Source organism: Opisthocomus hoazin, chromosome 6 (genome assembly GCF_030867145.1).
Source record: "Opisthocomus hoazin isolate bOpiHoa1 chromosome 6, bOpiHoa1.hap1, whole genome shotgun sequence".
In the NCBI taxonomy this organism is placed as follows: Eukaryota; Metazoa; Chordata; class Aves; order Opisthocomiformes; family Opisthocomidae; genus Opisthocomus; species Opisthocomus hoazin.
Genome location: NC_134419.1, coordinates 61,114,227 through 61,394,267, shown reverse-complemented (window position 1 = coordinate 61,394,267; position 280,041 = coordinate 61,114,227). Strand labels below are relative to the sequence as shown.

The 280,041-nt window shown below is 41.4% G+C and overlaps 3 protein-coding genes and 2 long non-coding RNA genes across 12 annotated transcripts; 2 read left to right on the top strand and 3 right to left on the bottom strand.

Moving 5' to 3' along the window:
* Positions 1-20,200: 20,200 nt before the first annotated feature.
* PPP1R3C (protein phosphatase 1 regulatory subunit 3C) lies at positions 20,201-24,398 on the top strand. Of its 3 annotated transcripts, none has more exons than XM_075423423.1 (2): positions 20,201-20,286; positions 21,828-24,398. In XM_075423423.1, exon 2 carries the CDS (start codon positions 21,829-21,831, stop codon positions 22,771-22,773), a length of 945 nt encoding a protein of 314 aa, XP_075279538.1. In that variant the 5' UTR covers positions 20,201-20,286; position 21,828; the 3' UTR covers positions 22,774-24,398. The 3 variants fall into 3 exon arrangements, with proteins under 3 accessions (XP_075279538.1, XP_075279537.1, XP_075279539.1); XM_075423422.1 differs by lacking the exon at positions 20,201-20,286 and adding an exon at positions 20,355-20,891; XM_075423424.1 differs by lacking the exon at positions 20,201-20,286 and adding an exon at positions 20,930-21,117.
* A 13,938-nt stretch (positions 24,399-38,336) lies between these two features.
* On the bottom strand, positions 38,337-42,127 carry LOC142361739 (uncharacterized). The gene is made up of 3 exons (XR_012764354.1): positions 41,986-42,127; positions 40,346-40,401; positions 38,337-38,962 (listed from the first exon to the last, which is right to left on the bottom strand). It is a non-coding gene; the product is annotated as an uncharacterized LOC142361739 (long non-coding RNA).
* A 26,369-nt stretch (positions 42,128-68,496) lies between these two features.
* HECTD2 (HECT domain E3 ubiquitin protein ligase 2) lies at positions 68,497-108,482 on the bottom strand. Of its 4 annotated transcripts, none has more exons than XM_075423417.1 (21): positions 108,220-108,482; positions 102,870-102,999; positions 96,573-96,714; positions 94,451-94,553; positions 93,452-93,541; positions 92,793-92,857; positions 91,703-91,748; positions 90,488-90,597; positions 88,947-89,095; positions 87,299-87,422; positions 84,892-84,988; positions 83,900-84,007; positions 81,900-82,032; positions 78,140-78,228; positions 77,108-77,266; positions 76,588-76,662; positions 75,499-75,586; positions 75,139-75,245; positions 73,849-73,964; positions 73,066-73,209; positions 68,497-70,668 (listed from the first exon to the last, which is right to left on the bottom strand). In XM_075423417.1, exons 1-21 carry the CDS (start codon positions 108,427-108,429, stop codon positions 70,548-70,550), a joined length of 2,406 nt encoding a protein of 801 aa, XP_075279532.1. In that variant the 5' UTR covers positions 108,430-108,482; the 3' UTR covers positions 68,497-70,547. The 4 variants fall into 4 exon arrangements, with proteins under 4 accessions (XP_075279532.1, XP_075279536.1, XP_075279533.1 ...); XM_075423418.1 differs by lacking the exon at positions 68,497-70,668 and adding an exon at positions 70,702-71,311; XM_075423420.1 differs by lacking the exon at positions 68,497-70,668 and adding an exon at positions 71,318-71,504.
* A 47,547-nt stretch (positions 108,483-156,029) lies between these two features.
* On the bottom strand, positions 156,030-232,868 carry PCGF5 (polycomb group ring finger 5). 3 transcript variants are annotated; one of them, XM_075423414.1, is made up of 10 exons: positions 232,756-232,868; positions 197,337-197,640; positions 183,412-183,508; positions 178,812-178,867; positions 178,635-178,694; positions 174,420-174,568; positions 172,969-173,067; positions 171,248-171,337; positions 166,376-166,435; positions 156,030-164,075 (listed from the first exon to the last, which is right to left on the bottom strand). In XM_075423414.1, the coding sequence occupies exons 2-10, from the start codon at positions 197,446-197,448 to the stop codon at positions 164,028-164,030; spliced, it is 771 nt and encodes a 256-aa protein (XP_075279529.1). In that variant the 5' UTR covers positions 197,449-197,640; positions 232,756-232,868; the 3' UTR covers positions 156,030-164,027. The 3 variants fall into 3 exon arrangements, with proteins under 3 accessions (XP_075279529.1, XP_075279530.1, XP_075279531.1); XM_075423415.1 differs by lacking the exon at positions 232,756-232,868 and adding an exon at positions 198,051-198,125; XM_075423416.1 differs by lacking the exon at positions 166,376-166,435 and having other exon boundaries at positions 232,756-232,865.
* On the top strand, positions 232,721-262,367 carry LOC142361637 (uncharacterized). The gene is made up of 3 exons (XR_012764277.1): positions 232,721-232,804; positions 236,334-236,413; positions 262,295-262,367. It is a non-coding gene; the product is annotated as an uncharacterized LOC142361637 (long non-coding RNA).
* Positions 262,368-280,041: the final 17,674 nt, after the last annotated feature.

Sequence of the window (280,041 nt, the reverse complement as noted above, 5' to 3'; positions counted from 1 at the left end):
CCTGGAAAATTGTTATTTGTTGTTAGGAGGATAGCCACAAGTAACAGTGGAGCAGTAGGGCCAAAGATCAGCATTGACTAGGGATGTTAGCAAAACAGACTAATTTATATCTTAAATAGGTACAATAATACGTAAAAGCTAAAACCAAATTAAAGCATACTAGAATGTCTGTCCAGCCATGGCATGTTCAGCTTTTCTGAAGCTGACTGAAAGAAAAAAAAATAGGTTATAGTCTGTCTGGAACTGACTGAGATGGGAAGTAGTAATTCTCTTCGAAAATTCATTTTAGAGGGAGAAAATATCAGAGGAGCAAGAATTAGTGAGAGAATCACCATGCATTTAAATTGCAGTTCAAGTGATATTATTTTAACAGATTTCAATATTAGTTTTCCTGTCACAGCTGGAAAATAAAAACAAAACAGTCTTTAGGCTTGTTCAGGCATCTTAACAATCCATCCTGAGTATTCAACAGAAGTGTCCAGGTCCTCTGAGTGGTTAACAAAGCAGGCAGGTTTCTCACTTATGTACTCTGAATTGCCCTCTGAAGCACTTTTTACCTCTTTCCATTGATGGTATAAGCAGCCTATACTTTTAATTTGGATACCTAAATTGGTTGCCTATAGTATGTAATGTAAATACCATGCAGAGTATGCAGTGTGAAGGAAAGCAAAGAAGCAACTACATGTAATGTTTTTTTAAAAAGTGGTAGTGTACTACTCCAACTATTCGCACATAGATTGGCAAGATGTTATTTCAGGACAAATCTCTGAGAGGCAATTTCTCAACAATTCAAATGATGGCTTCTTGGAACAGCTAGTTCCACAGTCGGGGGGGGGGGGGGGGGGGGTGAGGGGGGGGGTGGGAAGAAGAGGCTATTCTTGATTTAAGCCTAAGCAACACAGATACTTGGTTCAAGAAGTAATTATAGTTTCACCATGAAGTAATAATTATCAAATCCAATGAATTTCAACATTTCTAGTGGAAGGCTCCCACTGAAAAATAGTCCATGGCACTGATTCAGAAGAGGAATTGTGATGAAGGAATGTCATTACAGTGGTATAAAAATCAGATATGAAAACATTAAAATCCTAAGACTTACTGTGAGGAATATATTTATGCAGATTTTTAACCAAGTGACAGAAGATAGGAAACAGGTTCAAAAGGTTATTGGAAATTCCAATGACCACAAAATTGTCAGTAAAAACCAATAAAAATAAATAGTCATTTTTTTTTTTAAAGTGGGATTATGAGAAGTGAACACAGTTATGTATATATGTCCTGCTAATCATAAGTTATCATAGATATAAACCAACATATGACAACTAGAAACTTCTCCTTTGGGATGTTTTTTCCAACATCTTATCGCTTATTGTAACCAGCAATATTGTCTCAAGAAGGGTAGAGTACATTTGTCTAGGGATATTCTTGGAGAAAATAAGTTTTGTGATCTGCTAAAACAATGCTTCTGTTCCTGCAAGCAAGGTTTGAAATGTGCATCCAAAGATATTTTTGCCTGTAACAGATAAATCTCAAAAGACTCAGACATTTAGCAGGTAACCATATTTGCTTTGCTACCTGAATGTGGGGTGGGCAGCCAACCTGCATTTAAGGGACTAATTCCCACTTAAGGGACATCTTCTATTTAATCTATTTGTTGCATGAGTAAATTGAGGACAGAATCTATTTATCAGGCTTCTCAGACTGAAGCAAAGTAATATAACATACCTTAAATCTAATGTAGAATTGGGCCTAACAAAGCTTATAAAACCCTGAATGGTCAAAAACTTCTAAAATATTTCTATGTTTGAACTGTCTTAAGAGCCAACTAAATTGCAAAAGTGAATTAAAAGTCATTAAGCTGGCTTCATTTTGAGACCCTGCCATGTAGGTCTCTATTTTTTTTATGTAATACCTGGCTAAGCATGTGCAAGAAAAACATCTTCCAACAGTTTCACTGGTGCTATGCAAAGGGTTTATTGGATTTTTACACTAGAGTATATTACTACAAAGATTACTGAGTATTTAACACAAGGATGGGCAATGAAACATGATAGCAAACTAACTCCTGATCTATAGAAGGTTTTTGTATTAAATCTACATAGGCTGCAAGAAAAGAATAATTTTATTTTCTATTCATTCATTGATAGATTGTTAATAGTATGTTGGAAGATACTTTACCAGCTACAAGTACTGATACATAACTGAAGTTCAAACTTTTTAACTGTTATCATTTTTATGTTTTTCACTTAGATTATCATTTACATGCAGGTTCACAGAATTATCAAGTAGACAAGTGAATTACTTCCCTTTCAACTGCCTAATAAATACCGGTTAAAACATCCTAAAAGTAAAATGTCTTGGGTGTCAGTGCCACACACCCAAACCCCATGTGTAAAGCAATTTTAAATTTAATTTTTTAATTGAAAGAAGAGTTAGTATATTGCCAATATTATACATTTAAAGGATAGGAAAATATTAGCAAAATAAGTATTCTTGCTTTCTATCACAGTTGAGTGATATAAACGAATTGCATTTATGTACACCGAAAATCTTTGACTGGATTTTGTATTTTATAGCAAGGAAGGGAAAATTTTGAGCACTTTATTAAAACAGTTTATTCTAGGATTATTTCTGTGATCTACTTGTTTCTGTAATTCTTTATAAGTCACTGAGACGTTTCTTCTGCATAGGTTATAGAAAGCCTTGTAACAGTAACTTACATCTTCATTGACCCATGGAAAATAATTTTTCCATTCATTCCAGAAAATTAGTGGGTTTTTTTTAGATTGAACCTACCTTGACTGTTGAAATGTTGCCTATGATCACTCTCAAGATCAGGGTTACATGGTGTTGAAAAATAGTAAATAGTAGTGCTTGTATTTCACCTGGGACTGTCATTATTTTGTATAGCATGTACCCACTCTGTACTTGGCCAGTACAGCCAATGCCTAACACCTGATAATTTTCTCTTTAGATGGCAACATTTTTGAGTGCAAAGGATAATCCTTAATGTCATGGGTTTTTAGCTACCCGGGAAATAGATTTAAAAGTTATCCTTTTTGTATTTTAGAGGTGACTGAATACATTTCTATAAAATTAAAAAATAAGCCCTTTTTACTTTACAGAATTACATAAATGCTTACTATTGCTGTTAGGATGAAGTTACGTGGGCTGTCATTTCAACAGCAAGGTTACTTGGGGTTAAAACTAAATATATCTTAGGTTCTGTCACTCAGGAGTCCCTCCAGGAGAGTGAGTGGTCATCCTTCTCTCTTTCCTTTTCACCGCTTCCCCTCATCTGGCCAGGCCCTTTGGTCTTCAAGATGGGATCTCAAAGTACTTAGCTGAGGGAGTCTCCTACCTCACTTCACCAGTACATGCCCAGTGGGAACCTATTTTACTTTCCAGATATACCTGAAAACCCGAACAATTTCAAAACTGGAAATAGAATTGCTGAATGGAAAATTAGATTGGTGTGGTGGTGATTGAGATCTTAAAACTTTAAAGACATCTGAAATGCAATCACTGCACACAATATACCTGCACACAAAATAAATGCCCCATAGGCATGTACCAGTGAAATAGCTTTCTCCCAGTAGGTTAGTAACTGGTTTTCTTCAGAAATAATTTCACTGATGATCCTTTCTTTGTTGTCTGGACAGCTCGTGCAGCAGAGCTATTGCTGTCTTTCTTGATACTGTCCATGTACGGCAGCTCTTCAGTGTGGACCAGGATAGCCCTTGCAGTGTAGACGAGGACATAGCACCCAGCCATTTTTGTGGCCTTCTTAGCTTGTAAACAAAAGTCCTAAGCAACAGATAAGCACTGGACAGAAGCTGGCCTTGGTTGTACTTGTTCCAAGATAAATGATACTCCTTGGAAAAAAAATCTGGAATGTATACTAGTTACTAGGGATCTTTAATTGTAGGCCAACAAATAATTTTTATAATACGAGTTAGTCTGATGCAACCAGCAAAGTTCCTGGTGTCAGCCGTCTATTCAGAGCAGTGCAGCGCACGGTAGAACTTAGGACAGCATAAGCAGGAGAGTACACAAACGGCTCAGGGACTTTCTCCTCTATTCAGACACTTTAGGCTATAACAGCATCTAATAATTTTATTAGAATATCAGGTTCCCATTTTATAGCTAGATTGTGTAATCTGAAAGAAGTCTGCTTGCTTTGGCAAAAATTTGAGTGACCAAAGTGCTGCCTGTTCTTATCAGAACAACTGATACGTGCTTGCCCTCATGCTACTAGCATTTTATCTGAGACAGAATGATGACAGTAAGGCAGCATCAGAGGGTCTTGGGAGTCCTTCAATTTAGCCAAAATAGCTTTTAGCAAAATGAACTTGGAACCAAATAAAATACTTTTTCTGCGCTCTTCTCATTTGGCAGCTACATGGGTAACACAGAGAGGGCAGCTCTGGCATGGTGGATTCACCTTAGTGAGAGTCGGAAGTAGAAACTGTGCCTTGCATCTAAGAACACAGCAGCACTAGCTTCTGGGGGAGAATTGCTTTGCTTTCAGTAGAGATCTCATGGAGTCCTCTAGGTGTAGCCCACCTTGGCTAACAGTTGAATCAGTAATTTTTTTCCTAGATGGCCAAGCTCTGGCTAGCAAAGTATTATGGTATTTTGAATAGTCGTGTTGACTTACATAGAGATACCCACATACAGGAAGTTCAGAAACATACCTAAATGCTTTGCTAAATAAACTGGCCAACCCCCAGTCCCTTTAGGATAGGAAAGGAATCTGAAGGCTTTGCTTCTGGGTCAGGCAGTTCTGCTGGGGGAGGCCTGAAGTTCTGCACTGGCAGAAGGGATAGAGAAATAAATGAATCTTATTACAGATTCCCTTAGCTAACATTCTTCGGTACTGTTTTATTTATCTGTGGACAGATTTATAATGTACTTTGATTCTGAGCTCATAACATTCTTAAAAGGCATACTTAATAAATCCCTGAAGAGAAGAACCAGTTCTTATATGAAATCAGAGACTTTATGCTTCAGTATAGTAAGAAATTAAGTAAGTATTCATGCTACTTACATTGCTGAGAAAAGCTATGGGAAACCATACTGGCTAAACCTCAATTATGCATTAATGGCTGTCCGGAGACCACTCTCTAAAGCAACAATCTTGTCAGTCACATGTCAGCTTCGATGCACAGGGTGAGAGATGGTATGAGCTGGTGCCTTGCAGTGCTGAGACCCCAGCACATGAAGCCACCAATGCTGCAGGCTGCCAGGAACTTGTGAGGCAGCAGAATGGATGGAGAATGGACAGGGAGTACGGCACTGCTGTGTGGACTCTTTCAAAGCAGCATATATACAGCTGTTTTGTCTTTTTATGGAGGTAATTCACCTGTGGAGATCGCAGAGGAGTTCACTGTAGATATGATAGAAGAGTTAACTCAAAAATGAAAGAGGAGTTAAGTAAAAGCAGACGTGCTGCAAAGCGGTATTAGAACCATCCAAGTGGTTATATCAGCAGAATGGAGTACTCATAACCTTGCTGTTATTATTGTTCTGAGCATCAGAATGCGTGAACTCCAAGCTATGCTCCCACACAGGCCAAGCTCATAGCGTTACTGAAGCTAGAGATCTGTATGTATGGACAGAAGTCAGCTTGGGACAACACTGAAACTCATACTTCAGGAAGGAGAAGCCTAAGGAGCCAGATGTGACCTTTAGTTAATGAACTACTTCAGAAATATATTTCTTCTTTACAAAGAAACAAGGAATCCAAGATTGTCTATGTTTGTATTTTGAAATTGCCCGGTTACTGATTTTTTTAATTTCTAAGTTATGCTTTGTCCAAATAGTTTAGACAGAGGATTTATTTGCAGTTATTTTTCCTTAGGCAAACTGCCAGTGTCCTCTTTTAAACTCCTGCTTCTGCTCCAGCTGATCCCAGCACAAATGTGAAGGCTTAGGTGACTTCATGCTCCTCAGATAGAGCTTCCTAACTTACATTGTGTAAAAGCTTGATATAGCACTTCTGTATATTGGGAAGAATTGTGTAAAGCAACTAGATATGTAGTTATTGTGAGTACTGGCGAATTCTGCTGCTTTTTTGACTCCTGATGCCAAGCACTCCGATATATCTTGGAACACAGTCTGTGCCATTTGGAAACCCTGCCTTCTTCCCACTGTTCAGGGAAAAAGAAGTTGAGTGAAGAGAAACCAGCACAAACACGATGTGCATTATGTGTCAAAAAGTTTCAAACTAGAGATTTAAAATCAGTGCAAGACCTTGATTTTTCAGGCCAAAATGGTACCTTCATTTGATAACTGCTACCTTAGAAATAGGGCTAAAAAATTACCTTGTAATACTGCACACAGGCTATTTTGTACCTTGAGTTTTTGCAGAACACTGGGGCACTTAAAATTAATGGATGGAAACATTAACATAAGTGTTAACTACGAATCCCAAAGAACAAAAAAGAGTTACTATATAAAAAAATGTCTTGGAATTTCAAGGGGGGGGGAATATTTTCACCAGTGTGTGACAATGATCTGCACTTTGTGGCTGGTTAATGGGAAAATTTACATTGCTTCTCTTATGGGAAAAAGTACATTTGTAAAAAGACAAACAGTAACACCTCTTCTGGGGACTGATCACAGAGAAGAGAAAGATCTTCCACAAATTCTTGATATCTTTACTGGTGTTCATTTCACATCCTGCCTTTCAGTTCAGGGATCTCTAAACAGCTTACTAACTAGCAGTTTTTCCATCAGCTGTCAGAAGGCTTTAAATCATAAAGTGATTAACAAGGAAAAATATGACAGAGATAGGGGAACTCTTTTTTATGTTTGCAGCTTAGCTTGGGCAGGTTGTGTTTTGCTGTGTTCAGACAGCAACTTCACATGGACATTGACATTCCAGGCTAAATTCAGAAGGAATTCAAAGCAAGGCCACAGTGACCTGTAAGGACTTATTTGTATGTTCTTCTCCTTTGCTATGTGCCTTTCACCACCTTGTATCACTCTCACATGTTTATCTATATGAAGCTAACACCCTCCTATTTTCACATTGCTTCTCAATTTGTTCTAGACTCTTTCCTTTAAAAGATACGTTCATGGTTGTGCATTTGAGCTGCTGAATTGGAGCTTGTTCACAGCAGACCCACTGACATGCAAACCTTGCTTTTGCGTTTGAGACGTTAGCATCTGATAGGTCTAATAGCACACTTACTCACAGTGAGGCACCGCTTTGGAGCTGACAGGCTGCTAACTCTAAGATGCCTCTCAGCTGTAACTGAGAACACGACTGCTCTTAGTCGTTTTTCAGGGCAAAGAAGTTCATCTGAAGTCCTGCTGTGGCTTCAGCAAACCTCTTTGACATGACCCAAAATGAATTAGAATGATAGAATCACAGAATCATTAAGGTTGGGAAAGACTTCTCAGATCATCAAGTCCAACCGTCAACCCAACACCACCATGCCTGCTAAACCATGTCCCGAAGTGCCACATCTACACGTTTTTTAACACCTCCAGGGATGGGGACTCCACCACTTCCCTGGGCAGCCTGTTCCAGTGCCTGACCACAGCTGAGAAAGACTCACTGAATCAATTCTTCGCTGTCTTCTGTCAGCTACAGGTGAGAGGAGGCAAGGACAGATCTGATCCCTTCCCCTCCTGTCCTCAGGGCAAGCATGGCAGAGTCCCCTGCTATATTCTCTCCAGCAGCCTGCCTTGCCTCAGTTCAGTGATGAGTTTTCCACTGTGGAGTGTTTGTTGTGCAGATGTGTGAGCCCAGCCCCAAGGTTGGCACGCACAGCAGCTAGACACGCTTGGGACTGGCACAGCTCCTCTAACTGCAGGGACAAAAAAAGAGCAGTAGGAAGATCAATGGAATGGGAGCAAAATGTGCCTCTTAAAATGTCATGCACCATTTTAGCTCTCACCTTTTCCTAACATTTATGTTGCATCACTTGAGGCACAAGGCAAAGGGAACAAAGCAAAGGAAGGGCAGTGGCCAATATCACCTCTGAATTAGGGCCTTTGTGCTTAGCACTGCTCAAGGACACTGAAAGTTTTTTTTTAAATAAAACTCAAGAAGGAGTTTCTGCCAGAGTAGCGATGTTTGGATAAAATCAAATGTGCCTGCAAAACAGTTAACTGCAATGAAAATACAGGATTTATGTAGACTTAAAATTTCCCTTCATATTTAGACAAAGTATCTAAATAAAAGGATTTTTGCTTAGTTCTTTCTTGGCACATGTTACATTTAAATGACGATGTATTCAACGGGAGAAAATGACCAACATGAACTGGCAGTGCTCTCTTCTGGTTCCTCTTTGAGGAAAGTGTAGGACACCATAGCAAAGTGCCATGTTAGTACCCATTCTGGGACACTGCTCAGAGACAGAACAAAGCCTCCAAGATACCGAGCCTCTAACTCAACTTATTTCCTAGCCTGGCATCCAATTTTTCCATCACCATTTCCTCCTGCTCTCTGCCTTCTACTCCAAGTTGGACCCAATTTAATAGATAATTCCAGACATTCCTATTCAAAAGTGTCCCCTGGCAGGAAACCAGTGCCCCATTTTTCAGATTAAAAAAAAAAAAGCAAACTAAGCATTTTCTCAGAATCTATGCTCCTATCTGTCTTACCCACTCTAAATCCATGCATACACTTTTTGCGTCAGCCATTCTATCACCTGCCTTCTGAGCCAGGCTATCAAAGACAAATTTAAGGTGGATGAGTAGTCAATTATCTGCAAGAATGAAGTCTCAGTGTGTAATTGAACTCATCTACTCATAAGACTTAAAAAGGAAGAAAACTGGTTTTAGATATGATACTATGTGTCAGCTATGGAGTCATAATACATTTCGGTAGTCTTACCCTGCTAAAAGTATGCTTACTCAACAATTAAAATATCGTACAACATAACAACAGCTCAAAGAATTCTACAGTAGCTTGGCTATAGGCTGTTGGAGTGTATATAGTATGGTATTATCTGTAAGTCTCCTTTCCCTGCTGCTAGAAAGTCTTGCTCTAGTTCCTTGTTTCAGATCTTTGACCATATAACTTAATCTGCAGGGAAAGTAGCAGATTTTCTCAGCTGGTCTGCTGAACCATTTCTTCTTCTATAAACAATACAGACAGATCAAGTAAATGTTAGGCAATTAATATTTATTTATATTTCAACTTCTTGAAACTATCATAGGTTTTTTCACGGTATTTCTTTTCAGCATTGCAACAGATTGGTGTTGGCTATTGCCATTCAAGCTGGTTGAATTATACTAGCACTGAAGTAGAGACCCATGCATTCAAAGGAACCTCATGCTCTGTTAAATCTGTGCAAACTATTGTGGCTGTGGGGATTATGAACAATGAAAGTAGAATCATCTCAAAACTCAGAGCACATCCCACTGAATGGCTGTCTAAGCATCTCCTTGCCCCTTCAAGAAAAGACTGGTAGCAGGAGTTTCAAGTGGGAGTTTCCACCGTTGTTATTGCTTGCATTGTAAGGGTTACACACTGAGTGTGGTAACATTGTTCAGGGAAAGATCTTTAGGAGTATAATTACTCTTTCAAATTCATATGGATAAAGAAAGGAAACGATCCTAAAAACAGAAGACCCTGAAGACCCACAAAAGCAAAGAGGAATACCTCTGTTGACTCAGCTGAGAACCTATCATTAGAAATGTCAGCTGGTGAATCATGGCAGGGACCTCCTATATTTAAAAGGTAACAAGTTATTCATCGCTTTGCTTTAGTTTGATGTGCTTACACTGAGGTAGGTCTCATGTTTTTCAGAAAATCTACAGTTTCATTAGGCACGGTTGTTTTTAATCAACATTGCATCCAACTCTAATAGGTTTAAACAGTTTGAACAAAATAGAGATTAATGCCTTATTTTGATAAAAATGGTAGAAAGAAGGTTTTGCTAATTTCAACAAACTGATGTGAAAAAAAGAAAGACATCTGAGTCCAGGAATCTCCCTGCCTTGGACAGAATGACCTTTACCTGCAAAAGGGATTGATTTGCCTTCATTTTTGTATACAGCTATCATAAAAAAACAGGGCACAAGCATGAGCCTGAAATGCAATTTACAAAAGCTATAGTGTGTATAGTTGTACATACCATTTAAAAGCACAGAGGACAAAACTAATGCTGTATTACCCGTAAAGCTTATAACAAGGGATGCCAGAAGTAGGGCATACTATAAGAGACATTACATACCAATAAGTCTAAGGCTGATCTAGACCTTTTGATTTAGATCAAGATCAATGACAGAAAGCATGGGCACACTCCTGTGCACAGCATCTTTTTATAGAGATTCGACAATAGTCAATATGTTTAGACTTGTGAAGAATTAGGATGTAGCATATGAATCAGCAATCTTGGTTTTTGGATGAACAGATAATGAATCATCACTTCTCTTCCTCTGCGTGTACTTGTGTTACATAAAAGGGCCCAGGTATGCTATTTTATTTTCTGCTATTATACCTGCAGGGCATTCATAACCTGATTTTGAAGCTAGCAGCCCTGATAATAAGGTGTAATTTCTAAAACAGAGACATTCCATTGACCAACACCCCATCCCGCTTTCAGCATTGCTGTGCTATGACTAGCAAAGAAGTTTCTCCTTAAATACCTTCTTCATGGGATATTAAAACATAGAATGTATGAATTATGAATATAGCTATTATCTGGAGAAACCAAATGTGTAACGCATGATGGCAGTAATAAAATGGATACATCAGTTCTATGCCACTGTTTTTATATAGAGCTAGAGTCTATTTTCTCCCATGCTCACTGTCTTTATGACTACCCTGAGAAGAAAGCTGCAAATGGAGCAACTTTCCTTTCCTGTGGGGGACAGAGAGTTTAAAAAAGTTAGCATTCTGGGTTGGATGGAAACAGATTTATTAAGCTTTATTTTGTAAATACGTTACTTCCCTCCTTTCCCTTCATTGCTCCCAAAGGACAGAATCACAACTTCCTCTCCCATAACAGCCAGCTGATGTGGCCAGGCACTCGCTGGCTCAGGAGACTGCCTGCTCCTGCCCTATCAATAGCCTGCAAACGGCCTTTACTTGAATCCAGACTCTCCTGTTAGAGCTATGCGGCTTTGCATACATAGATATACTGCAGAAAAATATATAGGCATATGAAAAAGGATCAGGAACTTTTCCCTAACCCAGGAGAAGGACATGAATGCCATGCCACCCATGCCATGTGTTATTTTGTGTCCCATCTCATTCTCTGGGAAGGGGTCCCCAGTAGAACTCCTTGCTAAATGCAAATAGGGTTTTGTTTTGTTTTGTTTTGTTTTTTACATGGTTGTTTCCAAGAAGCACTCTAATGAACATTTTTGTCTCTAAACATTCCAATTTTGTAACAAAGAAAAATTTCTAACTACCTCTGGTTAAGAGATGCTTTTTCTTTTTACTAGTCTGGGAATAAAAACAGAACTCCTTTTCCTCTCCAGCACACTCAGTGCTTTCTCCTTCAGAGAAAAGTCCTCAGATAACTCCTCATACCCTTAGATAGTGCATTATAACTAGTAAATATATGTCAGTGTCACCGAGGTGAGATCTATGCTTTTGCAGTAGACTGCAAGTTAAATGAACTTACTGCATCACCTGTTATTTGCTCAATGACCAATGTCCATCCAGTTGCCTGGTTAACACAGTGGCTAAAAAGAACTAGCCAGGAGGATGTGTGTGGGTTAGATTAGTGTTTGAGCAACCCTAAGTGGTTTGAAGCAAATTTTTGTTGGTGTGGTGTAGGAACAGCATGGTGAAAGAGCAGCTGTGATTTTTTGAGTTAGATGACTTTTTAATGGGCTTCAGAAAGAAAAGCTAAAATGTTGCCAGCCTGGAATCTTAAGTGAGATGAGGTAAAGTAGTAATGAAAATCTCTGTGGCTCTTGCTAAGCTAACAGGGCAATAAGCCTTGGGCAATAGATTAAGGGAGATAAAGTGGAAGTGTGGTGAACCAGTTTACTAGACTTGGAGCCAGAAGGAATGAGAAGGTGAAATGTAAATTGACAGCATGAGAAGTCACACAACCAAAATTAATTAGAAGAAAACATAGGAAGATGGAAACAACAATATGTGGAAATAAAGATGCGGAAGATCTTAAGATGTAGTGTTGGAACAATAGCCTCCAAAGAGGTTTGAAGTTGGCCTATCCATGACAGCAAGCAAAGCAAAGAGTTTGTGTATCAGCATTTTGGGGAAAACTTTTTCTGTCTTACAACTGTGAACAGGTGTCATATGGAAATGGAGGCAGATATTAAATCAAAAGTCCTGAAGGCCTGAGAGAAAGATTGCAATAGTCTGTTTGCAGAAGAGCAATATCCCTTCCACAGATGACTGAAAGCATATATGAGAGAGAGAACGATTTCCAAAACTGCCAGATTTGGAACAAAAAGATAGAAAAAGAATCCCCCAACCCACAAACAAAACGTAATTTATTGTATGCCAAAATACTGCTGAGATAACTGCTGCTTCCCAAACAAACCAAACGGCCCTGAAGAAACTGTACAGTTTTCTGCGTACCAACCTGTACAGAACCTTTGCCACAGCAAACAAAGAAGTTCTGCTTGTGTTGTATGTATGAGAGAACACCATGGATCTTGTTTAAAATCCTGAAATAAAGGCTAAGGGAAGTGATTATTCCCCTCCATGGGGCACTTGTGAGGTTGCATGTGGAGAACCTCGTCCAGTTTTGGGTCCCTCAGTAAGAAAACCTCATGGACTAATGGGGGTGAAAGCAGCGGAGGGTCACCAAGACGATTAGGGTACTGGAATGTGCTGCACAAGGTGAGGCTGAGGGAGCTGAGTTTGCTTATCTTTCAAAAGAAAAGGCTAATCAACAGTGAGCCAGAGGGCAGCCTCCCTCTACTGAAAGAGGGAGTAGAGAGAAGATGGAGCCAGACTTTCCCCCAAGATGTACAGTGAAAGGAAAAGAGGCAGCAGTCACATGTTGCAGCAAAGGAATTCCAGATGGATAAATGGAAAACACTGCGAGAGTGGTTAAGCACTGGCACAGGTTGGCTAGAGAAGCTGTGGACTCTCTGTCCTTGGAGGTATTAAAAGCTCAGCTGGACAAGCAACCTGAGCAGCCAGATCTAACTTTGAAGCTAGTCCTGTTTTGAGAAGGAGACTGGATTAGATGACCTCAAAAGGTCCCTTGCAACTTCCATTATTCTATGACCGTAATTCTCCAGAGAAGCCTGCAAGATTTTTCTCACTAATTAAAATTAAATCCATTTTAAAGATTGCAAAACTTACTGTAAGCATTATTGCATATATGCAGCAAGCACACTTTGACAGTAAACTCTCCATGTTCTGGGAAGCAGCATCCAAGAATAACCCAAGGAAACCAATTTATTGCAAATATGTTATTTAGGCCACAGATCTTTCTACACTCAGAGGCCCTAACTTCTTCCCCTCCCATTGCGGGATGAAACAAGACTGATGCTGTTACAGCACTTTAATTTAAGAACTTGATTCTTGCTAGCAAATATAAAAATGAAATCAATAGCTGCATGAAATTTGACCCCTCTGAAACTGGGGAAATATACATACAGACATATATATATATGTGTGTTGTGCATCCAAAAAGGATAACTAGGTCAGATCCTAGGAAACTCTGATTTTACAGCTGAAGGGTTTAGAAATTAGACTAAATCTGACAGAGAAAAGGTTCATTCATTTCTTAGACCTATGCCATAGGGGAGCTTTTTCCCCGCACATAGCAAATCCAAGAAAAACCTAACACAGAATTTCACTGTACTGATTTCCAAGCCCTGTTCTTCTCTTATGATACACAAAAGAAAAAGGACTTTGTAAGACATACTAAAATACAGGAATGGGTCATGTCTCTTGGGTGGCAGAACAAGAAAAGGGGCATTATTTAGACCCTTCAAGGGCTTCTAAACACTCTGGGTGAACATATTGCAGATGTTAGCTGGGCCACTGTCACATATAGCAATGCTCATTCAGGACGAAGGTTATCATTCAACACAAGTCTTACGGGAATGGTAATCATACTGAAAAATCATGTGGCCCCTGCAAGGCTGTAAGGAATTGTTCGCACGTGGAAAAAGAAATCACATTTTTGCTTGAAAGATTGCAAAGAACGAGAATACTTCCCACATAGCTGACGGAAGTGTCTACTCAACCAGCACTTGCTTGGTCACACAGAATTACACATAAACCCAATTGCACAAAGTAGCATTTCACTTACTGTTTTCTTTGGAGAAGACTAGTGATCAGCAGAGGTAATCTCTCCACCTGGGCCTAGGAAAAAGAATAGAAGATAAACACTGATTATCTATACACAGCAACATGACTTCTATTTATGAAACCTTTGGCCACAGAATCTCAAGGTTCAGCTTTCTTGGGTACGTGGTTAAAAAAGAAACCACAAAAACCCCCAAAATGAAAAAAGAAATGTAGTTTCAAAAACTACTGAAATACTGCATTCCTTTCAAACATCTAGGAGGGCATTTGCCTTCTCGGAAACTAAGCTGTATTCATAAGCCAGATTTATACTCATTTAGAAAATATACTTTCTGCACTCTTGTGAATCCTTCAATAGAAGTTCAGATTATTCCAAGAATTAATACCTAAATTCACGTTCTTCCTTCTTTCAGTTTTTGTTTCCCTTTTTACTGTAAGTAGCAGCAATTTATAAATAACATGGCATTGTCTTTATTGCATCAGTTGCTTACTACATACAACCAAAGCAATTATACTTTTTAAGGGCTGCATTTTGCATAAAAGCTATTTAAAGGAATCTTTGCTGAAATATCCTGAATTTAATATAATCACATTACACAAAATATTCAAGCAGCCTCAGATACATTTTCTTGCTTTTCCTATGGCAGTTGTTTCAGAAAGCAATGCATTTCTCTTGCACTATGCATTTCCAAAGTGATGACTCATCTACCATTGACTAATCTGTCACTAATCACTCTTAATAAGATTACACATTTTAAATCAATTTCTGGATTCTAATTCAGTTGAAAGCTTTCAGTTTCTAGGAATTTAAATGCCTTAAATTTAAATGCCTTTGAATTTAGCCTTACAAAGTTCTGAGACCCAGTACTGGCAAGAACTTTTGCTGTTGACTTAAAAAGAACCAGACCTAGATCTCCTGCTGGTGCTTAAATAGTTAGGCCTACATTGTATCCTGGTGAGACTGATTATCTTTATAGTTGCTGTAAAACAGCATAAACTCCATCCATCTTTGCGTAATTTCTCAATGAGTTTGGCTGCACGCCCCTTGCCCTTTTCTCTAGGGGGTGGGTGTATTCTGCTGGGCAGATCTGCAGAAAGCCCTGAGGTCTGCAGGCAACCTGCAGCTGGGTAGGAAAGGAAACAGATTTACTGAGTTTTCTAACTTTGTCTAATAATGCAATATCGAGAAAAGTTAAACATTTCTGAGAAATTACTATTCCCATTGCCAAATTTATGTCACTCTGTCTTTTTTAAATGTTTAATTTTTTTTTTTACCTTCTTTCTTTCAAAATTTAAGGTTTATTCCAAAAGCAGAATATTCCAAACAAACATGGTTTAGCAGCAACTTCATCCTGAATGATACCAACAAAAAACGCCATTGGAGCCTCCCAAGGTGTAGCAGTATCATCACGATAAAGAGGAGTCTTGTGGGCACTGGAACACCTCTTTCCAGACTTTCTCTGATTTGTCTGTTTACAAGTTACTGATGTCCTCTTCATGAGGGGATCCCAAAGGCTGGAGCATGTTAGGTCTTGTTGAGCCATGAGGAATGGGATAATAAAAATTCTAAAAAGATCAAAAACTTCTTTATTCCTCATATGGACTGTGCCAGTGCTGAAAAAATCTCTAAAACAAAAATGGAGTTTCCTTGGTGTATATTCGTAACGATTAGGAATTTTGAAATTTCACCAAAGGGCTCTGAGAAACAAGAAAATAACCTTCTATTAAGACTAAATAAGATTTCTGCTCACCATGTTTCACTGGATAAATCACAAAGGCTCACAGGCTCAACTCAGTTTGGACTCACTAGCCTTGCCAGGTACCTGAATAATTACTATTTGCACCACAGTCACAGCCATAGAAACCTGCTGCCCAACTGCATAGATAATACACGTTTACGAAGATCAGTGTTAGTAGCAGAGAGATAATATTGAACAGGAGATCTCAATTCAAGAAAAAAAAAAAGCTGTTGTAAACCTTGTGTGACAGCGCTGTCCCCTGACCTGATGGGCCTCATCTGTCTTATCACAGATATTCTTTCATTAAAGCTCTGCTTCATTCGTAGGTGTTGAGTGATGCTGCAAGAACCAAGTATGTGCCAGCCAAAAGAAGGTGGATGTTTTCTGTTTTCTAGTAACCCTAGTATTTTGCCTTTGGCCTAGCAATTGATTTTAGCCTCAAGCCCAAAATCAAATAAAAAACTTCCCTGTTAAATTGCATACTATAACTGCACAGAGTTAGCATTGCTCTCCCACCCTGCAAACTGCAACCATTTTTCAAGAGATGCATTACCATGCAAGTGAAATGGAGATTTATATTTTTTTCTCTCTGGACTTTTTCCTAAAAATTAGGTTGTGATTTAACTTTGCTCTGAGGAAATGCTTCCTTATCTTTGCTTCCAAAGGCTTCAACTAAATGCCAAAGGCCGTTCAACAATTTCTATACCCTCAACTGCAACGTATCTCCTTCCTTCCCTTCTGGAGCTGTGGGGCAGGACAGCAGGGAAGCATAGCAACCTGAAAGTAAAAAAGTCAGAGCAAACCACAAAAACCTTGTTTAATTACTCAATTTCAGAACACAGACTGAAAAAAGCAGCTCTTTCATTCTACTCTACCATAAAATGACCGGAGCCAACAAAAAAATGACCAAAGCAGCCCATTGCTGCCCGATAGCTGACAGAAACGCACAATCATTCATTATGTGCTCTCAGAGCTGCTGATTGAAAAGCGTTGGTTAGTTCAGACAGGTGAAGAACAGCGAGACCCAGAGGGCCGTCCACACATAAAAGCATTCCCTGGGGAGCTAATACCATATATTTGTCTTTGAACAGAACAGTGTGAACCCAATTGCCTGCTTGTCACCCAGCAACCTCAGCGAACTCCTTGCAAAGTGAGCCTGTGCCTTACATTGCCTCCAGATCATCTAGACTGCAAACTGTTCTTAAACACAGACATTTGAAGTTTACTGAAACTATGGAGACTATACTAAAACTATATTTACTATAGCTAACTTGTTGCAATTAGCTTCTTGCATTTCAAATGCAATGTTTTCAGAAAAAGGCAAAGAACTAGTCTAGGTGATCAATTTGGGTTTCCTTGTTACAGAAGCAGTTGGAGGTACAACACTGTATGATGAGGCTTGATTTTATAATCAACCCTGCTTCTTCAGGACTATATTTCTGCCATTGCTTCTGCATGCACCTACAAACGTCAGGAAAGCTGATATGCCACAAAGTGCTGCTAAATGCACAGTAAGACAATGATTTTTTTTGTCCAGTGCTCCCATTTTAACAGCCCTATTTGAAAGGTAAGACAGACAGACAGATCCACATTTTTAAGCTGCCGATGACAGGAGAGCTGCTGAACCAAAATAGCTGGAAACCTGAGTCCTCTATAAAAAGCGCAGCTAGGGAGCCATCATTGACAGTGCAAACTGGTAGGCTACCTCAGATAACCCCGTCCATTTGCCTCCATGCAGAGACATCTCCTCGGATGAGGAAAGAGTTACCCTGGCTCTGCACAATGCGCTCTGCTTGTATTGGCAACCGGAAACTGGGACACCAGTCCATGGCCATGAACGTGCTCTGGGTTACCAAGTAGGCATGAAGTTGCTGTATCCAGTCCATATTTACTGACTTGGGCAATGATCTGCCCATGAAAGGCTCTGTATCTCACTATTGGTTTTTTGCTAAGCATATCACCTAAATAATCTTTCATGATGTTTTCTAAATTGGGCAAAACCGATATTTTAACACAAAGGGAACAAAATGTTTTATAGCGGCAAACAGTGCAATGAGCTACTACTCAGTAGCAGAAATATGTATAGCAAAGCCTTGAGGTGATTCCTTTCATGCAGGCTTCAAGCATGGAATAAAATAATTTCCCAGGTCTTACTTAACACCTGCACATAAGTAGTGTAATATAGCAGCCCCAGCTGCTGCATGTGCTCCCCGATAACACAGCAGCCCGGCTAAGTGGTGTGGTGGGGAAAGCGGCATGGACAAAGATTCAAGTAGCCCAGGCTTGTAAAACTTCTCCGGAGTTATTCACGCATTTTTTATAATGGGTAAAGAGTGGAGATTTGGTAAGTGCCAGCCATATGCTCAATCCTCTTTTACGCCAACGGGGGACGTTGGGCCTTGCTTACGGCTGCCAGGCAAGAAGCTGGGGCTGAAAGGATTTGCAGCTCTTCCTAAAGAGAAATAAACCCCTTGCAGCTAGCAAGGCTTCCAGAGCACAGGTACTGTTTGCTAGCACTTTCCCTGGACAAACGATGAGAAAACATAATCTGCCTTTGAGAGCGAACTGGCAGTCACCAAGAGATAAGAAAGACGGAGAAGGCAAAGGAGAGGAAGAGGACGTGAGCGGCGGGGATGCGACTTGAGAAGCGGAAGGCTGGGGAAGGTCGTCCTGAATAACTGGCGCCCGGGAACAGAGCAGTACTTTCCAAAACCGTGTCTGCGTTGCCAGTTAGTGCTTCAGGCTTCATCTGTGTGGCACTTAGTGTCACATACTGGGATGAAAGGCAGGAACTTCAGTCACCAAGGGTCCGAGCTGAGAAACTGAAGTCTTACTGTCCTATGAATACTCTCATTATACGCACAGAGACGGCGTACTGATCCGTGTGCCACACATCAGTCAGCAGAAGCCTTCCCTCTCTAGCCCTTTCATGACTGTTTTTTCTCTCTGCTGTGTAGCTTGAATCCAAGATGGAGGTGTCCTTGTCACCACCCGCCATACTCACATTATCTCCTCATAAACTCTCACGCATAGCAGTGGAGGTTTTAATTTTTTTTGCTCACAAACCAAGAACAGAAATATAATTTGCGTGAGCCAGAAAAATCCTGTATCATCTGTTCATCACTGTAAGCGCCCTTTGCTTCATTAAGAGCATAGGACTTCCCGCTGTTCATTTGTGCATGGTCTCATCTACAGGTAAAAACTATGAACTCGGAAAATTACAGTTGACAGACTGCATATCGCATCTTACAGGGTGACTGCAAGTCATCTGTTGCCCTGGGGAAAGAGCAGATGGGGCAGCAAGGTGGCGGCAGGGAAACTGTCGACCCGCAGAAGGCCCACAGAGCCGGTTAGCAGCCAGGGCACAGCCTTTGAAGAGCAGTAACTCGGGCACGGACCTGCTCTGGGCGACTGGCAGCCCGCAGAAGGCAGCCCGCTGCCACCCGCGCTCTGCCCACCCCTCCAGCCTCTGCAGGGCCTGCCGGCCGGCTGGATCCCACGCGTGGGGCCTGCGCCAGGCAGGACGCCGGCAGAAACCCAGCAGCGCCATGGCTGACGCCGCGGAGGCTGCGTTCCGCCAGTTCCTGTCCCTGCGCTCTAGAAACAGGCAGTAGATGCGATGTGGGAGCTGCAGCAGGGTGAGCCCGTCACACCCTCAGGCGGTGCACAGGTCACCACACGTGGGAGGTGAAAAGCCATCGGCACCATTCAGACGAAACGCCCGACAGTACTTTCTCACTGAGGAGAAGGCCAGTCACGTTCCAGGATGACAGACGGCTGGCCCTGGCAACACCATCTTACAGCGTAGGTCCCCAGCTCCTTTTCAGCGAAGCTGACGGTCCGTGATTTCAGCTGGGTATTGCTTTTGTTCCACCAGATAACGCCCTGTCGCAGTGCCTGGAAGCAGCCCTACTGTAACCCGTGAGGCAGCCCCCGCCTATCACGGGAATCCCGCGGGGCGCATCCCTGCCCGCCAGCCGCCCACCGCGGCCTCGCCCCCGCCGCTCCCTCAGCGCAGCCCCGCAGCCGGCTCCTGCGGCGCTGCGGCCCCCCGCCGGCGAGGGGTCTGCTCCGGTCCCCTCGCAGCACCCGGAGCGAACGGCCTCGGCCCTAAGCAGACGGTGCAGGAGGGCGGGGGAGAAGAGCACGGGGCCCACGGGTGCGGGCAGCCGCCCCCCCCGCCGCGAGTCCGCCGGCACGCGCGGCCGGGCCGCACCCCCGCGGGGCCGGGACCGGGGCCGCCCCTTGGCCGCCGGCCGGGCGCCATAAAGGCGGCGGCGGGGCGGGGGAAGCGCGGAGCGGCCCCGGGAGCAGCAGGCGCTCGCGCTGCAGCAGGTAAGCGCCGGTGCGGGTGCGCTCCCGCACCCCGTGGGGGAAGCACAGCCACGGGACCGGCGCCGCTCCCCTCCCGCCCCGCCGGTCCCGGGCCGCGCCGCGTGAATCCCGCGGCCCCCGCGCCTTCTCGCCCCGCAGCAGCCTGCCCCTTCCCGGCCGCGGCGGTGGGCTTTGGCGGGGGGTTGGGTTTTACTGTTTCGGGGTTTTTTTTTTCCTCCCCCTCCGGCTTTGTTCGTTTCGGTGCCGCAGAAGCCCAGGAGCAGATGCCCCGGGAGCCGGCCGCCCGAGCTGCAGGCGGCATTCCTGGCGCCCTAGCTCTGCTCCTATTAAAGCAAAGCGAAACTTGATGGATTTGATGCTGGTGCTCTCCTGGTCCTGCTTATTATGGCAAGTACTGCCACGGTGAAAAGAAACAAGGAGAAGAATTAAGAGACCAGCACAGACCCTGCTTTTTTTTGGCCGGGCTCTGGAATACCAGCGAGAACGCCGGGAGGGAGAAAGCCGTTTATTGAAGTGACAAAGCAAATGCTCCTGCATCCTATGACTCAACGAAAATCCGCATTTTCAGCCAGGCCCACGTCCTCCTCAGCGGGGACGGGCTGCAGGTGAAGCCCCTTTTCACGAGCACCCAAGCTAACTGGCTTTGGACGTGCCCTGTTCTTGCCTGTAATTGGGACTTTCATCATCTGAGAGGGAAGGCTGTGAATAAATCTTTACAAATAAAGCTGCAGCGTTCTTACTGAGTACATGCAGTAGGCTTTCAGCATGGACTTCGGTGGTCATGAAAAGATGCTTTTAAGCCAGTTCTTGAAGCACGAGGAGGTGAAAAAAGTGTGTCCCTCTTTTTTTTTTTCTTCTAGTCACGCAGCAGTCAGCACTAGCAGTGCGAGAGCGCTCTGTTACCTAGACCTGGGTTAATAGCTCATAGAAAATATTTCTAGAGGTGCTTTAGCATTTTTATTCATCTGAATTAAGCAAAAACAGAGTGCCTAACAAATGCATTTATGGTTGTTCAGAGCCACAGCGTGATGGTTTTGCATTAAGGTACATAGCAGCTCATTTGATGCTCCGATGGGATAGGTGACTTGCTTAATATAGTGCTGTCTCTGCTCAGGGATGAAGCTGCTGATCCAGCTTGCTGGAATTTTAAGACCCAGCTCAGAGTCTCTAAAAAGAGAAGCTAAAGTGGATGAGCGCTCCCACTGTAACTGAATCTATTTTACTGGTTACTGGAATGTTCTTTTCCGCATTTTCAAGGAAATGTGTTTAGTTAGCTGTCACTAAAATCTATTTTTCAGAGGTTCAGAAAAAGCAAATTAGACTACATTTGAATTGAAAGAGTTCAGAATTAGCAAGAAATGATTGAATAGTCTCACCCTAGTTCCTTAGCTTGAACTGTCAGTTTTAATTTAGGCTGCATTATTTAAAGCCATTCAAAGATGAGGCCATGAATAATTAAGAGGACGGATGAAGCAAATATGCATTCTTAAGAAGCTTCTTACCTGATAAATAACATCGTCCTGTCTTTCTGTTCTTTTTAGAATGATACAGATCTTGGACCCGAGACCCCTGCCAAGCTCCATCATGCCTGTGGACGTAGCCATGCGAATTTGCTTAGCCCACTCTCCGCCACTGAAGAGTTTTCTCAGCCCCCTTGAAGAGTGCCAAAGGAACAACTTTGTGAACAGATTCAAACCCCTCAGACCCTGTCTTCATGTGAAACGTGACTCCGAAACTCAGAAGAGCGACTGGAACCACTCGACAGCCCGAGCCAAGAAGCGAGTTGTGTTTGCAGACTCGAAGGGGCTGTCGCTGACAGCAATACACACCTTCTCCGAGTTCCAGGAGCACCCCGGGTGGGATCTTCAGTTTGACCTCTTAGGCCTTGAAAACATAACGTCTGGCTTAAAGCTGCATGAGGAGAAAAGCTTGATTCTGGGTTTCCCTCGGCCCTCAGCTGACTACCTGGACTTCAGGAACCGCCTGCAGAAGAACTTGGTCTGCCTGGAGAACTGCACCCTGCAAGAGAAGGTGCTGTCAGGCACTGTGAAAGTAAAAAATGTGAGCTTCGAAAAAAAGGTTCAGGTTCGAATTACCTTTGATTCGTGGAAGACCTACATGGATGTTGAGTGCGTATACATGAACAATGTTTACAGCGATTCTGAAAACGATACCTTCTCATTTACCATTGACTTGCCTCCTGTCATTTCCTCTGAAGAGAAGATAGAGTTTTGCATTTCTTACCGAAGTGGAGAACATACCTTCTGGGACAATAACGAGGGTCCGAATTACAAGATTCTCCACGCAGAGTGGAAGCCTGATGGTGTTCAGATACCGTCTGCCAAGAAGGACTGTGTAGATCCTCAGACTCCAAGGAGAGGACAAGAGAGAGAGCCTGATCAACTGAGCAGTCCGAGGCTGTCCAGCGGTCTCTTCCATCAGTGGCAAAGCTTGGGTCGGGTTGAAAATTCATCACCATATTGGTGATCAGTACTGGCGAGGAAGCATTCTTCCGTTTGGCAACGGAACAGTGCTAGTTTTCTGGTTCACATACTACGCGATGAAACCACCTGGCAGGTTTTGTTGGCTGTCTGAAATAAATCCAAATTCACTCGTCCGCAGGACTTGTTAAACATGTTAAACCATATTATGCTACTGAACTTCCTAGCCAAAACTTATCCTTGGATAGAAAGAAAACTGAGGTCAAACCCATGCATATGCCACCTACTGTAGAAATAGCATGCTGGTATCTTAAGTATACGCTGCTTTCTTTCTGCGTACTCTCCCAAGTCACTAGGCGAGAGACGCTTGCGAGGGAGTATGGGAGGCGGTGATGTTAGCAAGCCATAGTAACTGCATGTGTAGAGTATGCGTGCGCACACAGGGACGTTGCACGAACAGAACATCACAATTCTTTTGCACCTATTAGGAGCGCAGTAGAGATGAGGTGATGCTGTCAGGATGGAGCCTTGCTGTGACCCTGTGTGTGCTTGTAGCAGAGGCAGGTAGGAACGCATGGCTAGGATTTGTGGCTTCAACACAGGTTAGGAAACTTGGAGAGGATAATGGAGAAGTGGCAGAAGGGGAAGAGGTAGGATGTGTTGTGTAACTTGGAGACATACAATGTTCCAATTCCTTCTTTCCAAAGCTGGTCTTCTAAATCCCAGAGAAAGTTCTATGGGATAACAAGGAGAATACAGAAGACTATGCAGAGTGGTGGAAGCGACCGCTGCTTTGGAAAGACATCTCTGTCCTCGTTTGCTTTGTGAGTAATAAGTGTCTTGTGTTTGAGAACAAATCTAACCTTGACTTCATCATCCAACTCACTTAGCAGGCAGATGGTTACCTTCTAATGTTAAAAGAAAAATGTGCCTTATAGAAAAACTTTAAAACCACCCTACATGCCAAAAATAGGGTTAGGTGACAAAAGGAAGTGATTTGTAGACTTCCTAGTCTGTAGCAGCATTAGACGATTTGACTCATCACCTGATCTAGTCTTGCAACATCTGATGGTTGAGTATCCTGCTCCCTATCACAAAGTTAGTGATGACTTTTCACAAGTGTGTGACATAGGAAAGGTCCTTCATATTGAAGACGGTGAATTAGCTGCACTTTGTGAAAGCTGTTTTCTATAAGAGAGCAGGGTTGCTGCTAGTATTTTCTAGACTGAATATCAGCTTGCACATAATTAGAAAATTGCTCTGTTTCGTTGTACCTCATTTTTTGAATTTTTTTTTAGGCTTGTAAACATGTATATTTTGTATCTGTATGCTTATAATTTAGCTTTCTGGGCTGTCAAACTGTAAATGTTACCTGTGTTTCATGCAAGACTTGTGTGAGAAATTGTCTGATACATACTCAGCAGGTGTGAACACTGGCACACCTTTTAGCTGTACAGAAATGGTGTTAATGTCAAAGTATAAATTACATTTTTGCCCATTGTTAAGAAGTATAATGTCCTGAGGCTGAAGCTACTTGCAGTGCAGTGAGATGATAAATACTAAGGTGAAATAAGCCTCCTCCACTAATTGCACTTTTTCCCCTACATAACCCTTGCTGTTATATCTAAACTAGCTATTTTAAGAATAAATTGTATTTTGATACACCTGGTTCTTACTGTGTCAGCTCAATCTGTCTTATTTTCTCAACTCCTTTAAACAACTTCAGTTGTGATACAAGCTACAGCTGGTTTGTTCTGTTCCATGGGATGTTGCTAAAGCTTGCTATGGTGTGGTATCTCAGGTCAGCAGCTGGCATTACCCTGAAGATGAAATCCAAGCTCTTCACTAAATGAGAGATCCTCAGAAGCATTTGCCTTATGAGTTGTGTCGTTTAAAAAAACAAAACCCTACACGTGTATCTCAAACTTAACTGGAATATTTTGCTTTGACAGATTCTATCAGGGATCTTGCCGTGCTATGGGTGAGTCTGTCTGTCTGGAGTCTGTCTTAATCCAATGCTCAGACTTAACCCACTGACCTATAGCATATGTGAAGCTTGCATGGGTGCATCTAGGCAGCAGAACTTAATGTCTTCTGGCTCACTTTCACGGGTTATGTAGCTCATTATGCTGCCTCCTGCAGCTCTGCTGCTCATTGGGGTGCTGGGAGGTTGGGTTCCCTCCTCGTACAGCCATCTGAACTGCCATCAGTACCAAACATCTCCCTGCAGAACAGCGTCTGAGCCAGCTGTTCACCTTTGACACTGTAGCATGGACCTACCCTTGCAGTTACTTAGAATGGAGAAAATGGTGTGTTGTTTCACAAGGGTCCTAGTCCGCAGGGGGCAGAGGATTTTGGTACACCCCTGCTTCTCCTAGGTGGCAATTTAGACCAGCACAAAGTAAGAACAGGCTAGCCAGCACCAGTTGCACACCAGATACTTTATATGGGATTTCGTAAAAGATGCAGTTCAGTTCCATTGGTTGCACACAAAGTCAAGGGTTTCCCAGCAAGAAATCTAGTTTTAATTATGAAAAACCAGTTCCCAAAAGGCAAAAGACAATGTGGTGCTAATAGCATGTTTCTGACCTGGGGAATGAATTTAGAGCTTCCACATTGCAAGGCCTGCACTGGACCCAGAGCCCTCCTCTCCCCCCACACCATCTACCAGTCTCAAACTCTATGAAGTTCTACACCGCGTCTTACTGCACAGGAGCTCTTATGATACATCCTGCACCACCAGCTCCCTTCTCTAGAAAAGAAAGTGAACTGAAGAGAGATTCTCAAGTGGCTTGAAGGCTCTTCTGCCTCCATGTGGGACTTTGCTTGGGCAAACCAGATGCAAGGTTACTGGGTAGAGCAGAAGCTTTCTAGCGCGAGGAAAAGTAGCATTTCTTATCCTGCAGCCAAGCTTTGTGACCAGCCATCACCACTAAAAATGCTTACTTGTCCTCCTCTTGACTGAGGCATGAATCACTTAAAAATACAAGAAGACAGGTTCCTTTGATCAAGCTTTGGCTTTAAACCAGCCTCTTTGCAAAGATGCCTTGTAAGACATTATCTGCTCAGCAGAGAGGCAATGATGTGGTACAGGGTCACTCCCCAGCTCCAAACCCTCCCTCAGTCGAGCGAGCAAAGGCCACCTCCTTTCTCCACTCCCTACCAAAGCACGCAGTTTCACTCCTTCCTCTTTTAAAACAGAGCTTGTGTTTACCACTAAAGCTTGCATCCATCAGAAAGGTAACAGGCTCCTAGAGGAAGGCATTAGCAACAGCAAGGTATATTAACTGGAGAAAAAAAAAAAAATTATCCCTGCAAATGTATTTATCAGGCACTGAGAAAAACAATGTCACCCTTGGAAAGCTGCCTTAGCCCGGGGGATTCAAACATACATCTGAGATGCTGCTCTTTCAGACACATCCTGTTCCAAAACTGAAGGTATAAACCAGAGGTAGTCCTTGAAACAGAGCTTGCAGACATATGGCATTGTGTCCTTCCCTCAGGAAGTCACTTTTCCAGCCGCACTGTAGATTTGTATTTCCATCACAACGATGACAGAGTGGACAACTGGGTTCACTCCTATAGCACTGTAGGTCTAAGGTGTCTAACTGTCAGTTATAGCCTATGACTGGCACAGTACTTGCAGACTTTATTCTTCAAACATAAAATGTTGCAAGTTGGGTTCCTAATAACCGTACTCACTTCTGTGAGGCTAGGCCTAGTCTTACCATGGAAAATTACATTGAAATTTGCTGGTGTTTCATATTAACAAAGATGTGTCACCCTGGAAGATCAGCATCTGAACATTTCCTGAGAACATAATTGGAATTTTCACAGGCAGTCAGTGAATGTCTTTTTCTGTGTTTATATGTATCTAAACAAATTTACCAGATTTAACGTATAAATTGTGGTAATTAATAGCAGTATGGAAAATGTTACGACATTTACATATAAAAAAGCAACATCTCCCATCCCTCTCAGACACTTCTGAGCATTAAAATGAAATTCGTTATCAAGAATGAAATGTTTCAGTGAGGCTGAAATAAAAGAAAGTAAGACTGTGCTAAATCCTCTCGAGAGGCCTCTCCTCCCGTTTCAGGAATCACCTGTACTTCAGCCATTCCTGACTGGGCATTTGCTTAACCTGTTCTTACAGCCCTGCAGTGATGGAAACTCCACAAGCTTTCCAATTATTCTTTCATCTTCTTACCTTAAAAGAGGCTCCTGAGGTCTTAGCCTAATTAAAATTAAGCTCCTAATTACTTGTTTTATTCTGCATAGACAAGAAGAGGAAACTATTGCTCTTTTTGCAATAGCCTGTAAGTGCTCGAGAGCAAAGAACAGCTTTCCCTCCTCTCCCCGCATCCCTTCTCTAGGCTGTGTAATAGTTCATTGCATGAAAAATGGATATTTTGGCTTTTCATCCTGGTTTAGAAAGGAACCTGTTGGACCTTTGGGTTTTCCTTAAGGCATAAATATCACTCTCAGCTAGTTCTAGTAAAAGCCTTGCAGTGTGGTCCTCAACTTCACCAGTGAAAACGTAGCACAGCTCAGTACCCATCTTTCATTGCTCAGCTGACTCCATCTGTCTCCTACAATAAGGCCGCAGGAACGTACGTACCGTTTCTGTGGTGCTTGATAGACTGTCTGTGAAGCTTATGACAGCCGAGCAGACTGAATCAGTGATGTGCTTATTCTAAGGATGGCATTTCCTCCATTAAAAACATTTATCTTTTTCCTGTTCTTCCTCCCTATATTGCAAACTGCTTCTAACACTCCAGCTGTTGTTTGTGTCCTTTCTGGACTCATCATTACGTCGGTCAGCTTTCGTTTCTTCCATGGGAAGAACAGCGTTTTCTGCTTCAGTGACAAAATTCATGCAAGCTTAATAGGATTCGTGCAGAAAAGGCAGACTGACTGTTGTTCGTGCAGTATTCACTGCAGGTGGCCTGCTGTTGATCTCGGTAAGTGCCTTGTCAAACAGCAAGGTAGAAAACACCAGGGTTAATTCTGGTGAGGCAAAGCATGAACACAGCACTGGGGGTCTGCTCAGTCGCTGATAATTTTGTAAGACGCTCCAAGCATTGCAGTGCACTGGAAGTACGGCAGCCATGTACACGCGTTACATCCTCAGCTTCCCTTGAGCACAGGGTCAAAAACAAGGCTGCTCAACAGCTGAAAACCAGGCTTTCTGGCAGGAGTGACTGTCAGTAAGATTGTGATTGTAATAAGTTATTAACCAGAACCAATTCAGGGGAAAGGAGTAAGATCGAACAAGCAAGCAAACATAGTACACCAGAATCTGGAAGTCTGCAAGAGAAGAAATTGTTCTACAGTTTAGTGTACTGTAAAAGAAATAAATGGGGAAGAATAAAATAAAAATTATTTGCTTCAAAAGTGTTATTGGGGAAATACCTCTGCTCTCTCTTCATATTTCAGGTCATCATAGTATTTTACGTGCGTTTCGACTTGCAACTTCTTGCACCTTGCTTTTAGGAATAACAAGAAAGTGGCTGCTGCTGCACACTTGACTAGGTGGCAGTGGGACCGGTATGGCAATTCCCCTCTCTTGTACAAATGGTAAAACAAAATAAAAAGCTTCACACAGTATAACTCCAGCTCTAAATAGTCCCCTCTTCCCCCAGTCACACGCGTAACTGTAGTTAACCACGGAGTCAAATCTGTGAAATTGTAATGTCAAAAGCAAATATCTAATTTTTTTTTTTAAAGAGTATGTCTTAATGATATTCCTTTAAGAAAATACGATTTTAACAGATGAATTCATAGTATGCAGCAAGTATCATTAACTGAAAGCAGGGAAAGCTCAGGATGAGATTTTTTTTGTGTGCTGCTGAGTTTTGGTTTTTTTAGAGGCTTTTCTTTGCAAGGCTTTGCTTTTGTCTCCTGCCTTCCCACTCACAGTCTCACTCCAGTTTCCCATGCCTGGAGCTAATTCAGCATCTAATCAGGAGACAGATAGGTTCTGAAAGCATCCAGCTGCCTTGCTTTAACCCAATGGTTACACAGAATTTCTAGAGATTTAAAAAAAAAAAAACCCCTCAAACACAAAACCACAACACACCAAACAAACCAAAGAACAAACAAGCAAAAATCCTAGTTCTAGTCCTCAATTTAAAGCTAATTACATACTGCAGGCCCATCAGGTCAGGTCAAGAATACTGTGGTACAGCACAGACCTCTTTGACTTGGCTCTGAGCACCATAGCAAATCCACTGCCCCCAGGAAAACAGATCCATCCCTAAACCTTGGAGTACAGCCTCAGCCGCTACTATTATCCCCTCCTCTATAGATAAAAAGCTCAGGCCACACACAGATATAGCACAGAAACACGCAGGAGCTTCAGAGTTGGATGGATACAGTTAAAGATGATTTTGTGTTCAGGTGACACTCATATGTCAAATATTGCTACCCTTCAAATTCTGCACGTGGCAAAGGTGAGTGATGGAAGAGCTCCTAATGTTTTCTGCTCCACTTCAGTGTTCCCTTGGAAGAGTCCCACCCTCCTTTTTGCCTTCAGAGATGCACAGTCAAGACCAGCACGCAGTCCGCATGTCTGTAAGCGTCACACCAACAAAAGCATTTACCCTTTGCTCTGCATTGGGAAGCGAGGAAATGTTAAATTTCAAGCCATTCTCCACAGCCCTAAAGCTTCTTTTTTTCTATTGGGCTATAAGATCCCCCTTTGCTTACCTGACATAATCTTCTGAAAGACCACAGGTGCCTGAATTGCTGGGCAATACCGCTTTCAGAGATCTGTCACCACCTCTGTTCAGAAAAGTAGCACATAATCCCAGTACACAGAACAGTTTGCTGGTGCAAAGGAGACCCCAGCAACTGAGATGGGAAGAGTTAGGACCACTCATAAGTCCTCTGGTCAAGAGCTAAGAACCACCCCCACCAGCAGGAGATGGAAAGGATGCTTTAGGGATAGGTGTTATAGCTGAAGTCAATCTTCTGCAGGCCTGCTGTCAGCCTGGGATCGGTGGATTAGTGCTGAGTGCTGCATTAGCAGCAGCTGAGAAAATGGGAGTAGTAGATGCTGATTGTATGGCACACGTGGTGGTTATTTGCTAAATAACTGAATGACACTCATTCCCCTCCAAATCAAACCTTTAACAAAAGGGGCATTTCACAGGCCCCTATCTCAGCATCCTAGTTGTACTGGGACGAGTTGCCCAGCTTTTTACATTGGATCATATGAAAGCATAAGGTGAAGGCACCACCAAAGAAATACCTGGGCCTGTGCTAAATACAGTATGGGCCTTGGTCGAATAACAAGTGTGTGTCCAAGGTATTTCGACTCAGCTGGAAGAGAGCGTATTGGGGCAATACACTCTGTGATGAGTATGAGTGAAGACTGTGCCCCTCTGTTTCAAGATCCATGAGCAGCTGAATACTGACGAACTCGACTTTGATATTCACTCTAGCTAGTAATTAGAGAAAACATAGTATTCTATTTACAGTGGACTGCAAATGTCAACTATTATCTTCTTATTCTCAAGATCAGCTACATAAATAACATTGCATTTTATTCTTCCCAGTGAAGAATATGCTACTTCTTAAATATAAAATGTCATGCAAATGCTACAAGTGTACATTCTGGGCAAGCGCAGGTTAAGGTCTCATGCAGTCATAGCCTCAAACAGCTAACTGACAGTGGAGGTTGTGCTGGATTTCTCCTCCTTGCCCTTCAGAGAGGGAAAAAAAGAAAGATGAAGTCTGTTTCCGAGATCACATCTTGCTAGCTCGTTATTGGAGCTCACTTCTTACTCCTGCTGGCTCCAGGAGGTTGCCCAGGGCTTACACCTGAGCTGCGTTCAGGGTCGGGGTGGTTGTGAAGCCATTTGCCCTGGCAGGCATAGTCTTTCTTGTCTCATGTGGTAATATGGGAAAGAATTACCTTCTGTTGGCGTGGCAGTGATGGGGAAAGAGAGGCCTGTGCACTCATTTTAAATAACAATCACCTTCCCTGGGCTAAAAGCTCCATAGAGAAGGCAAAATTTTACCCGTCAGCGTCTGCAGTTCACAGGTTCATGCCTTCCTCAGCCACTGGTGAACATATGGCAGCAATGCCTTAACAAGGAACAATTAGGCAGAGACATATATTTATAGTTAATTATCATGTTGGGGCAGCAAGAGCAGAGCAGAGCGAACTCCAAATGCAAAATTCTGCCCCCTCTCCGTTCCATGTGGATTATATTAGCCCCTCTCGTGTTTGCTTATCCCTCTTGGGAGCCTTTTCAAAGTGTTCTCAGCTCTGGGATTTAATGCCTGGCATGGCTGATGTGCGGAATTAAAAATGTAAGGCATATTTGCCACCTTCGGTTTTTAGATTAGCAACAGAGAAAATAGTTGGTGGCCTGCGAGGGCCCAAGGGATGCAGCAGTAGGGCGAGCGGAGGCGGGAGAGCAGAGCCCATCACCAGGCAGCCCAGAGGGAGAGAGGGAGGCAAAAGTCCCACTGGAGCCACAGGAGCAACCGGAGGAGAGGGAAGCTGTGGATGAAAGCTCTGTCAAATGCTGATTGCTGTATGTTGTCTGGCACGGAAACCTGTTGAAGTGTGATTTCAGTAGACAAGAGGAGAAGGATTTGTCTGCAGCCCGTCGGCGAGGAAGAGGACAGGGTTGTAGCTTGACTGATACCTGCAGCTGTTTGCAGTGAGAGGGCTTTGGCAAAAGAGGGACAAAAACCTGACTATCACTGGATGGTCCTGATGTACGAAACTAAAAATCTTTAATTGAAGTAATGAAGAGAATGGGAAGTGCATTTTCTCCACTCTTAACGGAAGGTTACTAACCGCTCTAGCATTTGCTTTCTGAAGTGGCCTACGGACATTTTCCAGACACCATTCTACCTGTTTTCCAGTTCGTCTTGTTTACTGAGTGTTGTTTAAACCCTCAAGGCATAGCTATTAAAGCAGTACTTACGAAAATGGTCTCTCATAACACTTTTGAAGGATCTTCTCAGACACCAGGGTTACCACCACTCCGGCAAGACTACAAACCAGAATAAATTCCTAATATTTTACTTTTATTTTTATACTGTTCTTTTGGTAAATAGAGCAGTGTAATTCACAGGCACATAACCTGTGGTTTAGGTGCCACAGGGGCATTTGCAACAGGTTTAAAATAATCTTGAGACAGTGGTGGGCTTTTTTTTTATCCATGGTTTCAATTTTTGTCAGAACAACTTCTTGCCTTTCCTGCTCTGAGTCACCATTTTGTGCAGAACAGCATGGGCGCTGCTGCGGTATTTTATGTAAGGGTTTATTTGTGCGCCTTTATAGAGACAAATCTGCACAGTGGTTTGTAATGTGTTTTTTCCAATTGATTTTAAATTCCAGCCTCCTGCAACTAATCTTTGACGTTACTACAAGTTTGCTGGTTTTGTGACTACGTGACTGACATGGTCTAACATCGCTGGTGAAGGAGCAGTGTCTGTAGGGCAATTCCTCTTGAACTAACGCCAGTCCTGCCGGAGTGACTTTGGCCCATTATCTTCAAGCTTATCTTTTGTTCTCCAAAGGGCATTCCTTTTCCACACCGCAAGCCCACATGGTTTCCCGGGTAGCGTGGATTTCCCTTCACATAAAGGTGCAAATTAAGCGTCTCCATCCTTCAACAAATTTGGGACGTGTGTGACTGCCTCTCAAACTGGCAAGCAGCACAGACGTGAAAAAGCACAGAACATGGACTGGAGTCCCTGGATATTTTCCACCATCCGGTCCTTAATGCTTGCTGTAGCTCCCCGCTTCCCACGCTGGCTGCCAAGCGGAGCCCAGCCAGCTCCAGACACAGGGTTAAGGGGACGGTGGGGTCAGTGAGCGCTGGGCTGCAGCTCAGTGTTGCTGAAGGAAATATTCCTCTGCTCTAAGGAGACACTGAAATAGTTGAACTGCCAGCATCTGCTTCCTCTTAGAACATCTATTTTACTCCTACATTTGACAGATGGACCAGTGATGGGGAGATGAGTGCCGAGAGCCTCCAGCTAATTTCACTGATTTGGAAATATAACGGAGGAATACATGTATTTTTATCCCTCGCTGTTTTCACAGGGGATTTACTCCTTTCATTCAGCAAAGACCAGAGCTACAAATCCAATTTCAGTTTCCTTTAGCAAGGAGTGGAGCAGGAGATGGAGGTGTGAAGGTTTGGCTGATTCGTACCAAAGGTTTGGCGGATCTAAACCATTTCACTCATTTTCATGTTTTTGCACGCCTGCTAAATATCTCAGACACAGTTAACAAATATGTTCTTAGTGCGAGGACTGCTTCTGGAGTAGAAGGAGCTATTTTCGATTTCCAGCTGGATTTCCCACCCTACTTCGAACAGGCCGCAAAGCTTTCTCTCGGCTAGCCCCTCGGTTTTGTTGGGCAGGTGACACAGTGATTCTGCCATTGCTCTTGCCTCCCTTCTTGGGCTCCGTGGATTTTTTCCTCTCATGCATCCCCAACTCCCAAACTTGCAGTGGGGGTATTCTTGCCCGATGTCCTGCCTGAGATTCACAGGCTCTACGTGCTAGTGTGAGTCAGCAGTAATCACCCTTCATCTTTAGGAAAGACAGTGGTGAAGGAGTTGAAGGTGATTCAGCAGAACACTTTATTATCAGTATCACACTGGAAGTCATCACACCTGAGTCATCAGGTCCGAGCTTTACAATCACAGGTGATCATGTAATAGGTAGTTATTCTAAAGGCTTTCTGTAGTAGCCTGAAATACGCCAACCGTTATACTTACAGACTGCAAATTAAAGCACTACAGAAGGGCAAGGACGGCGCCTTAACACTGTGAGCAATTTCACATTTGCCTACCCTGTCAAACATTCTTCTCTCAGTTCTAACAGAACACAGCACTGCAGTTGGAAATCAGTTTATTCTGATGAGTCAGTGCTCATAGTATTATCCTGGCACCACTGAGGCACTAGCAATTAAACCTTATTCTCCAGTTGTTCTGCCTTTTTAATCACTGCCAGTTCTCATGTGTTTCTGGCTTATTACTTGCTCTGAAGGAGCTGGAGGCAGATGGCCGATCAGATATTGCAGAGACGCGCCATACTGATGTCAGTCTAACTGCAGAGTTAAAGTCTGCGGTCTGACCAAAAAAGATTGGATTTATGTAATGAATCCACTGTGGGGTTACGTTGCAGCATCCATTAAAACAAGAGCAAAACAGCACTGGATACCAGTATCATAAAAGGAACCAGCAGTTAATTGTGTGATTGGCTTGGTTAATGTTTGTGATAAATTACAGTAATTAGCAATGTAAACTAAAGGCAAAGGCATTTCTTCCAGAATTTAACTATTTCTAATTTATTTTTAAAACTGTGCGGCTGGCGGTAGCTATTTATGAGGCTGAGGGTGAACCATCACCAGACTGAGCTGCACAGAGAAGGCTCTTCTGAGGACGTGCAAGTCTGCAGGCTTCCTCTGCAGCCCTGCCAGCACGCTGACCCTGTCTGTTGCTGTCTTCCCCTTCTGGTCTACCTTCCCAGACAAAGCCTACTAATTATGTGATAATTTGTACGAGTCGAATCAGTAAAAGGTCAGCATGAGACCAAGAAACTCCTAGTTTGTGGCTTAACAAATGCAGTGCTTAACATGTTTTGCCTATAAGTATTTTACAGCAATGACATGCTGTCCTCTCAGTGCTTTATAAGGCCAAGTGGATAATCTTTCCTTATCTCCTAAATATGTTTTGTGTAATACCCTGAATAGCATTTGGAGCTGCTAATAAAAACACTATTTTTTAATGGATGTTCTAATTTTACAAAATCCCATTTCATTATTTGTTTACTTAGTATAAAGATGTTACATTCTGCAAATATTTTCTTTAAGGCTGACAATATTTTGAAGGCCTGTCAGAATGAAAGTGCTGGGTTTTTAATGTAAGCAGAAGAGACCATCTGAATGCCAGAATGCCAGTTTCCTTCCTCCAAGACTCCTGCAAAACTGCAGGCATCGCATGCTGTTAAGAAGCATCCATGGGCCATGACCCTAATCAATGCCATCATCACCAGTTCGTTGTTAGCCCTTCACTGAGCCCACACAGAATGGTGAATAATTCAGGTGGCAGATTTGCCAGGTGGAGTGCAGGCTGTGGGAGCTCTTGCAGCCACGGGTGTCTTAGACCCACATTTCTGTTCTAGATTATCACTAGCTACCTCAACCCCAATGGAGGACATCCTATTTGATTGCTTTTCACATCTGAGAAAATGAAAAATAATTTCTTCTAGGAGAGTGTCCTGCCCATGAGCTAATGTTCCCTCAGGATCTGAGAAGAAACGCTTGAAAACATCTTTTTCAAGGTTCTGCTGTGTGCCATAGACATAAAGCTTCCTTCCATGTAATAAAAAAAATTAATATATCTTAACAGCTACTGTTTAAAGTATTCACCTGGCTTGCCTTGCCCTACAAACACCTAAGTATTTTTAAACTGCCATTGGATAAAATTCAAAAGCAATTCCTGAAGCCATCCAGGGGGTAACATATTCTTCCGTGTGTCTGCAACAGAAATGAGTTGGAAGTAGGTGCTCAGTTGCTGAGGTTTCTCACAACTGAGGTACCTTTGGGGCACACAGTCCCAGAACTCCAGGCAATGGGAAACATTAACAATGGAAACTGAAGCTGCTATAGACTGCATCTAGTCTAGATTTAGATGGGATTTAGATGCCAAAGTTCCTTTATGGATCTGGACCTTGGTGCAATGAAGCTTCCACTGGATTTCAACAACAGGTCTGTTGTTTGACCTCTGGTCCTCCCTTCACTTTCCAAAGAAAGGTGGAAACATAATAAGATTACCATATGCCCCTGATAATACTTGAAGCAGCAGCTAAAGAGATAAAGGGGATTCATGGATAACTTGTATGTACTCAGAGGGAACTGATTTTCATGGAGAAAACGGCAGAATCCCTCTCTGAAATGTACACAGCATTTGCATTTTCCAGAAGACAATGCAGCTAACTTCTTTACATGGTTTTACAGAGTACTTAAACAGTTCTTCAGTGTGAAAAGTTATGTTTTTTCCAAGTATGTATAGATTTATTGAGCATTTAACAATGGCTAGAAATACAGTCTACACCGAAACAGTTGTCTGAAATCTGTTGACAAATACCTTGTTATAAACATAGTTGAGATGCCACAAAATATTTTCGCTAAATAAAGCATAGCCATGTGTTATTCTGATTCCAGAGATGCTGATGTAGCAAAACATGTATTCATAAATTCACTTTACCAGACAGTACCGTAAGGACACAACTACCATGTTTCCAAGGAGATCCCACAACAGATCCCACATTAAACAATGTTCCAGCTTCATTTTCAATGAACATGGTTTTCTTTTTAGTTTAAAAATGGGACATCATCTGAAAAGTACATACACATACTCAAGCTGTGGATTAATCAGGCCCTGCCTTCAGCTGATGCCTCTATTATGGAGCTCATAACAGAAAATGTTTTATGTTCACCCCAGACACAGCTTCACCTACTTTTAGTTAAAAAGTTCTTCCTCTTCTCTTTAGAGAGGTGATGGCAAAGGTGAACACACTCAGTGTGTTCTTATAGCCTCATTTACATATGTTTCATGTCATGAGTCTTTTGCTTTATCTAGGTTATCCCACCTCATCCTTATCTTTGGTAACTGAGCAGGGAACTTACAGCAGGACCAGGTAGGGAAGAAGAAATGACACCCTGGGCAAGGGCCTGTACTCCAGATAGCTGCCCAGGGATTTTCGGGGGGGGGCTGAAGGGAGCTAAGGGTGTGCTAGCTTCTGGCTGGCCTCAGTGTAAGAGCTCGTCAGCGAGGCGAGGAGCCGCTCTCGTTAACCGCAGCTTTGAGCAGCAGAGTGGGATGCTCCTAAGTTCAGGGGAGTTGGTGCACAGAGTGCTTTGGCCGTGTTTCTGCCTGTCAAGCTTGTCCTCCAGCCCTTCTCTGAGGTCGGCCCCAGTCGCAGCCGTACCCGTGGGATGAGAGGGACGGCGCAGACGGGCAGACTATGGGGCACCGTGGCTATATAAGGCTTCGCAAACAGAGGAGGGAAGTGGTGCGTGGATCTCCTGCCAGGCCCCTTTATAGCACAAAAACTACCGAGTCCCCAAAATATGCAGGGTCAGGTTGTGGGTTTAAAGCGCAGAGATGACGAGCATGAGAAGGAACCACAATTTTAACTTCTTGCAGGCTCAGAAAACAGATGCCTTCCTAGCCTTGAATCTTTGGAAAATGAAGGGTGTGAGGCCTCACAGTCTGCCCTTTGCACTCCGTGTTCTTCTGGGATCTAGTGGTCATACCATATCTCTCAGAACTGCTAAATGAGCCTTTACAAAAAATAAAAAGCAATTTAAGAGCCAAGGAGAAATGCCAGAAGCGTCAGTGGTAGGCATCCTTCCCTACCCCCAGCCCACCAGCCGTGCTTGCTGGGAAGTTTTCCTTGCTGGACCTGCATTAAAAACACTCTGTGCTGGGCTTGATTTCCATGAAAAGGAAGATTCCACATGCTCATGTCAGAGCTTGACCCCAAGCTCACATCCCTACTGCCAGAAGGTATTCTTTTATGCCCAATGCAACAACTTGATTTCAACCTGCAAACCACAGGCAGGCCAGAATCCTCTCAGAAAAAAAAAAAAAAGCAAGCCTAATTTTTACACAGAGTCCCCAGTTCTCCATGTTCCTCGGGACAACGCTGCTTAGAGGACCTCAAACAGAGGATAGAGCTGGCACCAACACTCTAGACTGCAGCCTTTCTTCACAGCTGCAAGCACACTTGCATCTGAGCTATCCATGCCACCTACTCATCTCAGGAGTCAGGATTGCACAGCTGACATGCAAGCTGACATGTCAACTCTCAATGATGAGGACTCAAGTTGGAAATAAGTAGAAGTCACAGCTGAAAAGCTTGCTAAAGCTTTGTTGCAAGAGATGGCAACACATACAAGAGGTTAGCAAGTTTCCCTGAAAAGCAGAATTACTTTTGAAATCCATTGTAGACAGTGAGTGAGCCCTGGTTCTCTCCGTTATGCTCCCCTCCTCTTCTGAAGATGCTTTTTTTTCTGCATTCTGGGTTTTTTTTTGCTTTTAATAAGGGAGAAAATTAATGTGAAGGACAAGTGCTATGCTATAGGAAACATTCATTCTCTCTAAAGAAAATCAAGAAAAAGCCAGTGAGCATTCAGGGAAGTACTTTTGTAGGACCCTGTGCTAGCCTCATTTCTTGAGAAACATCTCTCTGGATAGTTTTCTGAAGAATTCATTATACCACCCAGTGACCTGAATTTATCCCATATAAACTAGATATATTTAGAAAAAGTAGCAGTCAAAACCATATGATGCCATCATTGATTTATACGCAGAGCAGCAACAAATGAGCAAGAAAGTTAAAAAGTAATGAGAGAGGTCTAGCAGATGGGCGAAGCACCAAAATAAATATTCTGATAAAAACACAGATTCAGCAAACCACCAAACCCAGTATATTCTTGGGAATTTGGATTTATTTGGGTTAACTAAGTAAATTTGCTAAGATGTTGTTAAACTGTTATAATACGAAGGCACAGAACACGACCAAGGACAGTTCAACATAATCGAGATATCAGAATATCAGGATATCAGAGAGAAAATGCAGATCTTATTGTAGCTCAGTTACACTTTACCCCCGTCACGCAAGCTTAAAAATCCTTCTAGAAGAGCTGCCCTTTTCCACAATCCGCGTCACTGAAATGAGATGCAGCAGTGGTATTTGTGCACCGAGAGCCCTCGGCTGCTGGTCCTCATGTCACGCCTTCATATTTTATACGAAATTGCTTTCATTTCAGGAAACTGGGCTCAAACTTGGGAAAAAAGTACAGTAACGCAAGTGTATAAAATCCTGTGCTGCCTTAATGGGACATGGCAACTTGGCAAACAACTTCTCATTAGCAAGGTTTTTGGTCAACTTGGTTCCCGTTTTCTGCTGCAGAATAGGAAATGTCAGACAAATAATACTTTTGTTTTGGGGAATGTGGGCTTGTTATAGCTGGGAAATCCAGTGCCATTACTGCTAGTGGCTTGGGCGCAGATTCTGAAACTCAGCTGTTCCCTTATTTCCCATACCCCAGCTTTGAACCTGCTCATGGATGAGGGAAGTGGGTAACCCCTCCTTTTGATCAGAAAAAGACAGTCATGGGTTCTACGCTGTGATAATAAAAAATTATTTTAAGTGGGTAACACTGCTGCACATTCCCTTGCGATCTGCAAATGAAATAGAAGGATTTTCAATGGTATGGTTTTCTTGTATATACAGCCTGTGTACAGAACTAACATTTAATTATATCTTTTAGGTTAAGAACATCTGAAAATAGCCTCCAACTGCAATTACAACCCATGGATGGCAGATGTATTTCCAGATATAATCATCTGTTCTGGGCAGAAAAATGAGACTTACGTGGCCTGAAACCAAGATCAAATTTTAAAAACACTTTTAGAGAAATCATTTCTAGCATGATGGTTTCTGAACAGCTCTAAGTTAATCCAAGTGCAAGGTGACACCAACAATTTCTCCCTGCCCCCCTCCTCCACCTGTGTGTTTCCTGCCTTCTCCTGGGCCTGTGACCGGATGGTGACCAGAGCAGGACACTTACCCAGCTGCACAACAGCCTCAGTCTTTGCTGGGCTCATTTTCAGCAGTCCAGGCTGTGATAATCCCCAACCAACAGTCTTAGATACAAAAGCGCTCTCAAACTATGTACAATTCAAGTACTTTATTACTGCTGTAAATCAATAGTTTGGTTCATGTGACAGCAGCAGCCCTGGGATGCGGATGGGAGCCTGGTGTGTGAACCACACAGCCCTGCTCCGTATCTGCTGCCCCCGGCTCGCAGCCTGAAGCCCTGCACCCGCTGCCCATCTCTCGCTCTTGTGCAGGAACCCTTTGCCTGAGTGGGAGCAGGGCTGACGGGTTCCAGCTGTAACGTCTGGGCCTGAGCAGAGTTTCCAGCGTTAGAGCTCAGGATGAATAGACATTTGTAAAAAAACATATGGCAGGCAACTCTTATGAGTAGCTTTAACCAAAAACAAAAGCTGAATGCTGTACAAATGGGGAAACTTCGGTCATGGGAGACTGTATAGCGGTTTTCTGAAAAATATAAGTTTGTTGGATATGGCTGTCTCAGCCTATCAAATCAATAGTTTCTGAATTTAGTGGGATTTATATAAACAGAGTGTAGTCTCTAAGGTGCTGTGTATGGTCTGTTTGGTATAAATATTTATGATCGTTCTAAAATCAGTGTTTTTTCTAAAGCGTGCTTTTGTTTAATACAACTCATGATAGTTTCTGTGTTAAATATGCAGTTTCGGTTTTTAAGAGAGAAACAGAGGCAACACAGAAACCCACAGTAAACAGTGCTTCGATGGTGCCTAATCAACGGAGAGTTGTTCTGGTTTAATCTAAGCCTGCTTCTTGAGCACAGTCTATTTGCATTTAGCCGTGACTAGGAAGACCTGATCTTGGATATGGTAAGTGCTCCAAAACGCTTGGAGAAACAGTAAACTTCCATGTGATGTATTCGAAAGAGCTGCTGTTATGGCATAATTGTGTGTGAAAATACAGACAAATAAACTAATCAACACACTTACGTGGAAAAAACTTTCCTGCACGGAACCCTCTTTAGGCTGAGTGATCAGCTTCATAACTGTTAAAAAAAAAATCTTAAAATTAATAATTCTGTGAAGTCGTAGTTAAAACCGGGCTGTCCTGAGACAGCTCCTAACATCATTTAGGACTGGGCTTAAGTTAAGAGGAGTGCTGGCAGGGTTGGTGCTTCTGCAGCTGCAGTTGTTGGGATTTCCCCTGGGCATTCTCAGTTCTGGCAGTCCGGGGTCCTGGCATCAGCATTACGGGGATAAAACAAAGCAGATATTCTGTTTCCCTCAGAATTAAAAAGGTTCTACATTAATATGTCCATAGAATATACTCCAACAAACACCCCCATGACACAGGCTCTTTCCTTCCAGCTGGATACACTATACTTTGCTTCTCAGGTCTTTTTTATGTGCAAAAGGAACAGCAGCAGCTCTCTTAACACGGCAAAGAGGGACACAGGCTTTCTCTGAACGTGTTTGAAAGATGGAGTTCATTTTGCATCTCCCTCTGCTTTAACACCTTGCTGCTTTGTGCAGTTCTGGATCTTTCTGAATTTTCTTTCTGGATAGCAGTCTGCACTGTATAGCAAGCTGTAGGCTGGCTGAAATGATTGTCTGTGCTTAACAGCTGCTCAGGGCAGCACGTTTAAAAGCACCATAGTTTGGTTTGCTTTCTAGTCTGTTTTTAAATGCCGTGGTAAAAACACACTGCAAATACTATGACAGCAATAGCTTACATGTCCTTATGTACAAATCTAAAGGTACACCTAAATGTCTATCAAAACCCAGAAATATGCAATTTGCTGCCAGATGTACGTGGCACTTGCAGACAGTACAATTCAGCGCTTGTGTGGTAAAATTACATTGAAATTTCACTTGTCTCTCCCGTTCGATAGTGTCCACAATGTGTAAATACACCATTTGCAGGCTCATAGGTTTCACTATTTGAAAAACAGGCCCTTCTTTCTTCTCTGTTTATTAACTATGCATTCATAAAGCACTCTGTAATTATTTGAAAGTATATGTAAATCCTGTCAAGTTGTGGTGGGTAGGATGCTTCCAGGTAGCATAAGCATCGTACTTTCTACTGCCAAAAAGTCGACAGCCGCATCTCACATGTGCCAAGAAGCAGCTGTTACCATTTGGGCTGTATGGTACTGGGTTAGGTTTCAGTTCGCTGCGGTAGAGAACATACCTTGCGCTAACATTTAGCCATGGCTGGAGCGCCTGGTCCTTAAAAAGTAATGCAGGAGTGCTAAAATCAGGTGTGCACATTTTTTTCTTGTTTTTCAGCCTGGTGGGTTTTTCTCCCCCAAATAAATTACTATTAGCATTTTCATTCTTATCTTCATTACATTAGCAATGGAAAAGTAGCTATAGATTGTAACTTTGCTTGAAATTTTACTGGTGACGTGCAATTGCTTTTCATAAGTCCGTTCCTTAGTACTTTTCTCATTATTGCTGAATAAATTTAGTTCCAGGATGTTTGGAAAAACTGGCAAATGTTTGCCAAACTGTCTGTAACAAAAAGACTATGAAATTAGTTGTGAGCTTTGCTGGAGTCATAAGAAAAGTTTATCTTTAATTACAGTTCAAACATTGTAAATCGAATTATATGAGTATAAATAAAATACCTCACAGCCTCCCAGTCTGACCTCAGCAACTGACTGTCTCTCCCAAAGCCTATGAATCACTTGTGCTTCAGGTAATTGAAATTCATCCTCAGCCGTTTTCTGCAGATAGCAATTACTAGATCATATGGAGAAAGCTGCTGAGCTTATGGAAACCCAGCTATAAAATGAATTCCTGCTCCCATCGCCTTGTATTCTCTTTGCAGCCACTGGATCGAGTCCAGATTTTTTTACTCATGTGTGCTGCTGCAATACCATGCTGGACTGACTCTGGCCAGAAAGAACATTGCATTCTGCTCCCTTCCTCCCTTGGCACGCACTGTGTGTACACAGCTAATTCCATCCACCCTTTGCTAACTTGCTGGTTTTTTCATGCTGCCTTTTTCCCTGCCTCACCTTCCTTTTTAAAGCTCTTTCTCCTTTTAATAAGATCTGTACAATTTTCAAGTGTTTCTGACTATACATGACTTCATCTCTTTTCCCTCTGACCCCTCGCCACGAGCTGCATTTCCAGTGTTTCTCTCTCTTGGCTTGTTGTAGGTCCTGTCAAGCCTTGTCGTTGCCACTGCGCTGCTGCACAGCTCGCTCTGCAAAGGCTGCTTGTTATTATGTGGATATTAGTCAGCCCTGCAGAGAAGGCTGCATTGTGCTACGGGTGAGGTTGGACCCTGACCAAATAAATAAAGCTCCATTTTGCTTCCTTTCAGAGATCAGTTTATTCTGGCGCAATCCGCAGCAGAACTAAAGGAATCAAGTCTCAAGGCCATCAGAAGACACGGAGACTTCTGGAGTCTGTGTGCATAGACTGGCTCAGATTCTTTTCTTGAAATGGGACAAATATCAGGAAACCTCTTATGAACAGGAGCGAAAAATTATGCAAGTACAGAGAATGCACAGTTGAGAATTGGCTTTTACTGATTTGACTAGATGAGGACTGACTTGCCCAGCATCTTGAGAAATGGCTGGACCTGACAGTAGAATTGAAATCTCCCTCCTGGGACATCACAAAAGAAACTGTGAAAGAAAAAGCTAGCAGCTGCTCATGAAGGTGGTAAGACAGACATGGAAATCACTCAGGCTTGAACAAAACACTTCTGGTTTTTTGGAGATCAGCTCTTGTTTTCTTAGGAGCAGCTCTCACAGCAGGTCACGTTCAGTTTCTACCATTGAACGATCCTGGATGCTGTGCCCTTCCTCCTTGTCCTTCTTCCATTTTATCCCTGTTACTGAATGGCACCAGAGAGGTTACCTATGGAAATTACATATCAGTGGTTCTGCAAGCCCTGGGGAAAGAAACGATGGAAGTAGCGTAAAGGATATGGAGCATCTCCTAAGAGCACCTAGGACTTCTGGCTCTGAACCAGAAGAGCTGAAACATCCGTCCTCATTATCACACTACTTCTCTTACCTTCTGAGTTGCCATCCTTCCAAAATTATCACATAAAGCAATAGTTTGTGTTACTTCTTGCATGCCTGGGTAAAACCTAGCTGCAAGCGCTGCTCTGATGCGTCGTGGGAACTAGCTCTGCAGTCTGAAGAGCACTCCTCTTGCTAAGCTGAGTTTCTAACTGAAGTACCTCACAGTACCTGACAGTAAGGGCTTTCCTGACAGCTGACTAAACCAGCAGCATGGCAGCACTTTCCATTAGGCTTTATAATAACTTCCAAGAAGGTTTCAGCTCCTTTATTTGCTCAAGATGCAGTGACCACTGCAGAAACAACTCTCACACTGCTGCTTTCAGGAGGGGAGAAAGAGTTGCCCCTTTCCTTCCCTTCAGATTCTCGCATGGAATGAAAATCAAGGCCCCAGCTACACAGCACCAGAAAGCAGGCTTCCCAGTGCCAGGGGATCCTCCTTGGCACAAAGAAAACACGGGGAGAGCGACGACCCAGGGCTCAGGGAACCGAGATCAGAGTCTTGCTCAAGTTTGGACAAGGGCTGGAAACAGCATCAGTCCACTGTTTACGTGCAAAAGTGAGGCTCCCATCTGTAAAATCTGCGTTTCATTATGTCCGAATCAAAATATTGGGCATTTTGGGGACCAAATATGATTTTTGTTGTTTCTGCTGGTAGCACAAGAGACCGTATGCAACTCGTGCAAATTTTTTTCAGCTAAGACCTGCAAGCTTTCCTCAACTGTGAGCTTCTGTGGACTCTTTTCTCTCTGTTTCAGAGTAATTCACTCCTACACACTTTTTGTCAAGCTACATGATCCTTTTCCCACATGACCACGTAAGCGTATCCATGCCATGCAGAAATATATATAGGAACAGAGTACTGAGAGGAAGCACTGGGGCCTGCTGCTGCCTCCTGCAACAGGGAGAATGTGATCACATGGAGTGCATCTACTTACTCAGATCTGGTGTCAGAAGGATAATTCGTGTCCTGTCTGCAGAAGTAAAAATAAATAGGGTTCAGGCTGAGTTCAACAACCTGAGGTTGCTCATGAGCAGCTCACAGTTTTCCGGGGAGCTGAGGCGTTTTTCAGGTTCCCACCGACAGGCAAGCAGTCAGGTGGAAGCCCAGCGCGCGGGTGAAGGGCACGGTGCTCACGCTGCAGCGACTCACATGATTTGGTCATGACTTTAGTGGGCTTTTGTGAGCCATGACTACAGCATCTTTTAGCAGGATTGCCTTGAGTCACTGGCCTGTCTGTTCAAGATCTGTACATCTGTGGAACCTGAGCAGGTTTATAGAATAGGCTGTTCCTGTTCATGCGCTGCATTGTGAATTGTAAAGTGCAACTGTGTCAATTAATTTCTATCTTAATCTCTCTTTCGCATAACAAAGCTGTATTAATAAGTACTAACCATCCCTTTGCCAGATCTTGCAAGTAAAATCTACTCTTAGTGTAGAAATACCAAATGAGAGTAGCAAACAACTGCAAATTATTATAAACTTACAAGACCCTGACCAAATTAGGTCATCCATAGAGCGTCCCTTCTTGCTCTGCCTGTTTTCCATTCCCACTCTTCTCTCTTGTTGCACTGCGTAGGGTCGCTGCCTTCAGACCAAGAGCAAAAGCAAGTTTGCTATGCTCCTGCACTCGAACCACTTTAATGAACTTCAAACAAACAATTTAAATTCATGTATGAAAATTTACCATGAAGAGAGCTGGCAAACTGTAAAGCGGCCAACCCACTGCTACAATTCAACCTCTATGAGCTGACAAGTTGAATGATTAATGTACATTTGCAAATGGGAAGGAATTTGTCCAAAATGGAAGAAGCCAGGCTGTAGTCACTGAAGGGGGAAGAAACGGATTCTAGAAAGAAATTGGGATCACTGGGGGCAATTGATTGAACATCATATCAATGTTTATAGATACCTGATGGTTGTGATGAGGAGTAAAGAAGGAGCCTGACTCTTCCCTGCAGTGACAGGACTGTGACAGAACAAGAGGCAATGGGCAAAAACTGAAACACAGGAAATTCCCTTTAAACATAAGAAAAAACCTTTTCACTGTGGGGTAATCGAACACTGGAACAGGTCGCCCAGGGAGGTTTTGGAGTCTCCACCCCTGGAGATAATCAAAGCTAGACTTGACAGAGCGCTGGGCAACCAGCTTCAGGTGGCCCTGCTTTGAGCAGGGGGCTTGGACAAGATGACTGTCCTCCAGAGGTCCCTGCCAGCATCCGCCTCTTGCTGATTCTCTAAGAAGTTGACTGTGGCTTTTCAGTACCTACACAGAGACTGCAAATATGAGAAGGACCAGAAACTCACCTCTGTGACAAGACTAAAGAACTAGGAGCTGATACTAAATGATTTAAATAAACTGCAAAATTTTGGCCATCTCACTTGCTGGAGCAATTTGCTAAGGACTATGGTGGATATGCATCAATGCCAATTCTGAAATAAAATCAGACATTCTTCTAAACACCACTGTTTTATTCAAGAAAGAACTAATTCTGTAAAATCTCTGGTCTAAGCTGTAATGTGTTTATATTAGATTCATTTTAATAATGGAAGATTCTTTTGAATAATGGTGTTTTAAATAATGTTCTATTCTATATAAAGTGTACTCCTGTACTTTAGAAAAGCACGTTGCTGAATGGGGCCTATGTTCCATTGAACTTACGTATCTTGGCGCATCTTTTACCTCATGATTTTCATTACATTCTTTTGGCCTCAGAAAACTGAACAAATGCAAAATATATTTTTTTGCATAGGATTGTCACCTTGTACGAAAAACCTCCAGTAAGAAGACCACCTGATGCATTTTTTTAACTCTGTAAATGTGTCTTTGAAGAAATAAAAATACCTTTAAAAAAGAAAATATAGCACAAGAGAGCCCTGTACAACCCGTATTTCTCACTGGGGTGCCCTGTAGTATTGGTCGGGAAAAAAGTATTGGTGCATCTTTCAGGCTGTGCTTTAAAAAGTTGTTAATGAAGAAATCACCTAAAGTACAACTGTAACCATGATGGCAAATTTCAGTAATACTTGTAAATTTATGGGAAACCTGCCCCATACAGAGGATGATCAGGTGTCATGGGCACAGAGCTGAAGGTTACAAAGCTCTTTTGAATCTTAAGCTAGCTTGAAACAGGGCATGTGCACCTGAGCAGTGAATTTGCTAGTTCACTGTGTCACTGGGACAGCAGTCAGTGTATGTCATGTGTTGCACATGAACAGAGTGCCTTAAGAGACCCACTTTGGTTCAAATATTTGTTTTGTAGATTGTAAATCGATAAGGTCTATGCAGCCTCTCTCTCCATCTATAGTGTGCTGCAAGCATTCAGGTTACAGCACCCAGTTTGCTGTGTGTCCTGCTTCTATGAAAACCAGAATATCCTTCCCACCCCTCCCTTTGACCCTGGCAATTTTCAGAAGTGAAGGCGCTGCAGCTTGTCAGCATCTTCCGCGGGGTACCTGGGCAGCGACAGCCTGGGCTCCACACTGGCGTGCGGCAGACCAAGAGAGAGCTGGGGGCTGTTTTTCGCAGCCTTCTGTCAGGCAGCCATACCAAATCCCTTTAGACACAAAGAGGACATTTTTAGAATAACTAATGTTCAATCAGTGACAGGCTAGACAAAGTGATGTGTTTCAGAAAATTGCTGCTCAGGAAGGAAGACTTGAGATATCAGGGAAAGAGGATTCTCAGTTTTACAGAGCCATGTTAAATATGTGCTTAATCTTTCCAAAAAGAAAAGAAGTAAAACTAAGTTGGGTAAAACCACCAAGTGTGTTTGACATTTTTTCCCTATAAGCAAAATCTTAGACTTGAGCTGAGGTCTCCCTCATGTGAAAAGAATTAAAAAAAAAAGGACTTGTTCCATCTGATACATTATTCCCTTCTAGAGATGAGGAAGATGATGTTTGCCATGTACATGATTCCAGCCTTCCACCCTAATCGACGTGGCCAGAGAGCTGCCCCCAGATGGGACTGCATGGCATCTCCATCTCCGCACAGAAGCAAACCTCCACATCGCTAATGCTTTGGAGCGCCTTGGAATAAACCTTCGAATCTGCAAGAATCGGGAGCAGGAAATGACAAAGGCATCTTACCAGCCTCCCTCTCAACCTTTCGTTAACAGAAAACCAAATAAAAACATGAACAAAAACCGGAAAAGTAATATAAAGAATATTTCTCACTGTTACAATTGCAATGCAAGTCTTGGATCCCCTGTCCCCCACCCTCAGACTCCCCAGCCCCAAAGCAAAATTAACTGGGGAGGCTGCAGAAACTCTGGCGTGAGAGTGCAGAAGGGGTATTACTCTGTCACTCACATAAGCAAATCTCTAAATACCCAGTGAGGGTAGATTAAATGCCAACATTTGCTGGGACCAGTGCTTTGTTTAGGTGATTCACCCTCAAATTTCATTTTGTAAAAGCAGTGCAAACAAGCACCGCCATTTCTTTTTTTAAACCCCAGTCTAATGACGAGCAGAGGGCTATACCAGCGTCTCAGGCTGCCAGACGGTGGGTCGCCTGCTGAGCACAGAGTTAAAAGAGTAGTTCACAACTTGTACAGAAGAATTTTTTTTGTTTTCATTTCTCATTCCTCCCATTTATTGGCAAATAGAAGAAAAGAAAGTAAAAAACTTTGCTAACTTCTAAAGTTTGCTGATTTTCTAAAGTTCACCAGCATAATGCTTAGCTAGCAATGGAGCAAAAATTCTTACAATCCATTAAAGATGAAACTATTCCAATTTTTTACTAAAAAAGCAGCATTCAAAACCCAGGGGAGTGGAATGTTCTTGATCAGCCTCTATGTGTTTACTAACATGCAGATCTCAAGAAATATGTATTTACCAATCACAGTTTACCTGAGTTTAATAGATCAGAAAGAAACTGTAATGTCAGTTAAAATTTAACAATTGTCTTCTAACTTGTGTGGCTGCAGACTTTGAAGCCATGTCCAGAATAAAGTAGGAGTTCTCTTTGGGACTAACCTGATTTGAGCATGGTTAGAGGGCAACCTTTGAAGGACTGCCAATACAAATGATCCTTCTTGATAACATCTGCCATGAGCATGGTGAAATGTCTCTTGGATCCGATTCACTAAAAGGTTCTGTCCTCTTTGAGCACCTTTCAAGTTAAAAAAAAAAAAAAAATCACAGAATTTTAGCACAAAGTTTACCCTAAAGAGAAGTCTAGACTGTTGACCTAAATGGGGATTGCCCAAGCCCTTTTTATGGCTTACTAAATAAAGATATTTACTCTAGCGTGGTGTTAATTAATAACCGTGTGATGGACTAATTTGGAGACCTCAGGATGGGACTGAACAATCAAAAGCAGAATCTTTTCTCATTTAGTCTGCATTTGCTGCCAAAATCAGTCTTATAGACCTCTGCTTCAGCTCTCATGATGAATTTTGAGTAATGAAGGTCATTTGCAAAACTAGTTAGATTTGCTTGCTGGAGGTGAGATGCAAAGGCAGTGGTATTGTCATTCCCCCTTTTTCTCCTTCCTTCCCCAATACAATAGTACCATTTTTTAGGTATCCAGCTTGTGCTGGAAGTAGCACAGAGCCCAGATGTAGACAGCTACAACTACGCAATACAGAATTTCAGTCCAAACTGAGCTTTACATGTCTGGTTTAGAGGGCACTTTGTCAAATGGGAGCCTTAATGTGCACTGTACGAACCTTTCTTCGTAGAAGAACGTAGAATGTAGAACTTTTCGGTCCATTTTTCTCAGTGTAGTTTGTGCCAGTGCACAGATTTGAGAAGGTTTAATCTGGAAGCCCAGGACAACCATTTCCCTTCATTTGCAGCAGGATTTCCTAAACTTCTGAAGGCTGCTCCTCCTGCCTGCGGAAAAGGAGCAAGGTCCTGGCACTGGGCAGTTTTGCCGCGTGCTGCTGAAACCCTGCACATTTCCTCCCCATCTCCTGCCCACCTCGGACAACCCCCAGGCGTGTCACTGATGGCTTGTGATTTGTTTTTTCAAAAACACCACCTCAGATTGTCCTTTCAAAGAATGGAAATCCCGGACAGTTTCTCTTTCGTGCCAATATTTTAGGATGTTACTGGTTGCCAGTGTTAATATCAGTATTCACCCCACCTATATACCTTGTGTATGACACAGATTTGTCCTGCTATCCTATTAGTGAAGTCTTATCACATTTAAATCCTATTATCATTAATTCAAAAGACAGCCAGCAGTGGATAGCTGTTCTCTGTTTTTAGAGGCTGGAGTATAAATATCACAGTTTCAACTTTCTGTTTCTTTTTGTGATAACGAAGTGCTGACTTCATTCCCAGGACTGGAAGGGTGAACCCTCCCCTCTAGGGAGGCATCACCAAAAAGGTACAGGGATCTCTGAAGGGAATTCTGCAGCGAATTTCAGCCTGTGCTGTGTGTTGGAGATGCCACGAAGCAAACTTCCAGCAGACTGAGGAACCTCTGCTTTCAGTGAAATGGTCCCTAACCGCCAAAGCATGTCGGCACCTACACGGTGCTTCAGTTCCACCTGTCCTCTTCAGCAGCATGTCTAAACTTGGATTTTATGATACAACACTTAAACAACTCATGTAGGCATGCGAGGAAATAGTAATAAAGCCATGAGTCTTTGTTGTGGCCTCTGCAGCATTGACGTTACTGCAGCAGAAAGCAGAGATAACTTTTCTGGCTATAGGAGAAATACAACAAAATTGTGTGCCATATACGAACAACATGAAATGCTTACGAAATGTGAGTTTCTTCTTTTTCTTAATATATTTTAGAACACATTCTCCCACTAATGTCTTCCAGAAGCATACTGGACAACCCTGCTGCAGCTTAACAAGCCATTCCTTTGCACTGTGCTTTTTGTATCTCTGCACACTTTCCCAGACGCCACTCTCAGCTGAAAGAGATGGGCTGTTTCTACATTTAGCAAACAAAAATGTAAACACTCTGCAGTTTAATGAAGTAAACTCATGTCATGAACTGGAGGCCTTCCCATCCTCTCCTGCCTCCCAAGCAAGCATTTCAATTGTCTTCTAAGCAAGTATTTAAACTTCTTTACAGGCAATATTGCCAAAAATGAAATCAAAGTGGCTTTCATTCTACCTTCGTACCTACTAGCTATTAAATATGGAACATCCTGGGATTCACTAGCTGACGGGCAGTCCTATTGTCATTTCAGTCCCACAAGAATCTGTTTAGTTTATCGAATCTCAAGTAAAAAAAATCCAGATTTTATTTAGCAAAAATGTGTGTATGTTGTTTAAAACATTCATAGCAAATGTTAGAAAATATATACTCCTCACAGCTGATGCGTTAAAACTATCTTGCTAAGAGCCATGAGGTGAGGTGGTCAGAGCTTTCCAGAAAGCTGGTGCGTGAACAAGCAGATGCACTTTCTGGGTACTGAAAACACCGACTCCCCTGCAAACAGCCGCAGGGCTGCCTGCTGCCGCACACAATCCCATTCACATGATGCAACCGCGCAGGTCTCATCCACCAACACTGGCACCGGAGCTAACCGCGGGTAGTTATGCTACATATTATATTTGCACTCAGGTTTTACCAATGAATATTTGTATCCAGAGGTGCACAGACAGCGGTGATACGAACTCAGACACAGAGAGGATCCACACCACCACAAACACAAAACACAAACGCTGAGAGCGATATGGCTGTTCAAAATGCAGCTGTCGGTGCACCCCTGAATTTTGAAGGCAGCCAGCCAGAATCTGTCTGTTGACTCAGCTTGATCAGAGCTACATCCTCCTGGTTAAGTGAACAGAGGCAGCTGTTTGCCATCCAAGAGCAAATGCCCACCCGATTCTGCCTGAAGTGCTAAGAAAACTGTATGAGGTGGTTTGGTTTCAGTGGCTGAAATCCTCATTCTGCATAATTTGTGTGGCTAGAAACTACTGTGTCTTATTTCAGTAGTGGACTAATGTAGCTCTGACTAAGATTAATTGACCATGTTGAATAGATAACATGTTGATAAAGCATATATTATCTAAATGAGCAATTTCATATAGTTTAATATGAGGTAAATGGATATTGCTGAAAGAAAGGAAAAGACAGATCTAGGGCAAACACTCAGCCATTTTAGGCACAGAAAAGGCAGCTGGGAGTACCTGTGCCATACCTTTAGTATCAAAATGTCCTTGCTTTCAGCAGGTGGATAAGCCTGATTCTGGGCTGAGCCAACCTGCTCACATAACACTTCTGGTTCATGGTGTCTCTCTTTCCTTTCCCCTAGTCACCCAGGGAATGGAAAGCATAGAAATCTGGTGCAAATTGCTGATACAGAAAGTCCAGGTGAGCTCCTGCTAAGCTGGGGCTGCCCCAGGAGCTGGACTCTTCCCTGGCCGCAGCTTTCCCCTTTTGAAGCAGCTTCAGGATTTTCTTCCCTGCACATCCCCAAGCCTGCCTGCCCTTTGCTGCCTTCACCAGCATTGTCTTCTGGTTCTGTTCAATCCTCTTTAGGGAATTCTGGGACTACAGAGAGGGAATTTCAGCGTTAATGATCCTAGCAGCAGTGCCGGGGCTGCAGCAAGTGGGATGCCAACAGTGCAAACTTGACTGCACCGTATCAGCTGTTTTTGAAGAGGAATACTGTGGTAAGAATGTGGTGGCAGACAAAAGGCAGCTCGGTAAAAAGGAATGATGGCAACGCTCCTGACAGCCAAGCACCTTGCTTGGACCCAGGAATAACAAAGATTGGGGCTGGCTAGAAATGCATGATATTAGTATGCTGACTGTTGCAGATTCAGGACATTATCCTGTTTGCCCTCCACAAAGCTTTTCATGAAGAAACAAAATGATCTTGTGAGATAATGCTGGTTTATAGCACAAAAACCCCCCATCATCAAATATAGAGAGACTGGCTGCACTTTCTTACCATGCAACTATGTACTTGCCTGTACTAACCTCTAAAATAAAATAGGACTAGGTGGTTCTTACCATGGAAGGAAGTGTTTTCAATACAGAGAATTTTAATTCTTTACTTTGGCCAATATTTTGCTTTTACTTCCTGACTAATTTGTCCTGAATTTCAAAGGTGATTGTAAGCTACAAGAATGCATCCAGGTTTTGAATGGACTTTGGCTTAGATAATATTGTGTAAAATATACCCAAAATAGGAAAATACCACAAAAAGAAATTTTGGAAAGCACTGCAGTCTTTAGAACTGATAAAAAAGAAAACCTAATACATGCCAGGCAAATGCACATAGTATGTAATGATATGTGTCGTCCTTGTGTTATCCTGGTTTGGATTCATTCTAAGTGCACTGAAAAGAGTCTTTTCACGGGCACTGGGCTGGGACCGCACTTATATGGTCAGCATAGAAAAAGTAACAATCTGTTATTGCAAGCAGAATACGCTGGTGACAAATACTGATACTGCTTACATTATATTAACGTTTCCGAATACTTTTTCTCACATGTTTTTGTTGACTCTTCTGCTTGACTATACCTCCCCTTCCATCTGCTGCATTTGCCAAAGAGGGGGTAACCACTGAACTTCTGACAGTCCTAACCCTGGAGAAACAAAAGTGATGTTCAATGGTACTTGTCATTGCAGAGAGTGGAAATCCAGGGTCCTTGGGAGTCATTGCATATGGCATTTTGCACATCTATTTATCCTGGGTAGAGAGAGCTGTGAGTAGCACTGGGATGTGTGTTCCAGCTTCCAAACTTCTGCTAATGCAATACTAATAGACCATATCCTGGAGAAGAATCTTTCTTTGGGGAACATGAACAGCCTTCTGCTCAAATATGTCAAAATTTGGACAAAGAATTATTGCATGTGTAAACAAAGTCTGCTTCTTAAATAAGAACACTTTTTAAAAAGCTGAATGTGGATCAGTCTTAGGGGAGAATGATCAAGAACAACATATTTCTTGGGGTGAAAAGGGGGCTGCTCTAATACTTACTCAGCATTCTTCTTTATCAATGCTTTCAGGTTTCAACAACTGACTAGAAGTCGTGGGTTTAGCAGCCCTTAAGCATAAAAGTGTCAGTGCCACACTATTTTAAGAAATCGCAAAGAAGCCCCAGAAACACAAAGCTTGTTTCTTAATCTGTGAAGACATAATTGGGAGTAGGCTGAGCTAGATGCTGAGAAATATGAAACAGCCGTATAAGGCAAAGAAAGTCTATTGTAATCACTGGCTGAGTTAAATCTGTAAGAAGCGTGTCAACTCAGCCAACAGAAGTTGGCAGCTGTGTGCGTGCAGCTAGTTTTCCCAAAGGAAGGCCAAAGAAAAATTAGAGTGTGTTTGTTCTGGCATTAAGACACTCTCACCCCAGCTGGAAACTAAACTATCTTTGTTCTAAGTCAAGAATTATCTTCATTCGACTCAGTGTATTATCATTCATTTCAGAGACATATACATTCTTAAAACAATAATTTACATCCAGAGGTAAAGTTTTTGAGAAGGGTTAGTTCTGGTGAGGTTTCCTGACTACTCAGCAAGCAACAGGGCACCTTCTGCAGCTCTCCACCATCTGGTGTCCTTCAGCATTCAAAGCTTTAGTAAAACCCTGTATTGCCCCCACTTTTTCATATGGGGAAACTGAAGCCTAGGGAGATTATAATCTGATTTGCTGTAGGATCAATAATTTCCAATCTTGTTGCAGCCTGATTTCAGCAAATTGACAACATACCATAATTGCCACGTAAAGGCTATTGACTTTCAAAACAGAGCGATAATGAAGCATACTGATGTTTACAAAAATAATGTCACACACAAACTATGTAGCTCAAGGAATGATTTGGCCATACTAAAGCCAAAACCAAAATAATCACATTACCTTATTAGAGAGAGAGCTGTGGCTGCCTCCATTTGTGCAGGTGTTATCTGGAGGAGCTACGTGGCAGCTGCAATGAGATGGGCTTTGAGATGAAAAAAGCATCACTGGAGCCTTTGGGAAAGGTTATGGTAGAGCGACTGGAGTATTGCTGTGGTTGGGATGAATCCCTGGGGAAGGGACAGAGCTAAAGGGGCCCCCATGCACTACCGAGGGCGGGTGAGTGAGGTCTGTGTGTGCTGGGGGTGACACCTGCATGAGGAGGTGTGGGTCTGCTCGCCAGCTAGACGGGAGCTGGGGGAGGTCAATGGGATCTGGCTGGCGAGGCTGCCGACACCTGGGTTAGCATCAGCTGAGGTCCCACCGGGTGCAGGTCGGGTGGGCTGCTATGCGTCTCCCAGCTAGCAGGGAGGGGTAGCGTGGAGGCACTTGCCCAGAGCCCCACTCCACCTCCGACTTGTCTGGTCTGCTCCCATGCCGGGCCGGGCTGTGCCTGGGTGCCGGCTGCCGCCTGCTCAAGGTCACACCAAGGCCCTGGTACAGGGACAGGGCTGAGCCCAGATCTCTGGAGCTTCAGGCCAGTGCCTTCACCGCAAAACCCCTTCCTTTCCTGTCAGATCCCTCGCACCTGCTCTCCAAGATGTAGGTATGTCTGTGAACAGAAAAAAAAGAACAGGAAAAAAATCAAAAGAAACTGTAATTATTTCTTTATGGAAAAACCTCACAAAATACAAAAAAGAAGCCAGAATGTTACAGAAGCAGAATCCCACAGAAATCATAATAAGTCTGCAGAATTTTATCAAGAATTATTGCTTATTCTTTTCATCCAGACCTGTATTCCTGACAGACAGTTCTGCAGCAAGCCTGGGAAGTCCAGTTATGAAGCATTAAATTATCATTTGGACCCTACATAAAGATTGCATGGGAAAGGATTTCCTTCTGCAAATCAGGAATTTCATACTTGAATGAGAGAGCACCCACCTTTAACAAAGTTTGCTATTATCATTATAATTGAACAGTTCTATGAAACATACTCTTTTGCTGCCTTACAAATGTGCTTCAGTGAAGTACTGCAAGACTGCAAAGATTATTACCTTTATCTCTTTAGATGTTTGTCCATTAAACACACCTCAAAACATTTTTTTTTTCCAGGATACTTGCATAATTTATGTATCACGTAATGTGAATGCACATTGTCATACGAAGTTCCCACAAACATATATTTTGCTCATAGCATGAAATGAGTTAAATTCAGAGGTAGATTTGTATCTTTATTTATATAATGCCAGCTGCAGTAGAAGTATTAGAGACATTAGTAACCAACTGTTAGTCCCAAAATACCAGTGAATTTAATCGCCTGCTATGTGGATTTTAAATAAATAGATGCTTTACCAGCCTTGGTTGACATAGCCGCATACAGTGTGTGGTTGCTGGAAAGAAGGACTTTGGCATGTCAGTGGTCCATGAGAGACTCCTCTCCCAGAGAAGGCAGACACACAAAAGGTATCAGAGCCTGAGTCTGAAGGACAGTATCATTTTGCAAATCGCATTATCCAGACTTATCATGCATGTATCAGTTTTGAATTTAATCTCTGCATTAACTGACTTTCCCCCAGAGCACATACCCTGCCAGGAAGATGTATTTTCATTACCCTTCTATTTGATTTTTGTAATACTAATCCCAAGGCAAGCTTGAAAAAGTGGAACAGCGGTTAGATCCCCATCTGGGTTTTGCAGAAAGTTGTAGAGGTTGGAAAAGACCTTAGGAAAGGAAAATTTAGCATCAGATAGATAGCTTTCAGGTCAGATTTATTAGCAAGTCTGCTATGATGACCGGCCTCAGGGAAACAGGACAGACCTTGCTAATGAAATCCTTGCGCAGTTATTGCTATATCCAAGACCTTAGGATCTACATGAAATGCTGCCTCTTGCCACAGGCTGCTCAAGATGCTGGTGCTTTGCTCTTCAGCGGTAAATTGGCAATGGAGGGATGAGCAGGCTCTTAGGATGTGCTGTGGCTGAGGCGGCAGATTAGCCATTTCCATTTGGTGGTTTATTTCCCCACCCCGGCACCTGATAGATGGCTTTTGTATTCTGCTGAATCCTGTGATCACTCATGGTCTTACTGAACTGGTAACAATACAGGACTTGGGAACTCACAGGGAAAGAAAAGGCTCTTTTACCTTCTCTGCCACTTCCCTTCTCATTTGTCTGTGCTCGCTGAGGGAATCCTGCTGCTGGAAGAAGAAAAAGCGTGTGAACGCTGGTGAGTGGGCTCAGCCAAAGACACTTCACTCATGGGAGGCTCAGGAGCAGCTGCTGTCAGAGCCAAGGCCTGATGAGAATCTAAATGCACAGAGTAAGAAATTTTAGGTAAGACCACCATAAAATCTGGTTTGTTTTTTCGCTTCATTCCCCATCTCTTTGTAAGCTGTTTTGCTAGCCTTTAGGAGAAGCATCTGCAATAAGCCGTGACAGTGAGAATATTGGAAAGGTGCTTAAACAGAAGTCCAAAATAGTGTTTTCATTTTCCTGAAGCGTGCCCGGTGACTGCCAATCACACTCCGAGAAGACTCGGAGGAGCGCAGCAGCACTGCCAAGGGAGCGGCTGGCAGAATGGGGACTGAAGGTGCAACCCTGTGCAAGGAGAAAGCTCCTACTGATGGCCCAGAGCGCCTGTGGGGATGTGGGGGTCAGGGCAGGCAGAGCCCACAACCCATCCTCACATGGTGGGTGCCAGAAATAGCAGGGTGCTCTGTACTGTAAGCAGTCTGAGCTCCTTAAAGCACAAATCCCAACATTAAGTGGAATCTCCACTGTGTTTCAAGAATGCATTAATTATAACGTGAGGTAATTAGGTGGTGAATTGGTCTTGGATAATGGAAAAGAAAACATTTAACTGATTTAAAAATTTATAATGCATGACAGGGTATGTTTCCGGAGATGAAATCCTTTCAAGAGTTTTTAAGCACAGATTTTTTTTTTCTTTCCCCCCCCCACGCCTTAACTGTCAACACTTTTCTGAGCAAACACTCCTTCACATTAGAATGAGGAGTTAAAGTGGAGATAAAAGCTTGGGGCAGATTCTTGCCCAGTGTGAACTTGCAGCTTTAGGATGGAGAATGGCTCTGCTTGGTTAAATAGCTGTCTTTCTGCTAATGCTGTGAATCATAGCTTTTGCTGCTGACAATATACACGACCTGAGCAAGCTGCCCACATGAACTCCATGTCAAACTATTAACAGCATTTCTTGCCTTGGACAGAGTCAAAGATCTTCAAGGAGTTTAGAGGACAACTGGCAAACACCTCATCTCCTATTAAAAAAGAGGGAAAAAGAGCAACAAAGTGAGTGATTCATGGACAAAAAAAAGTATTTCAGAATAAATAAAAACAAATTAGATGGGAGAAGTAGTCTTTTTTGCATTAGAAGTATTTACAAATTACGATTTTGATGAAGTTTAAGGGGATAAGTTATTCAAGCCCATGTTGAGATACTAATACAAACACGTACCTGCAGAAACTGCAAATGTTACACATTCTGGACATTGATTTACTTTACAGTTTTGAATAATCAAGCTGAATGAAGAAATGCTCAAAGGTTTTGAACAGTTTTGGAAGATAGTGTTGGTATGGAAGCGGTTGCCTGCAGATTAGTGACTGGGTCTGTAGACTCCGCAGCAGCCCCGTCCTCAGGGTAACTGTGCAGAAGACAGCGATGCAGGGTTCGTGTTAGGAAATGGCCAAACTCACCCTGGGCAGAATCCCATCTGCAGCTAGGGAAATTATATCAGAAAGTGATTAGGCACAGTTGAGCCCAAACACAGAGCTGGAGCAGCTAATTTATGATACTATTAATTCTTACTGAATAGGATGTATGTAAAAAAGTTTAAACATATGCTGCATAAATACCCATGGGAAACAGGCACACAATTGCTCATGCTGTTTTTCTTTTTTGTTTTGATGACTTTTCTCCTTAGTATATTCAGAACCACAGTGTTCCTCAAGCTGATTATGATCCCTCCTCTCAGACTGGAGAGTTATAAGAGCATTTCAATTGATTTTACTTGTCTTGACAAAAATCAGTTCATTAAAGAATGAGCGGTCCCTTGAAAAAGATGAATAATATTTGGGGTAGTAGTACTTCAAGGGGGGAAGACCTACAGGAACCCTATTTACCTTCTGATACCTAAAAACAAACACCACCTCAATTAAAGCTGAGGGTATTTGTGTTTCAAGGGCATTCTAAGAAGTAACTTGATAATAAGGCAATTTAGGAATATTCAGAGTGTATAACGGCTTTATGTGTTTCTGGTGTGCTCTATGATTTGGGTATGACCACTCGCATGCAAGCTTGATAAAGGGGGAAAATATTAGAAATTAAAGCTTCAAAAATGCCTTTTCATTATGAATATTGCAATTCTATACACAAAGTTACGATTTCCATAAATATGGAAAGAATGAATAATGAAGTTAAGTTTGGGGAACATATTTTGTAAACTAGCAAGTGTATAAGTAGCTGTATTAAAGTCTTTGCCAATCAGGTTGTCAAACTGAAATTTCTACAGTCAAAACTTGGGTTCTATATTGACAGCATTTTTACAAGTTGGCAAATGTGGGATTCGTCCAAAGCCTGCTGAAATCAGTGAGGGTTTTCATGGGCTTGAATAAGGACTTTAACACGATATGCTTCATAATGCAAATGACATAGTGTTCTCAACACCTATCTCTGCAAAACTGCTTGAAGCTTTATAATCAAAATGGATTATTCGCAGCTTAGAAAGCATGTTAAAAATTCAGACTTTTATGGAGACTCCAAATGCATATTTTTCAACACAATATTCTTCAAAACTGTCTATATTCCATTTATCTATATGAAAAAAGAAGTGCTAATAAGTAGAACAGAGAACCAGAAGTCAAGAAATCCCAGTTGGGTTCAATCCTATATGTGATTTTGTGCAAAATGCTCGGTTCATTTGTGATGAAGATAATTTAAAAATGCCATAGGCATGCTCTCCTCCAGGACATGAAGTGCAAAGGTTTTTCTACCAACAACATCTGCAAAAAACACACACCAAACTGAACAATTAAACTTATTTCTTTGAGCATCTGCAATCCAGAACAGAGTTTTGCAGAAGAAATGGCCTAGAAAGCCTTCATGAACATCTGTTGGCTGGTATGGCTTCTGTGAACACCCACCAAGAAAGTACATTTACAAATATCTCCATATGCTATGGGAGCGGAAATTTTATGATGCCTTAAGTTGCACTTGTTCACACAGAATTACTATACACAGTGCGGGATGTGGGCTGGAACGTTGAAAAGCAGCAGTAAGGACTGGTGATAAGGTCTCTTGCTCTCACACCCGAACATGTTTGCAAATAAACTGGCGCCAGGAAATAAACCCCACGCCTGATGTGGAGGGCAATGGAGTCCCGGACCCTAAAGGTTCCCTGCCTGCTCCACTTAGTGGCTGTTCAGCTCAAAGCCTGGCTCTGCACCAGTCCTGTCCAGAGAGAAGGTGGTTTCCCCAGAGAAAATGGTCCCTTCGATGGTTCAGAGGCCAGGCAAGGCCTGGTTCGAAGGTCTATGATGTTAGGTAAACGGCTAAATACAGCCCAAAGAATATAGTGTTGATATTACAAAAAACCATGTCATTTTCTGAGTTTGATAATAAAAAGGAAGTTAATGCTAGGTAATAACTGAACAATTTACCATGATGGCTTTGACAGTATTCTCTGTATTTTCAGCCAGTAAGGTCTTTCTGGCTTATTATTTTTGCACATTGCTCAGGAAAATGCCATACTGAGACAGGCAGATGATGGTACTTTAGTAATTGGCCTTACCCCAGTTTGCAGAATGCTTTCCCATTCGCAGCCCCTTCTGTGGTCCTCTTCGGCCACGCCTGCCTTGCGAGCAGGAGGGAGGGTTTCAGGCATGACTCCTGATCACGGTCAATATTTTGGTTTAGCCACCAAACCAAAACATTTTCAGAAAATAAAGACTGAGATCAAACCAAGATAAAAGTGCAGTGGGAGTTATTTTATTTTCCTGAGGTGAGGAAGCAGAAGGAATCAGAAACGAAGCTTTTATTCCACTTGGAGATGTATAACGAGCTACCACAGAAGTTGATAGCTAGAGCTCGTATGGCATTTGGGATGGCGGGAGAACGCAGCGCGCTCTGAGCGACTCTATGTGCTCACCACACATACGAGCAGGCCAGGGTCCCTCTGCTCGACGCAAACCACGGACTGAGGAGCTCATGGGCTACAGGCAACACAAGTGAAAATCCTCCCTCAGAAGAAATGCCAACTCCCCCCATCACTGGTATGTTCTCTGACCACCTGAGTGTTGCATGGAAAGGATGGAAAGGCACCTCCCTCACTTTGTATGTCACATATTTCTCCCTGCAAAGCTCATGAGCTGAAATTAGCCATTGAATTTTATCACAATTTTGGGTCAAACAAAACCTCAGGTAGGTGCTGAAGGCACAAGGGGGGATAGCTATAGGTTCGAATAGTTGTAAGTATGAAAAACCCTATAGCTATATTTTATGGATGCTCTATTTATCAAATGTAATTTCTGATGTATGTTAGTTTATCTTGCTGCAAAAATCAGAGACATTTGCTGTAAAACTAAGGCATTAGTGAAATAAGCACTTACACTACTGGGCAGATGTAATACTGGAGGTAGGGAGTAGTTACAAAGTAGAACATTGCCCTAGAGTTACCTCTTGTTTTTTAATTCCCTTCAGCCAAAGCCATCCTGCGCTCTGCTTGTGGGCAGTCTGGGAACGCCACCAATAAAACCACCAAAACAAAACAAAAAATCCCCAAATCCTCACCCTTCAATACGCAAAAATAAGTAAAGCTTTCTTCATTCTATGCCAGCTGCCAATGTGAGGTTCAGTATTTTCTGTGGTTCTCTCTTCACAATCTGCCTATGCTGAAAAAGGAGTTGAGGCAGACTGGAAAGGCTGTTAACTCGGGTTTACAAGATATAATGGACATATAATGCCCAGCATGTACCGTATGTTAAGATAATATGAGACATTTTTATTTAGCTGCTTTGGACTAGTAACAGTCAATAATTGTGATGAAGCTCTGTCTAAGCAATACATTTCCACATTCTTTTTATATCATCACTTCTAGGTTTGGTAAGCTATGTGAAAAATTCTTTGCTATTGCTAACAAAAAGCTTGAAGACAGTGTTTGCTGCAGATGTTTTGTGTTTTAATCTGCTGTAATTAAGACAAATGAAGCTATGATGTCAACATTGCACATTTCCAAAAGTGCCTTGATTTCTAAAGCTTAAAAAAAGTCACCAACCACCTGGCTGATAACTTGGTAGTACTACCTGATCTGTCCAAAACACAAAAATCTCCTGCTTCTTGGTTTTCTCCTTTGACCCCCGAGCTGAAAAGACATGGTGGTGCAAACTGAGTGAAGTTAATCACAGAGATATCTACATGCCCCAAATTAAAGAATGAGAAGTGCAGAAATTTAGCACAACAGGATTTTGCATTGATGACATTCTCAGGACAGCTGTATGTCCACATACTAAAAAGCACAAACTGGTGAAACCTAAAAAAGGCAGATTATTTTTGACCATAATTATTTTCTTCAAAAGAAATGACTGGTATTTGTCCTACAAATCCTATCAATTTGGTAATAAGCCTATATTTCTAATTTCTTTGCTCACCTCTGCTTATCAACTTCTAGAAAAACCCATTTGAACAAGGTTGGGAAATCAGCCATGGAACACAGAGGCAAGATGGTCAGTGAGCGTCATCTGAGCTCTCGCCTGCGTTGACTGGCTGACCTTAACAAGTGGTAATGACTCCAAAGTGAAGACCAGAAGCACTGAGCATGGTGGAGGGAAGGGGGACAGCCTCTGCGAACTGACAGCCGGGCTGCAGCACTGCGGGCCCGGGCTGTGCCGGGGAGCCCAGCTGAGCCCAGCCGAGCCCAGCAGGCAGCCTCCGCCGCGGTTCAGCTGCAGCAGCCGTCGCTGGCACTGGCTGAGCAAACACAAAGATCTCCCAGCAGCATTGGAATCGGGCTTGGTTAAAAATGGGTCCATCTAGACGGACTTGAGATAGATACTGTTAAGTCCTTAGCTTTCTAAACAGTGCCCAATAGAGTGGGATTTCACATGGTCCAAGACAAGTCTTGGCTTTTTTCTCGTAAGTGGAGCTTGATTGCTCAATTTAAATCTTAACTCTGACAGTCTGAAAGCATCTGAAACGCATCACTAGTAGAAATCAGGTAAGCACAGGCTATGACAAGATCAATAGGAAAAAAAAAGCAAACATCCCCAAGGTAATTCAAATAATAAGCTAATTGCAAGAAAAAGCAAGAGGAGGTCAAATTACAATGACTGATCTGAAGTTATCCCGCAAGGGTTTTTCTCCCAGACAGGTTGTCTTCAATACGTACCCTCCATGCAGCTCCTCAGAAATGAGAGATGAAGCATATCCACTCTCTACTCTTCCCCCCGCCACCACCACAAACCATGGTTTTCAGCCAGTCTTTTTTTTTCTTTTTTTTTGAACGAGCAAAGACACATTTGCAAGTTGCACCCTGGACACACAACTCCTTATCCTTTCTCAGCAGTTTTACCTGTCCATTCTTCATTAATATTAGAACCACTTCAATTTATGTAAATGTGCTGCAACTAGAGGAGTGACATTGCATGTAGCTAGGATAAGGACTGACAAGAGAGCTAGCCAAATCATTAATCTGTAAGTGGCAACTCAGTTCTACAGTTACCCCAAGTTATCCTATGTCTTGCAAAAATACAAAATAAAGCCTGAGGTCTAGACAAAGGAAAAAAAAAGGAGAAAAAAAATCTGTCACCAATAGCCTAAGTGATGATTTCCTGATCCAGGGAAGTTTAAAGTGAAAGCTTCAATTTCTATCATTCTACAATTACATATCTGTTTTATTATGAATGGCAGTAGATCTTGAACATAGTGAAAGGCAGCATCATTATGCAAATAATGCAGATTGTTGCTGTAAGTAATGACAGGAGAAATTAGCCAGGGATTGCTTGTGCTGCATGAAAACAGCAATTTCTTCTTCACAGTACACCTGTAAGTATGAAAATGCTAACTGAATGCAGGATTAAGCACAGCATCTGTGCTTCTTTCATATACAATTAATAAGCTCTACTAATAAAGTCAGCAACAAATAAATTGAGAAGATATTCAAGGGCAAAAGATAAACTGAGAATACCTTTGCACCATAAAATAGAAAAGCCTTGATGCATCAGTTGGTGCCTTGGAGACAAGGAAGGGAAACCGGGAAGTTGTTCTTTTGTTGTGAACAACTAATGATATGAAGAATGATGCAAGCAATTACACCTTCAGATTCACAATTGCAGGGTACCCATTGCAAGCAGTTACAAAGGAAAACCACAGACAACTACAGCTAGCACACGGGGATGGGACATCCAGCAAAAAGCTCAAGTGCCGAGTTTCAGCATCCATGCAGGGACAGGAATGACTCTCACACATTGGTGCAATGCACAGTCAATTCAGATTATTGCTCTGCTTGCGTGGTTATATACATTTTCCATATCTGCACACGCGATCATGCTTATTCGGATAGGCTACAGACATAAATCACGCGCTGTTCACACACCCCATATTCCCTTGTGATTGGTAACTATGCACTAACGCTAATAGCAACAGACCGCCTCCACGTCCTTGAACACATCTTGTTTTTGCTAACCCACATCATGTGCACTATCAGAACTTTCTCAATTGTTATTCTTAGCTGGCCCCTCCAGCGGCCTGCCCAGTTATGCTAACTGTTTTGCTTAAGTGGCCTAGTCATGCTAACTCTCAAGCTACATCGACCCCAACACTCAAGAAATTCCAATACTATCACTTTAATACAAAAACTTACTCCTATTGCATCTCTCACATTTTGGTTACATGCATACAGCAGTTTACACACACACACAGAAAAAATGGAGTGAGGAACAGACACAGCTCTCAGCATAGCTGAGTTGATGCTGCCTGAACAGCTTTGATTATAGGATGGTGTTTAACTCTTAAAATGAAGTATAGGAAAATAAAATGGGTCTTCTACATTAATTTAATTGAGATTTTAGTTCTGTATCTGTGAGTTCTTGGCCAACATCATGGACTATTGAAGAAATTGAGTTCACTTCTTGAAAGGAAGAATTCATAGGTATTGAATATTTCAGTGTAAGAATTTTAAAAAAATCCATGAGCATGTGAAACCCATCACCAGTAGAAACTAGGCAAGCATGGCTAGGAGATGACCAACAGGATGAAAGCAAACATCCCCTAGGTAACTCAAATACAGCTGGGCTGTAATATCTTATTTGCCAACTAACAGAGCAAAGAAAAATTATTCGCGTGGAATCATTTCCACAGATTTACAGTAACCTCCAGTAGCACAAGCTACTGGAAAGAGAGTTTTCACCTTCCAGAGTGTGCCATTTGAGATAAAAGCTTGATGCGTTTCAATCAATATGCAGAAATACGACATTGAATAGATTCTGAATCCTAAAACAAAACCAACCAAACCAAAATGCAATGAGGTGGTGTATAAGCAACAGGAAGAAATGTATGTTATTACCTTAAAAGCTTCAGGTTGAATGAATATCAAGTGCTTTCACTGCTTGGGAAAGCTTTTCTTCCACTATAAAAATTGCCACAAAAGTTAGAATTCGGAAAGAAAAGTGATGCAGAACATTTTATTGATTTCAGTACAATTAGACAATGCAGTAAGCATTACACAGCGGTGCACGTGGGAAAATATTACAGCTTGCTCTAGTTTTAGCTTTATTTAGCACAGTGATTAAAGAAAAATAATTTCAGTTCTTAAACTCTAATATATTAATCACTAGAAAAAATAAACCTCATCAGTTAAGGGAATAAAATTAGATTTCTGCAACTCAAAAGTAATTCTTTAGAACTACTGTATAAGAAACAGATTTTTCTCTTCCACTACTAACCAAATTCTTCCTGTGCTCATCTTTATTTTACATAGGTCATATATCTGCCATGATTAATTAATTTTTCTACTAAAGAAGTCAAATGTTTAAGAATGAATGGTATGCATTTAATATCACAGAACATGTCTTGTCAGGGAATTTTAAAATCTGAGCAGGATACTCCTCCATCTTGGAATCCAGAAAGATTTGGGAAAAGATCCCTCTGTGAAGTAGATGAGTGAGATGACAAAATTAAGTGCCTTCTCTGCTTACTGCGGCATATGTTACTGGCCCATCTACCCATTCCTTCCTACTAATCAAGGCCAACTACTAAAACCCCCAAGCAGTATACATGCTGTCACCACAGTCCTTGAAAATAAGGTGTGTGAGGTTACATAAAACGACTAGAAGACAGCCAAACCCAAGACCCACATGTTTGAGTTTAAACCACAGTTTGAAAAATGACTGCACTGGCTACTTTATATCCAGCTGGATTGAATTTCCAGGGGACAAAACACAGTTCCTGCCCTCCACTGTATCACTACTGACACGAAATGAAGACCAAAGTAAATTAATATTCTAGCTCTCCACTACAGCAAAGAGATTGAATGTACATTGAGTAAACTCACTCACTGACAAGATGGCTTGAATAACTTGCATGGAGTTACAAATTCTGTGATTCTGTAATGCCTACAGAGACCAGCAGAAGCTGGACTGTTATTATCCACATTGTGGCAGCAACCGGAGATGCTAGTGTAAAGATACTAAGGACTCTGTGAGAACAGATGCATTTCTCCTGGTTAATATGAAAGCATGACATAGACTTAAAACACTGTATAAACAAGAAGCCCATAAATTAAACCTGACCGTCACACATCTACATAATCTACGACAACTTTCGTGGGAAGAATATATTGCATCAGAAAGTAAAAATCTATTCATCACTCACTACAGATACCAAATCATAAAAATTGACGCCAAAAAGAAAAATGGTAAATGAAGCCTTGCTGTGGTAGAACACAGAACTCCTGAAACATGCAACAAAACCATTAATATCTACACATCCTATTCTTATGCATATACATATTATTTAACATAAGTGTGCAGAAGAGTCCAGAACTGATGTTAGGTGCTGCCAAACTTACATGAACTTCTCCCACCCTTGCAGAGTTTAATGAGCAAAGGCTCTACCAAATCTTCAGAGAAATAAAATCTCTCCATCTTCCTTGACCTCAGAGTTTTTTCCTAAGTGTAGCTTGTAGAACAAGTTATTTTTCAATCAAATATCCATTCCACAGGTATGAATGCACTAACTATATCAAGCTATAATAACCCTTACCATACCTGTTCCCCTGTTACATTTTACATAAAGCCATTGGGGTTTAAAGACTTTAATAAGAATTTAATTAATAATTTGAAAGGTGCAAATCTCTGGGGGCCCATTTTTGCTCATAAAGTTAAAAACAAAACCCTCCTGACTATGAATTAGAACATTTCTAACACAAGTGAAACAGCTGTAGCAGTCCAAGCCATCCCAGTGCTATTTTCCTAGACTCTATGAATCTTTACAAGTGCAAGGAACTGCGACAACACCTACAGCAGCATGGATCCTGAAGAAAAAAAAAAATATCCAAATAGAATGGAAAATTACTTGACCCAAACAAGCAGCTCTTGGAAGAGAACTAGGTGCTCTAGAAGGAAAAACACATGCTCTTACAGTCTGCCAGTTAGGACATGAAAACAGAGGCTTTCAGGGACCTTTAAGATATTTCAGTTTTTTCGGGGAAGGATTCTGAAATAATATTAAATGCCACAGCTATGAAAAATAACAACAGATAGACCATTTGCTTTTGGAGCAAGTCAGCCAGTAACACACCACCAACTACAACTACAGAGAAGGAACCTCACCACTTTTGGCCAAAAAAATCAAAAGGAAATACTGCATTTCAATTTTAGGCCCTAGCACCAGCCATCTGATCCCTAGCTGGAACAGGACAAGGCAAGCTGGGTTTTCTAACCTCTTTCTAAATATCAGTCTTGAGGCTATTGACTGTTCAGAGACCTGTAACAACCCATCTCCTCCCTCCGAGGCTTTGGCAGAATCTCCGATTGATCCCAATAACACATTAGGGAACTCTTCATGGAAAGAGAAGACGTTCTCAAAATCCAGCGCTAGACAGAAGCAACTGCTTCTCCCTCCTCCATATCTCTTTGCTAGAAGCCAATTTATATTTGCCGATTTTGGAATTATTGATAATATACATTTTAATTATTTATTTATAATATACATTATAATATACATTTATAAGATACAACTTCTTTCTTCATTATTTGTACTTACAATATCTACTGTTAGTTAAGAGGAAAGTCTGACCCGTAATTAAGCAGTTTCAATCCTCATCTTTGCTGCCATCTGTAGGTAACTTGAGTGGTACAAAGGAGACACGAAGCCAGTTTGAATCTGGTCAGATACTAATCCTGTGATCACGGCCTGCGTCCATGAGAAACCATGACGTTCTTGTTACCTGCCCCTCCTGATCTTAACATTAAAATTAGCCAGAAAAAGATAAAAAATACAACTTGGCTTTGTCTCTCCTTGTAACTCAAAGTAATCTTGCACCTGAGGAAATTAAAAAAAAAAAAAAAAAAAGGAAAATTAAGTTGAGGATCCATGCTGTTTTACAGCATTGTTACATCATGGTATGCACTGGAATATTTCGACTATCAATATGGAACTGTAAATATGAAATATACTCTGGGTGTATGTATGATAGTCAAAACTCAGGTGTTTTTTCAGTGAGCCATGCAACGTTTTAGCAAAGTTATTACTGTAAAAAAAACTTTTGAAAAGAAAAATAAGACAAAAGCAGACAAGTTGATCATATTTTTAAACCCATTATGATCAATTTTGGAAATCTGAAATTAAACAAGTAAGAGCAGAAATTGAAATATTTGATTTAATGACTGCACAATTTTAATACATAAAAATAGATAGTAATGAACAAGTTTATACAAACCAGATTTCTTTTGTATGGTACAAAACAATGATGGAGATAAAAAAAGATTTGCTGGATTACAGGGCAAGACAAAAGAACCACAAAACATCATTGAGGAAGAGTTTTAAAATTATCAGAGGCTTATTTCATAAATACAGTGCAATGCTTTAACAAATACAAAATTTACTATTTAATTTATCAACATCAGGAAATATATAAAATGTCATCGAATGACAATCTTATTTAAAAACTGATGCAAATACAATAGCCTTTTTATAATTGAGGTAATATTACACAGTAAATCAAAAAAGCTTCAATAAATAAAACTAAACCCAAGGCAAAGTGCAATTCAGTGAAAATAAGAAGATAAAGCTTTTATTTTAACAATAATAGATAAATAGTTATTAAAAGTGGGCTTAAGCCATAAAAAAATATTTTGGCTAGTTTGCTGTGTTTTCAGATAAACTGTATAGCTATTTATTCATATGCCAACCTTCCATGAATCCAATTCTAGAGAGGGGAAAGAGGGAGGTCTTTGTTTCCAGATTTCATACCTACATCCACACTCAGCTGCTAGAAATCTAACATTGCTTGAAGCTAACAAGTTCATTCAGTGAAATGGTGAAAATTTCATTTATTTAACATCTGAAACCCTGTAAATTAAAATTTATTTTAAAATCTCCATGTGGGAGAAACAATGTAAAATGCACAACTTTGAAGTGCTGCTTTTAACTCCCTCTGTGCTAACCTAGTTTTGTTCCAGGCTGAAGTCAATGGAAATTTTATTACTGGTTTCAAGGAGAGCACAATGAATACAGTGCCAAACATTTTTAAATATCCTACAATTTATCTCTGCTTTAATAAAACAGTGGAATCACCAGTACCTTCTCTAGGAAGTAGAATAAAATAAAATTTACACTTAGCTATCAAAGTAAATCCACAACAGCTTTGAAACTATGGATTAGGCAGATTAATTTGTACATCATGTGTAAATCTGTTGGTTTTATATAAATAATACAGAGAGGGAAAACAAGAATAATATAGTATTTTACTCTTATTGCAAATAAGTAATTGAGTACAGACACTACAAGTTACTTAAGCATCCGTGCCCCAGCAGAAGTCAATGGGGAAAGCTGACAAATTAGATGCCAAAGTGTCTTGAACGATCTGGGCCTCATTCAGCTGAGAGAAAAATCTATAGAACACACGGTAGCTATTCATATTAAAAATACTCTACTGTATGCTGATAAATTCTTTCCCTTTAATGAAAAAAACCCAGACTTAAATTACATCTGCATTTTAGAACCAGTTTCTTTCCCAGCTCCTAATTTACTAATTCAGAGCAGGCATACTAAGAATTCTTTTCATATAGTTTGTTCAGTGAAAACCACAAAACACTGTCTTTAAATGCTGGCCTTCAAGTTAATGAAAGCTTCAACATTCTTCTGAAATGTTACTGTATTCACTTGTGTCACAGCTTACTTCAGACTTTCAACAAAGTTCCTGAAAAAAACGACAGTATGGTACGCTATATCGGTTTTCCATGTGTTGTGGATTTCATTCTTTTCCCGAAATATTTCACCATATATGGAATTTATTTTAAATATAATTTTGTTTACTATAACTCTACAGTAGATCTGGCTAGTTTGCTGTCAGAGAATGAACATACAAGTTGCTTAATTCATGTAGCTTGAACTTGAATCCCCTCAAGCTGAAAAAAGTACCTTTTAACACTCTTGCACAGTCAAGCCTGTTGATCTGTAAAAGCTGAATATAGAACATCTAAAACCTCTTATTCTTAAAAAATAAATTTCTAGCAGTAAATGGCACTATCAAAACCCTATTTGTTCACAGGCAGTTATTTACATGCTTCTTAGACAGCCTGTTTCATTGAGAAGGAAAACCGTAATATTAAAACTGCATACATTTTATAAAGACTAAAATTCCTATTTGCCTTTGTGAAAATATGGCTACATGCTGTATGTTATATTTTTTCTATTATTCATGTTAACTGAAAACAATCTACCACTGGGATTAGCTAATAAAGAAATATTCTGTATATTATCTCCCAGTGGGATACCTGTGATGTAAAAGAATTACGATTAGTGATAAAGTGCTATTACAAAAAACCAGAAACAAACTATAACTTAGAAATTGTCTTAGTTGGGTTTCATTTATCAAACAGACTAGCTTTTTGTACGAAGAAAGCTACTTTCTGTGACAAAGCAAGCGTAAATGTATTGCCATTCAGGAAAAAACATACACTTCATATTTAATTAAAAAAATCTAAATTGGGTAAGACTGGCACAGTATCAAGAGACATAACAACAAAAAGCTTAAAGGCACAATTAGAAGAGAGTGAATGCTACATAAAAACACTGTTCTTGAAGTATTTCATTTTATTCTAGACCAAAACCCTCTGCATTTGAAATTCCAATGATCAACTTTTGCTTCAGTTCCTTCTTGTTCTTGTAAGGAGGGAGACAAAGCTGGTTGAAGCAAGTATGGGCCACAGGTAACCTAAAATAATTTTTAAAAAACCAAAAACACCACATTTAGCAATAATGCAACAGAAGCAGAACACTGCCAACTGCCTACACATTTTCAGTTAAACATTACTTAAATAAAGAAACCCTGTAAAAGGAACATCTATCCTAATGTTCGTTCAAGTTCTGTTGAACACAAATAACACCACTGTTAGTCATATGCACCTCACGTGAATTTGTTTGCCTGCAACTCCCCCCCCCTGCCTTTTACTGTTAAGTTGGAAACATGTTGTTCCAAGTTTGGCAAACTCCAGGTACCACATGACTTCAAACTTAGTTTTTCTCTAAATACAAAATCTGGGTATAATCAGAATTGACAACACAAAGAAGGAAGATGGGTCCCAGAGTAGGTACAGAGACACCTAGATGAAACACAGTTATTGTAAGGATGGAGAACTCCAAGTTCAGCGTGGTGAAATACATCCTTACAGACATGTGTCTCAGTGCAGAGCACCCAGGAGCTGGTCGAAGCCCTGGAAACACAACAGTTCACAACTTCTGGTCTTAGCCACACCAACACTTACAGTTGTGAATTTCTTCTGAGAGCTGAGTTTCAATATATACTGCACATATCTCTTTGGATCGCCTGACTGAAACACTGGAAACTCTGCTCCTCCCTAGATTGGATTAGTTTAATGAGAACTGTTCTTCAGTAGCAGAAGCATTTGTTTTGCCATCAGTATGAGATGCCACAAACATCCTGCCTCATAGCCACGAGCAGTAAGCAGCTACGGGATCTTCTTGCGCTTTATACTCTCAGGTGACATGCAGGACAGCGCTGAGGATACAGACTTGTTCTACAACTGATTACTTGGGGGAAGAGAGGAAAAGGACAATGAGCTGAAGCTCAACTTGACATCTGGAATTAACCCAATGCACTGAAAAATTTCTAAAACTTAGACATTTAAAGTTAAATTTTAGTATGTCACTCAAAAGCTCTCTAGTTCTGTTTTCATTGAAGCCATTAGTCTTTTGAATGGCAGCAGCTTGGCCTTCGGTCATTAGCAAACGTTATTGGAAGGGGGTGGATTCCCCCCAGATTTGGAAACCCAAGCTACTTCCCCCTCCCTGCCCTTTAAACAAGCAAGCAAAGATTTGTTAATCACACTGGAGTCATGTGCTTCAGAATTTGGAAAGCTGGGAAACTGGACATTAATTTGGCAAATCTTATTGCTATTATATTCTTTGATCCTATTGTGTGGGCAATGCAATGCCAACACGTCTATGTTCATCCCTGTGCAGGCAGTCTGACTGCAACAATTGTCTTGCAAAACACAGACCTACAGAATTTTAAAACGCACGCTATTTCAAAACACATTTTCCCATTTTAAAGAAAAAGAACAATTTACAGGAGATGGAATTTAAACAGATTCAACGTTGACTGACTTTTCTTCATTTTTCATTACATTCTCATGTTCCTTTAGCATGTTACTGGAACCAGTTATTAGCTCACTAAATAAAGCGTTAGAAATACCACAGTAATGAGATAAGCCAAATTTAAAAGCAAAATAAAAAATTATTATGTTTATGCATTTAATTCAGCTCTCCACAGAAAACCCAACAAAATTTTGACTTTAAAAATATAGTTCTATTTAAGTATTTTGATTACCTCAAATGTCTGAGAAATCTAGGTAAAGCCAGTAATTACTGCTTAACAGCAATTACTGCTTAGCGGTGAGCTTTAGACCAGTAAGCTTTTCTATACAGCTTTCCAAATTATTTAAGCTGACTTTCTCCAATCCTGAGAAGGAAAATACTAGCTGGAAAGCATGTGGAATTCTCAAGTCAATTCAATACAAAATAAAATACTACCAGAAACATAAGAACTTGGCAGGCACAATTTAACCTTCACAATGAAATGACAAGGCTGCTTTGTTCCCATTTCTTCTGAGCAACCTCTGTATCAGCCATAAATTTACTCACCAGAGACCTTAACGGAATGCTATATCTTCTCCAGCAAACATGTTAAAATTCTTAATTAGACCATCAAGAAAGAATGAAAGCATTTTTTGCAACTGCAGGAGCTGCCACACATAATGATGAACAGAATCAACAAACTCAGAAAAATTCAAGGTGATTCACAGTATGTTTTCATTAGCTCAGCTGTCATGTCAGGAACAATTAAACAATTAATTTATTTGAATTGAAAACATGTAAGGAATCTCTATACATAAAGAATTCCTGGCCTCAACTGTAAACATTGACTGGAGAATCAATTCTGTATTAGATGGTCACCTGCAAAATTTATACAATCAATAAATGGGTATAATAACATTTTGAAGACAAACTAAAGGAGTCCATGCAGTTTCTTCCTTATACATTAGTTTGCTCTTTTTTAAAAAGACATTAAAAAATCCAGAAGGCTACTGACCAATTAGTGGATGTTTCACTCTTCGAGATCTTGAAATTCAAATCAGCCATTCCTCCCACAGGTACTCTGTCACTTCCTGTAGCAAAATGTAGCAGCTTCTTTTGAAGGTCAAGAGAAAATGCAAGTACTACATCCCAAAAGTATCTATGTACAGGGCAGAGGGAGAACAAAATGTTGTAATATCAGGACAAAACAGAATATGAGAATAATAATACAACCACAAGTACTACATGATGAATGTAACTTACTGGGAATTTAATTAAGGTAATATATAGGACATCAGTAGTATCCTAAAATGCAAGGTTAAATGAATTCTTAAGGACTTGACAAGTATAATGTTTTGTGAATTTTGGAATAAAGTCTTGTCAAGTGATGCCCAAACCCACTATTCTATTAAAAATATTTCTATAAAAATATAAGTGCCTCTACTCTCTAACATAAATGTCTTAAGTATCAAAGAGAATTGGAAGAGAAAAAGCATTTTTAGAAAATTGGATAATAAAGACCCAGATTTCATTATGCAGGATTTGAAGGTAATCTTTTCAAACTATTTCCATTTCAATCTGATCATAACCTTTTAAAGGTGTTCAGCAACACATAATGCCATTAAGGACCTAACTCTTCCTACTTACAGATAATTTAATAGAGTGTGTCTTATTTGTAAATAGGTTCTGAAACCTTGAATCATTCACAGATTATTCTTGAAGAGATTATTCTCAACAGTCTACCATTCTATGATGTTTTTAAACTCAGTAATTAGACTGAAAAAAAAATTAAGCCTACCGTATAGTAAGGTCAGTTTTTTGGTAGCCATCATATTGGGTACTTCGCTGTAAAGCGGACATATCCAGTTCAGGACTGCCACAGACAAGAATTTCAACCTCTTCTGGACGAAGCAGCTGCCAGAAATTAAGGATAAAATATTTAATTTTTTTTTTTAAAGATAAGAAATGATGCTACTAGATTCAGATAAAATTTAACAGAATATCATTCAATATAAACCTGTAACTTAGATACACACTGTTTTATAGAAAAATTAATTCCCCAGTACTTTGAAGAATCTCTTACTACTGTCTATAATAAAAAGCAAATTTCTGGATAACATCATATTTTAGCGTGTTCCTTTTGTTCCTCACTTTTTAATTCTTACATTTATTACACTGACTTGCTTGCCATCCGATTAGCTTACAAATGGGTCAGGAAGAAAATTAAGTTTGTACATATGGAATTCAGAGGGAGGATCTTGATCTCAGTTCTGGTTACAACATCCATTTCATTTACACTGAAAAGTCCCAATGTAGGTTGATGAGTAGCAGTGGCTAACGGAACTTGACTCTTAGCTGTACACACTGCTGTGCTGAGCAAATACACATAACAATAAACCATCTTTAACATCCACTAAACTTACACCTACAGAACCTACTCATTCATTTACTACAACATTATTAAATGGCATGAAAGTATGTCATGGCATTTCAACGGATTTTCGTTCTTCCAGAACCTTCCCTGCAGTGTCACACCTCACTTTGCTGCAAGTGTGTCATACTTGGCTAATTTCACATGAATGAAGAAAACCAAATTGTAATTGCTTCTTCTTTCTCTTCTTACTACATAACGGATGATGTAAATTACAAAAGGCATTCCAACAGCCAAACAGGACTGAATACAGAAGGTTTAATAATCTCAACCTCACTGAGTGTTCTTCCTGCAAAAAGTAATAGGTGTTTTCAGAGGAGGCACTGAAGAGCACACAGACATAGCTGTTCTGCTGCTCATAACTGTCGGGAATACAGAGAATCCTTGTAAACGTTCACACAAAAGTACATGAAGTGTCTGTGAATGCATACTGATAAGCCTAACTTGTGGAGCTTTACTTACCTGTTTTCAGGGGAACACTAGAGAACAGTTGATTACCTGCTTAATTTCTTCTGCTTATGTTGGATTAATCAACTACATGGATTAATCAAGATTCTTCATGAATCCTAAAATCATCCAGCATAATTTGTTTAATTTAGATAAGTCATTGTCACATATTTGAAACGGAGGGGAAGAGTTGTTTCATTTTATTCTTACCAGTAACGCATATGAAGCACAGACACTATGAAATCCATAATAGAAAGCTGCAAATTGTTTGTAGATTGATTTGTTGAGAAGAAAATCAACATAGAGCTGCACATATTCTAAAAAAGAAAAACATTTTATTTTGTTACATCATAATACTTTTAAATAATAATTTTTGTGCTCTTTCAAATTGTACTGAATTAGGAAAAATGAATGCATTTCATTTTAGATACTATTAAATTGGTAGGCATAACAGAAAAGACTACAGTAATTTCATTTTCACTCTGTTAAAGAAAACCTAGGCTTATAAGAAGGAAAAAAAAGACAAACTTAAATCTGCCAAATATGTGTAGTTTATATGCACTGAAGTACCTTTCCTATTCTGATTCGTCACTGGAATTTTATCTCCATTTGGCTTTAAGTTGTAAGATTTTATAACACCAAATTCTTCCTGAAAAACCTGGAGAACAAGAGGAGTCAAGGTCAGTATTGGAAAATACATTTATATACTCAAAAATTACAAAGTTTGTGTTTATTATTTCATGTATTTCCTCTGTCTCTCTCTTTAGCACATACTGTAATTCTGAGGGTTGTGGTGTTTTTGAAAGTTAAATATTACAATTTTCAACAAATTGTTCAAGAAATTGGTATTCAAAGTAGAAAAACTGAGCCTGTTACACAGTGGTATATCAAAATGACCTGTAGGCTCTGCAGCCACTGAGTTTTTCATACAAAAGATCAATTTAGAAGCATCAAATACAATTAAGAAGATATTTGTTCCACTGCAGCTCACCTAGGAGCTCAAAAGTACCCGCTTTACAAAAATTCTCATGAAGTCTGACAATAATATAACTCAAAGCTGAGTAAAATAGGTCAATACCAGTCCAATACACATCTGTAAACCAGCATGAAATTTTACTCATTAGTATGTATCCTAAAACAATGAATAAATGAAGAAGGCTTTCTTGATTGAAGCAGCAGTCAGACGTACAGGTCACGCAAAACTATCATAACTTGAACAAGCTATTGTTCAAGTGAGATTTCCTGGATGAAGCACATAAAATAACCAGAGTAAGCTTTGATTGGCCTCTGGTTAGACAGAAAAGGGATTGCTTTGCAGCCAGATGAATTCCACAAACCAGGTCACTGACTGCAAGGTGAAAGTGCCAGCGCAAGCAGAGAGCTGGAGATGTACCAGCAGCTGGGCGTGCGACCCTGGCAGCCAGCACTCAGACCAGCCTCTGCTGCCAGGGGACAACAGCTTTGATCCCCATAAGGGAGCCGGCCTCTGTATGCCCCGAGCCCCCAGGACTAGACTGGTTCTTGAAGCAAGCTTTCATGCCCATGCAGTTACATTCCAAACAATCAGTCATCACATAGTAGTAGGCCACTCCATTGCAGAAACATTGGTAAAAATACTGATCACGTTTGAGAATCACTTATAACTGTGTATTTAATGACCTGAAAGGTCGAGTAAAAATCCTCTTCGACATTGCCTTCATAGGATAGAAGTTCACTTAGTCCATGGGCCAGTTCCTACAATATGAGTAAAAACTCTTCTGTAAATCTACGAAACTAAATGATGTACTTCGCAAGGACATGCTAGAATCATTATACAGAAAGTATCTTGGAAAAAGCTGTATATGCAAAATACGTACACAAAGAAAAGCTCACTGCTTAATTAATGTGTATGTATATGTATTTATTTATTATTTCAGTATTAATTGTTACATTTTTCTTTTTACTATAGAAAATGTGTCTAGAATGCTTACATCAGATTTCGCTATTCTAATTTCAAGTAGATCAACAAAATTCTGCTATGCTAGAAAACATGGAGAATTTCTGTTTTCAGCAGAAGGAGACTTTATTAGCCTATGCTGAAATAAGGCTATTTGCAAACAGTTTATAATTCAAGTATTCTATATGAATAAACCAGGTTTTAAATCAGTAATTTAGCCTTTTAAAAAAATTTAATACTTACAGGCATAATCTGAAATAGGTCATCTAATGTGACATCACAGATGCCTACAAGTGTGTTATGATCACAGGGAACAATGGGAGGACTCAACAGTTTCTTGTAACAGCAAGGTGGAAAACGAATATCCAAGGTGATGCTATTATATACAGCAAGTCCCATAAGCTATACATGTCAAACGTTAAAGGCAAACCCCACACATCGTTATTACAGTTAATATTTTAAGTACCTTGGCAAAATATTTTAAAATTTTGTCAGCATACTCTAATATATGCTAAACAAACAGAATTTTAAATGCAGTTTCGTATTACAATTAAATGGTAGTTCTGAATAAATCTAAAAGCATAAAGACAAACCTGCACTGGCACTGCAGCTCATCAGCTAGCACATTTAAGTGTATCTGGTGAAACAAATTTTAATTTATACCAAAAATTAGAAGAATCCAGTTCATGATTCAGCTTCTCATTAGAATAGAATAGTTCAGTTGGAAGGGACCTACAACGATCACCAGTCCAACTGCAGTCAGTAAAATGGGGACATCATTATCTCATGTTAGTGGAGTTAGCATATATTATCATTAATCATTTGTCTCAGGACTTCATAAGTGAGCACAACAGAAAACCTAGGAAAAACTTCTGCTCAAAATAGCATTTGGCTTCTATTCAGTTAAAAAAAGTGCACATACTGATCAACAGGGACTTGAACGAAATATTAATGCATACAGGCTCATTTATGTTTACTGAATGGAACTCAGAAGTGTAAGTACATTAAAAATTGCAACTTATATACAAAAAAGTTGAATGTGTAACCTTAATTCTAGTATTTTCTCACTGTAAAATGTACCACTACCCACACACCACCATTTTCTTCCTATTTTTAGTTCACTTGCTTGAATGGCATTCTTTTTGTACATTTAAAATGGAACACACTTACATACACAACCTGTGAATGAGTTTTAATCAATGCCTTACTTCACCCCCATTCCAACTCCTTGAATGGCTGTTCGTTTAGCACCGTCTAGCGCACATGAAAGGATACAGCTCCAACCAGTCGGAATTCAGAATAGTTATCGCACTTAAAGCTGCTGAACCAATGGCAGTGCGAGTCCTTGTGGTAGGTGAACATGCCTGCAGAACAGAACGGTGGCGTTTGCAGAGCCTGAGCGTCAACGAACAGCTGTACAAAACCTCACATATGCACCCGTCACAGCACCCGGTCTCCGCACTTGCTCTCAGCCCCGTCCTCCCACCCACAGCAGGAGCCCGTGGGTGCTCGGGCAAGGACCGCCAAGGGCAGCGCCAAGCCCGAGGAGGCCTAAGCCCACTAGCCCCGTTGGGTGCTCGTGCAATGCGTTCGTCAGTGCCTCTAGTCACGGATATTCTGCACTGTCGCTGCACAATCTCTTTCTTCACTGTACTTCATCATCTGCACAGCCAGAAATGTTCATTGTCTAACCAAAATGTTCTTGCTGCAACGTAAGCCCATTTCTTCCTCTCTTCCTGGGTCAATAGCAGACGACAATCTTTAAAAATGCTGGCATGAATCACATGATACAAATACCATAAGCTTTACCATCTTAGAATATAAAGCTGTAAAAGGTTTATCTTATAAGCACACCAGCAATATGTTTCATACTTTCTGTCAAAAAATTGTATCAGAGAAGTTTAAAAAACCCCCAAAGAACAAATACACTAAAAAAGCTGCCCATGTGTCTAAATGACTAGCTAGACTCTACTGAAGCCATGACTGTAGACTAATTTGACTGCTATTTGCATCAGATAAGGATCATTCTGTTTTAAGGAATAGTAAGTAAGAAAGTAAAACCTATGTAATGAAACCACAGAACACCTTTAAGATGCCTCAAAATTATCACTCAGAGAAGAAAGACACATTCTAGTTAAGTGTGCACTAACAGTGAAATTAACTTCAGCAATGCAGAAGTAAATTGGATAAAATGTGATGACTGACTTTAATTTGTTGGGACTGAATTGGGCGACAGTTTATTATTGTTTCCACACTCAGTGTACAAACCAAAGCACTGAATAGTTCTAAGGACATCTTGGATGCAGTAGCTCACTCCATTTGTGCTTGAAGACAAAGTTAGGAAAAAAAAAAGATGTAAATGAAAAAAATCAAACTCCTTTGGATTAAAAAATAAAAATCCAACTGATGTTTCAGGGACATCTAGATCTTGTGAAAAATTATAGGTAAAACTCTGCTTTCATATTTTTCCCCTCTACTGTCCTGAACAATCTGACTTCATCTTTTTAACTTTAGCTCAGAAAGGTGCGAATCACAAAAAGTTTAGGCAGTGCCTTTACCAGAAGCAACAGAACAGTTGCATGTAAGGCAGAGCAACGTTCACATACTGAAAGATGGTAGTAATGCTGGAACAAAATAGGTCTCAAATCCCATTTATTAATTGTCTACACGCAGATGAAGAAAGCATCATAACACATAATGAGGATAGACTGAGTTAATTCAGAATTGTTTAATTTCAGAGGTTAAATCTGCAGGATCAGCTAACCTGGAAAGGGTAATAACAGCTACGTTTTCCTATGTTTTTCCTTCCAAGCTTCTGACATCCATTACTTCCTAACTTAAACATTAAAGACAGCAGAGTATACAGTCCCTTTCCAATGGACAAGAGCATTTCTGAACTCCTCCCACACTTGGCTGATAGTCATATCAACGAAAGGATTTACACTTTAAAGCACGGAAGCCTGCTGCCAGAGCTGGTGAAAAAATTACTTGCAAATGTTTCCAAACTCATCAGTTACCAAGCTCTGCTGACAACACATTTTTACTAACAGAACTGTCAAACTTGCAGAACACTTTCTCCGGTATAGATTGTTTCCTGTTGAGGTTGTTATCAACAAGCATCATCCCTCCACACAGACCTCTTTTTGCTAGAAAAAGGGCTATAGGCAAATAATGATCTCAGCAGATTTGAGGACATTTATGACTTAAAACTCTGGACTTTTAGAAGGAGTCCCATAAACAGAAGACCATGCATTTAAGGACATGAACACTTCCAGGTAAATACAGACAAGCTTGTGCATTCTCTCAATGACTATCAGGTGTTATACTGAAGTCCCTGGAAATCAATATTTCTAATTCAAAAGCCAGCTTGGGAACACTTTAACCCATTATAACATCAGTAGTCCATGCACAGCTGAGAAAAGCTGATTCATTTGAGAAATATTAGAGTGGGGAAAAAACCCCACCCAGATCCATCTACAGCAATATAAAACAAGTAGATTGAACTGTTTGTTTATGAACGCTCATTCATGTCTTCCAATCTCCTACTTACTAAAAAAAAAAAAAAAAAAAAGAAAAAGATCTTTTTTCCACCTTGGGCCTGCAAATATCATTATGGGCTCACAGGTCCTGGTAACAGCAGCAGCAGGCTATTTCATTCAGTCTCACATCTGCTTATACTGTCTCTGCACTTGACTGAAGTACCTTTCCCTCCTAGAGGGCATCTCAGACCACCTTAGGAATACTGGCCACACAGACACCTCAAACAGAATACATGATGACAAAGATTCAAGTAAGAACTAACCTCTACCTATACTAATCACAGAAATAGTGCTAGAACTTGCAGACGCTATCAGTGCAACCGGAAACCATTGATACATGGGAGGCCAGAGTCAGCAATCTGCCAGAACCGAGCACAGTAGCAGCATCCAACTGTAGCTACTTACGAAAACCAGGAAAACTCCCTAAACTAGCAACATGAAGACAGCTGAGGGCAGTGTAAAAGCAGAAAATGCAGCAGCACAAGAAGAAAGAAGCATGGATGTCAGGTGAAAACCAAATACATTTGGCCTCATCTCTACCTGACTATTTGATAAACCATCTACTTCAGAGGCTGCTATATGTCTCTTCCTATTTTGGAACAAGAATATCATATTCCAATTGCAACCACACATCATATTAAGCTAAATGGAAGAAACTTATTCTTCAATCCAAATATAAGAATTCACACATAGACTGGTGTGAATTTTAGAAAATTTCCAAGGGCAGACAAGCATCAGTGTTTCAATGGCTTGCATAGCTTTCGCTTATTCTTCTTAGCTTGTTAGTAGGTCCAAAAACTCACTAACACTCATAGAAAGCTCTTGGGCATTTTCTACTCGGAAGAGAAATTGAAACAGTACTTTCAAAGGCCCGATTCCATTTGAGTCATAACAGATTTAAATTATCCTTGTCTTACTCCATACAACAGTTGACGGCCTTCTCCCATCTGCCCAGATCCTGTCTCTGGACAGAAACACTGTAACACCACAGGTGTATCAGAGGAAGAACTTCAGCAAAAATCTGCTTGTCTTGAATCCCCCTGCTTCATATCCACTAGGCTCACTAGCCTAGGGATACTAACAAACCACAAACACTGAGCATCAGCTTCTGAAACAAGATTTCACATGACTAAAGTCTTAAAAAGCTAAATCATGATTTTAATTCTAAACCTTTCCATTGATCAGAGATTTGTTCGCCCTCTAATTTTGTCATACCACTGAAGCAAAATCTGAGTTTTTCAGCAATGCGTGAACCTCCTTGTCAAAAGCCGAGATCTTCAAAGCTCTTGAAGTACTTCCCACTCTCCCACCTTCCTCTATACCAAAACTTCTTCTCATGTATCTACAGTTCTAACCTGCCTGCTTTTGGTTTTACACCAGTTAGGAACTGGTCTTCCTCGTAATGGGTTAATGAACAATTCTTATCCATCGCTGTTTTGATAATTTAAAATGAACAAGTTTTCATGTGGTACTTGAGAACACTTATAAGGACTTACCATAATCTGGGTGAAAAATCTGGCGAATCAGAAGAAGAAACCATTCTTTTGTCAGGCCACCCATATCAAGACCCGCTTCCCCTACAAATGTGACTTTCAACTTCTTTTTCAGATCTGCCCTCTTCCTTGCTAGCTATTGCAAAATAGGTAGAGCAGAAGAAAAATGAGATTTAACATATTATCAGTACCTCTAGCTACAGAGAACACAATTCTCTGTCTCTACCGCTCTTGCTTTGTTTAAACTAGTAATTTGCATCATCTCCTCCTAATAGCTCAAAACTACATTAAAACAATAACTGAACTGCAGAAGCAAGATGATCACAACTACTTGACATCATTAACTACCTTGCACATGGTGCCACTCTCTAGGCTTGGGAAGAAGTTAGGTGGTATGCAAACAGACTTTTGATAAGCTACTAGATACAATGAATTGAGCCTGTCTGGAATACTTTGGACCTATAAAGTTATTTACCTACACAGAAGACATTCTGCCAAGAAGAAATGCTAGATTTAAAAAAAAATTCAGAACTCCTTTGGAGATCTTTAGAAATATGGAGTTAGCTAAAATTGTCAACATTTGGACACTGTTCTGTTCAGCATAAGATACCTGCCAGCAAGTATTAGCTATTTTGTAAAAATGTTTTTTAGACAATGGTAACAGGCTCTTTTCATTCTTTTGTCCTACAAGACAGCATTTCATCCAGGTATGCAAAAGACCTGCAAAGAATTACATTACAGCCTTTCACAATTCGCAGTGATCTTTCAGATCAAGTCCCTATCCAATTTTTCTTTAAATCATTAATTACTGGCCACCTCCAGAGAAAATGTTTAAGCCAGTCACAAAGATGCATGCACTAAAATAATTCTACATTGTTAGCTGCTCAAGTAATTTGTGTAACAGGAATTTTTATAACTACAGGTATTTGCATTACTTGATGCAAACTATTAGCTGAAGTGATTTTTCTTTGCAAACTATTTTTTTAGATTTGAAACACAAATGAGACCTCTTTGCCTCACCTTCCATTCCCCACACTTTTGAGAATATTGATAATATATTACTTTCTTAGTCATCCCCAACACGGGCAGAAGAAAACATCAGAAATAAATAGGAGAATACTTTGACTGTCAGAACTATTAAAGTTACTCTTGGTTATTTCAGTGTCGTAAATAAAAACCTAAAATGCCTGAGAGAAAGCAGTATTACCACTCATATTTCTTCTGTCTTAGAAGAGAAGGCCAAAACAGACAGGCTTTAATCTAGGAAAAAAAGTTTAAACTTATGTTTTCTGAACATGAGCAATCAGAAATTGTTTGGTCTTATTTTGTTTTCACCACTTGGACTTATTATTCAATACCATCAGGCTGTTTTTAGTGCTGAGAAAGAGTAGGAAACTACAGTTCATTAAATAATGTTAATTAGCAGGGTTCAGTAGATACTGAATAATTGTCTACTTTAATGGACTCATTTGTTTCATTTCTTAAAAATGAAAAATTACATTGAAGAATGTGAGAAATCAGTTAAAATCAACATAAGAAATTAAGAAAGAAAAAGAAAGCCTAAAATAATTATTATAGGATAGAGAAGTTAGTGAAGGAAAAGAATAAAAATATTCCAAGAATTAGAACAGAACAAACTCATTAGTGATTAGTCACTTACTATTCATGCTCCTATCATGGAACCAAGTTCTACCTATCTTATAATTATGCACTGTATTCTTAGGACAAAAATTGCAAACACATATACATAATGCATATCATGCAAGCATGTATGTTCATTATGGGCTTAACTATGGAGGAGTATGAGGACAGAAAATAAAGTTCAGAATGTCTAATCTATTCTGCAGCACTGCTATTGTGACATAGTAATTCAGTTCTTTTTATTTAGTATTACAGTTATATTCCCTACCTCTTAGCACAGAAAGATTTAAATATGCCTTATCAAACTGGAATCTAAGTGCCATAGCTATGCTGCAGCACCATTTAATTACATTTTCTGTTACCTCATCAAGTGAATCACTAACAAGGTGCGTCCTCCTCACTTTCACATTTAGGAACAACATATTCATGTCAGGTTTCTGTCTGCGAGATACTTTATCCACAAGGCTTTGCTATTTAAATGAAAAAGAAAACAGCACGCATGCAACATCTTTATTTAAAAAACAAAGTGCCACAATCTTAATTGTAAAAAGTCCTTATTATCTTGCATTAAAGACATTATCCTAGTATGACAGCTGCTGTAGTATCTTCCAAGAGATGGAGAGCAATTTCTTTTCTGCTGCAGATAGCATTTACACCATATTCGAACTAACTTGTCATGAAGTAATTGTGTAGCAACCTTTTAAACTTCCCAGATTGTTAAAAACATACCCACAAGATTCTGGAGACTGGCTTGTGCTTTACTTAGCTATTCAGAAAACACATCCAGCAAGAGAGGAATGGATAGGTAGTGGTGCTGCCACATTGAGCACTGAGGAAACCAGTTGTCATCTATCACCTGAAGAAAGTTACCACCAAAGGAGGCAGATAATGTCTCTTTCAAAACATAAGAGGCTGCCCAGAAGCAGTACCTCTTCTGTGACTTGTGAATGTACATGTGCATCTTGGTCTTCCACAACAACATAACTTCACAGAATAAAATAGGAAACAGTCCAAAATTCTCATGGAATTCTTCTTCCTTAATTATCTTGTTAATTTAACATGCTAGCACATTATGCTGGTTTCTCAAAAAAGAAAAAAATTTAAAATACTAAGTCTTTCTCCATAACACTGCTATTTATAAGCATTCTGAAACTAAGCACATTAAAATAAAAAGTATTGAAAGAATCCAGCATGGACATTTGTAGACTAGTAATAGTAATATGGCTCAAGTTCTTTTTCAAGGTAGTCTAAAATACTAGAGATTGTGATAAAAGGTTGTATGTAATATCAACCTAGCAAAAGCTTATACAACACCAATGGGTGAGACACAAACATTTATCACTAAATGACTTACCCGTGCAATACTTATCATCTGCTGTTCTGAGTCTCTTTGAATAATCACTTTTTTTGCTGCTATAGAAATAATAAATGGGTATTGACAGAAAGAAAACCTAACAACAAGAGAAAAGAAGATAAAATATTGCCTTTTTAGCATCTAGCATATTATTTTCTTTTTAAGAATACAAGAGTGAATCTTTGCATTATCATTCAGTAACTACCTACCCTTGACTGACAGTAATTTGCAAATAGCTGCTGTCTTCTTCATGTCGTATGCACAGGTACTTGATTCAGTAGAACAAACTGTTATTTGCAAATACTACTAGAAACTGTAATTAGTAATAATACTTATCCTCAATAAAGCCCTTTTCTATTGTTTGTCGTTATCAATAGACCTAATAAAAACCAGTCATCTTCTGCTTTAAATACTAAATTTTAATTGCTACACTGAATTAAAGAAAACGATAATATCCACTACAAGAAAAATAGCTCTTAGTGCAGTGTTCTTACGTATGCAATAGAAATATTTCTAGTTTGGCTTATTTGCTGCAGAACTGATTTTCAAAGGAGCTGATTCTCCACAGGTCCTTCAGATTTAATCCAGTGCTACAAGTGTTTATGACTTCTAAAATATTGGATCACAGCCACATTCCACTTCAATCAAATGCTACAAATAATTTTGAAAAACTTCAGAAATCATCAAGGTAAGAGTTTTTTGTTCCCTTAGCTCATGCGTCACCTAGTAGAAGTTCATCTTGAAATATACGGAGCTTCAGACTCTATGTGTGCATCTTCAATCCAGACTGCATGCGCACCCTGAATCCTGCCTGTGAGAAGCTCTGGATTCTAATGTCTTTAGGAAACAAAGAAAAAGGAGGAAAAATATTCTCACTTGGTCTCGTGGAAATCCTATTCCAAAATATTTTACCAAGAAGCAGCGACTTAGTTCAAAGAATTATGTATTTCAAAATATTTCATATGCAAGGTAAATCAGGACTTGCTCCTACTTGGCCTTCTTGGTTCTAAGCATCTAGTCTTGATTGTGATACTTTGTTGTTTTTTTGTTTGTTTTGGGTTTGTTTTTTTTTTAAGTGGAACAACACAAAGATATAAAATTGGAAAGAAGTGTGGTTGTAACAAAGTAAAAGAATTAAATTTACTTTAAGAATAATAAAGCTAGTCTGCATTTCAGCCGCTTCAAGCAAACTTTGTTTTGATATATATTGAATTCCCAGTGTCCCAGCTAACTGAAAAGAACTGGAGCAGGTGGAAATCTCACAGGCCTTTTGTAAGTTTGGATGTGAGTGCCAAAACAGCCAGATGGTGCCAATGGAAGAAAAGAAAGAAAAAAAAAAAAAAAAAAAGCTCTGCAGTTTTCAGATTCCAGTGCTTTGACTGAGACTATGCAAAGCCTACTGTAGATTTATTGCTATCATGTGCCATGGGTTTTGAGATTGTTTTTTAGTTCTTGATTATTTTTTTTTTTTTTAACTTCCTTCCCAAGCAGAATATCAGGTATCAGACAGAAGCCTAGCTTAAAATACCTGCTTTGGTAGAGCAAATTATGTTCTTCAAGTTTTCCTTAACTGCTGCTAAAGGCAAGGAACATTGCACACACAATAAACAAAAAGCTACATTTGGATGGCTGATGTCTTAAATTAGCTTACTGAAAAGTCTTGAAATATGGGGAAATTTCAACTGATCTTGTGATTCAAGTTGTAAAGACTCAGTGATAATCTTGTGATGCTGCTTTTCAGGCTGCTGAAAAATACAGCTGTAGAAAATAACATTTTTATTAAGAAAACGTTAGCAAGATTTTAAAATTTAGCAGAAAGATGAAATGCAGATTTCTCTAGATGTTTCTAAATCATACAGCTGGCTGCCTCTCACAAGAAGAGAAATACCTTTGCAAGCTTTGAGTGTGTAAAGATTTATCTTGTGTGTTTAGTTTCACGGAACAGAAACAGTACAATTGATCTCACTGGAACAAATATGATCAGAGCCACGCGTATACAGGTAATTAGACACTTTTTCATCATTCAGTGGTAAGTATGCACACAACATCACTTTCTATGAATGTACTGGAAGTTAAAACATGTTCGTAATAAGAAGCAACTAGAAGTCTATTCCAATAAATAATAAACTCATATTATTATCATCTATATTTTACATATTTTCTCCAGTTTGCAAAGGCAGAATGAGATTCATTACACTAATATCACACCTATGCAGTAGCAAATATAGCAAGTAGTAGCTATACTATGTTTTTCTAGTAAAATACAGTATTTAATGTGCCTACATATACACATAAAGTGTATGTATAACATATGTACACACCTTATATACACTATATATGAGATATACATACTGTAGATAAAGTGCTTTGAAATACTTAACAAGAAACAACTAATTATTCCTCTTACCTGTGAGAATTTGCATAACATTGCCAGTTATGATATTCTTCCATAAGATCAATATGATCAAGTGTAGAATTATAGAAATCCGTATATGAAATAACAGGAGGACTGATCAGACTATTAGCAGCATCTACAAAGAAAACGCCAAAGTCTTTTAAAATACTGCTCAGATTTGGCACATCCATTTTCTACACATCCTAAGCACCCGTGACCTCAAACACTAAGCCAAATCACCTAATAACTTTGTCTCAGTCTTAGCTACAGAATTACAACTATAACATAGCATCATATGTAATCGTGTTAATTGCTGTAAAAAATAGTAAATCCCTAGTTCAGCCCATTTGTGATAAGAGAACCTCCATTTGACTCTAGCCCACTTAATGAAATACAGTAAGTTAAGGCCTGATGGATAAAGAATGCTATGTTCTGATGAAATCAACAAAAAAGCAGTTTGATAGATGGATTTCTTAAACACCTTCATTTAGTTCCAAACGTAGCTATGGATATAACGTCTACATGTTTTACAGTTAACAATTATTTGTTTGATGCCTGCTTGCAAAAGGGATGGAAAGGCAGGGGCACAAAACATAGTATGCAAAGATACACGTATTTGCTCAGGTAACTACTAGACTATCTAAACTCACCAATACAAAAATTAAGTACTTGACCACATGAAGTAATTCACACTTAAGCTGCCTAACTCATTATGTAACATTCATATAATGTCAAACAGCTAATAAGTTTTCTCTGTTTGCACTTAAACATAATTTAATTTTGATCGGTCAGACAGAAAGTAGTGTATCTTGAATTACTAAATGTCCCTTTTTCTAGAATTAAGTAATTCGCAACTCCTTCACAGATGACTAGACAGCACACATCTCTGTTTTAGACACAGTTGAGCTTATGTGTCTAAACTGTTGTTCTGGACAAGCAGGACTGTGCAGAATGCTTTTAAGTAAAAGTTTTAAGATGACAGCAAAATGAAAACATCCTCATTCCCATCGTAATTTTCACTCGGTGGTTTCATTTTCTCCTAGAAAGGAGGAAGGTATTTACCCCTCAAGAAAAGGGGACTGACCTTCATCCTCCCATTTCCACAGTAATTGTTCTAATCACTAAGCTACTGGGGATGAGTCGAGAAGGTGGTTTGCATTTGCAGTGATAAAATTTGCTGTGTTCTATGTTGAACTGTACAGGGATTTACTTTTTTTAAACTGTAGTTTTGGACTTAGGAGGCATATGCATTGCCCAACTTCTCTTAGATATCAAATACTTCAGTGGGGGTAAGCCAGCTACAAAAGAAATTCTGACAATTACACATTTAAAACAGTTTCTTTTACAAATCTAAGGGAAACCTTAACCATCAGTTACTTCTGTGGATTTTTGTTTGAATAATCTTCAGTTGTTGTTACAGGAAAATGATGCATAGCAATTATCCTCTACTGGAAAGCAAGTATGAAGACTTGCCAATAGAAGATGTTTTTTGTTGCTTACTACTTTTTGGCATTTTATTGTAGTTCATACTGTGCCACCACCATTGTCAGTCTGCCCCAGATGACAGGTATAAACTATCCCCCCTCACATGTATTTACATACACAAACGTACACATATATACACATACACACAGATACATAGTTCAAGAAAAATACCTACTAAATAAAGCCAAGACTTTGGTTGCTGATGGAATCCACCAGGTACATTTCACCATAGGTGGAAACTCTTCAGGTTTTGCAGGAAACAGGCGTAAAGAAATAAATTGCAGTAACCTGTCCACCAACTCCTTGAACCTCCTCTGTGAAATCCTAAAACAAACAGGCTGCAGTTACTCTCATGTGATCACTGTCTACACGAGAGTTTATACTGTCAGATTTCAATGTGATTTTTAAAACAAAAAACATGCTTTTGTCCTATACATAAAAACAAAATTCCAAATATAAAGTTTGAGAAGCATGCTTTTAAATACTGGCAGACAGTAATGTTCTTCAGTGTACCCCTAACTATGCTTTTTGATGTCTGTGATTTAAAAAAAAAAATGCAATAGCATCATTACTTGTTCTTGATTTTTAGTAAATAAAAAGAAAACAAAAAATCCTTAGCTATTTCACTCCACTATATAAATACTGAGGAATTCTAAGGTTGTTATTTTGGGATGCTTGGTCCTATTGAATAAAGTGTGGAAAGTACTTCATACACTTGTGACAAGCGTGCATTTTAAATTATGTGCTGCACCACTTCTATAAAATCACAGCAATGCACATATATGTGTAGATATATTAAAGCATCCTTTTCTAAATAAGAGCTCTTCTGTTTCAATGGTTTAGATTTCTAATACATGTTTTAAGAATAAAAATGACAGTATGGTTATTGCATCCTTAGCCAAGAGGGTAAATCTTATTGGTAAACACCGATTCAAACGAAATCACATATTACCACAATTTTAAGCAAATTTAGACGTATTACAGGGTGAGAGGAGGGACATATAATTTCCATCCTTGCAGAGAAGAAAATCCTTTATTAACAGATTCCCTAGGAGGTAAAGGAATTGTGAATATGGCCATTCAAACTTTTTTATCCCAGACTGAAGTTTTTGCACAGTCATTATAAGGAAGGCAACTGCATACCAACTTAAAAGCCAATCTATGGGCAGCTATTCCCATGAGTTTGTTAGTGAGGTGCTTAGAGTTAATTCAATTAAAAAAACTAATTCCCTAACAATACTGTCTCACCACCTCTATCACACTACAAAGCAGGGACTCAATTTCATTTGTGGTTTTCACACAGTACAGTGAAGTTACAGTATCTTTTGCAAATTATGCACAATAAACCTTTCATTTAAACAAAGATCACAAAGATGTTTGTATTAATAACACCATTTAAACATTTATCTAAAAATGTATATACATAAGTTATTTTGCATGTGTTACCGACAAATAACTTACATAAGTTACTTTGCAATTAAGTTTTTTTTGCATAAAGATATTCCTTTTTATACATTATATACAGTTTGCATCTATAAATCAGTATCACTTAATGGACTATGTCCAAATGTACTTTGAAAACAACAAAAACAATCTCTTTTGTCAATTAAATTAACTTTCATGTAATTTATGAAACAGTTAACATCAATGGAAATACAGTAACAATTGTAATCCTAAAAAATGGAATTTTAAATTTTATTTTTTATTTTTTTTTACTTTTTAGACCAGTGCACTAGGAAATGATGGTCAGCTTCTGTTAAGGCTGCTATCTGTCTTAGCAAGTGAGCATAGATGACATAAGTAGAAGTGTTACTAAATTGAGGATTCTGAAAAAGATTAAAAAAATGTGTTAGGTTAATAAACTGCATAAAGGCAAAAAAGTTATTAGGATTTTTTCTTATGTTTGTTGTTGCCAATACAATTACGCAGGAAAGGAATTCACAAAATTGCTGTGACAGTGGTAAAACTATGAAAAAAAATTACTTACAAATTCTAGTGAAATAAAAAAATACATAACTCCTATATTGTAAAAGTATGATTCTTTTTGTTTCAAAAGAAAGCCCACAGGTAATAAAGGCAGTAGTCAATATATTTTTCTGAATTATCATTTACTGCGTAGCACATGAATTACACTCCTATGAGTGATGTGCTTTCCACCTCAGTAGTAAGGATTCTCACAGCTTCCCGCACATCAATCCCAACTTATTTTCCCTATTATGTATGAGTTCACACATTCCCACTTTTCAGCAGGATATACTCCTTCTGATTCACAGCTAGTATACCACCCCAGAGAAGAAAACTATTGTCTCAAAAAATTAAATTACCATCTGACCTTCTCAAATAACAGCAGAAACCTCTCTGTGTTGAGAGGTGTTACCTACACTGGCAAAATTTAAAGGGGAAATTTGCCACAAATGTAAATCTGCTATAGTAGCAAAGGTAATAGGTTAACACAGACAGAAATCAGACAATGTAGCCAGTCAGATAGACTGGAGAGAGTCTGCTGGATAAAATGCAACACTGGAGAAAGTTACAGCAATATCAAAAAGTGCATGTACTGAAGCTTTCTGGAAAGAATAGTTACAGCGTACTAATAAAGCAAATCTGGGAATAAGGAAGAAACAAGAACAATAACCTGCTAAAACATTTCTTCTTTCAACCCACAAAATGATAGGACACAATTATATGTCTAATAATGATAGTCCATAGTTTTAATCTATGCAACCTTTCCCCATCAACTACCTTCCATCAAGCTCCCATTCCCATCATGCATACTCTACACTTCTTCCATATTTTAATACATTCTTTTAACAGGAAATTAAATGTGAAGTATCTCAACTACACAAAGCATCTTGTTTGCATAGTATACTGGTTTATAGATTGTAAGTTAAGCAGACATGTACTTAAATAAGAGCCCTGTATTTTTCTTACCTGTAAAAGTATACAGTATGCTCTAAGATCATCTTTTGTTCGGGGCCTATGAATGAATGAAATAATAAGCAGAACCATATGTATACATCATATATACACATTAAGAGTCTTGAAATCATGCACCATATGACTTCGCTTTGCTTTGCCAATACTTTTTAAACACCGTATTTAAGGATGTCCGCTGCTCTTGGAAATCAAAAAGGACACTTAAAGATTCTGACTACTCTCCAAAGGCAGTAGGCTATTCTAGCATCCATATTTTGTGGCATAACAGAAGCGAGAATCAAAAAGAGAGTCAGAAGAGTAAGAGGTGTTCCAAAGATGAAAGTCCATGCTGTTGTCTATCTCAGGTCACACTACAGAAGAGTTTATTTGCCCCATTTTTGATATTTCCTGCCAGAATTCTCCATACACTTCTACCACCGCACCCTCTGTACTTCTTGCTCTTTATCTGCTTTGAGGCTTTTATAGAACCACAAGCACACATGCAGCAACAGCACAGAGAAGGTGGAGAAAGGAATAGCCAAGGGCTGGGTCACAAGGCGCCATAGAGCTCTTGCTGTATCTTTTTGTGAATCAATCCATGCATTCTAACTTCTATTACTTCTTGCTAAAATGTGGCCATCTCCAAACCTCCTGCCTCTGGGCTATCCCCTTCTGCATCCTGCACTGCCTTTTATGCCGTTGCCACACATGAACAGTATTGTGAAGGAAACTTTGGATCAAGGAATTATCTAGGTTAAAACATGTTAGTTGCTGTTGGGGGGGTGGGTGGGGAGAATACTTTTTAGTCTAGATAAATTCCTTAATTCATCTCCCAGTTCAGATGCCCGACAGACTGTTCCGGCAAAAGCAGCTGAGATTTTGCGGGGGAATATATGGCTGGGTCTGGGTCTCACTCTCACAGATTCAATGTCAGCTTACAGAGTTCAAGATACATTTCAGCAGATTTGCCTGCCAGAGACAAGTTCTTATGAGTCAAATATGTCATATCAGAACGTTTTCTTTCTTTGTCTAAAACAATAAAGACAAAAAGTATACCAGTTGTAAGTGCTGGCACAGCATTAATGCAAATATTTTTTACAATTACCCCTTCCATTCTTGTAGAAGACCATTAATTATTCCTTTTAGGACTGACTTCTGAACGTCTTGAGGCTATGGAAAAGGAGAGGAAAAATCATATCTGATGTAATTATACATATTCTATACAAGACACTGTATGAAAAAGCAAGTTTCTTTTGCTTGTGATTCAAGCCAGCTACGAATGTTTTGTGTTATGATGCTGAACTCCTAAGTATCTTTTCTTGCCAACTATTAGCTGAGGCCTGGAGTTGTGCCAGCAGTAGCTTTCAATGCTTTAAGCAACTTAAAAACTGTAAATATAATTTCTAAATTACTCCTGTCCTTTGCTTACTAGGCACAGTGCCCACTTTTTGCTACCCCTATCCATTTTCCTTATATCCCACCATGCAGTGTGCCATCCAGTCATGTCACACCTTGCAAGTAGTCTTTGAGACCTACCACAGTGTGAACTGTGCATTACTAGTAGCAAAATTTTCCTCCTCTTTTACTAGAGCCCTTTTCATGACCCTATGGCAATTCTCATGGGACCATTTTAAATATGTTCTGAGAGATTCTTCAGAAATCATTCCAATCTGAGAAAAACTTTTGGTATAAATTGCTGCTTAGCATATTTCTTTGCTGAAATAATTATTACAATGTTTTAAAACATTATTTGCTTTTACTTACAGTATTTAATAAGGCATCATAGACAACATTCACAAATTTTGCATTGATTCCAGAGTCCTCAATGGTATTAAATGGAGAATTGGTATCTTTCTGTAAGTTAGATAATACATGAAGCATTTTTGTTTTGAAATGTTTTGAATATTTTAGCTGTCTTTGAAAACAAAGGTTTAAACAAAACACGTACAGATATAACTCTATTTTGCTTATCAAAACATAAGAATCTAAGTTGCTTTTACTAATATGTGAAAGACGAAGCTAAAGAATAATCCTACACATTGGCAATATTCACGTAACTCCAATAGCTTGTTGTTCTATTTTAAAAACGTAAGAAGGTTTCAAATAATGAATTACACTGAATTTTCATGTATCATCTTTGTTGTCGATCCATTATCAGACAAGAGCAAAAAAAATGTAAGCATTCAAAATTTGTTAAGTAACTAAAAGTGACAAGCTATTTTATCTAGATTCAAGTCCTACTGTCCATATTAAATATCATAAGCACATTTTGCTCTGTAATAGGCCGGAAATACTAATTTAGCATGAATTCAGAAAGTTTTCACACATGAATATGATCCTTCGCAAGGAAAACGTGCCATCACAACACAAGAACAGCTATACTACTTGAGCCCATATCACGTGTTTTTTCGGGGACAGGGAATTTCTGTTTCCAGATTTGCCTGGGGCTCCATATTACCTGCATTAGCTTGCATGTTTTCAAACTGTAGCTTGTGTAGAAAGTATCTACACATTCATAGTGTCAAAAAATGAGTTACATACTGGCATATTAAAGCTCCACATACACTTGAAATATAGATGCTTAAACTGGAATCAATAAATCAATGCAATAACAGATTGTCTACCAAAGACAGGTGAGAACATGACAAAATGATCTTAGTGGTCTTGAGTAACTAGCTGCAAGCCTTTAACTGATGTTTTAGCAAACACTTTGAAACTAGAAAGCACTGTAAGTACTAAACAGCATTATGGATTATTTTCTACCTTAAATGCAGCATTTATCTCCAGGAAAGAATCGAATGTTGTAGAATAAAAATCATGTACTGCTTTCCAATCTCCTGATGACTTAGCCTTTTCCACATCATCCCTAGAAAGAATATATTAAAATATCGGTAATGTAAGGGTTCAATCTTCCCCACCACTTACACTGTAGACTGCACTGTAACTCTAAACTTCCCTCACTGAGCACACTTACAAAACAGACAAGTATATCAATATCTTCCTAACATCTTCCTTGTCAGTTTAAGATCATGGTATTACAAGAGAACAAAAGCACAGCTTGTGTTTGATACACCTGAGCAATGTCTCTTATTCAAAATGTTAATTCATGGTGTCACAGTTCAGTATATTGAGACAAATCATTAGCAGAATAGAATTAAGCTGAAGATACACTGACATGATAAAATTTCTAAGACTAATTTATGTAAGCATGCAGGCTCCTGAACTAGTCAAATTAATTATCATTTGTACAAAATTTTATTGCTCTTCAAATTTTTCAAATAAAACATAATCTTTGTATGCGACTGTACACTTTCCTTAAGGGGACAACAAAATCTGTGGATTTACTCTTAAAGTCCTTTCAAGTATTGGAACTTAAAGCACGTATCTCTATATGAAATTCTGTATAATATCGTACATTTAAAAACCAACCAACCGAAAAAACCCCAACCAACCTTTGAAGCAGAATTTTATTTTAGCTATCTACAATGCTGGTGATATAAATCCCAGTTTGCTCCCCTGCCCCCCACCCCAATAAATTCTTTGTACTACATATTTAAAAAAAAAAAGTTATCACTGGGACATACCAAAAATGCTAATGACTTTTTAATACTTTACTTGAAAGAATAAAATTCTTGATAATTACATAATTAGACAGCAGTCAATAGACACAAAAGTCTGAATATTGAAAAAAATTCAGTTCTTCAGATCACCTGAATACCAACAAGGGATCACCTCTTGTCAAATTCTCTTTTATAACTGTTTCCTTTTCCACCAAATACACACACTGACTAATCAAAAAGCATTCCTTTTCCTCACCGAATCCACAAAACTTCAAACATGGAGAAGAGCATCAAAGAGTACATGCTCATATGCCTCATGGAGCAACTGTGATTTCTCCCCCCCAAATCTGCTTGAAAAAAAAAAAATAGAAGAATCGGGCTTCTTCCTAGGAATACTTCTCCTGGTTTCCTGACCAAGATTATCCTACTGTAAAACATTCACAGGTATTACAGCAGTGTAACACTGCTCTGTGGGCTCTAAAGGCTAAAAAAAAACCCCAACAAACAACCCACAACAAAACCAACAACAAAGCCACAAGGAACTAGTAAATTTCAATGAATTAGTAAATAGCCCTCTAAGAATACACTCACTCTAAAAGAAACACTCTGCCAACATACGTTCACATATCGCAGGCGGAATTCCGTAGTGTAGTTTTTCAAACTTCCGCCATTAGTTTTTCAAAAAAAAGTTACGCCATTTCCTCTAATGACAGCGTCCACATCACAATTTTTGGGAACATAGCTATGTTAAGCAGAGAAAAAATGTCCTCTATTGCCTTGTGCTCATAGCAAACCAAGCAAAGCCAGCAAAACTTTTTGGTGCAGACCTGACATCAGGGAAATACAGTTAAAGACAATTCAGGTGGTTTCCCCGAGGACTTCTGCTAGCCTAGCTAAGCCGATCAAGCATCATGTACCAAGTAGCATAACAGTGCTGGAAGAAATCTAATGCAGACACAGTTTTGATTAAGGGTCTGCCCTGATCTGGAAAAACAGAAGTGGAACCCAAGACATTATTTCACATCAATTCTACTTTCCTTCTAGTTAAATCAGTGTTATGGGGCAGCACCACAAACATTGTCTGCACAGACTCTTTAATCTGAAAGCTCTTTTCACTTAGACAAACTTACAGCATAGTGGTCACATAAGCAGCAAGTATTACACGAGAAAAGAAATAAGTCTTTGCCATAAAACTGATTCTGAAAATTAGCGCTCTTAGACATAATGCATGAAGAAAGGTCATCTGTACTTTTAGCCAAAGTTAGAAATAGCTAAACTTTCCAAAGAAAGAAAGTACAGTTCTAGAAAACACCAGTGTAACTTACTGAAACTCTTTCACAGTTTTGGTTCGGATGGGAAGGGAAGGTTCAGGAGGAATTGGTGCTTTCAGTTCTTGGGGTAGTGTATCTATAGAGATGCGCTGCTTTTGTCGTACATCGAGGCAAATAGACGGTAGGTCTCTCACTTCTTAAAAAAAATACAATGCAATTGTATAAATAACAAACAGTTAGGTAGTAAAATATAGATACATAGGAACTAGGGGAAAACAAAAAAGAAAACTCACACTGTCCGATTCAATGTCTTTAAATCCCTACTCATCCAAGCACTTTTCTTGCCATGTGTTCATCCCAGACAGGATGAAAACTTCCAGTAACTGAAGGGAAATAAAACCCCACAAACAAAACCTGTGTCCTGAGTTCGTAGGCAAGTCTTTGTGAACAAAGTGCTTCCTTCTGCCAATGGAGGGAGAAAATTGGCCAGTCTGTCTCCTCTCTAAGGCTTTTTGAAAGGCGGGAGTCTACTATTTTATAAATGAACTGCTAGACGAAGTTGCAAACAAATTATTTGTCTCTTACAAAACCAAAGAAAACTAAGACAGATTTTCGCAACTGAATTGCTAGCATACTGCTGACAAAAAAAAAGCTGATGTGCATTCCAACTCATTATTAGGGAAAATAGCAAAATACTGTACTTACGTAAGATGCACTAGTACTACATCAGTAGTAATACACTGGTACACATACAGCAGCATTCACATCAAACAAGAAAACCTCAAGTTCACATAAAAATTCATTTTTAGAAATGAGTCTGCAGAATTTTCGTTAAATCTATTTGTAGCTGCAGATGCTCAACCTTCTGAACATTAAGCCAAATGCCTTCTAAAGTCAGATGCATAATGAAAGTGCCTATTCTGCGTATAACATCCACCTGAACCTACGAAGAACTCCAGCTGAGCAAGTTGGGACACAATTACAAAAAAGTCAAATGATGTCATGGAATTACAGAGTTATCCAGGGGAATCCTGTTATATTTGCTGCTCGAAAGACAAACTGAGCAGTCCATGACTGGTGGCTATTAGTCACATATAGTAGTGTTGTCTATTATTGTATTTACAAAGTATATACTAAATATTACAATACACAAACTGCAACACTGGTGTTCCTACACCTAAGAAAAATCTCAAGCACAACCACACCAAAGTCCAACTATTTTCTGACATACAAAGACAAGTTTTCAGCCAGTTTTTCTACACTGTGATATGTAATTTTAGCTAGAGTTGACTGGGGATCACCTACAACCTCCTAATAGAATATCTCCAATAAATTAAATGGGAAATGCAAGTTTTCTGTCTTGCAGAGAATTCCTGCTGAAACAGTAGGAGCGTTAAACATTTCTTCTCAATAAAATTGGCTGCCTATTCTAGGCACAAATAGTACTGCTTTAATAAGGTCTTTCTATTCTACTCCTTGCTTTATATTTGATCTGAGAACATTGTATAGGGTTTATGTGGCAAGGTTTTGGCATCTGGGGGGCTGCAGAGGTGGCCTCTATGAGAGGAAATACGGGCTAACTGTATGTCAGACGCACCACTGGGCAAAGCTGAGCCCATCTGTGACACTGGTAGTGCCTCTGTTAAGAATGAATGAAAAACACTGCACAGCAGCCAAGAGAAAGGAGGGATTAAAAAGAAAATAGAGAAACCACCCGGCAGACATCCAGGTCAGTAAAGAAAGAGGGGGAGGAGGTGCTCCAGGCACTAGAGCACAGATTCTCCCGCAGCTTGTAGAAGACCATGGCGAAGCAGATTGTTGCCCTGCAGTCCATGGAGGACCACAGTGGAGCAGACACCCACCCGCAGCCCAGGGAGAGCCCACACCCAAGCAGGCTGCTGGCAGGAACAGTGGCCTGTGAGGGACCCACACTGGAGCAGTCGGTTCCTAAAGCACTGTACCCTGTAGAAGGGGCCCATGTTGGAGCAGTTGTTGAAGAACTGCAACTAGGAAGGACCCATGTTGGAGAAGTCTGTGAAAGATTGTATTCTGAGGGAGAGACCCAATGCTGGAGCAGGGGAATGGCGTGAGGAGAAGGGAGTAGCAGAGACGAAGCTTTATGAGCTGACTGCGACCCCCCCCCCGTTCCTTGCACCCCTGCAGCTCTTGGGGGAAAGCTGGTGGAAGAGTGCGGAACAAAGGGGTGAAGCTGAGCCTCGGAAGAAGCGGGACAGAGGGAAGGTGTTTTGAGTTTTATTTTTGTTTTGTTTAACTGGCAATAAATTAATATACTCAAGTGAAGGCTGTTTTGCCTGTGATGGTAATTGGAAGGGGGCCTCCCTGTCTTTATCTCAACCCATGTGCTGTTTCATCTTATTTTCTCCCTGTGTCCTGTTGAGGAGGGGGAGTGATAGAGCAGCTTGGTAGGTGTCTGGCAGCCAGCCAATGTAAACCCACCAAAACATGAAAAACATATGCCAATGCAGTATACACAAATATCCATTTTACTGACAGTGTCATGTCAAACATCCTTAAAACGCTTTTTTTAGCCTGATTCATACTGCATATTTTTAAAAGCATTTATATAAATTATGATGTATGTTTGGGATAAAACACACTGTGTAAAAGTGTCCTCAAAAGTCAAACATATTAAACCAAAATCCTCTATGAATTGTCTAAGAATGCTCTGAGCCTTTTTGGTACAATTCCAGGAGTTGTTTTAAAAATTAACTAAACATCAAAGTAGTATCACAACTCCGCTGCCTACTCCATTTATCTCAGCAGGGAAATAGTCGCTAACAAAGCCCCCAAAACCCAGAGGCAGATTCTTTTCACTCATGCTAATGACAGAGACACTGACACTGTGACTTAATTGAGCCACCATTCATCAGACGATAATAGATCAGAGCTGCCCTCAATCCCCCGAGTATGGCATCGATTATAGATATGGAACCTTGCCCACCTCACAGCTGGAATTCAAGCTATTTAAAGAGAAAAGTAGTAATTTAAAAAACAAAGTGGACACGTAGATACTAAACTAATTCAAGCCAAGGTGCCAAACAATCCTGCCATGCAAGTGCTCTGCTATTGCACATAATTCTCTGAAAGCAGGACGGACTGACTTAAAAGAAACTAAGGCTATGTCTTACTTTTATACTCTGAGAAAGACAAGTCATTTTAATTTAGCTCTCATTCTGTCTTCTCGATTTCAGAAGGATTAAACATTGAATTATAACCAGCTGAATACACTGAGATGAGGAAAATCTTCTCTCTGCATCTGCAGAAGAGACAGCTGCTGACAGAAGCTGTTTCTCATTTCAATAAATTGAGGCTGCAGGTGCTAAGACGGTAACTTGCACCCTGTCAATTTTCCTTGAAATATATGCATCTTAAATTAGATATACTAAAACTGAGTTCTGATAATATGCTCAATAAATACTGTCAACTTCAGTATGTTTTGCCATAATTCAAGTTTACTTGTAAATAAATCTATTTGCTCATCTGACATTCAAAAATATTAATTAAGATTTGTCACTTGAGTTCCATTGAGAAGAAACTTGAAACTTTATGTATTGTGTTGATAAGCAACAATAACACAATATTACAAGACATGAAAACGCAGTAATTTCTGGCTGTTTGCCCAGTTACATGAAGTAAAAAGACTCAGCAACGCAGGACTGCTTAGGGAATGATCAAAAACTCTGAGAAAGAAAATCTCATTGATACAAAGTAGAATTGACTACTACAAAGAAATTTAAGGCAAATGAATTAGGAACAGCAGTTATTTTCAGTGACCAACACAGCTACTGGCAGATGAAAATTTTCAAAGTAGGTAAAGCAAACAAATCTTCCTTGTATTTCTAACATTATAGAGGAACTAGAACAATCTAGTTCATATATAGATTTCATACAAGATCATTGTTGCATTAGACGACTTGTTGCATAAATTCAATTTCTGTGGCAGCTATATAGAAAATAAGCATCACCCTAGCTCTCATGCTATATTTACCAGCACTATCACTTCCACGCTTTTGTTTTTCAATGAAATTAACATTCTTTGAACTCAAGCCGAAAGTATTACTATTACATGCACGTATATACACACATATTCAGAGAGATAGCACAGGTACAGATAAACTGACTCCCCCCAAATCAAGCATAATTTCTGAACTTCATAATCACACAAGAAGCATTTTTAACGGAGAAGTTTGTTTCAATGATTATTTTTTCCATGAATACACATACCTCCTCGAAAAATTCTGAGTGCACCTTGGACTGTTAGTAAAATAATCTGTTTTTATACAGGCAGGTTACCCTGATCCCAGAATTACCATAATATCAGCTCAACTTTACCCATTGAGCTCAATTTCAAGGATATATCCTTCACTGTAATAAATTTTGCCATGCATTAGTGTGGTGAAAATAACAACAATTATGAGGCAGTAATTACAGCCGGGACCGTATCATGTGTAGCAAGAACTGAGGGCACTTCAAGACAGAGGTGTTTAGAGTTTACCATTCTTGTCAGACACACAAAGAAAGGAGGGAGAGGAGGGTGGTTGTTCTGTTTAGTGAAATGAATTCTGCAAAAGGGTACTGTATTTTTCACATTGCTTAGCCTAATACTAGATGTAATTTTACTTTGTCCTAAATTTTATTAAGCAGCAGGCTTTCATAACATAAGATTGTATTAAGCAAGTATTCAGACAGGAGCTGGACAGGAAACAATTAAGGCTTAAATAATGAAAGACAGTAGCTTGGAGTCTATGAATCAACTGCATGCATATTTCTGTTAAAAAGGCTAGTAACTGAGTAGTTAATATTGACAACAGGTCACTTTCAGCTTCTGTGGAAAATAATGTTATCCAAGAAAGGTAAAACATTTTATTTTTCTGAGGATTTTCAGAATCCAACAATATTGCTATTGTTTACATGCACTTCACATATGAAGACTTTTCTTTAAATATACAGATGAGAGCAATGGCCACCTGAAGGTTGTTCTTCCAGCTTTGTTAGTTCGACCTTACAGCACTTTGTAAGAATCAGCAGAGCTATGACCTGTGTCACAGCATTTTCTTTTTGCCCTACCCTAAGTATTGCCCTCAAGAACACCACTTCTTCTTTTAAGCCTGGTAAGTTAGGCAGCAGTGGCTCTATTTTACTGGCCATTTCCAGCCACCTCGGTCTTCTTTATGTAGTACAAAGCGACTTGAGCAAAGTACAAAATCCTGTCTGAGCTGTCATTTACACGTAATTGCCTTTTTTGTTTCAATGATTGCCGCCGCCGCCCCCCCCCCCTTTTTCTAAGCAGAAAGCACCTCCTCACTCCATAATAAAAACTGCTTTAAAAAAAAAGTCTTGCATTGACTTTTACTTTTGCAGTATAGCTAGCAAGGATACAAAGATTACTTTAGTAAGGATCCAGTTCTGTAAAGTAAAAGCCACTTTTTTCTGCACAACTTTGAAACTGACAATACCTGTCCATAGTTTTGTTTCAAACTTGCACTACCAAGACCTCTTCATTAATGCAGCCTCTTTCTAGCCTTCAGTTCACTGAGTGCTATAAAGACTTAGAGAACCACAGAATAATAAGGCTGAGGGGGACTTGCTCAGAGGCAAGATCAGTACAAACCCGACAAATGTTTGTACAGCCTTTTAGCAAAAGTCCCAAATTACTGAAATTCCATATCTTAGCCCAAAAATCTCATAAAAATTTCAGGTCTAACCACAATGCCATCTCATCAGGCTTTATGATTCTAACCTACCATACTGAACACACAGCTCCACTTTCTATCTTTTCATCAGTTACCATTACCTCATCATACCACAACAACCTTGCTTCTTGCCTTTAAAGCTCTTCAGAACTTCCCAGTCTTTGCCTGTGAATTTTGTGTCATCACTGCCTTCACCTTTACTGAAAAACAGCAACTCTCAGCAACTGTCTCCCTTAAAGGCCCTACAGTTGCCTCACCCCTGCCATCCTTCAGAGTGTGACAGAAAAATCTACTCCACAAAGTTCTGACAATTTCAAGAGAAAATGCTATCTAACGGCAGTTAGACAAATAGTATCTGCAGATAGACTACCAAATCTGTAACTTTCTTTAAAACTTCAGATGATTATTTCACCATCCAGGTGTATTTGTATTTCTTATCCAACTTGTCTCCATGACTTAAACTCTACAGAGGATGGACTATCGTATATATCACTGCCTGTACAATGTACAGCATGGCATAATTTAATGAAATCTAGATTTCTAGATTTTCTGGCACTACCACAATACGAATATTGGCAGAACACTGAGCACCTTCTTAAATTGGTAACTAAGTAACACAGGGCTTTTATTCTCTTACCATTTTTGATGTTGGGTATAACAAGTTGCGTAGGCGAATTTCTGTTTCCGATGCCTTCTTTCTTTTGGTTGATAGTTGTGATGAAATTGCTGAAAGTGGAAAACTGATTTTTGGCTCCTCTCTCCAACCCCTGTAATTAAGATGACAGCATGCTATAAAGGGCTAATATGTTATTGCAAAAGTAATCTTATTCATGGGGTATGGCACAGAATACTTAAATATCTGCTATCTTGAAATCAGATTGGTAATACCTAAATAAGACACAAATAGTGATTCTGCAAGTTTGTTTCAAATTGAATCAGGAGAGATGCCATAAAATTCATTTCCATTACATTCAAAAACTCAAGTATTAATTTACAGGATATGAAGATATCCTTGGATTACTGCGAGGAAAACACAATACGATTAGAATGCTTTCAATAGTATTCTAACTTTCTGTATCCTTATTTCTAACCACTTTTATATTTTTCCCTACATCCAGCTCAGTTTAAACAGATGAAAGTGTCACATATTCCTTTTTCCAAATAACCCTAATATACTAAAGTAGTTTAGACAGATTTCCCAAGACTTGAAACGTGGGGTTAAAAATTCTACGTGAGCTAACCTGCTAATAAAATTTAAATACTAGCTACCTAGGTAAAAACCCCTAATGATTCAAAATCGTCAGCATCAGCTGCCACTGAAGAAAGGCTAGCCAACAAACACTTAACACAGTGTCAAAAAACCCTGCTTGAGTACCTGTATGTGCTGCCACCAAGAAGTCTGCACCACAAGCCTTTGCTAAAGTGTTCAGTGCTAATGTGTTTTAACATTGAACAGAAGTGAAATCACACAATGGACTTCCAAAGGATTGTGCCAGTTGGTCTGTTTGACACTGAGTGCTATTTGATATAGTTATTTACTCTGGAGAATTTGCAAAGCATAGGCGGGTTAATAGGCTTGCCCAAGACAACAGAAGTCGCATGATGGAGATTTTAAATTTCCATCGCAGCTCCAAGTCCTCAGCTAATGAGACAAGGGTAGATCAACCCCCCCAAAAACATACACACTCTCCCTGCACGTCATGGTTTTCAGCCTCATATTAACCTACAGATTCATTTGCTTGATATCTGGTATCTAGGCTCTCTGTTAGAAAAAAAACATTTTCATGCAAATCAAAACTGTAATTCCCCAAACAAGAAGAGAAATTCTAGAATAATTAACATAATATCCTATCAATTTTTTTAAATCCATGCATTTCCCTTTTTTCTTAAGAGTAGTAAATTTGGACTAAGACATGCAGCCAGAGTTCTGAGGAAAGCACTTACTTGCACCACAGCATCCTGAAATACCCCCAGGAGGGTAATAACCCAGCCCATAAACCTGCCATGCCAGTGTACACAAGCTGATATGCTGCCAGGAATTTAAAATAACTGTGGCACAAACAGCCATTTTTCCATGGCTTATAACTCAGCAAATTATAAATTTGAACAATCAGGATGACTTCTTGGCTTTAAAAATAGCAAGTTTCAATTTCTAGCTCCAAATTCCTTGTATGCAACAAAACATTAAAAAATAAAACGTAATTACCACTACAATTTTCACATTAACTTCTCCTTTTATTCTATAATCTTTGAAACATCATTAAGATGCTTCTTAAAAATCACCTGGCACATGACTGGAGAAAAACAGACCCTGAACAAACATGCAAAGACGCGATTGACTGAAAAGTGACTTTTAAACAAATCCAGATCTGAGGTTAATCTGCTGTGTAACAAAATGTGTACTCTAGGTAGAAAACCTCTGGAGCTCGGACTAGTCTCATTATGATTAATAGGCAATAGATATCATAGATAATTGAGAAGAGGAGCTTTTATGAAACAGACAATTGTGACAGCCTTTTTGACCAACTTAGCTTTTGAGATTTTACTCCAGCCATGCCAATGAAATAGTGTAGTTGAAGAGTTATTTAAAAAGGTTCTTCTTAATGCCACCTCCCTGAGCCATGACCAGCAAGAGCAACAATTGCACATGCTATTTAACTCCATCACCCTGCTCCAAGTGCAGTTCCAACAATACTAAACAAACATATGGACAAAGGCTTTACTGGAAAGTCCCAGAGGGATACTGGGAAACTACATGCTCATTAATGAGGATCTCTGACATCTCCTGGGAGAGTAATCTAGGACAAGTGTACAACACCATGTCATACTTCCAAAATTTTGTAGGAGGTCAGTGAGCCTCTAGAGCGCAAGACTCTACACACATGCTGCCATCAGAAAAGCCCCACATAAAGAATGAGAATGCTTAGAGGAAGTAAGTGGATCAAACTAATCTTTAACCCTCTTTTTAAAGAGCATATTAATAACTCACAACTCTCCTGGCTTTTTCGTCTAATTTTTCCAAAGCATTAAGCCCTCCATAAGACTGGAAAGGTACTAGCATTATACTTTATCAATCTATTTTTTCATTATTGAAGTTAAATTAGATGGTGAAAAGAAGTCAAACTGTTTGCAAAAAGCACATACAGATGCTTTCTGGGAAGAGGCAAAAGACCTCTGAGAAGAGTTGCTTAAAATCCTACTGTCTAGTCCTAATATAACTCACTCAAGACTTATATGTATGTGGCAAGCAAAGGCCAGCGAGGAGTAAAATGTTTTCTTCCCTGTGCAGGAAGACATGGAGGACACTCAGGTTACCTGAAGGCAGCTGTCAGTGCAACAGTCTACCCAAGAAGTATCCACTCATATCTTGAAAGGTGTAACACAGGACTGGTTTTGCTTTACAGAAGCCTCTAATTGTTCCTGCTTACTAGGGGACAAGTTATTCAGCTTCCCACAAGTTTCTCTTCAGAATCTGAATACTGATCTCCAAACCATCATCCCTTATGCATTATTTCTAATCACTATCTGGCTCATAAGAAAAGCCTGAACTCCTTTCAGGATCATGTTAATTTATTCAAGGACTAATTTAATCTCCACAACTTTCCTTAGAAATAAAAGCCAAAAAAAAAAAAAAAAGTAACCATTCTTCCACCATTCACAACTCCACATGGCCCTTGACTAGGAAAAGCCACGGTATGAATGACTATAGCAACAGTCACATAATCCCTTTATTCCAACTCATATCCAGCTTCTCTTAGGAGAAAAAGGATACCACGGTTATCTGTTGACTTACTAAAATTCTGACCTTTTCCACAGCTATCGTGGAAAATCGAAACCATTTAAAGATGTGTCACTCCTTCACGTTGCCTTCGAGGCAGCTCTAGTCATGTCACATCAGTTGCACAAATCTATAGTGGGTCTTTACCGCAGTGAAGAAAATGCCAATTACACAAAATCCAGTGACGTGTTCCGAGACAAGAATGTCGGAGGCTCACTTCATACAGAAGCAAGGTATAGAGTACCTATATCACCATAGTCATCATATGATGGCTATGAATTCAGAAATAATAGGCAGAAAGAATATGAAAATTAAGGTCATCTGGAGTATCACTGTATTTGTATCAGGCATGTATTTTTAAAGGAAGGGAATTTTAATGGAAAAAAATAATGAATAACATATATTTTTAAAACACAGTCACTTCCCCCTTCTGTCATCATATCATATTACAAACTCTTTGCCAGTTTAATGAGGAGGAAGTTGAGAACATATTTCTCTCTTTAAAAGTGTTTGAGAGTATTTGATTAAGTAACACTTTTTTTGATGTTCAGTCAGAACTGTTAATACAAGAAGTACTAAAATCGTACTATATATGACAAATCTCACAACATCCATCACAAAGCTGTGGAATTACATGCGTAGGTTGGTCACAACCAGGGCTTAGCAGACCAACAGTCCAATACCTTCTTTACAGCAACTCACAAAGGTCTTACAAAAGCATACCTGCACTCCCTATTTGGCATATTTGCATGAAAAACTGCATTCTGTTACAAACAGAGAAATCCAGGGCTATGGAAACGTCTATTACATCTGTCCACAAAACTCTCTGTAACATACTACTAAAACCCATATGCAGCTCTTTGTAAATTCAAAATCCCACATGCATTTGACAAGCCATCACACCCAGCCAGAACCGAGCTCCTCTGTAGCAGGTCACTTTAGAAGACTTATGCCTGTGGGCAACAGTTCAGAGGTACGTGAAGGACGACCAGCTACAAAAAAGTTCTCCGGGTTCTTTAAGGCAGTAGGAATTCTACATGGCTGCCCAGTTGCACACGTTCTTCGTTAGTTGGGCTAAGCCCGATACATCTTAGACCAGCACTTGATACGTGTCTTTATTCTAAGGGACCGTCATTTGCCGTTCAAAGTCTGATGTGGAGATTTTCAAAGGTACAAAGAACTGCCGGGCACTTGTTCATTACAGACTTCTCCACCAAATCTGTATTTGAATCACAAGAACAAACACATTCTTCCACACTGACAGATTTGCAAAGCTGAAAGTCTGTCAGAAGATTGGAACATTGCAGGCAAAACGCAAAACTGGCAGAATTGCTCAAAGGAGTTTGCAGTTTGCCTATGATTACTTTGTTTTAAATTACAATTATTTCATGACAGTCATTAACATTAGACCCTCAACCTTTTAAATTCAAATTGTGTAAAATGGTAATTTATAGTATATCAGATACCTACCAGAACTGCCGAATTAAATTCTCATAACTGTATTGCTTACTACAGCATTGGTAAAATTTTTGCTCTGTTGTTGGACTGAAGTTACAGCAAGCTTTAACATCGAGCTATGCAAGACATTCAACTCATGCCAGGAAAATTTTATGTTTCGTAATATTGTTTGGTCAGCAGAAAGAAGATCATAACTCCAGTAAAATTAAAAAACTCAAACGAGGTTTCTGAAATGAAATTATTCTAGCAAATCTCCTCCTCGCAGTTTTTTTACCTGTGTTAACTCATTCATCAATCATTCAAATGTTTTGTCGTCTTTGCTTCAACACAATATAAAAACCGGAAAAGACCTTTTAAGAAAAAGTTAAAAATACAGAAGTATTTTCCAGCCAGCTCTCTTGCTATTAAGCATATGAAGAGCTGAAATCCTCCACCCCGCAAAACCCTTAGCGAACATTCACAACGCCGCAAGCCCTCAGGCATGACTAACCCGTAAGAGCAGACCGTCGTAAAATGTTAAAGGACTATAAGTAGACGGAGAATTTATAGCTTCATTATGTCACTGCTCACAGATGCGCTTGTTATTTTTAAGAAACTTGAATGAAAGCCTCTGAACGGAAAAGAACATGAAAGAAAACGAACACGACGCTCCCACCCCTCCCCGAACAAGCCCGCCAACAGAGCGAACGACAGCGGGCACCGCAACCCGGCTGCCCGCGGCCGGGGCCCCGCGCGGCCGCAGGACACCTACCCCGGCAGCCGCGCTGGATGCCGACGGGATGGGCGGCAGCTTCCCTCGCTCCTTTTCCTTCTCCTCGTCCTCCTCCTCCTCCTCTTCTTCCTCATCCTCGCCGCCCCCCTCGGCCGAGGGGGCCGCCGCGCTGCCCTGCTTCAGCTCCGCGCCGGGGCCGGGGGGAAGGTCGGCGGCAGCCGCGGCCGCCGGCGGGCTCTGCAGCGACATGGCCCCGCTCCCGGCCGCCCCGCGCCTCCCTCCTCGCGGCAGCCCCTCAGACCCCGCCGGCGCCCGAGCCCCCCCGCGCCCTCCCCTCCTCCCTCCCGCCGCCCCGAGCCCCTCCGCGGAACCCCCGCGGGCACCCCCGGCGCCGCCGCTCTGCTCCGCTCCGCGCGGGGCCGCCGCGGCAATGCAGCAGCCGGGCTGCTCCCGGGCGCTCAGACACCCCCGCACGGCGGGGCGGAGCGCGGCCCCGCCGCCCCCGCCGCGGCCCCGGCAAGGAGGGGGAGCGCGGGACGCAGCGGAGCGGAGGCGGCCGGCGCCGCCGGACCCCGCTGCCCCTGCGCCCCCTCAGCCACCGCGCCACCTACAGCCCGCGGGCAGGAAGAGGGGCCGCCGCCGCCATGTTGTTTATAGGCGGCTCATAGAAACGCGCTTGGCGACCGGGGGGCGCCGCGCGGGGGCAGCGGAGGACACGGCTACGCAAACTCCGTAGCGCAGCAGAAGCCGCCGTGGCGGCCGGGTGCCTCCGGGCGTACGGGAATCGGTGCTGTCCCGCGCTCTCTGCGCAGCCGCGCCGGCCGCGCCCCCGCGGGGGTTCGCTCGCTGGGGCGGGGGGGGCACCGCCGGGCCCCTGGGGGCCGTGCAGCCCCCGCAGCCCCCACCTCCCGCACCCCGTGAGGCGATGCTTCCCCCGGCCGCGGTCTCCCGCCTCCCGGCGAAGTCGCGGCCCCCCCCCGCGGGGGGCAGGCCGGGCCGGGGCATGGCAACGAGTTAAACCCACGAGTGGTGAATAGAACGCTGCGGTGAAGGGGCCTCGGGCAGGTGCCGGCACGGCGCTCCCGCTCCTCCGGCACGGCGGGCCGGCGCTGCGAGCTGCGCGGCTGGCAGGGACCAGGGGCGGCTGGCGGCGCCGGTCCCACGGCCCTGCCGCCTCACGGTGCCTCATCCCGGCTTCCAGTCACGCCCCAACGAGGAGAAACGCAGACGTGCCGTGTAAAACTGCTCCGGTGGCACAGCCGGAGCGGGGCCAGGGCCTGTGCGGTGGCAGGCCTCGGCCCTGCGCCGGACGGGTCTCGGGAAGCCCGTGGCGGCAGCCCGGGCTTGCTGAAGCTTTGCTGTGATAATATTAAAAAAAAACATTTTCAGAAGACGTGCTATGTTGAGCTGGTTGCAGCGCAACATCTAGACGTGATACAGCATTTGTCTGTGGGGTGCTGACCTGCCGCTTGGTGTGGTGTGCAAAGGTACGGGCGTCCTTCCGCGTGCCAGGGGTGCCGTGCTTGTGTACGCTAAGCTGCCTAAAACTCAGGTTCTTCAAACCATCAGCTGCCAGGCGAAATAAGCTGCTTTCAGACCATTCTAATTTTGTGTCTGGAGAAGAGTTCCCGTCCCGGCTTCAGCATCAAAGGAGTGTGAATGGTGTTACAGACCACATGAAAAAAAACCTTCAAAATTGTTTTTCAGATGGAGGTAAACCACGTGATAGTTTTTCTCAGCATTGGCATGACACAAGTAGCTCCTGCAGGTTGGAGCTGTGGTAAAGATCTCTGTAAGCTGCATAAAAGCAAGGGCATAATAGGTACTGCACTGTTAATCTAACACGCTGAAAAATGCTTTGCCTTTTAGAAGGAACTGGCAGACCTGGAGTTTATAAGGTTTCATTAAGAAATCGCTTTGTCTCCTTACCAAGTTAAATATGAGAACTGGTTTTCCATAAAGTTCACTCCTCACTGTGCTTACTTCCCAGTTGCTCCCGGTGGCTTGCATGAATAAGTGGCCTGCTGCACTTAAACAAAGCCCCCTGAACACTCACTCATCTTTTTCCTTTCCGTGCCAAGAAATAACATAATGATAGTAATTGCAACAACTTCAGTACAAGCAGCTATACACCCAGTGGCAGTCCCCAACTGGAAGTAATTGGCACAGCTGTTTTGTGGAGCTGTGCCAACTTGAAACATGGAAGGATCTGCTCCCTTGAGCCTGCAGAGAGAGATGAAGCAAAAGGAAATAGGAATGTAGGAAGGCAAGAATACAAAAGAGTTCATAATGCTTGTTTTTAATTCCTTTGAGCTATGAAGGCCTGATTTTTCATAGCTTCAAAACCACTTCTACCAAGATTATTTCACAGAAAGCTAACGCAACATCAGACGCCAATTTTTACTGTCCGTACTGCCCTGTGCTATTGGAAGCTGAAGTGTTCTGTTGAACTAAACTAACTCAGGTGAGTATTTTGACCGATGGCAATTATGAAAATAGGCCTATTTTCATAAGAGAGTGAAAGGACCACATACTGAAGGAGGAGCAAATGCATTTTCCTACTTCTGACAAAGGTAGCATACATCTGGTGCCTAGGGTTTGTAACTAAAAGTGTTTCAACATAATTCATAGATCCACAAGGCAGTCCAAGATGTAACCACAGCTGGGAGAGGCATGTCTAAACTGGCTTTCGATTTGCAAGCACGGATGGATGCTAGATGGGTACAGCAGTGCTGCGTGTAACGAGACAATACATGTCAACCCTGCAATCATTTGTTGCCAAAGTGATAAACCAGGATAGCGGGCAATGGAGCAGTCAGAAAACAGGATAAAGACAGTCTGCCTTCTAACAGACAAGATTTGTGGCATACACAATGTACAAAATTTTGCAAAACTAAACAGAGATATGCAACTGCCATTTTACAAGACTTCATGAATTTGTTGGCCAGATGGCCTGGGAGCCTTGACAAAGGGCCGTGCACACTCAATGACTTTATTTTGAAAGTGTTTGCATCACCTTTCATAATGTTTAAATTTTTTTCTTTGAGGCTGGCAATGTCTTGGTCGTTGCTTTTCCAGCCTCAACTGTTATTATGTTCCCTCCTTTATCCTTCTGAGGACCCTTTTCCTTGGTTTTTTTAATCTCTTCTGAGCTGCCTAAAAATCTTAAATCACGTGGTGCCAGCTACTTCACAGTATTTTTTGGTGAGTGTGGGAAAGGTAAAGTTCAATCAAAAACTGTTCCTCGTGCCAAGTACATGCTGCCTGGGCCTACACATCCACTGCGGTTCCTGGATGAGTTTGCAGCCTGCGCTGGACCCCACGCTGGCATGCCGCGCTGCTGGCTCAGATCAGCATATGTACATGGCAGGAACACCCCTGAATGACTACGGGGGGGGCACAGGCAGTACGTGACCCTGAACATATTTTCTTGTACTTGTGGGAGAACAATCTTGGCTTAGCAGGGTGTTGATCCTTTCAACCAGTAGACGACTTTCTTGGCAACTTATTTCAAGAGTTTGAGTTGTCAGGAAGGGGAAAAAGTCAACGGCACATCTCTGTGCAATGACGTGGCCAGGCACAGACCGCCGCTAGCAATGACAGATGGAAACAAACCAAATGCTAACATTTGTTCATAAATGATTAGTAAATGCTTACAAGTAATAGATACACTTGCAGAGACTGGCATTTGGGAGTGATGCACAAATGAAAAAAATAAAAAGGGCTAAATGCCCTGGCTAGTATTTTCATGACAAATAATTCAGTGTACCTCACATATGCCTCCGCAGTCAGAAGTCAAAATGCAGCTGCAGCTAAAATCAGCCCTGGTTTGATTCATTAGGTGTGGGTTTGGCCCATTATGGTTTTTTTCCTGGCCCTCAAATGCTTTCCTAGTGTTTGCAGTCAAAGAGTGTCAAAGATCCCTGGTGCAAACTGGCATTTCAGGAATTGCAGTGACCTGTGTCCTTTAGAAAAGGTAGGCTGCGTTTCCTGTTCAGTTGGTGATGCAGTCTCATCACACAGCTATACTGCGTCGCTGTCCTTTATCAAGTAGCACTGTTTCTTTCTCTTCATACTGTTTGAAGTTCTCATACACTTCCCAACACAAAATATTTGGACCGCTTAACAGATGCATGCTTTGTGAGATGAACCCTGAGTGGGCACAAGGGGAAGCACAGGATAGCTGAAACATCGAAAGAGGAAGCAAAGTCTGCAGACAATCCATTTCCTCTCTATGGGAGTAGGAGCAAGACAAATGGTTGGGAGTTTTCCAACACAACAGGTTTTCAGCAAAACATTTCGGTTTCAACAGAAAGACCTGATTCATTGAAATAGAAATGTTTTACAATGAAACATCTTTTTCAGTGACCTTTTAGCAGAACTCAGGCAAGATGCCACCGAAATCCACCCGTTGCTCTGCCGACTCAGTTGGAGAGCTCACCATGCTTGCCACGTGAATCATCAAAATCAGAGGCTGCATGGCTTCTGGACTCCCCAGCCAGCTAGCTCCCGAGCTGCTCTACCCTCCTGTGCCACCTGCCCACATCACTCATTAGAGAAGTTCACATCTGCCCGCGAGTCATGACTGTTCTGGGACTGCACAGCCTCAGAACATGTATGGGATGACCCTGGTCTTGTCCGACCTCCCCTACTGGCAGCCATCTGTTTCCCTTCAAGTTGGACTAAGGTGTAAATTTGGGGAATTTTGTCCTAAAGAATCCAAATGATTGTGAATCTGTCTGCCATTGCTGACAAGCTAGTCCAGTTATGTTTATTATTCTTGCTGGGAGTAGGAAATTATGTCAAACTTGAACTTGTCTTAGTCTGTCTTTCAGTCCCTGGATCATATGCCTTCACCTGCAAGAGAGAATATCTCCCTCTTTCCAGCAGCACATGTGGAAGGTGCATGCAAACTCTCCTGAGCCAAGTCCACACTACCTTCAATCAAAAGTTTACCATTTGCCAAAGAGAAAGATATAATTGACTGTCCGCCAAGCCCTATGACTAACATTAGATGAACTAATCTATAACTCTCACTTACCTTTTGGCTGTCCTCCAGTACTTGGAAAGCCCCATTTTTTAAAGAGTTTATAAACATTTAGAAAGGTGGTGCGAAGAACTCCTCAGCTAATTCATCTGAGGCACTTACACGCCAAGTTAGCCAGCTGTTGTTTTGTCTTGGCAGATAGTCAATTATATCTTTCTCTTTGGCAAATGATAAACTTTTGATTGAAGGTACATCATCAGATGGGATGCATCCTGCTTGGGCATTCCTAGTACAAAGAAGTCAGAGGTAATCAGCAGTTCTGTCTTACCTGCATCATTACATTTGCATTTTGGGTTCTTTGTCATCACTGACTGGTGCAATACAACATCTGTACCAGGTACCAGTAAAAGGCTCATGGACGCTGGTGCCTAGGCAACAGCTGTTTTTTTAGGTTAGTGATTAACTCTTTTTTGTCTGCCTGAATAAGCTGAATATGATATTAACCCTTGCCACGGAACAGGACTTTTGCATTGAAAGAAATCATTAGCCTTTATTTTAGAAACACTGTGGCTATTTTAGTGATGTCCAGACTGAGGTTATCTGTGATAATGCAGCGTGTGCAAACACGAGAAGAGAGACATAGCAAGAGAAAAATTCACCAAGTGAAGAGAATGAACTTACTGATCACGCAACTTTTACTAAGGTTTCCATTTCTTCTCTCCAGAAAGTTGGTGTTGGTTATTCAACCCTTAAACTTGAGTTAACTTCCCTTAAACTCTTACAAGATGAAACAGTAGCATGATCTCCCCCAAGGTGTAGCTAGTGACAAAAGTTAAGGGTAGGAGGTAACCCTCTATCTCTGCAATGTCTGATCTGGAAAATTTTTAAAATGAGATAGAGGCAGATATTAGACACAGAATTTTATCCGATTTCTGTCTGGAAATAAGAAACAAGTATGCCATGCCAAAGAAGGTTCAAATGAGGAGGCAGTTTAATTCCGAAAGTCGCTTCTGTACCTTTGTCATGATATGACCAATAAAGTTGTAAAATACTGTTAGAATTGAGATTTCTGTTTAGCACAGCTTTTCAAATCTTTGCTTACTCAGGGGTTACCCAGCTAGCTGCCTGGTTTCTTTAAAAAGAGCACATTCTTGAACTGAAGTGACAGTGAGAGACAGAACTCGAGTGATCCCGACATGCTCACGCCCCTTGTGCAGGACGCCGCGGTGGTGCCAGTGCCTGGTGCTGGTGCCCGGTGCTGGTGCGGTACCCAGGGCTGCAGCTCCCTCCAGCACCGGCGCGGCGGCGTTCCCAGCCCCGGGGGAGCCGGCCCCGGCGGGAGCAGCACTGCGCATGGCTGCGCTCCCGCTTCTCCGCCTTTGGAAACTGTGTCTTAGCACACAGGCATGATGGGCGTTGTGGAGATTCCTAGAGTTTGAGCTTTATGGGTAATAAATATGGGATCAGGTCACATACACAATAATTCACAGGAGTATCCTGAAAACTTATAGGACAGATGGCATAGATGAACTTTGTCTCCAAGGTCAGTTTTGGCAGGCTTCAGAGCTGGGTGCTTGAAGACTGCTGAGAATGTGACATCTTTAGAGCAGTATGTGGTGTTCCCTTGGGAATTTATTCCTGAATGGGATGGGTACAGTGCTTGCTCCTTCTGACACCTTGGTTCGCTAATTCTCATCGTGTTTCTTGTTTCTTAAAAAGATGATGACTGGCTTTTATAAATAGGAGAGATGTCCGAACAACTTACAGAGATCTTGAATCTCCAGGGAGGAAACGCCTCTGGCAGATGTACAACAGTAACTAAAATCAGAGGGCTGGGGCAGGTACTGCCCCACCCGCCAACTGGTGCTGTTCTTGCTGATGAATCTGCTCCTTTCCTACCACGCTTTTCAGGCTGGTCTGTAAGATAAACCAGCTCTGCTTTTAATCTGTACTACAAGCCCACGGGAACCCAAAGGGAAGGAGGAGGCTCTCCTGCTTCTGGGTGCTGGTGGGGCTGTTCCTGCAGCAGAGCGAGCCCTGAGGACAATTCTCCCCAAATCCCATCCCTCATGTGCAGCTGGAGTTGGGCATGGATCCCCCTGCAGATCTGCAGCATGGGCCCTGATGTGCCCCAGCTCAGCACCCGGCCGAGCGGTAGCTGGTGGGTGCTGTGTTAAACAGGCAGGTACCCGGCTTTCCTAGGCTCAGCCTTCCCTCTTCCAAGGTTGCTTTATTTTCCCTTCTTGCCTGCTCAGGGTAGCAGTTGTTTAAGAAAGTAATTTCAAAACCTATCCCCGGGCTTTCCCCCTGCTTCCCATAAACACCATCAGTTCCAAACCAAACACTGCCACTTCCATGAGATTTTTCTTGACTTTCCCACAATGCTATCTGTTGCAAATTTCCCCTTGACACTGCTATAAACACACTGGCTGCCTTTCAACAGCTTGACCAGAGTAGCCGTGAGAGGGAGTGGAGATAAGGAACCCCGTGTTGTGCAGCCACAGACTGAGACCACAGAAGGGAGAGAAAAACTCCCAACAAGACCCCAAACTGTGCTGTAGGGTCAGCACAGGCCCATCACACATACATACTGAAATGGTCACCAGGCCTCTGAGGAGCACACCTGAGGTTTCACAGCAGCTTTGGGGGAAGGCAGCAGCCTCAGGACATTTCCTCAGTCAGCGTGGACTCTGACACCAGAAGCTCCTGGCGTGGCAGCAAGAGGCAGAAAGTGACATGACTAATAGTCTTCCAGGAGCACCAGAAGCAGTCATGGGATTGGATGGGTGCCAAGGGCATCCCTGTGCCACGCACACCCTGAATGGCTCCAGTGCAGGTCGTGCCAGCATGTGCCCCAAGGGCCCTTTAAAAAAAGTGCACAAATGTAAGTAGGTAAGATCTAGATGTGTTTTATGGATACTAGCTAGCTTCTTTTACATAAATACTCATACTCACTCAAAAGCTGTTTCTTCTTAAACGGTGTCTATTCTAGTAACACCTGCTTGTCCAACATAAAGCACAAAAATCTCTCCTTGGTGTGTGTGGAACAAAAGGAGTGAAGCAAACACAACTAATGCAATGGTGACTGAATTTACTTAATAAATGAACAAATAATGCTGTTTTGCTTCTCTCGTCTTCAGAGGAAATGTCCACCAGGTGGTTAATAATCACATTTTCTGCCCTTGCCCCACATAGAATCCCTGTATACAAGACCCACCACCACCATGTTTGACTCTACTGGTAGAAACTTTATAAAAGCAAAGCATTGGTCTAGATAGTAGGATTGACATATCTGAGTTCTTCCTGAATAATTCTCTTTTAAGAAATATTTTCCCTTTGTACTTTTCCTGCACTTATAAATATTCTGACATTTTTCATGAAGATCTTCACCTCTACGTAATCTCTAATAGGGTCATGCTCACTGGAGTCCCTGAGACACGTGGTAAGGCAGTAGAGAATCCTGTAGTTAAAAAACACTTTTCATATATAAATAGGAGATATTAAAGCTAACAGCTGTACCAGGTCCCTGTATAAGTTATTACAGTTCTTTAAACTGAAAACAGTCTACTGAAAATAAATCTGGAAACATTTTTATTGAGGCTGGCATCACCTCCTGTCTTTGCTGGCCAGTGCTGGTGGTGTGAGCAGGACATCACTTTCCTTTTCAATCCGAGTGACGAAATAGGCTCATCCTGGACTTTCACCCCGCACTGCTCCACCTGACCGCTCTGGAAAAAGAAAAGGGGCAGAGAAAAGGTCTTGCAGAGCCTGTCCAGCAGAAGAGGCAATGAGGAGATGTGTGTAGATCCTCCCTGTGCCCCAAAGCCTGGGTAGGGCCGAGCCAGGCTGCCCACTGGGGCAGGGCGTGGAGGGGAAGCCGGGCGAGCGTGGCCCTGCTCCTTCCAAGGGGCTGAGCTGGCAGTGGGGGAACAAGGGAACCGGCTGTACTTATAGCAGAGTCTCCCACGTTTTCAGCTGATATTGCAGAATTTACTGCTATTGACTGCAGAGGTGTCTGCTTTGCTGGAGAGCGCTGCAGGAGTACAGGCTCCTTCCCAAGACCATGGTGCCAAGTTATAACGTCATTTGTATTCAGCCAAGTAGTTCTATTTATAACAACCTTCCAGGTGACCCAGTCATACATTTGGTAAAGCACTTCTAAAGAAGGAGATTACTTTCTGTCTTTGCAGGCTATGAAGTCGTGTACTATATAAATACCGCAGCTTAAATACTGTCTATTTTGAATGTCAGTTAGGATCAGGTAGTGTTTATGCACTCCTGATTTTTAGCAGTTTTTATTCAGGACTTTTCAAATTTGCATCAAGCTGAAACTTGGCACGTAAGCTGTCAGCACAGATGCTAGTTTTATTCCAAAAATAGAGTATGTTAAAGCTTTTAAAGGTGTCATATGGTTTATTTATGCAGTGGTTGCAGATGCTTTAGTTTTCTGGCTCTTTCAACTATACAAAAGCTTACTGTGTCGCCTCCCTCCTCCATTCTCCGATGTTACAGTCCTGAACAGTGAGGACTAAGAAGAGAAATAGTCACACTGGACGATGTGTCCTGGAAACAAGCATAAGTAACAGACATTTTTGGAGAAAAACAGAACTATCCTTACAGATTTGTTATAAAGAAAAAAAATTAAGATGACACCTGAAGTGAACATGTTACCCAAAACAATGACAGTGAAAGGGAAGACAAAATCCTCAGCACTGTGGGGTGGTCCCTAACGCTCCCATTTAGATGAGGAAGAAACTCTTCCCAGGGCCTACTGTGACCTCCTCCTCTGCAGTGATCATTGCCGAGGATAGCTTGATGTTTATTGAGTATGTGTGTTAAAGTCTAAGGCATCACAATTCAGAAAGCTTCTAATAGTATAGATCATGTGTGTTCAGTGATCTATGAGACTTTGAATGGTAAAAAACTGCCCCTCATAGAATGAACCGACCCAAATATATATCCACAGGTAAACCCTTTTGCTCCATTTTGCACAAGCAAAGAAATGCCCTCTGCCATATCCTGAAGTTAACAGAACTGAGTTCTGGTAGACTAGAGGATAAAATCAGGAGATTATAAAATACAGGACCTTGCTTGCAGAATGTCCTGCCAAGAGCTGCAGGAGAGGGCAGGTCAATGCAAACATGACATACACCCGGTTCTTTCTTTTGTAAGTACTCTGGAAGACAGGGTGGGAGAGGTAACAAAGCTGGGGAGGTCCTGCCTAGTCAGAGATCTGTCTCCAGCACAAGCTTCCGTTTGTAACAAATGGAGGCATAATACACGTAATTGTTTGCAAGCATGTTTAAATATAAATAAAGAATGTCTCGTATTACGATAAGTAGGTTTTTGTTAATTTTCTAAATTTTAAGAATACTTACAGGGTGCAAAGATTGTGATCACGTTTCAACTGAACTTACTAATTAAGCATGATCTTCACTTTCATAGCTGTATTTTTTCCAGTGGGCAGTTTACTCTTGGTAGGAGCACTTGTGCCAATACAAGTGAATGTGCATGAGTACTTTATTCTGCCTCTCTTGGGGAGGCGTGATCCATCTGTTTATAAAACAAAGAGAATTTGTCACAGTGGTTACAGACAAATATTTTTAAGTTTAGATCCTTTCATTCCACTGAATCCAACAAGACCCAAATACGAATAAAGACCAGTCACAAGTTTATAAGCCTGAAGTATTTTCTTACAATAGATTCAATACTCGATCATTTTTTGTTTCTCTGAGGAATGTCAGAATTTCAACAGTCATTGCCTATACCTCTTTTTAGAGGTTTTCATCAGTAATTTCTCCTCTAAAATTTACTCCATATAATGTTCAGCTGTATCTAAATAATAAATAATGATACCATATCAAGCTCTATTTAGTAGCCAAGATTTAAACAACACGCACCTACAGTACTCATGACAGGCAAACGTTTGAGTCATTCCTGTCAGAATGAAGCAATGTGAAGAACCTGAGCTAATTTCTTTGGATTTCAGACAGCTGTGGGTGAGAACTAATTTATGGTCAAGTGGACAACAGGAGCTTGCTCTTCAAACAAATGCTCTGCTATACTATTAGGAACGTCACATATGTCATGTCATCATTTGATGGGAACCTAGTGGGAAGTCTCCTCCCCTCCTGCTACGGCTGTCCTTCTGAAATAGCAAACATTTGCTGGTCATTGTATGCTCTGTGAATTAGTTCTCTAAAAGCTTATTTACAGAAAGCTCAGGGATCCATTTTCTTAACTCTACAGACCTGGAGGTTGAACCAAATCGCGTTTGTTAAAAAAACCAACCCTCAGTGTGGTAAAAATCTGAATCTTTTTTAATAATTTCAAAATGTTAAATTCATTTTACAAGTAAAAAAAATTTTAAACCCAAACCCACAATGGATTCTTCTTTATCAATGCTTTGCTATTGAAAAGACATATGAAAATTTAGAGACTGAATTTTTTCCTAATGTGCATAAAAACAAGACAGCCCAGAAACATACAGGCAGAAGAATCCATGTTTGTGTCAGTGTCTGCCTAGACCACCTCTTGGATCTGCGTGAATGTGAGGATCTTCACATCATACATCACCTGCTGCTGTGTGGGGATAAACTGGTGTTTCTTTAGCACTGTACCCTCCTTTGAAAGAGGCTTCCAGAAGCCTAGGCGCAGGGTGGGGAGTAGCACAGAATGGCCACGGTGCCGACACTCATGCTTTCAGAGGTCGGCACGGCTCTGCGGGACACTCAGCACTGTGCAGAGCTCCGAGCACGCTGGCTGTGCTGGCTGTGGATGCTGCTGGTGGCATGCAGCCTCGCCCGGAGATGGGCCGTCAGAGAGAACGGGCCGTCAGAGCACACCTTAGCCAGAAGCTTTTTGTGTCTCTGTGAACCCCAGGTCACACTGTAACATCTCCCCTCAGGAAACACCATAGTTGATGCCAGAGCTTTCTACCTCCCAAGAGTTTTTTCTGTACCTGTCTCTAAGTGCAAGGAATAGAAGCTGTATTTTTTCTATTACGTTACTCATGCTCTTGATAGTCAGCAGTGGCTGCAGTTTTGTGAATGCTCTCTGGTAGCGTAGACCAGCTCTGGTGTTGAAAGAAGCTGTCCACCCTTCCTCACCCTCCAGCTACTTGCTGTCATCCCACCACTCCCCCGCCCTGGTGTTTGCAGGAGCATTTTGTGTGGTCCCGTGGAAAGCTGGTTGTGCTTAAACCAGCGAAAAACCAAGAAAGGTTGACAAATCATTCATGAAAAGACGATGAGGGCCAGCAGCAGGGCCTGGGCTCAGTGGTGGCTCGGTGCAGTGCCTGAAGCTCGGGCGCCAGCTCCGAGGCTGGAGCTCACCGCTCTGCTGTAGGTGCTGTGCAAGAAAGGGTGGGTGAATCAAGCCCCGGGGAAGACTCAGACAGGGTGACTCTGGGGTCCAGAGCCCAAAGTCGCTTCTGGTGCCTGGCTGCCTACAGCATGGAACGGGAACATGCACGTAGGTTATGTTTTGTGACAACTGCCCAAAAAAGGTACAGTGAATATCTTTTGCTTGTGGTGTGATTTGACACATGACATACCACAGCAGCCTTCCAGGGCAAAGAATGCAATCCTAGTAGGTATCTGATATAATTAAGGATGTATGACTTAAGTACCAGCTCATGGCAGCAGTCTGAAGTGATACCATTGGACTGAGATACAACCTTGTGGTTTTGCTTCCCATCTAGGGAATTTGTGCTAAAAATACTGTTGGGTGGATGGAAATGCAGAATGTTATCGCATGCAGAGGGGGGAGATGGAATGTCAGTCCCAATAGAAGTCACCATGGAAGAGGGAAAATGTAGCATTGAATGTTTTAGGGTGAGCCTTTTTGTGTTGCCAGCAGGATAAGCTGGGACTGGGTTAACATTCTTTATCACTCCCGCCCCTCTGTCCCTTGCAGGATGAGAAATGATCTGTTTAGCAGTGAGTCATAGGTAAACAGAACACATATAGGTAAGCATTTGCACCATACTAAGTATCAGTTTTCTGCCACCCGTCGTGTCTGTGTAGATACTGAAGATGCTGTTTTCCTCGCTGTGTTTTGTCATGGGAAGACACATTTATTTTTTAGCTGTATTCAAAGTCCCTCGTCTCTAGGGAAACATGGGAGGGGATGCTTGACACACAAGGACCGTGGTGACTCATCCTCCCCTCCAAACCCCGCCTGCGCCCTGGCTCTGCTGTCCCAACTCTGGGTGGCACACAACGACTGTGATTTAAGAGAGCAGCAGAAAGAGAACAGTTGTTCTGACAGCCTGTTTAGAAGAAGTACCCATGACACTGTTTGAAATGGTGGTTACAGACAGCGGCATCTGCTGAATTATTTAAATTGATACATTCAGGTTCTACAACCATATAATCAGAAGAGAGGGAGCAGAGAAATTTATACACAGAGTTACTTGTGAAGGACAATAAGGTAATAAACAAAATGTTCTGGATAAATAACAAATTAACCAAAGTGATTAGATTTCAGCCTTAGAGAGCTGTAGAGCGAACTCCTGCCCGTTTTACCCATATGAGTAGTTTCATTGACAACAATCTGCTTCTTAGTAAATTGCCAGTTATAATAAAAACAATTAAACTTGTTCTTTTGCTTCTCTATTGTGATGCATTTTGATAATTCTAGTCATAACCATTAAAACTTGTGCTTTTATGCTCCCATGTTGCAAAATACTCTTCACATTACTGTTAAAGCGCTCAGCCTCCTTTTTCTGTCGGAGTGTCAGTGCAGCATCCACAGAAGCGGCAGAGGCAAAGCAGACACCTCCAGCACAGGTGCGCGAGCGGGGCGATGCAGCTGCCCGCTCCCTCTGCCCGCAGGTGCACTGCGGCACCTCGGGGCCGGGAGCGTTGATCCAGAAAGCAGGACCGAGGGAATTCCATGCCAAAACGTTGACAACATCTGATAGGCACAAGAGGGATGCTGAGCGCGCAGAACTGCGTGTCTGGCTGAACATGCAAACACCAGCGGGGTTAGATTTGCACGCAATAATAATTCATTTGCTATAAAAACAGATGTACCTTATAACTGCATCTAAAAGGTGTGCTCCCAAAATTAATAATCGAAAACCCGTATGAAGATAAAGGTTTTGGAACTTTAATAATAAATTTTGAAAAGTTACTCTCCATTTTCTTATACTGTAAGTACCTATTTTAGTGAAGTCCTGAGTGACATCTATGAAGTTTTTCAAAAATATTTTTTTATTTTGTCACATTTTAATGTTTATAATGGCTTTATGCTACAAGGATAAAGGCATGGCTATGGATGTATTGGCTTGGACAGAAAATTTTCTTTTGAAGAGTTGTTTGTGTATTTTCTTTTCTTCTATACTATTCATGAAGTACTTAGGGGTATTCAGGAGAACAGCTAGCTAAAAAGTCATGATCTTAATACACGTGTACACCACTTATTCTGCAAAAACGAGTTGGAAGAATTTTGTATGAAGTTTTGGGCAACACCGCTTCCCTGAACAGCAGTACATTTAGCAAGTGCCTGGCAGTTTTGCAGTCTGCCCATGAGAAGTGCCATTCCAGAAGGCTCCCTTTGTACCCGTTCTTCTCAGGAGCATTACTGAAAGGGTGGCTGGCTCAGTGGTGAAACAGCTCTGGAGGGTGAGATTTCACTTTACTGCCGCTATGAAAAGGGAAAAGTGACGTAAAATGATATTAATTTGGATTTTTATCCGCACTTCCAGGATTCACACTTGAGAAGCTAGCAGAGTTGTGTGCAGGCATTATTCATCCCTCTTTCTGGAGCCCCTAAATCTGTTGTGCTGAATGTTGTACAGAACTGGAATAAGAAGGCAGGCCCAGAGAAAGCTGGCGAGCTGTGTGTGATACAACAGACGATATGCGAATAGCTAATGGATAGAATAAGGAAATAAGGAAATAATTCTGTTATAGGCTGCTCAGAGATCTGAAGAATTGGTATGGAAGATGAGGGGGGTAAAAACTTCAGTTTTGGAACTGCTGTGGAACCCTCTTGGATGGCCAGCAAGCTGTGATCTCTGGATTAAGGAGGGACCCCAAACCTTAGGGCTCTGTCCTAAGGCTGAATCTGGTCCCACCAGAGTTCACCACTGTACACTGGGGTGGTGCTCTGCAGTCAGAACTCCAGCACCTCTGTCTCTGGTGTAGATTTAGCAAGAGAATAAGGCATAGATAGACCAGGCTGCTGCCAGAGTCCAAGGGTCACCAGAAATGCATCCCAAGCAGAAAAAAGTCTCTTGGGTCTTTGTATTGCATGAAGGATAACACAGCCCAATTCAGACTGGAGTTCCATGCTACACACAAGAATTATTAATGGCAACAGACTGCTGTGCAACTGAAGGCACAGGTCAAGGACACAAGACATCCTTGCCTCAGTAGTTTTGCATTTGCTTGCTATCTGACTGTTCTCTTGGCTTGTTCTGGTCTTGTGGGCAAAGCATTTTGACTGTGATGAACTCGGGGTTCACGTGAGCTCAGCTCATGAAGTAAGTCAGACTCCAGGCTCCCTGTCTGTGGGAGTCACTCCACTGGTGGCACTTCCTTAAGCAGCCCTTTGTTCTCTGCTGTATAAACTTGGGCCTGTTTAATTTAAGGAATCCTGCTTAAAATTGGTTAGCATAGTGGAGTCCCTGCTGAACGATGATTGAAAAAGGACAGAAGAAGTGAGTGATAGGAAGTGAAGGCGAACTATAAGTGGTGTGAACCTTGTTTTCCTTTTCAAAGTAAAACTAAATGTATGTGAGCTATTTTGAAATGACAGGATGCTTTTGAAATATATATAAAATGTTTCAGTTTAGTAAGAAGAAATGCTGAAGATCTTTTTTGCTACCAAGCAGCCATGTGGATGACATTGGCTGGCAGTCTGTTACAACACAGTAGTACAAAGGGAATTTTTTCAAACATTGCCGCAGTACATGTTTTTTTTTCAGTTGAGATCTTGCTACTATAAAGTCAGTCAACTGAGAAGAATTTCTCGTGTTTTGGGAGGTAATAAATCTTCCAAAACAGTGTTAACCAAGACTAGCAGTTTTGCTAGTTCGTATTACTCTATATCCCACAATACAAATTGCTGAAACAGGAGAAGGGGCTTCGGTGTACATTTCAAACATTTCCTTTCTAGTTTTGGTCAGCATCATATGATTACATGAGAGAAATAGCAAGGGATTCATCAATAATATAAGTGGTAAACTACATCTCAGGTTTTAAGTTAAAAAAGAAAACAAAACCAAAAAAACGCTTTCTTCCCCACTCCCCCTCATTATTCCCATCTAACTGTTCAACAGACTTTCTGAGGAGTCTTGGAACAACTTCTCTTTTCAACACTTCTGATTTAAATGACTGACTAGAAATTAGTATTTCATGGCATATCAGGATCCAGTTCTTCAAAGCTTTGTCTCTTTAGTGCTAATTATTTCAACAAGACCTATACTAAAGGCAAATCCTGTCACTTCTCTATATTGTCTACATTAACACTATAAAACTAACTTCATACGACAATTAAAGTTCTCGTTTCTGGTATTTCCTCATTTTCACTGTTTAGTGTCTCCCACATAAAGAAGTGACACAGTTTGAAGAGACACAGGGTTTGGAAACCCTGCAGTTAACCAGCTATTAGTTAAAAAAAATCAAGACTGCTAAAATTTAATCCTTGTTTCCCTTTCTTTTCAAGACAAAGCCACCTTGAAGTTCTACACTGGAAATTCCCATAGCAGGATCCATAAACAAAGTAATGTTTAACCCTCCCTGTCAATTTGAAACAGTATGTATTGCCTGAGCAAGGAAGCAAAGATCTGCTTAGACACCTTCATGTCTGGGGTTAAGGAACTTAGAGAATTTCCACTAGACTTCACTTCTCTTGTCATGGTAAAAAAAGCCCAAACACAATCAACCCTCCACCCATAGTCATTTCACAATCTGGTGGGCCCAGAGGTAATAAAATAACCCCCCCCAAAACCCAACACTTATGTCATTTGATCAAATAGAAGGAGATGCAGCACAAAGCTGGAAATCTTTTCCATTTACCTTGGCCAAGGTGAAGACAGCCCTGCGCACAGCCTGTCGCCTGGCTGTCAGTGTTTCAGACCCACTTTCAGAGGCTCTTGCCACAGTTCCTTCATGCACTATGCATACTGAGGAAAACACGTGTAAGGCAAAGGCCAGGCTCTTCATCTCACCATTTGAAGTTCCCTCTTCTTCCTTTGCTCATACCAACCTTCAGCAGCCCATCTCTCATTAGCTGCAATTAGGAAAGAGGGTCTTCTTTCATCCTGGCTTCTGCCTGGCTCTCGAAGCCCACCTGAGCATCCAGGTGGGCCCTCACACTGAGAACTCAAATAACGAAAGCCACTGGGAATGCCCTGCGAGAGAACATCGTGGGGGCTCATGGCGGCATTCTGCCTGCCGCGCTCTGCAGTAAATCCTCCCGGTGAGAGCATTAAAGGGCCGATGGCTGCTCTGTGTTGCCAGAGCAGCACAAAGACTGGTGCAGCCAAAGAGCAGTGAATGGTATGAGCAACAGTAGCAGTAATTTCTGAAGACTGCCCTTTGTGTCTGTGAGCAGCCTGAAGCTGGGGAAACACCTCAAAGGAGGAAAGAGCCAGAGTTACAGACTTCCACTGTTCATCCTCCAACCTCTGAGCTGAATGACCTAGATCAATTCTGACTTCCTAAAACTGGTATTTGCAAGAGCTACACTTCACTGCTTCAAATACTCGAGGCAGCTTTTCCCTGAATACCTACATATGGCCTTTACTGATCCACACTAAGTTTTCTGATGGAGAGCCAGAAGGCTTTGCGTGTCCTTATCCATTCCCACAGCCAGTCTCCCGGGTGCCTAGCATCCTTATTCATGGTAATCAGACATGTGAAACTAACAATTGAGTTCCAGTTTTGTGAAGTGCAGATTTCTGTAAGGATGGAGTTGTCATCACAAAACATCCTGCTGTTTATTATCAAGCCCTGTAGATTTCGACAAGTTTATTAATTTTAGCTGTGGTTCTTAACTAACTCCCATTCCTTGACTATTACAAGAGTGACTTTGGTCTCAAACACTTAATAAACATGATGAAACAATAAACTAGGTGAAATGAAAAGAAATGTTGTGGGATTAGCTCTGTATTTGAATTGAGCTCTTATTGTATTATTTAGCAAACACAAGCATAAATGCTTGTAAGGTGGTTCTTTTGAAATAGCAAAACAAGCAGGATGATTTGGGGAGACACAGTGTGAGCAGGATTAAGTCTTACAGAGAAAAATCCCTCATGACATTGTAGCTGAAAAAACAAGGCATAATATTTTCCATTTGTCCATACAAGCTATTGCAACAATTTCTGCAACAAAGCTGAAATGGTCTCTGCGGATGTCCATTGGGTGCAACCTATGTTTGTATGAAGCGTCCTGGCGTGTGTAGATGATCTTCAAACATGAAAGATTGCTTATCTGTTTTGCATCACAAAAGATTTGCAGTCGTCCTACAGCATTCGACACCACTGTTTATGATTGAGGGCCAGATTGTAATAGCTGTGTTCACAGTTATTTAACTTTTACCCTAACCCTTCCCAAATTTTTCTCTGTTTTATCCTGCTGCTGTTGGGCTTACGACCATATGAACTATATGAACAATTGTTACTTCTATCAGGCTAGTCACCCTGCTGGAACTGCCAGAATCGCACTAGGCTGATAAATTGCGGTTCAATAGCTGCTGCCAGATGTGACAAGGACGTCCACTGGTGTCAGTGAAGCTGTTTGTGAAGCACAGTGCACTCAGAGGGAAGAAGGGTATCTCACAGTTGATCTACTTGCTAGGAATCTGGAAGTTTAGGGGAGCGACAACAGGCAGAAATATTAAAAATCCTTTATGTATGGTTAAATACTTATTCTGGGATTGCAAAATACAGGAAAATAGGGAACATAAATGTATTAATTCAATAAAGATGAAATTAATGAAAATGATTTTTCACATGCAAGCTGAAGCACAACAATGAACAAATATATATTCCAGCAGAAAATCTATCACTATTTACCTCCTTCTGTTAATACAATCATAGTTTAGGCTAAGGCCATCGTAAAACTTAAATGAATTGGAAAAGAGAACATTCTGTTTTGCAACTGTTAAAAACAATTGAATATGGTGTTAACTTTGCCATCGGTTTTGGCAGCAAGTCCTTTTTCAAAGTCCCATGTACACACTTTCTACTCTTTTGTAATAGGGACTTTAAAAAGTCATTAATTTGGCTTGGTTTGCATGGGAATGATGCAAGCTGGACAATGTGGAGAGCAGCGTTTGAAAGATATTGCTTGCAAGGTTGTGCTGGCTGACAGCAGCACTTCAATCTGTCAAATGCCTGAAACGTGCACTCACTCCGGAAAGACTGGAATAAATGAGGAAAATAAAGTGATATTAGTCACTCAGCTGCAGCTGCAAAGTTATACCTAGCACGTGGCTGAGTTTTGGGGCAGGCAGAGAGTATACCAGTGTTATATATCAGCAGAAACCCCAGGACAGATCTGGTACCAAACAGAAATAATTCTCACCTCATTTGCAGAGCTTAGCAAACAAACTTATTTCACTAATTTTTCTTTAATCAGATTCTGAACTACAATAGTGCTCACTTCAGTGAAACTGGAATAAGGAATAGTCTAAAATCATCAACAACTGATAAAACATGAATAAAGTGACTTCCATGTGTATGTGATTATTATAAATGTGACTTCTCTTTCAAACAAAGAGTACTGTAAACAAATACATGATCCAGTTTATTAATTGAAATTGGCTGAATTACAGTTTGAAAATAAGATACACACGTTGGCAAGTACTATACTTCACTATAGTTAGGCCTCTAAAACGCATAATTCATGTGGTTTCTCCTGTAGAAATTGTAGCCCTTTTAGCTTGCCTTGCTAGAAGATTTTGAGAAGTATGTGTATACAAGCCTGACTGCTGAATCCATATTCAGACCTGAGAGGGCAGATCCAGACTCTGGCAGTTACATGGGCTAGGGCAGAAGTTAGTGAGATCTTCCATCCAAGCAGGGTGCACTGCAGAGCGGGACTAGGGGTAAATGTTTCAGGGGTTAGCGTGCTTGCCTGTAGCCTGTGTTGCTCAGGATACGAGACCGAGAGATGCGCGGCCTGGTTCAAAGAGCTGTGTCAGTGTCCTGTTTTATTAGGGCTATTTTATCTTGCAGGATGGTTGTTCTCATCTCCTGGTCTGCAAAATGGTGACAAAACAGATCCTCCTTACTTCCCATAGATATTATTCGGGGAACTTAAAATGCCAGGCTCTTAGGCACTAGATGCCAAAGAAAGGTAAATTATTTCTGTGTTGTTTTTTAGAGTAGATTTGAGAGAAAAAGCTTCTCTGCTTGGTACAAAGAAAGAGAGAAACCTTCTGAACAACAGCAGCCTGGCGTTCAAGGCACTCGTGGGATGCCCAGGCCGAGTTCTTGTTCCCTGTCAGACAGAGCCCTGGCTTCACCCTGCGTCTGCTGCCTTGCTGGTTCAGAAGCCTTCCACGCTAGGCTGCTGGCCACTCTGGAGCAAGTCTCTCTCAGGGAGAGAGCCTTCTCTTTCTGACACACAACAAGAGTGTGATTTAAGCACTTCACACGTTTTGAGACAGGTCTGTGCTGGGATGTGCTGGTTTGAGTGGAGTGGGCAAGTTAGATCCCATGGAAAGGAACAGCACTAAAGATCTGAATCAGAGCACCATATTCAGCCTAGACAAATGATTGTTTGGACAGATGGCTGGCAAAAAACAGCCAGAAGCAATTCAAAGATAATATTCATGTGATGTCTCACTTCCCAATGTTAAGGAAATGCTTGTTAATCCTGGCACTAGTCCAATGCTGGGCAATGACATTAGAAGGACATAGGCAGCAAGTACGAACATGTCTGCAGAGATCATTAGGGATGATTATTCACTCTCACAATATAACGACTTTGTGTAGCAGATATAGAAAAAAGAAGAGGAAGCCCAGGCCCTGAATCTCTGCTTCAAGATAATTTTCAATATATCCAAGCAATGATGACAAAGTGTTTTGCAGATATTATGGGAGCAATAATTTTGGTTAGTCCCATCCTGGCATAGCTAACACACAGGCAGGAGAAAAGCAGACCTTACCTGTCCCTTTTTGTCATGCAGCCTAGAAAACCAATGAAGTATCCCAGTAAGTATGAGCAACAGCACAAATTAGCCTCCTTATCTAACTGACTCTGATACTGGTGGCTCATATGAAGTTAAAATGTCAAGTTTGAAAGCTAAAGGAACTACCTCTGGCCTCAGTCAAAGTTCTTACGCAGCAGCTCCACGAGCAGAGGAGTGCTACAGTTCAAGCATTATTTACTTCAGCCAACATTTACTACGTTCACAGTATGAAGGATTCCCCTGGTGAAGGAGCAAGGTCAGTCCTGTCCCTCCCTTCCAGCACAGCAGAGACAAAGATGGCCAGGTGCTGGCTTGGCTTAGCGTACTGCACTTCAGGCTGCATCAGGGGTGTAGCAAGATGTCACTTCCCAAGCAAAGCTTGGGATAAAATTACATCAGATGACATACCAGTCTTCAGCTGCCCTGAACATGCCAGTAACATAGGAAAACATTTCCCCTGTTTTATGTTACAGCTTTCCCCCAGAAAACCTCAGATTTTTGGGGGGTTTGGTGCTGATGCTAGTGACATTTTTTTAACAATGTGAAATATTTGTCATTTGCAAAAGGAATAGAGTTAAGATTGACACTGTCATAAATCTTACTAGAAAAAAATCTGCTCAAATTATGTGAGATGGAAGAACTCTCTGAAGGGTCTGAAAAATGCTGTAGGGGGAGAGCGATGCCATCCACTTAGTCCTCTAGTCCAAGCCACCATCATGACGACACTAAATAGCAAATCAGTTTAGGAGGGGTCAGAAAACATGGGGAAAAACTGAGTAAAGGACCCTGCAAAGCCAGTATTCCCACCTCCCTTTCTGTTTCATTTCATTCTGCAAAGCCAAAGATTGTTTTCTTGTATTTATAAAATGAAAGCAAGCCCTGCCCTGTTTTGCTAGAAAGTGTTGATCTTTTTATAGAGCTATCTGCTCAGACAAGCAGAAAATTTCAGAGCAATTCTTGTAACAGGCTCTTTTTTACTGTAAGGCCAAATAAATGGTTGAGGTATTTATTTCTTGGAGGAATAATAGATGAGTTTCTGCTCTGCCTCTGTGTTTGTGGCCATTAATCAGTGACAGCAATTGAAAATTATTGCCTTGTAAATTGTTTCCATTACCAGCCTAGTTTGTGTGCTGGAGGGAGGCAAAGGTGAGCAGGGCCACGGCGGTCAGTGGATTTCTCAGGCTGGCAGCCAACACCAGCGCTATTGCTGTTGTGTCTGTGATGGACGTGCGCTGGGGCAGAGCTCCGTCAGCCTTTGCAGCGCGAGTGGTGGCATGCATCTCGTGTCACAGCAGCTCCAAGGGCTGACATGATTGTCTCTACTTTCACATGTTCCCATCTATGCTGCATGTTAGGCTGAGCCACAAGCCAGCTAATGGATTTATCAACCACCTGCAGAGGATTAGGGTTTCACAGCAAGCCCGGGCATCTCATGGTGGCAGTGGCTCTGGCATGTGGGGAGCTGAACTGCAGGGTCCCATGGCCCCAGCAGAGATCAGGCTGCATTTATGCACTCAGGCTTTATAAAACAGCCATCGGTCACTGTTCAGACACAGGGGACTTAGATGGGTTTTGGCAGCTGGATCCAGTCCCCATATGCATTACAGTCTGGATGGGACCAGGCTGTAACCAGACTGTTACAAGTCAGTGATGGAGATCTGGGGAACTGCTCCTGAGACAGAGACTCTCCATCGCAGCAAATCCCATGCCAAGAACCACAGCAATGCAAGGAGAGAAATGTTCATCTTTCTACCCATAAGGAGTTAGTTCTGTGGTTCATAGAGTGAGAAAGATATTATTAATAGTAAATTTGGCCCTTGCTCTCAGACATAAAATCTGCAAAGCTGTGAAGACAGGTGTCTGATACTGTAGAAATCACATCAGAGATGAACACCACAAAACCTGTTTTTAACTAACCATTCTGGAGGTGTTTCCAAATTTCAAAGCCTCTGTTTAGGGAAAGCTGCTAAGTTGCCAGGTGAAAATAAGGTGACTCAAAACAGAATTCACAGGTATTTGATGCTTAGTACAAAAATGAACACACATGATCACAAATCTATCTTATGATAAATACCTCTATTATTCAGGGACCCCTAGATTTTAATTTTTATATTTTTCAAATGGTTGACTTCCGTTATGGTGGGAATTATACTACTGTCATTTTGTCTCCTCTAGCAGCTGTTACTTTCATTAAAACCAGTGGAAGCAAGATTAGATGCAAACCTATTTACAGTGAAGCCAACCAACCAACAAAAAGCCCAAACAACCCCCAAACCCTGTGATTTGTAAATCACTTTCTCTGACGCAGCTCATGCACAGCTCCATGAGAACCATGAGGGAGTATGTAAAATCCTTTGCAAGGCTGAAGAAGGCAAGAACCAGATGGAAGACACTTCATAGTGGATCTACTCTGACTCTAAGTCAGACAAACTTCAGCAACTGTTTGAGATGTCTTCAGGTTCTCTGACTATCATCTGTTCTTTAGAGACCAAAGGTGGACATTCTTAAATGGAAACAGTTTTCCAATGAACACTGCAGAGGATTAAAAAAGAAAAATGTGCTTTCTCCCTTACAAAGTTAAGGCAAAACCCGCTATGATGAACTGAAAACCAGTATTCTGGTTTTATAGAGAAATTCTAGGAAAAGAGGAGTCGGGGCACAAGTATAATGAACAACCAAGGAATGGTCATTAAGAAGGATGAAATATTAGACAGTTTTCAAGCTTTCCTTAAGCAAATATCATTGTAAATATGGCTATAAGCAACTTTTGTTAGTGTTTCAAATTCCATTACAGTAATGAAGCTGCTACTGCACATACGTTACAATGGAGAAATAAGTTGTTAGTAGCTAATAAAAACAAACATATTTAAAGAAATGGTGCATTACTCAGTTTAGCATTACATTTCACCTCTGATTTCCTTTTTTTTCACACCCTCTGCACATTTCTTTCTTGCTGAAGGCTATAATCCTTGAGAGGCCAGGTAGTGAGGCTCTGCACAAGAGTGAGCGTCTAAACCTGCCTATTTTCTGCAGATTGAGACCTAAGAATTTAATGATTTACAAGACAATACCTCTGCTTGAGGCCTTCTTTCAGTTTATATTAATTAAAAGTACATGGCTTTGATACAAAGCGGAATCTCTGTGAGGTGAGAGGCATTGCGTTCTCGAGTATATTTCACAGAGAGCAACAGAACAGATGCAATTCAGGGCTCTTCTGTACTGCTCATCTCTTTGGTGGCACAAATTTAGAAAGTGTTCAAAGGTCTAATGCCTATAAAACTTCAGCATGTTACAGCAAGTCAAAAAAAAAGGAAGATGATGCGTTCTCCCAGGAATCTGTCTAACGAAGTTGTGGGTGTAACTGCGGTGCTCTTTGGCTTTGGTGAAAGTCTGGAGCAGGAAGGGTTGGGGGATGTCCCTGGGGAAACTTACAGGAACAAAAGCTATAAAGTAAGGGAAAGATCTAGATAAGAGAACTGATATAAATCCTTAGGAGAAATGAATCTCCTAGTGGACTGAGAGTCTAGCAGAGGAACATCTTCCTTCTGGAATTCACAGTTTAATGCAGAAAAAGAAATGAAATGCTATAGCAACGATGGGTTCCCCCGGACCAGTCACTGGGAGCTCTCACTCGGAGAAGAAGCGAGAGGAATTTTCTTTTTTTATTCTGCTGTTTTGTTAGTTATGGCTGTAACGGCAATTTAGGCAACAGAAAGAATTTCTAAACCACTCAGGGAAGTTGTCAGCATTTTGAGATTGACTGTTATTTTGTGATTTATACAAAATGAGTGGGACTCAATGCAGTGGGACTCCAAATCTTGGCCTCCTCACCACTGGCCCCAGCGCCGCTCCTAAGGTGGTGCTGCAAAAGCCTGCGCTTGCTGCTGGAAAGAGCAGTTACTGACAATCATGGTTTCAGAAAACGTTCAAAGTAGCCATGCGGCCTTGTGTCTGACTGCTTTCTCTAAAAGCAGAAGTTACCTGGTTAAGTCTGTTCTGGAACAATATTGTCAGTTGTTTTCTGAGTAATCAGAAAGTCCTGCTTTGTTTGCAAAATCAAACCAGAGGACAAACGAAAGTAACTTGTTGGCTTCAGCAAAACGATATATTTGAAGCTGGAAGCAGTATCAGGATACCTTCTTGCCTGAACATTTTGGGCCACACTACGTCAAATGGTGGAAATCAGAGTAACGTTCAGCAATGCTGTTTTGCCAGTTCCCCGTTACTGACCGTCTGACTCTGGGCTGAGCTGCCCCGTGGTCAAGGTTTCTGCTCCACAGACCTGCAGCAGGGCACCGAGTGACCAGCTGACCTGCAGATACACATCTTAAAAGTAGCTTCAGCACCTGCAAGTGGAGACCAATGCCTTCACTTGCATAAAGCACTGGGCTCTGCTCCATTCTGCAAAAAGTCGTGTTTATCATGTTAAATTTCTTTAGGGAAAAGAGATGCTAGAATTAATCTCCTTGAAGCTGTTTCTTCTGCTGCTGCAGCTTTTTTAAGTACAGAATTTGTTGATGTAAAAAAACAGACATGTGCCTAACGCCAAAATTCCAGTGCCCAGTGTTTTATACCGTGTTTACTTTGCAGCATCATTCAAGTCCCAGAGCTGACTGGTCCAAGTTGTCTTAGTAATAATTGCGTAATAATGTTACAGCAGCTCCTCAGGAAGTTCCCACATGAAAAGTCCACTGCTGGCAGACTGAGGAGGGGAGAGGTTCAGGTAAAAATTCTCCCTCCTGCATACACATCTTTAGGTTTTTATGTGGACCTAAACACGTGAAGAATATAGCTTTCACCCACAGATGGCGATGAACATAATCTATGCCTTCCCAAAGACAGAAAATTACATATTTAGACTCAAAGAAATGCCAACATGTAGCTTAAGGAAAGGGGCTCTAGTTTGTGTCGAAAGAGTATAATCAATTTGGCATGAAAAAAGTGAGAGTCAGATTGGTCTCTACCCCTTCATCAGGCTCCTGAGCAAGCCAGGAAGGCACAGACTCTGAGCAGAAAACTGACTCATCCTAATAAGGCAGAGCTGTCTGCTAGCAACATAGTCTGGATGCCTTCTATATGAACTAATGCAAACCATTGGGAGAGCTGCTTCTGTGCGGCTGAGGAGTCGTATCATCTTTCCATCAATCACAAAGTGTGATCATCTTTGCAGGATTATTCGTGCTGAGTGGCGCACAAATGCTTTGCCCGTATGCATGCTGCATGAAAATCTCATGTTACAAGAAAAGCCACTTACCGATGTCCTGGGTTACCCTCTGCATCTCCTTCAATATGAAAGCACAGTGAAGAAAACCCAGCCATTGTGACTGAATAGTAAGCATTTTTTTCTGCACTGAGAATATAAAATCATAGCAAATATTTGATTTATTTTTTACTCTGTAGTAAAATGATATTGCTTCTTAGTTCGACTTGTCAGGACCTTCCTTTGTTTAGATTTAAGTTGATATGACTGAATCCTTTAGAAATAATAGATGTGTGTTGGAACAGAATAAAACAGCTTAGAAGAAGGGCACCTATCCAAACAGCCATGCTTCTGCCTGTGCTGAGCGGAGGTGGCAGGATGTCTGCTGAGGCAGAAGCTGATACTCCCTTATTTTGAAGAAATGTCTTTATTTCTTGATATATTTATAACATTCATATTCACTACTTTAATGCATTTCAGGGAGAGCCAGATCTCCCTACTGACGTCAAGAGAAGCAGCTGAAAACAGGCCAATAACAATTTTTGGGTTTTAAGGCAGGCTGTGTGGCTGTGCAGGAAGGAGAAGATTTCTTGTTGAAAGCACAAATAAGAAAAAAGGTCATTTACAAAGAAGAAAGTAAGTAAATCATGTCACAATTATTCACGTTTGCTGTAGCTCTTATATTATGTTGCCAAAAAATGATCCTACCTGCAGCAAGATTCCCTTCTGAATTGTTAGGAGATTTGCTTGATTAAGGACTGCAAGATGTGGCTTTTGCTCCAAAACTGCATTGTGGTCTATCGGTATTGCGGGCTTCTCTCATTCAAGCAGAAATACCCAATACATGAAAAGGAAAATGAACACTCAGCTACATCTACTGCATCTAACTGTTTTCTCTTAATAATTATAAACATTTATCCAAAACATGGTGACATTTAGTACTTTTATAAAGGGGCTAAGTTAAAGCAGGTGGTGGCCTTTTCCTAGTGCCTGCAATAATCAAGTATGGAACTACTGGCCTCCTAAGCCCTCTCCATGTCGTCCTTCCAGATTTCTTCCTGGAACAAGGTATTAGTGGCTTGAAAGAGAACAAGGAATTGTGGTGAGGGTAGAAGAACATGCTGTGGTGCTCTCGGGTGAATAAACAGTGCAATTGAAAAGATTTTGATTAAATGGAGATGTTTATCTCTGAGCAGAAGAAAGCATGAGCTCACTCAACTCGCATTTTTATGAGGTGGTTTGTTTTTGTTTATGATCATTACGGGCTCCCTAAAGTTTGGTTACAATTAATTTTCGGTTCAGAGGAGATGCTCTCATTTGCTCATCAATTATTCAGGAAATGAAGGTAGCCCCAACGTTCCCATGCAGAGAGCAACCTCCACCACAAACCTGCCGGTTACTGCGAGCAGCTCCTTTAATAGCAAACTGCTGCAAAAACACAAGATACACATGAGGTGGAACAGAGCTGACATAAATACACTCCTATAGCTAATAAAACAGAAAAGAAGCAGAAATTTTGAAAGGTACTTTTAAAAACCCTTCTAATGAATATATATACATAAAGCTAAGGAAAATTATGATGCATCTCTTTGACGTGCCATCTCCTAGAGATAAGCCTTTTCTCTACCAACAGACCACACAAATCAAACCTACCTTCTCTCAGGAGAGAAACTGGGTCCGACTAGGGATCTACAATTCACTTACAAGGCCTTGTCTTTCACTCATAATTCTCTAATAGTTTCAAGTTGCTGGTCATATGGTTTCAACATAGGGCAACTTCCCTGCATCAGTTATGGCTTCCAGCTCAAATTTCCGCATTTGAGTAGATGGATAGATCCAGTTATTTGAACTTAGAGATCCTGGAACAGTGCATCTCCACTGGAGCAGCAGAGAGAGGAACTGCAGTACACTCAGCAAAGACCAAAAGGTGGTGTGGCAGAGTACCACTGAAGCATCATCAAGGTGTCTTTGTGGGTGTAGTCAGTATGGTAACCCACCTGAAATTATCCACAACACAGTTTACACATGACCAACATCTTCTATAGGTGAAAAAAAAAAGTTTGTTATTTCACCTTTCTGTCCCAAGCAGACAACAACAAATGCTGACACATCAGCACTTCACACAAGACAGAAATTGTCATTTATGGCCACCTCTGCATTTTTCTCCTTTGGATAAAGGATTTCATTCCTCTGCACCAGAATCTGTCAGCAGACATCAAACAGCAGTAAAGTATGTAAGCGCAGATACTCAGCGTGATGTACCCGAGCACCTACAGCTGAGCAAGCAATTCATTTAGTAAGCCAAATTTGGAGCCTCATTCTTCTCACCCTGAAGAAATGCTCCATCATCGTTCCACTGCTTATGCTCTTGTTCTGCCACCCACAGAAAGCCTGGTGACTCAGAAGTGCCCACTCTTGGGCAAAAGAAAATGGAAGGCACTAGAAAACAGAAGTACAAGAAAAGAAACCTCCTTAAAACTAGGAGAGATTTTTTTTTCCAATTTATTAAGTGGGCTGGCCGTAGAGGAAAATGTCTTCCCCTGTGTTGCTTGAGTTCTCTAAGCATGCTCCAAGTCCAGACTGTGGTTGGGAGGGAGTTCACTTATCTTAAACATCAGTTGTAACGCAGGGTTTACTAGACTGAACGCCCTCATTCTGGCTGAGAAGTAGTTCTCTCATTTCACCACTTTCTTTACTCCCTTAAGTTTCTATCTGCTCTCTCCATGTCACCATGATGAGAGAATGCCAAGTCCAGTCCCAAGCAATGATTGTGAGTATGTATTTCAACATTGTTGTGGTTAATTAACTTGTCAGATAGCAGTCCAGGAGCAGTTGGATATATAGGTCCATTAGGCATGCTGCATATTTTCTCTTTGCTGTATCTCTAATTATAATCACAGTTGTGATTAGAATGCTGAGATTCACGTTTTTACACCTCGCTCTTTTCTTGCCAATCTTAACTTTCATTTCAGCCTCCTGTCTCTGGTTCCAGCGACAAAGAAAACAGACATCAGTGACGGGGAATGCCTGCCAATGCAGCAGGAGAGAGCCAGCACTGATGCCTCTTCCAGTAACATGTCCTGGCTGAGCAAGTCCAGACTAAAAAGTCATTACAGCCAAACTTACGCATCCTCAAAAGCAGCTAGTATCACTAAGTACTAAAATGAACAGCACTGCTATCAGAAGCTTCTTGCACAGACAACCTTTAGATTAATGGAGAGCTTGGAAGCAGGTTTAAAACTTGCTTTTGCTTATACTTGAGGGCATTTCTTATGCTTACTTGCACTAATGACACTTAACCCCTTGAAATGCTCACCCTTTCAGAGACGTGTTAGGGTCCTTGCAATGAGGGAATGAAGACCAACAGAGCTGGAAAAAAACCCCCCAGATCAAAAAGGATACAAGGCAACATCAAAAAGGACTTATGAAGGACTCGAGTACCTGACCCCAGACTCTCTTTACATGGTTGCCTCCTAGCACTGGAGAAAACTCAGTTTGACAGCTACCTACTTTTTCCACTTCACAATGCCCAGGTGCCCGGAGCTGCGCCACTTTATACATCCAAAACTGTCTCAGCTCAGACAAAGTGGAGAAGTTGAGCATCCAGCTCTACTTCAACCTGCTCTAAATCCAGAGGTAGGGCTTTAGCTCAGCCAGGAGGCAGGAACCACTCGGTCATGGTGCAGTTGGTTTCCAAGTCTCAGAGATGCAGACAGATGCCATGGTGGCTCCTGTCTTCTTGTAGAACAGAGGATGAGGTGGGGTCCTCTTAATTTGTTACCAGTCTTCTGCTTAGCTGCTTCTGCCAGTGGGCCAGCAAGCTGTGATTCTGAGCAGGATGTCTTTGTCACTGCATGGCAGCTTCATCATCCATGAGGCAATGCTCCCCATCCCACCAGCTGAAGCCGTGACACTGTTCAAGGAAGCACTCGCCATGCTCAGGGCACACCAGTGCAAACAGGCAGTCCTGGTGACTCTTTCTGCTGCCAGAAGTGCTTGCATATATTACTGTTCAAGTGCCAAACACAACTCATCTTGGGGGCAGGAACCACAGCTTACAGCACCCGTCTGCCTCATGAGCACCCTAAGCATTAACCTACAGTCCTGCAGCTTTTTTTTGTTTCTTTGTATTCATGCTTTCTCTCCGTTTAATTAATTTTGGTTTGGTGGCATACATTCAAAGGGAGAGGGGAAGCGTATTCTTCCAGGATAAGCTGTTGCCTTGAAAATAGGACATGTGGGTTGGAATTCTCTCCACCTGAGAAGGGAACTGAATGCAAATCCCCTGCTTTTTCTGCAAGGGCTGTAACCACCCCTTGCTATGGGAAAGGTGTGCGTCCGACACACCCAGCAAGCTGTACCCTGCTGTGTGAAGGAGTGGACCTTGGAACTGTGCCCAAGGCAGAGCCAGGACCAGGCTCCTGCAGGAAGGCTTCTCCCTGAAGCATGAAGCCCATAGCAAGACATTTCACTCAGGTAATTATCCAAGCAACTTCTTGCTGAGCCTATAGCCTTGGCATCACCCTTTCCTCAGGTTTGCTGGCTGCTGACTGAAAATATTAGGAAAAAAAATCAGTGATTTTGTCTAAAAATTGGTATGGTAATAATGACACTTTCTGGATTGAGCCAATACATACAAGCGCTATGTTGACCTTACAGTTTGGGTGAAATGGTCTTGTACCTGATTTAGTTGCTTTTTTGGCTGAAAAGTGCTTTTCCCTATAACTTCTTAAGCAGTGTTAGTACTGGGTCTGGGTTACTTAGAGCTAGTCAAACTGCCAAAAGGTGGTCTCAGGGCGTGACCTTTCTGGAAAGATGCTAACAGATATTCACAAGCTGGGCTTAGACCACGTGCTGAGTTTTGTAGGCTGCTGTGAAGGTGTCAGATGATGACCACTTCAGGCACCCACAGCAAAGGCCTAGGGGCTGGAGGGGCTGTGGCCCTGCCAGTTCTTTATGCCCTACCGTCCTGCATGCAATAGCTCAAAAGCAACTGAAATAACAGTTATCATGTTACGTCATGTTGAGTCAATACACAAATATATGTATTTTCACTTCAGCTTTTCCTGTGCTTTGACAATGGTGGAATTAAAAAAAACAACTATGAAATTAAATTGTGTGTGTCCAAAAGCCAAGCCTGTTATGTCTTGCTACTTTTCCGTTAACTTACACTAACAGGATTTTCAGAAGTTCAGCATACCACCACTGCCCTGTAATAATACTTCACAGTATGCTAAGATTCACTGCCTTATTTCTCTTCTTGGCCAAGAGTGAGTAATTCAGCGTTGCATGTTTCATGGTCTGAGTCATAAATGTTGAAATTGATTACAGAGAGGCAGTGGAGTATTCTCTCATTTTTCTTGCTTAAAGATCCACCAAAATTCGCTGAGACATTTACAATTCCCATGAAACACAGGCTCCTAACTTGAAGCTTTTTATTTTTTCCCACCCACTGTCAGCACAGCAACTCTGAGGACCCAATGCACGTCCAGAAATCGCAGGAACACTGAAAACCTCAGCTATTATCTGAGAAGTGAATATGTGATGAAAATTGCTTAAGCTGGCATTCTTCTATTAGTGAACAGGTATTACCAGTATGCAGGTGTATGCTAATTCTCAGTACTGTGTAACCTTAGTGGAAGACCCTGTTCCTCTGCTTACAAAGAATTTTAGTATTTAATGAAGTTGCTGTTTACTGAAATTACCTCTTTTAACTCTCTAATACCCCTTTTGGTAGCAGAAGGCAGCAGATAGATCCTCCCAAGTCTTTCTGCTCCAGGATAAACAAACCCACCCCCCCCTTAGCTCTGTTCTTCTCTGTCATATGCTCAGCCTCCTCTCAGCCCCCTGTTTTAATGGCTCACCACTGAATTAATCTATTTCTCAATAATTGCACTTGTTTAAAACAAAGAAACATATTGCTGGTCTTTCTACTGGAAGTAAGCCCAAATACACCAGAAGGCAGGATGAAAGACAATAAAGTGGTTTGGTTTTATTTTTTTTAATGGTGGGATTTTGCCTCTTGCCTGTGGAACCAGCTGTGGTCAACTCAACAGGAGTCAGTTGTGCCCCTGTTGAAGTCCATACAAAGCTGGAGTAAATCTACTACAGAAAATGCGGTCAGTCCAGTGCTGTTTGTGATTGTTCTTTGTACAGGTGTAACTGACTCTATCCTCTGCACCAAATCTGATGCCAAAGCAGACTAGTGCTTGCCATTTTGGAACAGAAATCAGAACTGATGCTTGTCTGACGGCCCTAAGACAGCCCCAGTGCAGGAGCCAGCTAATATACAGCTAGTATCTAACAGAAAGGCTGCAGCTCAGGGTAATGTGGCTAGAATAAAAAGGGCATCTACTTCGAATTCTGAATATGCTGCCTGTGGAAAAGTCAGTGGAAGACCCTGGGAATTTCTAAACACGCCGGCTATTTAAATAACTGTGTTACATTACATACAATAGAGCAGATCTTCATCCACCTGTAAGTACTGTGCAAAGTTTTTATGCAACACTTAATCATTTTCTCTTCTGCAAGCCAATGGGTACTGAAATGGGGGCTCCAAGGTAGATCAAGGGAGCTGATGGAACCACCTCAGCAGCCTGCTCATTAGACCTCCGACACAACCAGGACCGGGCAGGATTTTCTGCACAGCATGTTCCTCTTCCCCAAGCTCACAAAGTGAGTTAGAATACATCCAATTAAGACATGGAGGAAGAAGCTTCAGCTAGAAGGCAATAACCTATTTCATATTTCACTGGGACATGAGGGTGATACATCCATCTTTATTAAAGCAAACGCATCAAGGACAACAATGCTCTTCAGCTCAGGGCCAGAACACAACCCCTACTGTAAATAGAGGGTTTAAATATTATTCTTAGAAGGATCATCTTTTAAAGCATTGCCAAAACCCTCACTGGCCAGAGCGAAAGCCCTCTGACATGTAGGGAGTCATATTTTTGAAAACTGGTCGTGGTGACAAGCCCATCCCCTAACGAAGAGCCACCCCGCACACGCCCTGTTCAGTTTGCGGTGTTGCAGCTTGTGTCGCATGTGTGTCACGCCTTGCAATCCTCCCTTTTCTGGTCGTGTTTGCAGCACTGGATTTCAATACCGCCCTGATCAACTGGTTTCCTGTAATAACCTTTGGAATGTACATCTTTGAAAAATTACACAGCAAAACCACTCCAGAGATAAGAGTTTTCAGGTGGGCTGGAAAACACTCCTTGTCAGAGATGAGAGTTAGGAGTTTTTCATTTGCTTTCATAGAATCATAGAATCATAGAAAGTTTTGGGTCAGAAGGGACCCCTAGAGGTCATCTAGTCCCCTCCCCCGCAGCGAGCAGGGACACCGCTAACTAGATCAGGTTGCTCAGAGCCCTGTCCAACCTGGTCTTGAATGTTTCCAGGGATGAGGCCTCCACTGCCTCTCTGGGCAACCCGTTCCAGTGTTTCACCACCCTCATTGTAAAGAATTTCTTCCTTATATCCAGCCTAAACCTACCCTGTTTTAGTTTAAAACCACTACCCCTCGTCCTGTCACTGCTGTCTCTACTAAAAAGATTGTCCCCATCTTTCCTATAGGCTCCCTTTAAGTACTGAAAGGCTGCAATCAGGTCTCCCCAGAGCCTTCTCTTCTCCAGGCTGAACAAGCCCAACTTTCTCAGCCTGTCCTCATAGGAGAGGTGCTCCAGCCCTCGGATCATTTTTGTAGCCCTCCTTTGGACCTGCTCCAACAGTTCCATGTCCTTCTTGTGCTGAGGGCTCCAGAGCTGAACGCAGTACTCCAGGTGAGGTCTCACCAGAGCAGAGTAGAGGGGCAGAATCCCCTCCCTCGACCTGCTGGCCACGCTTCTCTTGATGCAGCCCAGGACACGGTTGGCCCTCTGGGCTGCCAGCGCACATTGCCAGCTCATGTCCAGCCTTTCATCTATCAGTACCCCCAAGTCCCTCTCAGCAGGGCTGCTCTCAATCCTTTCATGCCCCAGCCTGTATTGATAGCGGGGATTACCCTGACCCAGGTGTAGGACCTTGCACTTGGCCTTGTTGAACCTCATGAGGTTCACACAGGCCCACCTCTCCAGCTTGTCCAGGTCCCTCTGGATGGCATCCCGTCCTTCTGGTGTCTCGACCGTACCACTCAGCTTGGTGTCATCTGCAAACTTGCTGAGGGTACACTCGATGTCGCTGTCCATGTCATTGATAAATATTTGAACAGCACCGGTCCCAGTACGGATCCCTGAGGGACTCCACTTGTCACTGGTCTCCATCTGGACGTTGAGCACTACCCTTTGGCTGCGACCATCCAACCAATTCCTTATCCACCGAACAATCCACCCATCAAATCCATGGCTCTCCAATTTAGAGAGAAGGATGTTGTGGGGGACTGTGTTAAAGGCTTTACAAAAATCCAGCTAGATGACATCCATTGGTTTTCCCTCGTCCACCCTTGTTGTTACACCATCACAGAAAGCCACTAGGTTGGTGAGGCAGGACTTGCCCTTGGTGAAGCTGTGCTGTCTGTCTCGAATCACATCCCTGGCCTCCATGTGCCTTAGCATATCTTCTAGGAGGATCTGTTCCATGATCTTCCCAGGCACAGAGGTGAGGCTGACAGGTTGGTAGTTCCCAGGGTCTTCCTTTCTACCCTTTTTGAAAAAGGGCACAATGTTTCCCTTTTTCCAGTCACTGGAGACTTCCCCTGACTGCCATGACTTTTCAAATATCATGGAGAGTGGCTTGGCAACTACATCAGCCGGTTCCCTCAGGACTCTGGGGTGCATCTCATCAGGTCCCGTGGACTTCTGTACGTTTAGGTTCCTCAGGAGGTCCCGAACCTGATCTTCACTTACAGCTGGAGGGATTTTACCCTCCTGGTCTCCTTCATGCCATGCATCGACTCGGGAGGGGAGAGGAGAGAGGTTGCCAGTGAAGACCGAGGCAAAGAAGTTGTTCAGTACTTCAGCTTTCTCCTCATCTGCTGTTACCAGTTAATGCAGTTTAATGCAGTCTGTGTTTTTTCTGGCATCAGTAGGGAAAGAAAATAATGTTGGTATCAGACAATGACAAATAAGAGTATTTTTAAAAGACTGTGTTCCACTGTCTCCCGGTTACACAAGTTTCAGGGCGAGGAGCGGGGACGTGAGGTGAAGGAGGGCCTGCCAAGAGAGAGGAGGAGGCCACGCGCTGCCACCGGGCGCAGCCGGTTCACCCGGTCCCTCCTGGCACTGCGTGTTTGCTCTGCAAAGCCCCGGAGAGCTGGAGGGCTTGCTTTGCTCGCTGTATGCTCTTTCAAAAGAGGAGCACTACTGATGTTAGAGGTGTCTGTACCTCACAGCGAGGTGGGGAGGGATTTGCAGTGAAAACGAGTAACACTCTTGTAAACATTTTATGCCTTCCAGCCCAGGACCTCAAAGCGTTTCCCAGCTGTTAGCGTAGCCTCAGGGGCTTGCCAGGACGTGGCAGTCCTGAGCACAGTGGTCCCCACAGCGCTCCCAGAGCGGCTGCTCGATCCCGGAGCATCTTACTGCGAACCCCTTTCTGGTGCCGAGCTCTTTTGGTTTTATCTCTGGCAGGGAACGTTTCTGTTGCACCAGTGCAGAGCTATTCTGTTTCACAAGCAGCCTCCCAGTCTCATGACTTAGTAATTAGTCTCATTACTTAGTAATTAGCAGGTTTCATGTTGTTTCACCTACCATGTCCCACCCCAGTCCCAGGGCTAAGGACAAAAGCAATGATGTAACTTTGCATTTCTGATTAGGTTGCTGCCGGTCTCCTCTCCTCTTCCACCTCTCCCCAGGTTTCTAAAGAACAAGCATCACCATTTCCCTAGCAGTCCCTCCAAGCCCACATCGACACAAAGCCAGGCCAGGCTGTGGCATCTCTTCAGGAACACAAGAGAAAATGAGACCCAGGACACCCATGAAGAAGGTAGAAATTATCTCAGTCTGCTCCTGGGTTTAAAGAGCCGCTGCCAGGACAAAAGACTGTGGAAAAGATCCTCTACAAAGACTCACAGTAAATGAGAAAGGTCAGCGGTGACAGAGCTGCTAAAGAGACAGTAACTGTAGCTAATTAGATGGGCTGCTGCCTAGCTGTCTGAAACACAGTTTTTTAAATTGTCTGGGGCCTCGCCAGCCTTGTGGATTATGTCTATGTAGTTCCTACAACACAAAGATGTTTCTTTTCCCTTTCTTTTATTATTCGTACCTTAAATGCATCATTGTGTTCTCCATTATGTCTTTTTGCTAGAAAAAGTTGGTGAAGGTAGGTAAAGGATAGAGCTGCAAAATCTTACATATCCACTGCAAGCAGACACTTGTGAACTTAAAAATATTTTGCAGGTGGACAATTATTTCAGTGCAAATTCTTTTCATTAGGAAAAAGTTTTAGCATTTGAAATGACCAGTTCCAACATTTTCCTAATTGACTTTTCAGTTCAAAATTAATCAAAATTCCTGTTAGGGTCATTTTAGCTTGGCATCTCCAAGCCAGCATCTCTCCCCCTTTCTTAGCATGTCTCTGTTCTTTCCCTGCTGGAGATAAGCTGGGGGATTTGCATGCTATTTTCTCACTGACTCATTTTCCAAATATGGCCATTTAACAAATATTATTTCTGCAGGCAGCTAGCCCCTTCAGATCCTTCATAAAGGAAATTACTCAATCAATAAAGTTAATTTTCACTCCCCCCTGAAGCAGCCACCCACCCCAGCAGCTGTTCAGAAACAGACTAAAACAAAGCCGGAAACCTACCCAGATCCAAACATCTCTTTGCCAATGTCCTCCTGCAGCTGAGCTTGAAATGGATACTTTATGTATACTAGGAAGCAATGGAGAGAGCAAGACTGCGTTCTGCTGCTTTAATTAGCTAACTGAAAGATTAATAAACAGCAGTGAGGAGCTCTGGTCCTTTCGCACTATGTTTACAGTCAGCCCACTTCTACTATAATACTATTTGCACATTGAAACAAATTCAAAGGTGACATTAACCCTAACTAGGTGTCCCCTGAGTACAGCACAAATTACCACAGTTCTGAAACTGGCCCAGTGGGACAGAGGAACCAGTCTCACTGCCTTGTTTTGTCCCAGGAGGATGTCCACACTGGAAAGGGAGCAAAGCCTTACCTGGAGATCCTGAGGAAATCCTGCAGCTTAGGCAGGGATGCCACTGGGAAGACCCTCAAAACTTCTTGAGTAGGGTCTGTTTTTCCAAACCTGCAACTCGTGGCAAGTAACGCAAAATAGCATTAATTGCAGGAGGAAAATACACAACACCACTCTTTTTACATCTCTTTTGTTTGCAATAATAAAAATGAGGTTCAATATTGCATATACTAAAAAAGGATCTTGGGCTCTAATCTAATCTGCTTTACATGAACACAGTGTTTGTGGAGCAAGTCCAGGCTTAAACTGAGAAAGCTCCTCCGGAAGAGTCTTGTCCATATTCTTGTTACATACAGTCTCTCTGATCCTACCATGCTGGCAAGGGCAGCACAGAAGTTGGCCCCAGTTTGAATTTCCTTGGGGGTCACACTTGGGTGGAAGGGGCACTGGCACCCTTAAGCAGGAGTTAGTGAGTGCATTAGCTGGCCTTCGACAAAGTTTGGAAGAAGACAGAAAAATGAAGGTTTAAATTTAATGTTTAAAAAAAAAAGATAAATTACAGTTCTCAGGCACAATACCAAGCAAGGTTGTTAGCAACTGAAGCAGGCTCCACATAGGCAGGAGCCACAGGGAAAAAAGAAGAAAAAGCACTTGGTTGTGGAGAAGTGGATTTCATGGGCAAAACAAAAATTGTGAAATGACTCAGAAATGCAATACCAACATAGAGCATCCATCCTTGCAGTGTATAGAGCATAATGTGAGCAAGGTGTGAAGGAACTGGGGCCATCGAAGCCTATGATCGGAAGCTAAAACCAAGGGACAAACACTGTGAATAACAACAGCAGGAAAGAGAATGAAAGGAGAAACTGATTTATCTACCTATTATCTATTTACCAGCATAAAAAGAAACTAATACATTCTTAACTGAGTGTGGCTAACCAGGGCACTTGTAGAACAGATCTATTCACGTGCCTAAAATAACTCTCCTGTCTCCAGGGTGCTGGGGGTCTCACTGCTGCCCTAAGCGCTGCCAGGCACTATTTCTGTTACAGGTGTCACCATTTAAGCGACCAACCTAGCCTATCTTCCAGGGGTTTATCTCCTGGGAGCTGACAGGCAGAGGGGACACAGCACCTGGCTCGCCCCTGCGTGGCGGGGCAGAGGCCGGGGGGAAGATGCTGTGGCTGTCTGGGAACCCCCTGCGGCTCTGGGCCACCTCGCACGGGGAGGGGGGACAGGAACTGCCCAGAGCAGGGGCTACCCAGGGAGGACGCCCCATGCTTTGGTGCTGGGCTAATAAGGAAGGAGCGGCTGAGGACTAAGGCAGCTTCGCGTTCAGACCTCAGCAACTGCACATACCTGTGATGTGACTGCTGGCTTAGCAGCAATTTCCAACCTGCTGACACAACCAGCACTGGGAGAACTGGCTGCAAAGAAATTAACCACTGTAATTCCGAGCAGAGCCATTGCTATCAAAAGGACAAAGATGTTTTAATCACAAACAGAGGAAAATCTTCTGTAAGATCTGGTAAGTCAGCAGCTGATTTGATATGAGATCCGACCTGCAAGGATGGAAACTGGCAACACGATGCAGCTGGCTTCTCAGGTGGGACTTCTGGAGTGCAGAGCAAACAGAATAATCACTGTTGCTGGTAAAATTAGTGGCAAAAGTTCATGGCTTCACAAGCCCATTGGCTGCTTGAACTGAATTGATAACAAAAGATGGTGAGCTAAATCCTTCCACAATTTAAACAAATACCTACGCCATATCACATATAATGAGCTTAAAACATGGAGGTCCAGCACATTCCTACCAACAGCTCCTGATACTAATAACTGCTTTGCTCTCTTCTGCTTATTGCAGGGCAGCAGAGTATCAGAGCAATTTACCTTAGTTTTTCTACATAACTATGTAGCAAAAACACTATGAGAAGAGTCCAGCTGCATCACCTGTTGAAAATAAGAGACCCTGGAGATTGCGGATGTTTTTAGAAACCTTTACCACATAAGAAAGCTAGAGCTGCAAAGCGATGTTTGGTGTCTCATCCTGCCTGGGTATGGAGTCACTCAACTAACACAGAACTTCTAAAGGTCAGGACTGATGACAGACTGCAGACAGATGGAGTTTCCAATACTCAAGATAACTCTCTACACCTCCTCCCCGCTATCACAGCTGATGTACAGCAGCTGTCTCCTGCATTTAAGTTTAGTTTTTGCCTAACCACTGTAAAGGTATTATTTACAGCTCAAAATCCTGACTTGGACACATCTGAACCCAGGGAGTGGCTGCTCTGCACTGATCATTAACAGCAGGAAATTCTGCGCTAACAGCTTGGGGCTTAGCTATTGTCTGTTTACAGGAAAAAGGCCAGATATTAACAAACATGGAGAGAATCTATAAACCCAGCTCTTTTGTTGTGTTGTTTTTTTTTTTTTTTTAATTCTGCTTTCCTTGGCTTCTACTTTGATGTACAATCCAGTGAGTTATTTTTTCAATCTTCTGTAGTTTTTTCTATTTAATATTAATTCTATTTAATATTAATTATTTTTCTATTTCTATTTAATAAGGTATTTTTCAATCACAGAGCCCTCTTCCTTTGCTGCTGTCACATTTGCAGTCTCTCCATGCCACTAGAAGGTCTCAGTGCTAAGGGAAGAGTTTTGCTTTCTGGCCTTCCAGTATTGGTTTTACCATTAAATTTAGGAAAAAAAAAAAAGCCTAAGGCTTTTGAGAAATTGTCAAAAAGTAATTTTTCTTTGAACAAAACTGTCTATATGCATTCTACCCTTGACAAAAGCACAACTCCTCCTCCTACTCATTGGGATGGACACGTCTGTTTTCTCTGTGTCCCTCTCTGGAACCTGGGCCTTGCTCTGCTGATGGGGGCTGTGTTGCTGCTCCCTTTCTTACTCAGAATCATTTTGACATCTAGGCATTGCTGGCTTGCTCACATATTCATGGAAGTCAGGGAAAATCTTCTTGCCACCTCTCTTTGTGAATTTTGTAGATGCACAACTGGAGCATCTAAAGTGCTGCTTGGAAGGGATCTATGACACTTTGAGCATTCTTAATGCAACCTTCACAGGTCATTGCTCACCAAGGCTGGATTTCTCCTCCTTTTCTAAATATTACCGATGCACGAAGAGACACAGATTCAGTTCAGCTTCAGCTCCTCAAATGAGTTATGTGCCTTGTGGTCTCTTGCATTAGAGATGCTTGCACCTGTAGGCTTTTAGAGATGTGGATAATTGATCCTGTACTGAAGTGGAAGAAAACACATTTGACTCACAGAGTAAATGGAAACAGTCGTTAGCCTGTGTGTGGACTACATTTAGGTACGTTCTCTTAGCAGCAGGCTATAACCCACTATGCTTTTGCTCTTGGGACCTGGTATCTTTTCTTAGAAGCTATTAATAGCATGAAGCACTAGCTAGTGCTTACTTTCTCACAGAAATGTTTTATTTATATTCACAACCGTGCACTCTGTACCACATTATCATCCACCACTACCACTCCCAAATAAATTTTTTTATTCCAGTGGTTGTTTGTGGGCAAATGGAAGCAGGCCAGACAACACAGCTGCCTCACAACAGGAGGCTTTCCTTTCACAAAACTTTGCTCCCAGAGTATTTAGCCACAAGAAACCTGTGAATCCACAGATGGAGTCTTGCACTGGGTTTCATAGCCTCAGTCTCAGGCTGACAGCCACATCAAGAAGCCTCCTATCTTCTGCCATACCTGGGACACCTTTTTATTCTGTCTGTAATTTTATGGTAAGGCTCTAGGATCCCCTTGTACTTTTTACAAGGTCAAATTCTTTAGTAATTCAACTCTAACAGTAGCTGGAACTAAGTCTAAGCTTCCTAGCAGTAAAATGTGAGGACATTTAAGAAACATAGTCCTACCTGCTGGTCACCTAATTTAACCTGATGTATGGCTTAGCAGCAGTTAAGAAGATGGGTTATATTAAAAATGCATTTGTTGGTGAAAGGTAATATACTTTGAAACGCAGGTTTTTTTATATACCCCATGGGCAACAATGAAGCATGGTGTAAAGCTAGCCTGGCTCGCAACGACCCGAGCTGGCACCTCAGATCAAAACCCACAGCCACTGCCTATCTGCTGCCTGTTTCCACACTCCTTGCAAAGAGCTGCCAAGAGCTTGACAGTGCTGTGCCAATGCAGCTCCCGCACTTGTACTCAAGGGGTTGCCTCCTTGCTGCTCTGCGGGATGGCTGTCTGGTGCTCCCTTCTGCCGGCACGCTGAGCAACCTCCTCCGCACGCTGCTATCTGTGATGCCACATCTTCGGAAATTCTCGGCCTCACCGGCTGTTGTGCAATGGAGAGCTGGGATTTGTGAGAGCTGGAGGCTGAATTTCTTACAGGCTATTCAACTTTGGCTTTAGCCAGTCTCCTCCCATGGCTAGCAGTAGATGACATCAGAACAAAGCAGATTTGCACACAGCCCTCTCCCTTGGAAGGGCAACTAGTCTCTCCTACCACACTTGTCCCCATCTCAAAATCCAGTAGATATTATGAGGAACTTAAAAGAATTTAACTTCTTTAAGCAGCAATTATCATAGTTTGCCTGTGTTGGGAAATGAACCTGTAGTAAGGCTCGTAGCGATAAAGCATCTTACTCCATTTCCTGATGTAGGAATTTTTTTACTCCTGAGAATTTGTTTACCATAGAATAGGCGTTGGTCAGGAGCTGCAGGCAGAAATAAGAGTGTCTCGAGGCTGAATGTGGGTGGTAAGCACCTCACCACATGCAGTCACCGAAAGGGTTTTTCTGGGCTCTTTCCTCCAAAGCCAGGGGACAGACCTGAACATATTTCAGTGTGAATCCTGATTTCACGTTACTGTTACCTTGAAGACTTATCTTGCCGTTGCAGCTGAATGTAGTATTACTTTCTTGTGCTAAGTTCTCTATTCTACTTTCACCTATGGCCACGTTGCCATGGCAAAGTCACTCCTGTATGTGTATGTTTTAAATACATAACCTGCAAAGCACTTTGGATTCCTTTGACATGGTAGACATCTATTTTCCAGGTGATTTTCTTGTTTTAGATACAATCTGTAAAACAAATGGAGAACATGCTACCAATTCATATTTCCACAACAGCATCACTAAAATCCTATGTACATGTTGCATGTTACACATGTGAGTACTCTTTCAATACATGCCTGTTTTTTGGATCAAGCATCTATATAACATGTCTTTGGTTTCACGCTGTTACTGTTCTGAAATATAATTCTTTGTGGTTTTCACAGCAAGAATAGAAAATTAAATTCTAGAAGCCTTTGGCAGAAAATAAGAATAGTGCAGATGTTATCCTTCATCGTATAACTTCTCTAAATAAGCTATAGCATTATTTATTTTTTATTTTATTAACACAAATTTCCACTAGCCTGTCACAATGACCAAACATTTTATATTTTATATGTTTGTGAACAAATAAAGTCAGATTAGATGGGCAATGCTCTGAACACACACACACATTCATCCTCTCAAATTATAAGCCAGAGAGTTCTTCAAAATAGCAATTATTCAAAAACTGAAAAACAAGTTACATATTGTTTACCTCAAGCAGACTAGCAATGTTCTTTCATTTTTTTATAAGGTACTCTGGAAGCACATTTTCACTCTAAAAAGAAAGATTCTGGCAATCAGCAGAACATGCAAAGAGGGGTAGGTTGAGTGCTGCAAGCTACAGAACTATTTACCAGGACAGAACCATACCTTTTTTTCCTCTTCTTCCAGGAATTTTCATTACCAGAGAACAACAATCTGAGCTGAATATTTGGAGAAAGGGTCTAGAAGTAGTCCATGAAATTGCTGTTTAACATTATAATGCAATCAACGCTGGAGATGAAGAAAGAATATATATAAAAACACAGGTGCTTTTCTGGATGCTGTTTGCTTCCAAGGGCTACCCATTGTGAGTACATCCCTTTCCCTTTCCTTTTTAATGGATTCAAACACATTCCAGAACTTACAGAAAATAAATGCTGTCCAGATAGCCAATTCTGGGTGCTGTACCATAGAAAATCTATGGAACTATTTAATATATGCAGTATAATACCTAAGACATGGTCTACACACAATGCTCTGTAGTAGATTTTACAATAAACAGTAGGAAATCCATTATTTTCACGTCCGCTAGCACTTCTTAGATGTACACTAGAACAAATGCCATTTTTTGCAATGATAAAATTCTTTTACATCAAGGCTGGTGACAGTCAAATTGTCCACATGAACCAGATTCAAGTTACTGCGTTGTATTTTGTGAGTCTTGCGGAATTAGGCAAGTAAATAATTTATTTGTTAACATGAGTCATGCATTATCCATCTCAAAAGAGACCATTAGATGTGCTGTTCAAAGCGTTTTTTCTGCTGGGAGTTCTTCATGAGTAACAAGGTGCTTAACAAATTCAACATCATAAACTAGCAAAGCACAGGAGCAGCAAACTTCCTGAACCTGCTGTTTGTGATCTTCAGAAATCTTGAGGTTGGGTGCAGCCTAAGGACAAGACGAGCATGCAGAAAAGTCTTTTTACACCTGCATCGCTTTTAGTAGTTTAGAGGGAGGAGCACGGGCATACAATGCCTTTCAGAAAGGAGTCAAGACAAAATCATACCACTTTGAGAAAGATATGGACAGAAAAATTAAAGGAAGAATACTGGCTGGGAACAAGCTCTGCCAGTTCCATGGATGTACGAGAACATTAAAATCTGTAGTGGCTACTGGCAGCAGGACTGAAGTCTGCAGGGGCACTGACACCTACATGTTGTGCATCTCCAATCACCAAACAACGAAATGAAATCCAAGGAATTTAAAGTGTCTCCAGAACTGGTACTAAGTACAGCTTTTCTTAAGAATAGGTTCATTATATCCTAATTATTTTCGATATCTATAAAGGCACTTACTGTAGTTATTTGCGTACCGCAGGAAAGGACAGAACTTCACCTATAAATAGTTTAGAAAAGATGGACAGTGTTTTTGAATGTAAGAATGCTTTCTCTTCCTGTGTTAGTTTAATGGGATAGGTGCCAATGCTTTTATGAATTATGAATGCAGCAGTCTTCTCTCCAAATGAAGATGTTGGAAGTCTGCCACTGGAACGAGGTGCTCATATTACATACTGCCAGCGAATTTCTGTTTCTGTAATGAAAACTAGATTACTAAATCACTTCTCTTTTGAAAAACATTACTCTTGCCTATAATGATGTTGCAGAGCATATTCTCCTCTAGAACGAAAGAGAAAAAAATAATCAGGATAGAAAGCAATTTGAATCACAGTTCTAACTGGGGAAATTCATATGCTGTGCCCCTGATGTAAATAGCTGTTTGTATACCACCTACCTTCTTCCTTCAGTAAAGCATAATCCAGGCTGATGATCGATCACGTATTTGTTACTAAGCCTATGCATGTTTTTTTTACCCCACAATGATTCTCTTTTTAGCTACCTGAAACACAGTCATTCCTTAAAATAATTGAATCACCAACATTTTAAATGGAAGTCTTGCTTGAGAAAACATTGCTCCCTACTTAGGAGCAGAATTTTGCACTTAAATATGATTCAATTTCTGTTTTGTAAAGAATGTAGCATTACGTAGAAGCATTATGTAAAGTTTGGGTTTTTTTTCCAGTGAGTGACCCTAAATCTCAAGAACACGTTTAGAAGAGAAAGTATTAATCCTTTGACCTATTATATATGCCATAATATTATGACCTCTGACAAACTGGACGTCAAGTATTCAACACAAAAAAGGCTCAAAGCAAGACAGCGAGGCTGCCCTGCTGCTGCACAGGTTCCACAGCAGCCAATGGTGCCACCACTGCTCGTTGCCTGGGCATCAGCTAACTGCAACATTACTAACAAATCCCATGGAAAATGTGTTTCATTTAATCATATGTACATATTGCAATATCCTATATATACACCTTCACATTTTGTGTTCACAAGCAATTGTTATCATCTTCTGCTAACAAATGGAAGGATTTTACAAGACGATGCAAAATGCTCTTTGTCTGAGTTCATTTCAGTTTAACCAGCAACCCTTTCCATCATTTCCAAATATGAAGCAGATCTCAGATCTCGTGCGGTGGTATTGCAAGTTTCACAGTAGCATCTCAGATAAAAGGTATGAGTTTTTTTTAATAACAGCTCTCCCTCCATTGTTTTTCTTTGCAGTAAGTCAGTCTATAGCATGAAGACTGTTAGCTCATCCCAAGGGCTCACTGATAAGGATATCCTCTAGCTTCCAATTTGCATGCACATTTATTTTATGTTACCTTACAGCTAAAAATCCCTAACAACATAATGAAGGGTAACCAGAAGGTAAGTGCACAGAACAATAAATACCACTAAAATCATATTAACTCAGAAAAACACCAAAAAGGAAGAGAACAAAAAGCAAAAAAATAAAGCTGACACAACAACAAGCCTTGAAAACAGGTTTTAAAAAATACTGTGGCAGAAGCTCTATAGGATTCTCAAGCATTGAAATGCATTTTTTATAAAAAAAGCCTCAAACACACAGTCACACTGTGTAACCCACCTGGTTATATTTTACAAATAGGCTGCCAAATCCAGTCAGCTTCAGTATTACACAGGCTTTGCACCCATCAAAATCAATGGCAACACTCTCTATGACATTAACGAGAACAAAATTAGGCCATGCAAGTACTTTCTGATTTTTGTATAAGGCAAAACATTACTGCATTCCATTTTCTGCTCTGCACTTCTGTGAGCTGATAGTATGCTTGCATGATTAAGATATAAACCTAGTAAATGTTTTAATTCAAATATTATTACAAACTAGAGAGATCAGATAAAACCAGAGATTTTTTTATTGCACAAAATAAATTATATAGAAACAATGCAACAAAACAACTCGTATTGTAGGCTGCACAACAGATGTTACAACATGAATATATTTATTGCTTTGAGAAAGGAGCAATTCAGTGCTAGTAAGCAGATTAGTTATACTTCTTGCTCATCTACATTTTTCAAAAAATTAATCCAACTGGGCTAGAGGCATCTTGCAGCATACGGGTCAGACCAAATTGTCACTTGTTATCAGCTGTTATAAAGGTGCTGTGAACATTCTCGACATTAGCACGAAGCACTCCATTGTACATGACTGGTCCTGAGCCACACAGGTAGTTACATAATTAGAAATATTATTACATATCAGATATATCAATACACAAGATTCTAAAAGGCTCATTTACACGGTTTGCATGAGCTGTTGTTCTAAACCAAATCTTGCTTACAAATGTAGATGCAGCTTTGAACACTTTCCTCTACACCAAGAGGCAGGACCATGGGGTTTTGCCAAACCCCCCTAGCACCAATACCTCCCTTACCTAATTGCTCACGAGTGCTCACTCAGTTAGAGGTGTCTCCTTCTTCCAGGGCCACACTCGGCTTCCAAGGATTTTATCACAGATTAAAAAAACCCATTCTTTTGCTGGGTGAAATTTACAGTGCTTTTTTAAGTACTTCAAAACACAATGTATTTGGTTCTTTAGAAGGTACAAGACTGCAATACTGGTATTGCACTCATAGCTCAAATGGATTTGAGTTTTTAAAATGCTACTTTGTGGACCCTGAGATGTTAACCCCCAATGAAATCAAACACAAATTAGCTCTTCACAAAAACTACAAAAATCGACAATATTCAAATAATAAACCACACCAAAACCTGATCACATGCAGAAATTTGTGAAGCATGCGTATTAATGAGACAGTGCCATTACAAAGGTTCATAGTCTGAGTGAAATTCTTCCCCAATTTGACAACTATGCAAGTATTTACTCAGCTGAATTTATAACACTGAATTCTACTGCTGGTGTACATGCTCAATGTTGCAAAACTTCTTTACTAATGGGAAGGTTTATATAATAAGATTAAATTTAAACCAAATTAGCCACCCATGAAAGGAAACCCAGTGAGGAAGTGGGAACTCTGGGTCATTTCAAGTTGTAGCTACAAGGGTAATTAAAGAAAGCAGCTACACTGAGGTCACGATGAAGCACTTAGCATCAGGCCCATGGAGTAGACCCCTGTAGAATCTTACTGAAATAAGTAAACAGATTTTGGAATGTACACTAATAACTACAAATAAATGTGTTCACTACTCTTTACTGTACTTTAATAAAATTCCTTGCTTTACTGTTGTTTTTTTTCCTGAAACTGTGTTAATCCACTATGTTGAATCAAAATACAGTTAACAGTGAGGTTTCAAATAGCCACAAATATTACAAGAAGTTATTAATTCTGAATTCAAAAAAGACTATTTTACAAATACTCAGAAACTTCAGTGATGCTATCATGTTCCATGCACGTACCCAACAGTAAACTTGACCAATCTGGGATACTTTTTCACCCGGGAAACTGTTAAATACTGTACGTAAAACCTGTTCACCACTTTGTAAAAAGTGTTTACAGGTATAATAAGGTACAACTGAATAACCAAATATACCCTAAAACATCCATTAAAACACAAGCATCACAAAAAAATTTACTGTTTTTTATAATTATTATGAAGTAGAAATGTTATAAGGCAGGATGAAGCTAATATCAAAGATGAAAAACAGCACCACCAGTCTGCATTTTGCAATCAGCTTTCTGATCAGACAGAAAATGTATTATTGTAGTCAGATATAATTGATTAAGAAATGCATTTAGCCCAGCTGTACTAACTATACAGCTTCACACAGAATAAACATTCCATAAATCAACAGAAAACGCATGTGAGCACAAAAAATAAAAATACATGATTCTCTAAGCAGCATTTTGTTTTCTTTTTTTTCAAAACATTAACATAGATAGATATTGGACTGATTAAATATCTACAAGTGCTTTTCCTTTACAAAAATACATATATTCTTAATAGTAGGATAGACTGTCATTAACAATGACCTGTGTTTTTTTCACTTCAATTTGAATGATTTATAAGCTAAATTTTACAACCACAAAAAGGTTTATCTGTAATATGATGTTATCACTTTTGACAAAAAGCTTAAAACAGTTTATATTTTAAAACAAATTAGCAACATAACATCACAATATGTTCTATGAGCTCCTAAGTACTGTGAGGGCTGTTATATTAAAAACTGGTAATCACTGATCAAATGCAAGGAAGCATTAGAACATTATTACTGCTCACCATAGGCTCCTTTCTTATCATAACTTGGATCACAGCTTATATAAGGACACTTAGGCCCCCACCCCCCAAAAAAAATCCATTGAGAGTAACTCTATCATCTATTCAGTAGCCTGGAACATCCAACAATTCAGGCTTTGCATTGATTTTAAAAAATGCAAAATATTTTCATTTCAATAGCTAAGTCTGCAATAAGGGAAAAAAATGATGCATTGCTTCATGTTTATTCTACGAAGCTTGTATTTGAGAAAAAAATATGATCAGCAAGTTTTTAGAATGAAATATTTCAGTCAACTAAATAATTAAATTGTCCTATTACTTTTCAGCTTAGTTAATCACTATCCTGGAAAAGGCAATCAAGATATTTGGATTTCTTTATTCTTTCTATTTTATACTGCACAAGTAAAATAATCGACTTCTTCCTAATCAGAGGTCTCGCATCAAGGACAGCAATGCCATTTGCTAAAAAAATATCTATCAAAATCTGTAAAACATACTTAATATCTTTGCATTATCCTCCAAGTCTCTCCTTTTCACCCTCCAAAATATCACTGAACTACGACTAGAAAACCAAAAAGTAGCTTGGTGAATATTTTGTGCTTTGGAAGGTTTACAGGATTGACAGCACACTGAAGTTTTTTAGTAGTTCACAGGCCAGGTATAGCAGACGCATCAGTAACGCAAGCCTTTGTGCTTTTCTTTAGGAACACGCGCTATGACTCAAAGAGCTACTCTAGGTCTGTTAACCTTTATGCTACCCCTGTTGGTTTTTTCCTTTTCTATTCTGTTTTCGAAACTGCTAGGTGCGCCTAACCCTTTCGCTTGGTGACACAGACACCCACCACCAGTTCAGTTCTGCTTGACTGATCCCAGGTGTAACTCTTGACCACCGCACTCCAGAGAAGCGTGCAATGCCTTATTCCGAGTCAGCTTCTGGGTGGCTTTACCTTTGGTATTAAATAGGTCCCTTAAAACTATTAGGCAATCAGATTATCCACAAAAATAGTTTATTTAAAAAAAACACTTTTTTATGAACAAACTAAATATCTGACAACAAAGAGTGATTTTAAATCAATTAGTATGTGATATTTTTCAATAAAAAGGGAGCATGTTTCATTTTACTGCATCAAAATCCATGAGGCAACAGCAACAATGTCTACTATACTCCATATAATACAAAACAGAATTTTAGGAGTAGAATACTCTCATAAAATATGTGCCTCGCACTTTGATAATAAACATCTTTATTACAACTTCATTTGTAATACAAACCTCAGTATGTTATCTAGCAGCACAAATGTTTTACTGTTGCAGCAATTTTGTATATTGTACAGCAACCTACTCTCAACTTGTATTTTGCTTTCCACTCACCATCATGAGGAAAAAGGAAAACACACAGCAACTGTTTACCTCATCCTGTCAACTGTCACATTATTGTTAGAAGCGTTTGCTAAAAGTACACCTAAAAGTTACTTCAAAGAAAGGTATGCCTAATGGTTCAGATAAACATGCAAAGTCAAACTAATGTCTCTCTTTGGTTGAAATTAATGTAATGACAAAAACTTCCACTTGTAGCCATCTTTCATTCCAGAATGTCCCCTCCAGGCTGAGCCCACAGAACTGGGTCTCTTTCTGCAAGTGCAAAAGGTAGTCTGGACATTTCCACCCGCCTACAGACTTCCTCCGTTGCACTGCCGCACTCCAGAACTGTACAGACCTAAATTGCTTACGAGAGAATGAAACAACGTCCTTACTCCACTGTAGTAGCAAGCTACCTGAATTCAGAGGATGATTTATGGCACAGATCTTAGATGGAAAAATATGCCAGGAATTCATTAATTAATCAATCTCCTGTTCTGGAATCTGATGTTTTAATCTGATGTACAGACAGTTTAGACAGTAGTTTAAAAAAAAGAATTCAAGAGGCAGATCTGCTTATGAAGAAAAATATATTACCATTATAAGATCATCTTTTGGAGGACAGTCCTACAGAGCGACATTCCAGCTGAGGTCTGAAGGCCAGACTATCTATATATGATAAAGCTAGTGGTAAATGAGCAGTTGGAATCTTTCCACATTTCCTTTAGGATGAATCAATCCCCTTGTGTCTTGGAAATCATCCTGGAACATGCTCCAGTAGACTGTAACCCTTCCTTCAGCAAACACCTTCTGGAAGCATTACCTTGTTCAAACAAGGCTATAAAAGATTCAAAATGCAGTACTCTGAAAACTTTGCTGAAATCCATGAGAGCTTCCTGACAAATGAAAACTATGAGCCGACTCCTCATGTGCAATTTCTTCTTTATAACTCCTCAATGTTTCTACTTGTTGGGCATGAAATGGGGCAGGGTATGGGAATGGGTAAAAGATGTGTAAGAACCCAGAATTGATTACAGGACAGAGGGTGCCTAAATAGACATTTAACTGAGATAAATAATGAAATAACACAGCATGAAGTAAACTGAGAGGGGAACATCCAGCATAATGTATGCATTTTCAATAGAGGCAAACAGATGCACTCAACCTGTCTAGGTTAAGTGAAGAAACTGTACCAAGCTCTTGATTTAAGCATCTTTGTTTATACCTTTGCTGTGGATAGGCGTGGAAGTCTTACGAGATACGGTCTTAACAGTCTTAAAAGACCTCTGGTCTTTTCCAGCATAAAAATGAGTTTCATCAGTCCATGTAACTGTCCAGTATTTTATGTCGCCCCTCTATAAACATGGCTCAGTCTGTTTATTTTGAGACTTAAAGACTGGCTTTGAACAACTATCTGTTCTCTAGTATTTCCACCAGACATAGTACCTGTCTGAGCTGCATACTATTCCTTTTGTTGCAAGTCCTCCCAAGAATATTTTTTCTGGGGAGTGAATGCCTCTTGGTGTTTTCAGTAATACGAAAATGTAGAAAAACCCACAAATGGAACAATACAACTCAGTGACTGGTTCAATTAAAGGCCTAAACCCTCGCCTATTTTGTTATTTTAGGAAACAGCACAGAAGGAAAAATTGTTTACTTCTCTCACAAAGTCACGTCTAACAATTATCCATGGGAGACATGAGAGGGATCTCTGGATCATTACTTTATCTGTAGTGGAGAACAAGAGCCTAGATTATATCTCTATGGAACGTGACCAATCACTTTTCTCCTGCAGATATACTAGTACTGTTTTTAATAACTGCAGGAGAGAAAAGTCAAGTCAAATTTTTGGAACCTATGGAGAAAAAAAGACAAAGATGCAGAATTCAAGGGTTCCTCATGAAGAAAAATAAATAATTTCAACATAAAAGTAATTCTTTTTATATAGTTTCTACTGAGCTAGGTTTTTTCAATTTAAATTATCTAACAGAACACATTTATTTTTTTGCTTGTTTCCCATGAAAGAAAACTTCTCAATACAGCATGTTTATGAAATATTCTTGCTGAAAATATGAAGACCATTGATAAAATACAGAAGCAAATATTACCCCACCAAATGCAAATAATGGTCTTAAAAGGTATTCTGTATTAATAAATCAGGCACTTTGCTTTATATAACATTTTCAGTAAAGTCAAAATAATATATTTTTAAATTTTTTTTTTTTTTGCATAATGACTGCAAGACAGCTGGGTACGCACAATATACTTCTAGAGTCACATACTCCTTGGACCCACATCCCAGAAGCTTTCATGTGAACAGTACCTACTCTACTGATGAGTCACTTAGATTATTCTAGTAATCTTAGTCGGTATTTAATCCAAACAAAAATATGTTTATAGGACTAGGCCCTTAGCTGTGAGCAGTGTAGTAATGCACGATGGAAGATACATTTCTTAATTAATCATCTAATTCCATATTGTTTGAGATATTATAGGATCTCGTTTGTAAATTCTCAGAGTTTGTTACTAGACAAATGCAGCATACAGCTATGCTCAACAAAAAGCTGCTTATGACTTTCATTAATGAGTTAGCCCAGAGTTAAAAGCAGACACAAGTTTTTCACTTTTTTGGGGGGGAAGCACGAAATGTACTAAATAAGAGGCAGCAAGGTTAGGTAGTAGTACGGAGCTTTTTAGGACTTGCTCCTCTGCAGCTAGGTACTGCCAATATAGGAAAGCTGTAGAAACACAGTGGCAGCAACACTTATATTCCTATTCTTTACAAACATGCAATGGTGACACTGTGTCGTGGAAATGCTCAGGAAGGGTGACTGTGTACAGCCATCTGCTCCAGGGTGGCATATACTGCAGTTTTAATGGAATGCTTTACCCCATCTTTGGCACACAGCAATCTGTACACGCATTCTCATTTTCCTATGCTGTTCAGATATTCTTAATTGGCACAAATGAATTAAATATGCATATCTGTAGACACATGGCACATATGTACTATACGGGAGAGAAATTTCCTGTAAAGAAGGCAATGCCTGTGTTATACAAGCAGCCCAGTTAAGATACGTATTTCACTGGCACTTCACTGCTACAAAAACTATTAAACTATAACAGCACTCAGGCACCGTGTCATGAAACCAGAAATGCATGAAGTGTAGGTAGCTAGATCATATGCATTTAATGCCATGATTCTCAGCTGGGAACATTAAATCATGTCTTCCAGTATTTTCCATGCTTAAAATGAAGATTTGCCTTCTGTAATCTAGCTTTAAGTTGCATCAAGAAAATACCATGAATTAAACCAGCATCCAATTCTGATCAAGAGAATTCATGATGCTCTGAATTGTGAATACAGACGCAAATCTTCCACTAGTTGCCATTCACAAGCCAATACAAAGTAGTCCTATTTCAGGGGTCCTGTTAGGTGGATGTAAGCTTCTGTATAAAATAGCTTAAAATGGATTAAAAAATAACGTGTTCTTCCCTTTTTGAAACAAGTCTGTTCAAATTTGTCAAAACAGCAAGCGCAATTGTTGAAAAAAAAAATTGTCCCCTGAACCAAGTGGAAATTATGCTTAAGCATACTACTATTAGCTTTGTGATAAACTGAAACAGGCATTTTATGTCAAGGGAATCTACAGTGAAAATTCTGGTATATAAAAACACGTGACATATATAAAAACTGTAAGGTGTCATTTGTATGTGCATGTAAGTATTTACAAATAGTAACCTATTTCTACGGTACAAAACAACTGTATATACTAAAGAGAAGAATGATTTGCAATTAGAATGCATGCTCTGCTCTTCCAAGCTGCTCCATGTGAAGGACCTCTATATACTAGAAACTCTGCAGAGGAGAAGGGCCCTCCCTACATGGAGTATCTTCTTGCTTCTGTCAAGCACCACATCATCAACTGCGTGGGCAAGAAGACAACCGCTTCCTGCAGCCAGCACGTGCACCCTTCCCATCTGCAGCATGGGCATACCAGTGCCTGTATCAGTTGGCACGCTATGCCTGCAGAAAGGAGCAGCCGCTTCCCAAATGCTTTGCTTCCCCCAGTGCACTGGCATCTGCACAATATGTGCAACCTTGACCTGCAATGGCAGGTTTCCTAAACAGACTGCTACCGACAGCATCTTTAGTTCTGTATGTCACACGGGCTTTGGAGTGCAACTGTAGAATTCAACACGACTATTTATGGATTCCTCAAGTCATCAATGTTAGAACTCCTACTAACATTAAAGGGGCCAGATTTAATCCACAACATGCTGCTTCTCCTACAGAAACATACTAACATAGATGAACAAAAATTTACAAAGGACTTACAGGCTTGCATCTATCTTTCATACTTGATCCCAAGATAGAATTTTCATTTTGTCTTATCTAAGTATGATCAGTTCACTCTATAGTAGCTTATGAAAAGTTGATTTGGCTCCTTTTTGCTGTATGCAAAAGGCATAATTAAGTAAATAGTTATCTACAACACTAGCAGGCATGTATTAAGTAGAAATTACATAAAGGTACTGAACTATAAGTATCTCCACAGAATTTGAAGTGAAAAACTCAACTGACTTTTAAGCAGAGCAGAGAAAATGGAAGACTACAGAAAACATATGCATTACTATGCTCCCTGCAACATCACCAGAAACTGCAATAAACATTCTATACTAGAACCATTACACTTGCAATACCTAAGGCAACAATCTCTTTTTATCCAGCACTACCAGGTCTTAGGAAAAAGACCCAAACAATTATTTTGGTCAGACTGCTTATCTTCAGTATTGCATTACGTCTAATATTATTAAACAATTTTATGATGTGACTTTAACTAATGAAAATTTCTATAATGAATTCTAAACTCCAGATAGTCACAAGAGATATATAATGTAATTAAAGCTATATATTATTTTTGTCTTAGCGTATTATATGCCTCAACCAATCTTAAAAGGAAATGCTTGCAATGAAAGGCAATATTTATGTAAAATTTTGCCTTGGTTGTAATCTTGTAGTGAAATTCATTTGCTCCATAGAATTTACATTATTATAAACTTCATTTTTATGAAGGCTTTATTAGAAGAAATGTAATCTGACCAGAAGCCATATTCCAAAAATAGATAGTATTCCAAATTTCAGTCTTTCGGGAACCCATAGAAAAGTGCAATCACAAAGGCTGCAATGCTTTTAAGCAATATTAGCAGAATCTATTTAGCAGATTTAAAATTGCTGTTTTGAATTACCATGTTCTCCATCTCTTGTTAAGGGCAATTAATCTTCATCCACTGCAAAAGGACTGTTGCACACTCATGAGTGAGCTATACCTGGACCCATGAGAAGTTTATCAAGCAAAAGGTAGTGGCCCAATCACCACTTTTCTAAATATATTTTCTATACAAAATATTTTCAAGGTATAATCCTTAGTTACTTGTACAGTACTCTATGATTTATACAATATTCAGTAAAATAGCGTGTGAAACTGCAACACCACATGGAATGAGCACTCTGCCATTTTGCTAGTGTAATCAATATTAGGACCAGAAAAATTTTCTAACACACAAGCAAAAATATTCCGTAGTTTTTGAATCTTGACTGTACACTTCATGATTTTGGCTATGATTTGCAGCACACTCGTAAGATACACAAATATCTTATGCACATTTCAGTAGCAGAATGGCACTTGGCTTGCTCTAATAGAAACAACAGAGATGCAACTGACAATTTTAAGAAAGACAATGTCCTTATTTGCATGCTGAAAATCTGGTTGTGTCCCCCTAATCCAGGCACATCCATTCATTGTGCAATCTGTCGATGGGTAAACAAATAGTGCAGGATTCATCTCAGTGGAATCTGGCCCTTTGGTCTAACCGAAGTCAATTCTAGGTCGATACTGAAGTACCATAGGGTAAGACTAAAAACAAAAGCAGGAAAAAAACAACAAAAAGAGACAAGAAAACATGAAGACATCATTCATAAAAATTACCAAGAAAATGCAATTAAAGATTGCCTTAAGAATAGCCAGAGCTTATCCCTAAGACACATGTATATGACAATCAGTTTTATTTATAAGCAGTAATTCTATATATTTCGACAGTTAAATCCATACTTGTACTTCAAACCTATATTTAATCTCTAAGTCAGTTAATTGTATTTATTTGTCATTAATATAAAAATTCCTGTATCTGCTTTTATACATTTCATGATTTACATGTTTTACAACATATATAACGGGAGTGCCCAAACAACACCTCTTATTTCTGTGTTGCTGTGTTTGAGGAAAGGCAATCTTGAAATTTATACTTTCTAAAACAAAGTCCATTTATGGATGATGCACTTTGTTTGATTTTTGTATATACGGAGGTTCCATAGCTATACTAGTAGTTAGCACTGGTTAATGAGAGCCAGGCTACTCTGGTATTAAAAAGAAAAAAAAGAAAAAAAAAAATCAGGTCAAATTGCTGTCAGCTGATTTTCTGAGAGATGAAGACTAACTTCTCCCCCAAATACAAACTCCTCAACTTCAGATCTAGTGAAACATTTTTATTAGTTTTTACTGAAAAAAAACAGGCAAATCAGCTGCTTGGATCCCTGAATTGGACACAACTGTTGCAGAATGGGAGGCAAGAGTGGGTGAGTTTCCAGAAAGTGCCATGGAATACCTGGGCACTTGTTGCAGGAAGTGCTGTTTTACTAATTGCCTTATTTTTTCAGTCTGTCAGGATTTCATTTAAGTCTGATGCTTTCCTCTGAACTTCATTAGGATACTGGATGCTTTCTGTAGCATAAAACCCTGGAAAATCTTATGGTCTCAGGAGTTGTATGGGCTTTACCTCTCTGCCGCAGGGCAGAGGAACATGGCTAATCTAAGTCTTTTTGTATTGCAAATTTGGAATTATAAAGAATTATTACAGAAGGTATCATTAAAATCAGAAATATTTTACCGCACCCTTCAAATGTAATAAGAGATGAACTTCAGTGACCAAAAAAGATACTACTGCAGAGACCTATACAGGTTAATAAACTTCCCATGCCATGGTACTGAAATGATCACCAGAACTAAATGTGATCATACTTGCTGGGTATTTACAAGCTGGAGTGCAGAAAACAGGAATTTAACAGTAGCAGGAGCATTTAGGAGAGAAGACAGGGAGCACTATGTGTAGTCTGCATGTGCAATAACAAACACATATTTGTATATTCATAAATTACTTGGTTTCTGATTTTTTTTTTGCATAGGATATGACTACCATATTATTTAAATGCTACTTCACATGTTTTTAACTTTGATTATATAAATTGTCTCTAAAAGTACTCAACTCTCACTGGAAGAGCGCACAGGCAGAGACAGAGCAGTCACCTCACCGAAATTGCCATGTAAATCAGTGAAGCTCAGTGGTTTTGCCAAGAAAATTACAAAGCCACTGCACAAATAAAATGCACTATGCTGGAACAATTTTAATTACTCAGGTAGGCACGACTGCCAGGTCATTCCCATCCAGAGTGGGGAGTGATGCTTTATGATTAATATTTTGCTCAAGCAAAAATATTATTTCAAACTTCCAAAGTAATTTCTAGAAATTTGTTCACATCAAAATTCTCAATGAGGAAACAGAAATATTGTTTCATGTAAGTATGAACCAGATTGATCAGTGAAATTCAGAAATCAACTTCAGTTTGCAGGTTCTGGAGGTTTTGGTTTGTTATATTCTAGAGATAAGGCATTATTCCATTTCTAACTTTAAAAGATGTGAAAGGAATACAGTATTAGAAAAATGTAACATTGGTTTACTCCATTAAAAAGAACACATGAATTGACATACAGAGATGAAACCAACACAGCCTCTTTTGATTCACTCTTCAGTTTTGATCCCTTGTCAGTGACTGCCCAATGCTACGAGTTAGAAGGATGAGACAGGAAGAGGTGGATAATCCTTCCAGACTGATGCAGATACTAGCCTACAGAATAACACCTCTTTAAAAAAAAGATAAACTGCCTAATGTAAAGCAAAAGAAACCCTTAATCCTTTTGACTGGATTCTACTTATTCATTCAGTAAAGCTTTCTCTGAAGGAACGAAAATGCTCAGGCCTTGCTCATAGAGTTTTAGCACTTTGCAGTGAGGAATTATAAAAATCCCACAACTTGGATTACAACTGAAGTGGTGACGGGACCTTAATGACTGTAGTATGTACAGTCGTGAGTGCCTCTTACCTGATAAAAAGTGCCATCCTGTGAGCAGACTTGCGAAGATGAGCAGTTCTGACACCGAAACTGCGGAGGAGATGATTTTCTGATCAGGTAAGAGGCATACACAGCTGGACATACACACTCATCATTTGTTTTTTTTTTTAAATTTTCAAATGTAAAGCCTAAAGTTAATTTACTTATTTAAAACTGGAAAGACTTCTCTAATGAATAAATAGATATTTTCCCTTTACTACTCTACCTCTTGTAAGGTCCACAGGTGAGCCAGTAAAAGCTCATGGTGAATAGTACCAAAGACGGAGAAAATGGATTTACTTGATCTTCATCCAAAAGAAGAGACTGTCAATTAATTACGATTGCAACTTCTGTTTTACAACAAGACCTAAACCAGTTAGGGACAACAAAATCACAGAAGCACAATGCAATTTTTACAGATTAAAGTTTGTTATCGCTGATTTCAGAGGAATGATGTAAAACTACATAAAGGAAAACATGAACACATACCTGACTATACTATGCGTATGTAAATGCACTTACAAATTCAATCAAGAGTTGTCAATTCTTATATTCACTTAATGTTAAAAACTATACTTCTGAGATTTTTGAAAAAAATTAACCAGCACAAGTAATGTCCTTTCTGTCAAGATCATAGTTACTATTGCTTCCAAACCAATGCAGCTGCCAAAAGTCCATTTATAGGCAGGGGCTGCAGGATTAAATGTCATGAAAGAATTCTATTATCATTAAAGTTGTTGTCTCAACATTTCCTAATAGTACAGCCGATGCTAACAAAAATATAAGATGGCAACCCAAACAAACACCCACTGGTTTCAAGTCAGTGCTGGAGAAAACACTGCTTAAAGCTCCCTTACGGAACGGAGCTGTGTAGCAGCAACAGTGCAGCTTCACTGGGGGCTCAGCTCACATACCTCCGTGCAAATGCACATAGCATGGGGAATAAACAAGAGGAGCTAGAGATGTGCGCACGTCTGCGGGGCTATGAGATCATCGGCATCATGGAGACGTGGTGGCACAGCTCCTATGACTGGAATATTGGGGTGGGAGGATACAGGCTCTTTAGGAAAGACAGGCAGGGGACACGAGGAGGAGGTGTCCCCCTCTATGTCAAAGAGCAGCTGGAGTGCATGGAGCTCCTCCTGGGAATGGATGAGGAGCTCACAGAGAGCTTATGGGTCAAGATTAAAGGCAGGGCAGGGATGGGCAACATTACAGTGGGAGTCTGCTACAAGCCACCAGACCAGGACGAGCGAGCGGATGAGGCCCTCTATAGGCAGATAGGAGAAGCCTCACGTTCAAAAGCCCTGGTCCTCATGGGAGACTTCAACCACCCCGACATCTGTTGGAGGGACAACACAGCAGGGCACAGGCAAGCCAGGAGGTTCCTGGAATGCGCTGAGGACAACTTCCTCCTCCAAGTGATAGAGGAGCCCACGAGGAGAGGTGCGATGCTGGACCTTGTTCTCACCAACAAGGAGGGGCTGGTGGGGAATGTGAAAGTCAAGCGCAGCCTTGGCTGCAGTGACCACAAAACGGTGGGGTTTACGATCCTTAGGGCAGCGAGGCGGGTGCGCAGCAAGCTCGCTACCCTGGACTTCAGGAGAGCAGACTTTGGCCTCCTCAGGGATCTGCTTGGTAGAATACCGTGGGATAAAGCCCTAGAGGGAAGAGGGGCCCAGGAAAGCTGGTCAGTATTCAAGGATCACCTCCTCCAAGCTCAGGAGCGATGCATCCCGACCAAGAGGAAGTCCGGCAGAAATGCCAGGAGGCCTACATGGATGAACAAGGAGCTCCTGGCCAAACTCAAGCAGAAAAAGGAGGCCTACAGAGGATGCAAATAAGGACAGGTAGCTTGGGAGAAATACACAGAAATCGTCTGAGTAGCCAGGGAGCAAGTTAGGAAAGCTAAAGCCCTGACAGAATTAAATCTGGCCAGGGATGTCAAAGGGAACAAGAAAGCCTTCTATAGGTATGTCAGTGATAGAAGGCAGACTAGGGAAAATGTGGGCCCTCTCTGGAAGGAAACTGGAGACCTGGTTACCTGGGACATGGAGAAAGCTGAGGTGCTGAACGACTTTTTTGCCTCAGTCTTCAACAGCAAGTGCTCTAGCCACACTGCCCAAGTTGCAGAAGGCGGGGACTGGGAGAATGAAGAACCGCCCACTGTAGGAGAAGACCAGGTTCGAGACTGCCTAAGGAACCTGAAGGTGCACAAGCCCATGGGGCCTGAGGAGATGCATCCGCGGGTCCTGAAGGAACTGGCGGATGAAGTTGCCAAACCACTGTCCATCATATTTGAGAGGTTGTGGCAGTCTGGGGAGGTCCCCACTGACTGGAGAAGGGGCAACATGACCCCCATTTTTAAAAAGGGAAAAAAGGAAGACCCAGGGAACTACAGGCCAGTCAGCCTCACCTCTGTGCCTGGCAAGATGATGGAGCAGATCCTCCTCGAAAGCATGCTAAGGCACACGGATAACAAGGAGGTGACTGGGGACAGCCAACACGGCTTCACCAAGGGCAAATCGTGCCTGACCAACTTTTCTATGATGGGGTTACAGCATTGGTGGATAAAGGACGGACAACTGACATCATCTGCCTGGACTTGTGCAAGGCATTTGACACTGTCCCGCATGACGTCCTTGACTCTAAATTGGAAGGACATGGATTTGACAGATGGACCACTTGTTGGATAAGGAACTGGCTCGATGGATGCACACAAAGAGTTACAGTCAACGGCTCGATGTCCAGGTGGAGACCAGTGATGAGTGGTGTGCCTCAGGGGTCGGTACTGGGGCCAGTGCTGTTTAATATCTTTGTCAGCAACATGGACAGCAGGACTGAGTGCACCCTCAGCAAGTTTGCCAACGACACCAAGCTGCGTGGTGTGGTTGACACGCTGCAGGGAAGGGATGCCATTCAGAGGGACCTTGACAGGCTGGAGAGGTGGGTCTGCGTGAACCACATGAAGTTCAACAAGGCCAAGTGCAAGGTCCTGCACGTGGGTCAGGGTAATCCCAGACACAAGTACAGGCTGGGCGGAGAATGGCTGCAGAGCAGCCCTGAGGAGAAGGGCTTGGGGGTACTGGTGGATGAGAAGCTCAACATGAGCCAGCAATGTGTGCTTGCAGCCCAGAAAGCAAACTGTGTCCTGGGCTGCATCAAAAGAAGCATGGCCAGCAGATCGAGAGAGGTGATTCTGCCCCTCTACTCGCTCTCATGAGACCCCACCTGGAGTCCCGTGTCCAGCTCTGGAGCCCCCAACATAAGAAGGACATGGATGTGTTGGAGCAGGTCCAGAGGAAGGCCACGAAGATGATCAGAGGGCTGAAGTGCCTCTCCTGTGAGGACAGGCTGAGGGAACTGGTGCTGTTCAGCCTGGAGAAGAGAAGGCTCGGGGGGGACCTTAAAGCAGCCTTTCAGTACCTGAAGGGGGCCTACAGGAAGGATGGAGAGGGACTTTTCACAAGGGTGTGTAGTGATAGGTCAAGAGCGAACGACTCTAAACTAAAAGAGGGCAGATTTAGATTGGATATTAGGAAGAAATTCTTCACCATGAGGGTGGTGAGGCACTGGAACAGGTTGCCCAGAGCAGCTGTGGATGCCCCCTCCCTGGAAGTGTTCAAGGCCAGGTTGGATGGAGCTCTAAGCATCCTGGTCTAGTGGAAGATGTCCCTGCTCATGGCAGGGGGGTTGGAACCAGATGATCTTTAAGGTCCTTTCCAACCCTTACCATTCTATGATTCTGCGATTATTGGTGCAATACTGGGGTTTCAGCAATCATCAAAATTCAGTGCAATATTACTTCAGATTTAATGAATACTTGTCTATATACACAAACTCCCCTAATTCCTATTAAAATCGTTTCCTCCTCCTTCAGATTAAGGTAAAACTAAGAAACTTGTGAACTGTTAACTTCACAGCGTGCTTAATCCTCTGTCTTCTCTGTCCATGCCCCACTGCTTTTTAATCTGAGTGCTAGGAAGTTTAAAAAAAAACAAACAAAAAAACAACCAGAAAGTTTGTAATTTTCTACAGATCAGTACATTAGCATGTTAAGCGCTTAACCTTAGCTGCATTCCAATACAGCCTCCACTGGTAGTGACAGGCAACAAATCTGCATATACTACAAAGCAATAAAGAGTGAAGAACAATCAACAGCCACACACAAACTGTTTGTGTTTGTATAAATGTATAAAAGAAAGAAGAGAAATGGGGATATGACTTGTAACAAAAAAAAAAATATACAAGGCAATATAAGGGCTACTATATCAAACTGAATATCAGACCTGAAAGAAATGTCTTTTAATAAGTTAAATATTGTGATTCTATAATATACACATGCAGCAAAGAAAACCCATTTAGCTGTTATCTGGATGTCAGTGTTATACAGCACATCTAAAAAAAAAATGGGTGTAGTATTGACAGAAACAGTAATAAAACAATTAAATTTCACCAATAATTTTTCAGTGTCATTTTCAGTTTACTGACTGAATAAAACAGATTCTTAATAAAGAACTGCTGTATGAAGATTCCCCACCTACTGTAACTCCAAGGCAAATTTGCAGAAAAAGAACATGTGCTTGGGCTTTCAGATACTTGACTTAAAACTCAGAGCAGAACCTGCATGTAAACTTTGTATACCTACTATTTTAAAGTTTCAGAATCTACACAATATACGTGCTGCAGGGTTTCACTCATAGGGTTTAACCTAAGAAATCCAGAAAACATGCAAAATGCATTTTTAAAGAGCGTTTTTTTGAAGGGTCACAGAATATTTTTTGGACCAAGCTGTGAAACCATGTATACTCTCTATAATAAATATACCGAAACATCATTTATTAACAGTGTGACAGGATTTACGTTTTCGCCTCTTAGTCTCCATCTTGTCATATAGATGAATTCCATAGTATGATCCTTCCCCATGATTTCTCCATTGCATAGTACATCCAGCTTAAAACACAACAGAAAAAACAGTAAGACAAAAATTTTAATGTCTAAATGAACTCCTAAGTGAATCTCTGAGAGTTAATCTCTCAACTCCTGTCATTATACAATAAATCCATCCAACATATATATTAAGCCTCGATAAACACAACATGCTGACAATGTGGTATTTTTTACACTACTATTGCACTTTATTTTTTCACTTTTGTGTTTTCAGTTAAGGTGTGCACAGAAGAAAGTCTGCTAAACCAGGTAGGAAATCACTAGCAGACAAACACTCCCTATATTTATCAATACTACACAGTATCTGTTTGAAGAGAAAGCTTTGTGCTGTATTTTGAAGGCCTTCTTGCTATTTCAATGCTCTTTCAAATCCAAAGATACAAAACAGAAGTACTGTAATTTTCATTTTTAAAAATAAATCATAATTTAAAAAATATTAGTTTTAAAATAACTATAAATTACAAGGAAAATGCACTTCTAAGTATACAAACATGATTCTTCATTAACTGAAGGCAAAATAAAAAGAAAAGTAATGATCTTACTGTGAAAAAAGACTGTTTTAATCTGTATTATAGCATCTTACTTCTGTCCTCCACTGAAAATGTTTGACAATTCTTTCACTACTGTAGCCGTAATATTTTCCTGGTTTTTAGGGGAAAAAATGTCAAAATTTTGAAGTAAGCAGATACTATATAACACAGGCCATTAAGGTGCCAGAGACAGATTAAATTAACATATTAACAAAACCAAATTACACCAAAACGGCTGGTCAGCATGCCACAATACTCTGGCAACGTCCGGCATATAGCTCTGCAATAACCTGTGCACCAAACCTAACTCAGCACTACGTCTGACCAAAGCTGGGATGCTGCCATTTGTGCTAAAGGCAGCCTCCAGGTCGTAGAGTCATTGACTTCTGTGAGAGAAGAAATGGTCTGTGCTGAGGACAAAATTCCTGTATCCCTGGGATGACGGGAAGAAGAGGCAGGAGTCTCACGCTTCCCAGCTCCTCCCGGCATCACAACTTCTACCACGTTAGGAAATCCCTCTCAGAGAACAGTCTTGGCCAAGGTCAAATCACTCATGCAGCAAAGACCCTCTCTCCATCAAATTCCACCTAATTCCAGAGAATGCAGAAAAAAAAGTATCTGCATTTTGAAAGATTCAAATGTTATGGCTCCTCATTTCTTCATAATTACTGGATAGTTTCTTACATCTAAAGAAAAGGAAATCGCAGAGTAAATTTTGCGTAAGTCTCATTGAGGTCTCCTTTTTCCGAGTAGCTACCAGCCCAAAACTGCATGAAGAGACTTTTTTCTTAGCCACATGGAAAGAGAAAGCATTTATTTTTTTTACATAAAAATATCCAAAGCTAACGTATCTGTTCTTTCACAGGCAAGCAACAAACTGAAGTTACTAGAGTTGTAAGAGTACCTTGATTAGGAACTTTAGTCACTGTGATAAAATGATCACTTCTCATTTAAGGGCAGAAAATATAACTTGGAATATTGAACAGTACTTAATGACTGAGCTAAAAAAAAAAATATTCCTCAAGTTCAAATATGATTAAATTAAATAAAAACCTAATACTTTGCAGGGAAATAAAAATACAAGTATCATTCTTTCAAATGTACCTCATATGAACTTGGAAGTTTTAATTTTAAGCTGAGAAACTTTTTGATAGTTCCCACGGTCACTCGAGTAGAACAGCGGATAAATTTCTTCATTAAGCCCTAAAGCAACAGCAACAAGACAGAAAAAACATGTTAGAAATTTTGCAGCATGTAGGCACTCTTTAGTACAAGAACAACTGTAATCGATTTTTTTTTTTTCAACCAGTAACCAATTTTACTGCACTGTCTTCCAATTCATAATGACACCATAAGTTCATTTTTGCTCACAGTTTTGCAAACTTTACAAGATGACAAGTTCATTTGACCCATTTCTGGTTCTAAAGCAATTTCCAAAAGATACAGAAGGGAAGAAAGGGAAAAAATACCCCACCAAAACCATCAAAAGCTCCCAAAGAACTTAAAATATTTTAAGCATCTGTGTTAGTAACATTGGGAGTCAAACAGATGTTAAATTTCTTCACTTCTTGAGAGAAAAAAGGAAGTAAAAATATCCTCAAATAATCTAAGTAAAATACAGGAAAGCTACAAACCTGAGGCATGATCTATTATCCCACATTCTGTGAACCAGAACCTAATAATTTTGATTCAACAAGAAAGCTGGAAACCTGAGTCTCCTACATGGTGATGGAGATACAGATTTCTTAGTCTACATAGCATAAACAGACAGTGATAACACATACATATGTTTTCTTGTTCAATCAAAACTTTCTTACTGTGTAAGAACTTCCAAAATTATACTTGTAACATAGACACAGAAAATATTAGTGTTTAATCAAACAAATTTTTAATATTTTTTTAACTCTTTTCTTTGAAATTCAATAAAACCTTATTAAAATCTGAAAGCATTTCTAAACACTTTCTTCTAGCCCCGATACCATTAGGTAATATTCCCTTCAGGAACAGAAATCAAACATCCCTAATTCTTAAAACTGCAGTTAGTAGGTATTACCCGACACATTTTACAAATGGAAGTGACCTGCCCAAGGCCACAGACGAGACATCAGTGTCAGAACCAGGTTTACAGCTCACAAGATCTGGATCCCAGTCATCCAGTGCACAACATATCTGAAATGCAGCTTCATGCTGGCACGGTAAGAGAGCAATCCCGAAAGTGTGAGGCAGCTCACCTACAGCTAGCTTTTTAAGTACCTCTGTAGTATGGTGTAATCTGTTCTGTAATGCAGTCATATACCATCAAGGCTGTAGACTACAAAACTATAATCCATTAAAAAAAAAATCCATTGTCACAGATGGATTTCTAAATGGAATTGTATTTTTTACAAAATTCCAAGATGCATTGAAATGTTTGAAACAAAAGGACTAAATAAGCATGGAATTGGAGAAAGGTTAGCACATTAAAATTTACTGTTAATGGTTATAAAATTATGTGGTTCCTGTAAGATGCTATTCTGCCAACAACAGCAGCAGCACGGATTCTCTTCATTACTTACTTTGACTACATTATCTCCTGACTGCCCATTGTTGCGTAAACAGTCAAGGCAGATAGCAATCTGTGGGTCACTCCTGTGATAGTCTTTATCTTCTTCATTTTCATCACACTCCTCATCTACTTTTGGTTTCTCAGCTTTTGGGCTTTCCTCTGTAAAATATGAAGATCATATTATTTAAGTGTAAAATAATTAAAAGTCATAGTAGCAATAAACACATTTTTAGAGTAATACTTCATTTTCAAGAGCATATTTTTTCTTCAAACTAACTGTACACAATTTTATTTCAGTGTATTCTTAACCTGATCAATTTACAAATCTCTGAAAATAAAGTTTTACTATTGAAATGTTAACGTAATATGCAAACAACTGATTTCTGTGTGACAAAATAATTAGACTGATGGACCACTAATGGTTATAGCTGTCTACGTCTGTTTTTGTCCAGTGATAAAAACCTGCAACTGCGCATGCATCAAGATCACTCAGCCATGCAAACCTACTCTATGGTATGGCAGTTCACTGCCAAATAATATTGCTTTTAAATAAACAGTGGAATAACTAATCCCAACTCTTGTATAACAAAGCAACATGGGTAATCGATTCATATTAACTGTCTGGCACAATAACCCAGTGGAGACAAGTTCCTGAAACATTAGCATGAAGTAAACTAAGGGAAGATGAAACGTAACTTTCATCCACTTTTGACCTGGACTAAGTAACATCTATCAGAGCACAAATATCCTATACAATCATATATACTGCGTTAGCTCTCTTCCCTGATGCTGTTACATGTTCTACTGATTCCTGGTTTAAAAATCTAAGTCTTCAGAAAAGGTACCATCTTCCTACAATTTTCAAAAGTTTAGCATAGTTGAACACTCAAATCCTAAGACTAGCAAGTACATCTAGGTAAGGCCGCAACGTATGTAAATAATAGCCATACAGTGAACCACAAAATGGAGATCTGGAATACAGTATACAATAACCCTATTATATAAGTTTGTTGTAATGATTTTTTCCCGTATCCCCAACGTATTTGTATTGAATTAAAACAAAGGCTGCTCTCTGTTGGAACAAAACATTATCACAAGTAACTTGAATAGGCTACCTCTGTAGTTCTTGAGAAACTTGCAGATCAAACTCTGCGGTTTTCCTGCATCCACCACAAACTTTTAATGTCATTTAGAAGAGTTAAGATGAGAAGACAGAATGAAAACTTTAACAAATATCAAGCTATGCCTAAGCTTCTAACCACAGTAACTATTTTACTTGATTCAGTTTACATATTCAAGATGAGTTTTAAGCTACATTCATTGCTTTTCTTTCCAACAATTTTGAAGTATTTTAGAATTAAAAAAAAATTTGTCCACAAGTCCCTACTAGCTATTGACACACTTAGTTCAATGCGTATGATACATACATTTTGTTCCTATCATCTTGCTATGAACATAATTTACAGTATCAAACTACAGATTATTTTTTTCCTTTCTGCGAAAATCCAGGAAGAAAACACTCTTAACCAAGCAGGTGCAGTCTACCTGTCACAAGCATTTGTCTGAGGAGCATCTGCCTCTGATCCGCAGACTCCTCAGCAATGCAAAAGCATCCACAAGTTTCAACAGTTATCACTGCTGAGTAATGGAGGAAGATTTAGTTATGCAGTTTGAAAAGTCTTGAAAGGCAAACCAACTACAGAACTAGGGAAATTAGCAAATTTCCAATGATAAAATCATTCCAGAAACAGGTACAAACACAAAAAAATGTCGCATCTTTCAAGATGCCCTGACTGAAATTCAAATGCTCCTCCATGTAAATGACACAAGACTATTTACTAAAAAAAATCCTTGTAGATATTAGAATTAATGATGTTTGTACAGGCAGCCTCCAGAAATCAATGTGATGGTCCATTAGTGGCATGTTATTAAAGTTCAATATGACAGAAGTTAAAGAAAAAAAAGAAAAATGGAAAAAAAAGAAATTTTCATCTCATCAAAATGGACTTTGTGTTCTCCAAGTCAAAAGCACCAAGCCACGAACAGAAGACACACAAAACAAGCCAACACCCGACACACCTCCATCCCTCTCCTTAAGACATAACTTGGTGTCTCATTTTTCTTCTCATCCTTCTTGCAAACTTTGAAAATTGTCTCCTTGCTGTGATTTTCTCAGATATTCAATGTAAAACTGACTGCCAGAGTGAGTCAATGTAAAGCCGTTTGCCCTCTTCCTTCTCCAGTTCAGACTGGATAGGACCAATAAAGATGTTTTTCTCAGTACCACAGTATGTTTCCTACCATCATCCATGAATTCTCTGTAGCAACCACTCTCCTAGGGAGACGCCAATATCTGAGATAGGACTTGTTGTTTGGGGTTTTTTTCTTCTGATATATGAAAATTCTAAGTCCTGAGATTTTTTTTTTTTAACAGATCTTAGATGCTAAGGTTGGGAACTGTGTTGTGACCTCTAGTACAGGACATAACTGATAGACTCTTTTAAACTAGACCAACCATGTGATTGCAGGGCATGGTATTGACAACTGAAACAGTCCCTTCTTACTGAAATTACTCTCACCAAATTATTTATTCTCATGCAAGATTCTAAATGTTTGTTTATGGCAGAAAATAATTTAAATGCTCATGATTTGTCTCAATGAGTTATCACAACTTTCAAATTTCCATAGCCCAAGGATACAGTAACTAACAGAGCTGAATACATCTGTATCTACTTAAAAGTGTATTTTTAGAGTCGGAGCCTTCCTCTGATTCACAAAACAATCCAGTCACTCATTCCACTTAGTAACTGATCTCCATTAGATTTACTATCAAAATATGGGAGAAAGGCAAGAACCAGAAGAATAAATTGGTTAGAAGTGAGTCACATTCTACAAATTTGCAAATTATATGTTATTTTTTTCTATCTACGTATATAGCAGCAAATAATTTTCTAAAAAGTCAACAATGTCTATATTTCATAAAAATATTTTCTAAGTATTTTAAAAACTGAATAGGTGTACACTGCACAGTATGTTGCAGTAAACTAATATAATTTAATCTAAACTCAAGGGTAGGTTTCAGGAGGATGGGGCCAAACTCTTTTCAGTGGTGCCCAGCGACAGGACAAGGGGCAACAGGCACAAACCGAGGCACAGGAAGTTCCGTCTGAACATGAGGAAGAACTTCTTCCCTCTGAGGGTGACGGAGCACTGGAACAGGCTGCCCAGGGAGGTTGTGGAGTCTCCTTCTCTGGAGATATTCAAGACCCGCCTGGGCAAGTTCCTGTGCAGCCTGCTGTAGGTGACCCTGCTTCGGCAGGGGGGTTGGACTAGATGACCCACAGAGGTCCCTTCCAACCCCTACCATTCTGTGATTCTGTGAAACTGTCCTGTAGCTCTTCGATTATATAACAAAGAACCTTGTCCCTTATAATGAATGTCAAATGCGAATCAACAAAACTAGCGAGAAAGAAAATGAAATGCTATGAAGTTGAAAAGAAGCTATTATAAACAACTAAGTGCAGAAGAGTATTGCAAGACATTTACTTGACAGTGATCCTTTAGTAAAAATAGTCATTTCTTGAGCTTAGCAGAGCCTTTCCAAGAGACTTGAAAATGCCCAAATCAGATAGGCTATGGTATCAAAACCTTAATACCAAATTAAAGGGGCATAAGAACAGTTGGATATAGTCCTCATTTAGCATCTCAATACTGAGCTCTCAAAGTTCATAGGTCAACTACAAAAAAAAAAAAAAAGAAAGCGAAAAAGGAAAAAACATTTTGGAATCTACATAAAACAATTGTTTAGCATGTGTGGAAAACTGTTTTACTACTTGTCATAACTAATTCTTGACAGCCTCCTACTTAACAGCTGGTGAAATTCAGTGACAGAAAATAATCTGTAAAAAAACTCAAGCAGTTCTGCATCTTGCTATATTAAAAAAATTTAAAATTCAAGTAGAAAATCACATCAGTGGTGAAAGTGAGAGCTTAGGGAAATGCAAATAAAAATAATGGTAAAACAGCTAGTGATTGTAAAACAACTGGTTAAAAGATAAGCAGCAGTACACGAAGGCCCAGATGAAATTTACATAGATTTGTTATGAATTTCTGTAATATCTTCAAATTCAGTAAAAAAACATGTACATGCACAAATGTTTGAAAAAACAGGGCTTAATGAGCAATGTTACTTAACATTTAGATGAGAGGGAAAAAAAATCATCACCTTGTCCATTTTCTTGAGGTTTGTTTTTCTTCCAAAATTCGATCTCTCGCTGCAGTTCCTCTAGTTAACATCAAAAAACATACTATGAATTTTTAAATCAATACTACAGGTATATCATCAGAAATAGCCACATTCCCAGAATCAATCCAGATACCCAAAACCAAGTCAGAAACTTACGTTCTCGAAGTCCAGGCACCAGCTTAAATATAATTTCCTCTAAGGTGTTATCCAGCCTTTAAAAGGGAAAAAATGCATTGCACATTAAGTAGAAACTAGCATTTTAAATATTTTTAGCCTTTAAACAAAAAAAACTTTTGAATAATAAAATAAATTGCCTATTTTTTGTAAATACTACATCACGTAAAACCCAATAGATTTTAGCTTGAGAAACAACATGCAGTAATGCTTATCTCAACCATCTCTTGAACTGATTTCTTTTAGAAACAACCAAGGAATTAATTTTTTTAGTGTGTAAAGAAAAAAATGAAACAAAAGAGACAAAACATTATCCTCTAAAATTTCATTGTTTTAATTTGTGTTACATGCAAACAATCATGTTACTAAAAACAACAAACTGGAAAAGTAGTATCCAATTTTAAGGTCCGGATCATGAGAAATAAGGATGAAAATTATAAACTCCATTATCATATTAAGTGTTCAAGTGCTTTGGTAACAAGGCTGTTATGAAAAATTGAACAGACTGCTCCCTACTCATTACAACACAGACAAACCAATCTTGGCAGGATAAAGACGACCACAGAGCATCCATGCTGCTCTGGCTAGACAGTTCTCCATACCCGACCTAATTCATTTTAACTATTGTAATCTGCCATGAGTTTGTCTACCAGCTGACAGTACACAGCACAGGCATGTCCTCCAATATCCTTGTATCAGTGCCAGAAATAGTCCCTTCCAGAGGACACAGCGCATTTACCTTTGTTGCTGAAGCTAAAATATTTTTATCCCCTTTTCTCTGAATATTACCTACTGTCCTTTCCATTTAATTTATCATCTGCTTTCTACTTCCTCTTCCTTGCCCTATCTCACTTATCCTTTGGTTTCCTGTGTCTCTCATTCTGTTTCCTTTTCCTTTCTTTCATCTGCCCTCTACATCTTCTCCTGCAAACGGTAACTCCCACTGTCCACAGCCTAAACAAAAACTCATGACAAAACAAAGTACTAAGTAATACAGACAGAGAAATGAAGTACCTTGACATTCAGTCAGAAGCTACAATGCAATAATTTCCTTTGGTATATTTTCAATTGTCTTGATTTTTCAACTCAATAATGATATATATCTCCCTATATACATATATATTTGCATATATACATACATGTATGTGTGCTTGTTATGAATAATACACTACAGGCCTGTTATAAAACACGACTGTTCTCCATCTTCCATTCACTAGCAGTGACGAAGTAGAAAGACGACTGACTGATTTTATTGTTAAGGAATGCCTAAAAGCCATTTTAGCAGATAACAATTATCTTATAATAAATATATGAGCATTCCAGGTTCTATTCTTTACAGAATTTATATTTGTAATAAAAGTTTACAATTAGACTTATTACCCAATCATCTTGTTTTAAGACTAATTTCCTATCTTATCCATCAGTTCATGGAGACATTCATACCATAAGAACATTTATATTTAAGCTATGACCACGACCCATTTTTAATTGCTTCTTCTTATAAGGATAAAGTAGTAATGAAAAAAAAAATCATCAGCAAGTGAAACGGACCTCCCTTAAACCAAAGCCGCACAGAGAGCACTTTCTCACAGATAAGAAAAACAAAATCACTGGATGTCTGAGCACTTATCTTCTAATAGATGACCATATAGGTCTACCTTTCCAAACGGTATGTTATCTCTTCTAGTCTCTCCTCTCAATATCTAATGCAACTAGATGGTACTGCTTTTCATGAAGTTCCCACAGCAGAGCACTGGGAACCTGTATTGGAAATGGAATTCATTTCACATTGTAAGAAAGCTCCAGTCTTCATGACTTAATCATTAAGAGAAAAGAAATAAGGACTTCAAAAGAGATCATCACTACCTCAATTCAAAATCCCACCAACCATTCCTCAGGATGGTATAATACTTGCTGTTTCTTCTACATTTATTTTTGAAATTCCCACTTAGCGCTTTCTAATTCATCTTTAACAGCCCAAAAGAGAAGTCACTGGTAACGCTAACATTGCAAGAAAACCAGTATGCTTAGAAAATTTATGATGCTAGCAGCAAAAACCGAGTTCATACTCTAGTCAATGACTATTTTCTTTCAAAAACTAAACAAAAAGAGCTATTTCATCTTTATGAAATGTAAATACTAACTAACATTTTAAAATGCAGAAAAAATAATACTTATCTGATCTTTAAGTACAGGGAAACTAGACAAACTATATGGAAGAAATAGGAAATTATACAGAAATTCTCAATTTCAGATGCATCTTACAGTGTTCCTATTATCCATGCCTACGAGCACTCTAACAAAGATTTGTATTTCTGTGACTCGCATCAAACTCATTCCAAAACAAAACTACTTGACATAGCTCCAAAGCTGGTCTCGGTCATTTAATATGATACTTCCTGTTAATGCTGAAACAAGAACTTTAATATTTTAGACACACCTCTTTCCACTCCCACATCTCCCAACCTCCAAACCAGAATGTATAGCAAGAAGAACCAAGCAGTTACGTCAGCTTCATATAGTTTCTTTTTTCACCTCTTCTACAATATTGAATTGAGTTACAAGATCAAAGCTATGCCCTGATAATTGGTAATTATCTGAAGCAAAGCAAACGAAGACTATCACTCAGGAAACTTGCATCCGAAGAAGCATGATACCAAGAAAAAAGAAGCCTGCCTTCATGGTATAACCAACCCAGACCCTATCGAAGACTGACGATGCAGAATTCTGCTAAATCAGAAAAGGGAATTCTAGAATTTGACACTCTTCCTAGATTTTCATTTTAGAGCTCAGTGTTGAATTTCAGAGTTAAGCTTACAGTTTCAACAGACCCTAAGAGTTACCAACTAAAAGATACATCTAAAAAACTCACATAGTTATGAAATTATTCACAATTGAGTTTATTAAGTAGTTTATAAACTTTATCTCAAAGAACTCAGTTAAAAATAGTATCTAGAGTGTTCAACGTCATTTCTCACAAAATGGCTGCATTCCTGAGCAATGACGGGGCTAGTCTCTCCAGTCAGAGTATAAGACATGTATTAAGTTATGCAGCCAACATCCAAAAAAGACAATTTCATCATACTGCTCAAGTGCTCTTCTGATTATTACTTTAGCAAACGTTTAAAACTATTTCGTAGCAGCAAACTACTAGTTCTATGCAGTTTGTTGGCAAATAAACCCATTGACTCTAAAATGAGTTTCAGGAAATAATCGCAGAGAAAATAGCTCTTCCCACACTTCTGGCTTTTGGTCTCAACTTTTCTCACCCTTCTATCATTTCCTGCTTAAAGCATATTATTATTTTACTAAACATCCACTAGATGTTTCAGAAAATGCATTTTTCAGCTCCTTTGAAATGGTCCTGTCAGAATAAAAGAATTATTTCCAAAATGCTTTCATTTTCAGCTTATTAGTAGTCTTATGCACTCTGTATAGCATCTTCTGTTACGGCTGACACAGCACCTCAGACACACTGACAGGAGATCAGAAAAATACTTACAGTAAACATCTACACAAACCCTTTTAACCCTACCCTTCCAAGAAACATTCAGATGATAAAGACTTAGGATAACAACACCCTTTCGAGTTGCTGAATATAATTTCTCTCACCTATCCTCTTGGTACATAACGGAGGCATGGGAATTGCTCTGCACACACATATCAGTCAAAAATCAAAGCAAAATATGACAAATTGTAGCAAACACAATGACATTAGGAAACAATACCAACCCTTGTAAATTCCAGCTGTACATATTTATTTTAACATTGATGTAAGAATATTTCTTGCTAAGTTCACAATAGTATTTACGATCTAATAATACTAGGGGAGGTGAGGGGGTGGAGGGAGTGTTGGGAGTGGCTTCCTCATTTTCGGAAAACATGAAGTTCTTCCACTTACGATGACATTTCTTGATTCACCTGTACTATACTTATAGGATGACTATCACTTTTGGTTCAACATAACACCACTAAAAGAAAACCCAGAATTTAAAAAAAAAAAAAATTGTTTAAACAAAGATGTGTTATCATGATATAAAAAAATGCAAACTCTCAAGAAATGGCATTTTCAGTGTCAAAACTTTCTTTCATGAGTGTCTTCTTTAATCCGACAGCAGATCTCAATTCAGATTGGTAGATCTACACTCCGGAAAACATTCAGTTGTTTGCATAATTCATTTTCTATATTGGTCTAAGAAGGGAAAAAGTTTCATGCAGTCTGGAATACCCTAAATAATTTGAAAAAATCCACTCTAGAATTTAATTTCATGTAAAGAATAAAAGGTATCTGCTTCATTTATTTGTTTAGTAGAGGTATTAAAATATTTATTTTAATTTGTACAATATACTCAGCCTTTCTGTGTCTTTCTCTTATCTTTCCTCCTTTTATTGTATCTGAAAAAACTCCATTTATAATTTATTGGGAGATGAGAAATTGACAGAACCTATGGCCAAGAACAGCTGATACATATATTATACAAATAAGCAAAAAACTAATTCCCTTTCAGGATAAAGATACTAAGAATATTTTTTTTCTGTTTTCTTCTTCCATTTCAGCAAATGTTGTGCAATGTCATCTTACCTTAACATTTCTAGTGGATTGGTCTCATGCACTTGGTTGCCACACCTGGGACAGTCATTGCTGTCTTCAAAGTGTTGAACAATACAAGTCTTACAAACTGAGGGACAAAAAAAAGAAAAAGAAAAAAGAAGAAAAACAGCTTAGACCAAGATGTAAATAATATTGCTTGAACATGACCTAATGATACCAGCTCACTACTGCATGCATCAAAGACAGAAGAGTATTAATTTTAAAGGAAATAACTACAATGTATCTTATCCACTTCTTGTTCCACAAAACCATAGCTAGTTCTGCTCTGCCAAGACAATAAGTAAAGCAGCACCAAGTTCAGCAGAACAGGTTAGACAAGCGTTGCTTTAAAGTACACAGTATTTTTACTACTTATAATCCTCCCAGCATCATAAAATGCAAACCCCATACCATGTAGCACATAGAAAGAGTGGGTTCTGAGAAAGAATGCACGCTGGGGAGCTCCAGCGCAGCAGAGCAAATCATCCCTTCAGAGGATTTGAAAATGACTTCTGTGCATTGTTTTCTTTCCAACAGTGTTGCTGGCAAATGAAAATACTGTTGTAAATACTTCTTGTAGGAGAAAAGTTCACAGAAATTGTACGCAGGTTCAAACTGGCTATGTTTCCGTTTTGACACAGTGCCTTCAAAAGCAATGGCAGAACTTACAGTAAACATCTAATACTTGAATCTTACAATGAAAAATCAGGATCATGACCATGGCAAGTATAAACAAACACCAAACAACAACAATGTGAACTTAAAATCCAATAAACTGAAATTAAACTAAACAAGGTGCTACACTACTGTTGCTTCCAAATGATTAATTGCAGACTGTAGATTTTACTGCCATTAATAAGAAAATGGAAGCCAAGCTGATGAGAACAAATATGCCTGCTATTATTACTACGTTACAACACTCTGGATGGAGATAATCTCTAGCCTCTGTTTATTATTACTTCACCTAAACTGAAATGAGAACTGCAAATTCATCAGTAAATGGACTGAAAAAATAAATGGACTGCTGCAATTGCAATATGCTTTCTGCTGAAACACTGTAATTTCTTTCATTAATTACCTAAACATCTAAGAGTACCTCTAAACAAACCAGTAAATCCTAATTATATGACAATCTTTAAGGAATCTTGAAATTCCTTTAACAAATGTCACCTAACAAGCAAAGCCTGCATTTGTTTTTGCCTTAGTACGCTCAGAAGAGTTACTACAAATCAGCTGATGCTGACAACGAACACACATTAAACCTCCGTGCAGGTGTTTTTTCCAACTACTTTAAAACACTAACTTAAGGCAGCTTTGGTTGAAATGACAATAAACTTTCCCCAATCATAGAACAGAATCATAGATTCATTAAGGTTGGAAAAGACCTCTCAGATCATCAAGCCCAACCATCACCCCAAAAACCACCATGCCTAATTAACCATGTCCTGAAGTGCCATGTCTACACTTTTTTTAAACACCTCCAGGGACGGTGACTCCACCACCTCCCTGAGCAGCCTGTTCCAATGCCTGACCACTCTTTCAGTGAAGAAAGTTTTCCTAATGTCTAACCTAAACCTCCTCTGATGCAACTTGAGGCCATTGCCTCTCGTCCTATCACTAGTTACCTGGGAGAAGAGACCAACACCTGCCTCACTACAACCTCCTTTCAGGTAGTTGTAGAGAGCAATAGGGTCCTCCCTCAGCCTCCTCTTCTCCAGACTACACAGCCCCAGTTCCCTCAGCTGCTCCTCGTAAGACTTGTTCTCTAGACCCCTCACCAGCCTCGTTGCCCTTCTCTGGACGCGCTCCAGCAACTCCATGTCTTTCTTGTAGCACGGGGCCCAAAACTGAACACAGCACTCCAGGTGCAGCCTCACCAGTGCCGAGTACAGGGGCACGATCACCTCCCTGCTCCTGCCGGCCACACTGTTCCTGATACAAGCCAGGGTGCTGTTGGCCTTCTTGGCCACCTGGGCACACTGCTGGCTCATGTTCAGCTGGCTGTCGACCAACACCCAAAGGTCCTTTTCTGCCGGGCAGTTTTCCAGCCACTCTTACCCAAGCCTGTAGCGTTGCACAGGGTTGTTGTGACCCAAGTGGAGGACCTGGCACTCGACCTTGTTGAACCTCATACAGTTGGCCTCGGCCCATTCATCCAGTCTGTCCAGATCCCTCTGCAGAGCCTTCCTACCCTCAAGCAGATCGACACTCCCACCCAACATGGTGTCATCTGCAAACTTACTGAGGGAGCACTCAATGCCCTCATCCAGATCATTGATAAAGATGTTAAACAAGACCGGACCCAAAACTGAGCCCTGGGGATCACCACTCACAACCGGCTGCCAAAGTCTGACAGACTTCAGAGCTCTCTGGCTGGCTCTTGGCACTCTCCCCAACCTAAATTGCTCCAGTAGTGCTGGATGCAGGGCAGATTTCTGACGATCTGGTAAAACGAGCTCGGAAGCACACAAGTCGTGCCAGACGAGCCCAGGCAGCGGGGTGCAGTGCTGTCTCTGCATGGGGGGCTCTGAAGCAGCCAAGAGCACGAGGCTATGAGAGCACTGCTCAGGCCTTAGGACAAGAGTTAATTTTTTCCTATCCTCAAGTTGTGAGGTATTTAGCACTAGCATACAGATGCACAAACCTGTAATCACACAACACTTCTATCACAGGTCTTTTATAATTTGTTAAATTACTAGACTTAATTGACTTTTGCACATGCATTCCCTAACACTTCCACAGGGTAAGAAGTCTAGTACAGAGCAGCAAATGTGATGTTCTGTACCGACAGCATTTCTTCCCTTTTCTATACACTTTTTATAACTAATCTTCCTAAAGCTAAACGTTTTGGTACTACACCTACAGAACACAAACAGTTTCATCAACCACATAGAAGACCTCATGTCAGCCCAACACGGCATTTAAGAACATGCTTAAATTAAACACAAGTGCACTAACTTTTAAAATAAATGTAGTTAAGATTTCTATAATCTCTCTTAATATGACCAAGAATCTCCTTTAGAACTGAAAATAACAGAAGTTATCTTTGAAATGGAAAAGATATGAAGATTCTCAGCTCAAGGTCTTTCTTAAGATGTAGTGTCTGCACACATTCAACCCAGGGGCAAACACCACAAGGTGGAATTCTTTAGCTGATCAGTACGTCCTCAGCCATCCCAGCTCCCAAAACTATCTGAACTACCCTTCCTTCTTGTCACCCACCTGAAATACAAAGAAGCACAGGGAACAACTGAAGGCATAGTTCAATTCCTTCACTAGTCATAACCGAGCCATATACACACAATGACTCAATAGGGAAATGGCACTGACAGCAAAATATATTCAAAAATCACCTATCCAAGAATATTAACTACTATTGTCTTTTCTTAAATTAATGCACTAGCTGGGTAAGGCTTAGAGCTTTCTAATTTCAACTTGCTATGCCCAGGTTAAATAGAAGTGGGAATTTTATTTTTTTTTTTCATTTTTTCACCTGTGTCTGATAGATATTTTTAACTGTATTACTTGGTTTAGATATCACAAGTGTTTTTTTTATTTACACTTTACCTCAGAAAGGTTTAAGTTTTGTAAGACTTTGGAGCAAATAGGTAAGAACATGACATTGTTCACCAAAAAAGTGTCATGAATCTGCTCTGCAGATTTAAACCCTGATTCTAAGCACAACTTCCACCATATTCAAAGGTAACCGAGTGTACCCTCATTTCAGGCATACAGCCCTGGAGAAGAAGGGGTGTTATATAGCAAACATGTAATAATCAAAAAGCCCTCTCACCTGCAACTTAGATAACAGAGTGCATGCTTGATCCCCTGAGGTCAGGAAGTGTCACAGATAGGTATCAGTCAGAGATGAAGAAGCAGCATCACTTTCCCAAAGATATACTATTTGAACAGACATTGCTGTAAGCCATAATGCTCTGTAAAAACATGTACTAAGGAACAAATGGAAATGCCATAGATACCCAAATCTGAATTACTTGCAAGTAGCCACTAACACCTTTCAAGTGCACAGACAGAATTTGTATAGCTGGCTAAACTACATAAGATAATAAAAAATATTATTTCTATTTTTCAGTTCTAATTATTCTACCTTTACTTTTTTGATACTACAAGTAGTCCTGAATATTATAAAAAAAAAGAAAAAAGCTCCAGCTAAATCACGAGCATGCCATGTCATTTGAATTGAAAAAAACCCAACAGCCAATAACACTAATTCATACGAAATTCTGATAGAGTGTTAATGAGAATGCTAGGATGGAGTAAGCTTTTCTTTCTGAAACAGGCCATCCCTGGTATAAAGTCATTAACTTATCTTGCTCTTCTGGAGAAGTGAAAAATAAGCCAGTTATAAAAAGGTCCTACTCTAAACACATGACAGGAAAATCAAAACAGAAGACAAGGTGGCACAAAAGCATGATGGAGAAGGCTCTTTAATTAATAGTAATATGTACTGTAAAAAAAAAATTTAAACAGAAGACTGAATGCAGACATCATGGGTAAACTGTATTTAAGTTTGTTTATTTAAGCAACCCAGAGATTTTTAGGAAGTAGTCTAGAAATGGAAATATTGCCACAAACGGAAGTAGTTAACATTGTTGAAAATTTTATCTACCCTGTTCATTAATGGAGGAGATGTCTTCTTCCTAGATACATGTATACATTCCTATATATGAAAAAAAAACCCATCAGGAGATTTTTGGGGCATGATTCTTCTACATTATCAAAATACAGAGCATCAAAGCAATTAATGTAGAGATACTAGGTCTGCGTGAAGTAAACCAAAGGACTAAATAGGATTAACCTATTACATCTGCTGTCAGATATAGTAGAAGTCTAAAACAGGAGTCCTAGAATAAGCACTTATTGGATGACTTGAATGAGAATGAAAATAACCATATTCTGCCCACGCTTCTCAAGGAATCTGTGAAATATGCTACCGTTAATTGAGCTCTTCAACTGCAGGGCCTGATCCAGATGGAGATCGGTGACAAGTGGTATCCCTCAGGGGTCCATACTGGGACCAGTACTGTTTTAATATCTTCACCAGTGACATAGCCAGCAGGATTGAGTGCACCCTCAGCAAATTTGCAGATGACACCAAGCTGAGTGGTGTGGCTGACACACCAGAAGGACGGGATGCCTTCCAGAGGGACCTGGACAAGCTGGAGAAATGGGCCTGTGTGAACGTCATGAGGTTCAACAAGGCCAAGTGCAAGGTCCTGCACGTGGGTCAGGGCAATCCCTGCTATCAAAACAGGCTGGGGGATGAGGGGATTGAGAGCAGCCCTCCGGAGAAGGACCTGGGGGAACTGATGGATGAAAAGCTGGCCATGAGCCACCAATGTGTGCTCGCAGCCCAGAAAGCCGACAGTATCCTGAGCTGCATCAAAACCAGCATGGCCAGCAGGTCGAGGGAGGTGATTCTGCCCCTCTACTCTGCTCTGGTGAGAGCCCACCTGGAGTCCTGTGCCCAGCTCTGGAGCCCCCAGCACAAGGAGGACACAGAGCTGCTGGAGCAGGCCCAGAGGAGGCCACAAAAATGATCGGAAGGCTGGAGCACCTCTCCTGTGAGGAAAGGCTGAGAGAGCTGGGCTTGTTCAGCCTGGAGCAGAGCAGGCTGCGGGGAGACCTTAGAGCAGCCTTTCAGGGGGCCTATAGGAAAGATGGGGAAAATATTTTCAGCAGGGCTTGTTGTGATAGGACAAGGAGCAATGGCTTTAAACTAAGGGAGGGTAGATTTAGACTAGATACAAGGAAGAAATGTTTTTACACTAAGAGTGGGGAATGAAAGACTGGAACCAGTTGCCCAGAGAAGTAGTGGAAGCCCCATCCCTGGCAACATTCAAGGTCAGGCTGGATGGGGCTCTGAGCAACCTGGTGTAGTTGAAGATGTCCCTGCTCACTGCAGGGGGGCTGGACTAAGTGACCTTTAAAGGTCCCTTCCAACCCAAACTGTTCTATTATTCTATGATATCTCATAATCCTGGTATCTATACTGTGCTGAAGATGGAGATGATACACTATCTCCGTCAGGAGAAACTGTACAGACTAGTGGCGGGTGATGACAATACTGACGAGAACTGCAAGGTTAAGAATCATCTGCTATCTCAGAAATTCCATTAGTTGAAGAAGCTCAGTTTAAAGAGCGTGGAGAAATGAGGCTGAGAAGCTAGACGATGATGAAATTGTGAAGTCTAATGCAGTCGTGAATAACGGCCATATCAAAATTCAGCTGAAAGTCGCTGAGGTAAGCAACGTAAGGGTTTGGTTTACTTTAGACCTTTTCTGACTTGACTTCACAGAAACTTATCTTAGGGATAACTCTTTTTCAGTGGAGAACCACAAGTGAGATAGAGTTCCTCTTCTGCTAACTCCTACAATAAAGGAAGGGGTTAGTCTTTAATTTTTTTTTTTGTAAGCCTCCTGTCCAGTAGAAACAGCAGCATCTTTATGGAGCCAGTCTTTCTAACCTGACACCAATTTTAAATGGTTGACAAATAATAAAAACATTGGGAAAAATGGTACAAATGTAATTGATGTTGGTCAATATTAATTTTGGAACTGATAAGTCTAACCACTAATCTTCTCTTATTTGGGAAATCTTAGCAATGGAGACCCTAAGAGGATTGGCACAAAAATTCTTCAAAAGGATTACCAGTGGCTTCGTACCAATACCAGAGTGGCTTCTGTAAGTGCTTTTCTATAAGCCATTAGTACTAGCCTCATTCAGAAAGCATTTCCATGTGTTTTCAGAAAGCTATGGCTGAAATTCTTTGAGGAGAATTTAATTCCCTCCACTTGCTCTTGGGACCTCTGCTCCAGTCATGTCAGAGAAGTTCTTGAAGTCTATGATGAGACGATGCTGATCTGACTGCTTTGAAAAGGACTAATTGTTTTGTCTTGTAAAGATATTTTAAACTTGGCTTTGTTAGGCTTTTTGTTTGTTTTCCAAACTAAAGACAAATATGACCTACTTCAGCTATAACTTTCATTTACACCTAGAAGAAATCTGAAATTATTACTGTTCAGAATAACTCTATGCCACAGGATAGATCACTAACACACTTCTTCAATAAGTCAGATGATTGAGTGCCCAGAACCTCCCAAACACTAAACCCTGCTAAACATAAAGCCTGCTAAAATCCACACTAATGTAACTTGAAGAAATATTTAAAATATAGACCAATCTATGGAAAGGAACTGAATTCCTCAGTCTGAATATATTTATGTGCTCTCTTCATGCCTTTTTCTGAGAAGATGGCACCTTTGGAAGCCATGTGGGGTCCAAGAAAGAGACTAATGATTAACAAAGATCTTTATCTCCAGTGTAAGAGAGGTCTTTGAGTAGACTACATACAGACAAAGCATCATAACGAGACAAGAAACTTAAGCCAGTCCCACATGGATGTATTCCCTACCCCAACAAACACACAGATCTGGATCAAGTCTTTGTGCAGGCAGCTCAAATCATGAGGCCATCTTATACCATGAAAAACCCCCTTAAAACTGTAAATCAATATTGTAGTAGCCTAAAACAAATTTTGCTTTTTCTCATACAAAGTTAAGGTGCTATGAGGATTTGCTTTTCAAAACCAAATGTGATTTGCCGATAGCAATGTAAAGTCAAAAATACACATAAATTCTAGCACTCAAGAATAATGAACTGATACGTGATACTCCTAGTAGGAGTAGGATCATCAACGTATTGTATTTTTAGATATGACAGGTATAATCATCCTCTGTTATTCTCAATATAAAACACTGAACATTGTTCAAAGCCTATCACTTTGAAGTTTCAGAGAACAGGATGAAGTCCAAATATTGGGTGAAAAGGGTATGGAAAAAAGGAATCTTTAAACACAACTATATTACAGATATATTTAATTCACCACCTTAGGGGGGGGGAGGAAATAAAAAAACCCAAACAAACAAACAAAAAACAATCCCCAAAACATTTAACACTTCCAGTACAGATTAACAAATTGACATGGTTTCACTTGCTTTACTGTAGGTCACAGTGTGACAGCAAACAGGCAAAAGAAAACAGCTTAACCAAAATGTACACAGGTTGCAGAATTCTGAGGTATGTGCTACACATGCCAGTGAAATGAGGACCTGAATTTCATGGTTGTAATATGACACTTCAGATGAACCACAATAAAAGTTAAACTCATGTAAGTTGATTTACTACAGCTGATAAAAGTATGTGCAAGACATATGCTAATTGGCTGTCAACCATAACATACTACACAATGCTACCTTTCCCAACACAGAGATATCTGGTTCACACATTCTTTCAGTTCTTTGTAATCAGCTGAAAAATGCAGATACAAGTGTCAAGACTGTGCTGTATGTCATCTAATGCAAACAGAAAAAGTACATCTCATGCATACCTACACACGTATTGTTCAATGAGAAGACTCTTCCTGGGTTATTTTTCAAATGCTTAACGCGGTACCTAAGTAAAACTTCATATTGCATTTTATAAACAAAATATTCTACAAGAGAAAGTTTAATTAGTTAATTGTGGGACAAATTCTTCGTCAGAACTCATCCACTGAGTTCTTCCAAGGATCTCCTCTCTCAAAGTTAATCACTCTTTGATCCAGTGACCAAAGGAGGAACACAGGACATACACAGCTAGAGGAACATCAAATCCACCTCAGTGATGGCACAGAGATGTAACAAGTCACTTGGCATGTTTAATTACCTACCTTAAATCTGCTTTAAAAGCACTTCTTTTTAGGGAAGGCATCTGCATAAAAACAGGATGGAAAACTTAATATACTTAACGACCCTTCTAAAAATCTACACATGTGAGACTACTCCACTGCTGATTAAAATTACCAGACACAGTCAGTCTGGATTCCCTTCTATTAAAAGAGAGAAATAATTTCTGTGCACGATCAAGAAAGACTTTTTGGGTTGAAATCTTCTATTTCAAAATAAGACAGATCTGCTAACCTTTAAGATCTGTTACATGCCATTGACTGAAGCTTCTGTAGGAGAAGGAGCACGAAAGCAGCTCAGCTTGCTTTTCTGAGGGTGGGAAGTTTTGCAGCAGTAAAGTTCTTTCAGGATCTCCTGGTGAGAGCATTAGTTTTTATGCTGAAAACCATATCTGAAAAACACTCTGTTTTCACGATTATTGGTTTGATATTGAAAATTACATCTCTGGTCATTTTCCTGCATAGAAGGGCATTTCTGAAAGTTCCTAGACTGCATTAGTTGACAACTTCTTAAGGCAAATACTAAAAAGACCATATAGCAGTAATGCACAACTTGATGTACTGTTCATAAACAGGGAAAAACTGGTGATGAACGCAGTCACAGATGGCAGCTTGTCTTGCAGTGGCAAGATGACCGAGTTTAGGATCTGAATCAAGGCTATAAGCAGCAGAGTTAGGATTCTGAACTTCAGGAGATGGGACTTCAGTGTGTTTAAGCAACTGCTAGCCAGATTTCCCAAGGAGGCTATCATTAGGAAGAAAGGTACTTAAGAGAGCTGGCTGGCTTATTTTAAAGAAAATTTACTTACACCACAACAGCCAACCAGTCCATTGTACAGGGAATTTTGTCAGAAGAGCTGCTTAGTACACAAGAACTGCTTGGTGCGCAAGCTTCCTAATTAATATGCAAAAAGAGCACATATTAGAAGTGTAAACAAGAATAGGCAACAAAAGGATAGAAAATCATTGCTCTGGCACTTAGCAACAAAATCATGAAGGCCAAAGCCCAGCCATAGCTAAAATTAATGAGGGACATAAGAGGATTCTGCAAGTAAGCTAGTAGTTGAAGGAAGTTCAGACAAAATGTGGGTCTGTTAATGAATGAGGGAGACAACTCAGGCATAGATTATATAGAAAGGTTTGAAGTCCTCAGTGTCTTTTTTGCCTTGGTCTTCACAGGCAGAGCCTGATCCCAGATCTCCATGCATACCAGCATGATTTGGGAAGGAGAGGGATGACCAGCAGCCACAAGCAGAAGGTTAAGAGCCTACTGAGAAAAGCTGGATGTATTCAAACCTATAGGCCAGGTAGGTTTCACTAAGCTGAAAGCTTATCACCATAATCATGGTGATTGCGGGAGGTGCCCGATGACTGGAAAGGGGTAGTGTGTTGTGCCCACCTTTCAGAAAGACGGGAAGGATGACCCAGGGAACTATAGCTAAACCATCTACCCTAGCTCCCTGGGAAGATGGCAGATCATGTCATGTCACGTGGAATCAATTTCCAATTACATGAGGGACAAAAACATAATCAGGAATAGGCAGTATCGAGTTATTGAAAGCGAATCATGCTTGAGGCCAATAGCTGATCTAATTATAGCCTATACTATCTGAATAGCAGTTACACGAGTGACGAAGCCCAGCTCTTCTTGGTAGTGGCAAGTAGTATAACAAGGAGCAATGGCCACAGTTGTCGTTTGGTAGGACATTCAGAAAAACCTCACTACGTAAATAGCACAGCACTGGAAGTGGTTATTGACAGAGGCTGTGGAGACTCCACACTTGGAAATTCACAACTCAACTGTACAGAGCCATGGCTTGACCTGGTATGGTGTTGGTAAATAACCTGCCTCATGCACAAAATTGGCTTAGACACCTCTAGATGTCCCTTCCAACCAACATTTCTATGATTGTGTAAACAGTCTGATATTTGTTAGGGCACTAAAGAAAGTACCTGAGGACAGTTAACCTCCCAAATTTTGTGAGCACACACTGTACTGAACAATGCAGTGACTGAGGAGACAGACAATGGGACATATCCTGTATCTCACATCTAGCCTGCTTCAACCAGTAGTTCTCAAACATCCTTGTCAACCGTGTAATAGACTACAAAAACAGGGGTCAGTCCCTAAGATAAAACAATTCATTTGCAAGCAGCAAAAAAGAAATGAAGTACTGAATTTGTTGAATAATTAATTATTTTGCAGTAACATAAGCACATCCTTCCCAACAGAGATAGGAAAGTTTGTACTGCTGATGCCCAAGTTGCACTTATTCTGCCGAGTAAGTGGTGGAGTTGTCTGTCCAACACTTCCAAAAACCCCATCAGAAACATCTCTTATTAAAATACACAGATTTCTCAGAGCAGAACTTTGCTACTTAACTTTTTTTAGCAAAAAGAAGATATGAATTAACCGCTGACTTCGTTACTATTGATCGCATTAGTTCCTCTACGATCACTGGAGAACATCTATGGCAATGCATGCTTTTCATCTTGTCCAGAGTAACACATCGTACTCCCAGTATGTAAGGAATTTATGCTGCTCCTTAAGCTGTTAATATCTGTAGATTTTGATCATTTGTGCAACACTGTTTTAAATTACAGCAATTAGTAGTACAAGACAAATATCAAAGCACAGTTTAAATTGTATTTTGCAGTAACTATTTGGATATGACTGAAGAACCATACCTGCAATTAAAAAAAAAAAGAGCCAGCAGTGTGCCCAGGTGGCCAAGAAGGCCAACAGCACCCTGGCTTGTATCAGGAACAGTGTGGCCAGCAGGAGCAGGGAGGTGATCGTGCCCCTGTACTCGGCACTGGTGAGGCTGCACCTGGAGTGCTGTGTTCAGTTTTGGGCCCCTCACTACAGGAAAGAAATGGAGTTGCTGGAGCGCGTCCAGAGAAGGGCAACGAGGCTGGTGAGGGGTCTAGAGAACAAGTCTTACGAGGAGCAGCTGAGGGAACTGGGGCTGTGTAGTCTGGAGAAGAGGAGGCTGAGGGAGGACCCTATTGCTCTCTACAACTACCTGAAAGGAGGTTGTAGTGAGGCAGGTGTTGGTCTCTTCTCCCAGGTAACTAGTGATAGGATGAGAGGCAATGGCCTCAAGTTGCATCAGGGGCGGTTTAGCTTGGCTATTAGGAAAAACTTTCTTCACTGAAAGAATGGTCAGACATTGGAACAGGCTGCCCAGTGAGGTGGCTGAGTCACCATTCCTGGAGGTGTTCAAAAACATGCAGATGTGGCCCTTTGGGACATGGTTTAGTAGGCATGGTAGGTTTTGGGGTGACGGTTGGACCTGATGATCTTAGAGGTCTGTTCCAACCTATGATTCTATAATTTATCAGAGTATCTCCCTGAATTCTGCCACATACAGATCAGCTTTTTCTCTGTAGACATAAGCCTTCCATACCACCACTTGAAGTTTTTTGTTTCCATTACTATCATTCTAAGCTTCATATTTTGGCAACTAACCTTTGCTTGAAAGAAACAACACCTTCTTTCCTGCAGTTCTACTTAATGACCCAAACATGTGGCAGCTTTTCTGTGAGGAGACCTGTGCATCTGTATGGAAGCTCTGTAAAATTCATGTGCGCTAATCTAGGTAATAGGCAGTAACAGAACCTTATCAATGAAGAGCTCAAAGTCCACAAGTGAACAGAAGAAACAAATGCTGCCGAGAAGAAACCCGCTCCTTCTGCCATTGTTGTTTTCTAATGGGAGCGAAAGTAAATAAACAAATAAATTATCTAAACAGAAAGATATCATAACAAAACCAATGTTTTTCCTAAGTCTGAGCTGATTTCCGATGCAACTTCTTTGCTCTCACCCCGATCTTTCAAAAGTTACTACTGTTCATTACATGTCAACTGTAAAAAAAAAAAAAAATAAATCAACTAATGCTGCAATTTTTCCATTTTCTTTAAAGTGAAACATAATTTAATAATAGCTAATATACCTGTCTCCCTCCTGTTTTATTTCAAGTTCTTATAAGGGACGCTTTGCTTAACTTCTCTCCTCCTGAACTTAAATTCCTTCACCAAGTAACCCAAAACAGAAGAAAAACACCACGAAACACATGATCATCTTAGCTGATATTAGACTTGGAAAATATCACTTCAACATCACTTTTTCTCAAAAACTAAACTAAAAATAACATTATTATAATGGCAAACAATATTATATTTGTACTATGAACAACATATAGGAACGATATGTTTTAATTCTCTATGTGCTTGATATACTAGGGACATAACACCATAATGTAAAAATTAACAGTGAAGACAATAACAACAGCAAGAACAACATTGCACAGAAGTGACAGGAAACGCTAAGACAAAGCTTTTAACTGATATTCATTAACGATTTAAAGATGGGAAATTTACCAGAAAACATACAGTTCCCCTTACTCGTCTTATAAAAGAATTAAAATCTTATTTGGAAAGATGCCAAATTCTCAAGAACGTCCAAGCAAAATATCTTCTATTCAGGAATAAATGTTAAAAAATCGAGCATGTAAGTAATTTAGCTTGTGGAAGTAAGAAGACTGAGTTTGATAGGAGCATTCACGTATTGAACACAATTCATACACACCAATGTTTTAGAAGTATCAGGAGCATAAGACAACCTGAATAATTTTTCCTGAGTCAGTTTCATTCAAAGAGATCTACTCCCTAAATAAATATTTTGCCAACTTTCAATTATTTCCATGCATTGTGCCATGGAACACATTACAGAGAGATGTGAGCCAGTACTGACCAAACTGGTGTATCCACCATGCACACTGCCAACAGATACATTGGCTTAAGTTTCAAAAGCACAGCCATATTATCAAAATACCACACCTGACCTAACGATGTTACTTGTGGTCAGCCAGGCCACAGTCATACATGTTTGGTGCTAGAGCCAGCACAATCACCACTCGCCCGGGGGAAAGAGAAGAAAGAAGAGGGGCATCTTCACTCTGCAAGCTGCTGAGCAGAGTCCACGTGCCTTCGAAATGACCCAAACGGCAGAGCAGCGTCTAGGAAACCCCACCAGAAACTGCACAGCATTTCATGCAACGCTTCAGAAGCAAACAAAAACGGGCACAGAGATCACGCTGAACACGTAACAACGCTTCAAGGAAGCGTCCCTTACCCAGGAGGGATATTTTGCAGAGCACTACTTACAGGTATGGAGGCACTCGGTTACTGTAGTTGGCTTGATGAGATAGCCTTTACAGATATAGCAGGTGATGTGCGGGTTGAAATCTTTCACCAAGTGCTTCCTCTGAGTAGCCATTCGTGGGGTAGGAAATGCTGGCAGAGCGCTTGGGGCCAGAGGAGCAAGTCGGAGAGGCGTCGACGCCCGCGGTTCACGAGAGCTGCGGCGCTGCTCCGTGCGGCTGGACTTCGCCGGGCATTTGCTCCTACTGCCGGCGGCCTCACAGGGACGCGGCTGGCGACCGCTGCGCCGGGCGAGCCATCTTCCTGCCTGCAACGGGCGCGGAGAGAGAGGCGCGTCAGCCCGGCGCCCCGCGGCCCGGCGCCGCCGCGCGCTCGCCCGGGTCACTCTTTACGTAACGGCGACCGCGTGCCCGGCGCCCGGCAGCCCAGCCCCGAGGCAGCGCCCCCGCCCCGCCGCGCTCCGGCCGCAGCCCGACCAGCCGCCGGGGCAGCGCTGACAGGTGCGGGGGCCGCCGCCCGGCCCCGGCGGGGCCCGCCGCCCGCCCCGCGGTCCGCAGGCCTCGGAGGGCCCCCGCGGGGACGAGCCCTCCCCGGCGCCGGGGAGCGGGCGGCGGGCGGGGCAGGGCAGCTCGGCGGCGGGCGGGCTCTCCCCGCGCTCGCCCGCCTCCGCCCCCTCACCTGCGGCGCCCCCCGCCCCCGCCTCGGCCCCCGCCGTACCTGGCGCGGCCCAGCGGCCTCGGGCGGGCGGCCGCCCGGCGAAAGAGAAAGGGAAACAGCGTGTGGCCCCCGCCCCCTCCCTCCTCCCCTCCCCACCCAGCTGCCGCGGCCGGTCCCAGGGCGGGACGGGCGCGCAGGCGCTGCTCCCCGGCCGAGCCCAGCTGCGCCGCGGCCCGCAGCGCCGCTCCGGGGGGGAGGCGCCGGCAGCCCCCGGGTCGGGCGGCCGCGGAGGGGGGCGGCGGGGCGGAGGCGCTGCCGGCCGCAGGTAAGCGCGGGAGCGGCCGCAGCGCAGCTCGCGCCCCCAGCCCGCGCCCCGCGGCGCCGCACTCGCCCCTTGCTCCGCTTCTCAGAAATTCAGCTTCTGCTCGCGGCAGGGTGAAACGTAAACCCGTTTCTCAGCCTTCCCCCCCTGCCCGAACCGCCGGACTAAGTTGGGCCCAAACCCTGTGAGCAGTTCTAGCGCACACACGTGCTCCCCTCTAACCGGGACCCACAGCCGCAGAGCCACCAAGCCCGGGTGAAAGCTGGGTGAAAGCTGGCTCCGTGCTACAGCGCATCTCCCCAGTCCACAGAAACGCACCGCATTACCAGGAAATTATCCATAAAACTAAAGGTGCCTTAACGGTGTTTTTCAATTGCGCTATCTCTAGAAAATTTCTTCTACACTCCTTTTTACAATGATAAGAAAAATAGAAGGAGGCATTTCCAATATTGGCTGCAATACCTTCACAGCACCCATGACTGTGCTAGGTCTTTGCCTCTCCCTGCCACATTTGAAATAAACAGTCATTTTGCATCGGCCCTCCAGCGCAGTCTCCCTCTCATCCTTGGGTATGGGCTGCAACAGCAGAAGGCTTTAATACGATGTTAGGCCTGCTCCTGCCATCCATTCCTGCTTCTGGAATAGCTACCCTCCAGTTCATCTCCGTGCACATCAATTCAACTGCCAGGCTGAGTCAGGTGCACCAACAACTGCTAAAGTTACAGCGCAGCGGTGAATGCCTGATAAACCGGACGCAGAGTAATTTAACATAACGTGCATCATTTTTCCTGATAAAATCTTCATCTTGTATGAGATGATTTCTCCACAATGTGAAAAAAAGTTCATAAAGCTAAAAATCTTTCAAAGCAGCACGTGGTATAGTTTAACAAAATGTTGTGTTTTGATGGTCTTTGCCTTCTATTCTTAACCATCGTTTGCATTATTATACCATAAGGCACACACTGCCGAGTCAAAGGTCAGAGAACACTAAACTCTAACTGAGAAACTAGACAACACAGACTATATATATCTCATGGGAATATTTTACATAGTAGTCAGGTTCCGTCAGTTTCGCAGAAGTTTACATTTTTCAGAATGAGCATGAGAGTGGCTCTGCTTGAATGTGGACTAAACATCATATAGCATTATTAAACTTATATATACGCATTTAAAACAAGCAACTGCTGATGCTCTCCAGGCTGTTTCAAAATGACCGCGTCTGGTAAGATTTGTTTCAAAAATAAACTGGATTCTAAGTGAGATTTCAAACCATAGTTTATCAAGTGTCCCTCTTGAAAAAAAAACACCCAACATTTTCTAAACAAATTTATCAGCTAAGCTCATTTTTACACAATAATGGATACACAATGTTCTACTTGAGCACCTTAAAAACACAGTTACCTCATTTATTGTACTGTGTAGCCCATACAGTAATAATTGCACAGCAGCTGCGATACTTGCAAACATACGTGGCTGGTACAGATTCCCACAAGCCGTACCGAAGCCGCTCTTAAGGGTAAGTGACAGTGTACACGACAAACTCCTGCCTTACCTCTCCGCAATGCAGGAGCTCAGTCCGGCCGGTACCAAGCTGTATTTATGAGATGCTGGGTGCCCTTAACTCTCACTGAACACAATGAAAGTTGTGGCATTTGGCACCTTTGAAGACCACAACATAAAGAACAAAGGAGAAGCAGTGCAGAAGAAGCTCTCATTTCATTATCAGAGGAAAGTAGTACAACAAATCTCCTTAAATACATACTCCTACTTTATATCATGAGGAAGCAAATTATGTTAATAAATGCTTATGCATTAATTATAATTGCAAAGGTATTTAACTCCTAGCATTGTATACAACAGGTTTATTTAAAAATATAGGGCCATATAAGTGATGTGAGCATTTTGATCTCCTTAAACCAGTTAAAAGGTAACAGAGGAACAGTGTCTGAATCAAACAAGGAGGTCATTTTCATGTTATAAGGAACAGAATTAACAAAATAAACTGAGCTAGTCACAGCAAATATATATCATGTATTAGTGACAGCAAATGTGGTATTACAGAAAGGGTGATTACGGCCCTCAACTCAGTGATGAAAACACAGCTCCCCTCATTTTTCAGTGTTTCTTAAACTTCTGACTTTCCTATCACTGACTTGTACTCAGCAGTTCTCAGGGTGTCCTCTAACACAGTATTTAATTTTTTAATTAATATATGAGCTCATCTAACACATAGGAAAGAAAGACTGCTTTCTAAGTGTTATCAAAGTAGAGGAGCATTTGTTGAAATCCCTGAAGAACTACTGGATCATCCTAAAGTGAAACAGAGTAATTTACATTTGATATGAATAAAATGTATCTTTTTAAAGGCACAGCCAGGACGCATAAGAACTTGTGAACTCCAAGCAGTTAATTAATTTTACTCATTAATGCATCGCCAACATTTTTGAAAAATACCAATGCCAGATGTCAGTAAGTCAAGTAAATTGCGGAAATAAAAATAAACATTGGTCAATACAGCCAAGTTCTCAGTAACATCTGAAATGAGTGAATAATTCTAATTCTGCGAGTAGATCCACATGAGTACAACCTTGCATCCCTATAGAGCTACACTGGAGTGTGTTTCTAGGCAAGTCTCCAATTACCCTCCAGTTATCCTAAGAGTCATTTGTATTTCATAGGTGGAAGAATGACTGGGACACATCTGGACTGAGAAAATAACGAAAAAATCCCTGCTTTTCTTAGGAGACATTGTGTAGCAATCTGAATGATACTTAGAGGGAAGCCACAGCATTCACCTTCACTGAATATTGAGTCTCTAGACATCTGATGGAAATGCCACTTTATGACTTTTAAAATCTTGAAAACTTCACAGAATTGCTTAGGTTGGAAGAGACCTCCTGAGATTATCTAGTCCAATCCCTCTGCTCAAGCAGGGTAAGGTAGAACAGGCTGTCCAGGACTGTGTCCAGTTGGGTTCTGAATGTCTCCACAGACGGGAACTGTACCACCTCTCTGGGCAATCCGTTCCACTTTTGACCACTCTCATAGTAAAACAAATGTTTTCTTGTGATCAGATGGACACAAACTGAAACACATGAAATCCCATTACCTCTTGTCCTGTCAGTGGGCACTACTGAGAACAGTTGACTTCCTCATCTTCATTCCCTCCCATCAAGTATTTATACATGCTGATAAGATCTCCCCCCAGCCTTCTCTTCTCTCAGCTGAGCAGTCCCCGCACTCTCAGCCCCTCCTCATGTGAATAATGCTCCAGTCCCTTAATCATCTTTGTGGCCCTGTGCTGGACTCGCTTCATATCTTTCTTGTACAGAGAAATCCAGAACTGGACACAGCGCTTCAGCTGTCACCTCATTGGCGCTGAACAGAAAAGAAAATCACCTCCCTCAAACTGCTGGCAACGTACGTGAAATTACTGCATATTTACTCAGGTATGGAAAAATAGACCAAATATAACCATTTTTTTATCTTTTATTTCTAGTGTTAAATTCCCTGTCCTCTAGAACAGTAGCTAGAGTAGAACCATACACTAGTTGGGCTGGATGGGACGTTTGGACACCATCTGGTCCAATGCCCCTGCTCAAAGCAGGTCTAAAATTAAAGTTAGATCAGATTGCTCAGGGCTTCATCCAAACAAAGTTTGAACATATCCAAGGATGGCAATTCCACAGCCTCTCTGGGCTCAACCTTTGGCAATCCTCATTGTGGATTTTTTTCCTTAGGTCCAGTTGGAATTTTCATTGCAGCATCTTGCGTATTTTCCCGTACAGATGAATAATTTACTAGCAACAAGAAAACTTAACTCTTACTGTTACTATCACTGTCTTTGCCATTATCTTGGGATCATGCATCATGTTTCTTTGCTTTTTAGGCAAAGAGTAATAACATTGTTTATTGTATAAAGAATATTACTACGCTTGGTGTGAAGACCATCTTTGATTTGATAGGAAATGCTAGGAATTAGGCTATTCTTATCCTCACCTCTTATTTGTGAAAATGATCAGCAATGAGGTTTTATGTTTCTACTGTGAGGGTTTTTCTTCATCCCTACTGAGCTCTATATAAGATGCTGTATAGTAGGACATAATAGCACTTCTGGGATATATATACCATTTCTTTCTTCATGCTTACTCTTCTTTTATAGTCCAAAGTAAAGTAGCAAAACAGGTTGCCAAATGCTAACATCTGTATTATTACGCCATTGACAAATAAGTAAACAAGACAGTTGCATTCCAGATACATCTCAAGAGTAAGGTAAAATTGTGTCACAAAGTGTTCCAACTTTGTTGAACTAATTCAAGGAATTTTTAAAAAGTGAAAGAATTTGTAAAATAAGTTCCTACAGGTTTTCTAATAATTGTCTGCTAGTAAAGGAGAGGGAATCAAATTAGTGACTCTACCAAGGGAAAGATGAGCAGATCTGTGTTGTTAAACACAGAATCCCAGGCCCTGGAGGTAAGAGAAGAAGCCTACAAAGAGGATGACTTTCCCTTGGTCGAGGAGGACTGTGTGAGGGATCGCTTAAGCGATCTGGACGTCCACAAATCCATGGGCCCCAATGGAATGCACCCACGAGCGCTGAGAGAGCTGGCGGATGTCATTGCTGAGCCACTCTCCATCATCTTTGAGAGGTCCTGGAGGACAGGAGAGGTGCCCGAGGACTGGAGAAAGGCCAATGTCACTCCAGTCTTCAAAAAGGGTAAGAAGGAGGACCCAGGGAACTACAGGCCGGTCAGCCTCACCTCCATCCCGGGAAAGGTGATGGAGCAGTTTATCCTGGAGGCCATCATCAAGCAAGTGGAAGAAAAGAAGGTTATCAAGAGTAGTCAGCATGGATTCACCAAGGGGAAATCATGCCTGACCAATCTAATAGCTTTCTACGATGACATGACTGGCTGGGTAGACGAAGGGAGAGCCGTGGATGTTGTCTACCTGGACTTCAGCAAGGCTTTCGACACAGTCTCCCATGATATCCTCCTAGGGAAGCTGAGGAAGTGTGGGCTGGATGAGTGGTCGGTGAAGTGGATAGAGAACTGGCTGAATGGCAGAACTCAGAGGGTTGTCATCAGCGGCTCTGAGTCTAGTTGGAGGCTGGTAACAAGTGGTGTCCCTCAGGGGTCAGTACTGGGCCCAGTCTTGTTCAACTTCTTCATCAACGACCTGGATGAAGAGTTAGAATGTACCCTCAGCAAGTTTGCTAATGACACCAAACTGGGAGGAGTGGTAGATACACCAGAAGGCTGTGCTGCCATTCAGCGTGACCTGGACAGGCTGGAAAGCTGGGCAGAGAGGAACCTGATGAGGTTCAACAAAGGCAAATGCAGGGTCCTGCACCTGGGGAGGAACAACCCAATGCACCAGTACAGGCTTGGGGTGGACCTGCTGGAGAGCAGCTCTGCGGAGAGGGACCTGGGTGTCCTGGTGGATGACAGGTTAACCACGAGCCAGCAGTGTGCCCTGGCTGCCAAGAAAGCCAATGGAATCCTGGGGTGCATCAAGAAGAGTGTGGCCAGCAGGACGAGGGAGGTTCTCCTTCCCCTCTACACTGCCCTGGTGAGGCCCCATCTGGAGTACTGTGTCCAGTTCTGGGCTCCCCAGTTCAAGAAATATGAAGAGCTACTGGAGAGAGTCCAGCGGGGGGCTACAAGGATGGTGAGGGGACTGGAACATCTCTCCTACGAGGAAAGGCTGAGGGAGCTGGGCTTGTTCAGCCTGAAGAAGAGAAGGCTGCGAGGGGACCTAATAAATGCTTATAAATATCTCAAGGGTGGGTGTTAGGAGGATGGGGCCAAGCTCTTTTCAGTGGTGCCCAGTGACAGGACAAGGGGCAACGGGCACAAACTGAGGCACAGGAAGTTCTGTCTGAACATGAGGAAGAACTTCTTCCCTCTGAGGGTGACGGAGCACTGGAACAGGCTGCCCAGGGAGGCTGTGGAGTCACCTTCTCTGGAGATTTCAAGACCCGCCTGGACAAGGTCCTGTGCAGCCTGCTGTAGGTGACCCTGCTTTGGCAGGAGGGTTGGACTAGATGACCCACAGTGGTCCCTTCCAGCCCCTACTATTCTGTGATTCTGTGATTTCCTTGGCATGCTGAAATCCTCATCAGCCATAGCTCACACCGTCTCTTCACAGTCAGAGAAACACAGAAAACAGGTAAGGAACAAGGCTGTTGCAGTGGGAGAGGGAGATTGCCACTGCAAGCAAAAAAAGAATCACAACTGTGAAATAAAATTAACTAGAAATTGTCATTAGCACCAAGACAATCTAACTTTAGCCACTTGTATGCAGAGGTTGAAGTGAAAAAATACCTGGTTTTGAATGTATCATTAGCTGACCATTAAACATACTGTGGAAAGATATTCTGACCAGCTTGACACAACTCCCTGTGAATAACAGATTTAAGAACTGTGGTTACAGTATTCAGGGGTATTGCAAATTTAAAAATACCAATCTATCGCAGCAGAATTCAAACCATTCAGCTGAAAGCAGCTGTAGATTTAAGAATTGTGATGGACATACTTTTAAAAAGTATTTCCCTTGTGTTGCCTTGATTATTTTGCCACTATTTTGCATTTTTCTTTCAAAGAATGGTTTCAACAGACATGATTGTATGCATCAGACACAAACATCTCCAGAAACATCCCAGAGAAAGTGGGACAAACTTTTAAAATATTAGTGACCAAATTCTCTATTCAGTTACTCTGGTGTCCGACTGTGTGAACGGTGATCACCTGTTGCTTTCTGTTTTGTCGGTTTTTTTGGGTTTTTTTAAGCACAGTAAAGGTACAGTATAAGCTGTCAAGTAGCCAAGCTGATTCTTCATGTGAGAATGACCTAATTGACATTATTTTGGCTTCAAAGACAGTTCTTCATTATGGTATAGAGCCTTGCATTGTGCCACAATAATATTTCTTCTTCTCTTCAGATGTAATTGATTTTGGGTGACGAGGTGGGGAGAGAGGGGTTTGCCTTTGAACCATCAGAGATTGCTCACAGGGAGTGATGCAACAGCAGGAAGGGTACAAGATGTGCAATTAGGAGGCTTCTGTGCGTCAGTTTGCTCCTGTGCTCAGTTTCAAAATGATCATCTGCAGTGGGGTTAGGAACTGTAGGCAACCAAAATACTGGTGGTACCCTCAGCCTCTCCTGGTTTTGTCTTATGGCACACTGTAGTTTCTGTGCGCTTAGGTGTCCTGTACTGTATCAGCTTTTGCTTTTTATAGGCTATTGAAAAAAATGTTTTGTGGTTTGTGGTATGTTCTGTAGGCTGAAATGGAGTAGGCGTAATTTCACAGTTGCCCGTGATTGTGGGGAACCACAGAGAATGACCAAAGCAGTCTTTTACAGTCCTATGTTTTATATAAATTTATAGCGATTCTGTAGAAGTACTTAGAGCAAGTAACAGTCACACATTTTGGTAACAGCTTAAAGATTATGCATAATTTGAAACAACCCACCTTGGTTCTAAATCATCTGCTTTCCATGCACCACAAAGATCTTGCATCTTCAGAATTACTTTTTTGGTGTCTGGCCAGTTGTTTCATTTCCACTGCATAGTTTGTTAGACCTTCTCTGAACTCATGGAAATGACACCTGTGTTGTCATTTCTGTTACTGTATAATCTCTAACACTTCTTAACTATACCTGTATTGTGACAGTCAAAGCCACATTATCAGAAAAGCTCCAGTGGTGTAACACACACAGGCCAGCCTGAATATAGCTGTTGTCTGCAGGGGCAAGACTATGGTTCCTCCATAGATTTCCAGGATCTGTTGGTCATGGGGCAACACTTTGCCAACTCTATGTATGTGTCCTTCCAGGGGAAAAGTACATCGATACCAGTATAACCATAGGTTTCAAGTTTTCTAATCAGGTCTCAATGAAGTCTACGCTTTTCCACAAGATTTCCCAATAGCTATTTGCTATAATTCAATTACCTTTTTTTAAAAAACCCTTTTTTGCATCAGCACTGTATTGCTTCTTCCAATCCATACTGCATTTTATATATATATAAAATACGTATAAATTTTTTTTGCTCTTTTTTTCCCTGAAAATATCAAAGCCATTTACATCAATATACACACTTCAGCTAAACAATAATGTGCAGTGTTCAAATAGTTTTATAAGAGTGTCATCTTTCAGTCTCTGGGAAATGGAAAACAAACTGTAAGAACCCTCCAATGACTCCCGCTAAAATTGTTACTAACAGATTTTGTTTCTTACAGTTGAAAACTGGCAGGAACACAAATCAAATTGTATCACACATGTCAAACAGCTTCACAATTATGCAATCAACTTGCACTGCAAATTAAAAACAACACTTGCTACTAGATCTTAAGTCAAAACAAATTTAAAACTCCAATAAGCTCAGCAAAAGCAATCTTGAAGATATCTACTCGTGCCCATTATGATAGCAGAACCAGCAAACAGAGGCTTGAAAGGAAATAGCAAAGTAGCAGCCAAATTGCCTCATCTTTTACAAGTCAAATTAATGACATTCACAATGTCTTAGGGAGTTAGATACCCTACTTCAATTGATTTTCAACAGGAGTTCTGTTTCCAGCTCTCTCAAGATAAAATCTTTAACTTAATAACACAACATTGGATGGATTCCATTTCATTTGGACTGCATGGGAAGATTCTCATTCATAGGAACCATCACTTTGGTAATTAGAACAGTAGGCTTCATTGGAGGAAACCTAATATAAATACTTACGAATTTCATTTTTAACTTGTAAAATAAATAGAGAATGTTTTTTCTGTATAAATCAAGAGAAAATAGAGGGCAGACAAAGATACTCCAACCTTAGCTTCACATCCTCATATGATCTTTTTCCGACAGCAACTTAGCATATATAGAGAGTCAAACTCTGTGCAGCAGCCCATTCCATGTGACCCAGCCCATCCAACCATATGACCATAGTCACAGCTGGATCTGGCCTCCTGAGTTGGTAAAAGACATTATTCCACCTTTCCCTAAGATTAAGCAAAAATATATGTTTTTTTACTTATTTTGGATGTTTGCAACAGTTCACATTAGCAAATGAGAGTCACTCCAGATAGCATTTTACTGAAAGCATTATTTCGAAATATTAATAATTTTTATCCAATATACTAATGGAAAAAGATTAAGCAAAACTGCGACTTTTAATTGATTCTTCATTTGAATAATACACCAGTTTTAGGGAAAGAGAAGTTCAGGATTCTAGCCAGAAGCTATTCTCAAGTGAACAACCGCTCCTCAGCCCCTAACTCAGCATCATGTGCCAGTTCTGCAGTCACATTAGCTTAGGAAGTTGACAGTGCTGGTTTCCCAACTTTAGTCCCATGACTGGAGTAAATTATAAAAGTTTGCATAAGCAGTGCCTGTGTCTGACATTATCATCACTAAGTTTTCTAAAAGAAAAGATGTATAAAACAATTCTAAACTATGCAAAAAAATGATTGAACTCATTTGCAATTACAAAATCATGGCCTTCAGACTCTGCCTGCATGTAAACTGCATATTCTGGGTTGATGTGCATTTAATCCGACTGAGCACAAAATCAACCAAAAGCTATGAGACTATATTTACCATCCTTGCATCTTGAGCTTCCTCTCTGTAATGCTTGGAAGTCTGGGTTCAGCATGGTGCTAATGAGATCATATGGCTTTGAGCTGAGCACACTATGGCAGTTTGGACTCTCTTTTTTTAGGCTCTGGACAGAGCAGGGCTGAGTCCCTCCCAGAATATAAAGAATATACACAATTCCGCTTTTAAAAAGCTGTACTGTCTACAGAAGTTCATTCTCACACTACTAACTTGTGAAGTCTCATGAGCTAGATAGGATAATGAACTATTTTGCTAGAAAATTCTGTAGGAAGAAAATTATGGTAAGAAATGTAGGGAGATTACATGCTTATGAGTCTAAGAAATCAGTTCTTGAGCACACTAGTACAGACAAAGCCCTTCTAGAGGTGCAGTTGTTTGAATAAAACAAAATAATGTCTGGTTTGGTCCTTAAATATCTAATGGCACTTACTGAAAAGGTCTGGAAAATGCTCAAATTGGATCATTCTATTAAGATTCTTGCTTTATATTTAGAAAAACAGATCTTTAGTTCCTCTTCAAAAAGCTGTCATTTAGCAATAATTACATTCTTGCTAAATTCACTACATTCTCCTGCAGGGGTGTCTATACTTAAACGGCAAGTGAACAATGTTTATGTTTCATATTTATGCCCTGATTCTATAAACACTACCATTCATGTCTCACTATGCATGCCCACAGTCCATGCAAGTCTACAGTCCAACTCAGTCCAACAGCGGGTGACTATTCACCTGCATCAAGCTTAGTATGTAAGTCCATGCAGCAGCATACATATATACATAACAGTCACCTCCTGACAGTTTACAAAGGTGTATAAAATCAGCAGAAAGCATGCATCGTTCTTTACTGCTGTTTCATGCTTCAACACTATTTCTAATCTCTATTGCAAAGCGTTCCAAATCCTATGGTTGCCGTCAAACACTAAGAGATTCAAAGAGATGAGATTTATCTCAGATATAATACCTCAGCTTGAGGTTGCCAGCTGCCTTTTTTTTTTTAAGGTATCAACACATTGAAAAAAACCCAAACAAACCAAAACTTTCAAATTTTTTCACAATCGGTAATGAACTGAGATGCCTGTTAAACCTATTTCAAGAACGTTTTTCTAAAGTAGATGATAAACCATGCTAAAGATATCATACGTTATCTGACCTTTCCACATTACTACGACCCGTATACACTCTGCTGAGTTCTTTCAGATGTGACTGTTTTCTTCAGTGCTGTGATAAGTTTAGGTTCTAGAGGTTTGAAGCCAGAAGGTCTCACCTATCAATTTACATGGCAAATCTCACTCCATTCCCTAATCTCATATCCTTGGTAGGCTTTCAAGAATAAAAGGCATAATACTCTTAAAATTATTTCCCTTTATCACAAGTGCATAGACGGGAATATGAATTTTTGACAAGGTATTCGGCTTATGAGAACTTGTTGATACATATAACACATAGCCTGCTCTATCTTCATCATGCTGTCTATTTAATAATTCACATTTAAATACAAGACCTGAGTTGCCACAGCTCAGTAGGAATAAAATTAAGGAGATTTACATTTTCCTGCTGAGAAATCTGGAATGCTGTCTAGTGTTTTATCCTTGTGTCTTTTAAACTTGACAGAAACACTGGTGCCATCATAACCCTTCATCAATCAGGAACTAAAACGTGTATTCTGGGGATATGTCTTCCACTAAGCAGCAACTTAGCAAAATCATGAGAGAAACCATTGTTAGAAAATACATCAGCAAGAGATACCTTCAAATACAGATTGCCAATTTACACTTTTATCTGATATAATTTAAATCTGTTGCACAAATTTCTTCCTTGCATCTGTTGGTCTCCTCATTTTCACCAGTAAAGCAATTCCCACCTTCCTCCTTTTTTTTTTTTTTTTTAAATATCAGTGAATAGGGTAAAAAAAATGGCAAGAACAGTTGAAAATCCTCAAGGTGAGGTATTGAAACTATTGCCTAATAATACTATTTTGTGTTAATATCCCTCATTCAATAAGGATGAACTAATGAATTTTAGTACAGAGAGACTCAGTAACATTCCTGAAAACTACAATTTTTGGTACAATTAATGTGTTGCTAACAAAACTGCATAACAGAGGTTGTTATGAACAAGAGAAATTGAAAGTATACTGCTTTGCTGTTGGAAAGTATACTGTTTGCTATAGATAGATTACATACAGTCACTTTTTTGATGAAGGAAGTCAACAGCTCCATAGTTTGTCTGGAACCTAGGACCACCTGTCCAAATCATTAGAAACATGATTTTTACTTAGTAACAAGATCAATAGTACTAATTTTAGAGCAAATATCCTCACTATGAACATGATCTGTCAAGGATGTTATACAAACCACTGGCACTGATAGAAACAGGAGCCAATTTAAATGGTAGTTAGTGCCCAAAGAATAACAAACTTGCAAGCACTTACAAGAATACCATAAGTAATTTATTTAGTATAGACAAAAGATGATGAAGATCCCTACTTATTTGATAAGTGTCTCTTCTTCAAAGCCACAGAATACAGTAACATTAATCAGACAAGATGCAAATATTTACAATAAAGAGTGAAAGGTAACTGCTACTTTACCACGTAATTTTCTCCCTCTGTTTATGATTTTTTCATACAAGGTGCCTGAAGAGCTGCTAAGATGCTTAAGGGATTGGAGTATCTGCCATATGAGAAAAGTCTGAGAGAAATGAGGTTACTTAGCCTTGCTCAGGGGGTTCTTATCAGTGTGACAGGGGAAGTCAGTAAGATAGAGCAAGAGACTTCGCAATGCTGTCCAGTGGCAGGACAAGAGGCAGTGGACACAAATTCAAACATGGGAAATCCCATTTAAATATAAGGAAAAAAAATCCCCTGTGAGGGTGGACAAATGCTGGAACTGTTTGCTTGGTGAGGCTGTGGGGTCTCCATCCTTGGCAATTTTTCTAGCTGACCTTGCTTTGAATAGAAGGGCTGGACTAGACAAACAGACAATGAGATGGACTGAAAACCGGCTGAAAACAGTCTCAAAAGATTGTTATCTGCAACACAAAGTCCAGCTGGAAGTCAGTCGGTATTGGAGTACCCCAAGGGTTGACAGGGTGGCCAGTGCTGCTTAACATCATCGTTAATGACCTGGTGATGGGACAGAGTGCATACTCAGCAATTTTTCAGCTGATGAAAACTCCAAGGGGTAGTTCAGACACCAGATAGTTGTGCCACCACTCGGGGACCACAAAAGGCTTGAGAAATGGGCCTACAGGAGTCTGATGACATTCAGCAAAGGGAAATGCAAAGTCTTGTACTTGCAAGGAATATCCCCTGTACCAGTACATGCTGGGGACTGACGGGCTCGAAAGCAGGTTTGCAGAAGCCGACCTGGGTGTCCTGGTGGACGTGAAATTAAACATGAGCCAGCAATGCATCTTTGCAGTAAAGAAGGCCAAAAGCCATCTGGGCTGCATTATGAAGAGCATTACCAGCAGGTCAAGAGGGGTGGCGAGACACATCTGGAATGCTGTGTCCAGTTGTGAACTCCCCAGTAAGAGAGATGTGAACATATTGGAGCAATTCTAGTGAAGGGCCACAAAGATGACTGGGGGATTGGCACATCTATCAGATGAGGACAGACTGAGAGAGCTGGGAGTGTTTGGCCTGCAGGAAAGAAGGCTCAGGGGAGATCTTATCATTGCCTATAAATTCTTGATGGAGAATGGAGGGAGGAGTAAAGAACACTGAGCAAGTCTTCTCAGTGGTGCCCAGTGAAAGAACAAGAGGCAATGGACACAGACTGAAACACATGAAATTCCATTTAAACATCAGAAAAAAAAGGTTTTTACTGTGAGGTTGGTTGAACACTGTAATTGATTGCCCAGAGAGGTTGTGGATTCTCCATCCTTGGAGATTTTCAAAACCCAACCAGATAAGGTCCTGAGCAACCTGCTCTAGTTGACCCTGCTTTAAGCAGGGACGGTGGACTAGATGACCTCCAGAGACCCTTTCCAACTTCAGTCATTCTGGGATTCTGTGAAATACTAACCAGAATTACTCAATAGGTTTGGAATATACTCATTAAATGCACTTCTAGGCTACCGGTGCTAGTAATTCCAGTTGAGTCTGAACTATATCAGAGGTGTATGCCATGGTGAATGATGGGGTCTTTTCTCCCAGCCATGACATTGGTCCCTGGTGAGTGTGCAGCATGGATACTAGGGATACACTGAAGCACGCACTGGCTCTGTCACCTCCTTGTCTTCACTGTCTTATGGGATCCACCGTAGTGTAAATTAGACAAAAGCCACTAGGTCTTCCTAAAAATCATTGCAGATCAGTATCATTATATTACACAGCAGCTCTGTGTCCATTCCCATTTGCTTCATGACATTTCTAAAAACTTTAAATTATGGACAAGCTGCTATGTGTGATAAATAATTTAAGGACAGATACACCATTATAGGAAGATTCCTGGAACAGTGCATAATGGCAAAACACACAGTTATGTTAAACCGGGTTAACAGCTGCTTCACATGCCCCAACTTCCCTCTTCTTTCCCTTCATCCAAGTTTTTTCCTGTCTCTTGTCCCTCCTGCATTCCTCTGCTTCTACAGGTCGCTACACTTCTTGGAGGCAGCAAATTTTAACTTAAAATCTGATGAACAAATCTACCTGTTAGCTTCCAGAAAAATAATTGTGTTTTCAAAATATTATAGCTTTGGGGTAGAAGTGTTACTCTATGTTAGTTCTGTAACAGGAGTCTAAATCCTTCTTGAAAAGGAAAACTCAGCAATCTCAAACTGCAGAATATGTCCTTCCATAATACAGAACTCCACTCAGTCAACTAAGTTTTATATTCAGTGCACTACTTGGCTTTTGAACACCTATAGACCAGTTGTCATAGAGGTGAATTTAATTTCAGAAGTGGATAATTCATGCAGGAAATGGGCTCTCTGTTAAAGGTGGTTCAGAATGAAAACGAAGGTAACTTCCGGGCTATTTATTACCACTACCCAGCCCTAGGGAAACCTGTGCAAATGTGTATTGATTTTAATTATATTTATTTCTTGCTTTTTTTAAAGCACCAAGGAAGTCATACTTCTTGGGAATTCTGGGGCAACTGTCAGCTAGTATTCCCCAGCAAAACAGCTTTGTTGAGCAAAGCGGCCACACAGGTATGCCTTCTGGTCTTCTGCGGGTAAAGGAAGAATCTGTTGTGGGGCAGGGAGGGCCAAGGAACGATAGAGGATGGAAAAAGCTTGCTTCTACAGGAAAATAAATAAGAAGAAAATCTAAAGGTTGACTGCAGAATTTAGTAAAGGATTAAAACAAAAGCTGATCAAAATAAAACAATTTTTTTAAAGGGAAAAGCAGATCTACTCTTTAATCTAGCTAACTTTAGTAATTATGGAAGTGAACATACAGAATGTACATCAGCATAACCTAGGGTCCAGGGCAAGCTGGGTCCCATTTACTGAACCACCTGACACTATTTTTATTGCTGTTTAACAAAGCTGGATAGATTACACTTAGTGCAAATATATCCATTCAGCTAATATATCTTCAGCTGCAGTAGAAACTTACCCTTTGAGAGTCCATCTGGTTTAAAGAGTCTCCAATCTAAACTGTGTGAAGATGATGCATTACTGAGCCTGTTTTACACAAAGAATAAAATATTTCTCGCTGGTTTCCTAATAAATTTATGATGTCAGCCACACAGAGAGACATGACTGCCTAGGAACTAAACTTCCAACTCTCAGATTCAAATACAATGTGTTAATCACAACATTATTCTTCACCTGAATGTTAATTTGACACGCATGTAAACCAGACACCTAATCTCTGAGGTGAGAGATTTTATTTTGAAAAAGATAGCCATATTGAACACTTAACCTACATACTGTCTCATATTCCTATTAATACTAGCACTTGAAAGTAATTAAGATATCTGCAGTTGTTTTTAGAACAGGATTGGTAAGGAATTAAAAGGTAAATCTCACATTTTCAGCATATGGAGGCAAGTATGACATTTTGCAAGCTAAAATAGTTGAAGATAAAAAGCTGGATTCTTCAGAATTTCACACCTTATATAGTATGTGTCTATGTACTTATATAATTTTATACACTTGCAAAATGGGAGTGAAACAGAACATTGTGTTTTAATTGCATTTTTGCATTCTGTTTTAAGCAAGAGTAAATGACCACTTAAGATGACAAAGACTCAGACCCATCAACTGATCTTTCTTTTTCCTATTAACAAACATCTCATGAATGTGAATATTGCTGTTTACACAGCATAATCCCACACCGTACTTCCATGACTTCCTGAAACGAGTTATTTTTATGTGCCTACAATGTAACTAAATGTACTTTTACCACTGCTGTAATGAAGAGGTTGTTGGTTAATACACATCTAGTACTGATAGAGTGTTTTACAGCTACACATTCATTATTAAAAAGGAAATAAAAATGCACAGTTACGCTCATTTCCAAAGCAGCAATTAATATTAACGATCACTGAAACAGAAATACTGTCTCACTTTATATTTGTAGTTAACTGAAAGTATTTTTGGTTGCAAATAAAAGAATGTTGTTACAAATTCCAGCGCACACACGTATTCTACTCTGCAGCTAGGTTTAAAGATAACATCTCCATACTTGCACTCTTTGCAAAATGGTTAGAAGTGCATTTGTGAACTACTCTTATTCCACACTTGCACAAGTACCACAGTCCCAATAACTAGGAGGGTAATAAAGGGTACCACCAGTGTCCACAGTGCATTGATAACTCTGGGAGAGCAAAGTGTCACTCCTCTAACTCCTGCAAGCATTCCTATGTGAGAAAACTCCAGCACTACATTATGTAAGTAAAAAATGTGCTGGATGCATGTGGACACTGTTAAGAACTGAATTGGTCTTCTGGTCTACTGCTCTATTATACCTCTTAGTCTTGAAGCCACACAGATTGCTTTATAATCCCATGGATGTTTTGTTATCTTTGGTTAGGCTGTGATGACCACTGCACACGCAGAAAATGCTCATAAGAAAATGCCAAATTTCCATTCTTTTTTCTAGTCCCTTCCTCACACCTTCCAAACCCAGGATGGTTAGGTACAATAAATACCTTCTACTCTGTCTAAAGTACTTCCACACTTTATAAGCATTCAAGCGAACTCTTTACTTCACAGTGGAGTCAGTGACTCATTTCACTAACGACATGTCAGCAGAAATAAGGAAAGAATAAGGTTTACACACAAGATTCAGACATTGCTATGGAAAGAAAACTGCTCATATGAGGAATGCTAGACTGCTTACATCCCTACAGACTTCATGTCAACAAAAATAACAGCAACCTTTTTGCTCTATTCCCAACACAGCACTTCTAGTAAACCTGCAAAACTCTCAGTAGACTAGCAAAAATCTCAGTTTCACTAGAGACTAATGCCAAATACGATCTTTCAGATCTCATTTTTCTATTAAAGGGGTGCATTATGTTAGACAGGAGTAGATGGAAACAAAAGACATTTTAGGCAAAACATCCAAAAGACTCCTGCATAAGAAAATAAACACTCTAGTTTGAGAAAGTTGTGCATTATGCAACGCACGCAACTGTAGAAGTAGTCTTTTCTGCAGTAAAAACAATGAAACAGAACGCTTACTGACCTAAGTACAAATTTGTGTCCAAGACAAACCTAAATTCTTATTTTTCAGTTCTTCCAAGTCTTAAGCAACTTCAGTGGGACACACTGCTTAAATGTGTACCTTGAATATCTTTGATGTGTGGATTGCTTTCTCAGTCTGAATTAGAAATATTCATGACCTTCCTTACCACGAGAACTAGAAAAAGTGTTCAAAAGCACTAAAGATATCTTTAAAAGACTGTCTTCTTCCTTTCTGACAAGTATTTTGTTATTCAGATGTTTTCTACAGCTTTTTATAGTTTAAGTCTCAAATGCTTCCTAGGTCATCCATCTAAATAACTGTACTGGGCCTGGCTTGGATAGAGTTAGTTTTCTCCATATCAGCTCATATGGTGCTGTGTTTTAGATTTGTGACCAAAACAATGCTGATAACACATTCATATTCCAGCTATTGCTGAACAGTGTTTGCACAGCATCAAGGCCTTCTCCCTCTCACTCTGCCCCTACACTGAACAGATTGGGGAGTGTGCAATAGGTTGCGAGGGGGGACAACCAGGCAGATGACTGAAACTAACCAAAGAGATATTCCATGCCATATAACATTATGCTGAGCCATTAAAAGGGAAAAAAGGAGAGTTTAGGGAAGTTAGCTATCTTTTGCTTGGGAACTGGCTGGACATCTGTCTGCCTGCGGGGAGGTGGAGAGTGAGTGTCTTTGCCTCACCTGTTTTGTTTTTTTTTCCTTTCCCTCTTCTTCCACTTATCCTTCACTCATTAAACATTTTTTTTTTTAATCTCAACTCCCAGGTTTTTTTGCTTTTACTCTTCTTTACTCTTCCCCCAGCCCACGGAGGGTTGGGGGGTGAATGAGAAAGCAGCTTGTGATGCTAAGCTGCCTACCGGGTTTAACCCACAAAAATAACAGAATCAACAAAATTAGTAATGTCCAACCTTTCTGTTGTGCTGCCCGGTGATGTGTGAGTAGGTATTGAGGGTTTATGCGCACTTGTGACGTGACTAAGCCTGTATTTGTGTTACAGCCAGATGTATGTTGTCCTATTTCTCCGTGGCCAGATACAGATGTGCATTGGATGACATAACCAGCACCTCTGAGCGATGGAAAGAATGTGGGAGTGGGCTGGGTGCCAGATGAACCACTTATCCAGGCAGTATCCAGTTCAGTCTGTAGTCTGCCTATAGGTCAATCAGCTATATGAGAATAATTTTGTGTAACACTATACATTGATTATGTGTTGTCAGCAGAAACGCCTTCAACATACTTACCCCAAAATAAACACAAAAAGTCTATCAAAACATGGCCATCTACTGCACATACTGCTTTCCTTGGGGAGAGGATGTGTTAAAAGCATGTGACAGGTGTTAGGCACACTGTTTAATACGCTGCTGGAAGATGTTTCACTTACATAGCAATAAATACAGTGTAAGAAGCTATATAGATTAATGACATTATCTCGTAACAGACAGATATTTATATCAAGATATTGACTTTTTTTTAGAATGGGAATATACTAGATGCAAATCACAGTATTTTTGCATGCCATCTGACTGACACTTGTTACTTTTACTGCTATCCTAGTAAAGCACATTCATATTATTGAATATTCTTAATATCCTCTCACTGAGCACGAAAATGCTGTATTACATCAAAAATAAAAAAAACCTCTTAGTAGTAGATTTTCATACAGAAATCTTACCAGTAAAACAGAAATCAAAATGTAAGGGCTACAAGTTAGAAGTTGTTGCAAGCAATTTTCCCTATCGACTTTAGGGGGATTTGAACCTGTGGCTTTTGACCCTTAAAATAAACCTTGCATCGCTGTCACACATATGAAAAATGCTATGAACACTGAGCTGTACTGCAGAACTAGTGTAATCTACTTCTTAGAGTAAACTGAGTATCTCTTACAGGGGCTTAAAGATTACTGTACACCTGAGGCAAAGCTCTTTCTTGCACACCACTGGAATATAGTACAAAGAAGACAAAGAATATAGTTATTAACAAGGATGCTTATCAGTTATAACAAAATATTTATTTTCTAGCAGTGGTATGAAAAAAATCTGCCAAAATGAAAAGGTCTGAAAGATAGGAAGCTTGACTTCTCAGGATTCCCAAGCATCTGTTAGTTTTATTTACACAACATACACCCTTGTGTTACCATAGGGAAGCTAGGACATACACTTCCACACAATATTTATTTTCTCTAACCTTATTATTTGCAAAATAAATATAAGACATTCACTCAAGTCTGGCTTTCTTCTTTCAGAAAGAACTCTTCTGGAACGCTGATCTTGGACAATTCTGCACCTTAGCTTAGTTTGCTTTATCAGTTGTTGAAACAACACATCTTTTCTATGTTTATTTCTAAAGAACATAAAAATGTAAATGGAGAAAAGTTTAATACAGAACAAATAGAGAACAGTATTTTTACAGAAAACCAAATGGCCAAGCAGGTATCTAACCTACTTTTGAGACCAACATGTTATACAAATGCAGTACATATCTCTCCCTTGTATCCAAGGGCTATCTTTTGCAGAGCTACAGGGCTAGCTGTACTTTCCATACACTTTTTGAATACTACTCACCGCAAAGGAAGATAAAAGGTCATTTAAAATTTAAATAGCCAGGTATTTTACAAGGGACTCTGCCATGTCTTTATAAAGTGCTGACAAACCACACTAGTTTGCTGTTCTTGAAAATGCATCTGTCTAATAGTATCCTACCGCCTTCTTGATATACATGTCCCTGTATTCTGCTTTTACTGAAATAGCAATCTGAATTCTGCAGAATTTCAGATAATCGCATGCAGAACATTCTCTGCCAGGACTGTGTATAATTAAACACTCAAATGTTACAGTAAAGACTGATGGTGCAACCTTTTCTGTAATACATATTAAGTAAAAAAAGACCACTGTGATTGTCTGGGCTGAGCTGCATTTAAAAAAAACCCCAAACCACAGAACTTACTTGCATTAATTCCCACCTTAAATTCAACAGATTACTTTGACTAAATCATCCTTCCTTTCAAGATTACCAGCGTCGAGGAATCTACCACAATCATTAGCAGTTCTAATTAGTAAAATAATAATAATAAATCCTTAATTGTAGTCTGAATTAGTCTGGTTTTTATTACCTCATTTGCTAAGCTACAGTCATTTGATTTTCTTTTAATCTGAAAGACTGAACAATCTGGTTCTGAATATCAGTTACTTTACCTCCAATGTTTCCATCTGCTCTACCAAAGACAATATTAAGGGATGGCTTGATTACTGGCTGGAAGTGCCACCTTAGCTTTACTTTTATAAACTGTGCCTCCGGTCTTTCATGATAAAGCATGTGTCTCAAGTCCTGTATAATTCTTTTAGGTCTTCTATATACCCTTTCAAATTTTTCAGCATCCTCCTTGAAGTGCAATTGCCAGAACCAAGTTCAGCATTTCAGTAGTGACAGCAGCATCTACACCCACAGAAGCAACGTAACTTGACAACTGCTTGGTATTCCCTTTGCCCATTCATCCAAGACTACCTCCATTCTTTTGTCTCCCCTTGACACTGGCAGCTGATTATACCATGACCCTTCAAAACTCTTTTAGAAGTCTATGCTTTGTGAGGGAATAAGGCATTCTGTAAAGAGAATCTACAAATAGTTTCTACGCAGTGATTTCTCTTTTACTATTTATCCTGTTCTTTTATTTTATTATCTCAGATCTTTGAGAGATCTGGAACATGACTGTGGAAGTGTATGAGACTTCTATTTGAACTCCTCTATGTCAGGGGACTTAATGACATTTATATGGAACATATCAATTTTAGAATTACCCCCATGGGTTTTTTTCTGCCTTTTCCCTCATGAACACCTAAACACTGCATACTTATTTCTGCAGTTTCAAGTGAGGAAAGAGTTGGTAGGATGTGAATGCGTAGCCCCCCGTATGCATTCTTTAGCTTCCATCTCCTTTATGATGATTTTTTTGATTCATGTTAAACTGTACTTTAGTCTAACACTTGAATCAAACGTCTATTGTGGGGAAATCATGATTATATTACCTTAAGAATATTGCCAGATTATCCGTCTGTTTCATTTCTGCTGATGCACCAGTCCTTATTCAAGGTTTTATGTCATCTAGTTATACTACTTTCGTAATGAGTTTCTCCTCTCTTTGCTCCCTGTCCTTTCTTCTGGTCACCCTGTACATAGAACTAACAAACTTCTAGCTGCAGCATTTTATACCAGCTGAAGTCAGTACTTAGCAACAGTGAGACCATAACTTGAATTTCAGTTCAGTGGACACTAAATGGATGTTTTTATATAACAGCACCTAGGATAGGGACCTAGAAAACATACATGGCGACCTTCCAGTCTTTGTCTTGCACTTACAAAGATAACACTTTTGAAATTGTACCAGTAAGTCCATCTACATAAGACTAAACATAATCAAGCCATTTCTTTAGAATTAGGTGACTGATTCCAGCCAGTCAACTTGTAATGCAAGTATACCTGGTTTTAGCCTGACGAGCTTTTACATAGCCAAATTCTGGAAATAATTACTAGTCAAAAAAATGCAAATTTAATGCTACAGAAGTGAAGAAAGAGCAATTTAGGTTTTCTAAATTTAAATAAGCTTTTTTGGGTTTTAAACACAATCTGATTTCAAGGGAAAGACCTTTTTTTTTTTGCTTCATGCAAATTCACAGGGCTAAATTCAGAATTTCCACAATAAGCATAAAGGATTCAAATTGTGGCCCCTTAAATTACCAGAAATGCTTGCCAGTGGAAATATGGAGTCAGAAATAGACCAAGGTATTCTCTAGGTGAATACCGATATGGCATCGTTTAAATGTGTGGAAGATTTCAATGTCTTCAGTATTAAGAAAATTAATTGCCTTTTCACTTCATATTGTGGAGATGGAACAAACGTACCCATTTCTGGTAAAAAGTTATTTGAAAACAAAATCAAATTGATTGTAGTATACTGAAAAATATGATAATTTCTGAAAGAATGCATCTCGAGTATTTGCATATGGTTTTACTTCCGATACCTTAAGGAGGAAAAAAAAAAAAATCATACTCAAAATATTTTTAACAGTGGCAAAAAAATCTAGTACTAGAAAGCTGTCCTGGCTGTGGCTAGTTTTCATACAAACAAGTTTTCTTACATATAAGATACTTGAACATTTGGGTAAAGCATGAAAAATATCTTGGTGGATACCATGTACAACAGAGGAGGAACTATACTAGTCTGAACCCATTTAAACATAATTTTTCTGGTAAGAAGTAATCGTTGCCTGGCCAGCACAGATCCAGTGGAACTATTTACATGCTATACTCTATATTAAGTGAGGTTTGTCTTCCAGAGCAGACAGTGACCTGAATTCCAAGGAAAATATTTAGAATTTCATACTAGAACTTGTAGTCTAGATTGTTCTCCACAATCCTTCTGTGATTTCAGTGTACACAAGTTTCTTCTTATTCTGAAATTTACCTTCTACCTGGAGTTTTGATCAGTTCCTCGTGCTTGTGAGATAAACAGGAACATGCAAAGGAGAAAAAAAAAAGAGACAATGAAAATAAAACCCTGAATACAAAACCATGCTAACTCAGAAACAGAAGTGTTCCAGAAGAAAGCACAAGGTTAAGACCTAAAAACCAAAAGACTGAAAACATATGTTTACATCGACAGCAACTCCAGCCCCCCAAACTTAAAATATTTAACACCAACTTGCACACAGGAAAACAACTTTGAAAGAGACTCTTAGTCGTTAAACCCAGTAGTCTCTTGTGCAGGTAACTGCAATGCAGTTCACTTCTGCAGGCACCTCCTAACCATGAAGGTACTTCAGACTGGTATCCTGCACAGATCTGATCTACTGCCTTTCCTCTTGAGAAGGCATACAACCTAAACATCTCCTCCTACATCTGTGCATGGTCCAAAAAAAAAAGTACAAGCTGCTAAAGCAATTGTTGTATCACAGAGTCTTCTTTCTATGTTAGTAACACTCAAAAAAGTTCTGGAGCTCTGCTCTATGCTCTGTTTCTGGATATACTACACTGATTAATTCTGGTACATGGTGAGACGAGCAGCAACTGCACAGTCAGCAGCTGGATCTCCCTGCCCTGTTTAGCTATATAGCTTATACAGAATCACTCCTTTCCTGTATTTGGTATAGGTCCAGGGACTGATGCTTGCAGAGCTGGTGACTTCCAAGTGAGAGCTGCTCATGATAACATGATAAAATGAGCAATGATGGAGTATTAGATTTTTTAGCCACTACTTGAAACCTGTGCAGTCCACAAGATACATAGACATGAGCAATTAAAAAGAAAAGTTACTATAGTTCAGCAGCTAAATTAGCGTATGGGACACAATGTAACACTTCATCTAACGCTCCTGTCAGATATTTGACCGAATACTCATAATAATTAATGACAACATTTTACTACTCACTTTTAGAGCAATACCACACTAAGCTGTCCGATCTACACTGACCTAGAAGGAGCTCCTGCAAAACTAGCTCCTGAGACACCTATCAATACAGGATGCTCAGCAATGGTTATGCTTTTTGTACTGGTAGGAAAGCACAGGAATCAACATTTAACTGTCAATTGCCACTCTCAAGGAATGTGTAAGTTTATTGCTGTGAATAATGTAAATCTCACCCACTCCAATAAGTAGGATCAATAACATCCCACTCATTGAGGTATAAAAGAAAAGAAGGTTCTGCATTGTCCAGCTTTCAGTACTGTGGGCTTCTCTCTATTATTCTACAGTTACACTTGTTCTTTCCTACACTTTGCCTATCTCTTCCTGCAAATACCGTACTCAGAACTCATCCATAAGACCACTGCCACAGCTTCCTAAATGACTATTTGTTTTAATAAAGTATTTTTAATGTATCTTGTTTGTTTTAATGATAAGGAAAGTTGCAAGCTGGGTCTGCTAGCAGTTAGATATATCTGTGCTGTAAGCTGACTATGAAACAATATTCTGGTGTTACCATGGCACTGAGCCACAGCTAATATATGCTGTCTTGATATTACACTAACCATAGGCAGATATCTGCTCAGTTGCCTCAATCTCAGGCAGCAGGAGCTTAGTCTGCTTAAAATCACATGGGTGTGTCCCAATGCATATGTAGTTTAAGGAATAAAATAGCACCTTTGTACCTTCAAGCAGCACATCCAAGTAGGTTATGGAAAATTATACCTGTATGACTAGTGCCTCTCCCTGAACCCAATTTGTCTATTACATTCCTCTGTATAAATATACAACCTTTAGGTAAAATCAATCTCTTATACATCTCCATGAAACCAAACTCAGCAGAACTCCACATCTATAGACTGGGCCTTCAGAAACCAGTAAAACTTCAGTAAAGAGAAGAAGAAAAATCTGTGCCTTTGCATATGTGAACTATAACTTGTTTAAATACTATGAATGTATATTTCCTACCAAACAACCTAGTATAAAAGGCAGTTATTCTTTTTTTATTTTACTCCCAGGTGTTTGATATCATACGCACACATATCCACTCATTCATGTAGTATTTTGATGCTCCCCAAATAGCGTAAAAAGAACCTTCTCCAGAGCCTATTCAACAAAGCAACACTGCTAGCCACAATTTACAGCTACAGAAACAGAAGACATGGAAGTCTAGGTCCAAACTGTCCCAAGTACTCTTCAGTTCCATCCACCTGACATTAAGTTTCAAGGTTCAAGTTTTCAGGACACTCATGAGTCTTAACAGTAAACAGCTCAGTTTGACATGATTTTTTTAGCTGTACTGGTGGTGTCAGAACACTGGCAAATTTGGCTACATGTCTCACAAATGCTAAAAAACAAATGGCCCTCTGTGAACCCAACTTATATTGCCTGTTTAGCATAAAACAGTCATTTAGCATCCAAGATGGGCAGAAACGAGTCCTCCAAGGTGGCATTCAACTTCCCTAAGTTGAGACCATTCTTTCTCTTCCTGCATTCCTCTGCACCCACTCTACAATCTACTGTAAACAACTCCTACTGATAAATCCCCAAATACTTTGCAACTGTGCAATGAATAAGGGGGTGCTGGGGAGAAAGCCTTTGAAGAACAAATTGAAGAACACAATGGATAAATTATGGTCACACCAACAGCCGAAAATAAGAAATGTCCTAACATTTCTAGCACTTTAGCCTTAAAATAGCTGTATGAGAACAGTTTAATTTTTATACTTCACCATGCCCAAAATACAGGAATTCGACGGCAGAGTCAGTATGACTCTACACTGCAAGCTGTCAGCAGCTTGACTTCTGCACCCGCCAAACCGACCCCATGTGTGTGAATCAACAGAATCAATACCCCACCAGCAAGCACTGAAAGGAAGAGACGTTCTTCGCCTGTTGTTCTCTCTGCTGTTTACTGATAGCAGAGGAACAGGGAGGCTTAGGAATCATGCTCTCTACTTATTTTGGACATCTACCCTCCCCTGAGAAGGGAACCTTCCAGATCACACAACATCCATCTCCACATTTCCCTGTGCCTAGACCCTCCTAATGGTTTTCTAACTTCTTTTACCTTCCTTTACTTGCCAACAGTAGCCACTTGTAATTTGTCACTCCTCTGCAGAGCAGCCACCTCTTCTTTCTCCTTCAAGATGCCTGTGCCTCTAACAGTCAAAGCAGAGCTCAGCTCCTCCTTTTTAACACTTGTATCAGAGTGCACATTGGGATTCAAGGAAGAACAATGACAGGGAAAGTTCTACTCAGCTGCTTGGCTGCAGATGCTGTTCTTGGAAAATGTCGCTGCCAAACTCTCACCATCCTCTTCTAAAAAATATATAAACTTAGATTTTTTTCAAAGGTTTATACCTAGATTAAACACTGTTCTATTTTCACAAGAAAAGAAAAAAATGCATTCACAACACAAAGGCAATAATTAAGGGAAATCTGAAGTCCTGGCTTAACGTAAAGGTTACAAAAATTTGGTTACCTGGGCAGAATGACAACTTTTCCCTAATCTTGTTCTTGGAATTATTTAATAACTGACAATATTATAAGCAATTCAAGGCAAGGTCTATAGTAACTTAACTATGATAAGTACAAGCAGTACTTGTGGTTAAGGCTTTCCTCTATCTACAGGCATGTTCAATACTGGCATAAAGTCAAACAAATCAACTGAAGTTTAAGTTAAAGCAGTTTCCATCAGCTAAGGCTAAAGCTGTAAATTCTTCGTATTTTCATGGACTCCGCCTTGGATTTGTGAGACCCAAGACATGTCCTTTGAAAACATACACTAAAATAGACCTGGTAAGCAGCCATCACCACTGGTAGGAAACAAAGGAAATTTCTTTTCAATCAGCACATTACCTGTCACTATTATCACTTATTACCCCCCTCCAAAGGATAGAAACCATAAATCCAGAGGCCCAGTGTTCAGCAGATTTTTTAAATATTCTTTATAAATCAGAGGTACTTGAGAAATCTAGGTATAGGACAGCGAGATGGGGGAAGTGGAGAGGGTTCTCTACTGCCAAGAAAGAAGTTAGGTGCAGAGCCTGCACCTACTAGTCCTAACTGTATTAGCTGGCATAATAAGAGCTATTATACTTTGAGAAGCCAGATGTTATAGAAAAGCTCCTCTGTTACAAGTTTGTCACTGGTTTCATCCAGCTTTGCACTGAACTTACTGGAAAAGCTCCTCTGCAATTAATGGAAACTTTGAATTGTAGACTAATCCCATAGAAATTTACATTACAAATTTTCAGCAATGAGCACACAAAAGTTACACATCAATAGTAGATTTTAAACACTTGCCTATGCGAGGCACCAACTGTCACTGAGTACATTATTTCAAGTAAATCCATCTGCATTCTGTGATTACTGTCCACACAAAACACTTGCAAATTTTGGTAAATATGTATTTGGGATGAAAGCATGAAAATTTACTTTATCTATGATATATCAAAAGAGTTAAGATGGAAAGCTGAAAAATATTGGTTTGATTAAGCAGCTCTTCAAAATCACTTTGTATGCAGGGAAATTCTACAGCCAGAATCAACCAAGAGTACTTAGTCAAAATATCATTTATATCATATAAAGGATCTTTTGTCTCTGCAGCTAGTACTGATGGTTCTTTAAAAAAGTAAATAACAATTTTATAAAACCATGAAAGAAAGAAACATCTTTAACTTCATTCAATCCACACGCTGGCTATTTAAGAGCTGGTCTTCCATCTGAGAAAAAGAACTGTGTTTTCATTACAAAATTAATCAAGAGCCTGGTTTCTTACATATTCCATTCTTCTTCTTGAGGGAGGAGACAAATATAATTGCACTTGCTTTAATTAGTGGTGATGCTTCTCTAAGAATGACTCAAGACTTTTATCTCAAGATCAACTCTTTTTTGTGGCAGGGAGAATTTATCTGTCAGATCTGATCAGTAGTAACTATCACTGAAATCTATCTTCAGAATATTTAATTTTTGGATCCTATTACTTTAATGTGCTTTGTTAGTACACAAGGATTTTAATAGATGTAACATGATGCAAAAAGTCGTCTGAAAAATTCTGTCTGAGAAATTTACATAAACAGATAATCCTGGCACATTATACATCCCAAAGTAAAGTGGCAATTTCTCTTCTGGGAATTTTAAACACATACTGGAATAATCTAATAAAAATACTTTCCAATCCAAATTAAATTAATAAGGCAGTATTGTTAAAAAGAAGAAGCAGAACTAGGAAGCACAATGTGAAGTCTTCTGCTATTGAAAGGAACTCCATTGCCTTTTCTTTCTTCTACGTAGAGCTTCAGATTCAGGAAATTAATATATTAATGTCCTGTCATCAGTTTTACATTGTATCATTACGTCAGCAACTGCTAAGGAGACTCACCGATAACACTTGGAGAGCTGCTTTTATGAATCAAGCCCTGCTATTGATCAAGGCCAGCAAGTGCTATCACTGTACTGACAAAGATAAAATAGGAATTATGACCATACAAGTAATTTCAATCTGCAGGTACTTCCTTTCTGCATCACAAATTCACAAACTATGAAAAATGCAGCGATTAGGAGAATGCCAAGACTGGAAACTAAGACTGTTCCATAAGGGGAACTTTTTCATGGGTTAGGATGCTTAGCGAAAGCTACAAAACAAGCGGGGCAGAATACGTCTTACACCCTGTGTTCTTGTCTTATGTTACGGGTTTTGTTTTTTTAAAAAAGCTCGAATTTACATAAATTATCCCCATTTTAAAATGACTCAAAACTAAAATTAAATGTCTATAGGCAGACGAAAACATAAAAATTAATCCAAGTGTGGTCTCACATATCCACATGATTTGTATGGATACATAGTAAAACAATTTGATTTCTGGTATTATGGCATAAACTCTTTTAAAGAATTTAAATGTTAATGCATATTAAAATGTTCCTTTTGACAGTTCTAAAGAGAAATCTCAGATATTCTACTACTGCAAATTAGTTTGTCAGCTGCAGCCATTGGAAAATATATGTTACTGTCCCATAAAAAGTCATAAAATCATCTGTATAATCATACAACTACTAGTTCATGGTTGTTAGAAACTAAGTTGGGTATTTTCTTATTTTGTTTGGTAAAATGGAATTAATTAGTACTGACTGAGACTACTACAGAACAATTATATTAGTCCTGAAAAAGTAATTCATGAACATGAATACTTTTAAAGACTACTGCAAAGCAAAATTAGTATAAACGTACCAGATAATGCTACACTGAAAATCCATATATTTCCTATACACTGATACAGTGCCAATGTGAAATCACCCTTGTAACAACAAAGTGAAGATAAATTGCCTCTCTGTCATCAAGTTATAACCACAACATTTGGTTCCTCATGGAAGAAGTCAAATGTAGCAATTTCATCTGTCTATAATCAGTGTAAGCAGTCTCTAACACCACATCTCTGTGAAGGGAACCAGGATAGCTCAGGTACACAAAGAACTATGGGATTCCAAGGCCACAAATGAAGAAACTCATACTCAGGGTACCAGAGGGTGTTTTGGCTACATAAGAAAATCACAATTTATGTATTTATTCATTTATTTTTAAGAAGTACTAGAAGATACTATGAAAATCACAACCAATCTGTCCCTTACAGAAGTTCATCACATCTGAGAATTCCTATGAGATTTTTCATGCTGAACTATGTTAAAACAAAACGGAAGTCTTATTTTTCTTAGAGCTTAATTTCGCTTTTGGTGGCATTCATGGTCTCCCTCACTGGAGCTACACATGAGTCACAAAAATGTGAATTTAGATTTGTTATTCTCTTTCATTTGTACTGTTGTCTATTTGGAGTCATATTTTACTTACAGTGTTGGTCTTTGGACAAATGTGCTATTAAAACTGCAGAAGAGTTGTTTCAGTTTTTCTTTGCACTGGGATAGAAACACAGTAAAGATTCAGGCAAAAACATCTAAAATGAAAGCTATTATTTATTACTTATTTCCGTAGAGACTGGAAGCCAAATCATCCAGGATACTGAAGTGCTGCAAATTTTACAGAGTGAATGACACAGTGCTCCCCAAAAGCTCGTAATACAAAGACTAAGCTGTAACAGGTAAACTAAACAAGTGTGCAGGGTGGAGTTTGGAAGATGGGAACAGTAAACTGGATGCAAGCAATTCTACGGCAATTACAAACTATCACCTTCCCTGCTGGTATCAGATTGTACTCACTCATTCAGCTGTCTGCTATCCATAAGCACAGAGCCATAGATTTTTCTGAGGAAGCAGGTAAGTGCCAGAAACCATGTATCTTTGTCAGAAAATGATTTTGTAACACTGCCATCAATAATATGCATAGAATGACTCATAGCCATGAATCAGGAAAAAACCACAGCTTCACCATTTAGGTCCCAACACTATTTCTTGGTGCATCTCCACGAGTGATTTAGTAGTGTGTAGGAAGGGTTCTTTTTGATAAGAATTTGCTTGAGTAGAAGCGGTATGACTGCCAAGCGGCTTTTCTCCTTGTGGAAGAACCAATATTGACACTGTGCACAAGGCGTCACCAAAGGTGCCCCATTTGCTGTGTGGATATCTGGTTCTTCAGCAGCCATTGCTCAACGCCCATGTGGTACAGTCTTTAAAACAACCAGTGCCAACTCAACTGCCAGTGAAGAGTAAACGTGGGAAAGTGGCTCTTGAACCATAACATACTGCAACAGCTTGCAGCCTGGTGCCTCCCTCTTTGCGATGCATCAGTCAGTAATACAGCAGTGTCTTAAGGAAGTGAAGATCCTCCCAACAGCTTTTACTCTCAGCTTTAACCTCTGCTGAGAGCTTAGGTCTTCTCGTCGTTCCCTAGTTAGGTCTTTTATGAAAATAGGATTATCCTGGCAAAGTAGCAGGCTACTTTTTTAAATTTCAGACAAACCTTAAAACACTTAGAAAACAATGGCAAACGAAGGAAGAAAATTATTCCATAAAAGGAAAGAAAGGACCAAAGCACAGTAGCAAATGAACACTTTGGCCAGATGTTAGGAAAACTGCTGGGACGTGCATGAATTCAACTATTAAAAATGGGATAAATGGTTTCAGATTTAGGTAACCAGTCAAAATTATTTATTTCACGTGTAAGAACTAATGGCAACAGCCGTTGAGACCACAGTGCTCAAGTAACACTATGTATCTTTCATTTCAGAAGTGTCCGACACTTGGCAGTGGACAATTTTTATTTTATAAGCGATAATTAAGATAGAGACAGTAACACTGGTATTGCCCACATGCACACATGCAGCTAGATATACAGAGTCTTGTCACAGCACGGTGGAGCTTGCTGCCAGTGCTACACCTGCTCTGCTCTGCTCATTATAGGCTTCAGTTTCAAAGTCTGTCAAACTGTTATTTTTCACGGCACTACATTTACTGGAAAAATGTAAAGAGAAAAACACAGTAATCAGGGAAAAAAGCTTCGTTATAAGAAACATCTAAGGTACTATTTGCCAACATTCCAAAACAGATTAGTTACAACTCTAAGATACAAAGCGATACACCTTGATATAGTATCAACTAACTATTCTCTTAGTATTCTAAATATTGAGACTAGTAATAGAAACTAAACTTCTTCCCAGACAACTAAAACAAATGTTTTTAACTAAGGATTTGGTGAGCAAATGACCCCCCGGCCAATATGCACTTGGTGCAAAGTTTCCAATAGTTGAAGAAAGGATTCTTTTTCAACACCAGCAGTGTGCCTTTCTACAGGAATAGTTCAAAACTTTGCTTGGGACTGCTGCATCTGTCTAGAAAGGGTCTTTAAGGAAAAAACTGTGAAAAGGAAAGAATCTTACTCCCCCGCCGTTTTTTTTTCTCCATTGGGACGTTAACCATTCATTTCCAGTTGAGATAGCTGGAAGGACATACAAAGCACCAATCTTTCAGAGCACAGAATCTGCAAAGCAGGTGATAACTTGAACCATTTTTTGAGCAAAGTACTATTCATTTCAAATAAACATTACAACTTCATCTGGTTTTTTTTTGTGTTGATGAAAGGCAGTGTAAGATTTTATATATATTCATAAATTTATCGTACTAAGAACAAAGCCTATGCATCCCAACACAGCAAAAAACAAGATACAAAGTTCAAACACCACTTTCATCTGCATCGCCCTCCACTGTTCTCAAAGTTCTGCTGTGCATCCTACAGTAATCTGCTTATCAATCATAAAAATGAAGCTGCACAGAAGCAACCTTAAACCAATCCACTTTATCTCACTTTATTTTGCACATTCTGCAGGCTTAAAAGTGAATCCTAGAATTTTTCACTTCTACTTTGAAGCCTAGAGCGCATATAGAGCAGGGAAAAACAGCTGGAGCAGAGCAGTGAATCCGCTTTCAGTATTATTTACTTTACTGCTTTCAGCTGAGGTTTGGGCGCATAGAATGCCATATGCACTGTAGGTTCCTATCTTCTCTGTGAGGAAATTAAATAAAAAAGAATGAATGTTATTTGACTGTTGATTTAAATGCACAAATAAATTAGTATTTTTTCCTGTTTGTTAACTTGACCACCCAATATACCTAACTTCAGAGAATCTCTCTTACAGACGCTGTGCTCACGGTCGTCTGCAGTCTTAAGTTGGTTAACTTCAGAATCTTCTGACAGTGAGGCATTAAAAGCCACACAATGAACCCTGAAGTAATACAGTTTTCCCACACTTAGCTGCTCCAATCCTGTAATTAATGGTATAAAATTGTTTTTGAAGTGCCAGTGCACTCAGTTCCAGACAAACAAAAACAGTAACATCCTCTTTCTCCCCAACAGTAACAAACACCCAAACCAACCCTTTTCATGATTGATTTATTCCTCTATTCGTGTTTGGAGAGTGACTAGAGGTACACAACACGGGCAGCGAGGTAGAGGATACCTGATGCCAAAGGAGACAGAATGGTTTACCAGTAAGACACACCAAGATCTTCACATACTTTTATACTGTAAAACCAAGTGCTTGCACGTGTAAAGCACTACCTCCCTGATGCAAATAGTGACTTCATTTCTCAACAGCGGCAGGTATGCTGAGAAAAAAAGAGGAATTAGTTTTGTAAAATTCATAGTTCTGCCTCTGTACAGGGAGAGACAGATGTGTCAAGAAAACGTGGAAGATGGAAATTCCACTTTGGAACCAAGTCAGAGTTGAAAGAAAAACTACATATAGGACCCAGCCTCAATCCCATTTAAAACATTAACAGGCAAGAGGATCAGGAACAGAAGTCTATCTAGGCATAACTCTAACTTGCTTATTAAATTAACTAGCTTAATTTGTTTTCCAAATATATATTTATATATTTTTACTCTAGCAGAGGGTAACTATTTTTGCTTAACAAAACTAAGCAAAACAAATCCCAGATTAAAAGCATCTGGGATATGTCTCTGGCTTCAGGGTACGGACACGGTGCGATACCATTCTGGGTTCTTCTGTTTAAATTTTATTTTAAATTCATACATTTTGAATAACAGTTCCTCAAATCTTAGCATTAACATCCCCCTTTTCAGAATTTGGCTAAGATAAAGGGTAGCAAGTTGATACAGAAGGAGGTTACCATTCAACCACTGAGCCAGAAAAACTGCAATCGAGTGTTGCAAAACTCTCACAGTTCACAAACCAGCCCCAGGAAACCCGGTGGGTTTCTGAGCACCGTCTGCACTTCTCACATCCCATTTCGTACCAGAAACCCTCACGAACCTTTCACTAGCTACAGTGACAACTATGCTCCCTCACAGTTGTGTGAGATGATTCACTCGCTGTTATTCCATGGAACCGATGATTCATTCAGTCGTCTCCAGATCATGTTAACATGCACATAAAGGAAGCAAAAATCAAGTTCTTGAAGTTTGTTATGCTCAAATGTTTATTTTTTTGAGAGAGAGGGAGAGAAGAAGGCATCAGGCGTGCGGCGGGGAGCCCGGAGAGGCTACGTCCCTGCTCAAAGGCAAGGTTCGGGACACGCACCCGACCCACGTGTGACACGAGTGGCCGGATTTCACCGGCGGGCTGCGAGGCAGGATCCCGCCCTGCCCGGGCCGCCCGCTCCGCTCCGCCCCGGTACCCGCCGCGGGGAGGGCACGGCCGAGCGGTGTCCCCGTCCCCGTCCCCCCCCCCCCCCCCCCCCCGCAGCGCCGCGGACTCGTGCCTCTCCTCCCCCGGTGACATCTTACGTAATAAGCCAAGCTAATCACGACGGAACCGAGCCAAACCGCCAAGCAGGGTCAGCCAGGGACAACCACCCGCGGAACCGACGCTTCGGACCAGACCCCACCGCCCGCTCTCCGGCCGCCTTGCTAGAAAAATTCCGGCGGGGAGGGTCCGGCTCCCGCGGCCGCGCAGCGCTCGTCACCCAGCCACGCCGCGCGCCGTCCCCCTCAGGAAGCCACCAGCGCCGCGAACGGCACCGGCCGCTCCCGAGCGCGCTCCGCCGTCCCCGTCGGCGGCCGCCACCGCCGCCCTGCCCGCGCCGCAGCCCGCTCCCTCCCGCGCCGCGGGCTTGAGGAGAAAGTTACTCGGCGGCCCCGGCCCCTCGCGGCCCCGCTCCCCGCCGCCGCCGCCGCAGCGCGGCTCGGGAGCAATGTCACGTTCAACAACTTGTTATGACACATGATCCCCCCCCACCTCCCCGCCCGCATCCGCACCCCTCCGCCGCCCGCCCCTGCCGCCGGCCGGCTCGGCGGGCCCCTTACCTTCCCCTTCAAGAGGCCGCGGGCACCCGCGGGCGTGTGCGGGAGTGGGGTGCGTGTGGCAGCGCGGGCGGCGCCGGCTGGGCGGGGGAAGGGGAGGGGAGGGCGGCTGAGGCGGTTGGGCGGCGGGAGCGCGCGCCTCGCCGGAGTTGTTGGCGGGCGGCGGGGGAGGCTGCGGGGCGGCGCGGGGAGCGGGCGTGAGCGGCGCGGAGGGGGGGGGCGGAGGAGTTTCCCGGGGCTTGTTTACGCATTGCCGCCCCGCTCGGTGCACGCACTTCACTCTCTGATTGGACACAAACTGGGGCACAGCCTGGCTCGGGCGCCGCCGGCCCCCCGGGGAGGCGGCCCCCGGCGCCGCTCGGCCGCCGCTGGAGCCCCCCTCGCTGGGCTGCGCCGCGGCGGGGCACGGGGCGCGCCGCCGCCCCACGGGCTCCGCCAGCGCCCGCCGCTGCCAACCGCCCTCCCTCGGCCGCTGCCCGGCCGGCGCCTCCGCGCATGCTCGCTGCTCTGGCGGGGGCCCGGGAGGCGCAGGCGCCGCCGCGACTGCGCATGCCCGTTGAGGCGGCGAGGCCGGCTCGGCGGCCGAGCCGCTGCCCGTTCTCTGCCCTCAGCTCCCGGCGGAAGCCGGTGGCGGGGGCAGCGGCGGGTCCGTCTCGGGAAGCGAGAGCTTCGGCTCAGCGGCCGGAGGGGCGCCGGAGCGTTGCCCGCCCGTCTCTGATGGGTGGACGACGCGACCGAGCGGGGACCGGCGGGGCTGTCGGCTGCGGTGGCCGTGGCTCCGCTCTCCCGCGCGTCGCCTGGGGGCGTTACGTGACGGGTGGCTTGTGGCGCGGCCCAGGGACGGGCCCCGCCGTCCCGCGCCCGCCCTTCCGCCGGCAGGTGCGGCCCCGTCCCGGGGGTTTCGGCCGTGGCGAGAGCGCGGCGTTTGCGGTGCGTGAGGGAAATGGCCCGTTCTTCTGCCGCTCGTGGCGCGTCGGGTCAGGAGAGCCTCGGAGTCTGGGTGTCGGGTGCGGAGCGGGCGGCTGCAAGCGGCGAGGTTTGCTGCTCTGTCCGCGGCCGCTGCACATAAACACCGCGTTATTCCTGTTTGCGTGGGCAAAAGGCCGTTGCAGCAACGGGTATTTTCTTCTTAGTTTATTTCTGCTGTGCTGATTGTGACTCATACCCTATCCTTGGTAATTTCCAGTGGAAGAAATAATTTTAACCAAGGAATTAATGAGAACATAACACGACTGTATGACATCACTCATGTATTCATTAATTCTAATTAAGCAAGTCCTCACCACTCCTTTTATTCTCATCCCACAGTCAACAATTGCGATAAATGTAATATCAAAATAGATGCCATGAGAGCTCTTTGCAGTAGGAATCCCCAGTTTGCACTCTTAGTATGCACCACACGAATTTCCCTGACTAATTTTTAGGTGAGTAAGCTCCTCAATCAAGTTTTCTTGAGATTTAATAGTAAAGCACTCAACTTCCTCATGCTGGTAACAGAATCAATATTCCCCATAACCCGCTTCATGCCTCCTCTTGCATGAAGTTTGGGAGAAGGGCCCTTGCTAGAGCCATCTCCCTGCAAGCTGGCAGAGCAGCAGGCCAGCAGTCAGGACTGCTGATGCTAACTCATAGCTGAGCGTTCACCTGCAGGTTAGCACCTTTCATGAGTTCAACTTTATTCTTAGATGGAAAGCAGAGGAGTGGTTTTGAAAGGTTCGCTTTAATCGGTCCATGATGCTTTCCAAGTAGCATTGCATTAAAAAGTACATTATGTAGGGAGGAGTTCTCTTGTGCCTACTTACATCTTTTTCCCTTTTAGCCACTTCAAGCCTCCCTGGGAGCACTTACCAGGATATTGGAGTTTAAGATGCTTTAGCGTCATCTGACCAAGTCACAACATCACATTTATTTAGACATTGATGTGCACTGTCAGTAAGTGGATATTCTGAGGCTTTGCTGGCCAGACCAGTGTTCATCTTGACTGTCAGTTCAGCTGTTGGTTATATTTGGGTTTGTGATAATCAGCCAGATTTGTGATATCAGAGCAGTGCATGCAACTCTTTTGAGTTTATACTTAATGGGGGTCACATAATGCACAGAATATTTTTAGAGTTTAAAAGAAACTTCACTGAAAATAAACTGTGCTGTTTATACTTTAAGCTATTGCATCAGGCTCACTGAAAACTCAGACATCTCTGAATTGTTTTACCTGAGTCCTACCCTTAAAGGTTTTGGGGGGCTTTGGTTTGGTTTTGGGGGGTTGGTAAATAAAACCGGCCATAAGCTTTCATTTGCAGAACATAGGGAAATTCTGGATCATGAAACAACAGTACCAGAGAGAGACAATGTTTCTCACTGGGGTCGTCTTTTATCACAAAAAAGGGCAGAAAAAGAACAAATTCCTTCCTCACCCTTCCTGTACGTGAAGGTACTTGAGCACCTTAGTGATTTTACTGGAAAATAAATTCTGCCGTAAAACTTCTGAGAGCTCCCGTGTTTCTGGGAGGCATGGTAGTGCCAAACTGTAAGACCTAGAGAGGGGACTGTCAGTGAGGAGCAACTGATGCCTACACTGGTGCCAAGGAAGAAACCATACCAGAAGATGAACATATTAAAGGTATTTTTACAAGTAGAAAATGCAGCTACCAATGATAGTCTAGACATGGCAGGACAGAGCTCAGAGCAGATTATCTTCCTTTACTAAGACAGCAAGGAAGGCATACAATAAAACCAATGCAAAACATGATTCAGTATTAAGACAATTATCTCACCAAATGTTCTTTATCTACCTAAACGATGGATGTGGGTTTCCCCTTTGAAGGTTTTCTTCAGAGTGAAGGTGACCACAGATTTAAATATAAGTACATTGTAAAATTAGATGAAAACTTATCTTCTCACATGTTTTCTTCGCTCCTAGGAGACACCAAATAGCAAGAGACTAATAATGAAAGCACAGAAGTTGGCACCACTCACTCTATTTGTTGCCATGCAAGATATAAAGGTCTAAATCCATTAAATGGCTGTGAAAACCTAAACTACAAATTTTATTTTACATCTTAGATGATACTGAATTTGTAGTGTAAATAGCTTTTACAAGTTCACAGCAGACTTTGCATAAAGCAGAAAAGGGTTTGTCTGGTTCATGACTCAGTATCCTAATCATATTTCTGTTGCTTCCTCTACTGATTGTATTTCTAGTAGAGTGAGGAGCCTTAAACTACTCCCTGGGGCTCTCTTCTTGATCCCAAGCTTTTTAACATGTAGGTGTTTCCTCAAGATGATGGTTTTTATAAGCTGTCAGTTAACTGTGATTAGAACAACAGCCACATCTGGATCTCCTGATGATGCATCTTTGGAGAACTGGCATGAATGTGGTTCTCAACTGTAAAATATCTGGTTTGGGAATATTTTTTAAAAGTAAAAAGCAAAATCAAAGTGTTTAACTTGGTTCTTAGCAGTTGCCACATTTAGGGTTGCAAGTTAACTTACAAGTCATTAGTAGATTCTGCCTGTCAAATAAGCCCACGTAACTTCCACTGAAGGACAAGCTGTAACCTTTTGGTATACGTTTTATCTTTCAGATCCCTGGCTCTCAGTTTCTGGATTAATATACATAAGTCTCAGTGGATGCCCTCCCTACCTCCTCAGGAATATTGCCAAGGTACATTTTTCCATTTCTGAAGCTTACATAGGAATTGCAATTCATGGCTTTAAAATATCTAGCATTAATTATGCAGCTTTCTTATGAGCTAGGAGTTCTTGCCAGAGTGAGTGATGAAACCCTCTCTCTCCTTTCATCCAGAATTTGACTACTAAGCTGTCTTGTTTAGCAGAGTACTGGCGCACTCCATGACTACTTCCATTTGAAAAGAGAGCATCACCACTCCTAATTCCCCGTTTAGAACCACTATGCTATTTCAAATACTATTTTACACTATGATTTTGCATTTCAGGTATTTCAGTTTCATTCATTGTATATGTTACTGTGTCATATGAATAGGCTCTCCAAGCAAGGTTATCAAGTGTTTACTAGTCAGCTACAGGCACCCTTGGGTTTTACTGAGCACGGCTTAGCGGTACTCTGATTCCAGAGGAACTCATAGCAGCAGTGAGACTAAATTGTGAATTCTACTTTTTGGTGGATAATTTCAACTTGAGCATTGTTTTATTTCTATTGTATAAATACTGAAACACGCTGACTATTAATTACACAGCAGAAAACAAGTGCTCTCTTGCCTTCGAACTGAGAGAGCTTTCACTCCTTGCAGAGGGGAAGGAAGAGGTGTAAAACACCTGCTCAGCCTGGCTTCAGCTGCAGCAGGAGAAGGAGTTGCCGTATGATCTCTCAGTCTCCTGTCAGCTGGGATAGCTGCCTAATTAGAAAGTTGGTACAGAGCCTACCAAAAGAAAATGTAATAGTTTACTGTCTCCTCAGGACAAAGCTGTTGAAATCAGCATGTTTCATATAATTTATTGGTGCATTGTAATATAAATGACAAACATCTTCTAGCTAGCAGCCAGCATCTAGTACTAAAGACAAATATCTCCAGTGTTGGAGCAGATCATAAGCACAGCTACAGCAACATCAGGGCTAGACCCTCAATTGGGTGTTCAGCACTCCTGCAAAGGCAGCAGAGTCTCCATGAACCTGCTCTTGCGCTTTGAGGCAACTTGGATCTCATCTCTGGTCATGCCATTCCAGGAACTTTCTCTACTTCCTTCCGGTTCACTACTTTTTTTTTTAAACTAAACTGTGCTCTATAGCTTAGTATTATTGTGAGACATTTTAGCTTTAATGTCAGAGAAAGGTCTTTCCCAGCAGTTGTTTGAATTTCATCATTTTAAGCAATATGAACTGAGGTATAATTAAATTGTGTAAGAGACTATTGCAACACGTCATCTTGTAGGCAGGATAAAATACCTGAGAGTGACTATGGGCAACCTCCTTCCAAAATGGAGAAGGATATAGACAGGTTGTCTCCTACTAATGAGCTGCATTGTTTCACACTGGGGAGTTCTGCTTACAGAGAATTGTGAGAGTAGATTTTAATAGACGAAACTATTAACTTTCTGTTTGAGTGGGTTGGCAGGACAGGACTGGTACCTGTGCTCAATAACCACAGCTGCTGTTTCTGAGAAAGTCTCCCTCCTGTCAGTGAGGAGACGATCCTTTATCAAGAGATTCAGATAATTACTGAATGGAGTTAATCTCTTAGCAGCCCAGAGACCATGCCAGACAGTCACTTTTATGCTGCTGAACAGAATGAATGAAGGAAAGGCGGATGGCAGAGCAACGTCTCCAGGAACGCTTTTTCTTTTCATTTACACATTGGGACATAACTGATCTCCTGCTCTTCCCTTCTGTAGCCTGTGGTGTGCAAAATAGCTCTCAAGTCAGTTGAGAGAAGCAGCTACTCAGGAGGAGGAGGAGAAGCTAGATACCTAAATTTGGATCGCATGCATACCCTGCCATGATAAACATTTTCAGATTATCCTAAAGAAAAATGTTTCCTGCATTGAGTCTTTATTTTCTTTTGATGATGTTGATTTAAGCCAATGTTGAAGTCAAAAAAAGCAGGACTAAACTTTATTTTTTTTAAGATCCTTAGAAATAATTTTTTTAAATTTCTAGAGTTTCTACTAAAATACCTGTGGTGGGTCTCTCTGGCAACATGAACAGTAAGATAAATGACAACAGGTCAAGTTCATGTATTACACCACTTTCTAAATTAGAATTAAAAATCCTCACAATCACAAGTGTTTCATCTGGTATGTTTTGTCACGGTCCTCACTGGGGCATCTGAACATGTTAGTATTAAAAGGACAAATGTATTTTTAAGTTTGATTTCTATGTCAGCTACAATGTAGGAATAAAGATTTTTAAAAGGTAGAGAGAAAAAAGTTCTGCTTATGCAGTATTTATTTTCAGTCTAGCCTGTGGACCTCACTGAAAACAAGCAAGTTATATGGGGTTTATAAATTTTGGCTGGAGCAGTTGAGGTGTCCATGTAGATAACTAGAGCCATAGATACTGGAGATTTCCTTTACGATGGGATGCAACAGTACAAGGAGAAAAGGAAAAGAAATATTTGTGTGGCAATTCCATCCCACAGATCAGAGATCCTTCTTGAATTTCTTTCAAAAGAAGCAGCCACTAAGAACTCTTCCCACAGGACACAGCACAGATGGATTGAAAAGTCCCTACATGAGAAGGAGCTTTTCTAATTATTAAGGCTCAACCTGTTCCCTAGCAAATACTTAGGATGACACAGCACACACAATATTGTATTAAAACAAATCTATTTTTCAGCACATAGTAAAATTTGCAGTACAAACCTGCATTTTTTCAGCCTCATAGCATGAACATATTTTATACATTTTTTTTCATCCCCTCTGCATGTGCCTGATAGCAACATCACTTGGAACACAGTAACACTCCTTATAAACTTCCTCCAAGACAGCAGAGATCCAGCAGTTTTTAATCCCAAATGATTTAAAAACTAATATAAAGACATACGTGAGCAGTCCAAACAGTTACTATTGAGAGCTGAAGTTATTATTAGGCAATATATGTATTTTGAAAATGAGTCAGTGAAAGATTTACTTATCGGGCGGTAGTGTACTATTATATTTTCTTGGCAAACAGAAAAGATTTTCAACCAAGAGATAAGGATGGAGAATTTGACAGACTGCTGTTTATACTTCTAATCAGAATGGTTACCAGGATATTTTGGTTTATCGAATGCGTAAAAATTCTCTCACTATGTGAAAATTTTCACTCATTAAATCATGAAGAGTCTATAGCTGCAAATCCACGCAGAAAAAATACAGTGCTTTTGTGATTTGATTTATCATATTCAAAACTAGGTACTGCATAGTTCCATAATGGTATATTAAGCATTATTTATTTTTATCTAATTTTATTTAATGATGTGCATGATCTCTTTGTTTCTGAGTTCTGCTATTTGCAGATGAGTTTATAGCAAACTGAAAATGTTTTGGTCATGTCTCAGCAGCTGGGCTACAGCCTCACGGTAGGCAATAAAAGTTATCGCAGGTGGCTTTTATTTGTTCAAGGCAGACATGTCAGCACCTTGGACTGCTGTACTGCACACTTCATAGAAAGCCTTGAACATCCTGTCCGTTCAATTAATTTTCAACTTTGCATATGAAAAGCTGGCATAAGTGTGGCTGCTGGGAAACATGGGGATGCCTTAACATTCCTCAATAAACTGGATCCTCAGTTGCCTGTAAGGTAGTCAGAGAGAAATGACAGAACTGCAGAAACACTCTGCCCATCAGATTAAGGAAAACAAGTTCCTTGCCAGAGGAGCATGCCTCCTCTTTGGAGCTAAGCACGTGTCAGGGACCAGCTGGACTAACTGCTATTAACTGGGGTGGCATTAATCTGGGTTGTTCTCTGACCAGCTGCTGGTTTTCACAAAGCTTCCAAGAGCTTCACGTTCTCAAAGTCTGTCTGTCTGTCAAAGATAGCTGGACCTTGTCAGTAAATTCAATCATCACTAGGGAAGCAAAGCCAGCAGATGGACAAACAGCAGGACTATAGGTCTTATTTCTTTCAAGCGCCCAGCCGAACTCCAGTTAGATCTAGCCTTCAGAAGTTCTCTTAAGACTAACTAAACACTTTTCTATAATGCTGGTTAAAAGCTCAGACTACATTTTCATTAACCTTATGATAAACATATGTTTTTTAAATTGAAATTCAATGTTTTGAGGAAGAGCTGTAAGCAACCAACTTTACAGACATCCTTAGTGACAAGTCAATGGAAGCAGGTGGACATCTAAACTTAACATTGAATCTATTTTCACACAGGCACAACTGTAAATAGGAAGAATCTAACAAGACGAATTGGCGAAACTGAAAAACTTTACGCCCCCAAATTTTATGTAATGGAAATTTCAAGATCACATCTAGATTCCTGCCAAATTCAGGATCCATATGCACTGCTGTGGAGTTAATTTGAATTTGGAATTCAAGGTGTTACTTCTTCACTAGTGTATAGCATGTTCAATAAAGACAGATTCATATCTGGAGAGATGAAATGAGAAAGAGCGGTAGAGCGTGAGGAAACAAAGATTGGAAAAAGAAGAGCAGTAGAGAGAAAGAGGATGCGTGTCAGGTGTCTGTGTAATTGAAGTTCTCAGCTGCACCGGCAGCTCCTCTGCCTGTTGGAGAGCTAGCTGCAGGTACAGTGGCAGCAGCAGGCTTTTTTGTGCTGTTAGACAATTTCATTCACAAACTCTGGAGGGGGAAGTCAAGAAAATCAATGCCGCTATTTCCATCTGGTTGCCCACAAGATCATGTGAATGAAATCTGCCAGTGATGCTAAGCAGCTCGCGAGGCTGGATGACTGTGTAATTACTGCAATTTCCTTCTTCCTCCCTCAGTGTTTAGTTTATATTTTCTCTGCTACATTCTGTCCAGCCCCACATATCCTTAGTTACTGATAGACATCATTAATTTTAAACATACTAATTAAGTGCGTTACAGAAAATCATTTAGACCAACCAGAGGGAAAGAGAAGCCTTCATAATTGCTCAGATATAGACATTGGTGGAAAAGTAAATAAAAACATGGATGCACAAACCATCTGGTGAACTGCACAGTGAGAAGCGGGTAGGTTCTGTCTACCTAGGATGATACCTCATTTAGAGTGTCGTACCCCTATTGTGATGCTCTAATTCAAGGAGGCATTTTGGAAAAGCAAGGAGAAAGGGCACTGGTTAAGTTTACATTTAAGTTTTGAGAAGGCTTTCTTCCTTTAAAACACCATGTTATGTGTATGTGTTTTCCTAAAATAGAAGGGAAGCTATCAAATGCCTTTGAAACCTGTTTAAAAAGCCCTCATACGTTAGAAGTGAGAAAGGAAATATCGTGTTCCTAACTGATGTTATTTTCTACTTGGAACTAAATAACTTTCATAATGGTGTTGTTGCCACCACACAAAATAAGCTGGTCAGACCTGGTTTAGTAACTGACAGACAGGTAAAGCTTCATCAACTCTATCTACATATAGGCAGAAATAGTCACAATAAAACCAGAATTTTTAAACAAATATCAAAGACAGAGATTTCTGAATACTGATATTTTCAGTTTCAAATAATTTCATTAATATTTTAAGACTTGCTTTTACATAGAGGTGAGCAAATTTAATTTTGCTGTGACTGCAGCACTTTGGGCTTCAGGTTTCAAAGCTCAGACATCACTACCTGGACTTCCATGCAAAATGAAAGTCTTGTATGATACAACCAAATTTTAGTTTCTATTGAGATTAATTCTTTCAGTTGTTAAGTAGCAGGCTGAAAAATAAGTCACAGTATCTGGAGAAATAAATAATGAAATAGGCTGGCAGTTTAAATGAGAGCACACCCTGACCAGTAGTAGTATTTAGTGAAATCTGACTGCTTATCATTTGATGTTTCAATACCTCCAAAGCCTCAGAAACCTGAGCAGGGCTGGCCAGAGGCCCCTTTCTCATTTTTTCATTTGGAACAGGAGTTCTTAAGCCATCAGATGGAGACTCTCTTCTTCTTTCTGCCTGGATAAGCTCCTTAGTGATGTACAGATCTCCAACATGGGCCCTGCTGCACCACACCAAGGGACTAGGAAAACCTGGAGGACTTTGAATGCAAATTACACCTTCTTTCTCATTAAAAACCCAAGTATTGATCTTCTATTTATTATCACTTTGTGACTTAGAAAGTTGTTTGGACTGCAAAGCCACGTAAGAGTGACAACTGAAGCTAGGTGTGTCTTTCCTGCCATCTCACAGCTGCCTCCCTGGCGAGGTGAGGAGAGAGGCGCACTGATGTGACAGCACACACTTACACTGGCATTAGCTATGCTAAGCCTGTCTGGTAGATAGAAGACTTCTGTCTCCAGAACAGATTATAGGCGCATTTCGTCAGCCCAAGTTCAATCCCTCCTGACAGCATGCCTACTTTAATGCCATCTTTCTTTTGGAAAATTTCACCTATCTTTCCTCAACAGCTTTTACCACAGAGTTCCTGGGTAAGTAGACCTAGGGGTATGAAGGGTGCTGGATTGTTAGCAAGAGAGGACAGATTCTTTTATCCAACAGATTTGATGCAAGTGCCACATGATGTTCAGCTAGAGGAGTGGCTTCATGACTGATGTGATTAGGTGATGTATTTTATACGTGCTTTATGCTTAGCCCGACTCCTGAGGCTGATTGTAACTCCTTGTTGCTGTTACTGATGATTTGTCTTCTGAGAGCATCAGTCCACTACGAAACTTTCCCCAGGTGCAAGAGAGACACAAGATGACGACTTTTAATTCTTTTTTTTTCCTCCCCTATTAGCAGTATAGTCCACATAACTAACAGCTTGGAGGATGGTTTTCTGTTTTGGAGTTTTTTTGGTTTAGTGTGGAGTTTTTTTGTTTGTGGTGGGTTTTTTTGTTTTTTTTTTTTAATGGCTTGGGTAATAACTGGCAATTTCAGTAAGCTCCAGCATCTTGCTTCTTTCTCCCACAATCCCAAATAAGCATCACACTACAGCACACACTGCTGGTAGCCCACACCTCTCCTTTTCAATCCCTGCAGCAGGTCCCGATTTGTTCATCTTACTCTCTGCAGGGAAAGTACCTTTAGCTGCCTTGCATTCATTCTTCACTCAGCAAAATGTGGAACAAATGTTCAGTGACAGCCTGTTGCACACCAGTTTAAGAGTGCATAAAACAAAGAGGCTACTGATAGCAGCTTTTGGAAATTCAGCATTTTGTACTTAAAGCTGTTCAGCTTTACAGTAATGTGATGGCTCCTTCTGCAATTAGATTTCCAGGCATGTGTGGCTTTATGTAAAGCAGTATTACTGCATTTTTAAGACACTTCTGGATTTCCAGTAGAGTCCTTTGTAAACTCCTAAGAAGTTTGTTCCGTTCACCAAGGGCAAGTCCTGCCTGACCAACCTAGTGGCTTTCTGTGATGGCGTTACTAGATCAGTGGACAAGGGAAAAGCTATGGTTGTCATCTGTCTGGACTTCTGTAAAGCCTTTGACACAGTCCCTCATAACATCCTTCTCTCTAAATTGGAGAGATATGGATTTGATGGGTGGACCGTTCGGTGGCTAAGGAATTCGTTGGAAGGTTGCAGCCAGAGGGCAGTGGTCAATGGCTCTATGTCCAAGTGGATGCCGGTGACAAGTGGTGTCCCTCAGGGGTCCATACTGGGACCGGTGCTGTTTAACATTTTCATCAATCACTTAGCAAGATCGAGTGCACCCTCAGCAAATTTGCAGATGACACCAAGCTGAGTGGTGTGGCTGACACACCAGCAGGACGGGATGCCATCCAGAGGGACCTGGACAAGCTGGAGAAATGGGCCTGTGTGAACCTTATGAGGTTCAACAAGGCGAGGTGCAAGGCCCTGCATCTGGGTCAGGGCAAACCCCGCTATCAACACAGGCTGGGGGATGAGGGGATTGAGAGCAGCCTGGCTGAGAAGGACTTGGGGGAACTGATGGATGAAAAGCTGGCCATGAGCCACCAATGTGTGCTCGCAGCCCAGAAAGCCGACAGTATCCTGAGCTGCATCAAAACCAGCATGGCCAGCAGGTCGAGGGAGGTGATTCTGCCCCTCTGCTCTGGTGAGAGCCCACCTGGAGTCCTGCATCCAGCTCTGGAGCCCTCCACACAGGAAAGACATGGAGCTGCTGGAGCAGGTCCAGAGGAGGCCACAAAAATGATCTGAGGGCTGGAGCACCTCTCCTGTGAGGAAAGGCTGAGAGAGTTGGGGCTGTTCAGCCTGGAGAAGAGAAGGCTCTGGGGAGAACTTATTGTGGCCTTTCAGTACTCAAAAAAAGCTTATAAGAAAGATGGAGACACTTTTTATCAGGGCCTGCTATGGTAGGACAAGGGTTAATGGTTTTAAACTAAAAGAGAGTTGAGAAAAGGCTGAGTTGGGGCTGTTCAGCCTGGAGAAGGCTGCAGGGACACCTTATAGCAGCCTTCCGGTACCTGAAGGGGGCCTATAGGAAAGATGCGGAAAATATTTTCATCAGGGCTTGTTGTCATAGCACAAGGAGCAATGGCTTTAAACTAAGAGAGGGTAGATTTAGACTAGATATAAGGAAGAAATTTTTTATGATAAGGGTGGTGAAACACTGGAACTGGTTTCCCAGAGAGGTAGTGGAGGCCCCATCCCTGGAAACATTCAAGACCAGGTTGGACAGGGCTCTGAGCAACCTGATCTAGTTGAAGATGTCCCTGCTCACTGCAGGGGGCTTGGGCTAGATGATCTGTAAAGGTCCCTTCCAACCCAAACCATTCTATGATTCTGTGATTCTATATTGCAACAGGAGGGGTTAATAATGCAAATATCCCACTAACCTCAACAGAGTACTTTGTGCTCCATTTCCTCCAAGAAGTCACTAAAAGATTTTTGAAGATGCAAAAAACCTCTTCAATTTAAATCAATAATAATGACACATTGCTCTGGTGGATATGTATTTCTACCTAATAGAAAATCTTAAAAGGTGTTTAAGCACTTCATTACCAGACCATGTGTCTTCTGACCACTAGTGAAGCTGTCTTACTGCATTAAGGAAAGAGGTGTTTGTATTAGAGGGGAAAATCACAACCATTTTTTCAAACTTCAAATGCCAAATCGGAGATACGTTGTCCCAAATTTCTTTCCATCTTCCCAGCCTCTCCCTCAGCTCTTTGTTCACTTTCCATTTTAGGACTCTAAGCAGCCCTGTTTTTTCAGATTTCTCTCTCCACAGCACTGGTCTGACTTCACTGTCAGCTATTTTCCTCCTACATTTTTGTTGCCCTGCCATACCTTGGCAGAGGTTATGCATTTTCCTTCCGTAGCACCCGTTGTGGTGGCATGGAGGAAGTTCCCCCTCCATCTCTTCCCGTGTGGCTGGTGGGTGGCTCAGTGTGGTACAAAGAGGCGTAGAAGCACCCTGCCTGTGAGGTTCGGTGGTGTCCCCATGCCTGAGTTTCTGCCCTGGCTGGTGTAAGCAGGCTGTGGGATACCCCTTACAGCCACATGCTCTGCCTGTTACATAGAAGGGCTCCATTTTTTTCCTGCGGCTGAAGATGGCAGTGCAAACCTGTTCCTACCTCTTTCTCTTAAAAGGCCTTCATAGATTTGTTTTGTCTATCACAGGATAGCTGCTTTCCCAGCAGACTATGCCGAAGGCTGCAGAATGCAGGCCCCTCTCCCTGCTTGAAGAACATCCCTGGGGTTGCAGGAGAACTTAGTAGGTCTTTCCAGTTGTTCTCTCTCCTGTTGCACCAATAGTCCCATTGGCAGCCAGCTCTTCTGAGCCAGCCAGGTGTCATTCTTGTAAAAAGAACAGAAGGTAAAGAGCTACAGAAGCCAAGAGCATTCTTTCACAGATAGTACTTAGTTTTATAAGAGCTTTTGGGGGTCACGCGTCATTCCCTGCCTGTATTCAATTGCTGTAAAAGTTTTTAAGCATCTCTGAAGACAGCTGTTAGCACAGCCTCCCTTTTCAAGTTGTACGTTGAACATAAGAAATGACATTTGAAGAAATACTTTTGTGTATGGTTACTCTCTAATCTTCTAAGAATAAGCCAATCAGATGTAAACCTATTTCCCTACAGCGTATAATATGTCATCTTAATATAGACATCTTTCCAGGACGTATGGTTTCCTTAATAGCAAAAAATAGAAAGCTGTCCTCATGGAGGGGGGTGGAAATAGTACAACAGTGATGAAGTAATCCTATTGCAACACAGTCAAGAAGCTTTCAGACTGTGACTTGCCATTGAATCCTGCTTGTCACCTGTAACTGGTAGCAAAGTGAATACTTCTGAAAAGTGGCCTGCTTCAGCGGTTTACCTCCATTTACCTCTGGTGCACTGGCAGTATTGTTGGAAGGGTGCACGTTGTGACACCTCCAGTCCTTTGTGAACACGAAGGAACTATATACCCAGAACAAAAACCGTTCTCAGCTCAACTTTCATCCATGTCCAGATATTTAAGTGAAGCAAGAAATAGGTGACAGATCTTTAAAGAGTCACCATCTGCTAAAGAAAACCGGAACCCAAATGACTGCTAGCTGAATGTTCTTGCCTTCCATCAGTGCTGTAACTGGGAGGTGAGCAACATGAAAGGGAAATGTTTGCTGTGTGCAAGCTTTCTTACAGCTTGCAGGCGAGAACAGCACTTTTGTTTTAGTTATAATGTATTAAAAGTATAAAACTGAATATGTTCGCAATTTTTCCTTTTAAGACTTTTCCTCAACAAGGAAGTAATAGTAGAAACACTAATTTTGCATATAGAGAACAGGGAGACTTGGCAATTATCAGCTCTAGCACACCGTAACACATGAAACAATATTTTGGAAGATATACCCTCTTTTCTTTGACTTGATTTATGTCATGAAAATACATTTAACATCTCAGGAAAATAAAACCCAGTAGCTCAACGTAAAATAACTGCTTGATCGCTGTGGTTAATTTTCTTCAGAACTATCGAAGTGCTGAACAACAGAATGAGAATTCAAACAGCAATAATGTGCCAAAAGGATGATTTCATTCACAGTTTTGTTTATGCAAAAATGAAGCAACAAATTACTCCCATCAAGACAAAAACCAATGCACAGAGTGCAGGAAGGAGTCCATATTTCTACCTTTGTTCATCCAAGAAGAACAAGGGAAGGTTTGCAAAATGCATTCTTGTCTGTCAAAAGCACTCACTTAAAAATGTTTGAGTCTCCACAACGCCTGTGACCTGGAACGCCTACTACTTTTTTTTGTGTTGATTAAACTTCATTAGAGGTGAAAAAGCTGCATGTTGTTGCAGGGGAGGGGAGAAGAAGGCATTAACAGGCCACTTTCCAAACAGATTTCCCAGAAACTGAGCAATTAATAAAGGACCCTAGAAATGCTTTTTGTGCACTTCTCTTTGTTATGTCACAAAGTATCAACTGAAAGCCTAATGAATCATAAAATGCAGTATTTTTATGATTATTTCTTCACGCCTAATCCAAATATTTCTAAATACACAGGGTATCAGCAATGCGCAGGCAGCATTTGGATCTAGCTTCCCCTTGACCAAGGTCACACACACAAAACAAATAGTTCTGTGAGCAGAGGAGCTAACGGAGCCTGGTTTGCTATGGATTTTATCTGGGAGCCGAGTTCACTGGTAGCAAACTGGGTGTGAATTTTAAGTGAAGTTTTTCCTGGATTGGGATACTCATAACATAGCTCCTCTTGCATGGAATCTCTTGTGCCTTGTAAGAGCTGAGTCCTCACTTAGAGGGGCTTTCCCTTGTTAGGAAGACTCTTAAAGACCCTCTCTCTCTCTCCTCTGTAAGGAGGCTCTTGATTTTCATGAATTTGTAAGCATATAAATTGCTTGGAGACTACTGCTGCTCTCTAATTTGGTTAAAATTTGCTAGTGGGTTAAAAAGCTGCCACAGCAGGACAGAGACATGCATGACCACATCCAAATCACATGATTGCATAAGACTTGTTTCTTTAGAAAACCAGACCAAAAAATTTCAGACCCCCAAAAAGGAAATTGCAGAGAAAGAAAAGAACAATTTAAACAATATATTGACAACAGCTAAAAGGCACCTCCTACTCCTATCCACAGGAAACCTACACACATGAAAGAAAGTTCTTGAGGCAAATATTGTTCACAGATTAAAAACATCTTAATGACTTTCATTTACCACAATAGTTTCACTTTTTCATACAGTAAACACAACTGAGCTTCACTGAGCTACCAAAGGACATGCTTCATCATCATAATATCAATAAGACAATACATTGCATTAAAGAAATCTTATCTAGCGAATGACATTTCTTATTGTAGAAGCAAAAAGACATCAATAGACATCCATCTTAATTTCTAGGGTTTTTTTTCAGAGAGAACTAAGTCAGGTACAATTATTTCTGTTCAGATAGATAGGAGAATGAGGATTCAATCTCTTTAAAGAGTTTTTTCGTGTGTCTTGTAAGCCACGCAGTTTTCTTTTACACAGTATTTTTCACCAGAAAAAGGATCAAAACAAACTTTCGGAAAACACCTCCTTGGTTCTGCAGAAACTCTGCTTTAGAAAATTGACTTCTTTGATTCCCTTCCTTTTTCCTCCCCATAAGCTATTTTCAGTATTTCCAACAAGTTGTTAGTCATAACAAGCTACCGAACCTGGAGGGTGTTGGCTCTACAATGAAACAGAAACAAATCATAGATGAGGTTCTCTCTGGATAGCTTCATCATACGAATGACACAGGAATCACAGCACCCTGAGTACACTGATGTAACTTACTTTGAACCTGCTTTGCGCAGACTGGAAAGAGCTCACTGTTGTTTCCACTGCAGTGAGTTTAGGTGTTCAAAGTAAACAAGTCTTCAGCTGTGGAACTCATCCCTGCCGGCTTTTACAGCTTTCTCCACCACAGCTGCTGAAGTGACTGCCTGTGCTGCACAAGCGTCATTCACGTGGGCGCAGCACTGCTCACTTTAGGGACGCTGTGCTAACCACTAGTGCAGCTTAATAAACAGGAGGTAGTGCATTTGTGAATACTTAAGTTGGTAGGTAGATTAGATTTGATACCAGGAGAAGAGACCATAAAACCAAAGGTTAAGTGATCTGTATTGTCATTCAAGGGAGCAAATTACATTATTCTTTCCTTGCTTCTGAGTTAGCTGCAGTCTCAGTACTAATTTTTAATTATCTCAAAGTTTGTTCCTTGCAATCTATGCTGATTAAATGCAAGTCAAGACTTCAGTGTTTTTGCTGTTTAATGGCACGCTCTTTACCTTACAAGCAATACAGACCTCCTCTAACAAACATATGTGGAGTCTTGCTTTTTCCTGGGGGGGTAACAGCACAATTTTTCTCACCAGCTGTCCAGGTAGGTGCACATAGTTGGTTGTGAAGTTTGTGTGTTCAGAGAGGAGCTCGTGAGGAGCCAAGGTCCAGGAGTAATGCAAGTGCTCATTATAAAGGTAGCATTTCTCACAACAGTCATGCTTTGTCTTTTTCGCAGACAAGCTGTACTAGTTGACACGGGTTTGTTTTTCTGATAGCCTCCTCTCCCAGGAAAACAAAATCCCCAGCAAGCAGCAATGACTGCTGTAATTGCCGAGAGCAGAAATGAATGCACATTCAGTACTGATAACCTCTACGAATAACCTTTCCCCTCATTGCCCCCAGCCCAGCCCATTATCTATGTTTTGTATCAGTTACATGGAAGCCCAAAAGTAACCAGACAATTCTGAAACCTGAGCAGCTGAAATTATCGCAGTCCCTCCTCACCATCGAGGGACTTGATTCAGCTCTGGAAATAACACTATGGTTAAAACCCGAACTTTTCATTCCACTGAATGTGTACATTTTTCAAAATACACACACTGGACTTGGAATAACCCAGAAATAGCAAGGTATTAATGCAGACAAGATTTTTACTGCTCCCATATGCAGGATATTTGTAAATTTCTTATCACATTTGATTTATTATTTTTTCATCTCTAAATGGCAGCCTGCTAGATGCCTCTGTCTCTTGAACTGCTCCTTTGTAAGCTAGATCCAATACAAGCATCAGCATGCATTAATATTTCTATTTTTGAATTGAGCACCAGCTCGTAAAATAACAAATATGACAGTAGAAAACCAGAATTTAATAGAGGCTGATGATGATCAGAATCACATTTTTCCCGGTGAGAAAGATTTTGATGAGGTCTAAATAGAGCAAAGTTCTTTGTCATGTGCAGCTTTGTGGATTCAGATGAGCACTGAGTTGAATTTGCCCCTTATTTCTTAATATGAGTTATTAAACATCCCTGCTCAGGACTCATCTTGTTTTCTTGCTAGAGTAGAATATGCTCTAGAGAGACTCGCTACATTCCCTACCTCCTTGCCCTCTCCCTTGTGATTTTATCTCAAGTTCACATACAAATAGTTTTCTACCATTATTCTGTAATGAAACATTCAGATTTGGCACTCTGGTCTGCTTTGAGATGGGAGGATACAAATCCACGTACCTTTTAAAAATAATAAAAAAGGACTGCTTCACTTATGAACACTTTGTAGTGCAAAGGGCTTACTTCTAGCTCAAGATCCCACTCTAGAAGGTTTTTTCCTCCACAACAGTTTTCTGTTTCCATTCAGCCATAAAAAGTCAGGATTCAAATCCTTCCTTTCCCCATTTTTCTCCTTCATTATACAACAGCAGAGCTGACAGTATAATCTGCATGAAGTGTTCCTCTTGATTCTGCCTTCATAACAAGAAGCATTTTAAAAAGCATGTAGAAGAAAGTATAGTTCATACTGCTTACTATAATGGAGCTAAGAGGATGATAGTCAAGAGAGACAGTAACTGTGCAAAGCAAGATTTCTGCAGCAATAGATCTCGTAAGAAGTATTTAAGCATTGGGCCCTCTGTTTAATTCTAAGTGATCACTAGCAGGGGCATATCATCAAAACTGACTGGGTATGCAACTGTATTTTGGAACAGCAGAGCCTAATTTCTAATTGTAAGAAATTAATGTTTCAATCAATTATTTATTTTATTTTAAACCAGAGTCACAGCAGGTAAGACGACAGTATTCACTCCTGCTGCTGTCATGAAAAGCTGAGATTGTCAGGCAGGACTGATGAGCTCTGTAATTAACAGTGGGGCTGTCTTTCTTTGGAAGATCCACCCAGTGAGCAAACTCATTTCTAAAAAAGTTTGTCCAATTTAAAGCCCAAATGTAGCCAGAGAAACTATAAATATACAGTTATATACATATATATAAAAATGAAAATAAAAATATGTGCATATATATAAACATAAACAGATAAAAGGATAGTAACAGCCTTGCACTTTCCCCCTGCCCTTATTTAGCTGTCCTTATCCAAATAGTCCTAGGAAGCTGTTGGTATTTGGCATTACAACTAGCACAACTTTGGATAGCCTGCATTTGTCTTTAGTTTGTCAATTGTGAAAGAAATTGCTCATGAAGAGGCACTTGTTTGTGCCACTTCCCCCACTGAAGCACTGGAGAAGTGATGCATTCATATCACACTAGAAGTCTGCTACCCAAGCAGCTTTTCTGAGTCTCAAGGAGTCTCCTTACTCCCTGGTAGAACCATTCTCCTTTCTTTTCCATCACAAGCGGTCACTCTGGTGAGTTTGGGTTAAGGTCACTTCATGACTTGAAGCTCTTGATGACTTCAATGTGAGTTAGGCCAATATCAGATGCTTTTCAAAACTAATGTCTGAAATGCACCCCAAAATAAAAAAAAAAAAAAGTTTTCAAAATAAGGCAAATGAGAACAAAACCTTATCAATGTCTATTCCATGCAGTTTGAAGGCTCACACAGAGAGCCTTGAAGCATACTTCAGTTATGATCTGGCTTGATTTTGTAGTCTTTAGCATAGCGGATTGTTTTGGTTTCGGCTGCCGCCGGCAACAAAAGCGCCACGCGGCCGCCCCTCCCCCCGCCGGCGTGCGGAGGAGAATGGAAAGAAAGAGGCAGAAACTGGTGGGTCGGGATAAGGGCAGTTTAACAGAACAGCAAACAGAGGGAAAACAGGAACAACAACGATACAAATAAGGAGAAAACACAACCACGAACCGTACAACAGCCGCTCTCCCGAAACAGGACCGGCGCTGCGCCCGCCCAAGCCGCGAGAGCGTTCCCGCCGCGCCGCCCCCCCCACCGGAACCCAGCGTGACGGCACATGGTATGGAATACCGGGCTCTGTTTGGCCAGGTGGGGTCAGCCCCCACCCCCCGGCTGTGCCCCTTCCTGGAGTCCGGTGAAAATTAACCCTGTTCTGGCCAAACCCAGGACATTATCCACCCCTTATTCCATACCATCTACGTCATGCCCAGGTCCCCTATTGTCCAGTTGGTCACCACCACTTCTCCTGTCTCCAGATATCATTCCCTTAGTCTATGGATCATCACTCTAAGTGTCCGTTGAGTTCATTTAATCCATGACTTCAGGCTCCATCTGTCGTAATGGTCTTCCGTGGCAGGAGAGGTGATGTGTGGTGATGGGCGGTCACTTGCTGCATCCGGAGCTCACGGCTGATGTATCTGGTGCAGCCCATGCCCACAGTCTGCAGGAGATGTTGATCTTGATGAAGTTGCTGGATGCCAGTTGTTGAAAACCAGGTCCAGTTCCATCATCGCTGTGCTCTGCTAGGTTTTCATCGAAAAAGTCCATCCTTCTTTAATCTGGAGAATTCTTACTATGCTGCTACTGGTACAAAATATAACAATTATAACAGTGATAACAGACAGTTGCAGGGTTATTTAACAACTAACTTTATACAATTTATTTATGGACTATTCTCGCCCAAAATTAAATCCCCATGAGGTACACATCGGACTTCCCCATCCTTCCGCATTACCCACCAGGTACACCCAGGTCCTTGAGCAAAAGCAATCCCGCGGACGGGCTTGCCTTTGCCTGAGGCAGGACTAACCCAAACCGTCTTCCCTAACATGTTCCGCATGTGCACTACAGGGACTTTATCCCCTTCTACGGGGCGCTGAGGTTTTGACTGGGCAGGACCAGCCCGGTTGGTGGACCCTCTGGTGTTAACCAACCAGGTGGCCTTTGCTAAATGGGTATCCCAATTTTTGAAAGTCCCACCCCCCATTGCCCTCAAAGTGGTTTTTAGCAGCCCATTGTAACGTTCGATCTTTCCAGAGGCTGGTGCATGGTAGGGGATGTGATACACCCACTCGATACCGTGTTCTTTGGCCCAGGTGTCTATGAGGCTGTTGCGAAAGTGAGTCCCGTTGTCCGACTCGATTCTTTCGGGGGTGCCATGTCGCCACAGGACTTGTTTTTCCAGGCCCAGGATGGTATTCCGGGCAGTGGCATGGGGCACAGGGTAGGTTTCCAGCCATCCGGTGGTGGCCTCCACCATTGTGAGTACATAGCGCTTGCCTTGGCGGGTTTGTGGCAGTGTGATGTAGTCAATCTGCCAAGCCTCCCCATATTTATATTTTAGCCATCGTCCTCCATACCACTGAGGCTTTACCCGCTTGGGTTGCTTGATTGCAGCGCATGTCTCACATTCATGGATAACCTGTGCAATAGTGTCCATGGTCAAGTCCACCCCTCGGTCACGAGCCCATCGGTATGTCGCGTCTCTTCCTTGGTGGCCCGAGGTGTCATGGGCCCACCGAGCTATAAACAGTTCACCCTTATGTTGCCAGTCCAGATCCACCTGAGCCACTTCAATCTTAGCAGCCTGATCTACCTGGTGGTTGTTTTGATGTTCTTCAGTGGCCCGACTCTTAGGGACGTGGGCGTCCACGTGACGGACTTTTACAGCCAACTGCTCCAGCCGGGCAGCAATATTTTGCCACAATGGGGCAGCCCAGATAGGTTTGCCTCTGCGCTGCCAGTTGTTCTTCTTCCATTGCTGCAGCCACCCCCACAAGGCATTGGCCACCATCCAGCAGTCGGTGTAAAGATAGAGCACTGGCCACTTCTCTCGACTGGCAATGTCTAAAGCCAGCTGGATGGCTTTCACCTCTGCAAACTGGCTGGACTCACCTTCTCCCTCGGCAGTTTCTGCGACTTGTCGTGTAGGGCTCCATACAGCAGCCTTCCACCTCCGCTGCTTCCCCACAATGCGACAGGACCCGTCTGTGAACAGGGCATACTGTTTCTTATCTTCTGGCAGCTGGTTATACAGTGGGGCCTCTTCAGCACGTGTCACCTCCTCCTCTGGTGATGCTCCAAAATCTTTGCCTTCTGGCCAGTCCATGATTACCTCCAGAATTCCTGGGCGACTGGGGTTTCCCATTCGGGCACGCTGGGTGATCAGAGCGACCCACTTACTCCACGTAGCATCGGTGGCATGGTGCGTAGAGGGGACCCTCTCTTTGAACATCCAGCCCAGGACCGGCAATCGTGGAGCCAGGAGAAGCTGTGCTTCAGTGCCGACCACTTCTGAAGCAGCTCGAACGCCTTCATATGCTGCCAGAATCTCTTTTTCAGTGGGAGTATAGCGGGCCTCGGATCCTTTGTATCCCCGGCTCCAGAACCCCAGGGGTCGACCTCGAGTCTCCCCTGGTGCTTTCTGCCAGAGACTCCAGGTTGGGCCATTCTCCCCGGCTGCGGTGTAGAGCACGTTTTTAACATCTTGCCCTGACCGGACTGGACCAAGGGCTACGGCATGAACTATCTCCCGTTTAATCTGTTCAAATGCCTGTCGTTGCTCAGGGCCCCATTCAAAATCATTCTTCTTCCGGGTCACGTGGTACAGAGGACTTACAATCTGGCTGTAATTTGGGATGTGCATCCTCCAAAAACCCACAACACCCAGGAAGGCCTGTGCTTCCTTTTTGCTGGTTGGTGGAGACATAGCTGCTATTTTGTTGATGACATCCATTGGGATTTGACGGCGCCCATCCTGCCATTTTATTCCCAAAAACTGGATCTCTTGCGCAGGTCCCTTGACTTTACTTCGCTTAATGGCGAAACCGGCTTTCAGAAGGATTTGAACTATTTTCTCCCCTTTCTCAAAAACTTCCTCCGCTGTGTCGCCCCATATAATGATGTCATCGATGTACTGCAGATGTTCTGGGGCTTCACCCTTTTCCAGTGCAGTCTGGATTAGTCCATGGCAAATGGTGGGACTGTGTTTCCACCCCTGGGGCAGTCGATTCCAGGTGTACTGGATGCCCCTCCAGGTGAAAGCAAACTGTGGCCTGCACTCTGCTGCCAAAGGGATGGAGAAGAATGCATTAGCGATGTCAATTGTCGCATACCACTTGGCTGCCTTTGACTCCAGCTGATATTGAAGTTCTAGCATGTCTGGCACAGCAGCACTCAGCGGTGGTGTGACTTCATTCAGGCCATGGTAGTCTATTGTCAGTCTCCACTCTCCAGTAGATTTTCTCACTGGCCATATGGGACTATTAAAGGGTGAGCGAGTTTTACTGATCACTCCTTGACTCTCCAGCTGGCGGATCAGCTGATGAATGGGGAGAAGGGAGTCTCGGTTGGTACGATACTGTCGCCGGTGCACCGTTGTGGTCGCGATGGGTACCTGTTGTTCTTCAACCCTCAGCAACCCCACAACGGAAGGATCCTCCGAGAGACCAGGCAAAATGGACAGCTGTTTAATTTCTTCCGTCTCCACAGCAGCTATGCCAAAAGCCCACCGATACCCCTTTGGGTCCTTGAAATAGCCTCTCCTAAGATAGTCTATCCCAAGGATGCACGGAGCCTCGGGGCCAGTTACAATGGGGTGCTTCTGCCAGTCCTGCCCAGTGAGGCTCACTTCAGCCTCCAGTAGACTCAGCTCTTGGGACCCCCCTGTCACTCCCGAAATGCAAATGGACTCTGACCCTTTGAACTCTGATGGCATTAAAGTACACTGTGCACCAGTGTCCACTAGAGCTTTATACTCTTGTGGATCTGACGTGCCAGGCCACCGAATCCACACCGTCCAATAGACACGGTTGTCCCTTTCCTCCACCTGGCTGGAGGCAGGGCCCCTCTAATCCTCGTCAGAGAAATTGCTGCTCACCTGCTGTAGAAATGACTTGGAGGTCCCCTCCAGAGGATCGGAATCAAGGTCAAACTGTCTACCTGGTCTGGAGAGCTGGCTTTTGGAAACTGGAGCGGCATTTTTCCTAACAGAGTCCCCTTTTGTGATTGTTTTACCTCGCAACTCACGTACTCGGGCCTCTAGACTTGAGGTGGGTTTTCCATCCCACTTCCTCATGTCCTCTCCGTGGTCACGCAGGTAAAACCACAGGGTGCCTCGGGGTGTATAGCCTCTGTATTCCCTCTCCTGAGCAGAGAAACGCTTGCCCCTAATAGCTGAGACACTGGCCCGTACAGGTGGGGAGTAGGACATACTCTGTTCGAGTCGCTGGACCTTCTGGGACAATTTATTTACAGCTGAGACAAGGGAGGAAGAGAGACTTTCCTCATATTGGCGGAGTCTGACAGCCACCTCGTCCACTGTTGGTGCGTCTTTACCTTTCCAGTTTACAACTGCCAGTGAGTTGGCATGCAAGGAGGGTGCACTCCGCACAAACTTCCTCCACATGGATTGTGAGCACTGGAGTTCATCTGGGTCTGTGGGTACCTGCTCATCGTCTGTGTCACAGTAAACCAGCTCCCGCAAGTACTCAAGTACTCCCTCAAGTACTGAATACCCCTTTCCATATTGGTCCACTTGCCAGGATAGCATACAAAATCGTCACTGAAGGGGTACCTCTCCCTCACACCTGACAGAAGTCTCCTCCAGAGGCTGAGGACTTGTTCCTTTTTCCCAATGGCCTTGTCAATGCCCCCATCCCTGCCAGGGATCCCAGCTGCTTGGCTTCCTTGCCCTCTAATTCCAAGCTGCTGGCCCCATTATCCCAGCACCGCAACAGCCAGGTGGCAATGTGCTCGCCTGGGTGGCGGCTGAAATCTTTCCGCATGTCTCGCAGCTCGCCCAGGGACAGGGACCGGGTGATGATCTCTGTCTCTATCTCCCGTGATGACCCTGGCTCATCGTCATCCCTCCCGGAGCGATCTGCTCTCTTTGCATCTTTCTTTAGTTTTACAGGGGCGACTGCTACTGGCACAGGTTGGTCATTGGGCTCAGCTGCGATGCCTGCAGCTGGAGCTGGGGCTGGAGCAGCTGCTGTGCCCGCCGGGGAAACCGAGGCAGACCCTGCAGCTGTGGCAGCAGCAGTGCCAGTCTGGGGGGCTGTGACTGCCTGCTGGGCTGGAGGGGCTGCAGGGCCGGCTGGGGGGGCAGCGCCAGTTGCAGCGCCTGCCGCTTCGCTTCCCCCCCTTTCCCCTTTAAGGCACTGAACAGTGTTGAACAGGGCTCGGTAGGCCCGTGGGCCAGACCCCAGCACATTGTGGTGATCTGTGTCTCTCTGGAGTTCCCAGGGTGGCAGCACACTTTTTTCAGATATTTTACCAGATTATCCGGATTCTGTATTTGTTCAGGGGTGAGTTTAAAACACACCGGTGGTGCCCACTGCTCTAGACATCTGCCCATGCTGTCCCACACACCCAGCCACTCACAGCTATCCAGCCCCGGGGCAGGTCTCTGCAGGATGTTCTTAACGACTTGCTTAACCCTAAACAAAACCCAGAACCCGTTCAGCAGGCAGAACAAAAGGAGAGTGCTGCCCTGAGCATCCCACGGGTACTCGAAATTCTCAAAAGCAGTTAGGACCAGCCTGAGGAAGAGAGGGGGGGCGAAAGAGTGGGGGAAGGTATCCCCTTCGGCTTTCCCCACAGACTGGGTTTGATTATTAACAAAATCTAAGACATAGGATCCGAGGTACGGAAATGACCGCAGTGCCGCATGCAAATACAAGACTAATTTCATGCACAGTGATGTTATCATATCATAAGTCGATATCGTAAGGTAGAGCAAAATCATCATCCTGATCTTCTTCCCAGCGATGATGAACAGCATGGCAGTAAACACATACAGCAAGTAAGGATTTACGTAGCACAGATATTTGATCAAAGTCAGAAACATTTTTACCAGCGACTTTAACTAGCACAGTAAATGCGTATAATAAATTTTAACAAAATCTATGAAAGCAGTTTTAACACCCGCTGCTCAGCCCTGCCGTTATCCCCGCCCCACGTTGGGCGCCAATTAAATGTTTTGGTTTTGGCTGCCGCCGGCAACAAAAGCGCCACGCGGCCGCCCCTCCCCCCGCCGGCGTGCGGAGGAGAACGGAAAGAAAGAGGCAGAAACTGGTGGGTCGGGATAAGGGCAGTTTAACAGAACAGCAAACAGAGGGAAAACAGGAACAACAACGATACAAATAAGGAGAAAACACAACCACGAACCGTACAACAGCCGCTCTCCCGAAACCGGACCGGCGCTGCGCCCGCCCAAGCCGCGAGTGCGTTCCTGCCGCGCTGCCCCCCCCACCGGAACCCAGCGTGACGGCACATGGTATGGAATACCGGGCTCTGTTTGGCCAGGTGGGGTCAGCCCCCACCCCCCGGCTGTGCCCCTTCCTGGAGTCCGGTGAAAATTAACCCTGTTCTGGCCAAACCCAGGACACGGATATGTCCTTTCTTCCCTCAACAAGGCTGAATCATAGTTCTGTAAGAATTTTCTGCTAGCTTCAGGATTTTAGTTACCTTCCTAGAATCTGGAAACAGGGGGGAAGGAACCCAAACTCTCATCTTTGAATTTTTTGGGGGAACCAGAAAGTCCTGAACTTGCTGATAAATATTGATTAAGAAGCTTTTCACTGTCATCGTGATGAGTAGGAAACAAACTTTCACTGAGACTTAAAGTAGGGGAATTAAAGCTCTAATTAATTTCAGGAAAACACAGACAGTCAAGTCAGACAATTCTGCTTCACGTTCAAAAGAGAAGAGACTGAAAAATAGCTTTGACTCATCTGTCATTTATGCTGCCCTAATATACATGGACTACAGAACTCCTTATGAGAGCAAACGCAGACTAAGGAGGAATTCTCAAAGCTCATTATACGGTACTTGCAAATGAGTCGAAGTACTAAGTCTTTGATTTCTGGAGTTGCCAAACACTGGCTCAAATCCCGACCCGCTAGCACACAGCCTGCATAACTAGGACATACACCGAGGAAATCAACAGCAGAAAGGATTTTTTTCGTCCTTAAGAGTTCAGGGCAACAACAGAGCCACTTTGCACTTCACCATTCAGTAACTGCATCTCTAATATCTCTCAGACATGACTGTTCTGCACTGCAATGGTGAGCATGGTTACATATCCGCACAGTCCTACCCTTTTCTTTCCCTAGCCCTAAGCAGACCCTATTAGTCACCCTCTGGAGTGTATTGTGTGGGTCTCCCTGCCCCCCATGCAACAGATCCAGCACCTGCATGGCTCCACCTGGGTGTTCAGAGAGATGGTCAGATTTGGGAAGCTGTACAGCACATTGCATCTATCTGAAAAGATTAACTTTTCATTGTCTTCTTTTTGTCTTTGACTTAAAGAGCCCCCAAACCCTCAGCTCCCTGCTACAACACTGCATATCAGCCTAATCCCAAAAAAGATTTGTTACACTGCCGGCCAGGAGGGCCAGAGCAGGGGCAGGAGCATTTCGATAGAAGCATGTTCTCTAACCAAGCTAAAGCACGAGCAAGTGCCAGAGCTATGCATCACAGGGACAGTTAAAAGGTGTTTTTTTATTGCACCTTGAATTCTAGTGAGGAAAAAAGCCAGCTAACATTGACATTTCCTTCTTTTTGCTGCTTAAGCATGGGTGGGGAGGAGAGAGAGAAAAGAAACACTTTCATCTGGAAATGCTTTTCCTACATGATGTCATCTGAACATGGAGGATCAAATCCTCTGCTAACATAGACTGACATGAATCAATTACCTTAAAGCATCGTAACTGCATTAGACCTGGTCCAAAGCTTCTTCAGTCTTCTTTTGATCATCAAACAATATAACACTAGTTACTTTTGGCATCACTAGGATTCCTTCATTTCATTCCCAGGAGGCAAAAAACTGATACGGAGTTACATGGCTGAACAGGCATCCTCCTCCTTTGTGATCACTGAGTGTTCAACGTATGAGCTCTGTCTGAGTGGTGTTCCCCAGGGCTCAGTTTTGGGTCTGGTCTTGTTTAACATCTTTATCAATGATCTGGATGAGGGGATTGAGTGGTCCCTCAGTAAGTTTGCAGATGACACCAAGCTGGGTGGGAGTGTCGATCTGCTCGAGGGTAGGAAGGCTCTGCAGAGGGATCTGGACAGACTGGATGAATGGGACAAGGCCAACTGTATGAAGTTCAACAAGGACAAGTGCCAGGTCCTCCACTTGGGTCACAACAACCCTGTGCAATGCTACAGGCTTGGGTAAGAGTGGCTGGAAAGCTGCCCGGCAGAAAAGGACTGTGGGCTGCTGGTCAACAGCCAGCTGAACATGAGCCAACAGTGTGCCCAGGTGGCCAAGAAGGCCAACAGCACCCTGGCTTGTATCAGGAACAGTGTGGCCAGCAGGAGTAGGGAGGTGATTGTGCCCCTGTACTTGGCACTGGTGAGGCTGCACCTGGAGTGCTGTGTTCAGTTTTGCGCCCCTCACTACAGGAAAGACATGGAGCTGCTAGAGCGCGTCCAGAGAAGGGCAACGAGGCTGGTGAGGGGTCTAGAGAACAAGTCTTACGAGGAGCGGCTGAGGCAGCTGGGGCTGTTTAGTCTGGAGGAGGCTGAGAGGGGACCTTATTGCTCTCTACAACTACCTGAAAGGAGGTTGTAGTGAGGCAGGTGTTGGTCTCTTCTCCCAGGTAACTAGCGATAGGACGAGAGGCAATGGCCTCAAGTTGTGTCAGGGGAGGATTAGATTGGATATTAGGAAAACTTTCTTCACTGAAAGAGTGGTCAGACATTGGAATAGGCTGCCCAGGGAGGTGGTGGAGTCCCCATCCCTGGAGGTGTTTAAAAAACTTGTAGATGTGACCCTTTGGGATACGGTTTAGTAGGCATGGTGGTTTTTGGGTTGATGGTTGGACCTGATGATCTTAGAGGTCTTTTCCAACCTATGATTCTATGATTTTTGTTAGCTTTGTCATATTGAGCTGCCATAAAACTCAATACTCAAGTCAAATTTTATAATTATGCAATTAAAATCAGGAGTGAAACCTTCCACAGTCTCAACAGGAAACAGTCTAAGGTAATAGCTTTGGTGTTTTTTCGTAAGACGTACCTCAACTACATGGTTCTTCTATTTGGGTTTGATTTTGCTTTTGTCCCCCCAGCTAATAAACCCCTACTGTGTGGGCTGTTTAGAGGGTGCTGGTAACGTCATCAAGGCAGTGTCTGATCAATATGCTGGGAGCATACTAGCTAGAAAGGGGTTTATGCATCTCAAAAGGCACCAGAGGAACTGGCAATTTACAGCCCAAGGGGGCAGAAATCATCCTTTTTGTACAGCTCTGCAGTAGGTTGTGTTGACACCACATGGGATATCCATCACCAGGAGTTTCCAAGAGGAGAGGAAGAGGAAGAGAGGGAGAAAGCACCAGCAAGCATGTCATCGTTAGGGTTTAAGAATGTAGTCTCTCCTGCTTTGTGGAGAGAGAATGGTCTAGATTCCCTGTGATCCTTTCTATCTCATGTTCGGTATTTGCTTTGTTTGTTTATTAGTTTGTTTGTTTTTTAATGGATAAGGGCTAATTTATTCCTTTAATCCACAGCTAAGGAGCTACAGGCACCTCAAAGGTAAATCACAATTCATTTTGTGGTGGTTTTCTGGATTAGTAATTACATGTGGAAGAAAAACAAGCCTCTCATGAATTATACATAGTTATTGGTTTGATTTCAAAAGCTCTTGACATTGAGGGTATAAGTAATCTAATTAGTCTTTTGTACAACAAACCTTTCCTTTCTTCTAACAAGGATAATGCATTTTAATTATTATTGTGTTACCAAACCAGGCCACAAATTAAGTAAGACTTGATGCAGTTGATTGGCAATGTTAACATGGTATTTGCATTTAACGTAAGCATATTAATGGTTAAGTTTGGGGAACATGTTCTGCATGCTGCTTCACAATTTCTGCCTCCTATTCCACAGCCAAGGCCATGACACAAAGCACCCTCCCGTTGAGCAGGGCAGCAAGCATCCAGGAGACCTCGTGCACTTACAGGATGTTGTTACAAACTTGTCTCCAAAGGACCTTCTGTAGCTCCCTAGAGGAAAAACAGTGGTGATGTATCAGGCTGATCTTCATGATACTAGAGTCGTGTGTCTTTCCTGCCTGTGAAGAAGGTCTATACCACAAGACACTACTGTGGTCACAAAGACAAGCTGATAACATCTCACTGACCTTTGACTGTAGTTCTTGCATCCTTTTCCAAGAGAAGTAGTTCACTATAGTAGTTCGTAGCTAGATTTTTCTTCCCTTAAATATGCAGCGGAACAAAAAACCACCCTCCCCTTGTCCTTACAGTTCATACTTCCATGGCACCTCCTATTTTTCTTTGAGGTCATAACTTATTAATAGTCTAAAAATACACATTTTGTTTCCACTGCCTACAGCAGAGAATGTGTCTTGTGTCATTCTCAGCCTTGGAACTCCCTTGTGTCCCACCAGGTGCAAAGCAACTTTAATTTTGTTTCCTACTGCTAAGTAGAAACGAAAATATATTGGTTGGCAGTCATTTATAATGCAACTCTCTCAGAAGAGGAGCCCAGGGACTATTATTTTATAAAATCAGAAAGCTGTGAAGATAAGGGCTTGTCTAGCAAGAGATGAGATTTGCACTGTGGGTTTACAACTCTAAACCATGGGCTCAGAGACTTGAATTTTAAAAGACATTATGCAGTTTGGCACAGTCCAGAGTTCTTGGGTAAACTTGCATTTCAGGTGCTTTCAATCTGGATGAGCAAAGGAGAAGGGAGTCAAAGCTAAAGGAAGAAGCTGTGTTTTGGGTCTGGTGGGTCAGGAACAGCACAGGGGCAGGACAGACTCCCAGGTAGATCGGAGCAGGCAGAGGAGATGGCAGCTTGGCATGCAGCTGGATATGCTGTGAGCAGGCAGCAGGTAGCCTAAGGGCAGAGCTGATGACATAGAGTTTAAATTATCAGAACAGTGAAGTTAAGAGTTATTTTCTTTGACTTTATCCATGTTGCTTTGCAACAGTTCCATGTGGCAGCTTAGCATTCACTCTCCCTTTAACTTCAATGGTAAGTCTCTGCTGAGTGGACTTTTATAGGCCTGAGTGCATTTTAGAACTTTAAACAATAAATCTAAACAAAAAGGAAACCCTCATGCAAAGACTTTCCTTTTGGGCTTTATAGAACAGAAAATCTGTTCAAAAAAGTTTCCCCTTTCTGCTTTTCACTTTTTTTTTTAGTAAGTGCTAAAATATTCTGTTGTGATAATATAATTCGTAGTATTCCTGACTGTAAAATTCTGTGTCAGACCATGTCGTGATTTTAACCTTCTTCCTGAATGGGCAAGGCTAAAAATTAAGTATTTTAATTAATCTATTAAGTCAAATATTCCACATCTAGAAGTCAACATCGAAAGAAGCCTGTAGTTTTCTCACGTTATCTTGTTTCACACTAATTGTTAGAATACAAGAATTATTGAATCACTCAGTTTACCGATTTGGCAGCCACACGAATGAATACATAAAGACCTGTCGTTAAATAAGTTAGCTCTGATTAGAGCAAACAACCCTTTTCACCACTAAAAACTACACATACATGGACTCACACACACATGTACTTCTCTGTTGACCAAAAGCACTGCAAGAAGAGTGTTTTAGGAAGCATACAGCAAGTGAGCTGGGACTGCACAGGGTTGCACAGATGTGCAGGCTGGGGACTGAGGCTGTGCACCTTCCACGAGATACTAAACGCTACTGTGCCACTGTGTAAAAGCTGGAAGAAATTACGACTTGGATTCCTGCGCATGAAAACTTCAGGGAACCAGCATTTGTACTGAACCCAGTACCTGGGCCACATCTCTGGCCAGAACCAGAGAAAAAAGATCCAAAATAGGGCTCAATATGCTTGATCGTGTTGTCCCCCAGATCCAGAGCGGGTGCATATTCAAACCACAAAGGAATCTAATTTATTTGACTAGCACCATTTTGGCCAGTCATCCTAACACACTGGAAGAAAGGCGGTGGTTTGAATTTCTGACCTCTCCCATCTTCCAGGACCCCACAGACACTGGAAAGCTGGATCTGGACCACAGTCAGCACGAGTGGTGCATGCAACTATTTTTGTGTTTATTTTTCCTCATCTAACCTGCAGCTTTTGTTCAGCTTTCCTATACAACAGAATGGCTTGGTCTGCTACAGCGATGGACATAAAGGGTGTAGAGGGGGCAGTGAGATGTGCTGTCCTGCCCTCAGCAGAAGAGCGCTGTCAGCCTTTGTTGCCCACTGGAAGTTTCAAGCAGACATTTCTATCCCTGCCATTCTGCCCCACAGGCTTGAGGAGAGATGGTTTTGCCAGGATTTACAGGGAGCTTCTCATCCCCTTTCGAATCCTTCCTTCAAGCCTCTCTTATGCTTTAGCAGCAACATAAAGCTGACAGCTGTTTGGCACCTCGATGTCACTGCCATTGCCCCCATACAGTGGTGGCTGCCCACCATCCTGGGGGCTCTGGCTGCTTGTCTCCCTCACCATCACCTGTCTGCATGCCTGGAGAGGCAATTCCACCTCCCCACAGCAGGGACCAGCTTTGTCCTCTGCACCTGGGCAGCACCTGGTGCAGCAGGACTCCAGGCAACAACGCTAGCTCTGGGAGAACTAATCCCAGCCCCATCTGAGGGAAAGCAGAGCCTCTCATGGACCAGGCTCTTAACATGCAGAAAAAGAGCTTTCTGAATCTTTAATCAAGTGGGGTCACTGGAAGTTGTTTGAATTCATCATCCTTTGGAGAAAGATTTCAACGCCCAACATGCTCAAAGGCCACAAGACCTAATTCTGACTGTAGTTCTGCAACGGAAGTTGAATTCGGAAATACACTTCAGTAAACGCTTTTGTTGAAGAATTCCTCCCTTGGGAAGAAGAAATTGGCACAGAAAGCTTTCATGAATTCAGTTCAGATTTAGCATGTAATGGTGACCAAAGAGGAAAAACTGGAAAAATCAAAATACTTTGACATTTGGCTGACCTTTGTTTTGAAAATTGCCTAATGAATGCTAAACCAAAGTAAACTTTTTGATTTTTAGTCAAGTGAAATAGTTGCAGGTAAGGAGATCTCTTCCTTATTTTACTGAGAAAACAAATCCAAGAGAATTTCACTTTGAGTCAACCCATCATTTTTCTCGGATATTCCAGCTTAGCCACTCATCCAAAAGCCCCTGCTTATTTAAGCAGCTCTAATTGCAACCCACTCACCCTGATTATTTCTAGAAGCAGAGCTCTGAGGAGGTTTTTGTTGATGCTCAAAGGGGGTTGTTTCGTAGGTTCAACTGCACCAGAAAAACACCTCCATGTGCAATTTAAGAATGTAAACTTCAGTTATCCTTTAAGTTACCCTAGTTGTAGAATCAATTTCAGCTGTGTGGGCCTTCAGGAGACCAGGTATTCCTCCAATGCCAATGACATTTTTAGAGCTGAATGAAGGTTAAATGTTTAAATAATAATTTCTCCATAATAGAAGAACTTTCCAAGTAGGGTTGACAACTTTCTTGCACAAAATGTTATTTTTTTCTATAATTGGTGAAAAAGGGGGTAATGCATTGTTTCCACAACCCAAATTTTATTGGCAGAAACAATACTGATCAAAGAACCGTATGAAGTCCCATACCTTGAAAGCCTGTCCTTTCAGAATTAAGATGCTAATTTAATACCTCCAAAAATTATTGGTTTGTCTGAATCTTTGCCCTGCTATCTTGATGAAGTCTATTTGTAAAAACCATGCACTTGTTCAAATGTAAGGCTACAAGAACCGATTTTGGAATAGTAAAAGCTTTCTAATATTAAAAGGAAGTTTGGAGACGAAGAAAACTTGTCAGCCACCGTGAGAAGAAGTGGTGCTGTTATGCATTACTGAGGCTTTTTACTGCAAATTAACTTAGGATCAGTGGTAATTATTCTGAGTCTGGAAAACAAAGATGCTTTTAACAACTGATTCAGATACCATTCTCACTCCAGCTTGTAGGACTAGCAAAGATTTGACAATCAGTCAATAATTCTACATAGATGAGACACCTGTTGAATTGGTAATTTTATTGCAGCTTCTATGCCTTCTGACCCTAATCCTGTTTCATGTTTTTGTTGCCAGCAGTAAAAAGATACACTAATTAGCAGCAATAAAGAAAAGTTTACCTTTGACTGTTCGTCCAACAGCAGCTAAATGCAGTGACTATATGACAGTTTCAGACAAATAAAACCCAACCCTTGGAATGGACACATCAACTCTTCTATTTCTATCTTTTAAAAATATTTTTACTTGTGCATGTAGTGCTGGATTGTGTGGAAGAATGAAAGAAATACGGCTTTCAATGCAAATCTCAGATCTAAAAGCAATCTAGAGTGACCATTACGGAAGTTTCTTGTTTAAACCTTCGCCCTCCTACCACAGAAACTCCCCACACACACACGTGTGCTCTGTAGCTCGTCTTGTACTCTCAGCTATATCAGCTGGTGCCTGGGAGAGCAAACCTGTTATTATGAGGTGGGGGATCTCCCTGATTTCTGCCCAAGTTCGCAGGGTTTGAATGCATTCCCTTTTCCTCCACAACCTTGGGCTTTGGTTTTTGAGGGTGAGGAAGAGGAAGGGGATGTCAGCTGGGCTGCTGTAAAGTGATTTAAGAAGTTACCTGGAGCATTGCTCTTTTCTTCCCTTCCCTTTTCACTTTTTGCTTCAGGATATTAAAAAAAAATAGAAGATACATGACAATACAAGCTATATTTTGTATTAAATATTGCCAACAGATGAACTCTCAGATGTCACAAACAAGTAACACTTAGCACCATCTTTCCCAGTGAAACTGCTCATGCTTAGAGTTTTAGTATTTGTTTTCTAACCAGATTTTGAAATATTTGACAGTCACTGTTTTGGTGACCGTTCCTGGTATTAAGTGTAGACCCTAGGATAGCTGCAGAAAATCAAGAGCAACGTAGACCTGAATTTACATAGCAGTGAGTTTTAGAAGTGAGATGACTGGACACAGAAGCCTGCTTTGCATCTGCCCTCTTGCTTCAGTTTCAGAGGATGCCAACACAAGCCTGCAATGCCGTGATGTACTTTAGAATGAGTTTACAGCCGTGTTATTTTAGGGAATCCCTGTTGGGTGTTAAGTGAAGCTCGCCACTCCAGCCAGTACTGGTTGCTTTATTTAAGGGAAGGGGCTGCTGTGAGCTTCAGTTCCAGTTCTCTCCCTGGGCTGTCCCCCTTGCACCCAAACTGCTGTTCTGTTTTGTGCAACTTGTTTATAAGTTTGAGATCTACCTAATTATTCTAAACTACTCAATAAGAAGCTTGCATGCCTATCACAACAGGTGCAGGGGGAAAAGGCTTGGAATGAAAGGACAGAATGAAACATGGAAATGCCGTTGGAGGACATTAAGGTTTTTTGGAAGGGCTGCATGGGAAAGCAGCTACTATTTTTTTGCTAGTGTAAGGACTGTGTCCTTCAAATAGCCGCAGATGCCATGCGTGAAGTATTATTTTACATGGAACTGGAAGAGAAACTCTGCATCTTTACTGTCCGCCTGGGCCATGATCCTGCAAACATGTAAGTACTCGTACTCCCAGAGCAGCCGGTGCAGATGAAGCTAAGCAAAACTACAGTCCTTCTGTGACAAACTAGCACTCCTTTGGCTCCACTTTCCTGCTTTATCATATCATGACAGAGTGCCTGGCACAAATCAGCAGAGATTTTTTCTGGCAGCCTTATATTATAACCATCACAGAGAGATGGCCCAGTAAATGTTACCTGCTCACCGGCCCAGTAACTGGAATTCAGGGGATATACTGGTAACACGATCTGTTGCTTGGTTGGAGGCCATTGTTGCCTGCAGGTAGCTGCATTATTATTATCATTATTTTGAGACTATTGCAGTGACTGTCCTTTGTGGACTGGAAGACAATTGCTTCCCTTACTGAAGGATAAGCCCTTTCCTCTCATTCTTTTGCACGTTGCCAAACAACTACATAAGAACAGCAAGCAACAGAGATCATCAGCACAAATCTATTAGAACAAGTTTACATCTATAATTTTATGCTTTACTTGTTATTGGCTTTACTGGAAGGGCTGACTGCTAAAACAACACAGTGATCACCATGATAAAATGTGGTTATTTATTCATATTACTGTAGTACCTGAAAGCCTCCACCAAGAATTCCTGTTGCAGTGCTCGAGGCCTTATTTGAGGGACTTACCTAGCTGTCAGCTAGGTGTTATTCCTTAGTGAAGGCAGGCATGGTTATTATGTGCAGCAGGTTCAAGTGAGAGTAAATTCAACAGTCTGGGACTTCATGTGGCTGTAGATGCATTAATGGATTGGTGCACCAGAGGACCATGAGATCACACAGGAAAAAAGCGTTTAGAGGAAAGCAAAGGGCAGAGTCCAGGGAGTCATCACAGCAGTCAAATGAGATGTAATTATTTTGGAAAAACATGCATTTTAGGTGATTTCTCAGTTAATGCTCCCTCTTTTGCACTAAAACTTGTAATAATCAATAAAGTAGATGCATAGTGCGGTTGTGGCAGGAAAATATGTAGAAGAACATTTCATTTTCAGGACTATGTCAAACTCTTGATTTTTAGTTGAGTCCATCTTCTTTTCATTTTCCACTGTAATCATCTTCATTCTTGCCTGCTCATCTCTGCAAGTTCATACAGTACCCGAAGTGGAACATCTGCTTATCACTCATTATCTTTGTGCTCATTTATTCAGGGTTCTGGTGGAAGCAGGGCTCAAAACAGCAAAAAAGTGTCTTCAGTTTTATTTTATGGAAGGAATACTCCCAGCTGGGAACATCTCAGTTCCTTCCTTAAGATAAGGATCACTTTAGAGTACACCACCTCAGCAGGCAGCCAAGCAGGCATCAGTGGAATAAGCTACCTTCCTTGGTTATCTGCACTTGCTAGAATCTAGTATCAACACTTAAACAAAGAATGAATGCCAAACATGACAGGTAAATAACATTAAATGCTTTACATTTCCTGACTTCTCTCTTTAGAATTATTTTTAAAATTGATGGAAGTACTTCTAACTGTTCATATTTTTGTATTTTATGTTTATTGCAATACTTTTCCTTGGCAGGAAAGCAACTGTTGTTTGCACAGAAAGACAAAGCTATTAGAAGCAATTTATCCACATAAGCATTTATCTAGGTATTAATATGGCCCCCAGCTACATGAATGTGCTCTTATACAATAGGATTTAGTAATCTGCAAACAGATTTAACAAGTGCCAGCCAAGAGCTCCCTAAACAAACCTCCACACATGACAAATCAAATACACAATTCAAAAATAGAAACTCAGTATAAGGTTAATAGACTTTTATGGAAAAAGGATTCCTCTGTTTTGTTATATAAATCCCTGAAGACTGAAAGAACAGAAGAAACTGCTTGATAAACAGGCATAAAATTTCTATCCTGGAACAATTCAGTGACTCAAGAACTCACCTGAGACACCACAAACCTGGATTCACAACCTTACCATATCCTAATCCGACAAGAGCCTTGAACTCTTGGCCAGGGAAAATGTCCTAATCGGCAGCTATTTCCTGCTCAGCTTTTGTATTCTGGTAGTGGTGAGAACTTAAGGAAGAGCAAGTTTCCATGAAAAGATGAGATGAATCTGGTTCAGTGAATTGATACATTTGTATGGAAAGCCGATATACCAAAACAGTCCTTAGGAGTTCTGCTCCCGATGACCTGAAGGGACTTGGGAGCCAGGGCATGCAGAGGGAGGCTTGGCTTCCCAGGCAGCCTGCGGCAGCTGAGGCCAGCAGCACAGCCCCTTCCTGCGGGAGGGGTCTCCGCTTCGCAGAAAGCCCCTGTGAGAGGGTGGCCAAGGGCCTTTGGGGTCCAGCTTAGAGACAGTGGCAGGAGGAAGCCCAGAGAAGGCCTCCCAGGAAGACTGACACAGAAAACCAGCATGAAAACAAGATAGGTAATAAGAATCCATTCTAGTGGATGTTTAAGATCTGAGGGACTGCAAGAGATAAAAAGTACCTAGTGCGTTTTTGTAGGCAATAGACCCGGGTTACTTGAGATCCTATGATTTGGATTTAGGTTTGAAAGAAAGGAGAGGAGATAACATGAAGACTCTGAATTGTAGCAGAGCAAGGATTGAAAAATGGATGAATAGTTGGTGGGTGCTGTGTGAAATTTACAGTAGGCAGATGGAAAATGGAAATCAATCAAAGTGAAAGTGCCACGTGCAGCAGCAGTACCTACAGCATGAGCAGCAGAGGCACAAGGAGGAGAATAAGCTTATGCTGGGTGAACTTGGAGTTATTGGAAACTGGGAAACTAGAGTCTTCAGAGAAGGCTTAGCCTCAGGATTTTAAAATGAAAGCAGAGAGAATGAGAAATTATTTGGAATAGGAGAGAAATTGCAGCACCTTCTCTTTTACATTATAGAAATAAGAAAAGCAAGAAGTAGAAAAAGGCAAGGAGTAACACATGTTTACATTAATGATAAAGTTGTCTTAAAGAAGAAAGATCATCAAACCAGGATAAGAGCAGCCTGCAGATCGTTTTCTGTGAAGATGTTAAGACGCGATATGACCTCTCGCGCTTTACTTTGGACTGAAGATAGTTCTCCAGTTCCTGCCTGCTTTGAATTGGTCATTTTGATAACTTCATGTCATTACCTTAAAAATTACTTTTTCACCTGACCTGAAAACAAATAGGACTGGCTTTTACTGCAATATAAAATACTGGGATTGGTCTCGCAGTGCCTCAAAGGTTGGCAGCAAGAAGTTTTATCTCTTGCTATTCAGGGGCTAACAACTTGGTACAAATATCTAAAAGTTTTTATTATCACTCTGAAGAGTGTCACAATTTTAATAGCACAGTTTATTCACATGATAATAGCAAGGGAGCTTTATTACAAGATCACCAACATTTGCTGTTGGCGTCAAAGAGGACGGTCCATAATCCACACAGTAATGCACACTTGAAGCCTGATGTTGGCTGCTGTATACTTATCAACAATTAATCTTCTCTGAATGGAAGGAGTCAGGCTGTCACATCAGTACAGCCTGCTGAAAAAGCATGAGCTGAAGCTAAAGGAATGAGATTTGTCCAGGTGGCCATCAACCATTACACTGAGAAAACATAACCTGGAATCATGGGACATATGTAAACGTAAGCTAACCATTACTTGTTCTCAGCCAGCAGCAGAAAGACTGCGGGCATCCAGACCAATGCAATGCCACAAGGAGGACTGCACCGTGGTGATGTGAGCTCTTGGAGCACACTACGTAGCTGTGCATCACACTTGTATTTTCCAGCATAACTCTCCTCTTGTGGTATTTTTGTGGCAAGTATAAATGCACAAATTTGGTTTAGTGTGGAATATCTCTGGTATAAAACAATTTCAAAAGATTTTCTCCTAGCATAATTTGCCAGATTGTTTTCCACATTGCAAATGTTCGTATTCTCTAAGCTCTGAAGTCTGTCTCTTGAAAGTGAGAAAAATTCCCAAGAAGGTTTGTCGCAAGACAGATATCAGCACAGAAGTTTTCAGCCCAGGCAGTTGCTTAAAGTTTTCTTAAAATTAGTTTTAAGAGGTACCTTGTAACTGCCATTTCCACACTAATCCTTTCTGAGCCAGTTTGCACAAGTTCACTCCTTTCCTACCATATCTCTACCAACCACGGTTAATGCCTCTATGCCGTTCACATTTCTCCTACCCATCACATCTGATCTCTACCACTGTAATATCATGAGATTAAAGAATGGAAGGAACAAGATGGTGAGTTGTTCTGACTAAAGAAATAGGGATGGACCACATCTGAGATGAAGACTAAGGTAAATATTTTTTGAGTTCTTAATTTTTTCATAGCCAGTTGTTCACTCTTTCTTAATAAGACTCAACCTTAATAAGATGAATCAGTAGGTCTTACAAACAGGTTGGAGGGAACCTAAAAAATAATTTCTGCACCACGAGTAGCAAGCTAACTTCTCTGACTAGTGTGCCTCCTCTCTTCTTCCCCCCTATTTTAGACACCTGCTCACCATAGTCTTCATAGGCAAGTATTCTCCTATCCACTTTTTCCTTTTTTACCACACTCAGACCTCATTTGAAAAAAGCATGGGTGAATGCATTCTTTCAGCAAACAACAACACATAGCAAAACACATTGCTCATCATGAGGTAGTGCTTGGAGGTGTGCTTTGTACAGCTGACACCCTTGACAAAGATCCTCTCCATGTCCATGCAAGAAGATCAAGACACCCCTGAGAAATCTCATTTAACTTCCAAGAACAATTTCAGAGCTGGATCAACTGTTATATTCTTTTTTTTATTGAATTCCTAAGAGAACTGAAGAAGTTTGCTTAATACCTTGATAAGCAAAGCACGCTGATCCACAGAAATCTCTTCAGCTCCATCCTGTCTAGGTTCCTACATTCAGCTTATCAGCTGAGCGCCTTCCAGCCTGGCATTAGAAAACACAGCCAAAGTCTGTCACATGCTGTTTGTTCCCATCTTCCCCCCAGGCATGTGCAGTAGACTGCCTTGTTTTGGTAGTTTTTTTCCCTGAGAACATGCATATAGCCATATGTTTGTGTAGTAGGTTGGAGGCTGGGCTTGTTCAGCCTGAAGAAGAGAAGGCTGCGAGGGGACCTAATATATGCTTACAAATATCTGAAGCGTGGGTGTCAGGAGGATGGGGCCAAGCTCTTTTCAGTGGTGCCCAGCAACAGCACAAGGGGCAACGGGCACAAACTGAAGCACAGGAAGTTCCGTTTGAATATGAGGAAGAACTTCTTCCCTCTGAGGGTGACGGAGCACTGGAACAGGCTGCCCAGGGAGGTTGTGGAGTCACCTTCTCTGGAGAGATTCAAGACCCGCCTGGACAAGGTCCTCTACAGCCTGCTGTAGGTGACCCTGCTTCAGCAGGAGGGTTGGACTAGATGACCCACAGAGGTCCCTTCCAACCCCTACCATTCTGTGATTCTGTGATTCTGTGATTCTGTGATTCTGTGATTCTGTGATTCTGTGATTCTGTGACGCGTGCCTTGTTCTTGGGATATGTTTTGTTGAAAGCTGCAGTGATCTCTAGCTTGCAGAAGAATAATGTCTCAATGTCTTGGAGACTGTCCCAGGAAAGATTCATCTCCATTACAAACTTACATGTGAAAGTGCACTTACTGATCATGGGAGACCTGGAGGCTTGGCCGACATCTCGCTAGGATGCCAGTGTAGAGGAGTGGGAAACAGGTTAATTGAAAGAGTCTATGGCAGAAATCCCTGTTCAGTGCTACTATTGCTGAGGGTGCTGTGGGCACAGCTCTCCATGGCAAGACACCAGAGATACCTCTGTTCCAGATGTGCTGGAGCCTCCAGTGCTGTGGCATGGAGCGCGGATGCACAGCGCCTACATTCATGCAGGGCAGTGCCCATATCAGCTGGAGTGCTACTCATGGCCCTCCTAACAGCTCCACTGCTTTTGGAGTCCAGGGGAACAGCCACGCTGCACAGAGCTGCCCCGTGTGAAGTCCAGAGCGTAGTCAGTGATAGCTGAGTGTGCGTGGAGGAGGGGTTAGCCGTGCACCCTGTTGCAGAAAGAAGACATACCCTTTGAGAACAATATAAGGGTATCTGCATCTGTTCCCATCATGAAATATGACCCCCATTCAATGCCTGAAACAGAGGAGCAACTACTAGGAGTTTTGCATGTTAAACATGAGGGTCTGCAGAAGCTTAGAGAAGCATCACCACGTAAAGTGTAGGTGCAGCAAGAGGATCGCTCCCACTCTCAGAGAGCTGGTGTTGGAGAGGTCTCCCTTGCTATGCAGTGCATTGAGATATTTTGTTCACAACGATGGGCCCATTTAACAGGGCTGTTGCTGTACCAGATGACAAAGTTGAATAACTTCTCGTCCCCAGAGGCTGCTAACAGAGCTCTGTTACAGTTTAGTGCTGCGCTGGGAAAACCTGAGCTGTTTTCTCCAGTGGGCTATTAACAGAAGTTCTTCTCACTCTTTCACTGCTGATTGGGATGCAAGGCGCTCCTGCCCATGCCCTTCTCATGCTCTTCTCTCCTGAGAAGCTCTGCAGAGCTCAGCAGGGGCAGCAGTTCAATTTTTCTGCCCTGGGAAGCCAACACCAGCAGACCTCACCCACTCCCCAACGCTGAGAAACAAGAGCACTTTCAGCACAACAGCTAAAATCCCCTTTCCTCCTCAGCTCCTCAGCTTTCAGCATCTTTTCCCCACATTGAGTGAATAACAAAGTTTGCACTTGCCAAAGTGTTTTCAAGTTAAACTGAACTGGTTCCACCCTCCCAAAGCCATCCGTGCCGTCTTTTTACTTCACACAGCAGCACAACAGGACACCAGCTCAACTCTGCTCTTCTGAGATACCCTTTAAGGCATCTTCATGCAGATGAAAAAACCTGAACTTCAGATATCTGCAGGCACAACCTACAGTGGCAGATAATTAAACCACCAAGCAATACAATACTGTATGAGTTTGAGTATGGACCTGCAGGATTTCCTAGCCTAAAGCCAAAGCTGTGTAGGCCCTGTCAAAGATGAAAGCAGAGCTTTACACACTCGCTAGTCACAGCTGAGGATGGATTCAGAGAATGTCCAAAAAGAGAAAAAAACACTTTCTAGTGGGGAAACAAAAAGCAGAATGCCAGCACCACGCAGCTGTGAAACGAGTATGCCCAGGAGGCATACTCAATAGGCGCGCACCTACACAAGACAGACCACCAAGAATCAGTCCCATAAACCCTCAGCTGCCCCCTTTTCAGAATTGAGATCACCCATATGCTCTCTATAAGCCTCCAAGATGTACAACCATTCACACAAATAAGTGCTCATTCCCCCAGAACATCTAGGCATGAACTTCTGTCAGCCTGCACAAGAAACCAAGCCCCAAAGGAGCCTTTGTTGTCCTCCTCTGCAGAGGAAGCACACCCCTGCAGAGATTTGTTACGTCTCATTATCCACAAGGATCCCTGCCTAGACCAGTTACGTTATTATTTCTGTAGCTTGTCACACTCATTTCTCGCCCACCATCTCCTCCTTTGCACTCTCTCCATCATGGAAGCACTGGACTTGCTTGCCTATCTTATAAGCGCTTCCAGTTTGATCCCCTGCTCATTTTGCTCCATCTACTCCAGTGCCTTGTAAATGGTTTTTGCCTGCTTGTTTTAGGTAAGCACATCACCAGATCATTCTTATGGAGCTGCTATAGATATGCAAAGTTTGGAGAAGATAATAGAGAAGTAGCTGAATGAAAATGGGATGAAGGGGACTCTATTTCCCGATGTCATTTATTGTGATAGAGTTCAAGATCCCACTCTGCTACAGAGCTTTTCATTGCAAGACCTCAAAGCAGTGATTTTGACTTAGAACAACTGTGAAAGGGGAGCTCTTAGTTAACAGAGAACCTGGTCTTCCCATTTCTGCCATAGCCTCACCCTGGAGCCTCTGGCAAGGCTCCCAACCTTTTGTTGTTTGCTTGTTCAGCTCCGCTTTACATGTGTCTCCCCAGGAAGATGGCAGAGAGTGGTAGTGTTAGCAGCAGAAGATGCTTTCTTTTCCACAGTGCATGTTTAGCATGAGCCTTGGAGCAGTAAAGGCAGATCCTCCTCCCCAGTTACTTCAGGAGCCAATACCTAATCGATCCAAGGCTGTATTTAATGTGTGCTTTTCCTCTAAGAAAACAACTCAAAAGCCATCTAGCACTTGTTACCAGTGCTGCCAAGCTGAGTCACTTTTATTACTGTCTTAAAGGGTAGGTGGAAGATCATGTGGATCTTTACTGCTTCAGTAAAAGGAATTTTATTACAAGCCGCTGTTTCCTTTTTGTTCTCTGTTCAGCATATGTGACAATGCCATCTGATGTATTCACAATTAATTTATTCATTTCTGGAAAAGAGGTATTTTATTTTATAGACTTGACACAGACACATTGCATTTCCATGAAGAAAATGGATGCGTGGGGTGAAACAAAACAGCTTCCAGTGCTGGTCTTCTGAAATCATTGATTTTAATTGAACTTGCTTCTGCAGAGCTGCCTTCAGAGGTGCCAGTGAGAGGAGATCTTCATCCTCGGAACTGCACATGCTCTTCCTCCACAATGTTTGGTGGGCAGGCACCAAAATGTGGGTCCACAGCTTCTGTGTCTCAGTTCTGCTGGGAGAGCTGGCATATGAGCAGAGCAGATATAGCTGGTGGGACATCAGAGTATAAATGAAAAGAAGTTGTACTTTCTTTGCAGAGAAGGAAGCGTGAGGAGAAGGCACTCATGTCTCACTTCACAAGCCACACTGCTCCCAGCATGAAACTTGTTGCTTACGCCAATCCCACACTGGCTGGTTCAGACTCTCAGTCTCCTTTGCTTTGCAACAGATCAGCCTGGAATAGACATTATGTGTCTCTAGATGACCAAGTCACACACAAAAGACAGAACGGAAGATGGCGAAAGAGAGAGGAGGGAAAGATTTCTGCAGGGGGAGATGGCATTGAACTCCTAATGGTTCCTGCCCAATTTTCTTCAGAGAGAAATGCATCCCTCTGTACAATGCTTGCATCAGTGCATGTAGTATTCTAGCTCATCTTTTGCTTGTTTTTAATTCAAGTTAGCAGGTAAATACATCCTTACAGGATAACCACCGGATCCCAGACTAAGGCAGCCTATGTTAGGGCTGGATTTGGCCACACCACACCTGCCATGGTGCCCTCAGAGCCATGCTCCTCACATGCCAGCATCAAGGGGCGAGGGTGGCTGGGGCGGACAGGGAGTCTGGACTCTCTGCCCCGGGGTATGTGCAACCCTGCCAAGGCCATGCTGAGACTGTTTAATCCTATTAAAGCGTAAGCTGGGAGTACATGATACTCATTAAAAAAAGTAGCATGCTTTGTTCCTGAGATCTAAACCCCACAGCAGCAGACACTGTGGGATAATGCACCATTATTATCTCCGCAGGCAGGGCTTGCCATCCCCCGTTTCACTGCCTGAAGAAATGCCGCAGCTCTGCGCTTCGCCCCCATATGAAGACACAGGTCTAGGATCCCTACTCAGCACAAATGCCAGAGCTAGAGCATATGTATTTCCAAAGGGGATTTGCAAATGTGAGGGCCCAGCTAGTCCTCCAGCTGCTGCTTTACAGGCAGAGCTCTGCACACAGAGCCCCGACAGAGCCAACAGCCTGTTGTCACCGTCTTCGCACTGGCCTTCTCACTGTTAAAGTACCAATCAGACAAAAATGGGCATGTCATCTTTTATCCCCCATGCTGGATGTTACTAAATCTCTCACTGCTGCTGCTAGCTTTGCATGCACACATGAAAATGACAGGGTGCAACCTTCAGACTAGGGGGGGAAAGAAAAAAATTGGATAGTTGTACAAATCAGCAAATACATCTGGTCAGGAACAGAAATCATTTATCAAAGGTAGAAAAAAGGTCTAAGAAGATTGGCTGTGCAAACCCATCCAGATTTTTTTTGTGTTGGTTGGTGCAGGAATACCATAGCATATAGAATGGATTGGAAGCTGCAGGAATTCCACAGCATATGGAGATATCTCTTTTGCAGCATCCAGCTCAAGCACGAGACTCAAGATTTCCAATGGTTTTAGCTGTCCTGCACATCAAGAAGTTTAACAGATTTAATCAAATAGTTGAAACATGAATAAATTCTCCCCTTCCAGAACTGCTTGTTTTTAAGATACTTGTGCTGCAGTGCAGCACACCAAGTAGATTAGATATCACCTTACTGAGGAAGTGATGAAATCAGTATTGTTGCTTTTGTTCATTCCACCTATAATGAATTGAAGCAATTCCTCCCACTCTCATGCCATTCAGCAAGACGCAGTGGTGTGTATCCAGGTAACCACTGCTGGCACCGCAGAGCCCACTGCAGATGTGTGCCCAGGGACACATCTCCCCAGAGCTCAGAAAAGGACGAGGAAGGAAGGGGCCAGCCTCCTGAAGAGGTAGTGCACCTGAGCCTACAGAAGACAGTGAGCTCATTTGCCCATCTTCCCCAGAGAAGCCTGGTGAGGGTGTCCAGACACTGGACTGCTCTGTGTGTATGTGGAGCTATGTAAAGCAGAATGCCACAACAAAACTGAAGGAGAAGGAGGAGGACAACAGTAACAAGGGGAAGACAGGCATATGCATGTAACCAAGAATTAAATGTTTTTCACTGCTTCGTGCATGTTTCCTGTCTTGTTTCTCTGCATCCCCACGCATTGGAGCATTGCCTCCCCATCTTCTGATAGCAAAAAGCCTGCCCCCCAGTAATAACCATAAAACCCGTTATTTAAGGAAGACTACCAGCTGTTCCTGCTTCCCTCCCCCCAGCCGAGCTGTGCTTCTCCCCTCCCCCTCGATGCTTCCCTCAGGTAACTCCCCTCTAGTTGTTCACCAAGAGCATTAACTCGCTGAGCTGCTGAAGAAATGATCACCACAGATCTTTCCATACTGTCTGCATTCACTAACAGTTTACATAATCAAAGCAGAAGTCCCCCATTCCCTACACCCAGGAATTTGTTTTAAAAAAAAAGTGATATTGTCTAAAACAAAACATGAATATAATATTTTTTTTTTCCACAAAAAGATAACATTACACAACACTTCCTCCACACAGCCAATTGCGAGTGCTTTTTCAGAGCCTGTGCAGTCGGTTATTTCTTAAGAAGGTGCTTTATATGCTCTCCGAGGCAGTATTCATACTATCCCACATATCCTTGCTGTTGCTATGGAAATCGTTCCTCCGTAAGCCGATGTGCAAATGCAGGTCTCATTGCCGAGTACAGAGGCTAAAGGTGTGCATGAGTCAAACTATTTGCTGTGCATTCTTCGTCTGCCGCCTCACTGCTGCTGGGGGACGGGAGGAGAAACAATTAGTGTCTGTAACGAGAGCGCCTGTAACAAGGAGCTCTGGAGAGAGTTAGCAGGGTACTAGCAATAGTAGATAGTCACAGGAAGGTTCTGGCTGAGCCAAGCATGGTTTAGCCATCCCGCTCACCTGCTCCGGGTGCCACAGAAGGGACAGGAGGTACAAAGCATCATTCACAGCATTTTTAAACATTTGAGGGGGGAAAAGTAAGTCACAATGCACCATCCTAGATACAAGGCAGACAGTATCCTGCTTTGTCTGCAGACCTGTAGCCACCTAGAATGGTCAATGATAAAGTCAGTCTTTTGACAAGGACCTGCTGCTGGCTGCACAGAGCCAGAGACTGCGGAGCTGCCTGGAGAGCCATCCAACTCTGGTGAAGCAGCAAGGCCAAAAGGGAAAGACACCTACGAAAAAATCAAGCTCCTTTTGTACCTGCTGTGTTTGGCAACTCTTTTAAGAACCCCACATTTTTCTTGCTCCCTGAAACCGAAGTATAAGTACTAAGGTGGATATTGGAGAATTCTCAGTCAAACACAGCTTGACATCAGCAGGCACTTTTCAGTAGCAGCCTCTGCCCTCTCACAATATAACAGAAACAGAAGGACCTGCTGCCTCCAGGACTCGCTGACCCTTTACCATCAGTGGAGGTGAAGCCCTTGGAGCAAAGACCACACGTGGCCAGCTGCAGAGCCCCTCCATGCCCCACTCAGCCAGGCACGAGCACCTCTGGCAGTCTGTGTGAACATTTCAGCTTCCAGAGCAGACAAGAACACCCCACAGACATTTCTTTCTCCCTTCCCTGG

Excerpts from the sequence above, each read along its gene's own strand:
- PPP1R3C (XM_075423422.1), top strand. The coding sequence starts at position 20,812 with ATGCTCCTGCATCCTATGACTCAACGAAAATCCGCATTTTCAGCCAGG. Across the intron at positions 20,892-21,827 it reads TCAGCGGGGACGGGCTGCAG|AATGATACAGATCTTGGACC; the intron begins GTGAAGCCCCTT and ends TGTTCTTTTTAG.
- HECTD2 (XM_075423417.1), bottom strand. The coding sequence starts at position 108,429 with ATGTCGCTGCAGAGCCCGCCGGCGGCCGCGGCTGCCGCCGACCTTCCC. Across the intron at positions 92,858-93,451 it reads ATGATGCCTTATTAAATACT|CCTCAAGACGTTCAGAAGTC; the intron begins GTAAGTAAAAGC and ends CCTTTTCCATAG. Across the intron at positions 77,267-78,139 it reads AATTCCGACTGGTTGGAGCT|CTTATGGGACTTGCTGTATA; the intron begins GTATCCTTTCAT and ends TGACATGTATAG.
- PCGF5 (XM_075423414.1), bottom strand. The coding sequence starts at position 197,448 with ATGGCTACTCAGAGGAAGCACTTGGTGAAAGATTTCAACCCGCACATC. Across the intron at positions 183,509-197,336 it reads AACCGAGTGCCTCCATACCT|TTTGTAAGACTTGTATTGTT; the intron begins GTAAGTAGTGCT and ends TTTGTCCCTCAG. Across the intron at positions 171,338-172,968 it reads AACTTCCAAGTTCATATGAG|CTGGATGTACTATGCAATGG; the intron begins GTACATTTGAAA and ends TTGTGTTTTAAG.